The following is a 288,358-nucleotide window of genomic DNA, read 5'->3' on the forward strand; positions in this document are numbered from 1 at the left end:
TTTGTTTTTAGTGGTTATTTCTGCTCCAGACAAATATTATTTCCCAAAGTAGTTGCTTATCTTGGTAATTATTGTACAACTATCACTTCACTTTGTGAGACAGCCTCATCTAACATCCCACTATTATTAGTCATAAAACATGGACACATTTAGTGGGTAATCTTTATTTGGATGTGAGACTTTCAGTCTGTCTAGCTTGCTAAAAGGCTTAAAATATATTTAACTAAGAGGGTGACACCACAGGAAAATAACACTTCAAATTAAAAGGAAGATTGTAGAACCTTTGAGAATGAACAAAGTGAACATCTATCATTTTGTATTTCAGTTCAATTTAGAGATAATACACATACAAAGTTCACTAATTAACCAGTCAACAAGCCCACTAAAACTTATCCACCCCTTGCAGACGTTTTATCTATTTGTGATTTATTTGTAAAGCTTTGTTCCAGAATTTCAATAAATTCTTTATTATATCCTAGAATTCACTTTGTTAAAGGCAACACTACCTCCCACAAAATATTGTATATTTATGTGTTACTAATTTGCTTTGCCTAATGCATTTTGGAGGAAACATACCGTAACTGCTGCCTGGATGTTGAGTAGTATATAGTTTGTTCCAATCCAGGACGTGCGAGATCTTTGCAGTTGCATCTCAGTCAACACGGTCAAAAAGGGATTTCAAAGTGTCTTTTACGTCATTCGCAACACGACGCACAATGACAATGTCAAATCCAGAGTGACGGAGTGAGCAGAATTCTTGCTGAGAGTATACTTTTTGTTGTTACAGAGGGGAACAAGAACAAAAGTCAGCGGGCAGTCTGCTGGCACTTTGGGGGGAGGCTTCTGTCCTGGCAAAGACCTCCGTTTGTCATGCTTCCGCGTCGGAAAGCCACGTCACCAGCATTGCTTCGCCTACGTCGTCACCACAGCAACCCACGCAGAGAGTTTGGCGACGTCTGGACACACAAATCCGATATGATCATTTGCAAATAACAGTTCGGACACTCCGTCCTAAAGATCTTATTTAAGAGACAAACCAGGTCGGCCTGCAGTCTGAACAAAGCCTTAGTTAAGGTTAGGGAAAGATTGTGGTTAAATATTGAAAAAGAACACGTCCTATCTCAAGCGTCATCTCAGAGTTGCCTTTTACCACAACAAGACCATAATCTTTCCCTATCCTCAAACGAGTGCTTCTGGTTGCCTAAACATTACCATAAAACTACTGCCCATGTTTAAGTTACCATGAAAAGATACAGTGGGTAAAATATATTAAATTGAAAGTGTGTTGTATGAAAATTTTGCATCGACATTGAAAAGTCTGAAGAAGTGTTCAAAATTAAAAAAGGAATGGTTTCATTATATTGCTTACAAAACATCTATTTGCTGATAGTTTTAGGAAACAGGGTTGTAAAGACAATTGGAAAAACTTTTCTAATTGCATATATTCACACCTTTACATTCAAACTATTTTGATTATTCCTTAAAGAGGATTAGAAACTCATATTGGAACCCTTGATGTATATAGGAGGGCTGCAACTAATGATTATTTTCTTGATTAATAGATTTATCATTTTAGTCATAACTTCTCAGAGCACAATGTAATGTGACATCTTCAAAATGTTTGCTTTGTCCAGCAAATACAGTAATCCAAATTCCAAAGATATTCAATTTACTGTCACATTACACACACAAAAAAAGCAAATTCTCAAAATTGAAACCAGTGGAACCATTGAATTTGTGGCATTTTTGCATGAAAAATGACTGAAAGGATTAAAATCAAAAATATTATCAAAATAGTTTCCAATTAGTTTTCTGTCAATCACCTAATCCATCTATCATATAATTTCAGCTATACTGGACAGTGATTAAGTACTTGCACAGAATAACAACTAAATAGAATCTATGAAATAACATGTACAGCTGATACTATGCTATGTAAAATATATTGTACACGTATATTTACAGTTGCAATGTATGTAAGGTTCTATTATAGTGTGCCTGAATAGTATGTGTCCGTATGCACTGTGTGACTATTTAAGTTGTCTATTTATCTTTGGAACAATGCCACCAAGACAAATTCATATATAGTTACTGGTCTTGACAAATAGAGTCACATTGACACTAATTATTCAGTGTGGTAGCCGAGTTGTGGAGGCTAATATGTTTTGAAAAATGTGTGAAGCACTGTGGCCTCACTGTACATCTGAGCCTTTATTCCTCACAAATGAAGTCATGAAAGACAGGAAGACTTTGGTCTATGGGCCTGAGGCCTCTTGTTGACCTGAATCATGAAATCGTTGTGCTCCTACAACAACAACAGTACGCTGCGTGTCTGTGTGTGTGGGTTTGTGTGACATGCTTAAAATGGAGCCTTGGTTAGCACGGAGTGCAGGTCAGTAATTACTGTTACCTCAGTTGAGCAACACTGTTCATCTGTATGTCACTGTTAATCTGTTGCTGTCTATATATGGATGTTGCTTCATCGCACCTGAAGGCGCAACAATTACCCTTCCCGCTCTACCTTTAAATTGGGTCATTAAGCACAACAAGATGAGTGAAATATTGCTGCATCTTTAACCTGCAAAAACATTTCACAAATGAGATAACAGTAGGTCCTCACGCGACTGTCAAAGCTGTGAGAGAAGCCTGTCAAATTAATGTAACATTTAAAAACAGGCACTTCTGGAGATTTATCTCTGGCCAGCTTCAACAGAAGCATCACTAATGAGACTAATTATATGACTTCATTAGTGTGTGAGAGTGTGTCTTTCCAAAGCAGCGCTGGGTAATCAGATGTAGTGCTCACATCTCTGACAGTTCACCGTTCACTCACCTACCCTCATCCCGCCCTTTTTTGTCTTTGACATCACCTCTTTAAAGATTCATAAGCCAGGGCAATTTACATAAAAGTTAAAGCATCTGATTAGTCGTATTACAACCCACTCTGACCGGCACGAGCCCTGCAGGGACTGGAGGATTGGCCAAGGTTACAGCTGAGGCATGTGCTCAACAGCCCACAATGGGACACACCATGACAGCAGGCATGGGAGAGATTATCAATTTCTTTGCGGCCAGAGCTATTCCACAGTATGGTAGAGTCTCTTACCTTTATGTTTCACCAAATTATTTATAATACTGTGAGGGGGGCTGTTTAATAACACTGTTATCGCGGCACTTATTACACACAATTAATTCCACAATCTATTCACAAATGGAGTATTTATATTAATGAAGCAATTTTGCATGAATAACAGACTGTGGGCATGTTCTCCACAGTACACACAATTAGGTTTTTTTTTTTTTTTTTGGTTTTTACACTGAAATGACCGACAATGATGCAATGCTGGAACAATTTCAAAGTTTTCATGCACGTAAAAAGGCATAAAAACATCAAAATTTAAACTATTCATTGCAATTCAATTGGGTTCATTGAGTCAAAATTTGCATTTAAATAGCAACATTAAAATGTTACATAGTATTGCTAAATAATGTGCTCATTCATACTAGGGCATCATAATGGGTGTTTCTAAGGAAACTTAAATATCCTCCTCACAGGGTGGTCTCATTGTAGCATCAACACAACACTGCACAAGTCCAGTTGACCATACCACAGAAACTGAAGCAATTTATTAATGATGGATATGAAGAACACAATTAAAATCAAAAGTCCCAGATTCTCAAACAAATCTTGAAATCTTGAAATCTTCTTATATTTTACCCTCACCGAGCACTTTATAAGGGAACACCATACTAATACTGAGTCCGTGTTGACAAGACTGCATCAAATCATGTCTGCCAGTTTGTCAGTAGCACATTCATGTTGTGGATCTCCCGTTCAACCACATCCCAAAAGGTTTTGTATTGGATTCAAATTTGGTGACTGGGGAGGCCACTGAAGTACATGGAACTCATTGTCATGTTCATTAAACCAGTTTGAGCCGACCTTTGATTTGTGACATGGTGCATTAACATGCTGGAAGTAGCCATTAGAAGATGGTAAGTTGTGGCCATAAAGGGATACCCATGGTCAGTAGCGATACTGTTGACACAAGGCAGGTTCAGTCCATGTATTCACGCTGTTGATGCCAAATTCTGACCCTTCCATCTGCGTGCCTCAGCAGAAATCCAGATTCATCATGCCAAGCTATGATGTTTTTCTATACTTCAGCTATCCAGTTTTGGTGAGCCTGTGCCCACTGCAGCCTCAGATTTCTGTTCTTGGCTGACAGGAATGGAACCCAATGTGGTCTTCTATGAGCCTAAAGGTTCAATGTGTGGTGCATTCTGAGTTGCTTTGCTGCTCACCACAGTTGTAAAAAGTGGTTATCTGAGTTACCATGGCTTTTTTGTCAGCTCCAACCAGTCTGGTCATTCTCCTCTGACCTCTCTCATCAACAAGATGATTCCATCTGCAGAACTACTGCTCACTGGATGTTTTTTGTTTTTTGTTGTGTGTGAAAATCCCAGGAGATCAGCAGTTTCAGAAATACTCATACAGCCCTTCTAGCACCAACAGTCATGCCACAGTCAAAATCCCTGAGATCACATTTTACCCCAATTCTGATGTTTGATGTGACCATTAACTGAAGCTCCTGACCTGTATCTGTATGATTTTATGCATTGTACTAATGCTACATGATCAGCTGATTGGCTAATTGCATGAATAAGCAGGTGTTCTATATAAAGTGCTCACTGAGTAAAATATTTATATTTCTGATTTCTCTCTGATTTCTTGTCATGACTTCTCACTGCACAGGCTCACTTTTCATTTTTGAATAATTTTGAACTTTAAAAGTGAGATGTGTGCCATTGAATTTTGCAGAGGACCCCAAAGCCGACTCCTGCCCGGGCAACATCCCTGAGGATGGGCAGAAATGGCAAGATTTATAATAACTGCCTCTGCTTGCTTCCCTGGACATGTCAGCAGAAGAGTCCACACCATGTTCTACGGTGTCTAAGAGAAAGCCTCTGCAGGCCAATACAGACCTCTTTTATAAAAGAAAGAAGTATAGCCTTCTATCACAGGTAAGGCCCAGGGGCATTCTTGCAGGCATGTTTTGATAAGGAAAAAAGTCAAGCTTGACTGTAGGTTGAGAGGTTTATCAGGGCAACACACAAGGTCTTTTTTGTAAGTGATACAGTAAAACTCATACATAAAATGATACTCAATACCAGAAAAAAAAAATACCAGAGACAGCTAGATAAGTTTTTTTCTAATGCCTGCCTTGAAAAAAGAAGATAAAACATACCACTAATACTGCATTTCAAGCCAACGTACTTTAGCAAGTGGCAACAGAGCAGCAATTTGTCCATCATCTCCTCCATTAGCTGCAGTAATGCAGGCTATTATGGGCAAAGGGGGCAAATTGGAAGGGATATGGTGCTTGTGGGAAGACTAGGTGGCACCATTGCAGTAGCTTTGACATTTTGTTGTTTGTTTTTCAGGATGGAGCAAGAGGTGAGGAAGGTAGCCATATGGTGGTTACTTATCAGCTAATGGCTGCCAGAGTGATTGAATGTGAGCTGAAGGTGAAGCTGCAGACAGCTGAGAGGGAGAGCAGGGCCTGAGGCCTCATGGTCTGGTACCAGGTTGTTCATCATCTCCCTTAAAGGAAGGTCAACAGTCCAATGAATCACACTCACCACCAAACTTACAGCTTGTTCTCTGTCAGCTTTACTGCATTTTGCTGCAGTTCTCAGTTTTCAGCTAGAACCTAATCAACTCCCCGTGTCCGAGCATGAGCATCTTAAGAGGTGATTGAAGAAACCAAGATGCCAAGCTCTTTTAATTCTAATGGACCCGTATTTTTAAGATGTAATGACAAGTGGCTGCTGACATCAGTAAAGCCAGCAACAGTACAATTTTGACCAACTGGTGAATTAGTGTTACGACAGACGCGTAATGGAAACCGCGACACCCAGAATCAAATCAGCAGTATCAAATCTGTTGCAGGATTTGCCCTGATGTCACTAGTATAGACACATGTGATACAGCACACATGTGGTACAAAGACGCTGAAGCAGTTCTATGAACACATCAGCATGGTCAGAGGCCTACTACCCATTCAGCTGAGGGCTCCAGTGGAAAACCAGCAAATCTCAAGGAGCTTAAAGTTTTTATACACTTATTCAACCTTTTTCACCAATCAAGACTCCACAAAACACATGGGAGGAAACATTATCCTCCTCCATGTAAAATCAGAGTGTCAGTAAGAAGAAAAACATGTTATACAAATTTTCTCTCACCAGAAAGCACTACTGTATTATAACTTGGTTGAAATTATGAAAGCTGCAAAAATGAATTCCCACTCTGTCTGACTCATCCATTGTTCACAACATCCGAGGGAGTTTTGGGCATCCCAGGGGGCCAGTGTATGAGGTGCATATAGTTAGTGCTGCAGAGCCAGCAGTTTCACACCAACAACAGATTCAGATCTAAATAGTAAGAGCATGACAGATTTGAGAAATAAAACTGAGCTTGTGCAACAGTGTCAAAAAGAGAAAGATGTACTCTTGTTCAAAGAATTTGGTAATGCAGCAGGATGTTTTGCTTATAAACAGCCAATATACGCAGAGTTTAGAAGAAAGAAAATTAGACAAATAAGACAGATAACCAACAGATCACCAATTTTCAACCAGGCCTTGTTTTTGATGATTGTCTTTTATATATATATGAAGAGAAAAAGATTTTCAGAAAGACATAGCTCAGATTTTGTGGACATAAAATGAGACTGAAACATGGACATTAGCTGAGACTACTCAACTATCCTGTCGATGGAAATATCCCAGGTAGCCAACAGCTTGTCAGACAGAAATGAAAATTACAATTGTTACCTGTCATCCCGACTCTCACTCTGCTTCCTAACTCACCACTTGAACACAATCCAATAAAAGTAGGAATGCCATGAAAATATCATTCTAAAAGCGGGATGCATTGATATGGAGAGGCATCACTTTCATTTCACTTCGTATGACACTATCACAGTTGCACAGAAGGCTTCTTTCATAGCAGGTGGTAAATACTGCAGCTCCCCTCCCAAGCAGTTCAGCCATCAACCCCTGAGGGTGCAACGAGAAGACTCACACTTTATATGTATACACACAGACACCACCTTATCTGGCACACCTTGGTGTTTACACAAAAACATTGCTCCTCCAGATTCCTGTGTGACTAAAGCGTAGGTACAAACAATGTACAGATAAGATGGTAAATTATTGTTCACGTAAATTAGAAGTGGTAGGATGTGTGGTTCAAGTGACCTAATTATGACGGTTGCGGTGTCATTTCAAGGCTTTCAAAAACAATCAATTGGCCAGAAATGGCTCTCCTTTGGACATGCAATAAAATATTCCAAACTTCCAGTGAGCGGCTGTGCTGTCGGCTAAAATGGCTTGCTAATTAGATGAGGAGAAAAAAAAGCGCAACTCCAGGCTGGTTGCGCACACACAGGGGGAACAGGTATGTAAATACCAGCTCTGTACAACAATAGTGTGCAGAGGAGCATCTATAAAACAACTCTTCAAGGCTCCGACTGGATCAGCAGGCAGCAGGAGATCAATGCTGGCTTCCAGCTAAGAATCTGAGGAGGGCACGTTAGCGATACGAGCATTAACACTTTCCAAATGAGAAGAAAAAGGCAACCTGGCCCCACAATCACAATAAATATTGCAGTGCTCATAGGAGAGTCAGTATGTAGAGTAAACAACATGAATTCATATATCCACTAGGTCTGAGCCAAACAATGACTAAGCAAAGCTGCTTTGCTTGCTAATGTAGTCTTGCGGACATGAAGGGCAAAGGAACACAGAAAGAACACAAGCCGCTCTTTGTCTTTGTGGCTGTGTGTTCATGTACTGGTGTGAAGATCTAGGTAGGCAAAACTTCTGTGTTGGCAGCCTTGATACTATGTCAGAAAATCTTACTCAAGTCAAGCACCAAGTAAACATGATTGCCATCAAAAAGACTGAATTTTCTAGCATTTCATGCATTAACTAGAATTACCGTGTCGTGGTTGTATGCCTCCGCCAACCAGTCAAGTTGCAGTTTACTTCCATGTCTGTCCAGACTCATAATATATGTAGTGAAGACTTTTCAACCTGGCAGAACAGAGGATCTATTCAATCACCACAGGTCTAACGTGGGCACCTAAGATTAGTGTCACCTTTTTAATATCTGGCAAAATGTGAAAAATGGCTACAATCTCCTCTTCTATTCCTGAGTTATGGTATTGGATAATGGCCCAAAAAGTGTTTTTTTGCAGAACATTATGTTGTCACAGTGAACTTGACCTTTGACTTTTTGGATATAAAAAGGTCATCACTTAATCTTTTTATCCTATTAGACATTTGTGTGAAATTTTGTCATAATTAGCATATGAATTCTTGAGTTAGGGCCAAAATTATCTAAAGTGACCTTGACCTTTGAACACTAAAATCTAATGAGGTCATCCTTGTGTCCAAGTGAATGTTTGGGCCAAAATTTAGGAAATTTCTTCAAAGCTTTCCTGAGATATCGCAGCTGTCACCGGTGCGGAGGCATAAAAAGGCTGCTCTTCACACAGCTGGATGTGACGTTTTTTTAAAAGTTTGATTTACACATAGCACAGGAACACACTAAAGCACAAGTGTTTGCTACTGACACAGAGCAGCCTGCAGCAAACTTTCTCAACAAAGTCCAAGAAGGCATGCAAAAATAAAGGTGCTGTTTTGTGCTTGAACATCATTATAAAAGATGCAAGAGTAAAGGAGCAGAAGCAGTGAATTCATCATTCTGTAGCTAAGAGCTTAAAAGCACGAGGAGAAGAAAGTTCACTGAAGTAAAGTGAGTAAAGGAAAGCTAAGTGCTAAATATGTATAGTAAGTGCCATATTGAGATCTGCCTACTTTACATTATTGAAAAATGAAATGTGTTTCTAACAATATCTATTTCTTGTCGAGCATTGAACAACTAAATATCCAGATATTACCCTGAGGAGCTGGTAGAGACCAAAAACAGAGCTAAAACAGAGTGAATACTGGACATACTTATACCACGTGGCCAGAAACATGACTACAAAAGGAAAGATTATGTTTTGTAACTGCTGGATCTATAAATAAGAAATAGTTTGCTAACAAGTTCAACATAAACTTAAAAGGTGATTATACATCAATGTTGTGTTACCAACTTGTTTTTCTTGCCCCCAAGTGGACAAAACAGTCAGCTACTGCAGGTTTAAAATGCATGCATCCAACAGATAATGCATCATGTCACTTTGTATGAGATGCATCAAGAGTACTTTAACAGCAGAACACCAGAGTGACTTTAGATCAGTCCCCATATCTCAACCCAAAACAGCACCTTGGGAATAAAATAAAATGGGATGGTAACAAAAGAAAAGTAAAGTCAAAGTAGACCATGATCCCTGTACAGTGTTTTCAGCATTTTGCTGCGTCGATAACTTGAAGCATTCAAACTGATGGCAGAAGGATCTTATTTGGTACTTGTTATGTGTCCTCAATAAAGAGGCTATGAGGTGTAAAATGTTTTGTGCTCTCTGCCTAAATGATGAGCTATGTTCTGGGGATCAGTACTTTGTTCCAAATAAAGGAAATTACTCTCTCCACTCTGTTGGATACATGCAAGTCTCTCTCTCTCTCTCTCTCTCTCTCTCTCTCACACACACACACTCCCTTGAAGGTTATTGATTTCAAACCTCCCATTGTGTTACATAGTGAAACTGACACCTAACTCACAGTATAGATTATGCAGAAGCTGCTGCAAGTGGTAAGAGAAAGTGAAGCATAACAGAAAGAGACAAAAGCAAACTACTTTTCCGTGTGAACTAGAGAAATACAGAACGTTTTCAAAAGGGCTGCAAGGACAGACATCAGTTTATGCCTCCTCAGCCCCTATTCCACCTACAGACCCATCCTACCCTAGTGAACAATCACTGCTCTTAATACGGGGTTTATTAGTAATGGTTTTCTATGTAATGTGCATATTAGAGTTAAACTGATAAACTGGCAGGTAATTGAATGTCAGTACAAAAATGCCAAATTGTTTGAGGTAGTCTAGAAAAACAGTGTTGCCCTTACATAGTTTGTCCACCAGAAAACACTTACAAGTTTATTTTTCAATTGCAAAACGTCCTGCTCAGTACACATCTAGGTTACAGTTCTTTAAAAAAAGAAATTTAATGGATCCTTTAAAATGTTTTCTGATAATGTATGAAGAAAAAAAAGAGTAATCTGGTGTATCTTTATTAATTTTTTTTAACCCTAAAATATTAAAATCAGTGTTTGACTAAAAAATCCAGAATTGGACAGGCTATAATGCAAACTGCCCAGCAGTAAACATGGACATATTATGAGATCTCACTGTTTGTCTAAGTGGCTGTGCAACCAGGATAGAGAGGAAGACTTTAACAAAGGCTAAAAGGCAGAGAAGACTTAGACCAGAAAAAAGGTGAAATGAATCAGACAGACGCATAGGGTTAAGGTCACAATTTAGACACAAGAGTTTTACAGACACCAGGGCTATCTGCTGCTTCTACTGTGACACACATACACTGTAACATGTACCATCCACATATAGGGCGTGGCAGTACATCAAACATAATAAAGTGTTAAGGTATTAATTCAAGCATAAGTGAAAATGAAAGAAAACTGTCAGAAACTCAGTGTTCCTGTCCCAGGAAAACATCAAATATACGTTACCATGCCATACATTCTTTCACTCAGTTGAATAAGCACAGAGACGCTTAAGGGTGACAGCATGCATAGTTGAGTTGCTGTTGGAATGACACGCTTGACAGCACGTACTGTATATTCACATAGGACACGCACGCTTCCTCATGCCTGCCTTTTTTTTTTTCTTATGCATGGATCAGCAAGGACCTGCATATCAGACCGATAATGAACGTTGGAGAACACTGTATAAGAGCTTTTACATGTTAGCTCACCATTGTTTGCTAGAATAGCACACTTGCTTGAAAGCATGTAAGTAGCAGTGCATTTATATATAGAAAAAAAAGAAAAAAAAAAGGTAGGTATCCCGCAGAAAAAAAGGCAGCACAGAAGTAATTCTGCTATTACATCGCACCACATATAAAAGAAGAGCCTTAAAATAAGCCAAGCATCTATTGGTTCAAGAGCAGGGTAGATTTATAGGGAGCATTTGAAGAGATTTATTCTTAAATTAAATATTAAGCTTTTAGGAAAAAAATGTTGGTGTGAAGGTAAATCTCATTATGAGTTACTGATTAAGTTGAGCACAATCCCACTTTAGCTAAAAGAATAGCTAAATGTCTCTAACGGTGAATTCATCTGGGTTTATATTACAACACTTTCTCCACAATATGTACTTTGAAATGAAACGGCGTAATTTCCCCCAGATCTATTTTGTAGTAAGCCTGGGTCAGGCCTGGATAAGGACAGAGAGCGCCCCAAAAGAATAACCTCCCTCACTTAATTCTGCATGTGTGGGTGGATCTGATTATCCTCAGCCCAAGCCTTCAAATTCCTGTCCGTCTGAAATGTAGGCTGGCCTCGGGGTGTACGCCTACAATTTTCCAACACATATACAGCAAGGTGGCAAAGGGAAGACTGGTCAGAGGAAGGAACTAAGTAACTGGCGCCTACCACTGAAACCAGTCCACAAAAGGAACGGGACATCAGGTGAGATACTGCCCCCTGGTGGCTTGTTTTCCAAAAGCAGGGACTTCTAAGCGAGCTGAAGTTAAGTGGCAGTTAGACTGAAAAGCATTCACTGCACCGACTAAATAAGTAAAGCCCTAACCTGTAGATCATCTGCATTTGAACAAATTACTGATCATTTTTTCCACTAAACATGCAAGTTTAATACCTAAAAAGAAAAAAGAAAAAAACTAAACAGCTTACAAATCGCCAGTCAGAAATCAGACCTTGATACTTCCCTCTGGGTAAAACAGAGCAGAGCAACAGAAGGTAAGATGGTGGGAACATGAAACATGCTTGTACGTCCGAAAAGATAAAAATTAAATACACAAAACCATACATTGGAGGCGGTAGAGGACTCGCTCTTCCTTTGCCAGCAGAGAATGTGCAGCTGTTCAGGTACTCTGCCAGCAACATGCCAAGGTTGACTCACTTCCATAAGCTGCCGTGTAGAATCATTCAGAGACTGGGGAGTCACCAGTTCTGAGGCTTACTGATGCACTATCCTGATTCCTTTATGAAATCCTAATAATGGTTTATTGATGTAGTCCTGTGATATTAAAGAGAAAGCAGTACCGTGGGGGTATGTTTTCCTTCCTTGAAGTTTCTTCCATCCTGGATTTTCGGACTAGATTTGAAGGTTTTGGGCAGAGTCAGTTGCATCAGTGTTTATTTGTTCTCAATTAAAACAAAATGGTTAAAAAAATACTATAGAGCTCAATGGATATGTACAGGGTAGGGATTGGAATTGATAAGATATTATGGATACCAATGCCATTATCGATTCTTCTTATTGGTCCAATTTCTTTATTAATTCCCTTGACGATTCCTGATCAATTTCCGGTGTGGGAAAAAGTAGGCCAACACAGGTTTTCAGCATCAACGCAACAGTTTTATGTCTGAGTCTGAAAAAAGGCTGTAGCCTGAGAGCTAGCATAATAATAAGAGACTATAGCAACAGTCTGTTATTATCTGAAATGGATGAAATGAGTGAATATTTGTACAGCATTTGTTTTAATTTAGGATTTCTTTCTGGTTGGCGCGAATGTTATTATAACATAGGATTTTTACCCATGCTAACATACGCGTTGCTCGGTTGGGAAGTAGTGGCACTCATGCGTAGAGTGTCAAATACATGGCATTCCGGGAATTTCCCCCCATGTTGCGTAGAAGGATATTTCAGCACATTGCTGGTGTTTCCACCCTTACTTGAAATTCCCATATTAAAGACATTACAGTGTTTCCCACAGGTTGAGAATTTGCTTGTGGTGGTGGGTGGCGTGGTGTGAGACCGATGTGCATGCAGAGAATCATGCATTTTAGAGGGGGAGACTTTAACCCAGGCTATTTTCTGTAACTACAATTTACAGATGGCCCCTAAACACCTCACATGCAGGCTATCAGTAGACGCTAGCTAGATAGCTGTACAGACAAGCCTCTAGTCCCTACTCAGTTACTACAGTGTGTAGTATGTAACTCAGACAGGTGTGTGGCCAAAAATTAGTTTGAAAAGAGTGAAATAAAGCATTACGTTGAAACAGTGTTTTATCTACCTGGGCAGCCGCCCAAGTCGAGCCTATGTATGGGAAACGCTGCACTGTCATCTTTTCTCCGTGAAACGAAGAAACACTTTGTACTTCCTCTCCATCATGACTCCTTCTTGTTGTGAGTTTCCAGCAGCGTAGTTTGACATCATTGTTTTGCAATGTGCGACTGTCAGAAAACCATGCCAGCATCGATAAAAGCAACTGATAAGCTTGGAGGCATATGATTCCAATGGTTCGGCCAATTTGGAACCAGTTCTCAACTGGAACGGGTTCTCAATTCCCATCGTTAGCACAGGGGAGGATGTCCTCCCTAATACAAAACAATTCCATCAAGTAAATTGAATTGAAATATCAGACAACAAGACAAAGTAAACAAAGAGCACTTAAAAGCAATGTAGGGAACTATATAACCATCAATTTGTCAGTCTAACAGAAGAAGAATCTTTATTACGAATGCTACAATATTAAGACCCTTAAAGCCTTAATATCATTCAGATAATATTCTTAATTACCAGATTGTTATGAAAAGGCTTTAACTATATATATATATCTTCTCTGATTTGTTGTTTGTTGAGCAACTGAAAAGTGCATCCGTGTATGTGTCATTTTTTTGTTTTAAGGGAAGCAGTAACAGGAAAAATGGAAATCGTAAATGCTGACATGCTCGTCAGATCTAATTAGAGTGCAACAACAAACAAACCCGGTGTCCTACAGTCCTGTAAAGCCATCCATTTTGTTGCTAAGTAACATTTCTCATCATCTGAGAGACAACAAAATTACAAGTGACAATTGTAGTTGATCCCCTGGAAACTCTCAGATCAACTGATAATTGGACGGTTCTTCAAAAGCAAAGAACAAACACCATAGTAACATCACACATAATTGCTCTGTGTCTCACGTTGAGGATTCATTAATGTTGGCTGGCTCCGCTGCCACTCTGTTGATGGATTCACTCTGTTGTCACAAGTGCATTGTGATCATAAGAACATTTCCCATCCTACACTGAAAGCAGACATACAGACAGCCATTGGAAACACGAAGCTCTTGTAGCACTGTTTTAGGTTTCATTGACAAACAAAACATCTGTCCAACGACACGAATAACACACTATGTGGCTTTAAGTTAATTCTACTGCATCCATTCATTAAAAAAAAAAAAAAAAATAGTATCTGAACTTGAAATAAAATAGTTTACAAAAACCTTTGATGGCAGAAATTTTTAAGCTTCTTCAGTATAGCAGGCACAATTGTATAAAAAGAGGTTCTGCAGAATGCTCTAGCTCAACGGCTGTTTGTGTAATGTAGCATGAATAGTACAAATTGCTAAAGAGGCCTGTCTCTTACCTCTCTGTATTCAGCTGGTGATCCTCTGAGCAGTCAAGGTCTTTGAACGCACATTCTCTTAGACAGTAAATGCAGAACAACCTCACTCACGTCCCCTATTCATTCTCCCAACAATCCACCTTGAATTTTTCTTCAAAATGGCTGTTTTCAAACATCTGCAACAGAGGAGCCAATTAACCTTTTTTTGGGGTCAACTACATGTTGACGCAGGGCAGGGAAGTCAGATTTCACTTTAATCAAGAGAAATGTTTTGAAACATCACAGTTGTGAGCAAGTGTGAGTAATGTGTAAAAAATGTTGCTCATCTAAGAGAAACACACAAAGAAGATTGAGTGGGAGATTTAAAAAAAAAAAAGATGTAGTGCAGCTGGATTCCTTTTTTTCTATGTAGCAGCCAGGTGAGTGGTCACACTGTCATGCCAGGCATGCTGTAACAAGTGTAGAAAGCGATAGATGGCTTAAATGTCCAGTTCTTCTTTTAGTTACTTCAACACTTTTGATTCCTCTTCAAAAAGCAGATCACATCCATATCTTGGAGCACAAATAGTCACATTAAAAGGAAAGTAGTTTCCTTATTTTAACAAATCCCATGAAAAGACCAAACCCAACAATGAACTCTATCCTACAGACAATTATTTCTTGTATAGCATAAACATTACAGATTATTCATCTGTGCCATAGACCTGCACTGTTGTCCAAAAAGACTAAGAGTAACAGGTATAAAGTTTACCATGTTAACCATCTTAGAGTGGTAGGTTAAAAGTTTGATCTGATGATGCCACCAGATTAAAAGCCAGAGGGTCACCAAAATTATGAGGACGACATGAATGTCTGTACAAAATTACATAGTAATCCATCCAGTCAGGGGATCACCAAAGGAATAGGATTCATCTTCTGGCAACCATGAATATCTGTCCAAAATCTAATGGCAATTCAATCACAACTATCACATTGTTGGTTTTGGTCTTTTCATGGGATTTGTTGAAACTAAGAAAAATACAGAATAACACCAGCGTTATCACTTTATATATGCAAAAACATATATGTAAAAACCTTATCTATGATAATCTGCTACTGCTCAGTAAGAATTTGACCACCGATAACGACACATTTTAAATTCCTCCAGGAAAGACGCTGAGTTGCATGCTCTTTTTCAGCTCTACCTTGAGTTACACCCATACAGACACTTTCGTAACGTATATTTTCTACCAGTATACCTGAAACACCGTTTTGATTGCTACTCTCTACAGAACAAGCATCAAGAGTGATCTAACAGCACAGAGGTGCGCAGAACATAACATCCATCCTATAGGATCAACTGGAATTACAATATGTGCTCACCACTGGGTAAAACAGCATCCATCTCCAATGGATACAAATCTGCTGCTGTGAAAATAAGCAGGGAGGGGAAAAACAATCCAATAGTGTGGGTTGTTAAGGATAACCTCTAATTCAGTGTTTCCTCCAATATCCGGAATGTAAAATGCAAATGAAAAAAGCAGGAATAATAAATGGACCATGATAAGCAGGGGAAATTGCTGATAAAGAGAAAATTGTCACATAGACTAATGTGCTTGGAAGCTAGCCAGTTATTTTGTATGCCACCATCTCATCTCTTTGGACCACCATTTGCTATTTTGTTTGATGCATGGGAGCATCGCCGGTCAGGGTTTACACTGAATGTTGAAGGAGAGAGGAATGGAATCAGTGAAACAGGGCAGCAGATGGACAAAAGTATAAATCACAATTCCCAGCACTTCCTTGAAACCCTGGGCTGATGTACTGCTGATGAGTGGTGGATGTTGTGGTGGATGAGTGGAGGACAGAGAGAACCCACTGAGAGGTCAATAGTTCTGCGCTGACCTGTGAAGAACTCCATTATACCTCGATCACATCTGTGACTCACTCCTTTTTTCCAACTGGTGCAGCCAGCCAATACGGAGCAGTAACAATGTCATTGTTGCCAACTGGACTAGAGTCCTGATTCAATCACAGCCCTGTACAGAAATACATCACACCATCAACTCTTGCTTTCAGCAAAAGTTTGCAAGCACTTTGGCTGCAATATAGGTTGCGATTTGATGACATTTCGGTCAATACTTCGCCCTTCTATTTGATCCCAAAACCTGTGATCACTTCAAAAACGCAATGCCTCAAAGAGTGGACAATTTTTTGAAAGCAAATCTACACTCTTGTAAAGCTGATTTACACGATCTGTTGCAAACAACCAAATGGCTGCCCTCTCACGTTCAATGAGACAAGAAAAAAGCAAGAACATTGCGATTGAATTCAATCGCATAACAGCTTTGTCTGTTGTTAAGAGGATCAATCTGTTATTGCTGACGCTACGCTTTGTCATTGCCATTAAGGCCAAACAATTACATGCCTGATTGTATTCACTTTGCCCTTACAAACACCCACTGCAATTCTTCATACTCTTACAACTGACCGACATTCTTTGCAAATGATATAGCTGCTAAGTTCCATCATTCCATTTAGAAGCAGGAGGACTATAAAAACCTGCAGGAAAGAAATTACATTAAATATGAAAATTAGCTTTGATTTCTTCTGCGTTTGTGTACAGGGTGTGTCCCAACAGTAAAATGAAAAGTATTTAAATCCTTAAAATTAAAAAACGCAATACCAAAGTGTATAAGTACATGATCACAAATTAAGGTCCTGCATTAAAATTTGAAAGTACAAAAGTAGGCTATTATCAGCAAAATATACTTCAGTATCAAGTACTCTTTATGCAAAGAGGTTCCAGTACAGTACCTGGGTAGCTGTACTTGGTTATTTTCCCCACCTGCACTCATACATCACATTAAGAATAGAATCATATTAGGAATATTCTTCCTATATTAATATCAGAATCAGAAAGACTATTAATCCCCACAGGGAAATTGCTTCGTTTCAATTGCTCAACACGCTTGGGTGTCACCCCACAGCTAACAGTTCAATGTCCAGGCTGCAGGTAATGTGACCAGGGTGGCACCATATGTTTCTAATAAAAGTGGCTACCCCGCCACCTCTTTTCTATCCGCTCTCAGATTTATTCCTGTCCGCCCGAACCATCTGAAAGCCATCAGCCTGAAACACATAACACTACACTCAAGGAAGTTCTCTGATTCTTCATCCATCTTATTGTCCAGCGATCTCATGTTGCCCATAATGATAGAAGGGAGACATGGCTAATAGCTAATCTTCTCCATCAGTCTCTGTTTTCTGGACCCAGCTCTCTTCCTTCATCTCTTCTTTTCTTCTCTGCCTCTTCTGTGTCCTCCCAATTTCTGTGGGGATCGTTGCCGGCATAGCTGATTGAAAACACATAATACTACGCTCACTACAAAGTAATTTCTTCGCTGGAAAAAAAAAAAAAAAAAAAAAAAACAACCTAAAAGTTTCAACAAGTATGACAAGAAGAAAGCTAAAAAAGTTGGAAAAATAAGAAAACGAGCAGGAGCAACTGGAACCGGCTGCATGTGCGCAGAAAATATATACCATGATTCAGCAAATATGTTTTTAAAAATCACATTTGTCTGTGTACTACTAGTATGCATTACTTTAGACAAAGCAAGTAAACGTTACTTAAAAATACTGAATTTGAGTGCATTACTTAACCAATCTTAGTATATTGTAAAATTATGAGGAGATCACTGTTTTCACGAGCAACGGCCATGTTCGCTTCAGTTTTTCACATCATCAGTCTGTATCTCACTAAAGGAGCCTTCTCCTGAGCAGTGAATAACTTGTCCGATAGCGAGTCACTGTAGTATCCAGTCTGCCCTGAAGAAGCTGTGCTGCTCAGGGGGCGTATTATAACCTCTTGTATGGTAAATTACATGATGGCTGAATCTCTTGGCAAGGGACCATCACCACCACCGACCGCTCCCAGCGGAAGACCACGTTTTGGCGGCAGAAAAGCTTAAATATAGCCTTTTAAGGAGGTACTTGCCCCCCCCCCCCCCCAACATAACTGTATAATACAGGGCCACAGAGAAAAGCAGAGTCACTCTGTTAACACAAAAGAAGACATCCATTTGGTCACGCTTTGGTGAACTCACCTACGAAATATGCAAATTTCTTCAAAGCAATTATATGATTCCAGTATACCATTATGTGGTCGTCTAGGAACAAATGAGAAAACAAAACTACTCTAAAAAACATGAAAGATTGATAGCAGGCAGGGAGAATTTCTGATTTAGTTAGGATTCAGAACATTTTCTCTTGTACCAGAAGACTGAAGGAAAAAATAATGGAAGTCTCGACTAGAATAAATGGTGCCACTACTGAAAATGTTTGACTAGGCACTGAGCTGTTTCAGCTGCCAAAGCAATGGTGCTTATGGTTTATGTCACAAGGCGATTGATACCACCATCATTACACACCTAAGCTTCTTTTGATGAAATAGCTATCTCGGAAAATGTGTCTTCTTCTTGACACACTGTGCAGGCTTTTTCAAGTCTCCGCTCTCTGAGCATGATGAGAAAACACTGACAGGACTATGACAACTTTCTTAAAGCTGTAAGACAAGAGTATGAGTCGTATTTTTCCCCACATTCGTTTTCATAGTGCAAGCTAGAAAACTTTGAAGACCTCCTAAGGCACTGTCGAGGTGATACAGAGGTGGTTTCAGTTTTCAGGAAAGTCTGAATGTCTTGCTTAATTCCCCATCCACTCAGCCACCTGTTATCAGTTTTTCATTTCATTCCATTCATTTCAATTTTTCTATCTAGGATTCAATCCTGTAATAGGACTGACTATGCAGTTCTGTGACAGGTTTTTTTTTTAAACTCATCGAGGGTTTTCATTGGCAAAACCAGATTGAGGTGTTGGAAAATGTTGCTTTCAAGTGTACGATACAGAATCGGAGACTTCCTTATGGCAATCACAGGCCTAATACAGTGCTTGCTTTATTCAATAGCAGCTCCTGTAAAATATGCCTTAAAGTAACTGTTGGAAAAGCAATCATGTTTGATGAAAACTCCACTTTAGTGACAAGTCCTTGGATGGCTGTTAGGTTCCATTTGCAGAGTGCACCATTTGCCACAGGAACAATTGTACTGTGGCTTATATTGTGTGGTCCTCAGCATACATGGCGCAAAAATGGCACATTTAGTATTAGTATTCAGTATTTTATGGTCTCATTCAGTATATGGTATATTTTAAAGCTAATTTTTGATATTGTACTACTGATCATCCTTTTCTGTCATAGCCATTTAATGCATTTGTCTTCTGTAACTGCCTGTCTGTGTAGCAGTTCACATACTAAAGGTGATGTGATAGACAAAAAGCCAATGAAAGCACTCATTTCACATAATAACTCAGAAAGAAACAACAGCCAGTGTCAAACAATAAAAATTAAAACGCACTTGCCTTGAGCATCAGAAACCACCGTGTTGCCAAAAATAAAAATCTGGACTGAAATAGGGATGCACCAGTCCGACTTTTCCAGTCTTGATGACGATACCTGGGCTTTGGGTATCAGCCAATACTGAGTACCAATACCAGAGGTTTTTCTTCGGATACCAATGTTTAATTAAAAAGCTGTTTGCCTCACTGTATGGGAGAGACTGGGATCATTCTTTCCTGTGTAAAGCAACATCAGGCTTGACTTTAAAATTTCTTTCCTAAGTTTGCCAAACAATATGTAACAAATAAAGACATAAATTTACTGAATGGTTATTTATTAATAAATCGTGCACGAGAAACTTCGTTAAAAAAAATTCTCAAAATTAACAGAAATTAAAATTCAAGTGTGAACATTTTCATTCAGCAAGGTATAGGTCAGGAATTAAAATTCCAGTATGAAAACAATACAACTCTACCAAATGAGAATAAAATGTCAACATAAAATCACAATGAAGTCACACACTAGTGTAAACAAACTTGATAAATTAAATCACAGCTCACACACACAGTATAAACAAGTAACTTGGTAAAAACAAAATCAATCAAAATAAACAAATCAAAATTTTTTAAATATTTTGTGCAAATTTAAATTCCAGTATAAAATACAGAAGTTAAATCACAATTCACAAGTAGTATAAACAAAAACAAAACATTCAAAATAAACTATGAAAAGAATGCTCACTTAATTGGCAATGGCAGATTTTTTTCTCGTGAAAACAAGCATTTTTGCTCTCTCTGCTGTTAGTCTGGCGAAGCTTCTGATGCTCAAGCTGTTTCGCCGTTTGGCAGCCTCTGCACTTGTAAAATATCTGAAACAAATAAAACATAGGTTAAACTAATCAAAAGTAAATCGTGTAAGTGAAAAATGATCACCTCTTTACCCACACATTCCTTTTTAAAATCTTAAAATTTAGCAGTGTATGTAATAAATTGTGTGTAAATTATTTTTTGTATGTTTTATGTATGTTTTTTTTTTTTGTACTTTAAATTTGCATCATTGCAGCTTTCTACACAATTCACATTGTAATTTGCAGTGATTGTGTGTGAGAGAGATATTTACAATCTTACCTGTCTTTAAATCTACGGTCATGCAAAGTGGCAAGTGAGTATAGGGGTTCATCTTCCACGTAGCAGAATCGTCTGTTGACAGCTTGTAGGAGGGTTGTTTTTACTGTTTTAATCCCAGAGTCATCCTCATTTTCCTTAGCTATGAGACGTTTGAAAACGGTGACTGCTGAAATTACATCAGCGGTGGAGGAGGTGGATGAGCTTATTATCTTGGTTAGCTCCTCAAATGATGCCAGAACGATCAGAACGATCAGATTTGGAGTTTTCTCCAGCAAGTCCAACTGGTTGCCGTCAGTGTCGTGAACGGCTCATGGTCAGCCACGTAGGCACAAACGGCTCCATGATAAAATAAGTGCTATTCCACCTCATCTTGACATCTTTTTGCAGATGTTTAGGTGGCATTTGCATCTCGATCTGGATATCGTGCCCCACAATCTGTCTTCCACTTGCAAAGGCATCACTCACGCTCTGCTGTGACAACAGCGCCTCGTTGACTACAAGCTGAATGGTCAGTGCATTGCAGCCGAGGCTGCGTACTCCCATGTTGTCCAAGGCTTTTCTCATGTTGCCAGCATGGTCCCACAATATTACTTGCACTTTGGTCAACGGAATATGCCACTGAGCATTTCCTTTATGGCAGTCAAAATCTGAGTCGCTGGTGTTTCATCTGTGGAAGTTTTTTGCTTGTAGCACCGCACTGTAACGCAAAAAAACTTGTGTGCAGGCAGTGTCCTGTTAAACTTCAAGTGACCACGGGCACACATCAGAGCTCCAGATATCTGGTGAAGCTCATCGCTTGTACATCTTTGAACTCTTCTGATACATTTTCGGACACTTTCTCGTAGAGTTCAGGTAGAGTGGTCTCAGAAAAGTATTTCAGTAAAGGAAAACTACCGTGGTTCTAGGTGTTCAAGCAGGTGACGGAATCCCTCAACTGTCAGGGGTTGCTCGTCCAGAATAATGACTGAGAACCATCTGTTACTTTTGCGGCTTTCACACTATTACTGGGAAGCTTCTGCGCATCTTTGCAATGCATCCAACAAAGTTAACTGCTTCTTCAAATCATCCGATTTGGATAAACTCGTCATGTTCTTTGGCATCATGCCTCTGGAGGTGCTTGATTAAGTTACCCCTCAAAACATTGGCTTCACAGACATGGCAAGTTGCCGTTAAACTTTTTGATGTAGCAAGCCTGAAATCTCTCCAAACTGCAGAATATTTTTTTAGTTCCTCTTACGCTATATGAGCTCTCCTAGCATACTACGTCATGTCTACGCGCATGTAGCGGTAAACATAGAATAACAGAACTGAATTGAACAGATCGGCCCCATATGTCGGCAACTTCAACGCCCCTTTTGTCACCGATACCTGATCAAGCGGTTTGCGTATCGGACCGATATCAGATATCAATATTGGATTGGTGCATGCCTACACTGAAATCACTATAGGTAGTACATTTACAGTCACCACTTTGAATGACTGACTTTGGTGTGAAATTTCTTCAATATATAATGTCCTCAAAAAAAATTCCACATTGAAACCAAAGCAGTAGACTACTTTCTGCTAATAATCCCAAAATGGAAAAATTATTGTCATGCCTCACTTCACCCCTTAGTTAAGGCGCAAAAATGACGATGATTCATAATTGTCCGAAATTTCAAAATTACTGTTCCCAGGTAAACTGAATTAAAACCTAGTTAATTGCTGAGTGTCTATAGAAAACTGTGAACCAGTGAAGGAGGGAATTATTTTGCACGGCATATAACGTTAGGTATGTGAATAAAAATGCAATAACGGCACCACTCCACTCTGAAATCTATTCCATGGGCTTGCGCTGCGTCATGAAGGTATCAAACTGCTCTCTACTGAGCCGAAAGTAGACCTGAAACTGGTCGCTGTGGAAACTGAGCTCGTTCACAAGGCTGAATCTCCAAACTGCTCTCTGGGCCTGAGGGTCTCATGAACCCACAGCCTCTTCTTCCTTGCTCTTCTTCTTCTTCTGCCTTGCTCCTCTTCTTCTTCGCTCTTCTTCTTCTTCGCTCTTCTCCTTACTAGCAGGGCTAGCATTAACACTTGCTTCTTAGCACGGGGCAGATACACCTTCGTTGCTGGCAACAGTAGACTATAAAAAAAACTGGAAGCTTCCCGCTTGGCAACAACCAAACAACGTACTAGACGTAGTGACGGAGTCCCGCTAAAGGTTTTGAAAACTCTGCCTATTTTGCTCTGTCCTCCGCGACTCCCCCGAGCAGTGCGCGGCGAGCACAGCGCAAATTGCGTTGTGTCTGAAAGGGCAAGTGGAATAAGGGCTAGCTAGGGGAGGGGCAGGACTATAACTATATTTGTGAATGAAAAATATATGTCTTATATAATACAGTTTACAACGGATGAGTTCTTCCACAAGTGAAATTTTCTAAAAACACCATTACTTAGAGATAACAGAAACTTATCTTGTAAAATAATTTGTGAAAACACTAATACGTTACTGAATATAACAATGTTTTTAAGTTGCACAAATTCCTAATGATTACAAAAAAATCCTCAACTAGAATCTGTACTTTTTTCATATGCCTTATGTAATACAGCTGTTGAAAATAAGGATTCTACTAGGCTAAAGCAAAAGTAGTCTGGCTGAGCAAATTAATATATTCTAAGTCAGTGTTTGTGTGAATGATGCTTCTTGGCAAGAATCTCCAACACATTAGCTGATATTCTGAAAGGGGTGCATTAATACTAGTAAGCACATTGTGTCAGACATTAACAGCGTTAGTCAACATTTTGTTTTCTCCAATAATTCCCTCGATCGTTTTTCTGTAATTACAGTTTAACTATGCTGGATAATTGCTTGAGTTAAGTTCATTTCTAAATCTACCAGCCTCAGTGCCTTCGGTTTTCATTTTTCCTCTCACCAGAGCTACAGTGCATCTGTCACTAGATTTGTTTTAGTCCGGGGACTGACAGTGAATTAGGGGGGAAAAGAGAAGAGCTCAGGGTGGAAATTGGTACAATTACGTTCAACTTTTCAGAGGATGCCTCAGTGAAAGGTGCTCCCTGGGGAATTAATCATCCCAGTATTTGAGGATCTGACCTGTTTAATAACCAATTTAATCACTTCCTCCCAAGGTTCAACTCTCCTTAAAAAAAAAAAAAAACGAGCGGTTGAATTTTATTAAACACACAGTGCTTCCATTAAAGGCCAATTAGGAGCCATGAATCAGTCGTGTGCTTGTGTTCACTCTTTAATTCATTTGTTGTAAACAAAATGAGATAGGGGGATTGAGAGCAACTCAACATAACTTTACTTAGATTACCAGTATTATCTATTACCATAACAGACATGTAAGAATAAGTTGCTGCTGCTCAAATATCGTATGACAATTACACATCAATAGTACAAATAACATCAGTCATTTTGTCTTTCTAAATTTCTTCAGTTGCTTTATGTGCCTCAAAAATTATTTATCCTCTAGTGACTTAAAGGCTTAATATTCAAACCTGGAGCCACATTTAAAAAAAAAAAAAAAAAGAAGAAGCACCCTTCTCAAGGTCGATGGTGCCCTTACAACAAGCCTAATTGAGAATTTGATCTAGTCGCTCTAGGGGCTGGACAAAGTGCTGCTGTGAATTTTAAAGATGAGCTATCAGGATTTGATCAGAGGTAATCAAAATGCTGGCCTACTTTTAGGTCACTTCCTTCGTTACCACCCAACTGTGCAGCGGACAGGCTTTTCCGTACCATTTGTATTCTATACAACCGCCAGACTTTCTTAAGCAAAGCAAACACATCGAGAGCTCAGGGTATAGCAGCAGAGATGGATATAAATCACAAAACGGATTTTCATACTGTGGGTCTGGACAGAGGAGTAATAGTATAGCAACAACTGTGTGATGAAAGGAGGCTGCTATCCTCCACAGAAACCAGTGGGAATGCTGACGTGCTATAATGTATACATGTTTGACTCCAAATTATAGTCACATTAGTGACTGAGGCTGTGCTCTGAGCTAAATGCTAATGTCAGCATGCAAACATGCTCACATTGACAATGCTACCACACTGATGTTAAGAAGATGTGGCATGTACACCATCACAGTTTAGTGCATTAACATGCTAATATTTGCTAATTAGCACAAAAAAAAAAAAAAAACGAGCGGTTGAATTTTATTAAACACACAGTGCTTCCATTAAAGGCCAATTAGGAGCCATGAATCAGTCGTGTGCTTGTGTTCACCCTTTAATTCATTTGTTGTAAACAAAATGAGATAGGGGGATTGAGAGCAACTCAACATAACTTTACTTACATTACCAGTATTATCTATTACCATAACAGACATGTAAGAATAAGTTGCTGCTGCTCAAATATCGTATGACAATTACACATCAATAGTACAAATAACATCAGTCATTTTGTCTTTCTAAATTTCTTCAGTTGCTTTATGTGCCTCAAAAATTATTTATCCTCTAGTGACTTAAAGGCTTAATATTCAAACCTGGAGCCACATTTAAAAAAAAAAAAGAAGAAGCACCCTTCTCAAGGTCGATGGTGCCCTTACAACAAGCCTAATTGAGAATTTGATCTAGTCGCTCTAGGGGCTGGACAAAGTGCTGCTGTGAATTTTAAAGATGAGCTATCAGGATTTGATCAGAGGTAATCAAAATGCTGGCCTACTTTTAGGTCACTTCCTTCGTTACCACCCAACTGTGCAGCGGACAGGCTTTTCCGTACCATTTGTATTCTATACAACCGCCAGACTTTCTTAAGCAAAGCAAACACATCGAGAGCTCAGGGTATAGCAGCAGAGATGGATATAAATCACAAAACGGATTTTCATACTGTGGGTCTGGACAGAGGAGTAATAGTATAGCAACAACTGTGTGATGAAAGGAGGCTGCTATCCTCCACAGAAACCAGTGGGAATGCTGACGTGCTATAATGTATACATGTTTGACTCCAAATTATAGTCACATTAGTGACTGAGGCTGTGCTCTGAGCTAAATGCTAATGTCAGCATGCAAACATGCTCACATTGACAATGCTACCACACTGATGTTAAGAAGATGTGGCATGTACACCATCACAGTTTAGTGCATTAACATGCTAATATTTGCTAATTAGCACAAAAAAAAAAAAAAAAAAAAAAAAGGTGCTGCAGAGGCTGATAGGATTGTCATTAGTGTTGCAGGTATGTAGTCATAAACAAGAGCATTGGACAACTTTATATTTGAACCTGATGATGGTTAAGAGACCACCAAAGTTATTACAATTTATTCAGAGGGAATCATGAACGTGTTTACCAAATTTCATACGCACTGCATTATATGTCGAGGCATTTCACTCACAACTACAAATGTCAACTTCATGGTGGCGCTAAACGGAAATGATTTAAAACTATTTACGATCAAATAGGGACATCTACAGTAGTGCTTGGAGAAACTAGTCACACTACAAGCAATCTTACGCTTTTAACTGCTAACTTTTAACTACAAACAAAAAGCAGGTGTAAAGCAAAGTAAATACTGCAATTCATTTGTCATGCTATGTTACAGCCGTGGTCTGCAAGATTTCACTTACAGAAGCATACGTGAATTATAAGAGCTGTATGAAAGCAATGATACTGCAGCATAAAGCCCTTCGTGAGAGGCAGCTTGTTTTCAGGGAAACAAACTCTTTGCAGAGAATAATACTGCTCTGCTCTGATTAAAGGCAGACAGCACTGAATCTTTCATTGCAGCTTCAAAATGAACTTGTGTTGTGAGTGGCTTTGATGTAAACTTGCCGTTTCAACCAGTGGTGGGGGGCTTGTTTGACAGGCAGCAGTCACACAGAGACAAAAACAGCCCAGAGTTGAGCTGGAGAAATGTGCCCCTCTGCAACAAGCTGGCGAAGTAGTAATGATTAGCTCTCTAGCAGGATTCTCCTAAGGCATGTGATTACAACACGCTCTGCAAACTATGACACCTCTTACCTGGAGCCCAAACAAAGAGCATCCCAAAATATTTCTAGAGCGCTGCTAAGAAGAGTTTGAGCTGAAATGATGTTTTTGCTCTCTCCCTGCAAGAGTTTGTATTTATTATTCAGGTTGAGGACTTGGGGGGGAAATTGGTTTTGCTAATGAAAATTACCTCCTGTGAAAACAAATGAACTGTAAATGCCAGCCACAGAGTTGCATAGCTTTTTTTTTTAATTTTTTTTTTTTTTTTTTTTTTTTTTTAAAGCTAGGTGCAAGTTGGATGTGGGCTTCTGAGTATGAATCATTTTTCTCAGTGTTTCGCTCTGTTCTGCCCCTTACCCAGGTTTTGAGCAGCACTAAGCCGCCATGAGAGGAATAACCTGAAATTGAGGAACACTTCAATGTCGCCCTTTCCTCTTCTCCTCCACAAGTGATTATACAATTGATTTTTTTTCTCCCACCAGTGGTTTCTGCTGTAGGAGCAGTAATAACAATTTATCTTGGCTCCTTGTTCCATTACGGCAGAGCTGCAGTGAAAGCAGAGGAAAAGTGCTATGTTTTATGATTTATGGAGGCTATTTGACCTGTGCTTATTAGAGGGATCTACTGTACGTGATGCAGACTTTGGAAATAGACTATGAGCTTTGCTCTGTGGTGGCAGTGTGAACATGGCTTTCAGAGATGATGGAATTGGTGTCCCAGCTGATTGAAAAACAAACATCACCCAGTCTGCAGTGATGTATAAAAATACAAATTATTTATTTTTATATATATATTTTTTTATATTATAGATATATATAATTTTTTAGAGAGAGAGAGAGAGAGAGAGAGAGAGAGAGAGAGAGAGAGAGACATTTCAGCACTCTACCTTTTACTGTCTGATTTAAGTCTAAATCAGAGGTCACTAAGAAGAAAATCTTAGCATTAATCCCTCCAACTGTCATTCTCAGAAGTGCTTAAGAATTTAACACGTTTTACAGCATCACCAGTGGATCACACATTGCAGCCCCAGTTGTGTGGTATAATTTGGCATGGACAGGGATAAGAAGGTGAGGGATGAGTGAGACGCTTATTGTCATGTGTCTTTACCCCGATCCTAGTTTTTGTTAGAGTGATGCCTGAAGGAAACTGCCATGGCTGTTAGGGGCCCCCAGTTATTCCTCATCGATTGGCATTTATGGAGCCATTCAAGCATGGCAGCAGCCTCCTTGCCTCCCTCCACCAAATCCAGGTCTCTCTCCTGTGGCTACTGATAATATTTAACTGCTGACCTTATCTTTTCTCCCCCACATCTCCTCCTCCGCCAGCGAATGGGGAGCATGTTAATGTCTGACAGAGCTCTACATGTAGCATGCTAATCCATCTGTGGCCCAGCTGATTAAAGATGAATATCGGTGGGATGGTAAACACAGGCATACCCCAGGCAGGTTCACCGATGACTACATCTGCACAGGACCATGTAAACGGTTACACTCCAGCCAGCATATGATATTACAGATCTTGGGGCCAGATGAATAAATCAAGGGTGCCCGCTTAATAGCAAGCAAACAAGCTGCAAACTTTTATTGTAAAGTATGTAAACCACCGAATTCCCATGTTTACATTTATTTGGCACAAAGAAAACCTTATTCTCATACCAACACATCTATCACAATTTAACAAAACTTATCTCTTACATATCACATGTTGCTTTTTAAAATGTAATTTCCCATCAAACCTATTAATTATTGATAAAAAAATAAATGAGGTCAAATAAGGCAGGAGAAAAACCAAATGTTGGGGCTTGAGGAATCAGACATCTAATGAGACAGCACTATATACTGTAGGAGCAATGCAGTGTGTCAGTGTCAAACACACGATCAAATACATATTGGTTATGTGACAGTCCATTTTAGAAGAAAAACCCTAAATTATTCTTATTTTACCTCAATGTAATATGAATATAAAATCTGAACAAACCGTTACAGCAACATCATAAATATAATGTGGCTAAAAGCACTACACTTATCCCTAGATATATCATGATCATATATGTAATTAATGTGGTATAAACTATTCGGTATAGGGTATACATAATTGCAACAGCAGGTTACATGGCCCAATTAAAAAGGTGCAAAGGTTTTTATTACAGTAACAGCAGCCCAAGGCAGAATAAAATCTACTTTTATTACATTATAATTTAAAGTTGCTATAGACTCAGATCTCCTTCTTGTCAGAGACTCAAATATCTCAATTACTGATTCCGTACTTGCACAGAGGGATGTGTATGCATGTCTTGTTGTGTGCATAAACATAACGTACGAGTTTGGCCCCACAAAGACTGAAATGCCCTTTTATTATTCCAGTACTTTTTTGACACAATATCCCCACTTTTAGGAGATACATGTTTATGAGTTTATAAAAATGTAAATAGACTAAACTAAGCCATGATTTTATTCTGTCCTTTCCCACCTACCCAGAAATAAAATAAATGCTGTGTCTGTCTTGCAGAACATTTTATGTGCTCCAGAGCACCCATTGGTTTCCTTTACGCGCTGTTACAAATGTCTTCTTCAGCTGACAAAGATAGAATATGTGCTGCCTTTAGCTGATCGATAGCGGACCACTTAAGAATTGTGCCCTCTCTCTGTAGGCTGTGTTGTTACTATTAGCTGGTTGAAGAGCACAAGGTTAGCAAAAAAATGATAATGCTGGTGGACAAGCTTTACAAAATACCGCTCACAACACTGAAGAGCAGAAAACTGAAGAATTCTGTAAAAGTGATGGTTTACTTTATTTTATGCATACGATCAGAAACAATCATCATCTCTGTAGTGCCAGGATGGAGAGCACAGTGTTCTGCTGGCATCACATCAGGTATGGTTTATAGTATAGACAAGCCATGGGGTGGCTAGACAGGAGAACTACAGTCTTACTCAGGTACGCAACTAACGAATATGGGACACTGTTTGCCAACACCCTTATGCCGAGTTCTTGCTCATGCCACCTTCTTCCAAAACTAAGCATTATGATACTTTGCACTGCCAAACTTTGATAAGCATGCAACACAAATAAAAGACAACAGAATTAAACTATACCATAGAGACAAACCTTTTGAATGATGCAACGAATAAGGTTAATACTATGCATGATACCTTTAAAACAGTGACATTGTTTCAGTGATGTACATACTGTGTGTCTCTAAGCATGTAAACATAGGATACACCAGAGGCACCATTCAGGCTAAATAAATATGCCTGTGAAAACAATATTCCTGCAAGGCAATATAAATAAAATAATTTTAAAATCAACCAAGTTTGCAAATACTCGGTCAAGAGTAAGTTAAGTCATTGTACATTCCAGGGCGAAACATTTTGACTGACATCTCATAGCAAGCGCAGATGCTGCAGTGTGGGAATTCTGCCAAGAGGAATGTGTTAAAAACATCTCCACCTGCAATTACCATTGCTGATTTAAAAGACAGTAAGATACAGAATTAGCCTATTTTGAAGCCTTATTCCATAACTAATGGTTTTTGTTTAAGATTTCTTTTATCCAAACAAAATCAGTGAATTGAATTTGACTGTTTAATTTGAATATGAAATGTGTGAAAATGCAAAACTGTAGTTTACACCTTCTTTGTTGTTTTGTTTCAAACTTAGAGGAACTCTGTTGCAGAATCGACAGCTTATCTGTATCCTCTCCCCATTTTTCATTACCGATAACATTTCTGACCTATGCTCATGACAAGAGAACCATGTTTCCTCTAAACTACATCTTGGAGTCTAATATCACATCCTTGCTCCTATGCTTTTTTTGCTTTGCATAATATTGAATGAACTGCTCTCAAACCTTTGGCTTAACCTCCCTCTCTTCAACAAAAGGGCATTAAACACACAATTGAATGAAACTGAATGAAATTGGTATTTTTTCATTTTTGTAGAGGAGGTACACAGAGAGGTGAGAGGTATGTATTGTATTCAGTTTTATTTATGTCATGGACACCGCACAGTGATTATAATTAGAATGTGGATGTGCCAGAGTTAGCTAATAATGATTTTCACCTGCACTCACTTTCCAGAATGTTAAACTGGCCCTACCTGCAAAGATGAGGTCTCTCACATAGTAATTGTAGTAAATAGATGATTCGAATGTAGAGTTTCATTCAACGGCATGTCAAGTAGGCAATAAAAGGAAGCTTTACTTTGTAATTAATCTGGTAATTTACCGTCAGTTATATTTCTTTATTCCCCAAGGGAGTTTTTTTTTCCCCCTCTGCATTTCTTCCATCCCAACACAGAACTAACTATTTCAACTTCTGGCAGTGACAACTCCCACTACATTTGCGTTTTTCAAGGGGATTGAATTTTTGGTTTTGGGTGTCAGTACTGTTAATTTGATTGACACAATATCTGTGTGGGTGGGCATTAAAAATGTTCTTTATATCACTTTAATTCCAACAGCAGTTGGACAATCCAGACATTTTACCTGCTGCAGGGGGCTGACGTTGTTAGCTGTTGCTTACTTCCATGTGTGATTTGAGCACCCTTTACGTCGCGCCATGTTTTTTAATTCAAATCACGCGGTAATGCAGTGAGTGCAGACTTTAGTTTGAGAGTTTTGACAGTCTGGTCATTTGCCTGCACCACATCTTCACCCATTAAAAAAAAATGAGACAGCTAACATTAGCTACACCCCACGCCTTTGTATGGTGTGTAACAAACACGCCAACGTTAGCAAGCTATGGTAACTAGCATCCACTTCCAGCATGTCTCCTAGCAACGCCAGCCCTAAAATGCCAGTCAACTGTTGCCATGGGAAAAGCCCAATCGGAGGCTTGAAGCTTAGACACCGTTTCCACAAATATGTCCAAAAAGGATTGTATCCCCTTTTGAAAAATGGAAAAATATGCAAAACAGAGGAAGTATCATAACAGTTTATTATTTTCTTACATAAAAAGTAGGGAGAATTCAAATTTCAGTTGAACTTTAAAAAATAAATAAATAAATAAAAAAAAGGTAAAATAATATTTTCAGAATAAATCATGTTTCCTCATTAAGGTGACTTTGTGGCTGTCTATTTTTCAGTATGAAATAACTATGAGGCCATAAAACTGTTCTTTTAGCTTCCCCTCTACTATGTACACTCTATTGATCTAAAAGCAGTCACCCTCTAGATACCAGCTGGCATCTGGAACATGCCCTTCAGTTGGTGTTGGCAACCAAATCCGCAGGCTTTTGCAGTCAATTACCGTCTCCACCACACGGCCAATGAGCAGCATCCATGGCACAGCATTTACACACTCAGTAACTGATCACACTGGTCCATTTTCATTTTACATTTCAGACCCTCGCTTGCCACAAACATGCACGTCAAAACCACCAGATGCCAATATCTTTAGCCTCAGTTTGGAGGAAGAGGACAACATTAGCATAACTCAGGATTACTATGCATGACTGTCACTTCAAAGATAATCAAACAAATTAGAAAATTCTTCAAGTGTTCACGAATGAGTCACAGATAATCCACTCTGCTTTTATTTATTTATTTTGGGGGGTTTTTTGCCACTCAAGAGCATTTCATATGCTTATGTAACTTAGAGCGGGGTGCAGATTCAGGGCAGCAGCGTCAAGACGCACAAGGAAAAAGAAAAAAATATAATAAAGAGGGAAAAGGCGAACACAGACAAAAGTCTAGACAAGGTAATGGATATGGGCAAAAGCCAATAATCAATACACTTCCACTACCACGTGATGATTATTAGCCCTTCCAGATAGACCTCAGACACAGAGCTGGTTTTTTCAGACTATCTGAGATGAACAAGGGGCCAGTTTCACACATCTTGTCCTAAATACATTTCCTTTTGTTGATAAGAAGGAACAATAAATTAAAGATTAATTTTATGCTAGACAGTAGCCACAAATCCTAATGTTTACATTAACTGTTGCTGCGGCATTTAGTTGATTATTCTATTAGTCAATTGTTTTGTCCAACCAACAGCACAAAGCCCAAAAATATAAAATTTTTAAGTCATTTACAATAAACAGTACAGAGAAAATCATCAAATATTAACCTTTGAGAAACTGGAGAGAGCAATTGATTGGCATTTTTCCTTGATAACTGACTTTTGTCCTCCTGCTAATCAATAAAATAAATTAATTGTTACTGCATTACATAAAAATGACAAGAATGGCAGTTGTTCACTATTTCAAGCTTTTAAAATTCATGAATTTCGTGCCTTTTGGGGTTTTCTTGGCAAGACTTCACCCTGCGTTCTGGGAAATTGCGATGGGCATTTTTTTTACTCCTTTTTTTTTAAAGATTTTCTAGAGAAATCACCCACTGAATCAGAAAAATGATCGATAATGAAAAAAATCATTAGTTGAACCAAACAGAACTAATCAATTACAGGCAGTTGTTTCCTGAAGACCAGCGAGCTTATGAAAAATGGGTTCCCATTAAGATTTTAGCTGGTAAAAAATGGGCAGGAGAAATTATTGCTGGTCCCTTAATAGTTAACTACGTGCCCTATTGCTCCAATAAAATTGCTCACTCTACTGTGCAACACAGAACTGCTGGGGTTTTGGAGGTGCACGTGTGATTTCAACAGCTAACCCCTCTCTAACAACTTCCCCCTGGGCCGTGACCCTAGTCAAGTTGCCCGTTTAAATGTTTACTGTACATTAAAATGAAGAATTAAAACCTCCATTCCCCGAAACTGGAAACTAATGACATATCTAAGAGCCTAGGACGTCATCAAGCAGCCATGAAGTTTAATAAAGCACAATGAAATGTGATTTAAACATTGTGCCATTCATTTCCATAAGCCTTGCATTTACTACCCTCACATGTCACCTCAGTGTCTCAGCGGGGTTGTAGAAAGTGGGGCTCGCACAGGAGCAGAACACGTTCACAGCTCCGTTTTCATTTAGTGTCATTAGAAATTCAATTCCCAGTAAATGACTTTTTAGAATTTCACAGCAGTCCCTTAAGATGTTCTAGCATGACCCACTTTTGTCTCAAGCAGCACAGGCTTCTCTTCATCACCACAGTTCACGGTGAATATGCACATTCCTAAACTGCTCCATGTGAGTCTCAGTGTTCTTGTTCAAGTGTGGGTTTTTTCAGGCTGCTTGTTAAGACTACCTGGGTGATGGCAGGGGAAACTGGTCATTTGGTTTGAGCTCCCATGGCGATTCAGGAGTACTGTAACAGCTGGCTATTTCCGACTTGTGCATAATGGCATCTACAACCTATATGACTGTGTCAAATATACCTGTATGGCTAGATACAGAAGATTAAAAATGACACTGCTCCCCTGGGAAACGGTGAATTTTTACCCTGGAGTCCAGTTTACGCCTATTCCACTGTGACTTTGTAATCCTCTGAAAAAGCCCTAATCCTGTAACGCTGTGGTTGATTCGTCCAGATCACAGGATGATTTTCACCAGTGTATCAACATAAATTCCTCTCCGGTTTTGTTGATTCGCTCACGTCAGGTGCAAACACACCGTTCATCAACAGCTAAGCATGCTGAGATTATGTTCTGTGATCTGCCCCATCTGTTAAAAAGCCGATGACAAAAAAAAAAAACGGCAGATCTGTCTCGGCCCCCCTTCGGAGTTGAGGAGGAAGTGGGTACAGCTGACACTTGTAACTTTAACCGTGAAATGAACACACTCACTTTTCTGTCTGTGCAAACAAGGCTTAATAAAAGGTGATGGGCTATAAATCTGGTGGTCCACCTTTTTTCAATTTTCTGCTTCACTGAGCATCCTATGGGAGCATTGGACCACCTATCCCCGGGAAATACCCCTACAAAGTGACATCTCATGTGTAGTAATGCAACACATATGAAATGAGTAGAAATAGTGATTTCACACCAGGGGATTTGGGACACTGGACAAAAGCAAATTAAATCATGTCATAAAGCAGATAGGGGGCCCCATCAGCTAAACAGACACTTGACTAGTAGGACCCCAGAGGGAAGACCAGACTCCAGGATATTTAGTGAATGATGATTCCAACGGAAATCGCTCTATTTGGGGCAATGACTCTGTTACCCTTTGGAAGTTTAGTCCTGATGGAGCTAACGAATGCTCGACCACTGAGTTTATGAAGCGTACATCCTGAAAGTGAAGTCCACTGCCCCCAAGTTGATCTTTAATATCATACATTGTGAGTCTGCTGGCTCTGACAGGTGGTCCTGTGTTGGGGAGCAGATGACAACCCCCCCCCCTCCTTTCCCTCAATGCTGTCCGTCAATGACAAAGGTGACATTAGGAGCAGATCCTGCCATGATGGAAAGGGCATCTGCACAGCATGTACATCTTTTAATAGCCTCTATTCAGATCAGACAGGCAGATAGAGAGACACACAAATTTACCTGCTTTTGAGTGAGTAGACACATGGTCAGATACACGGTTTCTCTCCGGTCTAAAACACACGCACCAGTAATTTATGAGTACACGGTGCCCTCCTGGGAAAAGAGGACAAATAGTTTGTACTTGATGAGCAGAAGTGATAAAAGTACCACAGGATGTCCTGTAATCTTTGTTTATGACTTACAGGATCGTTTTACTTTTTTCAGACAGGGGCCCTGTTTTTGTAATTCTGTCTACCATTTCCATCAGTAATTGTAATAGTGCACTGAGAAAACTAATTGCCGAGGCCTGGAAACACGGCAATAGCACTAGGGCTGCAAATAATAATTAACTTCTTTATTGAACAATCTGCTCATCTCCGCAATTAATTTATCAATCCAATGTCTTTCAATATTCCTCCAATTGGTTGTTTCAAGAAACGAGAAGTAGTGGTTACTAAATGCTTGTCAAATTACTGAATTCACAGTTATATAAAAGCAAAAAAAAAAAAAAAAAAAGCTGCAAATCCTCACATTTTAGAAGCTGAATATAGCTAATAGCTGGCATTTTTCCTTAAAGATGACTGCAATGATTAATCCACTATCAAAATAATCTATATCTCTACGTTTCTCTCTCTCTCTCCTAATATTCTAAAGTATAATTCTGGTTTGTTACATTTTTGGTGTCATTTCGGTAGTCGTGGCGGCCAAGAATACCGAACAAGACTACCTGTAACAAACCAGAATAATCCTTTAGAATATTAGGAGCCGCCAGAGATTTTGGGGCCCATGAAAAGATATCACACTTGGCCCAAACACCCCATCACCCCAGGCCATGCCACGGCAACCCTGAAAATATAGCACTGTGCAGACATGCACGCAGCATTCAGCATACAGTGGAATTCATAATTTGATGACCCCCCAAGAAATATAGTGTGCTTCAGTAAAGATGTATGTTGAATCTTTCCCAACCTTGCTCTGAAATTAACGGCTTGCTTTGAGGAATGGCTGATGTGTTGGGAAGCTCAAGAAGAAGTACTTTGCAAGTCTGCACCACAGGACCAAATGGTCTCCCCAGAGTAAAACTTGAGAAAAGAGCAATCACTTCCTCCTTTTGTACTTCCTGTAGTCATACTTCAGATCTGCCACTTTTGAAAACATGCTGTGGGCTGTAATGGATGCCTTTTCATTGTCATCCGTGCTAATTGAAACAGAATCTGCGGGTAAAAAGGTCCGTTTGGTAAGGCTGGGCTTTTAACTCCAGTTAATGCACAGAGCTATTTGTCTGAGCATATGCTAGATTTGAAATATAGTCACTGACTCAAGGGAGAAGTTAGGCTGCTTCTGTCATGGACAGTGAAGATTCTTCTTGAAAACAGCTGGTAACAGCTTCCTCGCTTTAGGGGTTTTTTTTTTTTCCCCCGCTCTTGTTCCAACTACATTGCCAGAGGAGATACAAAAACCCCTTGGAAAAAAGTTGCCCGTGTTTTCACCAGAACTAGAGGTCAGAAATAACAGATGTTGACATTGTTTAATGCTGTAACTACAAAAGGGGTCTCATAAAATTGTTTTTTAGCCTTACAGCAATGCGAAATCTCACAATTTTTCAACTCTGTCATTAACACAGCAAGACATTCTAGAAGCTCAGATTAGTGAAATGTGATAATGGGAAGCAATGAGTGCAGCCCTAGAGAGCAATTTTTTTTTTTTTTTACTATCATGTACAAAAACACCACAATGAATAAATAATAGATGGTGTCATGTATAAAAGATTATTTTTGCATTATTCACCACTAATAATAGTTTATTTCAGAGATCCGATGTTTGTCAAGAACAGATATCAAATCCAGCTGATACATTTCTATGAATATTTTATGAGAGCCGAGCTGTGTCAATTATTCATGTTTATTGTAATGACATCTTGACACGAAAGCCCAAACAGAGTGCGAGTTCTTGCAGGTTCCATGAAGTTAAACCTAAGACTTTTAAAAAACCTTTTTAATTCCAGTTGTACCAGAAATTATACATTAGCAGAGCAATAACAAACAGATCTATCCTAACTCTAAGAGCAGACAGTATTTATAAAACCTATATTAACTACTTTGAATTTAAACCTGTAGGACTCTATTGATTTGTTAAAAACGATACCGTTGGTGATAACCTCTCTTTTTCTGGTTTAACAAACTGCTCTAAATGCATAACACAGCAAAAGTTGCAAATTTAAGCCATTTCCCTGGTGTGGCCACAAAGCTAGCGATGTAATCATCTTGAAATAATGCTTGAACACTCCTAATTCATATTTACGGGAGGTTTTCCTGTTCTTCCCATTCCGTCGACATTGCGTGAGTGCAGCACTAGGGCAGAACAACCTACCATTGATTAATAGTTATTGTTAATATTTATATCTTTATTATTTGGTAGCGTCAAAATAGATTCCCGGCGTAACTCCACGGGATGTCTACCTTCTAGAGGTCTAATCAGCCAGAATTGAGAACACCTGTGTGGGTGTAGCTCAGTGAGCCACGCTGTTGCAGTGGATGACATGGTCCTTTATTACTAGAAGCATGTACAGTGTAGTTTAGTTTGTGTCAACTCCACATACACTGCCCTGGTGTCATAAATACTAACATCAATTGGGTGTTAATCTTTGGCTAAAAACAGTCCCCTAAAAATGCACTATTCACTCCTGTTTGAGTAACATTTGCTAAAACCTGCTGTGCCCAGCTTTTAAAAAGGAAAATACTACCAAGGCCTATTTGTTTCATCAAGTAGAAACAAATAGCTTTGGTGCCGAGCGCCACAGTCAGAAAATATTGAGAGACAAATTAAGGCATTGTTGCTTGTGGTCTCTTCATTGGATAGAGAATCATGACAGCCTTATCCTTCAAGGACCAGCATACATCAACTCCTAAACCCATAAGACCAGGACAAAATCCTCTGGGAATATATGTAAAATAATACATTAAAAAAATTTTTTTAAATAAAAAGCAAATGCTGTGAACAGAAAAGGGCTGCGAAAAGTAAATGAGGTTCACGACACCCTTATTTTCACTTTTTAGTCCCCAGCACATGTAGTCTCTGGTCCAATTGCTCCCTGTGTCACAAAGCACAATTTAGCAACAAAGGACCGTCTCAGAAAACACTGGCAAACCAAGGACATCCGCACAAGCTGCCCTAATGGGAAGTTGATGAAATGGTTATATGATACAGTGAAACATCATCTGGACACAAGCTTTAAAAAAAAAAAAAAAAAAAAACATTTCCATATTCCATTCCTGGAGAGAAAACACATTTGAATGAGGTAGGGAAACGCGGGGCATAAGATGTAAAGCAGGGAATGGAATAATCTAAGCTCAGTGACCGTACAACCTTTCGAAAATAATAAGGTGACTGGAGTTGTAGGTAGGCAGGGAAGGAGATTGGCAAGATTTTATCACATAGAGGAAAGGCATATTAATCATAGTCTGGGCACACATGAGCACAACGGTAAGGAAAGAACTCAGGAAAGGTTAATGTGAGGAAACTGGTGTAATAATGTGCACCGTTGGAATACTAAAATTGTACGTTCAATATGCAGAAAAGCAATCATCGCACTTTGTTGCACGTCATTGTACGTAAGGCGATACTAGGCATATACTGTTGGCAAAAAAATATGACGGGAGAAATGTACATCATCTGCCAAACAGCATGAATTTAACAATAAAAACAGAATTGTTTGTGTGGGAGAAGCTCAGCTGGTTAAGGTTGTCAGTTCGAATCTGACTCAGTCTTTCCTGCGTGTAATCCCATTTCTCTCATGTTTTCCTGCATCTCTGCAAAGACAAATAGTCTCAAACATCATCTTGATGATGGTCTGGTCTCAAACACCAGACTTGAGTGATTCAGCTCAGCTTTTTTTTTTTTTTTTTTTTGACAGTCCAGCGGGCTACAAGCTTTACACATCTCTGCTTCAAATGCAAAATCAAAGAGACTGTGTACTCATCAGCAGGCTACAGAGACGGCGATCTCCCTCATTTTCTCGCGGCACAGTTGTCTTGGCAGCTGGCCCTGGTACTCATGGTATGGTGCCATTGCTTCCCACTAATGAATGCAGACAAGAATTTCATAGGACATATTGAGAAGTAGCAACATAATTCAAGCATTCACTTTTCAAGACATGCAACTTTGCTGACACGGACGCCGCCAAACAGACTGAAAACACTGAGGACAGCAAGAGAGATCACACCGAAAAAGTATGTTTTCATCAGGGAAACCATAAAAATGTCTGATCTCATACACTAACCAATTTATGCTTTTCATTTTAATAGCACCTACTATGCCATCTTATCGAGGATCTTTAACAGACGTTGAAAATTTGATTCTGTTTGATCAATGGGCTTTCAGATAACTGGTTCTCATTTCATTTGAAAAAAGAAAAATTAATCTACTTTTATGTTGTCGCGGATAGCTCACGAGTTAAATCATAAGGGGAGTGGCCCCTTGACTGTCATAGCTCCCAGAACAACTGCTTAAATACTTCCAATTGAGCAGGTTTGCAGCATTTGAACCAACACACCGGATCAAGTGTAACCACTTAGCCGCTCCGAATCATCTGAATCAGGGGAGCTTGTCAGCACAGTCAGTCAGGGTCCAGAACTGTTCTGCATGAAAGAAGCTATTTTTTAAATTCATTCAAGTAACACCTCATTATCTAATCTGCCCTGTTTTCAAAATATTATTCTCTCAGACACTGGGTACATTCGCAAACGAGGCCCTGAAAAGAAAATAAATTTAGACATTTGCTGAGCTCACTGTCAATGCAAATCTGAGCCTCACGACATCAACATAGCAATTTCTCTTCTTTGTTGAAAAGGTGTTGTAATAAGATTGTTGCTGGTTCTGAACAACAATCCTGGCCTTCCAACACAGTATTGTGCAACATCAATCAGGGCTGTGGGTACTAATGGAGCTTCAGTGCCCATCAGAGAAGGGCAGCCTACTGATAGATGAGGGAACACAACACAAACAACCCCCTTCGCACAAAGAACACCACAAGCACACTCCCATCGGTCTGCATGCAAGTAATGATAATGTCTTATGAGAGGCATTGACAGCACTGAGATTCACAGATTTGGATGACATAGGAGTAATAAAACGTAAGAAAGGGCAAATAATATCTCTTTACTGGTTTATGACGATGAAAACATTACTGGCAATGTTTGGTAGGGAGACTAATTAGACCCCTATTAATCACAGTAATTGCTGATTACGCATCCCAGGGGTCTAAGTGGCCAAGAGCTGTTAACCCTCTGTCTCTATTCCTGCTGGTGTTCCCCTAACTATCAATATACTGGTGGGCATCACTTCCAAATGACTCCTGGGAAGAATTTTCATTGGCTCTCAATAAGGGGTCGATTACCTCCGACTGTTTATTCATGCAATGTGGATTACGATTATTAGACTGACAGGTGGAAATAATTCACAAAACGTCATAAAACTATACACAAGGACCATTTATACAGCCAACAGAGGACTTTTTGAAAACAATATTTGTAAATGGAGCAGAGATGGGGAAAATAATGGAAAACAATGACTTAACGGGGGTGTTCTATTTGATCTATATCTGCTGATTTTTTTTGTTTTTAGTTTAGTTTGACCATTTTATTACATTTTACTTTACTTTTTTTTTTTTTTTTACTCTAAGTTTGTTGCTCTTCTGTCTTGTTTTGTCCATTTGTGTGTCCACTGCTTGGTGAGGGTATTGTTCATAATTGAGGGCAAGCATCTCATGGGTTACACTTTGCTTGCTGAACAAAGCCACATCTAATATTAAAAGAGCGAAATGTCACAAAATAATTAGGTTGGACTGTGTTTTTAACCACCTTGTTTTGTCATATTACCGCAACATTATGTAAACCGTTCATATGGAACACCACCAACATAGCCTTTGTCAGGTACAATGCCTGCTGAAATTGGTTTTCATAGTGTGGTGCAATGCAAGACTTCACATTATCTGTAACTAAATATAGCGTGAATGTTGAATGAGCGGTACACTATGGGTAGTCTGCATGTGCCCAGTCTGTACATACAGCTGGTGCCCCCCACAGACTGGGAAATGACTGGTACAGTAGGCCATCTGTCAGGAAGCAACGAGGAGATTCAAGACCCAAAAGGTCTACCGAGGCCGAAAGGGGCAGCAGTAGGGAGGAAAACTGTGGCCAGAGACAGTTCCTTACGGTATTCATAAGAACACAATACTCTGATGTACACACGTGTTCTGTGTGTTGTTGTGCTTTTAAGTCGAGGTCCAATGTGGCGGAACTTATGAAATCTGTTCACATTACAATGAGGTATTTTATCTTAAAGCTTGAGTCACAGGTTCTCAGTAGTCCAACTATTTTATTCTACCCGCTACCTCTGCAGGATACTGGCTTTTAATATGTAGTTACGCAAAAAAAAAAAAAAAGAACGCCTTGTGCAAGGCACTCATGTTTAGGATTGTATTTAGGATATGTTCGACAAGTTATTAAAGTCAGTTGCAAATTAAAAACAAAATGTTTGAATTTCTATCCAAAAAACAACAGATGAAGCGTTTTCTGCTTTGACGCCCCTTTTGGCAGGACAAATTCATTCATTAGTGCCTTATATAACCAGTACAGAGAGTGGATGCAAAAAAACAAGCACAAAACGAATTGGTAAGGGTTAGGGAAACACCACTTTTTTGGTGAAGGTTAGGGAACAATCGTGGTCATGGCTAAAAGAAACCAACGCTGACTGTCCGAAGGAATCCAACCAAAGTCCTTCTCCGACAATGGACTTTGTGGCTCTACAATGACTCTACAAGATTGCCTCCTTTGTTCCCAAAAGACAAGACTCTTAATTCCAACAGTCGCAAGAGGACTTTGTCACTTGTACATAAACAAAAAATTTAAAAAAACCCTACAAGTGACAAGTGATATTTGAGTCACTGTCCTCACATTGCTGAGTTGTTTGTGTCGCCGATTCCTGTCCCCATCCACTTCATCATTCCATTCTTTTAATTACTTGTGTGAATATCTATGCAGGATCATAGCAAGAGCAATCTTTTGATAAAGCTGCTGCATTTTGACTCAGATGGTTAGTACCAGTGAGTAAAGGGTACTAAACAGCTTAATCAAGTGCTCTTGCTAAGCGCCATAATTGTACTCCGTACGTGTAGCAGGGTGCTCCTTTCTCCCCTCTTTGAGTTCCTGTTATCTGCAGTATTTACACTGCAGCATCCCTATGTGAATGATTAATTAAAATGCTGTCGCTTTTTGCCGAAACGACAGTCGTCTAGACGGCTCGGTGGGAATTTATTTATAGAGCTCTTTCTGATACTATACTTTTATGCCTTTGCGCTATGAAAAGCTATGATATACATTATACAGAAACGCTTCAATTGTCACTAGTAAATTACATCTCAAACTGTGCCAAATCATTTGCACAATTAGCAAAGCTGAACTGTTTAATAATGAATTTACTGATGTAAAAAAATAAAATAAAAAAATGCATCAGCAAGCATTAGAAACATGTCTAGTTGGGTATTAAAAAGGCCTGTCAATCAATTTGAGAGGGATAACAGGTTTCAAGCTTGGTTTTGGGTCTTTGTAGAAAGGCTGCCATTTTTTTTATTTTATTTTTTTTAAAAACAAAAATAGATTGTGCTCATTAGAACAACTGATAGTTTCATAGATATCAGTGAGCCCAGGTACACAGTTGAACTCGTCACTCCCAACGAGCATACACAAAGTTCACCACTCCGGAGACTGGATGTGTGATGATAATAAACTTCCCATTAAAAAAAATAGGAATTAAAAAAAGGCATTGATACTGAGCCAAAAGCCAGCTATTATAAGTAAATGGTTATGCGTGGATTGTCTTGTATCCATTGCATAAACCTATTGCTTTAAAAAGAATTACACTATTTCTCTAATTCTTAACTCAGAGAGTGTGTGGAGAAAATGCTGTTGTCTACCTACCCTATGTGTGACAAAAGCCATTCGAACTTCCCATTAAGCAAATATTACAGGGAAAGAACTATGTGAAATGGCCGTGTGTGAGAAAATAGCTATAGTTAAAGCCAATATACAATATAGCCCTCTAAAATAGACCTGGCTTGAAGTGGGGGAATGGGGAAAAAAGCCAAAAGGAACAAAAGCAACCTTTCCAAACCCATCAATCCATCTCATATGCAGCACCACGCTGTGTGTCAGCACGGCACGTAAAACTCAGCATCATTTTTTCTATCAATAAGACCAGTGCAATGACATAGCGGAATGCCAATGCGGAGGGCTCAAGCAGAAAAAAAAAGAAAAGAAAAAAAAAAGTTGAACCTGGCTCATCTGCCAACTCAGTGCGTCAGCCAATCACATACACGCAAGACACATTGCTGTCCGATACTTTCAACCGTGAAATGGTTAATTCTAATGTTTACTTCGCAATCTGCGAGACAGAGGGGATGAAATGATTCACTCATAGTACAACTGTACAGGCTGCTGACCAGCGTTTTGGCATTTGATAGGGCTTCAAACTCACAAATCTATTTCTCAGGCCAACCGTCACGGATCATATTTCATCAGCTCAGAGCTACCTGCAAAAAACATGCCCTTTTTTCGGTCTGAGCGCCCAACACATCAGCTATGCGGCAGAACTATTAGATTGAAATCACATAAAACTGGTGGATGAGGAGAGACTATTACTTCTGTGAAATCAAACGTAGCATTGATGAGCAGATGACCATCGGGATTGCAAGACAGCAATCGTGTTTACATCCCCACAGCAACACAATCCCATCCTCCATTAGAGACCCAGGTGTAGAGTGAGGCAATGGGAAACCTAGAACAGGCCTGTGTCAAACAACATACACTAGATTTCAGGGGCGGGGGGGGGTAAATTAATAGAAAATGATCCAGATCTGCCTCAAAATTTAATGGGTTTTTCCATGGCCCATCCCTCCACCAAGTTCGGAGCAAATCGGTTCAGTCGTTTTTGCATAATCCTGCTGACAACTAAACCAACAAACAGGCAGGCACTGATGAAAAACATAACCTCCTTGGCAGAGGTAATTGTGAGGCAAAACAAAGCCAAGTTACTCTCCACCCTCTCACACAACAACAACAACAACAACAGCAGGACACCTAATGATACACCTGCCAAACCAAAAGAAACCTTATTTAAAAAAAATAAATAAATAAATAAAAATAAAGCCCCCACAAGCAAGTGGCTAGTTCACAATTCAACTAAGATGGTAGGAAAAGAGTGAGAGTTTGAGAGACATTTGACTCCTGATACTAGGACAAGCACCACACACTTACCTTGGACTGGCATCTGCCCGGGGAGACTCGACAATGGCAGTCCCGCACCAGGGGCAGGAAAAGTTTGCTTGAACGTCGCCAATGAGGCAGGCCGGTGTGACTACTCCCCCACGGTCTCCCTGGAAGGGACGCGGCGGGACACTGTCAGCGGGCCGGCCTGCCCACGGCGTGCAACGCGGGGGGGGCAGAGGTGGGAGAGGAGCCGACGAAAACGTATCGCGGGCAGAGACTTGAAGGCTGCGGAGGAAGACCTCCTCGTGCTGTAGAGGGTGAAGCATAACTGAGGCTGGGGGGGGGGAGGGGGGCCCCGCTCCGTTTCGCCCTTCGCGTTGACCGCCATTTTACGGAGCCCCGAAAGTGGCAAAGGCAAAACCTAGGCGTTGAAAAGTTGAGTGCGCTAGTAAAAAGATAAAACGAGGACCACACTGTGGGAGGTTTTAGGACATTTTAATCAACCGAGAGGCCTTTTTTCGGGCCACATTTTACCGCGCCACGGCGGGGAAGCCACAGGTGTGGCCTGGCTGGACAACACGGGCGAGGGCTGCGCTCCATTTCGCTTTACGCGTTTTTGAAGGCCCCGCCACTGTGTACGGTGGTCCACCAACGAGGCTCGCTGGTAAATGGGACGGGGCCGCCATTAACGGTATCAGTCACACCTGTGTGCTCCAGCTACAGCTGATTCGACGCCTTCCCCTAGAAATCACATCTTTACACAACTTATGTACTTCTCCAGTTCATTTTATACCTTTCTATAAAAAAAACACATATTGACTGCATGAATTATGTTCACAGGCAGTTTTTTTTTCTTCTGTAATAAAAACACTGCTTTCATATTATGTGATACTGTATGGCAAGAGTGGATATATCATTGTGAATTAAGAATGTTTCCTCCTTATGTTGATTTAAAAGAAAAGGTCATTCACGTTCCCTTACGTTTCTCTCTAATAGTATTTGCTGTTACTAATAAATAGTATTTAAATTTAATATCCAGGATTGGTGTAGGGGAAAAGTATGAAACTGTACCGTATGTTTGTTTTTACTTTCCATTTTGATTTTATTTTGATTATTTAGTCAACTTTATCACTTAGTCAGTCAGATTTCTGAACCATCTGATAATCTTTTCATCAGCCTTTTATCAGTTTTTGGGGCTCCACACCATCGAGTTCATCAGTTGTAAAACATTATGTACAGTAGGTGTGCTTCTTTTATATTTTATCTTGTACATTATTTTGTCTGTATTAGGTTCATTCAAATTAATTTCTTACAGGTCAAGGTTTTTTTCATATTTGTAATAGTTGTAATGATTTGAATTAATATTTCCAAACACCAGTCTTTCGCAGAATTTATATTTGCTGCAACTATGATGACCAATTAGTGTAACATATAGTATGTTTTATAGGAAAGATTATTTTATACAGTGCTGTTAAAAAATAAAATGTTAGAAAATGATTTAAGATCACTGTTTTAAGCCTCTGAGCACTGAGCTTACAGTATCAAATGCCTTGCATTTTACATATAGTGATTTTTTTTCTGATGCTTTTGGTTCATTTTCACTCTGTTGCTATTAAATTTGTATAAGTCTCAAACACAACCAGTGACATACACACATCATCTCATCTAATGTATGAGTGAAGGTCGCAGAAGTAGCAGTTGCTAAGAAAAGTTGATCTTTTCTCTTTTCTGTTCCCTAACCTGAATAACGAATTTCATTGCCCTCATGACTATAGAGAGAGGCTTAGCTCATTATGGTCCATAATCCAGTCTCTGAGCTCCCTGAATTGGCAGTTCAATGACATATCAATATTGTCCTTGGTAGAGAGAAGGTGGAAAAGTAACATACCGGCATAGAGAAAATTTTATCAGTGCAAAGGAGAGAAAAAAAAACTTCTGGCTGTACATGAGCACCAGCTGGCAATATAAGGTTGTAGCAATGTGTCCTCTGTATTCATTCAGTTTGGCTGGTCCACCACTGCATAAACATTGCCACCACTGCTATAGCAGTTTGACTGACACTAAATAGTCTGAATGTCATTAAGTAAAGTTCTGTTGTTAGAAAATGAGCTTTTTAGTGCAACCTGTACTCAAAAGAGCTGAAACGGGAGTTAAAAATTCCACCAGCTGCCATGCAAAAATTATGGATGAAACACTAGGTTGCAGTGTGTATCTAAACAACATGCAGCATAAATTCATTCAGGGTTATCCTTGTGCTCTTTCTGCAGAAATACACCACTCATCAAAAAATATTAAAAGACAAATCATGCTAACTGAACATCATATAGCACTGGATACAGTTGGAAATTGCATGGGGAAGTTCTGCCAAGCTGCAGGCATTTATTGTCCTGTGACATATGTGTTTATATATTCATCTCATTTCCTCTTGACTGTCAGGTGCTTTAGAGGACATTCATCAGTGAGCAGTTACCATCAGGCTCTATTGAATCCAACATTTGATTTTTATTTATTTACACATATGCAAAAGATACAAATTGATATATACATAAGTTACAGAAAATGTGTTGGAGAGGTGTAAAAAAACCCTCAGAGGGGCTTGATCAGGGCACTGTCCAATGCATAACTTAATCCGTTGGAAAAGCAGAAAAAGGGGGGGGCAGGAAAAAAGAAAAGAAAAAGGAGAAATAAAAAAGACAAAAGATGAGATTGCACACACTAGCAGACACCCATAGAACAAATTTCATAAAATAATGAAATAAAATTAAAGAAACTAATTATTAGTGGACATTTTATAAAGATAATTCATAAGGATAATATTGCAGAGATAAAAACAAAAACCTTTAATTAGTGGAATAATTGCGGAATTGATGATTGTTGGAATACTGGTCATGAAAATATGAGGGAAGGGTCCAAGCTCCAAGCAATCTGAAGTTGGTTGACCTGTTAAACACTGACGATGCCTGACTAGAAAAAACAATTGTTGGGATGAAGCAGTTTGAAGTACACAGTTGAGAGTTCTTAATGCTCGTACCTGAAGATGAAAAATAGGGACCAGTTTAGTGGGATGAGTACTCCCCAGACGGAGGTACAGTAATACATATTTGGATAAACAAAAGAATGGTATAAAACACTAGCAACCTCAGTGTTAATCATAGGTCGGGCTTTTTCCAAATCAAGTTGTACACCCAGAAATCAGGTGGTCTGCACTACAACAATAATAGTATTACTAATTTTTATATTTAAGGACTGGTCATTGTTCTGGTTTCTTAATACTGAGATATAATTTGTTAGAGTTAAACCAATCACTCTTAGTGAGTACTTCATTTAATACTTTAGCTATTTCGTAAGCACTTTTCTATGAATAAAAATCAGTTGTGTCATCAGCAAATAAGACATTAGACAGTTTGTTAGAAACATTATATAAATCATTAATATAAATTAAAAATAATAGTGGTCCATGGACCGATCCTTGAGGTACACCACAAGCAACAGAAAAAAAAGAAGAATTAACATTGTAGAGACAAACTGTGTTCTGTCTTTAAGGTAACTTGAAAACCAGAGCAGAGCAGATTTTTTTACTCCCAAGATGGGAAGGTTTATGAAGAAGAATGGGATGACTTACAATATCAAAAGCTTTAGATAAGTCTAAGAAGATTCCAACGGTGCTTTCGTATTTATCTTGAGCTTTATACATTTCATTAACAAGATAGGAGGTAGCCATAGAAGTAGAGTGGTTCTTTCCGAATCCATATGGATGTATTTATAAAATATTATGCCTATCCAGATGATTCAACAATCTTTGGTAAACAAGTTTTTCCAACACTTTTGCCATTACAGGTAGAAATGAAATCGTTCTGTAATGACTGAAAATAGGTGGGTAATCATCTTTTTATATCAGAATATTTTTTTGTTATTTTCAGTTCAGCAGGGATCACACCTTTTAGTAAGGGAAGATTGAGAATTTGAGTCAAAGGCTTTAGTATTAAATCCTGAACTGATTTAAATAGATTACCAGGAACACTGTCAAAACCAGGAGATGAATCTTTTATATTCTACAGGACCTTCAGGACCTCAGCTTCCGTAAACAGAGAAAATTGAAAAGTTTTTCTAGCATAGTAGAATTTAAAAACTTTAAAGGATTGTTTTTACTAGGTGTAATCTTAGAAGCGATGTCTGCTATTTCAGAAAATAAATTATTTAATTTATGGGCTATTTCTTGAGGCTCACTTATGAGTATAAACTGTCTTAAAACTGTCTTAGATTTTTTGTTTGTTTGTTTCTGTGATTTTTCGTTATAAATTCTTTTATATTTGGGAGTTACACTGTAAAACGTTGGTTCAAAATGGCTACTAAAAAAATCGATCAGCAGCATCCATGGGCAAGACTCCAGATTTCAAAGTTTCATTTAGAGCATTAGAAAAAAAAACTATCAACCAATGTAACTGTTTTTTCAGTCCTCCGGTGGGGACTTCTTTCAACGGACAGCATTTAAGTTCTGAGGAAACAATATGAAGATGAGAGAACTCATTTCGATGAACACAGCCTCAGCAGTAAGTACAAAATGGGCGTCTAGATCATTTCTTACTGAATACTTTGTCTCAGGTTTGAGATATATTGATACCTCTCCACCTATTTGATCTTTTCTACATTTGTAAATATGCTTGAAATCTGACACATTTTAGGAGACTGCCATATCCATAAACAGCCAAGTTTCAGTAATTCCTATTAAATTAAAAAGGTTCTCAAGCCTTTTCAAGCATAGCTTTAAGATAGCATGATTTCTGGTAAGACTGTGGACATTGACACAAAAAAAAGAAAAATTCCCAATTATGGACAAATGGATTGATGGAACTTGTTTGAACTGCTCTTCACTATAATATATAAATGTTGTTTTAGCTGACGGATACAATTAACAATTACTGGATATTAATGATCGATATCCTGTAACCTTGAGGTGAAAGAATCAGAATCAGTATCTTCCATAAGAGTATGCATAGCATTATAGAAGTTGTCCATGAACGATTGACAGAAAACAACAAACAAAAAAACAAATCAAAAAAATTGAGTAATTTAAAACATGGTTGATGTTAGTAACCCATTTTCAATCATTATGCTTGCTGGGGAGGGTCTTCGGGGTAATGAGGCATTCTTGCCATTCTGGCCTTTATCATTTTTTGGATGTGAGCTCACTTCTTCCACAGCAGGTCAGAGAAATCCCAATTGTCATAGGTCGATGTTTTTTTGTTTTTTGTTTTTTTTGTATCTCTTGCTTTGTAGAGAATACGTTCTTTGTATTTGAATCTCCAAATCGAACAACAATTGGTCTCACTTTGTCAGAATTTGGCTTCCCAATGTATAAAAACATAATCTGCCTTTATGTGGTAAAAGATGTTTTACAGGCAGATTTCCTTTTATTATTTTTTTTTCCAAATGTACACATATATCAAAGATCACATAATCTGCCCTCTGACTATTTTGATCAGAAGATGCCAGATGCCATGACTGTCAAGGACACACACAGACACTCCTCTCACCTGCCAACCAGCTTCATCCCATCTAGTTCTGGTATATATTAATAACGGCTTTCTACACTGCTTGTACACCCATTCGAACAAAACCCTAATTTTATGTATTTTTGGACCAAAATCATTCAATTAAGCTCCAAGAGATATCCCAGGTCAAAATGCAGCTATATGTTTGGCTGAAGTTCCCTTTTATTCTGCTGGAATTTTCCAATAGTTTCAACCATATTTGTTTTTTATTTTTTGAGTATTTACGTGCTAATAGGTGATTTAATTGCTCTAAACAAACGGTATCTTTCTGAAACACATTTCAGCACTGCCCAGTACCCACATCCTTGAACAATAACAAGCTTTCAGAGAGGACAGAATTAAAATTCAAAGACAAGGCGGTTCATTTTAGTTCCATGAGCCACTGTGTGAAAAACACTTGACTGATTTTAATCACATTCTTATTTATTTCAGCTCGGAGTACTGCATGACTTTTTCAAAGCCGGTGGTGATTCTCACACAGTTTTCATAGTGCAACAGCACCACCTAGCAGGTATCTTTAGGTGTTAGCTTTGCTAACTGAAGCTGTTAGATTCATTCTGAGAGCCCTGCCTTCACAGCACTGCTGGAATAGCAACATTTATTTGCAGAATAGGCTTTTACTAAGAGTACCTTATCTCCCTGTCTGTTATACACTCCATTCAGTTGGGATTATTGTTGTCTACAGGTGTCTGCACTATTCAGTTGTAAGACCAGAACCAGACCAGGAGGAATGATTCATGGGATATGATTGGCATTTGGCAAACATAACAAAACCTCTGTCTGTGAATAATTGCATCATTCTTCTCAGAAGCCGAGACCTGAGTGTTAACAAAAGGGCTTGCATCCTTTGGAGAGATGACCTTGCTTAGGAGTCATAATGCAGTCACTTCTACTGTCTATGGTTTAATTAGTTTGTAATGAAACATTTAAAATAGAAACAAGGAATAGATCATAAAAATTACATAAAAGAATAGAACAGAGGTGGAATTCAAATAAGCACATAACTGAAGAACAGAGTAGTTTTGAGGTATTGCTACTCCTGAGTCCTGAGCACACTTTTATAATACTTTATACTTTAGCACAACTTCATTTCATAGGGCTCTACTTTTTGATGAATTACAGTAATTGGACAGCTGCAGTTGGGTAATTAACAGCAAAGGGTTTTGTGTGCTAAACAAACTGTAGCTAATTAATTACACAGTATGATGCACCATGAAAAATGTAAACCCATACAGCATTAAAATTCTTATGGTTTTAAGCCTGTGATCATGTAGGATGTATATTTTCTTCTAGTCAAACACGAGATACAGCTGTGAGCCTCAGTGGTAACAGGAACGGCATAGACAGGTACCATTCTTTACCGTGGGTACTTTTATTTTTGATCTTCGGGTACAATAAGATGCAAGAGCTTTAGTACTTAAGTAAAATTTAAATGCAAGATGGCTACTTTTAATGGACAATTGTTCAATTGTGGTGTTCATACTTTTTATTAAATACAATTTGAGGACAACATCAACATCTGCAAACAATAATATACTAGTTGACAAAAAAAATCTTCACTAAAGGTCCATTTACTAGATTTTTCTGGAACTTTTAACTAGATCTTGTGGTCTTTATGTGAGATAGGATGATGACTTTTTGCTACACAACAATTTTCAAGGCCAAGAATGAACCTTTACACTCAACAATATCCTTCACTTCCAAGATTCACTGACTGTGCTAAATTCCTGTAGCAGCAGCCATTATAATAGCGATGAAGCATATGATGCTACCATCCAATAAAATGGAATAGTTATCATTTTACTCTTAGTCTAGAGAAATCTGACACACCAGCGCATTTTTTCATTGATGTACATTCCAATTCAGAGGTAAGATGTTGATGTCTCTGTGTCATGCTTAAGCTGCTTTTACACAAGAAAAGCAAAGTATACAAACTGCCCCTCACTCCACAACATTAGTAGTCCTGGGATCTTCTCTCCCTCATGTTGCTCTAATGAAGCCATTTATATTAGTGACTGATGTGATCATCCTCTTCTCTTTCTTCCTGTCTCTTTTATAAACTCAACTCACAGCTGGTGTTTAGGGTGAGCAAGTGAGTGGGCGAGTGTGTGTGTGTGTGTGTGTGTGTGTGTGATCATCAAAAATGCATAGCATTTCTCCAAACAGTGTCCTGACAAGCCGCTCATGCTCATTGGATATCAGTCATTAAAAATTAGCGAAGAGGGTAAAGCGTGGCCTAGGTAGGTGTCAGGTTCTTCATTCAGGCAGTGAATAAATTTTTCAAAGTCCTATTACCTCTACGGGCACCACGGCTGATGTCTCAGGGTTGTGTGCTCTGACACTGCCGTTGTCTGTCTCTGCTGGTATTGTAGCTGAGGCGTGACAAAAGCCGAATCAACAATAACAACATGAGTCCCAGGGTGGCTATACTGATTAATTTACTACTGGTTGTTGACAAGGCTGATTCTAGAAAAGGTGAGTTGCTATTTGTTACCTTGACGGAGCAAAACATAAACTTGATTGGAGTGCTTTACCTTGCAGGTACTGTGTTCAATATAGAGAGAAGGCTGGGCCTCAATTGTTCAATGTCAGCTTGTATTACACTTTCAGTGGTTCTATCAGGTTGCTAGAAACTAGTCAAGTAAGATGGGAAAGTGCAATAACCTATATTCAGTATTTCCACTTTTTGAGCTGAATTAAAACTTTTTTGAAATTATAAGGTGTCAAATGTGGAGGAATCCTCTCTGCTCCATCTGGCAATATCTCAAGTCCAAACTTCCCAGGCCTGTATCCATACAACACTGATTGTTCCTGGTTAATTGTGGTGGCAGAGGGGTCCTCCGTCCTCCTCACCTTTCACTACTTTGAGCTGGAGTACCATGCCAGCTGTGCTTACGACTACATCAAGATCTACAACGGCATATCTGAGGATGAAGGCAACCTCCTTGGGACATTTTGTGGCGACATCTCTCCACCTCAGTTCACCTCTTCTTGGAATATAATGTCCATCATCTTCCATTCAGACCGTCATGTGGCCTACAGGGGCTTCAGCGTCGGCTACAGAAAAGGTGAGTTGCTATTTGTTACCTTGACGGAGCAAAACATAAACTTGATTGGAGTGCTTTACCTTGCAGGTACTGTGTTCAATATAGAGAGAAGGCTGGGCCTCAATTGTTCAATGTCAGCTTGTATTACACTTTCAGTGGTTCTATCAGGTTGCTAGAAACTAGTCAAGTAAGATGGGAAAGTGCAATAACCTATATTCAGTATTTCCACTTTTTGAGCTGAATTAAAACTTTTTTGAAATTATAAGGTGTCAAATGTGGAGGAATCCTCTCTGCTCCATCTGGCAATATCTCAAGTCCAAACTTCCCAGGCCCGTATCCATACAACACTGATTGTTCCTGGTTAATTGTGGTGGCAGAGGGCTCCTCCGTCCTCCTCACCTTTCACTACTTTGAGCTGGAGTACCATGCCAGCTGTGCTTACGACTACATCAAGATCTACAACGGCATATCTGAGGATGAAGGCAACCTCCTTGGGACATTTTGTGGCGACATCTCTCCACCTCAGTTCACCTCTTCTTGGAATATAATGTCCATCATCTTCCATTCAGACCGTCATGTGGCCTACAGGGGCTTCAGCGTCGGCTACAGAAAAGGTGAGTTGTTATATTTGATGCAATATGACAGGGATCAGTTGGATAACTGCCAAAAACTTGAGATGATTTTTCTGGCCCAGCAGCTATACTATAACTCATGGCTTTTCGCTATAACTTGGTGACTTAGGCACAGCTCACAATATCATCATGCTCAAATGATAATTCTAGCATGCTAATGTTTAGCTGGTATAATGCTTTTTCATCGAAGTTTAGATTGTTAGCATGCTAGCATTTGCAAATTAGCACTAAACACAAGGTACAGTTGAGGCTGATGGGAATTGCATTAGTTTTGCTGGCATTTTGGTCATAAAATAAAGGATTGGACACAATCAAATTTTTACCTGATGATGGCACTACATGAAAGGTCAGGAGATCAAAAATATTACAGGGGATCACCAAAATCAATAGAATTTATCCTCTAGGGACCTTATGAAGATATTCACAGGAACCACAAATGACAATCTCATGGTGGCACCATAGGAAAAGTCAGGAGATCACTTAAGTTATTAGTTATCTGGGGACCAAATTTCATGGTAATTCATCTAATAGTTTACTAGTCCAGATTTTTCAGTCTGGACCAAAGTGGTGGACAGACCAACATTGACAACCCTAATGCCATGCCATTTGCATGGCTAAAAATCTCACTGTTGTTCAATTTTGCCTCGTAATCCAAATTCTTTCAGTTTACCAGCACTGTCCTTTCTACAAATCTCTCTAGAAGTTCTTGTACCCATTACCATCTTGTGTAGTGTTACTCCTTTTGAAACAGAAGAATGTAGGGTGCATCTGATTTTGCCTTCTATCCTCTCTAGATATGTGTGGTGGAGTCCTCACCGGCCTATCAGGTGTAATCTCCAGTCCAGGCTACCCTCAGGGGTACAGCAACAATGCTGACTGCTCTTGGGCCATCCATGTGTCCAACACCAGTGTGGTCACCTTGGTCTTCCTGGACTTCCAGCTGGAAAACAATGAGGGGTGTAATTTTGACTTTGTCGCCCTGTTTGATGGCCCGACAGTGACCCACCGCCACCTGGGCAAATACTGTGGGGCAGACAAACCTCCCCACATAGTCACCACGTCCAACCAGCTTTTGGTAGTCTTCAAGTCTGACTTCAACATTGGAGGACGGGGGTTCAGGGCATACTATTACTCAGGTAAGAGGGTTTTATTAGTTGTATTCCAAAAATAAACTCTTCAAACTAATATACTGACTGCTTTCAGTATTTGACCTCCTCTATTGTCCATGTTTTTGGTGTAACTGCGGGAATTTAAAATTAAAAAAGGACTTTATTGGTCAGTCACGAACAATGTGACTAACTCAGACAGACTTTCTTGTTTATGTAAAGCAACCTTTATTCACAAAAATCCTATTCATTCACCCATTCAGAGCAGCAAATCTACCGTGAAATCCAAGGATGCATCCAGAATAAAGAGCTAAAGATCTGCAGAACAGTATAAAATTGCTGAGAAAAAACTCATTTGAATCTAGCGAGAGGGAACAATGAGATCTGATTAGGCTGGTGTTAGTGGCAAGAAGAAAAAAAACACATTACATCGTACTGAAAGTTTGAAATTCGGCATATGAAAGACTGTCATCTGATGAAATGAAATGAAAATTGACCACCTCTGCTAGAATGCAGAGTACTATCTTTGACAGAAACCAGAACAGCTCATCACCTGTCTCAGACCATCCCTACCGCAGGCAAGAATGTACTGTACAAGCCCTTGAGTGGTCTAACCAAAACCCAGACTTGAATCCAGTTGTAAATTATGTCTTCTTTGTTTAATCCGTAGTGTTAAAAAAGTATTGAAGTATTAAAAAAATAAAACTGTATGCCATTTCACTATATATTGGCCAGGCTCAGTGACTGGGTGAGCTGTTTCTTCCATTTCCAGTCATTGTGCTAAGCTAAACTAACTGGATGGTGTCTGTAGGCTCACATTTACTGTACGTGGTATTGATCTTCTCATCTATTGGCAAGAACGGCACTGAACTGAACACACACCGTAGCAGACTAATATCATAAATAAAGTTGACTAACTTATATGATCAACTGTACTTTTAACAGGGGAATGCCAGCGAGTCCTGTCAGCTGTAAGTGGCAACTTTAGCAGCCCACATTTCCCCAGCATCTACCCAAACAACATCAACTGCCACTGGAGCATCACTCTTGCAGCTGGATACCGCATCAAACTCGTCTTCCCTGTGATGGACTTGGAGGACCGCAACAGTATGTCAGACGAGTGTGACTATGACTCAGTTGCAGTTTATGACGGGGGCCGTCAGACAGACACCCTGCTGGGACGCTGGTGTGGCAGAGAGCAACCTCCCTCTCTCATCTCAAAGGGTAACATGTTGCTGGTGGTACTTAGCACAGACAGAAATGAGGCTCATAGAGGGTTCACTGCATCTTATCTTGGAGGTAAATGTTCCGTATGTAGGCATCTGATTCATTTCCAAAATCACATTTATAATCTACAGGATGGCTAAGTCTACTTTTCTGTGGGTGCTGTAGATTTGAGTCATGCATTCACTTCTGCTTACAGTGTTTGCAGTCTAAATCTCAGCTAAGTATAATCTTGGTTGACTAGAATGCTAAATGCTCATCTCTACAAACACATCTTTCCCATGTCATTCTTCCATGTTGCTCTTAAAGAAAAGTGAACTGTCTTTTTTTCTCCTAATCCAAGTTGTACCTGTAAACGTTAGCTGCACAAGATCAGAATTCACCATTCTGATACCCCAGCAGTCCTTACCTCAGCTGGACCGTGAGAGCATCTACCTGGGAAACCCAACCTGTGCTGCCCAGTTAACGGCCACCTCGTATAAGATCCTTGCTCAGTTTGTCAACTGTGGTACTGCTAGCCAGGTGACTAGCCACAATCTCATGTCACTTACTGTTACACCATAATAAGCAATGATTTACTATACAGTAGCTGTTAAAGACATTGATTTGTGTCAGACATTTGTGCCTTGGTTCTATCAATACTGTTCACTCCTCTTCCCTTACAGAAACATCGGAACATCACCATGCTGGTAAACAAACTCTACATTGATTTCTCTGATGGGAAGCAGCAGAATGTGCAAGAATATAAGGTGCAGTGCGATGCCCTGCGGAAGATAGCATCAGTGTCCATCATTTCAGCAGAGGAGCGTCGTCTCGAGGAACAGGCACAGCAAGATGACAATGACAGTGGCGGCAATGCAGGGAAGCAGGAAGCTGAGCCACATGATTTGAGCGATATTGTCTTCATTAGCATCTGTGTTCTGGCTGTTATCCTCATGGTGATAGCTATTATTTGGCTGGTGTTGCTATAGTAATATATACCGTGTGTATATTTTAATACAACAAAGAAAGGACTCCAATGCTGAATCATATTTTGTATAAAAATGTTCACCAACAGTATAAAAACAAAGCATCTATCAACAAAAAAATCTGTACATGATTCCAGCACAAAAGAACAGCAGCATTATCATTACCACCAACAATACATTTTACATTCTTGACCTTGAACCACGTGCAGTTAAACAACAGTTTACGGCTACGGATGTTACCAAAAATGTAAAAGTTTTTTCTATCTCCTTTACAGAAAATCAAGAAAATTAAAAGAAAAATGTGTATGCATCAAAACCCTTGGCAAATTTCATGTATACCAGAAGTCTTCAATATGCAGAGGCTAAGCCTTATTCATCTTCACTTATTTCTTGTATTTACAAACCAGCTGATTGACCGGTATTGTGTTGTCCTTCACTTGAGCTCTGATCTCGGGGTTGTGTTTGAAGGCAAAAACCAGCGCTCTAACAGTCCGTCTGTATGAACTGCTGACTAACCGGGAGCTCTGGTGAAACACCTCTCTCTCAATGATGTCTAGAATCCCTGAATCCTCCTGCAGCTCAGATAAGAGAATAAGAAGAAAAACGCGCACATTACTTAAAATTCATCTTCATATTTATGAATAAAATCAGCAAGTGTACCATATAGCTGCGAGGTATGTAGGTTTTCAATCAACTGGATATACGATTTAAAAATAAGCTGTCAGGTGTCAACAAACTGTACTTTGAGTAACTTTAGGAGAAAAGCCAGTTTTTGCTAAGTATTTTTACTTGTGGAATGCATACAAATACAAATTACAAAGGGTTACATAGCCATAAAGAAGTGCTGCTTGATGCATGAATCATGTATGCTGAATTTTCAATTGATCTAACTGATTTGATAAAAGTCTTCAAACATACAGTGTTGTTCTCATAAGGAAGGAAACGTTAAACTGCAAGAAGTTGCAATTCATGTGTGTTTGACGTGATGTTATCTGCTGCCATACGAAAAACCAAAAACAAAATATAACTCAAGCTAGGTTTTATACATCCATAAAAATAACCACATATTGTAGGTTTATCCATTAACTTATATTCCCAAAATTTCAAAACCATTGCACTGATCTTCCCTGAGACCCTCTTCCTCACCTTGACATCCAGGGCTTCAGACATTAGTCTTCTAGCGTTGCGCCTCAGTCCTTCGGATTGTTTGTCGGAGCGTACTTCAATAGACGGCTTATTGGAATTCTCCTCGATGAATGTCCTCCAGTCAGTGTAAACCTTTGCTGCCATTGAACTCACCTCGGGGTCAAGATGCTTTCGCATTTTGTTGACAGTGTGACCTTAGGAGAGAGTGGTTTGTCACTGCGTGTTAAACTAATTTGAATATTTTGAATCTTATTATGGACCTGGCATGTAGTAGGTAAACACACTTTTGATGGCTTTTTGCTTTTTGTGAGCAATAATGCTGCTGTCAGAATGCAGTGAAAGCCGATTCAGGACTTGTAACCGAACAGTATGTTCAAGCTCTGATGTCTCCATTGTGTGGATTTAAATTGACTGGGATTGTCTGCAGGATAAACAGGTAACTGAATAGCAAATACTACTGGGTGCTTTTCATATCAAGAATGCCTTGTGTCAGACGTCTATACATGCAGTCGATGTCAGCATAGCACCAAGGCAAGCTATAAAACGACATGAAATGCCATTTAGAGAAAGTTGGATCTTATTGTTAGGGCCTCCAGCCTACCTATCTTTGTGGACTTGAGCACCTCCCTGGATGGGATCTTCTTGCTCAGCTCGGTCAGCGCAGTCAGCAGGTTGTCCTTGCCCTGCTCCGGCAGCTCCAGCATGGACTTGTAGCGCACGATGTCCTCAATCACAACCACCCTCTGGTAAGAAACACAAGGGGCAAGTAACGAGTCACTTTGGTAAAAAATGAATCAGACGCACAGCTCCATCGATTCAGCCTGGTCATTCGCGTGTAGCGCTCATAGCTCACCCGTAAAGATTCAATGGTCGTCTGTTTGTAGACCCTTTCTTTGCTCTTCGATTTTGTAGGTGTCTCCCCCTTTGCAAGCCGCACCACAAACTTGTCCATTTTCAAACGCAGAGCAGGAGGCTACCAAGTGGATTTCTTGGTGCTAAAACAGTAAAGTTTGGGTTAGAGGGCGAGTCCAGAGACAACCAGTGCTAGCTGCTGTTAGCAGTTACCTGGTAAACGTTACCTAGCTAACTCTAGCCTTTGAAATTCAATAAATCAAACGCATTGCTATCTTGGATAAAGTCATTCGTCCACACGCCATCAATTAATATTGTCCTTTCTAACGCAACTGCGACAAATCCTCTGTTTGGTAAAGCTAGCAACAGCTGGATGGCTACGGTAAATAGTAGAGACTAATGGTGCCTTTAGGTGCTGTCGGGATAACAGACAGAACCGTGGACCCGACAGCGGACATTGTTTGGAATCTCTGGAAGTGCACATGGCACAAAATTCAAAAACTAAGTAATCACCTGAATAAATAGAAAACAAAACAAAAATAAATAAATAAGAATAAACTATAAAACAATTTTGAAAAGCAATAAAACACTCCCCTGGCATGATGTGATTTATTTGTTTTTATTCTCAAAGTGAAAATCATTCTTTTCCGTTTATGTTATTTTATCTCTTTTTTTCCCCTCAAAAGTCTGTCTCCATTTCATAGTGCATTTTTAAACCAGTGTCATTGTCACCAATCCCGAATACCCATGTGCCAGAGACATGCTTTGGCCTGTTTGCAGGCTCACCAGTTGTCACTGAATTCAGATGAACAACTCGTGTTTTCACTAGCGCCTCAGTAACAGTTCTTACTGAGTGAAATCCTACTTTGCATTTCTATTTAGGAGACATGTCTGGAGAGCAAAACCACTGGAGTGCAGGAAACTGTGTCAGCACCCAGGGGTACAAATTATTTATGATAAAATGTTTGTTTTGGATTAAAGTAAAGCTGTTATTATTGTCTGTGTTGGTTACCTTTTGCTATGCATACGCAAAAATATTCATCAAAATCATATTCTGCCTTCTGCTGCTGCCAAGGGCACCTCCGTGCAGCTTTGATTTGCGGATACCGGTCCAAATATACACAAAACCAGGAAAATAAATAAATAAAAATAAAACAGCAACAACAACAACAAAACACAACAGAATTGATCAAAACCAGGGAAAAAAAAACTCAAAACAATCTAAATCACAACAGAATTCAACAAGCATATGATACAAAATAAAACAAAACAAACTACAAATTGACAAACAAGGTATTACGCAGAAAATTGAAGGATACTAAAATGATCAAAAAAGTGAACATTACTTATATCCAAAGGGGTTGGGCGAGCTCAAAGTCATGATAACAAGAAAGGTTTATTTCCAAAAATAAAAATTAGGCGTTATCACTCTGTTTATTGTTTATTTCTTTTAACGTGATTTCGGATCCTGTGAGTGGAATTGAGGAATTTACGAGGGGCACTAAAACATGGCAAAATATGTAATGAACAGTCTCGCGAGATAACAACCCGATAAAGGAGGCGGAAGAAGAGCGTGTTGTTTGTTTAGGTTTTCGCAAAATGGGGACTCTTTCCTCCTTTGTCTGTACTTTGGGACTCTTCGTCCTGCTGTCGCGCACATCAGCATCTCCCGATGTGTTCGACAGCGTTTTGGGAAACACAGCATCTTGCCATAAATCCTGTGAAATGACATACAGCTTGCACACGTATCCACGGGTGAGTAGTCATCTCGCTGAGGAAAGTAAGTTCTGCTAGCGTTAGCGAAACAACGTTTTGTAAGTAAGCGAGGCGAAAGTGGGCCTGTGTACTCCACGCTGTTAAAACGCCCTCTTTTAAACTCGATGTTGTTTACCAAGTGGGGCTTTTAGCTAACGTCAGACTTGCGGGTGCCTCGTCTTCCACGGATGCCGTTGTTTAACGAGGCTTTCAACTTGTCCTCCTGTTTGTTTACCAGGAGGAGGAACTGTATGCCTGTCAGAGGGGCTGCCGCCTGTTCTCCATATGTCAGTTTGTTCGCGACAGCGAAGACCTGAATCAGACCAAGTCAGAGTGTGAATCAAGTGAGCTATGCACTAAGCCTTTGACCTGTTCAATTCACCCGACGTGACTTGTTTTCCGTGCAATCACCTACACTAAAAAAAAAAAAGCTATCAAACAAATGCTCATGCATGCAGTCGGCCTGATGTCTACACGCCCGATTCAGCAACGGGGCGGCTTGCACTTAGCACTCCCTTTGTCCAACGACTATAATCCTCTTTTTACCATCTGTCACCTCTCGCCACCTCCAAACTTCCGCAGCCTGTCGCGAAGCCTACACACGGTCTGACGAGCAGTATGCGTGCAACCTGGGCTGCGAGAATCAGCTTCCATTCGCGGAGCGACGACATGAGCAGGTATATGAGTATGCAACAGTCACTCAGTGGTCTATGGATCTCCCGATTAACCAAAAAAAGAGTGTACTCAGTTTTGTTTTTGTTTTTTTTAAATTATTATTATTTTATTATTTTTTCAGTTGGAGGCCATGATGCCTAGGATTCATCTGCTCTACCCCCTGACGCTGGTCAGAGGATTTTGGGATGATGTAATGAGTCAGGCCCACAGCTTTATCACCTCCACATGGACATTCTACCTCCAGGCTGATGATGGCAAAGTTGTCATTTTCCAGGTATGGCACCGAGTAGGGAAAAACAAACAAACAAACAAAAAAAGATAGCTGATCTAATCTTAAATTCTGTTTTTCCAAACACTTAATCCTGTTACTGTGCAGGTGAATTGGAGAAAACTTTTTAAAAACCCAGCTCTGTCTTCTGTTCAACAGACTGAACCACAGGTCAAGTTTTTCTCCCAGTTTGAACTGGACAAAGAAGTTAAAGAGGAGCCGCAGCAGAGCTGTAAGCCTTCCACTCAAATTTCTTAACGTCCACCTAAAGGATAAAGCTAGCGATACACTCTACCCTCCTTATTTTGAAGGAATCGTATAAACAAGTGAGAATCAACAATGAATGGATCCTTACACAAGTATTGTCTGTACAGTTGGAACCTGATACAATATTCTTCTGTGCCATAGACTTCAATTGTCTTCCCAGAAAATGCATAAATGAGCAACTTAGTTGCGCAGGATGACAGGTTCCTTGATTTTGATGAAAATGGGCACTGTAGGTTATTTTTGGTGAATCCCATATGCACCATCCTGCTGCCATAAATGCTCACTAGTCTATATATGTATTAATCCAAAGCTGAAAGTAACTACAAACAAATGCACTACCTAATACTTTTGAGCAATGTTTTCTGAAATCCACCGTGCCCAGCTGTTTGAGAAAACTACTGAGCCTTTTGTAAACAAAAGTATAATTTTTTTACATCTTCAGTAGGAACAAATGGCCTTTGGAGGCCGGGTGTGTCCGTACAATAGAAAGTACTGAAAGAGAAACTAAAAAATAGTTGGTTTTAGTCTTTTCCTTGTTGATAATAAAAATCATAGAATAAGACGTTCTTGAAAATGCACGGCGGCTATATTTCAGACACTATCCATGAGGTTTTTTTTAATACAAAGGAAATAAACAGATTATAAGTTTCTATATCTCACTTTCTAGTCGCCGGGTTGAGCAGCCCAGTCTACAAAGAATACCATCGCACTTTAATACAGGAGAGGGACAGAGATATGACCATGGACCGCAGCTATGATGACGAATACAACCTCTTCAGCTGTCTCTCGAGGTTAGCTGCTTTTATCTACATCGGAGGAAGTTCTGCTGTTAACTTACTTGGTGGAGCATGGCATTAACGGCGCCGAGGATCTAATTCCAATGGAGCCACACAGAGCTAAATATCGGTCCGTTTCTTCTCAGGAACCCATGGCTGCCAGGGTGGATCCTAACCACAACTCTGATCCTGTCGGTGTTGGTCCTGATCTGGATTTGCTGTGCCACTGTGGCAACCGCGGTAGACCAGTATGTACCTGCTGAGGTCAGTTCTGTGCTGTCTGTGGTTTTCATACAAGTTCAATCTTTGTATGCAAATGTTTGTTACGTGTAATTTCAGGGTGCTGTAGTCTTGTTCTGTTTTTCCTGTTTTATTTAAATATATAGCTGGAGCAAAACAGCTACCTTAGCTCTGTCTATAACAATATTTTCTTTCTCTTTTTTATATATATTTTTATCATCAAATCCTTTTGTAATGTTGTTAAGAAAATTCTGTTTATTTATTATCACCAGCACCTTTAAGGCTCACTCTAAGGTTTTTGTAGAGGTGCCAGTGGGCAGATTTTGTTACCGTTTTGTACTAATATATTTAAGGTTGTAACACGTTAAGAGCCAAAACAGTGTTTCAATCGTTTCCTTTTTGCCTTCCAGAAATTGAGCATCTATGGTGACAGGGACTACATTAAGGAACAGAAACTGACTCCATATCCAGCATCCTCCCTGCTGATCATCACCTCCAAAGGGCCAGAGGAAGAGGCCAGGCCGCTCCCTTCCAAAGTGAACCTGGGCCAGTCCGACATCTAGAAGCCAAAGATTTCGCAAAGGAGGGAGAACCTCCTTTTATGCATGATCTTTAGGTTGATTTTTATCCTCTGGCACAGGACGCGTGCTCCTCGTGATCTAAACAGGAGTAACTAATTGCAGAATATTTTGTATCACTAATATAATGTCTCGTCTCCCTTTCATGCTTTTAAAATTGGAGCGATGAAAAGGTGTTTTCTGTATATTGGTATAATGAGGCATTATAACATAGTGATGGCCGTACAAGTCATATAGATTCTGGGCTTTTCTCCAATTTTTACGTGTGCATTAGCTTTCTGTTGGTGTACTTATTTTATTGAATGTTTAAATTAACGGTTTGTGAAATGAACTGATACAGGTTTCACCCAAACCCTCAACTTTTGGTAAAATAGATCGTGCTAATGTTGCAGACCCTCCCTGTTTGTTCTCATGTTTTTACTGCAGTAATTTCCAGATATTGAATTTTACAATAAAATTCTATGCCCTTGAAATTAAATAATAGTGATGGTACATGCAGTAGGTCTTTCCCGCTTCACTGTTCTGTTCTCATAGCGATGGATGAGAATTAAATACAATGGAGTGAAGTTGTTGACATGGGTGTGACTTTTTTCAACCATTATATACCTTAGCAAACTCTGGGGTCTATCAGCAAATGCCAATTTTCAACATAATACTGTAGCTGTTGAAAAAAAAAATAAGGATTGAAGTAACTAGTGCAATAATTTTTCAAGGTGACAAAACAACCTTACAAATCCTATCGCTTACATGTTATTTTAAACGTACCTCTCTACAATTATAAAAACTATTGTACAAAGTCGACTATACTAGAGTATGATACCATGTTCCTTTTTCAGGTTACACTGCTGTGAGGTGTTTGCTAGATGTGTTCTGATGGAAAGCTCTGGTGAAAATTTACTTTTGAAAAGATTAAACTTACCTGCATTTACTGTTTTTTTCCCTACTGATTACGCAGCCAATCATTCATACCAGACTGCAGAGAACAGCACTGATTTTTGTAACACTGATGTCTTTGGCGGCCTATAGAATTGTACGAGAGTCGAGAAATGTGCAGCAATGAACCATCGCTCAACTTGTTTACCACTGTATAGTGAATACAAAGGTCTGGTCTTCTAAAACTCCACATTTCCGTCATTGTACTGTATGTTCTCTCAGCATAATGTGTCCCTAATTTCATTTGATGACAGATCTACCCCGCCATCATCTTAGCTAACAATTGTATTAGTATGAATATTTTCAGAACTGGGTCTTTTTCTATAAAATATGTGATCACATCAGTGCCTGTGTGGACTGCTAAGTTTCCATATCAGAAAAGCATCGATTACACAGGACGTAATTCATGGTTGGATTTACCTGCTAGAGGGTCCCCTAGTAGCCCCCTGACTCTCCTACTTTTTGTGCTAAATGTACCGTTGTTCTATGCAGGAACAGTCAGTGTTCTTTGTGGTAATTTGATTTGGCGCAGTAATTTAAGAATATGCAACATATAAACCAAACCTTGCACAGGGAACCTCTTCGAAACAGGGCCTGCAATTTAGATAAGGCATCACCTTAAGCATCTTAAGGTCCTTATGTCAGTTTATCTTGTTGTGTTTCATATTCCCAAAAAAGTTTTAAATCAAAGTAGCATCAAACCAGCTCACAGACTTTACGCTTTGGGCCAAGGATAGTTTTAACGCTTTGCCCGGCCTGATGGGCACACTAGGTTGTGTTTCCAAACAACAAAATGAAAAAAACACGGAAGTGAGCACGTGCAAAATACTGAACTTTATTTATAAAACAAATATATGGAAAACGCCACCTGTATCCAAGAAAAGGTTTTAACAGTTAACCAGTGTGAACCATCTTGGAAAACATTCTTGTTCCTTTGAGCCTTAATGTTACCTGTTGACGGACCTACTCACGCCGTGCTCTGCTCTTTGTGGAATGCCACATAGATGCACACCTCAATAGCTGTTCAACAAATCAATGTCCTCTGCAGTAAGAGCTGATGACGTCGCACGTTTTGTTGGAGGGCTATGATGTGAACTGTCACACCTTTCTAACTGACGCTGTCTTTTTTTGACACTGTGCCCGGAAGTCTTCGCTTGAGGATTTATCTTGCAAGGAACTCGTTTCTCAAGTATGTGATTATTTGCGGCAGGTCTGTAGAAATGCAGTCTCTCTCTCTTGGCCTCTTCTTCACTCTCACATACTAGGGGTTTTGCATGCAGGACTTCTCTGACGAACTTCTGCCTTCCAACTACACAACAAAAAGACTTTTATAACTATCTTAAGTAATGTGTTATAAAGTTCAAGTTGACTTAACAGTAGTCAGTTAGAGTTCAATGTCATGAAACATGAAATGTAAAATAAAAGAAAACTTACAAAAGCGTAGTGCTGATGTTCTTGATGCTTCAATTTTCTTCTGTTTTGGCATTTGTGAGCTACTCGTTTCCCACTGGTTTACAACCTGAAAACGAATCAAGCATTTGTTTATGAGCTGTCAAACAGTATTACACCTGCGACATTTATACTTCTATCAGCGCCTGAGGATATTCACCTGCTCTGCCCAACCTTCTGTTTTACATCTCGAGTGATCAAAAGTGTCCAGTGGATTCTCAGAACAAATGAGTCCCAACAGGTTCCATACGGTTGTCTTCAATGCTGCCCCAAGCTGGAGGTATAAATTACATTTGGATATCAGCATCACACTAAGCTAAGGCCAGGTGCGAAATACAGACATGGCTCGCTTACCTTCAAACTGGTCCCAGATACATTAAGTTTTTCAAGTTTGGGGAGGCATGTGAGGTATCTGAGGGCCCTCTCTGAGATAGGGTTATCTGTATGAGAAAGAGCATTAATAAATCGACAGTTTAATAATGGGCATCAACTTGTGGATGCTTTAAAATTTGAATTTGTATCTGTGCTACCACTGTCATATGGAAGCAATTGATATTCTGGTAACTAACAGGAAACATCCAGGAGCTGAAGACAGTCCAGTCCCTTCCTCATCATCCGGATAGGTGCAGTCAATCTTTGTATGCCAACATCTGAAAGACTGTTACCACCGATGAATAGCCAGATTAGGCTGCTAAAGACGAAAGGCGCAAGCGTTAGCAGTGTCTTTTCTTAGATTCTCCACTATCTGTCTTTGAGACTGAGAAGACAGGTATTTTTACTTTGCCAGTGAGGTGGATGTTAGATGCTGGAATATCTCATGATCATCACCCAGTCTGCAGCCAAACAAATCCAAAGACTTCAAACTATGAAATGTTTTTATCTCATCCAACCTCTCATGCAAGAGTGGAAACCTGCAGAAATGAAAGAGGGAAAAGAAACACTGCGGTGTGTGGCAAAGAAACCTGGGAGAACGGATATATATTGGCACCATAACTTACCTATTTCGTAGGCACAGGGACCCAAGCACCATCTGTCCATATGCATCACTGAATAACTGCAGGGCTTTTGGAGAAATATCTGTGTTTGAAAACGCACGATTCTCCTCTGCTGCCGCAAAAAGTCTGTCTCCTATTTGCTCTGGGAAACCCACCAGAGAGTCCACATGGTGAATGTTGTCGGCTACGAACAACAGAGTGATGTCAAAAAGAGATTTTGTGGTGTATCTCAGACTTCCCTCTGCATTGTAGGTGAATATGAAATGTTCCTTTCTCAGCGCGAAAGGATTTGTCCTTCTGCATGATGACACTGGCTTTGGCTGTGCCAGGACTATGTCACTGACACGACGAAGGCTGCCTCTTTCTCGGACATAGATGGTGCCATTGTCCATACTAAGGTCACACCTTTTCACCGTGAGGACAAAACTCTCAACTCATGAACGCTTAGCTAGCCGGCTAAACGCTTGAAGCAGGAAAAAAAACCCAAGTAGCTCACTTGCTAGTCAATGAATAGGGTAGTTTTCTTACGCTTAAACCTCGTCCAAACGTCTATAGTCGGACTTTTTTGTTAACTGCCAGCTATTCTCATTATATCCCACATTTCACTCCAATTTCGTTCCTACTAGCGTATATTTTGACAAGTATTTCGAGCTCCTTCCGGTACCCTACGTGGGAAGTTATGAGAGATGCCGGCTTTTTCTTGCCAACTTCAAACTAAAAGTCTACTACTGACAAACGCATGTTTCAGGATCCCAGGATACTAAAAAACCATCTGTAGTAGCACGAAATTCTATTTTCAGTTAAACTCGTACAGACACCATAAATAACGTAGCATGTCACGGTCAATTATATGTTAAATTAAAAAAAGAAAAAAGTTACAACCCTTACTTTGAAAATGTTTAGCAACAGGACGAAGTTTTGTTTACATGATTAGTATGTCCTGCCACGGGCACCGCTAGCATAGCTGACAGAAATGAAATGATTTTCATGAGTTTTGGAAGATAATTTGGTAAGCATGCATTGTTTAAAGAAAAAAAAAAGTAAGAACTGGACTTCTTAAATACAACCGAGGCTCTTGTCATTCTGCCACTCCTAATGTTGCGTTAGACAATTAATGTAATCGGCTAGTTGTTGATGAGCTGTCCAGTGAGGACTTGGTAGCGTACTAGTAAGCTAATTTATAACGTGTCTTTCTTCCTGTATCTGTCATTGTTTTTTGTCACGGTGTAATCCAAGACACGGGGAGGGAATAATTGGGCCTGGAAGCTGAAAACGGTTTTGTCTCTCTCCTTGACAGTTTTCTAAGATTAAGTTTTTGCCTTCGTGCCACTCTTGTTTGCAGAATAAGTTCCTGAGAGACGAACATCTTTGTTGGGAGCGAATCCGTGTATAAATGGCGTCAACAAGTGATCCGTTTCAGTTTCAAGGTGAGTGACCTCCACAATCTTTTGTGTAATTAGTAAATGGAGTAATGTTTAGCTATAGTTTACTGCTATCTCTCGTTATCAGTCTCTATAGCATCTGTAAACGCACCTCTCCCAACTCTCCCAGCTCTCTCTCTGTGCTGCACTGTGATGTATTGATAGCAGCAATGCATACTTCACTCAAAAACCGTCCAAACTTTTGACCAATGTTTTCCATTTATCCACGCCATGAATTTAGAATTTGAAGAAGCTGGCAACCTGTTAGAAGCCAACAGAGATGCAACCACTATTAGCATTGAAGAGGAAAATTTCCAACCCGAGAAGCAGAGAAAAGCTGCTGGTTTAACTCCTGGTGGTGATGATGAGGACCCACTTGCCAATGATGACAAGACAGAGGTCAGGACAAGACCAACACTTACAGAGAATGTGTGAAATTTTAAACTATGAACTATTAAAAGTTGTTGCATCAAATATTCATTTGTTTAATTTTGATTTTCTCCATTTTTGTTCCCTTTTTTCGATTGAAGCTTCTCTCTGGGCAAAAGAAAAGTGCCCCTTTCTGGACCTTTGAGTACTACCAAAGATTTTTTGACATCGATACCCATCACGTAATATAATTACAACTTATTTTAAGGACAATTTACCACTATGATAATTTTTCATGTAACATGGAGTGCCTCGGAACTAATGTAGCTTTAATTAGCTTACATACGTGATGGTTTTAACATTTTTTTTTTTTTAGGTGAAGGAAAGAATTATTGGATCAGTGCTGCCATGGCCTGGAAAGAACTTCATTCAGGCCTACCTTCGTAAAAAACCTGATCTTTATGGTTAGCACTTTTCATGTCCTAAATAGAGGTTGTCCAAATGGGCACAGAGACTGATATTGTAATGATTGATAATTGTGCTTTCAGGACCATTCTGGATTTGCACCACACTTGTTTTTGCCATTGCCATCAGTGGAAACATATCCAACTTTCTGGTGCACTTGGGCAAACCAAACTACAAGTATACCCCAGAGTTTCGAAAAGGTAAGTGCTTTTATTTTTTGGTATTCAGTGGTCACTTGCTCAGCTTGAATGTAAGAGGAAACTGTACTGTAAACTCCTCTTAAAAGCCCTTTTATCTTTGAATACTGTGTTTTCCAGTGACCATAGCTGCAACAGCAATCTTCAGCTATGCATGGTTGGTGCCTCTTGCCCTCTGGGGTTTTCTGCTGTGGAGAAACAACAAGATCATGAACTTGGTGTCGTACTCCTTTATGGAGATAATCTGTGTGTACGGCTATTCACTTTCGATTTACATACCTGCAGTGGTAAGACCAGAGGTTTTTTTTTAAAATCTCAGAATAACAGGAGCAACATCTGATAACATTTAGAGTCATTTTTCATATGCTGCAGTTGTGTGAGGATGTGATGCATTTTTAATACAGCTAAAAGTAACTTTTTTTGTTATTTTTATGACATTCAGCTTTATAAAAGTATAATACTTGACATTTTGGAATGACACATTGAGTTGAAAAGCTACTCTGATCCCTTTAGAGTGTCCTCTACTCTGCATATGATGTGCAACAATTACAGCTCAATTACAAAACAGCATATACTGGGGCAACCAGCACTAACAATGTACAGCTTTCCAAATGAATGCTTTAGTTACCCTTCACACAAACTTTGAACACAATATGTGGTGAATGTCTCAAAATACCATATAAATCAACTTTAGAGCAGTGTATTAGATGATTGCGTAAGATACAAAATATTGTTACCTGTCAGCATCAGGTAATGTTGCTGTTACACATTTATTATCTTGACAGTTAATGAAAACTTAGTGTCCCCTGTATCATGAATATATTTGGAGCATTGTTTGTAGTATTTATATAGTATATATATATAAATGAGGCACATACAGCGTTTTATAACGCTCTGTTCTTTCCTAAATCAGGTCTTATGGATTCTTCCGTTTGAATGGCTGAGGTGGTGCTCCATCGCGGTGGCCCTTTTCCTCTCGGGCTCAGTGCTGGTGATGACTTTCTGGCCTGCGGTCAGGGATGACCACCCCAAAGTTATCATAGCGATCATGTCAGCCATTGTGGTGTTCAACACCCTGCTTGCCGTCGGGTGCAAGGTAATTGTGCTATGGCTATGATGCTGCTTTCACAAAAAAATGTTTTGGTAGGATTAATAACAAATTGGAGAGGTATGGAAAATAATTCTGTTTGGGGAAATAAGATAAAAACATTAATTGTCCTGCTTGGGCACCCTACATCAGCACTGTTACAGTTGATTCAACACTGCCTGCCCATCTTGGTGTGGATAACAATGATTGACTCAACCTCATTTGTCCTCAGTGATCTCGGTAGCATGGCCAAGGTTTTACCCAACTTGCCAGTGCCAATCACAGACTACACTACGCGGACATTTTTGTGCGTCTGTCCCTGTGTGTTTCTGGGAAATGACTGTACCTGATAACGTCAAGCTAACTCCCTCTAGGGAGACTCTCCTCATTGGAAACTGTGGCCACATTTGCTAACTGGTGTGACAACGGGCTGTTAGTCCCCCTCTTAATGTGAATACTGTCAGGCCTGCAGGGGTATCGCATGTCTGGTCACATTCATGTCATTAGTCTACAAAGTAAGCAATGTCTGAAGGCTGACCAAGATGAATGGATTGCATGAAGACTATATTCTCTCCTGTAACACTGAACATTTGCTGCACACTTACTCTCAGACACTCCACTTGTAGTTCTTGATTGATTAGTAGTTTCTCTTAATCATCTTATTTCCTCTTTGCCAGGCTCTTTTACACTATTTTCCTTTTGTTTGTTTGGTTTTTCAGGCCTATTTCTTCAGCAAACCAGAACCAGTACTATCTGTGGACATTACTGCTACAACAGCTGTGATCAAAGACATGAAAGTCTTTCACTGAGTGAAGGTAAACAATAGTGACACAGAAGCTTTTGAAGCCATGAGCCCATTGTATGAATACACTAATAACCTGATACATGTAAGTCATATTTCTCCACCTTGTGTTTTGTCATGTCAGTTTTTATATTTGCACTCAATTGTATCAAGAATAATGACCTCCCACTGCAGTAGCAGCTCTACATTGTCGGCCTATTTTAGTGACTTTTGACCCGCTAGAGCAGAACATCTGACACCGGACGTCCTGTACATGATTTCTCCTTCCCTAAGCAAGTGTTATTCTTATTTTAAATTACAGGTTCTCCTGTTGCCTTTTTAGAGAGAATCAGGTTGCTGTGGCGATGAAGTCATGGTTCGTCTGGATTTCACCTGCACTCGCACATTCTGGCTCAAGTCCTTAAAACCCAGTGTGTATACTTGGTTCAACTGCTTGACCTCTGAAAATGAACACTGCTACTAAGTAAGTTGTTCTTATGGGCTGGGTTCTAAATTTCCTTAAAGGTAAATGGGGTGTGGTGTTACACAACACACAAGGTCTCTTTTAGTTTGGTAGTTTTATGCTTTATACTTCTTAAGTCGACATATTTAGGTAACCAGTCTGTGCAGTATGTATATGCATTTTTTATATACCTATAATGAGAACAAGTTAGTATATGTGTGTACAGAATTTTCATAATGAACAGCACAACAATTATAGTTGTTGGTAAGATTGTAGTTTGTTATGTACACACAGTTATTGTATTTTTCTCTAACTGATCTAACTATAAGTGCCCTCAACTAATGCCAAAGACCCATCCTAAATGTCCAACTGATTTACAACTTGTAACTATTTTTGTAATCAATAAGATTTTTTTTTTTTATTGTGACAAACTGCATTTGATGAAATGTATGACATTGAATATGTCTGTTTCATGGGGAATAAAATAAAACATGGTCTTTGTGGGCCCCACTTTTATTAATGAAGTCGTCAATGTTATGACAAAGATCACTTTACAGTCCAGCTAGAGCCTATTTTCCAGCATAAATTAAGCTATATGAACAGATTATTTGCATACTGGCTTTACCCATATTAAAGAAATAGTTCAACATTTAAGGAAATATGCTTGTTCACGTTTTTGTCATGAGTTACATCAGAAGATTGATACCACTCTCATGTCGTTAGTATATATATGAAGGTGCAGCTGGTCATCTTAGCTTAGCATAAGGACTGGAAACAGGGAATAAGATACATTGTGTTAATTAGCAAGCTTTAGTGGTGCAGGAAGGTAGGTTTTGTTACATTTGGACAGACCAAGGCAAGCTGTTTTCCCCTCTTGTAGTGTATTTCATTTTTATTTTTTTCCCCCACTAAAATCTAAAAAATGGAAAACCAACTGAAACTAAGATTTATTTGAAAACAGTCAAAAGTATTAACACACTAAATTTTATCATGTAAGTGTTTTGCGTCTTAGTTCCCGAATAATAAATTGCATCTGAATTCAATGTTTGCAATCTGTAATAACAGTCAGTTTACATCAGAGGTCCTTGTAAAAATGTGTAGGGACTCTTAATACCTGCATCATATAAAGGCTTAAAATGTCAGTGAATACTTTGTTTACTGTTTGCTTCCAGTAAACTTGAAGTTTTAGGTAATAATACCTCAAGTCAACCCAGCTCCCCGACGTGTAGGCAACATGACTCGTTTCTGCCAGCTCCTGACAGAATTAAAGGCTGCCACTACATTTCAACAGTTTCACATTTTAAATATTTAAGGGAGAGGTCCTAACTAATAGGTATAGCTTCAACATTTCAAAGAGAGCACCTAACTTTAAAAGTAGACATTTGTCTGCTGCTACTGTTTTTCCAGCTCATCTGTCTTAACTGTCGTGTGGTCAAGCAAACTGATGAGAGTGCTGTGTGGAAAATGTGTGTAAAACCTGTTTCCGCAGGCACACGGCGTGTGGTCAGCACCTTACACGTAGGGGACCTAGGTTTAGACTGTTTAATATTTCCATTGATTAACAAGGGCAAAGTTTCTAGATTAATGAACAAAACAGAAAATAATTGTGTCAGTTGAAACAGTGTCAAAGGGATGGTGGCGCCCTAATTAATGGTCATTCTAGCCCCAGCTTTGAGTTACACAGGAGCTGCCTGTCAGACAGATAACCCTCTTAGAGGAATGTCACTTGCCTCAGTCTCAGGCTTGCAGGCAGCTGCTCGTGCTTGCGGATTTATTAGCCCAATTCTCAAGGACTATTTGAATTGCTTCTAAGGAAAAACAAAATGTTTTTGATTTTTTATAATAAAATTTAATTTTGTGATTTGGAAACATTTCCATGGGATGGCCACCTCAAATGGGAAAGGTGAAAAAGTGTCCAAATTTGAGACTTTAAAACTTTTGGAGAAATGCAGGAAGGAAAGAGATGATTCCATGCACAGAGAAAGTGTTCTCAGAGAGAAACTCCGACAGTATGAATCAAGATTGCGTTCAACTGAGGCTCTGAAACAGAAACTGAAAACCTTGACCATGGACAACAAGGAGCTGAGGAAAGAAGTGAAGGCTCTTCGTACGCAGATTGGACTTGAGTGCAGCCCCAAGTTCAATGGAAAGACCACAAAGGACATAATCAGTGACTTGCATGAGAAGGAGCGTGAGTGCAGTTCCTTGGTGGAGAAGGCTGGGAAACTGAGCCTGACCATTGATGGTTTGGCATCAGAGCTGGCAAGTACAGTCACTTCTAAGACTCTTCTAGAAGACCAGGTTCAGTCATTGCAGCAGAACCTCAAGGACATGACAAATAATCAGCGCCGTCTGCTGAAGTTATGGGAAGACAAGAAGGTCCAGAGGGAGCAGCTCGCCCTCCCTGCAATTACCCAGAAACCTGGACAGAAACCATTTGTCCATAAAGCAATTCAAACTGAGATGTCCATCAGTTCATCCCAAAAGCTCCCAGCCAGTGCTTTTGAGACCAAACCATTCTCTCTGGACAATGACGAAAAGACTGTTCTGGATAAACACAGTTTTCCAACTTTTGGAAATGGCTATCATCATGACAAGAAAGTGTTCATGCATGATGAAACTAAAGGACTTCAGAACTGATTCGACTCAGACAGAAGAAGACAGCCACTAACACTCTGCTTTGAGAAAGTAAAGCAGAGATATAGCAAATATTTATTGAACAATTATTTAATATATCTGTATGTGAATGAGTAAAAGGAGACACAATTTAAACAATGAAAAGCTGATTTATGGCTTGTCCTGTTGCCTTGTGTAAATTAATCTTGTGACAATGTTGTCGTAACAGTATTTGTATCATTTGAAATATAACTTAACTTTTTAGCAATGGTTAAGTCAACCTTTAAGCAAAAATTTCTAAGCTATTGTTTATGAATTTATGCAATTTAATCACGTTTGCATAGACCAATTAGTTCGAATTTACTATATATATATATATATAATTTTTTTGTCAACGAGCTTTTTTAAATTAGATTCATTTGGATGTGAAATGCTGGCAGCAGGCAGCAAGATGGACAACTATTAGCCTGGGTCCTTCAAAGGTCTTTTGAGTGCATGTGGCGCGATATGGGAAACTGAGTGGAAAATAGTTTGACAGCAGGAGAGCCAAAGAGATTATAATCACCGTGAGGCTCCATTTATCCAAACAACATGTTTTCTACTGATCAAAGTTGTTGGTTTATCCGCAAGGTGAGTCTTTTGTCTTTTGAAATCAGTTCGTCATTCCTAAAAGAAAAAAATGTTTAGCTTGTGCTAGCGTGCTAATTCCAAGTAGCCCGTGTGTCTATGCTAGTTTATGTGAACGAGGCTAACAGGCTTTGTTTTTATTGCCATCATTTATGTTGAAAAAAATTTAACGTTAGGATGATCAAAAATAAAATAGCAAAATGTGTGTTTTTACATACAAGGTTATATACACATAAAAGTGTGACATTTTGACATTTTGACATGTTGGTACACAGCAAGTTTTTTTTAGTCGGTATAGTACGTTTTTCTTTTAACCCTTTATATTGTCAGACTTTTGGAAGAAAGTTAACTAAACCCAGCAGAAATTAATTAAAACAGGTGTGTCTGTTAGTTCACTTGGGAATAAAGGACTCCGGTTTTGTGTATATTTCCTTAAATGTGTTGACACTAAAAGAATAGATGATAGATCTTACCGCAGATGAACGGAAAATGCAAGTGTCCATCTCAAATTTAAATTTTTGATGTATGCCACTCAGAGGATAAATCAAGTCAGGTCAATTTGTGTAGAGCCCAAAACTACAAATTTGTCGGAAAGGGCTTTACACAATAAGACACCCTGTATCATTAGATCCCGTATGCAGATAAGGAAGAATTCCCTAAAAAAACGCTTAAACAAGGAAGACACTTCAGTAAGAGCAACGGAAGAGGGATCCCTCTTCCATAAACATTACATAAAACTACAAAATGTTTTAGGGGGTGTCCTTTACCTTAAGGGCAATAAGGTATATATATTTTTCAATGGCTTGGAAGAGAAGATGGATAATGGTCCTGAATAAACACCACTAAGGGATTGTGGAATAGCCTAATACTTTAGAAAAGCCCAATACTTAAACTGTCAGTTTAAATGTCATAGTCGTAGCAGCTACTATTCTATAAAGGTGAAATAATACTCGTGGATTCGTTATATACAGTACATAATAATGGTTGACTGCTCTGTTCAGGTGATTTGCTGGAGAGCTGCGGCCAGTATTGCTTGGGCTGTCCTGCTGTTGCCACCCATCACATCCGTTTTTGTAATTCTCAGCAGGTTCAGCCTTCTCCACCCCATCCACACGTTATCAGGTCAGTCACCACGTTCATTTTGGGATTTGACAAGGAGCTGCTAGAAAATCTGTGTAAAGCTTATACTTCTCTTTACCCACAGAATGCTTGTCTTTGCTAACAAGTGCGAGTGCCATCTTCTCCTTCATCCTCCTGTGTGGCGCGATCCTCATGGTGGGGTTTCTGAACCTGGAGTATTATACAGGTGAGTGGCAGGGTGTAGGTATCAGGTGTCGAAGAAGTATTTCCTAGAGAATATTATAGTTGTTATTTACAACTGACTTTGTTTTGAAAGGTGTCCTGTTGTCTTGTTATTGACAGGTTATTTGGGTGTGTGTATGTGTATATATGTGAATGTAAATGTGTGCATGTATATATATATATATATATGTGTGTGTGTATGTATGTTATCTATATATAATATATATCTATGTAGATATCTATAGATATAGATAGATATATAGATATCTATATATATGTATCTACAGTATATAATACAGTTTACACAGGACTACAGAACTTCAGTTTTCATGTAAGTAATAAATTCTGTAAAATAATTAAAAATGTTCATTGCTAGTTATGATATCCCCATGTACCTTATTTATTTTGATTTACCAGTAAAAGATAAATACTGAGTTTAATTATAAATGGTATGATAACAGAGAATTGGAAGGAACTCTTTGCAATTGTGAAAGTGAAATGAGCTAAATTTTAGTAATTTATCTTGATAATTGACTAAAATAAGTGAGTACATTATTGGCACTGATTTAACTTTCTCTTATCAACTGCTTTAGTTCAATAATTTCCATATGAATCTGAATGATATATATATAAATTGCTGAAAATTGTTCCATTCCTTGTTGGTATGGAGTCTAATTTCTACCTGGACATTCCTCTGATGCAGTGTTGTTGGGAACAGTTTCTTTTAAAATGGTTGAAGTTTGCTCACATGTAAAATTTTTGTTGTAACTTCCTCGTTTTTGCTGTTTCTCTTTAGTCATCCCAACTATCGCATGCTCGAAAATCGCCCTGTTGGGTCAGCTGCTCCACCCTCGTCAGTTTGTCAACTCCCTGGTCCACTGTATCATGGGAATGATTGTGGCTTGGTGTTGTGCCGTCACCATCGGGGGCAGATATGAGACGCTTGGCTACCAGTGCACACAGAGCGATGGGTAGGCGGCTACTACATAAAACTATCACGTTTAGCTCAATAACATGCTTCAGCTATAGTCTAACTGCCTTGATTTGTTTTCAACACTGACAGTTCCCCTCAGATGTGTCTGAATGAGTATCACCTCATCTTTCTGCTGGCCGGAGCCTTTGTTGGATTTTCCCACAGTCTATTGGGGGTGATCCACAACATGAACTATGTCTCCTTCCACACTGTTCAGGTGTGTGATATGACTGAAAATGTTTTTTTTTTTTTTTTCTGAATGACTTGGTCTCAGACGCAAGGACTGTGACAGTGTGAATATACTTCTACTGTATCTTAATGTGGTTTACAATTCTGCCAGTCTAGGTGAATACATGCATGTTTCTCGAGCCCTGTTGTCTCTAACTGCACTGACTCTGCGCCCGATATCACGTTAAATTAAGCTATTGGGCCTAAACAATTGACGCAAACTTTAGAAAACAAAAATACCAGCGTTCTGCTTTGAGTTCTACTTAATAATTGTTGTTCATACTCACCTAGCACTGTTATCACTGTTATTTCCCCAGCAATACAAATACCTTCGCTTCAAGGGATCTCTGCCTTTGGTCTTGAAGTGCAGCGCCACTCAAGCACTTTACTCTATCAGGAACTACATTGTTGTGTATTTCTTTTTGGGTAAGTGACCTCTGTTTACGAAGAAGAGAGACAGAGCCTCCTTCATGTTAGAACAAACTGCTTGAGGAGTTCGAGCTTTCGGGATCTTCTTCTAAGTGGTCTTTCAAAAGTCACTTATCATTAATTTTTCGGTTATTGTACATGCACAAAGTTACTAGAAGTGATGGATTATTAAAATATTTTAATTTGATATAAACAGGATACATTCCAAGAGCATGGATCTGCAAAACACTGAATCTTCATTTGAACAGGTCAGTATAATTTCTCGAGTATATATGATTAAACACAAATTACTTGTTAATGTTTTGGCAATGACCAATGTAAAGCATTGCATGGATGTGTTTGTGTGCAATCTCCCCCTCCAGCTCTGTCCAGCCTCTTGACAGCATAACTGGACTGCTGGACCTCTCCCTGCTCTACCATCTGTGGATCAGTGCAAGCTTCCTCCTCTTTACATGGTACATCACACTGCTGCTCTTCAGGATCTTTGTTACTGAGGTATGTGGGTTTTTTTTTTGTTTTGTTTTGTTTTGTTTTTAAAAAAAAAATCTCTATATATAGCCCCTTAATATTGCATTTTACTGCGTTACAGTACATAAGTCAAATAAACATTGAGGCACGCTTTTGTTAAATTTATATTCTTTCCATTTTATTTTTGTGTTTTATAACTTCTGATGTGATCAACATTGATTCAGACTTGATTTGAGCAGATCTGCTGGTTAGAGGTTACTGCTTAAACCTTATGCACTGCATAGTCAACATGCCTCCCGACCATTGTGACCACCATAAAGTAGCATACTGCAGTTTTGATTATCCATTTGAATATAAATGACCTAAAAGTAGGGTGTTGTGTTGCCAGGAAAAGACCCTAGAGGGCAGCGTTGCTTTGAATGTCAAAGTATTTGAAGAACAACAGTCTTAGCAGGCTTCTGGGTATATCATTGGTAAATGTCTCAGAATGATCTTAAGTGATCAGTTAAAATGATACTTGAGAAGCCTGACTTTAATATTATGTTATTTTATAATATTGGTAGTATGTTATCTGACATGTTTCTTATTGGCAGGTGTACAGTTTTCCTGTGCAGCCATCTTTCACTGAAGATGACCACCACTGTCTATCCAAAGTTCTTGCAAACAAGCAGCCAATGATATTAAAGGTAGGTAAGACACACGTGTATATCCTTTTTAAGTTTACTCTTACTTGTGTGCCTTCTGATTACCAAATTTGGGTGTTGTGACTTGTTCTTCCCCAAATTTTAGTTCCTAGCTCTGCAGGACTTGGCTCTGCTGTCTCAACACTCCCCATCACGACGCTTTGAGGTCTTCAGTCTGAGTCAGCCAGGTCTGTTATGTTATCTGCACAGAAAAGAGGTTGATTTATTTATTTTTTATTTTTCTCACTGTGTAAAATAAATCTTTACATACTTCAGATACTCAGATTGTATTTTTAAATAGCTTTCAACAAAAGCAAAATGTATTTACTGTATCTTCTCATTCTTCTCTTTCTCAGGTGGCCACGCTCATAACTGGAACGCCATCAGTAGAGAGTGTCTGTCTCTGCTGGCCGATCTGACCCAGAGACTTGTGGCCTATCATGACACTGTCGCAACCAATGGCAGGGCCAAATCCCTGTCTACTGGGAGTGAAAGGAAGACTTCATCTGAAGCGTCAGGTACGTTGTAGTTGTCGTTGATATTAGTGAAGACCTAGTCATTATTTGAAACTTTTATTTGATAAGTTCTGTTTGGAAAAGTAATAAAAGCCCTGATATATTATATGATTACATACTTTATGTGGACACAGTACCAGTACACACATTGCAATAGCTTTTGTTGTGAATAGTAATTAGTGGGCTAATGCCTAGGAAATAGATATAGTCCATCTACTATCATAACGATTTTTTTAATCTAAAAAATGTGTGGAAATATTAAAAATAAATGTAATTGTTTGTGACCACTGGCATCCGTCCTTTTATTATTCTTACAAGTAACCTCAGGCACAGAAGATTTGATGTCCCCGAGGCCCCCTCTGCTGATGAAAACTCCAGCTTCAGTCTTAGCTCGCTCCATTGCTGGAGGCCCTCAGAGCCCTCTGACGGCACCGTTCACCCCCGACCTGGACAGCCCCTTCGCTTCTCCGGCCCTGCGGCGCCTCACTGCTTCAGCAGAACAATGCTCACCGTGGTACGGCACGGTGCAGAGCCCGCACATCATGAGGAGAGCGCCAAAACTCTGGTCCACCTCAACAGGTGAGAAGAGGCTCATGGAAGATGACATGTCGCTCAGAGTGAACAGACATTGTAGGATCCAATTTTAACCAAACAGAGTTGGCAAAATTGTAAATCGAGCCACTACTGGTACATTTCTGTTCCTGCTAGATCATTAAAAATGTTGAAATTCTGTATGTGTGTATATAAAAAGATAGTTGACATGCTGATATCAAGGGATTTTCAGTCAATAGACGACGACAAATTTCACCTTGTGTGATCTGCTATGACAGCTCCGAAACTGTTAATGTTTAGTATTTTTTTTATTTGGAATTTTCATTTTTCTGTATTTTTTTTTTTTTTTTTCCACCTTAAATGATGATCAGCTAATTTCAGTAATTGCCACAGCTTTTGAACTTCTTGCATGGCAGTATGCCATTCTCTCATTGACTCATTGGATCATTCCATAAGCTTTGTAGTAGATGGATGGTTGGTTGATTTCTGAAAGTCCAGCTTTCTTGCTCCCATTTGTGACTTTATCCTCTGTCTCGGTGCAGATTCACAGGTCAATGGCAGTCCCCACCCATCCCCTGCCTCAGTTCCCAGTCCCAAGCAGGAACCCTCCAAACCAGGTCTCCTTGCTCAGTTCCTCCAGAACAGAAAAGAACAGGTACTTCAGTCTTGTTACAAAGCAGAATCATAGTGTAATTGTTAGTCTGTCCAGCATTGTACTTCTGACATAAGGCTTTTCACACTTAAAATTTACACTGATCAACCATAACATTTAAACCAGTTAGCAGTTTTAATGTTGTAGCTGATCAGTGTATTAACTCTGGGATAGTACCATAGGAGTCAAACGAAATGGTCTGCCTCACCTGACTACACCTGGTGGTTACGTGCGAAAATGGACAGACCTTTTATTTGTATATTCTTTTTCCTCTTTCTTCATTCACATCTTAATCACAAAAATCACTTCTGTCCCAGTGGCAAAAAGGCAGTGTTTTTCAGAGATGAGACAGAAGGACTGTGACTGAAATCAGGATCAGGTTCTCAACAGTGGCCAGAACATGTGTCTGAGTTACTAATGTATCAGCGATAACTTCTCCTTTATAAAGTCACATCATCTTCCTTTTTTTTTTTTCTTTGTTTCCACTCAAATGTGGAAATACCCCAGTGTTAAAGATTTTGCAAGGGGTTTTAGCCCAGGGTTAAGTGTGAAAAGTCATTATTTGTGCTCATTATCTTGCCAAGTTTTGATACCCAAACAACTCTACACTTACCTGTCCCATTCAGGTTAAAAATTTCTTGGCAAAGCGGGTGCTGATAATGTATTTGTTTAACAAGGTAAGTATGTTTGGCATGCGCATGCTGTCTCCCGTAGATCTCTGAACACCGAGGGGCTTCCTGCATGCTCTTGTTTGGCACGGTAGATTTTCATTTGGTTTTAGCAAATCTAACAAGCTCACCCCGCAGGCATCACTAATTTAACTCCTGGTTGGGCCTAATTGTTTAGGCATTAGGGATACAGCTCATTTCCATCCATCTAGCTGTTACAATGAGCCTTACTAATTACCTTAAAAGCTTGAATTAGGGAATCGTGTAACATTTGTCTTGGTGTTATTTGTAATCAGATGTTTAGAATTTTTTTTTTTTTTGTGATAATATCAAAAACATCGTACTTGCACTGCACTATTTCATTTTGTGTAGAAACTAGTTTCATAAGTCTGCTTTGCTTTGTGAGGTTTATGTACCTTCCTTTAATCAAGCATGCCTGTCGTCGCACTGTGTCCCACTAACAACTTTCCCATTCATTGTTCTGAAGCTGTAATTGTCAATTAGAGGAGAACTCCTACTAGCTAACATTGTGTCTTGCAGCTTCCAGAAGCCTCCAGTCAGGCTCTCTTTGCTGACAGCCAGGCTCATATCTGGGCTTTAGAAGGTAGGAAGAGATGGTAGACTTTTTTTTTTTTTTTTTTTAATTTTCATTCAATATGGATCCACCCTCTTAACCCCAACATGTTAATTATTTCCTCTAATCTAATCTAACATCCTCCTCCAGGACTCTCTTATCTTGTTCAAGCCTCCTACTCAGAAGACCAGTTTGGGGTCGTCCAGACTACATTACCCAGCATTCTCAGCTGCATGCTGGTCTTACAAGAGGCAAGTTGGTTTAGTGGGGTTATACTCGGTGCACATACCGATTTAACATGCAAGTATGGTATGTAAGTTAAATGGTGCATATGTACATACATGACCTTGTTGTCATACCAACTGATGTCATGTTTAATTCTACTTCCTTATTTGCTGCGTTGTGCTGAGCGAGTGAATCGGCATACCATAGCAGCCTGCTGTAAATTAAAAACTTTTTATTTTTTTTAAACATACAAAAACGATGCAATACTGTGACCTTACTAACATTTGACAGTCACAAAGAAATAAAGGGTCTGTTCATCCAAAACACAAAATATTTTCACCTTGTTGACCTGGTAACTATCTACGTGGTGCCTAGGCGTGTAAGTCTAGACACTTTTGGCTTTATCTGAAAAGGTTTTGAGTTATCGACTGCTGAGAATTATATCAGTTTCATCAATTTATTGGTCAGGGAAGAAGCAGTTCTGTGTCTGTGCAGCGTTCAGTCTGAGTCACCACATACAGGCTTGCGCTAACATTGGCGTAGTGACACGCTGACATAGCTACACAGACACGGCCTGCACATACAACAGAGCCTCATCTACACCGCAGGGTGGATGCAGGGAAAACAAATGACCGTTTCTTACTTTGAGCAACAGTTGTCCTCCTCGTCCTCAGGCTGTGGATCGCCACTTCAAGCTGCCCCATGCCTCGAGTAAGCCCGTCAGGTCGACCAGCAGCATGGGAGACTCTTCTTACAAAACGCTGCGCTTTGCTCTCAGGGCCACACTCAAGACTGCTATCTACAGGATATCCACTACTTTCGGCCATCACTTAAAGTAAGGCCTGTCGTTAGAAATTCGCTTTTTTCCCAATGGAAAAAAAAGATTATGTTTGAGTATATTAATTTTTGATATATATATCTTTTTTTTTTTTTAATCCTCAGTGCTGTTCAGATGTCTGCAGAGCATTGGAAAAGACTGCAGCAGTTTCTGGAGTACAAGGAATAACATCCCTGACACTTGGCTGTGTGTGTGTGTGTGGACACATCAGCTTAAGTGAGACAACAAGTGAAAGCCCCATGATAGTGCCTCTTTTAACATTTATGTCTGCACCATGTCTTGGGGGATTGTATTTGATTGGCAAGATCACATCTCCTACATGCATGAGGGAGGGGGAGCAGGACTCCAGCTGACGGACTGCACCAAGTTGGCAGGGGTCCTAAAAGACTGTCACCTCCTTTTTGTTTGGGTGATTTAAACCAGCTGACTGCATGGATTAGCAACTCATCCCAAAAGATGTTTCTTTCATTTGTGTCAAAAAATAATATCACAATATTATATTTTATTTTTGTTGATTGGGATGAGTTGTGAAGGGCTGTTTGTCCTGCATTATGTACAAACTGTTGTGGTTTCATACTCCATCTGCTGTCCACTCAAATTATATCCTTGTGATTTCAAAACATTTTGTGTCATGTTAGATGAGCGAAAGAAATGATGCAAATGGTTGAAGTAGCCAGCAGGGATGTACTATGTGTTATGAGATCTCCTCAGTTCAAGGGTGTCTGATATATGTTCTGAAAATGTGTTTTCTCGGATCTGGTTTTGTTCTAGACACCACCCCAGAGAACTGGTTCAGAGCTATGTACATCAGTCCATGTTCTCTGACTAAGAAAACACACCATAATTAGATTTACAAATCAGACGATTGTATATGTAAACTGTTTTTTTTTCAGTTGTTTGTGTGAAATAAGGCTGTAATTTATGTCAGATCAAGATTGGTATTTTGTGTGACTGGTTACAGTTGTGGCTAAATGCTTTGTCAACGCAAACATGAGTTTGAGTTTTCACTCAGAGACCCGTTGAATAAAAACATGATATAAAGATCATTTGTCAGGTTTATGTCATTTCTCAGCTGAAATAAGCAAAAGGCCACGACTGTGGAGCACAGTTGTCTTCGTCATATATGATGGGAACTGCTCACAGAAATTTCAGTCCTGTATATACTGTATATCAAGTTTTTACTACACTTGATTGGCATTTTATGTAATGGGGGGAAAAAAGGTGTAATGCCAAAGTTCATGGGGATATGACATGGTGCGTAAGATGTGGAAAGTGGAGGTACAATGGAAACTGATTTCAAAAAAGGTTTTAAAATGTTTTGAAATCACAATGAATCGATGTCCTCAGCTCCACTATGCTTATCTGGGTACTGAGTCCTCAAACAGGCATCCCCCAAAACACCAGATGATCAGATGGACAACAGACATTTTGGACAAGGAAGCGAGTTTGCTCAAAACATCCATTAATACCACGGATGTTTTTCACAGCAGACATTTTGACTTGTCATTGTAGGAACAGCATAGATGTTACTAATGACTTTAACAACGTCTCGATTTTTGGCTTTACGAGTCCGGCTGTGTTGGATCAAAGTGTGAGTGAGAGTGAAGCAGCCAGACAGAATTCGGCCATAATTACTGTGACATGTCAAAATGTCTGCTGAATCAAAAACAAACAGCTGGGCATACAAATTATGTTTTGATTTAAATTTTTGAAATAAGACATAATATCCTATAGAAAAAATAACTGTAAAGCAAGCATAGTCCGTGCAAAGGAGTTATTTAGGAGATGCCCGCTACAATCCATTGTTAGTAAAAATCTACCACAAAGCCCTAATGTTCATCCTGAGATATTGAAATTGGAGGTGTACTGTATTGTCGTAACGCTGTGGGATTAGAGTTAAACTGTAATTCAGGACCATGTTGGTTATCAAACAATGGGTCTTAAATATTCAGTATCCACTTTTGATATGATAGCGTATGACGGCGGCAGGTCAGACAATTTTTCAGGAATTAATTTTCTGGAATTAACGCTGCCACCTTGGGACTTCAACAGCCCATGGATGGCAACGCTGGGCGTATATTGGGCCGCGTACAACAGTAAACAAATGCAACAAAGAATGAGACCATAAAATGAAAACCGTATCACTGTCTTTTTGTTTATTGCATGAATTATACATACTTCCAACTGAACTGGCAGAATGCAATATTAGGCAGTGGTGGAAAGAAAAATTGTCCATCAAAAGCCTTCTTATGTATACAAGATGCCAAAAATAGCCAGTGGGAAAATTCGGAATATAACTGTCTCAAATGATGGATTAAGATATAGAAAGAAAATACTGTTTTTTTTTTTGAACAAGAAGGAGAATCAAAACTTTAATACTTGAAATGACAGCGATTCTTTTCTTAACAGAGGGATGTCATTAATAAAAGGAAAAATTGTGCCTCAAGTCTTTTGTTTTCTCTGGAGTTTAAAAGTACTTTGTCCTCATATAGAATATAAACCTCTGCATCAATACCAATCAAATGTTTCAACATCTTTTTTTTTCTTTTTTTGAAGTCAAATAGCATTTGCTAAAGTTGTTTTTTTTGTTTTTTTTTTTACAGTTTTAATATATATTTATATATATACACATATAAATTCAACTAACTAGAGTTCTCATAGAAAATGAGAAAAGCTGGACTTTATCGCTCTCACACAACGAATGACTGGCAAGCATATTGACCCTGCCGACCCGTCCTCCTCTCTGAGCCAATGTTAATACAGCACAGACACAAGACTCCTCACAAGTGGTGTGCTGGTTGCAAACGCCCGACCTGGTTCATCTGTCTGTCTGAAAAATGTCACTCAGCAATTGGTTGGATTGGATCTAGCATAACAAAACCATTTTTAAGAACCACATGAACAAGTGGAGTCCTTTATTACTACAGGCTCGACTGGCTCATAGGCAGTGTTTCAATTGCGATTGATCCAGGTCGGCTCCGTCTCTATAAAGTTACACAGTTCCCCAATAGAGCCCAAAATCAGTCCTTATTTCCCATGCAAATGCTGAACACCATCTGTTCTCCAGTTTCATGTTCACTGAGCAAGATGAACTGAAGATTTCCTGTCAAAAGATGGGTGTCAGGATGGAGAGTGACGCCAGGAGAAGAGGGAGGAGGAGGAGGAGGAAAGGCTGGTGGAAGCAAAAGGAAACCTGCTCTTCCTCAAGTCAAGAAACGCCTAAGTGCAAAATATCCCCCCGCTCAAAGAAACAAAACAAATAAACTAAACTTCACCTTGGGTTTTCCAATGAGATACATGACAAGACAACAGCTCTTCCACCAAAAAAATACACACTCAGTGCATGTTTTGTCTGTGTCTCAAACTAAAGCATCCCTGATTCAAAGTGCACTCAGTAGTGGGGGGTGGGATGGAAAGAGGAGGGAAGGGAGTAGCTGAGGGCAGCATGTAGAGTGATGCAGCATGTGGAGATTTAGTAGTCCTCTGGCAGCAAATCGGTAACAAATGCAACTAACTGCTCAAGCTCAGGGCCAGAAATCAGTATGAAGCTGGGGCGATGAAGTGAGGGGCACTGGGGTTTCCGTCTCTTAAGTTCAAATGTTAAAAGGAAGTCACATTTTGGTTATGGTTTGAGGGAATGAGTCTACGCCCTTCCTCCCTGCTGAACCCCTCTTCATCAGCACAGAAAGCCCGAGAGCAAGAGGTGTGTTACTAAGGGGGGGGTGTGCTGGTGATGTATAGCTTACTACAGGGTGCCTAAAGTTGGAGGTGCTTGTTGCCATACATGCACAGTACATAGCTCAGGGCCTAGGCAGAGCATATACGTAATGAATGGACAAACAGGGACCTCCAAGTGGTTTATAGGGATGTAAGCATTCACTAAACCTCTTGGTACAATTCTCAAAAAAAAAAAAACAACAAAAAAAAAAAAATCAGGATTCTGGAAGTGTGTATGCAGACTGTAGTCGCCATGTGCACACTCGTAACTGCTGGGAAACCAGGCGTTTCTGTCACTCTGCTTCAACAGCATATAAAGTAAATGTACGTGTTTGTCTGTGTGAGATTGTATTTGTGTAAGGAAGAAGAAAAAAAACAAAGAAAAAAAAAAAAAAAAAAAAACACACCCCAGGTCTGTGGCTCGTCAGTAATTGAGTGTGCCAGTGTGTCAATAGTGCTTGCCTATGTGCATCAATTCAAGGGCAATAAAGTGTGTATATGTGTGTGTGTGTGTGTGTGTGTGTGTGTGTGTGTGTGTGTGTGTGTGTGGCTCAGGAGGACATGCACTGGACATGGTCTGGGCCTCCTTCCTCTTCATCAGAGGAATCTGGGGAGCTCCAGGACTCATCTGTGTCGGGGTCTGCACCCTCACGGCGGGCCTGGATCAAGACGAAAGAAGAAGAGAAACGGAGAAGAGGCAAACTGAGTCCATTTGGGCATTGATGATTACAGTACTCCTAACTAAAACAGTATGCAAATATCTTACCAACATCTTTTACAGAATCTTGGGGGTTGCTGAATCAAACGCATTTGATGAATGCCGGGTTCAAAAACAATAATGTGCTTCAGGCCAGATTCAGTGACAACATTTTTTAAATTGTGAAAGTGCTAAAGACATTGGCAAAACTTAATTTTAGTATACGCTACTGGTCAAAAGTTTTACAATACTCCCATTGTTCCAGTTTTTATTGAATATCAGCACTTCAAGTCCAGTGAATAACCTTAAATGATACAAAAGGTCAAAGGAAAACTGCCCCAGATAAAATAAATAAATAAATAAATAAATAAAGTTTAGGTCACCAAAAACTGAAAAATCATGTAAATCTCATAGAAAACTGTATCCACTGTTGGAACAAATTGTGTTATTTCACCCTCTGATGCATTATTAGGACAATACTGCACAGCAGGAAGTAGATATCCTGACCTTTAGACCCTAGATCGGGCCAAGCTTACATTTCCTGTAATGCAACCAGTAGGATCCTTTTGTCAGACCCTGCCTGCCCACATCTTTTCATCTCCCCACCCCAAAACATAATCAATGTTTCCTAGGGTTGTTATGGTGTTCGAGCGCTCACCCTCGGGGGCCGTCTGTTCCTCATGTGTCTCATCAGGAACCACAGCAGCTGGGTGTCGTACTGGTCGCCGTGGCGCACGCTGTCTTCATCGCGCTCCCGCTTGTTTTTTTTCATCACCTTGGCAAACACAGCACATCCTTAATTAGAGGTGTGACTGTGGTAATGAAGACTGGTGCATGTGCCATAAACATGCCCCTGAAACTAAATTCCATTAATTTTCCAGGACTTCTCATAACAAAGCTTTCTATTTGTTGTGCATCCTGGGTTTCTTTTTTTTGTAGTTTTGTATCATTACACCATGTTATGGTAATATTTTACTCATCCTAACCTTTGTGATTACAGACACCGCAGTAACGCCACACGTACCCCTTACAACAGCGTACAGGGCATTGCAACATGAGGCAGTAAACTATGCAGAAAAAATATTCAGACACGAAAGCAAAATACAATACAGAACAACAACAGAGATTACGAATTAATGGTTTATACAAATAAGTAAAACTGGGATAAATATCTGTCTGATCCACCTGTGTTCTGATATCACATGGACTATGTTGTGAGGCTGTTTGCCACGATGGCACTGTGTCTCTATGTTGCTAGAAAGAAGTAGGTACAATGTTACCATAACCACACATAGGATGAAAGAAAAGAAAAAAAAAAAAGGAATAAAATAGAACAGAGCAGAATACCTCCTTTAGACCCTTGAGTCCTGTGGGGCTTTCAGCAGTGGGGGCCCATAGTTTGATGTCGTGGTCCAGCCCACTGGTGGCCATGCCAGGCAGATGGGGATGAGGCTCCAGACAGTTCACCTGGGGTTGTTGAGAGTAGGACTGAGATGTAAGTATGAAGATGAAGGGAATTTTTTTTACACATAATATTCTTGGGGCGAATGTCCGAGCAGCCAACAGCTCTACCGTTTGAGAAAAATATACGTATTTCCCGAGTCATATTTGAGTCCAACAAATATATATTTCTATATTATATACATTATATTATACACTTCTCTCTTTGACTCACCACTCCTCCTCTGTCTCCCTCCATAAACTGGACGATCCGTGCAGAATACTTGTCCCATAGGTAGATGTGTCCGCAGTCACTGCCACTGACCACAAACTCACTGCATGGCCCATAGAAGTTAACCCCCTTCACTGGGAGGAAGAGGGGATGATGGGAGAGGATCATACGGGAAGAATAATGTCCAGCCAACTGCCAGATGCTGATAAGTGTGATTTTTTACAACTGTAGCTAGGTACAAAAGGTCACTAATTTATTACTGTAGCGCTGTAACTGGGCACTAAATTTAATACCTGTTGCATTATTGCGGTGTCCCTTGTATCTCCTGCGATAGTCGGCCCCGTCGCTGTGGTTGGAGTCAAACAGGTAGATGTCCTCATCATTGTAACTGGCCAGGAGCTCTAGAAAAGACAAAGAGGGTCAAACAGTCATTTGCTTCATTTCTTTTAACGCTATAAAGGAAGAAGATGGTCTGGTCCTTTTACAACGTAGAGATGATTCTGACAAGCTTAGCTAACTTGTTTATCACAGAAAAAAAAAAAAAAAAAAAAGAAATTAATTTGACTTAAATAAATTCCTGTAACTGGTACTAAACCCGACTTTACCTTTGATCTGCAAAGATGAGACACCCTGATGCTTTTTATTCAGCGAGAGTAGACCTGATTCGATTCGAGTGTCGTTGATATTGCACTGTGGCCACATCAGGGCTAAGAGGGGCAGACGCTTTGGCATTTTAAGACAATAATTCAAGCAAGCGTCAAGTGCAGGCCCCATTATTCTCAATAAATATTTCTAAAATACGTTCATAACAGAGTGAGAAATTACGAAAGGACAATCAAATTGAATTCAAACATAAATTTGAAACTGGATTACGGAAATTCTCTCTTTTTTTGCTGAGTTTATGAAGGGGAAATGCCTGATAACTATTTTACGGATTGAACACTTTAAACATTACATTTTTCTAAGAAGTGTTTTCATTGGGCAGGTGATTTACCTGTGCCATCATGACTGTACACAAGGCAGGTTATGTTGGTTTTGGACTCGCTGGATACCAGGTGTGAAGGACAAAACTTTTTCAGTACACCATTGTTATCATTCTCATTAATCTTCCTCTGGTCATAGATCCTGAAGAGAGTGAGAAGAAGAGAAAGTGAAAAAAGAATTAAGATGTAACATCTAAGGGACAGTTAGCAACAAGATGCATTTTTTAAAACTGCATCCCATTTCCGTTATCAGTAAAATAAGTAGCATTAAAAAACTAGAAGCCGATTCCTACCTTACATACTGATCTCTCCCGCCCACGGCAAAGTGGTGTGTCTTTGCTGGGTTGACGAAGATGGTGTACAGCCCAACTTTTTTATCACCCTCCTTTACAACCACCAGTTTACTGCCACACAAATGTAAGGAGACACAAAGGAAAGACGGGTTTGAGCTACGGCAAACAGAAAAGTCTTAAAAATCAAGAGGCTAATACGGCAAATACAGGAAAAGTGTCAGAGAGGAACTTGTTTAGAATTGGACGCTGACCAACACTGACTGAAAGACAGGATATTTGCGTAACAACAGTTACAGTGAATAGTACAGCCTAAAAAAAAAAAAAAAAACGACAGTTACATCATGACCTGTGACTGTCTCAACATAAATAATTATAAGCTTCACTAAATTGTTATTTACCTCAGTGCTACTGTAAAGTGGTAACCCACTTATGCTGTTGAACAAGATATACAGTTTTGACAATCGTTTTCACTTCTATAGGACGACTACATTTAAACTGGGTAAACTTTAATGGCATCGCTCACTTGGCGGGACGGTCTAGACGCAGGTCAATGCCAAACACTACAGCGTCCTCTCCGGCAGACAGAAAGGAGCAGGGCGAATCTGGCTCGAGGGCCAGCTGAAATAAAAATACGCAGATAAAACACACACAGATGAGAGACTGGACTCCATTAACAGGCCGTCAGAGTCTTAGATATATCTACCACAGCTGCCATTTATGGCACAAACGCCTCAACACTTTCATTCGCACATACAGTACAAACACTCACCTTGTGTGCCGCCCCTTTATGCTGTGCTACCCGCTTGGTGTTCTTGCAGCGCTGCGTGGCAGAGAGCTCGGCCACTCTGATCTGACCATCTCGGGCACACATGGCCAAGGTGGAGTCTCCGCTGTGAGGCAGAAACTTTGCCTACGTACATTAAGGGCAGGGCGAAGACTCATTTTAAGTTTCTGACCACCATACACTGTGGTTAGTCACTCACTCAGTCACTTCAATCTGTGTCTGTACCCTCTTGTCTTGCAAGTTTTAAAATTTACTATTGACAATATGAAATAATCACTGCAATTTTCTTTCCCTTTTGGTTCATTCCTCTTACCATCACTCAACTCTAGCTCTCCGTTCATCTGCATCTTTGCTCAAGAGGTAAAGATTTTATAAAACACAAATAGGAAATTTATTTTTCCTGTGGCATTGATTTCCTGCTTTTCTCTCGTATAATAACACTGCATATTGATATATCTTTGGCATGCAATATAAAGGACGATAGTGATGGACATTTTTAGTTTTCTGATATTTGACTGACTAACAATTAATAGAAAGATGAATGGCTGATGAAAATCCTCCTCACTTGCAGCCCTGCCGTTTTCCCATACCTGAAAGACATTGCTCTTGTGGCCACTGTCAAACTCCAGCTCAGCATGACGGATGGCCCAGTCCCAGATCACCACTCGCAGGTCATCGCTGCCTGACGCCAGGCGTGTGCCTGAGGGGTTGAAGTGCAAAGTGTTGACGCAGCCTGTGTGCTTCTCCAGGTGGCCCTGGAGCTCCAGCCTCTGCACGAGGCCTCGGGCTCCACACACGCGCCTCACAAACTGGTGCGACTCCCTTCCGATCTCCCTGGAGCGCAGCGAGGGTACCGCCCTCCATATAGGCCCACGGAGGTCACGGAGCTCTGCTCCCAACCATGCCTCCATAGCCTCGTCATCGTCTTCGTCATCTTTCTGTTCTTCTTCTTCATCCTCATTGTCATCCTCATCTGAGCTGGAGGAGTGGCTGGTGCCCCCACCAGGTCTATTTCTCTTTCTAGCGGCCCTTTTCCCTCTATCTTTGTCCTTGGCCCTCTCTCGTCTGCCTCCCTCACTTTGTCTGTCACCATCCTCGGTCTGGGAGTAGAGGATGCTGCCATCCATGCTGTCTGTGTCCTCTTCCTCCTCTCCCTCTCCGTTTGCACCTGTTTCTCCTTTCACATCTGGCATCGGCTTGTCTCCAGATGCCTCTCCTGTTTCTTTGGGAGCTACAGAAATAGGGAAATCCAGAGCCAAGGAGAATAAGGTTAATACAGCACTGTGTCATCGGGACACTCAGCCGAAGGTTTGCACCTGCTGCTCAAATTTCTACTGTAAAGTGTATCAATACTAAGTCCCATCGGGCTGTAAAAAAAATTAGAGAAAATTCAACTCCAACAATGTTATGAATAACAGACTGTCCCAGAAGTAAACATATGTGCATATTTTTTAATTTGTATATAATTAAATATAATTAAGCAAAGTCTCTACCATACCAAACAATGTTAGCAGCGTGATTCTTTGTAAGGAGCTTTGAAGTTAGAAGAGTGGCCTTACCATCTTGAGAAGAAGACTGTGTTTGTCCTTCTTTGCTTCCAAAGGCATCTTCCTCCTTGTGTTCATCTTCTCCAGGCTCCTTTTCTTCAGAGCCACCTACTTAAACCAAAGATGCGCTGTGATTAACTGTCAGTGCCAAGGAGCACGACAGCTCGCACAGTTATGCCCTTGATAAACAGTGGAGTTATTTTCTAGCACTCATCCTTTACCGTTAAGCGCAGCGGATTTGCCGTCAGCCTCAGCCATTGTCTCTTTAGTCCTGCGTCGACCCGAGGGGGAACCTTTGAGTGTCACACACACACACACAATTACAATATTATGGTCGCTTATTAACCGAGCTGGCAAGCGCCCAGATTAAGAATTGGACAACTCGCATGCACAAGTAAGCAGTCACCGTCGCTCGCCCTCGCCGGACCGCCGTCAACAACCGACGCCGCACCGTGTGCGGTGGTGCACAAGTTACCAGCTAGCTCCGTAGCTTCCGAACCACCAGTCGGGCCAACGTCTTACCTGTCAACCACTGCACGCACCGACATAAACAAAACCACCTCGCTTCCTATCTGGGGCTCGCGGGCCCGCCTGGTGTCCTGTTTTTTTTTGCCTTGTGATGTTTAACGGTGCACTCCCCTCCGCGAATAAAGCGTGCTCGGCTACCTGGCACCGTCGTCAACGTGAGGCAACGCTAGCTAGCATCTCCGAGGCTAACAAATATCGAAACTAAAGTAGTACTCCCGGGGCTGCCTGACAGCCCCAACAGCTGTTCGTCGAAATGCGAGCGAGCAGCTAGCAGGGCTTGTTGTGGCTAACTAGCACAGCTAGCCTTACCTCTGTTCGAAGGCCCGACGAGGCGTACTCCTCAGTTTAGTCCTAATCTTTACTGCAGATTTATTTTCTCCACTTCGCCGCTTAGCAGTTGAGCTAAGTGCCTCGACGGGGATTTCTTTGACGGAAAACACACGACATTAGGAATGCGTGCATAGAGCTTTTTGTAAAACACAGTTCATAGAGCGAGCTAGCTGCGTTCACACAAGGTTGACTGCTCTGTTTATATTTTGACGGTCCAGCTTCTTTTTTTTTTTTTTTTTTTTTTTTTTTCGTGGCTCCTTTTCCGGTGTCGTGCTCAGTTCGGTTTTGTTTTTTTTCCCGGAGGTTTCCAGTGGATAATACCAATACTGATACTAATATAACAACTAGAAAACCATTAATGATAATTATAATAATAATACTGATAATAACAACAATAATAATTATTATTATAACAATAAAAACAACACCAATAATAAGAATAATGATAGTAATTTAGCACTTATTCGTTAATATCCATCGAGTTTGGAGGTTAAAGGATGATTTATTTTAAGTAGAAGTATATTTTTTAGTAGATTTCAGTAGATTATTATACCTAAGTAGATTTTGACCAGAGCCATTTCTGCCCATTTTGGTGCCACAGACGCGACGTCAGCTACCACCCATGAGACGTCCGATTTTTTTCCATTGGAATATTTTCTTACAATTATAATAATTTTTATAAAACCTTTATTATTTAAATATGTTACTTCCGTTCTGTGTCTGGCCATCAACAGCATTACGTATTATCCGGGTTTTAACCATACTCAGGATATGATGAAGAACACAACCTGATCATTCATACCTCTGTATGATTCTAAAATGATCATCTTACCGTCCATGTGTCTTTGATGCTTCTACATTACAGAGAGTCTCTGTCATTTTAATACCGAGGAGCTTGTTTGTTATTAATATGAGACTTTCACTTAATGCTGTCCGGGCCTCTGAATGTGAGTCCGATATTCGCTCTCCTTTTGGCTCTGTTCTGCTCTCTGCCACGGTGACCCCCCCCCGCCCAAGGGCGAAGGACACACAAGAGAGGAAAGACACACATTGAGGGGAAACGTGCTACAGATCCAGAAATGCGATAAATGCAACAACAACAAAAAAGAACATGCAAATACAGAAAACACATGCAAGAGTAACTGCTGCACTGGCAGTGCCCCGGGAAGCTGGGTACTTTTGCCTATAAACCTAACCTATCCTTTTATTCGATTTTGATATTTTTTCAGGCCAGAAAGTTTTTTTTTTTGATTTGTCAAGCATTTCCATAAATGTCTGTGCTTCCACTCTTGTATGTGTTGTGGTATTTGTACCTTTAAAAAACTTTTTTTTTTTTTTTTTTTGTCTTTTTTGTCCAGCTTCCTTCTCCAGCTGGAAACAGGGTTGATGGGAGCAGTGAGAGTGGACCGAAACAGTAGAGTCCCAGGCTGTAAAACCAAAACTGAAAGATGCTAAAACGATGGGTTGACCTGAGGGGAATTGCAGGATCAGGTGATGATTGTCTGTGGGTTTTTTTTTTTGTTTGTTTTTTTTATTACAATCAGCCACTTTGACATTACACATAATCATTTGCGCCACTGTTAATACAAAATATATTGACAGGTGTACTTGAAGTACTTTTCAAGTTTTCTTTTCTACCTTTTTTTTTTTCGTACCTGATCAATGTCTAAGGAAACATCTGCCCACCCTCCCCCTCACTCAGAGTAAAACATGACGGGACCCCTCAGCTTCCTTCCTGTGGCTATGCCATTGGGGCTCACCGACAGCGACCTACACCAAATCCCATGGCAGGAGGATGTCCTTCTCTGCTGCCTCTGCTGGTATCCCTCGTTTCTTTTCTGTCCGGTTGTACCCATAACCACACTGAAACACAGAGATCACAGCTTCCCAGGATACACCCCACAAAGCAACTCAGATTATAGTCACCCGTCAAAGCTTTTTTCCATAATCCACATGGAATGTCAGCTGAGAGTGGGAGACTGCGAGGGGGGGGGGGCAGGACTCTGTAGCACACACAGTGCCTCGGAATAGGTGCTGAAATTTTTCGGTCGACTAACCGATTGGTCGGCTGAGAGGACACTAGTTTGCTAACAACTTCAACAATCGCTTGATCGCCTAAATCGTTTGTTAAATAATTGCTGGTAGGTAGACTAAACGATCCATAAAACTGTATTGAAATAATAATCTACAGATGCATTGACAATGTAACTCATCATTGGTGGTAGCCCTATAGGTGAAATAGTCCATAGCGTATGTGAGATGATTTTTTTATTTTTTTTTTTTATTTTTTTATTTACGGCTTTAAACGGGAGCTTCCTGTTTAAAAGTTATGTCAACCTGAAATCAGGTTAACGTGGGCAGATACAGGCCGTGTAAATGGAAATACCTGTCACCACAGCTACGGCCCCGGTGTTGATTGAACGCCTTTCTGATGTGTGTCCAAAAATAAATAAATAAATAAAAACAAACAAAAAAAACAAACAAACAAAAAAACATTAGTAGCTTCACTGCAGGTGTGAAAAGTGGCCGGTCATTTCAGTAGTGGGAAATATAGATATAAAAAAACAAAACAAACGTGAGAGTTGCGACCACCTCCGAGGAAACATCACAGAAGAAGGAAGGGGAAGTTGACAAGGACAGAGGGGGGGTTTGGCGGCTGTGCGGCGCTCTTAAGCTGCAGCGGCGCCCCGCGTCCTCAGAGGCGACGCTGGAGCTCAGAGGGACCGGCGAACGTCGCCGAGCGCAGCTTCTGTCATCATGCCGATCACTGGTCTAAAATCGGGACGAAGTTTTTACGCGTGGCATTAACCCGCCGTCTCCCCCACTCCCTCCGACAACATGGAGTACTGGAGGCAGTGTGCGATGTGGCTGATCAGCTGCAACGTGCTGCCGGCGAACCACCGGGTGACTGCGGACAGGGCGCAGGTGTTCGATCTGGCGCAAACCCTGCGGGACGGGGTGCTGCTGTGCCAGCTGCTGAACAACCTGAGGCCCCAGACTATCAACCTGAAGGAGATCAACCTCCGGCCACAGATGTCACAGGTACACTAGTCTTTTTTTTTTTTCTGCGCAAACCAGCTCGCGGAGAGACGGAGAAACTGGAGAAATGCCGGGACTTAGAGGCTCGTCAAAATGAGTGTTGGCGGACGTGGAAACGCGCCGTTACAGCAAAAAAAAAAAAAACAACGTGTAGTGTCAGAAGTCAAGAGCGGGCGATGCCCGCCAGTCTAAGTTCATTTGATCATAAACAGGCGCTCCAGAGACAGTTCAAGCAGTTGGCCTATGTCAACGCCAGATCATGGCTGCTTATAAACACTGACTGTAAGATGTGTTATAGTATGCATGAGGTAGGTCGACCTAAAGCAACAAGTTGGCAGCTGCTCTGCTTTTAAAAAAAAAAAAAAAAAATAAGACTGTGGGAGGTAAAAAAAAACAGTATGTCCGGTCCACATGATGTCTCTAAACACACCAGAGGGGAAAGGTGAAGCCACGTTAGCATATTGTAAGATTTTCTGTTTTGGAGCAGCAACTTCAGGGAACAGCAATGAGTGGAGTCCAGGAGCCTTAGTCCAGAGTTCTTACATGTCGAATGCATAGGTATGGGAGGAGGTTTTTTTTGGTTTTTTTTTTACCCTTAGGTTATTCCATGAGTTCAAAACAGACCAGTAAATTGTCAGGATTTGCAGCTTAAGGCGAGCTTGCGGTCACGTTTCCATCTGTCACACTCATCAATATATCCAAGTCCAGAATTTGCAAACACAGAGCCATCTTCTTTTCTTTGGCACTCGTTCAAACTGATAAGTGTCACTGTAATCATTAAGGCCACGGAGTGACCCCTGTCAGACTCAGACTGGGGATTATCTGGACGTGGACCCGTCCTCGCCAGTCTGCTTCTTCTGAATACGATCATTGACCAAAACAGACTTGCTGTGCCCTGTTTCTGTGACTTTATAACGTCTACCCTCGAATACGGGAGGGCGCGCTAAACGCCCCTCGGCCTGCGAGACCCAAATGAATGGCCCAAGGTTTGACCGAGCTCTCTTTACTCATCGTTCCTCCTGCTGCCACTGGAGAGGCCTGATAAAATCCTCACTTTGATCCACCCATTAGTTGGGAACTCTGACTATTTGTGCAGCAGCCTTGCGACTGAGTTTGAACGCTCGGCCCCTTAATAGACTCACAATAATACACATACAGAAACTACACATTATTATTGAAGAATTATGTTCTCTACTACAGATCACTATCTTGGACAGGATGATCTTGCAGAAGAGATTTTTTAAAAGGGTTAAATTAAAATAAAATTAAAACATACCAACTCAATGTCGTGAAAAGCATCTTTCTTGATATAACCGAGACAAATGTTTATCGTCAATACATCTCCTTATGCCAATAGACCCAACAGAAATGTGCTGTTGTTACCAAAATTGTCACTAACAATTTTCATGGCTTTCTGTAATATGTCACTATAAGAACAAGACTTCCTGTGTACTGACTTGTACTCACTTCTTTCAAGAAACATTGCAGGTGACTAGATCTTTATCAGGCACACTTTTAAAAAGTATGATGCATGTGACAAATGTATTATCTGGTCATACTCAGAAAACAGTTGATTCCAAGTAGAGCACAGTTTTCTCGCATTTTAATCTAAGGTCAAAGGATGCTATATATGAAGCACCCACACAAAAGATTTTTGACATAGTTAGGTCTAATAATTCGCCATTCGACTTCACATGGTTTGTTTTAGAGAGATGAAATTAAATTGAATTTTACTGTCCACACACTGCCATGAATAAATGAAGACGTCTAGCAAAAAAGACTTAACTTTGCCCTCAAAAAATCTTCGCTGCAGCCAGACATTTGGTTTCACTCTGTCTTATAAATTGCAGTGTTCCGTAGGTGCTTTGTCAGCGCACGTCCGCTTTTCTTTTATCGTCTTGACACACAGTGAAAGTAAACACAGGGCATAACGTGCCAAACAAGGGATAGCCGGAGCCTGCAGCTGTAGGCCATCTGACTACGGTTGAGAAAAGCATTTGCGCCAGATTCTAAATGGCCCTTTCATTGTGCCCTGCTGACCTGAGATCTTGGGAAGTGGAAACAAGGGCATGAAGGTAATGGACTGGAGGGCGAGAGAGCAGTGGACTGTGATGAAAAGGCACCCAGAAATACTATTTTTATCTCCCTGTATGTTAGGCCTTGGTGCGTGCAAATACAAAAAAACATGGGGTTCATAGAAAACGTCTTATGTATGGATCCTGAATGAATGGGCACTCGATATGTTCTCAGCTTTCTTACATTATTTACTTTATTTTTTCCTCGGGAAAACAAGAGAACAACTGATATCCGAGGAAATCTTTTGAGAGAGGCTTCCCCATCCCTAAATGCATGCTGCTAACAATCAACATATATGACCACAAACAAGATGATAAATAATCCTTCACACAATAATTTTGAAAATACCAAGAAACATCTCTATTTTAGTTTTTTGTTTTTTTCACCAGTGAAGCAAAACATGCTCTATTTTACCCCCAAAAGTAGATGTGAACAAGAGAATTTGCACCAGAGCTGTGGCCGTATTCAGGGGCATGAGGCCGGTGGCGGTGCAAAGCCATCATGTTTGTGCACTTCCTTCGCAGACAAACAGTGCCCCAGGGGGCGGTGGAGTAATTACAGGCGCCTCAACGATGAGCTGATAAAAAGGGGCCTATCTGTTCTCATGGATCTTGTTACAGCTCTGTCATACTGTTAATTATGACATATTCAGCTCCTCAGTTTAATCGTCACTTAATATCGTGCTCGAAAGGGCAAATTGTGCTGGTATGTTTGTTTTACTGCTTGGATACTTGACTGGACGTTTTTATACAGCAATATATGTGTAAGTGAATTTTTTAGTTGAAGTGGCCCGAGCTTGACCCAGACCCCAACCTTGAACCTTAACCCCCTAAAAGTATTCACGTTAACTGTGCAGTATGGAAGTTGTTCGACTGCCCTCTTCCTGCTGAGACACAGATCCTAGTCGGAAGTGACACCAAGAGTACGCATGGTTAGTGGTTTTTTCAATTCGCACTGTGAAACTTTCAGTTTTCACTTTCAGTTTGTGGGGTGTGTGGTACACCTTCAATTTTAGAAAAAAGGTGTCTTGAAATTCCCTGAGCTCTGCTAATAATGTAACTGTACCAGAGTTCTATTTACATTAAAACAGAATAAAGTTGTTGGTTAATTCTCCTAAATTACATAAAAACATGTCTCTTAATAAGCGGATAGTTGTAGGGTTTTATTCTTGCAGGTTTGGAGATTTCTGCTGCAATCCCAATACGACGGAGGTGAATTGAATTTAATTTGTTGTGCCCAAAACGTTAAAAAAAAATTACATTTAAAACATTCAGCAGCAGCAGCACCTCTGCAAAAAAAAAATGACTGTTGCTTTGCCAATAGTCCCCTGAACACAGAGTTCAGGGGACCTGGCGTCTGGTTAAGGTGGTAGTAGTCAAACAATGCTACTTTTAGGTAATTAATTTGTGAAGACGCACCTCATTTTCCTCGTCAAAGACAGCAAAAAGCAAAGAAGGCAAATTTGTAGTGTTTAAAAGCTAAAATGTTTGCATGGCTAGATATATATGTGTGTGTGTGTGTGTGTGTGTGTGTGTGTGTGTGTGTGTGTGTGTGTGTGTGTGTGTGTGTGTGTGTGTGTGTGTGTGTGTGTAACTTTTAGGTAAATGGTTATTTTTAGAACTATGGAGAATTCATTGAACATTTTATCCCTAACATGATTCTGGAGAACGAAAAAAGGCACGATATACTGTCGAGACAAGGGATAATAAATTGATTGACTGAGTGTAATTTGTTGCTCTGTGCAGTTCCTGTGCTTGAAGAACATCCGCACATTCCTGACGTCTTGCTGTGATGTGTTTGGGATAAAGAAGAGCGACTTATTTGAAGCCTTTGATCTCTTTGACGTTCGAGACTTCGGAAAGGTAACAGCCGCATCCATCGTTATGTTTTTCCTGTCACTAATATGATGCCGTTCTTGCACGATGGTCAAATTTCTCCTGCTCTGTTCTGATTTCTTTTCTTCTTTTAGCCACCTTCCTCTTTAGTCACAATGATTTATGACAAGGCTATGAGCTTTTCGGGATCTAGCACCCTTACAAGCTGTTTCACAAGGAAATCAATTTGAGGGCCCACATTGCCCGTTGAATTCATCTACCACTAATCCTCGACATCTGCTACAGCCGAGTGATAATGAGGCTTGTACTGGCTGTCTCTAATCAATATTTCAGTTTGCAGTTTTTCTCAGAGTATTAGACACATTGTTGGGAACAATGGGCCAGCTTTTGGGCATGTGTGACACAAACACCAAAGCTGCGTTCCAGTTTGCAAAGCAGCTGGTCACGCATCAGGCGAAAGAGCCTAAAACGTCTCACCCAAGATGGCAAAAAAGGAAAAACACTCTACCTTTTCTACACAGTAGTTCACAGTCTAGCTTCGTGACTGCAATTAGCCTATTTAGTGGTGATTAAAAAATGGAAATGACTTCATGTAACAAAACATTTTTTGCAGTATTTTCAGAAGGCGCTTGAGATTAACGTGAGCAGCATACACCCAGGGGAGATCCAAACTCGGTCGTACCTGTGCTTGTGTTAAAGGTTCTTGCAAACCATGCATTCTATGTCATAGTGGGGTAAAAAGTAAATTGAACTGTATGAAGAGAACTAGAAATAGTTGAAAATAACTAAACTGTGTTGATTGCATGACTGAGTTTGCACGTTTGCTCAGTTAGCAGCAATGAATCTGAACATTTTAGAAAAAAGAAGTATAACGGTTAATGTAATGTAACTAATATATCCGTCACATATGCACACTGCTATGTGATATAAACCTTGTGACATAGAGCGAGTCCGAGGTGTGTGTGTTTCCTGTGACGGAGGCATGACTTGTGCGTTTGTATGAGTTTAATAGCATTTAATTTTTGTCCAGCCGTGGCCCTGTCTCGCATTTTTTCCGGTGCGCGTCTGAGGGGATTGGTCGACTCCTTTTTTTATTGCTGTGGTGTTGTGGGAGCCACACAGTGCAACCAGGTCAGTGGGTTGGTCGTGCGCTCCTCTTAGATGCTCACTGGACTCTTCACTCGCAGCACAGCAGACTGATTTAACTGACTGCTGAAAGAAGCACACTCACTCTGAGCAGCCTTATTCCCACATTCCACATTAGTTCAGTGCATTTGGTGCTTAACTTTGCCACGACGCCTTTAGGGTTGTCAGAGTATTTATGGGCTATCCACGGGGAAACAAATGATTATTTCTCCCAACTATCGCAGTGTATTTTCTTTGTTTCAATCTGTACAGAATATCTTTATTTTTATAATTCATTAAATCTAAATTACAGAATATTGCGTGCAGTTTCCCACACGGACTCTCTTTTCTTTCAGTTCAGTGTGTTATGTTCTAAAGAAGCTTCCAGTTAATCTGGCCGCTGATAATCCCACAGGGGAGGTGCTGCCTGCAAATATGTACAGTACATCCAAGCCAGGCTGCATAATCTCAGTCATGTTCAAGTGTTGTCCATCAAACAAACAAGCGTCCGCAGGGGGAAGATTGCACTGCAATCTTTTTTTTTTTCATCATTAGTTAAAAATATGGGTGTCTGCAGGTTTAGCGACTGGGCTGGATTGGCTTCAGAAAGGGTTGTACGGCTGAACAAGAAATGCTCAATCTCTTCCTTATTTTCCAGAACACATCCAAAAGAGAACATCTCAAATCTCAGTCAGTCTAATCCACTTGGGTAGAGTTGTGCCAACTCGGCCCGTAGACTGAGCATTAGTCCACTGAATATCTAATGAGAGCTCTCCAACCTACATTCGTGTGCTGGGTTACTACAGGCCTCACCCCGGGCAGCCACGCTGACTGCATGCAGCAGCCTGGAGGTCTGAGCAATAACGGGATGAAGCATGACATGTTTATTTCTTCCCTTAACTTGAAATAATATCAACCTCTTGACTGTAAAAGTAAATGTTTGCTTGTTCTAAATTCAAGTGGACAGAGAATATCATTTTATGTTGTATGGCTATTGTGGCTATTGTTTTTTCTCCTTCTTAGAGAAATAGTTTAAAATTTTTGTAAACGCTCTTACTCCCTTTTACAGGGAGTCGTGTGTTCATTTCTGTTTCCATTGTTACTCTTTCTTCGCCAGCTGTTTTCCCCTGTTTCCAGTATTTGTGCTAAGCTATGCTAATCGCCCGCTGGCTATGGCTGCCAGTTAGCTTGTTCTCTTTGTAGCGTCCAGATATGAGAGAAGTGTCAGTCTTCTCATCTAACTCTAAACCATTCCTTGAACAGACTTGGAAAAACTGTCTGCATGCAGAGAGTATTGTTGTCTGTTCAATCGGCACCATCATTGCACTTACAGGTGGGGAAAGACCTTCTGAAATGTCGGGGGTTATAGACTTTTAATTCATAATTCATCAACACCCTATAGCTACCCCCTTTTTGGGTGCCATAACTCTGGTTAGTGTCAGTGAAAACTATACTAAGAGTAAATGCCCCCAGCGAGGAAGCCCTTTTAGTTCTATCCCGGGTTCTTTTCAAAATATCAGAACTACCGCATATATCTCAACTTACCCTACAGTATTCTTTTCTTTTATTGCAGTGTGTACTCACTATTAGAGTAATGTAGTTGTATAATATAGTATTCTGTGTGTTGTATAGTAATGTGTGTATGCATGTTTTGTAGTAGTGTGCAAACCATTTGTTGTCTTATTTATTAATTTAAATAATCATGAACAACAACAATAACGAGAGACCAGCAGACAAACAGAAAGACACAGAGACAGAATGGTCTTCAGGAAACGGTCATGAAGGTCTCACCTCTCTGCATCAGACACTGAGTTTGCGTGAGTGTCTGTGTTGGTGTGATGGTGGGGGTGAAGTCTGATGAACAGATCTGTACATTACCCGAACACTGATGCGTCTGAAGTCTGCTAAACACAAATGAAACGGGAGAAGAGAACTGATTTGAATTTCAGCAAATGAAAACTGTGCTATAATAATCCTCAATGTTCCTTCACCAAGGCCTGAGCAAACAGATGAACCACAGGATGTTGTAATCAACTAGCTGACATTGGGGCATACAATACTGACAGCTCTCACAGTAAACAGATGCTCTAGGAGACACAGTAAAAGACCATGATGTTGGCATTAAAAAGACTGTGCAATGTGTGTTTTGTGTGTCATTACAAACATAGCAAATTGAATAATTTCATGCTTTGATCTAAAAAAAAAAAAAAAAAAAAAAATCCCAGATTAGCAGAGAACAGCAATTCATCTGCCAGTTAACTTGTTCACTATATAGTTTCTGGTATGAAGAGGTTTCTAGTAACAACACTGCAAAGTCGGATTTGGATTTACAGGCATGATTGAAAAAGTTAGTAGATGGGTTTAGTTTTAACAGCCTGTCTATTCGCACTTTAGCTCCTCTTCCTGTGTGAATGAGTGCTGTGGCTTTGACAGAACCCAGGTGTCTTGTGACATGAAAAAAATCCTGTTTGTAGTGTGAGACACCAGCTTTAAAAGTGCATAAAGCCTCTGCATATTTTACGAGTTATTTATGGCAGTTTCTTTTTGTGTCTTTCCTGACACAAAAAGAAAAATCTGCCTTTGAAGTGAGATTATTTTGCTTGTTTGCAATGCAGTGTTATGTACTTGCAGCCGTAAGAAAATCCTGGAATTGCTGTAAATTATAAAACCCATTACTTTTGATTTGAGAACATTAACATACGTACTAAGAGAAAAATGATTTGATTCCTGTGGTGTTTTTTGCAAAAACTTTGTTATCATCAGTGTAAATTTCATTTTACTGCACACATCACACCTGTTACAACTGATTAAAAATAAGATAGTTTAGGCTGATGTGTGCAGGACTTTTTTTTTTCAAGTGTAGTGATTATATTATTGTAAAATATGATAACTATATAATAACTGAAGAAGAAATAGTAGAATATCAGTTCTTCAAGGGAGAAGGAAAAAATCGATACAAATATGCTGGAAAAGTCAAACATTTGTTTACTTTGTGTAATGAACTTTTAAAACTTTTAGACTGTTAAAAGTCTGATGATCTGACACTCAGTTTAAGACACATGTGACTTAAGAAGCGACCCCACAAGCTGCACTGATGTCCACCTGCTGTGGTTAGCCACTACTTACAAAGGGTATTTTAAATCCCCACCATGAAAAAAAAAAAAAAAAAAGACTAAAAAGAAAAGTCTTAAAACAATGTCATGAATCAAATGTTAATGTCTGTCACTCTGCGGAGGTCAGTCATTTTGCTATCCAAAAAGTTAAAGCTTATATAATCTGATTTTAACACCAAACACACAGCAAGTTGAAATCCAGCCAAGAATGGTCTTTTTTAGGTCCCCAAAACACAATAATGTGTTCATTAGATTTTTGTCAGTGCTCTGTTGATTATATATGCACCCGACAATAGCAAGCAGGCTCCTCTACCAAAGCAAAGTCAGTGAAGAAAATGCAGTAAATAATGCGATAAACACAAAGTTGTGATCAAGAATTCATTATTGGCTACGTAGCAATTATGATGCAAAACTTGTTTGGTGCAACTTGATGTATTATTAATGTTCTTTGCAGCTGTGGGAGTTAAATGAATCTGTTGTTGCTAGCTTGTTTTGCACACATTAGCCACTGCTCTGCATTATCTCTCTCTCTATTATTTTTTGTGTCGTTATAAGATGGCAGTAGTAGAGCGAGGACACGAAATCAGGGAGACAGATAGACAACAAAGGTCCTTGGCTGGTTTTGACCCGAGGACGTTGCAGGTCACGGTCGGTATTTTAACCACTGAGCTACGAGGGTGCCCCTCAGTATTTTCATAGTTGTAGCTAATGTGTTGCTGCCTGTTGGGACACTGCTAAGTGTTGGGGTGTGTAGCAGATGAATGCTAGGTAGTTACAAATGTGGTATCTAGGTGGTTGCTAAGTCATTGCTAATGTGTTGTTCCTAGTGTGTTTATTGGTTGTTGCTACATGGCTTCTATGGCCTTCGGGGTGGGTACGATGGCGTCAATAAGTGGTTGGTTGGAATAGCTGATAAGCGATAGCTAGTTGGTTGCTTTGTTTTTATTAAGTTGTTACTACGTGGCAAATATGGTTTTCAATGCATTTTCTAAGATGATTGCAGTTGTTGCTTGTGCATTTTCAAGTGGTTACAATGGCTTACGCCGTTCTCATGGATAACATTTCCATGTTTATGAATTGTGAGCATCGAACAACTCAATAAAAGTACTGAGCAGTGAAAACACTTTATCCATTAAATCCTAAATTTTAATCACTCTAAAGAACAATTTGGCTAATGACAGGCATCCATGTTTTGTTTGGTTTTCGGGCAGTCTATATCTGGGCTTGGAGAAAAATATGTGCTCCGCAGCTGTTAATTACGTCCTAAATGTTGATGGGAACAGTAATTACAAGTTGGAAACTGGTAATAACAATAACTATGGCATTAGCCTAGCAAGCCTCCCCCTCTCTCTGTCTCTGTCTCTCTCACATTCTGTCTGTCTCCTCTACCTTTCTCTCCGTCTCTCTTTCTGAGCCATTCATAAACATGAATTGACACACCTTTGTTTCAACAGGTTATGGACACTCTATCCAAGCTCTCCCACACAACAATTGCACAGCAAGCAGGATTCAAGTAAGTCACTGAGTGTTAGAGACACACAAACAGACTTGGACGAACTAATTTTATCAGGTGTTGTACCTTATTACTGGACATGTTTTTTCGGCAACCACTGAAGAATAGGGGAGTTGCAGATCTCCGTCTCAGTAAAATTAGGCATGTGGCCCCACTTGCTGTTTTTTTTAAAGCTGCATGGGTAAATCTGTTTATTATTCCACTCCAGTTGAAACCAGTCTGTGCCCCTTTCTGTTTGGCTGCCACAGATTTTTTTTATGTATTTTAATATATCATAAATTAGTTTCTTGCCCTAAGTCGTTCATCAATGGTTTCGTCATAGGGAATTTTCTGCTAAACACTGAACCCACGCTGCTTTGCTGTCATTTCCAGGCCATTTCCAACAGAGGAGAGCCTAAAAGATGAGGAAATCTACAATAATCTGGAGGACTTGATTGAGTATGTATGAAGTTCCCCTCTGCGGGCCCATTACTGGTGTTGATAGAACATGATTATTTTGCTCTCTAGCAGAACCGGCTCAGCTCATCATCCATCTCTCCAGGGGTCTGGACACCCACATGTTTTGGTAAAAGGCTTGGCTCCGTTTCTCTGTTACTGTCAGAGGAAATGAATGAGTAATTCTGCATGTTTTTGCTGAGTGCTTGCATACCACCCACATCAAGATTCTGGAAGGGTGCTGTTGACAGTTTGATTGATAGTTAAGAGGAATAAGGGCAATCAAATATGAATCGAACAAATTCAATATTTGTATTATTTTTATGTCACATCAGCGTTTCAGATCATAATTTTCTTTGAAGTTTGCATTATGCCTCTCTGAAGTATTTCATTCTCTAATAATGCAGTGATTAGTGATCAATGACAAATGAATAACTTTGAAAAAAAGAGCAGCCGAGTCCTCATTTTTCAGGTGTTACTGCGTTACTCTGTTATTTTTGTAATGAATATAAAACAGTTTGTACTCACACAGACTTTACAAAAAGTGTGTTGCTTATTGTTTACACGTGTACAATTATTACTGCTTAATGCTTCTGATGATACACAGTAAACGGCCGTTTACGGTAGCTGTCTGAACCTAACTGCGAAGGTTGTTTACATTATCCACAAAACGTTGCTCCATCGCTCACACGCTGCAAGAAGTAATTTGTGACTGATAATCGACACATTATAGAGATTTCAATGTGTGTGTGTGTCTGCATATGCATGTGTGTTGTAGTGAAAATGTCCTCGAGGACGAGGGCGAGGACGACTTGTACGCAGCGGTCTACGGGCTTGAAGAAGACTACGCAGGTGGGGAGATCTATGAAGATCTCATGAGGACCGAGCAGCCTCCCCCACTGGTACTACTATGAGTCAACACACACAAACACAAACACACACATACACATATATAGACGCATACACACACACACACACACACACACACACACACATACGCACACGTATAGCGCATAGCTTCTGGGGGGGGGGGGTGTTGTTGGGCTATAACACACAGTATCTAAATTGCCTACATTTCATACTTCAATTTCTCACCTGTTACGATTAAGTTTATACAGTCCTCTTCTGTAACGCAGCATCTACTGACACTTTTTACTTAAATATACTGTGAGTAGCAATACCACAATGTAAAAAAAACGCCATTACAGTAAAATTACAGGAAAAGTCCTGCATTTAAAATGATAATAATTTAAAGGTACAGAAGTATTAGCAGCAAAATGGAAAAAATCACCAAAGTAAAAGTACTCATAATCCCAACGACCCTTCTCAGAGTGCTTTATTATTATTTAGGTTATATAAGAACCAAATAAATAAAATCGTCAACATTAGCTACACCTTTACTAAGTACAATATTATAACATCTTATAGAATATTGTACTTAGTAAAGGTGTAGCTAATGTTGACGATTTTATTTATATGGTTGGGTAGTTCAATTTAGAACGATGTATTGTATGAGGGCGTCAAAATTGTACTGAAGTATATTACTTGCTTAAATGTATTTACTTACTTTCCGCCACTGTTATTAACTCGGAGTACGGCAGGAGTCTACTCACGGCCCATTGTTACCTACAGTTACCTAGCCCGGCTGTTACCTGTCAAGTGCATGCCACTGATGCAGTTTCACATGTTTCTCCGTCAGATGGTAATATATGAGGAACATTTTCTAAGCTGTGGGTTTTCTCTAGAAGCAGGCAGAGGTAGATGTCCGCAGCTGCTGCCTTACAGAGATCAAACAGACGGAGGAGAAATACACAGAGACCCTGGAGTCCATCGAGAAGGTACTGAACCTCCTTTGATAGTCTCCTCCGCATCACATATTGTTCCATGCCTGGTGATGGCTTTCTCCGTGTCAAATTCATTTGTCTTAATCAGATTTGAGCAATTAGTTGATATTATTTTAACAACATTTGTACAGCACAGACGTCAGCACAAAGAGTGCAAAACTGCTGTGCATTTGAGGGAAGTTCACAGTTATCAATTCCCTTATTTTCCTGCTATCTGACATCTTATACAATGTCTGCTACTGGTTTCAGTATGAGTGCACCACAGCTGTGGCAGTCATGTCACTGATGATATACGAATTACCTTTCATATTGTTTGTAGTTTTCAGTTATATAATCAGTTTTTATGTTTCTTTCCCCAGTATTTCCTGAATCCTCTGAAGAAGTTCTTCTCTGCAGCTGAAATTGACAAAGTTTTTGTCAACATTCCAGTGAGTCCCACAAGTTTCCCTTCTCGTCACATAACATGGAAAAATAACGTTGTTTTGACCAGATACTGATGGCTCCCCTCTCTAATGCAGGACCTGGTTAAAGTTCACAAGAGCCTGATGGTTGATGTGCAGGACTCCATCTTGAACAAAAATGCCTTAAATCTCTACCAGATTTTTATCAGATACAAAGAGAGGTATTCATTAACAGCATTCTTTTATATTTATTGTAAGGTTTCAGGCGAAATGCACAAAAGTGCAATTTTGATGCTGCTTTTCTTCACGTTAACATTCTTTACACTTGATTTGTATACGTAAATCAAAAAGGCCATCAATGGAAAACTTGCATTGGCTTGAAGTTATATTTGAGTAATAAGCTCTACGTGCACAGAAGGTTTCATTTCAGGTTCACTAGACCACTGTACTTCCCTGACAATTTGCTATTGACATTCTGCCAGAAAAAATGTGAAACGTTGTTTTGCAATTGAGAACAGATTCTCTATCAGAGAATCTCTTGAGTCTATCTTTACAACACGATTGCAACATAGCGTGTGTTAAACTATGCACTGTATAACTTCTGACCTCTCTGCGCTCACTCGGTGTAACTCAGTTGCCCTGACCTCACTGCGTTGCCTCTGAATTGTAGACTGCTCATTTATGGGATATACTGCAGTCGGGTGGAGATCGCCATCGCTGTTTTAGACCTCATTTGCAAAGAGAAAGAGGATGTTCGCCTGAAGCTGGAGGTAAGAAACCTGAAGAAGCTGGTCTGCCAACAACACACATAATCACACAACCCTCCATAAACTCAGATCTAGTTTTCCAATCGCCCCTGGTGTATATTTTGTGCACTACACATACAGTATGATGTTTGTTTTTTTTTAATTGCATTATGCGTTGTGTTTGATCAAAATGAAAATTGAAAAATGAAAAAGAGATACTGTACTATATTAGTAACAATTGATTAAGATAACTGATTTTATTTTATAGATTTTTGATAAAAATAAATGTTACATAAAAAACAGGGATTTTTAAGTTACATTATATATTATAAGCTCTGAGCTCTTTGCAGGCTCTTAGAATAGAGTAAAATATACTCAATTATACTAGCAGAAAATAAAACAAAACTGGGCCACACTCAACTTCATAGCTTGGAAACTTTTTAGAACTGAGGGGTTTCTGAAAATCGTGGGCCCTTAAATAAAACGTGAGCAGACATAAGCTGTGACAAATGCATTGTTTTGTCCCTTGGCTGACCCATCCTTGTGAAAAATCTCCGTGACCCAAAAGAAAATGACACAAATGTGCTTACTGTATTTATTCCAGGAGTGTTCCAAAAGGGCCAACAATGGGAAGTTTACACTGAGGGACCTGCTGGTTGTCCCGATGCAGAGAGTCCTCAAGTACCATCTCCTTCTTCAGGTAGAGAGAAATGATTTAGGCAGGAGCATAAAACTATGTGTCGTGGAGGACTGAGAGCTTCCCAAGTGTCTAACTAAGACACACCGTCAGCTCATGCTGGTGATTAGCTCCTCCTGACTGGTTTGTTAATCGCTGAAATGATTCTGGAGATCTGTTCAAACTGTGAGCTTCTTTTTTTTTTTTTTTTTTTGCAATATTCCTCTTTCGACTTTATTATTACTTTATACATCCAATGGAACATTTTAGGCTTGCGCGCCTTACTGCGGGACACCTCAGCAGTAGTTGCTGAGGCAGAAATGAGTATCCACACCACCCAGATGTTACCTGCTGTCGGAGGGATTCAAACTTGCAAGGGATGTCGCATACATTTCCGTTTTGAGTTTATTACTTTTTCCTGTTTTAGTTCCAAAACGAGTCTAAGTCTTGTTCCCGTGGGACTGATTACTGGGAGGTTTCGTCAGCTTTATTTCAGTCCATTCAACCTGCAGTATATTTTTCTAATGGTATAAAAGTGTCCACTTGATGGCGACATTCTCCACATATTGCAGTCCCTTCACAATGTCAGAGCAGAGCCACGCTGCAAAAAGAACATCCATTTTGACAAGTCACTGGCACTGACAAGTCTCGCATTTAGTCTCCATCATTTCATTTGTCAATTTGTCTCAAGACATTTCTGCTTACAGAATTTTTCAGAATTTTCCTCAAACAAGGATTTTTAAGGGGAAGTTCATTTATTCCAGGAGTGTCTGTCATCTATTAAAAAAAACAAAACAATTTACAGTTAAAATCATAATTAGATTTTATATTTATTTCTTAGTTGATTATACGTCTTAGACAAGTTTTATAGGTGAGTCGAGTGTAAAATGATAACTCATAAATTTTCGTGTAGAAAAACCAGAAATGGAGCTTTTCAAAATCCCCCAATTTCATCTCCTCCTGATAACTATGTGACATACTCTCCCCTGGTTAGTATGAATCAGAGGTCAGACTGCAGCTGGCAGGGCAGATCAGGACAATGACTAGAGAGCTCTTTTAAATTGTTGTAGAGGGTAAAGGCGCACATGGTAAATGGTGGTGATCCTGAGTGTTCTCAGCCCCCCCCCCCCCCCAGGGAGGGACTTCGGGAAGGGAGCAAAAAGGGAAGAAAGGTAAGAGGAAGCGTTGAACCGGAAATGAAGAGGATGTGGATAAAGCAGCAGCTTTCACCACATGGATGAATAGTTAATCTCCTCATTTTGTAATTTTATTTGAAAGGTAATGAAGGGTAAATACACCTAAAGTGATTCCACCCATCTTTGATACTAAACGCCTATAATACACATATCACTGTAATTATGATTAAGTCTTGATGATATAATTCTAGCACGCGTTACACAGCCCATACAGCGTTGGCAGCATGTGTTATGAGCAAGGAGCATCTGTCTAGAAATAAGCAAAAATTAAATGTAAGCTACAACAAAAACAAAAACAAAATGAAACATGATGCTGTAATATGCTGTCCTGATAACACGGTGAGACTGGTGTAACACACAGGGAACGAGTATCCATTCAAAGCATAGAGTTCTATGTTACGATATGTCATTATACTGACAAGACTAAGTCTGGACTAGCATAAGGTTCTTTGTCTCCTTTGCTGTTTGACTGGTGTTTTGATGGCAGTGAAACCAAAGTCTTCCACAGCAGACTCTGGACAGATTTCATCAACAGATTGGCTCCTCAGTGCAGGTTACTCTCCCGAAATACACTTCCATGTGTTGATTAATCAAATAGACGTGTGTGAGGGTGCTGGCAGGATGATATGGTCAGACATCCTTTCCCCACTACTGTATTCGTATAAAGCTGCACAGCTTCACGAAAGTGTATTCATACAAATCCTGTTGATCTGTCAGTTTAGCTTTATTGTGCAATTTATTTAAAAAATGAATGATTAGATGGAGCCAGTTTTAACTATTTACTATACTGCTGGGTCATTTATTCATTATATCTTATTAACTGATCCCAGGTGACGCAAGTTAAATCTTAACCCGCAAAGTAACTAGTAACTCTTAAGTGACACACAATTTAGTGCAATAAAAATGACAAAATTTCCCTCTGAAATGTATTGGAGTAGTACAAAGTAACATAAAAGGAAAATACTCAAGTAAACTACAAGTACCTCAAAATTGTTCTGAAGTACAGCGCTGGAGTAAATGTACTTTGTTGCATTCCATTACCGCTTTTTGCTGTACAGCTGAATGACATTATGTATTCTTACAAACTGAACAAATCACAAGAAAAAAATCCCCCGCCCTCTATCTTTTTCTTTTTACCTTTACTTTTTAGTGTATTAAAATATAATTTGTACAGTAATACCTGCAGCACTTGTGTTCATCTTTGCCTGAAAATCCATTTTACTGCTGTCAAATCAGACTAAACTAGGAAAATAAGCTGTCTTCTAAGTACCCAAAAAAAAAAAAAAAGCTGTTTTGTTATAAAAACAACATCGTGGAAGCTGTCTTTCACACAATTTACCCTAAAGTCATCTTCCTTATCAAATCAATAATTGAGCTACTCCTGCTAAACGTGTTTGTCCATGCATTTCTCTCTCTCCCTCTAACAGGAGCTAGTCAAACACACTCACGATGCTGCTGACAAGAGCAACTTGAAGATTGCTCTTGATGCCATGAAAGTAAGTGCAGTGCTTATGGTAAATGGTCTGCAATCACTGTGATTTCAGCTTGTTACCAGTAGCGCGCTGATATAGCGGATAATTCCAAACAGCCTCTGTCACTCAACCATCAGCTTTTATTAGATAGAAAAAAAAAAAAACGTCATAAATCATTCATGTTTCACTGCTACAGATTGGTCTGAATTGATAAAAACTTAACATTTCCATCACATTAATGATTGCTGAATGCTCTCTTCATTTTTCCAGTCCTGAATGGAGCCTGAGCCTGATAGGCAGCTGAGCAGCTAGCAACAAAAATGCGGGAAATGCGCATCTTTTGACAATTTGAAGGCTTGAATCACACCTATGATATTTAAATGGCATGTGTGTGTTTCGCTCACGGAAGCACACAAAACACTGTACAAAGATAAAAATGCATGTGTAAAGTTAGAGAAAAAAAGTTAGACATTTTTGGTATATCCCAAAATGTTCAAATGATTCCTTTAAATGGACAGTGCAGAACATCAATATTTTTCTTCTAGGCTTTATAAAAAAATATGTGCTGAATTTTCTGACATGTTTCACTACCTCCAGACTAAATGAACCCAATAAACTGTGTGCTTGTGTGTGTCTATGTGTGTCTGCGTTTCCCAGGACCTGGCTCAGTATGTCAACGAGGTGAAGAGAGATAATGAGACTCTAAGGGAGATCGACCAGTACCAGAGGTCTATCGAAAACTTGGTAAAAGCAAAATCTTTTTCTACAACTATCGGCAGCTTTTAGTGTACAATTTGTTTCCTTTTAGTGGATGGTCAGCTTTTGAAAGTAGTTTCGCCCACAGAGTCCTCCCCTAAATTTTGGAATAGTCTGAGGGACATAGACAGTACCAAAAAAACCCCAACTCAGACACCTGTATTAAATATACAAGACACCTTCTCTTTACTGTAGACTTACGGATGAAAGTTAACATACTTAACTTTCAGGTTACTGTGCATTCTTGCAATATTCTGTGATTTCCTGTAACATATTTACTTTACCTTTTACTAGCATATTTCTTTTTTTCAAAAATGTCTTCTTCAGGATGATAAAGATAAATTTAAACTCAAACTTGAGGTCTACAAACTCTGATGACATGTTTTACAGGTTTAGAAATTAAACTAGTAGTTGATTAATCAATTAGTAAATCAACAGAAAATTATTTGGTAACTATTTTGATAATAAAGTAATCATTTGAATCATTTTTTAAGAAAAAGTGAAAAAAAACCTGCCTGGTTCTAGCTTTTCACATGGGAAGAATTCTTGCATTTCTATGTCATATACGTTGGCAAACTGTATCTCTTTAGGTTTTAGACTGTTGGTTGGACAAAACAAGACATTTAAATGTCCCCCTTATGGTCTGGGAAATTATAATATGCATTTTTCACAATTTACTGACATTTTATGGAAGATGATTAGTTGAGAAAATAATCAGCAGATTAATCAACAATGAAAGTAATAGGTACTTGCAGCCTCAATCTAGTTAAATATGCTGTTCAGAGCAACTGCATCTTAATAAATTAATTATAACTGTAATTAAAATATCAAATTAAACTTCTTTTATATTTCTGTCAGAGACAAATTAGGCAGAGAAAGTAGGTTTCAGTGTCGATTACAATAAATCTTGCCCCAGGGCCACCACAAGAATACCAAATGTAAGCTGAAATATTCTGCATACACATCATACACAGTGAAAGCGATGCCTTCACAAAGTTTGGTAACAAGGACGTAGAACAGGATGAGATAAGGTGGTGACGGGAGAAATCGCAATACAACTACAAGCAGATTGGGAAAAGAAGCATAACCAGCAGCAGAGTTATTATGAGAGCTTGTCAGGTTTTCAAGACCTTCTCCTTGTCTTGATTGAACACGATTGGTGACTTAGGTGAATGTCACCGGTGATAACCCGATACAACAGGAGACTGTGTCAGATCTTACATGATGGCTTACGGGAAATCTTTATCAGTTTGGAGGAAGAATAAGTTATGGGGATCTGGTAGACATGTCTGCTAAAATAAATGTTTTTTTATTTGGGTTACACCCAGGTATAACTGAGAGACCCCCCGTGACAAATCTGATGGAAAGGTGTGTAACAGCAAGAAACCATAGAGACAAAATGCATTTAAATTGCATTCGAGCTTGCTATACTGTAGTACCTGTAATTAGGGGTAGATAAAAATCCAAGCTCAAAAACTCTTCTTTCATGTCAAAGAAATATACACAGATCTTTTAAGTGGCTAATAATGGGAGACGGTCTGACAGATCCCGTCTGCATCAAAAGGCCGACGTGACCAAATATGTTGCACATCAGGCATCACTTTTAAACTCCCATTATTTCGCACTCAGAATCAGCCTCTAATCACCTTTGGTCGCCCGAAAGGAGACGGAGAGGTGCGCATGATCTCCAGTGTCGACAGGAGGAGACAAGACAGGTTGTTCTACTTCAATTTCACTGTCATTAAGGAGCAATTAGGATGGCAGTCAGAAAAATACAAAAGATATTACCACTGTAAAAAGAGATTGTAAATACAGCTTGAAAGAAAAATGAATACAGAACACATGACTGCTATTAAATCACTGCTACTATATAAAGTATATCATCATTTAGACCAGATGAGAGGGATACTTTCATAGTCGTAAGATGCATCATTTGCTTCGTGATCTGTGAAATCCCAGCAACTTCATCTAAATGAATAGGACTCACATTATTTAATTTGAATTGGTCGCATTAATCATATGGTGGTATGAATTATAACCCTATAACATTCTGTCTTCTTATTGAACAGACACATCTTTTTATTTGATGTGGCTGTCATTGTTTGTAAGAGACGCGGCGACAACTATGAGATGAAGGACATACTCGACCTCAACTACTTCAAGATCACAAACAACCCCACCTCTGACAGAGAGGGCAAAAAGGTCAGTTGGCAGGAAAAACACAATATATGTTAGTATTTTTGCCCTTTGCATCACTTGAATATTGGGTCTCTATCTGTATCTACCTCGCATTTTGCTTGGTTTTCTATTATTTACCCTTCGCGCCAAAAAGTAACACCAGGGAAACGTTTCTACTAAATATCAGTTTTCTATTGAACATCTGTCTGGCTGCAGATTTTATTGCTAAAACAAATGTTGGATGCCTAATAAGAGTAATCCAGAATTACATCCTCTCATTGGCTGGTGCAGGGTCAGTGGTGATTTCCCTTTTCTGGAAAATCCTGATTTAGAAACCTTGCCAAGCTCCATTTTGTCACCCCACACAGTTTATACAGCACGCTATCTTTCGTCTTGTGGGGACGTTTGCAGACCGTACTGTAGCGGAGGGGACTTGTTGATGTCTTGTTGATGTATGCTCACAGATGTTTCCTTCTCACTCCGGTGCTGATTGCTAATGTGAAACTGACAATGTGCCAGGGTGGGATGGCTCTGCGGTTTTTTCTCGGAGGGACTCCATTATCATCCTCATTTACTCTATCGTTCAGTCAGGATGTGTGTGCGTTTGGGTTTTGGGTGTTTGTGTGGCATGTTTTCGTTGCAGAGACTGGTGTTCTATTTGCATGGTCATGGTCTTGGTGTATTTTTTCTGTGTCATTATTAATGGTTGTGTCTAACACGATTTATTAATTAACAATCTTTTACTAACCGTGTAATGACATAAACAGTGTAATTTTGCCGAAGCATGTTTGGATATGTCTTTACCCTTTATTTTTATCCCATCCACCTTCCAACACAAGGTCCATCGATCAAGTGCTGCTCAAAAAGACGCAGACATGTATAAGAATTAATTTGTAGTGAGACAAGGGGGGGAAAAAAAGGAACAGAGAAAAGGACAAATATTCACAGACATAGAGATACTGTGTGTACCTACATCCACCTTACCACACACCCACAAACACACACACCGCAGGACAGAGATGCTAATATCAGGTGATGAATGTGTGCAGTCCTCCAAGGCTGCTTATAGCTATATATCATTTTCTGCTAAATGAAACTTCAGAGTGTGAATATGGTGCTACTGAGCACCCACACAGTCATCAATGATTTAACACTTCAGCAGAGCTCTAAAAAAGGGCTCAGGACTTCGCAGGGCTGGCCAATAATGCCCATGGGCAAGGCATTTCAACCTGTTAGTGCCGCAGTGGAGCGACTTGGCCAGCAGTTGAAAAAACCGTGGCTTTTCTGGATAGCTGCCTGCCTGACTGTGTTGCTGTGGAGAAAACAAGCAAGCAATAGTTATATCTTACACCCTGATTTTTAAAAAAATAATAGATGGTGATGCCTAAAAAAGACATCTGGCAGCTATAGCTGAGGTCTGTGGCAGGTTTTCTTGACTTTCCCGTTTTGGTAATGTTCCTAAATGTAGAACTTTGGAACTCTTCTGGAACTTTAGTTCCTCTGAGGCAGATTAACAGACTCGGCCTCACCGTCATCGCGGCTAAAGTCCTCTTTTGGGCAGAATTCTGGTTAACCTCCCACTGCTGCAGCGCTCTTGTCGTTGACGAAATCTAGCCACCAACACGATCTGGTTGGTCTGGCACCGGTCTTGTCACCACTGCACAAGAACTGAAGCCCGTGAGGACTGATGACAGCATTAATAGTTTTACGTCCGATGTACTGTATGTCTGATGAAATATGTCTGACGAAATCATCTTTGCCTATATGGTGGGATATGACACAATATATGTTTGACAATGTGGTGCACAGCGATAAAGAAAGGGTAGGGAGGGGGCTAATTTAGAGGAGATAACAGGGGATAAGGGAATTTCAGACAATCTCAACAACACCGCTTGAAGTTCTGAAATGATCAGTTTTGGGTCAGTGGGTTTTTTTTTTTTCTCCTCCATCATGCCAGACCAAACAAAATAAAACAGCTAATTGTTATTCCTGGGAGTCATTTTCTTCTAAAATGGCTCATGTCTGTCAGATTAGAGCATTACTGGGCTGATATCTATCTAACTGTGAAGGATCGGAACAGTAGTGCTACTACCAAAATATCATTTATTATGTTCTTTGGTAATTAGCTAGCTAAAATTGATAGATATCATCACCTTAAAGGAGTCGTTTGATATTTTGTGAAACACTCTTGTTCACTTAATTGCAGAGAGTCGGATGAGAAGGATAAATACAACTCTCATGTCTGTGCGCTAAATACAAAGCTACAGCCAGCACCTGGTTAGTTTAGCACAAAGACTGGAAACAGTGGGGAACGGCTAGCCCGGCTCTGTCCCGAAGGTAACAAAATCCACTTAGCAGCACCTCTAAAGCTAAATTAACCAGCTGTATCTTTTGTTTAATCTTTAGGGAGCAAAAAAAAAAAAAAAATGTGAAGTGCCGGACTAGTTGCTGGCCATGTGCAGTAATTTCCTTTACTCTGCTCGTCACTGTGAGGTTGACCAGCAGCCCTGCTCCCAGTCTTTATGTTCAACTGTGCCGAGCAGCTGCTGGTCGTATAATTTGCCTTCCAAACATGAGAGTGGTTTCAGTCTCTTAACCTAGCTCTCTGCAAGGCCCTGGATAACTGTATTTCTCAAAATGCAGGAATATCCCTTTAGCATTAGTTGTGTCATGGGGAACAGAGCAGTATTTTCCATTGCACTGGACAAATTAAACCTTGTAGGGGTCCATATTTCATCTTTCCAAGGCTGTAATAACAAATTACAGACTATAAAGTTCTGACTTCTGACTTTCAGTGGAAAGCTGCAATATTAGCTTGCCAGACCAGTCACCTTCACTTATAAAACCTTTGAATTAACCTGCAATTACACAAAAGCTTCTTTGGGATATTTTATTATCTTTCCAGTTTTTACAGCCACGCCACGAATAGAATTTATCTAGACGGGAGATCATGCACTTTTTATGCTTAAAGCTGTAAATAGACTATAACAACGTGCCATGGGTTTTGCAGATTTAAGACAGAGATGAAAACAAAAACATACATGCGTGCAAAACATACATGATTGTACTTAATGTGTTACATTGCTAACAACTGTCTTGCTGTGCCACCATTGAAAGTGTACATTCTGTGAGATAATCATTACTGTGTAAATTTAGCCACGGTATTCATAAATATGCAAATGCTGCGGCACTTGCATGAAAAAATACATTTTGGTTTGATTGTTGTCTTCCCCCTGACGTCCACAGTGGTGCTACGGTTTCTACGTGACTCACCAGCAGGGGTACACAGGCTTTGAACTCTTCTTTAAGACCAGAGAGCTGAAGAAGAAGTGGCTGGATCAATTTGAAATGGCCATGTAAGTACCCAGAAACACGAATACCACAGTCCCAGCAGTTTGTGATCGACACAAGAAGACCATTGTGTGTGTCATAGGAAAAACATACAGTGTACTGGTGTGTGTATAGTGTTTATTTGTTTTTGTTCGCATGCGTGTTATTCCAAGGCTGAAAGAGATGTTGACTCTTTCGTGTGCACTGTTTGATCAGGTTTTAACTGTAATCAGGCACACACTGCTGACAACAGTACGATAACACACACACACACACACACACACACACACACACACACACACACACACACACACACACACACACACACACACACACACACACACTAAACATAAACTGTTCCAAAGAGCTGCACAACTACAAAGAAGTCACTCTGCCTCAGTGGTTCTTCAAATGACTGCTTTATGGAGGTATGTCTTTTCTATTATTTTGTGAAAGTAGGAGGTTTTTGCAAGCCGATATCCCGTGTAAATCCTTTGGTATGCTGATTTGCGAAAAATACGGTGTTGTTTTGACATAACACTCTGATTGACTGAAAACACTATCCCTGCTATGCATGCTGACTCGCTGCTATGGACTTCCTGAATACATTTTCACTGCTAATAGTGTGCTGGATTATTCTTTTAAATATGCATTGTAGAAAAACAATGTAGCGTGTGAGGATTTACATAACAAAATGTATAATTTTAGTCCTCTTTTAAGTTTATGTAGTGATGTATGAGTTCATACACTTCTTTGACCAATAGGCCCTTGAAACTTGCTCGAAATCTCATGTGTAGTTTCCAAAATTTAAGAAAGAAATAACCATTTTCATCCCAGTCTTGAGACTGTTTTTTTCCCCCCACAGATACAGGGTTTGTGTCTGTAAACAGCAGTGTGCCACTGTGCATTGGGTAATGACACCAGAAGGGGCCCATTCAGAAAGTGAAAATTGTACCTGTTAAGAGGATGTGGGCTCCTGATGAAGGACTCACTTATGGGAGCACTCAGTTTAAGTGGCTTCTGGATGGTGTGTTCAATACAAAAACGACGTTTTTGTGTCAGTCGTGTTTCAGAGGGGCTGCTTATTTCTGCTGTGCATGTTTCCCCTCTCATATTTGATTACATGCAGCTCAAAATTGGACTTGTCTGGGCTGATTCAAGTCCATTATATTTCCACATACACATATGCTGGGGGTGATTTTACTTTTATTTCAGTTAGGTGAAGGAATAAACTGCCTTTTTTTTTTTTGCCACAACAATTGATGTTAGGATTATTAAGAATTATTTGTAGATTGAGGTAACTGAAAGAAAATTGTTCCCACTACTGAGAGACACACATAATGGTCTGTCTGTTGATTGATCGCTTCACCACTCTGGTTCAGACCGAAATATCTCAACAACTATCGGATGAATTTGCAACAAATTTTTTTTACAGCCATCCATGCTCTGCAGAGAATGAATGTTATTGACTCTGGTGATCCCCTGACTTTTTCTTTTGGTGCCACCATGAGGTTTAGATTTGTGGTTTTGGGTGAATGTCTCAAAACTATTGGTTGATTGCCATTATTGCATTTAGCTCAAAGCACCGCTGTACCAAAGTACAGCCTCAGCAAACTTTTTATCTTGTTTGCATTTAGCCATTTTCCCTCTTGCTCTATGTTCCAGATCAAATATCCGACCAGAAAAAGCCAACCACAACTCCCACCAGTTCAAGATACACACATTTGAAAGGATCACTTCGTGTAACTTCTGTCACCTCCTGCTCAGGTATGATTCAGACGTCGTGAAAAGCCCCTTCTATTTTGGATCATTATGTAGAACTGATGAAGTCCCAGTAGAGTGAAAATGGTGCTAGGTGGGACCCATTCCCACGTCTGAGACAGTGGGAAGATAGAAACTGTAACTACACGTATTGTGGGAAATTATCGTGTGTTATTGCACTGATGGTGTTGTTCTCTTCTTACGAAAATACACTTCAAATCTTTTTTCAGATTGAAGGTATGAAAAGAACACCATGACATTTTAATTCAGTCACTTTTCCTTAGGTTCTTCAGGGAGAAAGGAAGTTTTTGTTTTGTTTTTTGTTTTTAAATTTAGTTCTTAACCGAAAATAGCTTATTAGCACTGGGTTCTAATTGAAATAAATAGTTGGTATACTGTAGTATAGACAGTTAACTATCTCAGCTTTCAGCAGACAGTATCAGTTTTATGGGTTTGGAAAGTTGAAGGACATTTCCTGCATCATTTTTTTTTTTTTTTTTTTTTTATCTTAAGAGTGTGACAGAAGCCTGAAAATCCAAAATGTCAAGGTATTTCTCTTAAGGAGGCTGTAATACATGAATCCTGTCTTTTATTGTCTCCAGGGGCATCTTTAACCAGGGTTATCTCTGTGTAAAATGTGGGCTAGGGGCTCATAAGGAGTGTCTGGGTCGACTGGGAGTGTGTGGGAGAACAGGTGAGATGGGGGCCTCCCAGATTGATTCTTTTTTCACTTTTTCAACACTTTGGTCCATCACAGGTTATCTGGAAAACTACTTGCCTTTCCATGATATTAATTCCACATACTTTAGGACATAAATCCACATTTTTTTGGTGACCTTTACTCTAGCGCCACCATCAGGGCAATATTTCCACTTATCTACACAAAATATCGAAATCTAAAAGGCAGATTGCCATGAAATTTACTGAGCACATTTGTGCTCCCTAGAGGAGCAGCTATTTACATTTTGAGCACTCCATGAGCTTTCCTCTTGTACCACCCTCATGCCTGATTGCCAACCTTGCACACAAGATATTAAACAGCTCGCATGCTGTGGAAGTTGTTGTAAATATTTATGGTTCCCAAAAAATTAATCTCTCTGCATGTGGTGCCCCCTTGACCTTCGCTTAATTTGCCACCCTAGGGCTCAAATTTGCAGTTGTACATACCTTTATTTCCCTCTCAAAGAAAATGTCAATTCTGAATTAGTAAAATGGCAAATTACACATGATGAATGTTCTTTTAAATTTGTAGCAGTTGTTTAATTGAAACCTAAACAATGTCATAGAGGTATTTAGCAGGTGTTGCATCTTACTCCTGCGTCAAGCTGTATCTCCTTGTCACTAAGTCTGGCACTGTAGTTCAGGTACATCGCCCTCCCTGCATACACAGGCAGCTAAAGGCAGCTCTGGCCTTTGACAAGCCCTCGTAGCTTTAGCACTGTGGTCTTTATGCATTCCGAGGCATGATGAGAGCCAGCCGAGGTTGACAGTTGAGGTTGTACGTCAGGAAGCCACCACACACTCATATTGTATTCCTCGCACTCTGTCTGTCTCTCACCTTACTGCAGATTCTGCCAAGCCGAGACCCAAGGTAAGACCTGGACTGTAACTCTTCTTTGACTTAGACGCCACAGTTAACATAATTAGTGAAGCATAACGTAGTAGATAAGACAATATACACCCAACACGTGTGCACATGGAGCCCACGTGTGTGTGGAGAGCAACAGCAGGAGCTCTGATTGGCCAGAGTCACATCAGCACATAATAGCCGGCCACTCATAGTTTCTTCTATAGCTTTCTGTAGGAGAAGTCTATGTGTTCTTATTTCGGTGAAACACTAAAGGCTCCATGTAAGTCACCTGTCATGTGTTTAGAAAATGATCAGGTCTTTTACTTGTGAGACCCTGGATGGACAAAGATAGACCTCCCACTTTGCAATAAATGCAAGAAATTCAGATTTTGCTTCCCAGACACCCCTGTTTCTGCAACTTGTGACAGCGAATGTAAAAGTAGTGAACAGTATGATACCCGGGTGAGTTATGGACAAAATGAAAGTAAAACGATCCAGTACCCTCTTGATAACTTTCTTTCACTTTTAAAATAGTTAGAGCATACATCTAAAGAGTATAGCACTCAGTGATGATAGTTTTAAGAGTATGACTCATTCCTCAGGTCAGGCTAGTCCTGTACAGGGAGTAAGAATTACCTCTCGATCAGTCACTTCCTTTCTCCATATGTCTTTTTTCCTTTCTTGATTTCATGCTTTTTTTTTTTCTTCTCTGCCTTGCTTTGTGCTCTCTCTCTGTTCACAGGAAAACACAGCACCACCAGACCCAGGTCAGTATGTCTTGACCATTTGACCACTTTTTTTTTAACCTGCTATGGGCTCTGTGTGGTACCCCTTAAGATGCTTTCATCTTGGTTCTGTAGAAAAAACAGAAACACAGACAGGATGAAAAGGAGATGGTTAGTCAGAGGCAAGACCTGGAGCAGACAGATGGTGGTCTAAAGCTATAACCCCCAGATGTTATTATACCCCTCTCACGTTTTTGATTAAATATTACTCAGCCCTTTTTTTTTTTTGGATGTTTTCTTAGAAATGCACACTGATATGAATTTCTCCACAGGGTTCAGAGCAGGTAATGAGCTACAACAGTTTCCCCTTGACAAATATATTTGAGTAAGAATAACCAGTGAATAATAGGATGCAAAAGGAATTCTTAACCAGAGCACAAGAAAGCCCTTTTCTCACCGCATGCCGTGATGCCTAAACCCTAGACGGCATTGAGATGAATTGGAGTAGGTGGAATCATTATGAGAACCATGGCAGGAGAAATACTGGCAGAAAAGCACTTCCAACAGTCTATATGCCTCAGCCTCAACCGCTGAGCTGTGCCTTTGTGATAAATCAATTTCCATAAGGCGCTTTATGAGTAAGACAGCTGTGCTTATTGTTCTTATTAAAAACATGAATGTGAGATATTCCATTCATCTGAGGTCACCGTAATAGTTTCCTCGGGCTGGTTTACAGGGGAGCCATGGCTGGAAGGGAGATGTGCCTGAGAGGGCTAGATGTGTGAGTCAGGGGAGAGTAAGTGGCTGTGTCTTTTAAGTTGGCAGGGGTGTTTAGTCTTAGCCTTAGCCGGATGCTTGTGGCTGTATTTGTCTGCCACGCTGAGGAAAGAATTTCAGCAGCACCGTTCAGGAATCAAAAGGATGAATGTCCTTCTGTCGTAAATTGCTGCTTTTTAGGATGGTGCCATTTTGGTGGTTTAAACCTCAAACACAAAGACCGTCAAAACCCCCACATTTATGTACTTTGTGCGCATGACTAGTGCAAATAATTTAAATAATCACTAAATGGCTGGTTCACCCAAACTACAAAAAACACATCTCCTCCCTTGCCTGTATTATCTATCCCAGGTGGTTTTGTTTGCCTGGGTTTTGAAGTATCTGCTTCTGATGTTTCTGCTGTCACCCCAATACATTGGAGTTGTGATTGAGACTTTTTTTTTTGTGGTGCTCAGATCACTGAAAAATGGGATGTAGAGAACAACTCTACAGCAGCCAAATCTTGTTTTTCGCTGAACCCCAGTGGTTTAATTTGTCACCCTGCTGCAGTGATGTTAAAAGTGAACTCCAGGGTGTGTCAGTACACTGTTACATCACTGTATGGTATGGTTACAGGTGGAACAGAGCCAACGTCTGACCACACCCAACCACAGCGGCCAGGTGTTAAGTTAATTAAAAAAATAATCCAAATTAGAATCATAACGACATCTTTTTCCAGAAACAATGTCCATTTTTCTCTGGATAACCAGTATAACACTAAATTAACAGTTTTCATTGGTACCAAACGCACCCATTCCACTTTCTCCCCTACACCAGCATTACTGAATCTGTGACAGACATATACATGTAAGTCAACCTATAAACCAAACAATTTAAAATGTACTCGTCAATGATCATCTGATCTGATCATCGATGACACATCTCCAACTGCAATTTTTGATTTTGTGCAGTGTAAAAAGGTCATCATAGTGTCCATGTCATGTTGAAGCTAATGGAAAAAAAAAGTTGTCAGTAAGAAAAAGGTAAGTAGGAAAATAAAATGGAGCAAATCGAAATGAAAACAACAGAAAATGCATCATAATATTTTGCTGGTAAATCGCTGTATATGTAATTCAGGTTGCAGTTGGCTCTAATGGGACTAAGAGTACCCTTTGGACTTGAAGCATTGGAATCCTAATTTAAGTTGTGCTTATACTTAACTCTACACATCTGGAAGAATACTTACAATATCTGAGCTTTCCCTTTTAATCATAGTCTGAGAGACATAACACTCTGTGTTTCAAATGCCCTCTCCTTTTTTCTAGATCTCATCGGTAGTGCCCTCTTCCTTATGTCTTTTTCAGAAAGTCTCTCTGTCATATATGGTCACAGTATTTCTCATGTATTACCCAGAAATATGAACTGATCAGACTATATAAGGTATTACTGCTGTTGCACTGCTGAACGTTCCTCTGTATAGGAATCTCTGATAAATGTATACAAGTTTGAGTATAAATGTGTTTGTATTCCCTGTCTGATAGGTTTACCCAGGATGGTTGTGATCAGAGACTACAGTGGCATCCCCCATCCCCAGTGCGGGCCCCCACTAAGCATTCATGCAGGGGATGTCATTGAACTGATGTTTGCCGACCTGCACAGCTCCTGGTGGCAGGTGCGTGTCACTCAGCTCATCCTCGTTTCATCTCAACATCTGTGACGCCATGAAAAAATAACACTTTATGGCTCACCTGTTTGGCTCGGCACGCAACGTCTTTGCAGTGTCATGGTTTTGAATCCGTGCTGCATGTCATCTCTTCTCTCTAATGCTGGATGTCCCAATATAGGACAAAGGGAAAAAAAAAGCTTTCAGAAAAAGTATTAATGGGCTGACATCATTAATTTACCTCCCTTTGGCCGTAATTGTTTATAAATCACAAATTTTATCATGGTTCTTTGTCACATTCTGTGACAGCCATAAATACATTATGATGAGGTCACCCTCAATTAGAGATATCAGACGAAGATCTATATGAACTCCACTGAACCCCAGTTGTATTACAGATGGGGTATCTGTCTTTTTTTTTCACTCATCAGATTGAATCACAACCTACATCAGATGATCTAACCAATTAGTGGCTTCAGTTGATTAATTGAGTGCCACAGTGAGACAATAAAACAGCAGACACTTCAGCCTCTGGAGGATGTTTTAATGGTGGTGCACAACCTCATGTACAGGCACATTTAGCAACCACCTCATGAGGTCAGCCAACGGTTGAGGGTGTTTGACCTTATCTATTTTTGAAAGGATGGCAATTTATCCGGGTTCTCCCGGCAGCCTTCCTAGCTCTTTCTCACTCTGCTATACGGGGGCATTAAAGCCTCATCCTCCTTCTGGTGCCGCTCCAATCAGACTGCAGTCTTTGCCAACGGCACGGCTTGGAGTAGGCAGTTAGCCCGATTTCCTATGCTCCATGTTTCTCTCTGATGTGACAGAGCACAAGGTGAAGGGGGAGGACATGAATGCCAGGAGACTTCTTGTAAGCTGGTAGAACGGCTAGCAGAATGTCATGCCACAGACCTGATGGCACTGCGCTGCTTGCTGCCATGTTTACCATTGCATACTGAGAGGGGATAATCAAAGGATTTGAATGATAATGCGCATTTGTGTATTGCTGTCCTGTGCATAATGATACTGTAATAAGGCTACCTGAAGCTGCCCTGTGGAGGTTATGACCACCAGAGGTGCTGTGGAGCAATATTCTGATCCACAGGCTAACTGTCAGAGCACATATTGGGGCAGAGAGCGGTAAATGCAGAAGCAGTGAAGGTGAGAAAAAGGGTGTAGAGTTTTCAGGCTAATCATTGCTCTGAAACCCACATAATATTTACAAAGACACTGCCCACTGCCTATGAATAATCTTCAGTGAATACAATGAAAAAATTCAGTATCTACTGATAATCTATCAGTATTGTACTACTGTATTTTTAGCTTTCTTTTCCATTTGAACTAGTTTGCTTAAGAAAATATAATTTATTTTTGATCATTTGCAGCTCATACAGTAGTTCACAGGGAGTAAATGTACGTTTGTTTGTTATGTCTCTCTTTCTCTGTCTACAGTCACTATTTATACTGAAATCAATACAAAAACCAATCTCTAATAAATTTGACACGCTTGAATGTGTGATTTAAAGGTAGCTTAACCACATTAAATCACATGAACTCCACTTGAGTCAAAAGCTGAGATGGCAGGGACTGATACTCTGTTAAGCCAGTTATCTTTTAGCAGGACTAGTTTAGTTTTTCTTCCTCATGATTACCTCATGGTAATAGTTCAGGAAAAATACTTGACCAAAATAATTTTAGCTTTAGCGGGTAGCCATGGCTAATTCACTTAATAGAGCTATTTTGCTGGAACTGTCTAGTTTACTAAACCCCTTCTGTCTTAATGCTGTCTGGCTTGATATTTATCTATGCTTTGTAGTTGGCAATTTTACATATTGTTTTCAAAGAAATTTCTATAGTTTAATAATTTGTCATATGGTATAACAAAAAGTTGGATTCCAGTTAGCCTACTGTGTTTGCCTTTGTTGGGGAGTGCATTTATAGTCACATCACAGGTGCAAGGCTACTGGACAATAATGTTAATGAAAATGTAACACCTGCACACTGCCTCTAAACTATTTTTTAGACACTGTATAAATCACGGTCGAAACATTGTTTATCTAATTGGATACAACTGCGATCCCAGTTGGGATTGGCATCAAAATATTGTCTGTCTGTCTGATTCACGTCTCTGCGAAACTTCTGCAGAAGGCGGTAATGCATATCAATAGTCGGTGGCGGCACTGAGCTGTAAAGTGTAGGATGTGGTAATAAAAGAAGTTTAAGAAGACCACAATCTTATGTACACAATACAAGTTTCTAAGCACACAAAAGAAGGCTTTGCAAGTGTTTTCAGCAACTCTGTTAGGTCTTATGGTCACACACAATGCGTTTTGGTGAGAAACACTGAATCTAAATACAACCGTGTTTGTTTACAATGAAAGCTCTGCAGGGTACCTTTAATCTTCAGCGTCCCCAGTGGCGCCAGAGGATGGAATTACAGAACATTGAGAATTCATATCCCCTGTTACCCAGAAGGCAATTATCCCCCATCCCACTGGCAGAACAATACAATCAATCACTGTAATTTCATTTGATCCTTTGGCTGCTGCCTGTTTATGCCAACAGAGTAATAAGTTTAATCTTTATCATACGCTTATCAAAGGCATAACAAATAGAGAGGGGCTCTCAAAAAACCTTTGATGAAATGTTATTACACAGAATGAATCATAGAGATGGGTAAAGAGTCGCTTTCCAATCTAGTTACTGCCAGGGCTTGCACAGTCCCAAAAAGCATTTCTTACTCTAATAAAGAGGAGTGAGGGGGAAAACATAAACAGGGCAGAAAGCTGAATGAAGAGTTCCACATGCCCTCAACACTCACTGTCTTCTCGGATTGACTCAATGGACTTCAAATTGACCTCCAGCTCAAAACTGGTTACTTAAATTATCTTGAGCTTAATGTTTATATATGTTGTTTACTCTCTACAAGATAATGTACATTATTACGTTATAAAATAAACTGAACTATCTATGTAGGAGCAAGTCCATATAAAAATTTAGTAATTCTGTTGAACCAAATTGGTTTATTTAGCTGGAGAAAAAAAAGTCTTTCTACACTATATTTGTTGGAAAAATGAATGATTTTCACATAAAGCCTGTGTTTGCTTGAGGCGGGTTAGCTAAAACGCAATTGTTAGGCTTTAGCATGAGCCAGAGAGCTCATGCTGTTTGGATATTCAAAGACCAGCATAAGATCCATTATTTAGTGTTAAACGAGGCTCTCGTTTTGATGCAGCACAAATCTAACTGCCGGCAGAGTTTGAACCATAATTAACTTGGGCTGCAAATTAGATGCACTACTTGTTGTGTGCTAATTGCTGAGGATTTATTGAAGCAAGTGTGGGAGGGGAAGAGTGAAGGAACAGAGAGAGAGAGAGAGAGGTGTAGCTGCTCCCAGACAAATATAATGCGATTAACAGCCAGTTGCCATTGCAGGGCAAAATTCTGGCAACAAGCAAGATTGGCTTCTTTCCAAGTGACGCTGTGAGGCCTTGCCCATGTGTAAGTGTGCATATATTTTGTAATCAATAAGACACAGTGAGTGTAATAACAATGCATTCAGTGGATAATGGCTACTATTGATGTCTAAGTAAAGGAATGTAGTGCTTTTCAATTGCAGTTTTTCGCTGTAGAAGACTGATTTAGCCATTAGATGTGGCTTGAATATCACATTAGCACAAATGACCTCCATCCCCCTGTATCGACTCCATTAAAACACAAAATAACCACAATTCTTTTCTACACCAGGTTCCAAAACCTGTCGATTACTCTGCCCAGCTCTGGTAAGCGATGAAAACAAATTACTGTAGACTGCTAACAATAACCACAAGTCACTCTTACTCTATTTTAGTGATTGTATTGACTCTTCCCATCCTCATATTCAGAATGATTGATTGCAGTGTAAGTGCAGTAGTTGTTCATGGGTGGTTCAGGTTTGCAGGACCTATGGAGAGATACCAGGCTGAGGTGGAGCTCCTGGACCGAGGAAACAGCACCTATCTGGTTCGACACAGGAGTAAAGAATGCACTGAGTATGCCATCAGTATAAAGTAAGTGAAATATTCACATAGAATATATCGGTAAGACTTGTTTAACAGCAATATTTGAAATATGAGAGGGTAACAAATATCCCAACTGATTCTTGATTGTTATTGGTCCTTAAGACATGCGAATAGAGTTTGTTGGCGCAGTTTTAGTGTCTGTGTAGTACGCCTTCCTGCAAGACAGTCAACATGTTTGCCTCAAGAAACACTGAATAAATACTCTGAGTTGTAGCGCGTCGTTGCCTGGAATTAATCTAGGTATGTTTTGTATGAAACAAGACAGCAAGTGATAACGCAGCTTGTTTTCAATTTATTTCCATACTGAATCTCCTACAGTTTTTCACTCATCACAGTTTACCAAGAATAATGGAATAAACAAAACACATGCAGTCAGCAGCAGACTTGTGTGCAAAAAAACACCTTATTGTGAGAGGCGAGTGGCAAGAATCATTCGAGCAAACAAAATGCCCACATGCAAATAACATCAGCAATGGTGGAGAATCTGACAACAAACAGCTCATCAAATGTTGAAGTGGGATGATGGGCTACAGCTCAAGGAGATCCTGCTGTGTTCCACTCATGCCAGCGAAGAACAAGAAGTTATAGTGACTATATAAACATCAGCAGTCTGTAACTGAAGAATGGAAAAAAATTTTTTTTTTGCCTGGTCTGATGAATCACAGTTGACGCTGGTACAGCAGATGGTGGGGGACTGAATTAAGTTTAAAGGGTTGGTTCAAGCAAATTACAAAAAAAAAACAAAACATCTTACTTACCCCTTGTGGTATCAAGCCATGCGAATAGCTTCCAGTTTTTAAGATATTTGTCTCAGACATTTTCTTCACCCACAACAATTCTTTAAGTCTCTAACAGCTGCTATACTGATGAGCAGAAAACACGCTATTCCCAGCCTGCCAGCCTGCTACGCATTACTAGTAGCTGCTGCTGAGATAGCTCATTTCATGTCAGATAATCCTGTTAAAGGAAATTTCCATTATGCCAGTCATGTTGTGTAAAGAAACTGCACAAATAGAGAAAGTATTAGACCCAGTGTTAAATGTCACCGTATTTCTTTAAATAAACATCAAAGAGATATATTGATATCTGCAATTTAAAGTTTTATGGTCAGAGAGACAACTACAGAAGAAGGGACCACTGTTGTCTGTTAAACTTAGAGCCCCGAAGAGTTCACAAGGTGTTGCGGTGATCAAGCTATGACTTTCATAGTTTTAAAAGTTAACCACAGACCCTTCGAAGCAAGGAAAAAACTGGAGTAAGTCTTTGCTTTAACAACAAGTCAAAGTGTTTTTTTCCTAAATTACTTTGCAATGAATAAAGGTGTTCTTTGATGTTAAAGGCATTGATAGTTACAAACAAACAAAGGGAAAAAAAAAAATCACCCAAACACAGAAACTTAAGTGCTACAGGGCATGAGCCAAATGAGTTACAGGTGCGTTGGTAGAAGCTGAGAGGGTGGGAGGGCTATAAAAGCAGATCAATGAGGAGGCACTGTGAAAAGCTATCCACTACAGGCTGCCTAGCTGCCTTCACAATGAAATATATATGGAGAATCAGAACTGCTCAGAAAACACCCTCTCAAAATTACCCACATGGAGCACCTAATATTAATATGGATTAGTGGTGGACACATCGGTAGCCACTCTTTATATTTATGATTTACTTCCCTTGTTATTATGGTTGCTAACATCATAGCTCAGCTGTCACCAAAGTCTAGCTGAGGCTGCATACGAATACATGCTACTATTTGTAGGCTTCTAAACAACTGAAAAGGTTCAGCACAAACATCACATTCGTGTATTTCAATTGTTTTACCACTGTAGTGGTCACAATAACTTTGATTTACTATTTACCCTGGATAATTCCCAGACCTTGTTGTGAATAGCTTTCATTGGAACCACTTAGCACAGAGGAAATAATCTCTGTGAACACTGTTGTCAGTAAGGTCTGTTGATTCTCCAGAGTAACAGGGACATTGTTCCTGGAAAGAGATGTTGCTGTTGAATTTTCTTTTTCTTCTTCATTTTTTTAATGCATGAAACACAGAATTCTGTCTTGATTACACTGTGGTACAAGTAGAAAAGATAAATATTCCTTAACTTGGGCGAAGAGAACCAGCCTTCTGCATGGGTAGACACTAGAGTTAAATGAGAAAATATGTTTTGAGCGAAGGAGCTCTTAACCACCCTTCATATGTCGATGGCACAGGCCTTGTTTGAACATTATGTCATACCTAAACACTTGCAGTTCGTTGTCATTTCCTCCGGTGGTTGACTCAGTCCCTACATCTCAACTGAATCCAGCATAAGGAAGAGGCGGCATTGGGTGATCTATTTTACCACCTATCTATTGTCTTAGTCATCCATTCAGACATATGTTCAAGGAATGCCCGATAGCTTTAATCATACTATTTTGCTGTTCTTTGGCTATCAATCTTAGAAATGTATTTCAAAAGAAGGCGAGCAAAGCACTTGAATTGTAGATAAAACATTCATTCCTTTAGGCCTCAATAAATGTCTGCTTTATCTGCAAGTTGAGTGCCTCCGTATCCGTCTTTTGAAATACAATGCTTTCCATTTAACTTGTGAATATCTCCCAGGCTACATCAAAGCATGTTCAGTCTTTAAAAACAAAAAAGAAAGGACTATTGAGTCCTTCTGACCTGGCATGACAGCGCCAAGAGATTATAGTGATGAAGGGTGCACTCTGAAATAGTGTTTGGACGTTAGGACTATTTAGCCAGTGACACACCATTCCAGCCCATTTGGTCTGGTGGACTCATACTGTCCCTCGTTCAAAGCTTTGATGTACAAGGCCAGTTTCTGAACACTCCAATCCTAATTGCCTGTCTCACTGCTTAAGATCGTTAGCATGATGGCCATTTGAGATAATGGAGCTTTATACAGAGAGCTCGTGCTAATCAACTGGAACTGTCTAATGTCAAACGCTACAAGTGGTCAGTTTGTGTACGCACTGAACGATGTTTATGTGTTTGTGTGAATATGCAGCCTTAGGAGCCTACGGGAGGAGAGGAAAGCGGAGCCTTCAAAAAACAGGGCTCATCTGTCTCCATGTGTTATCCACCATATAACCCAACACAAATCAATTATGTATTACTTCCCATATATTCATAATGTATCAGAGAATTTGCAACATGTCCATATTTTTCTTATTCGTTATATACTGAATTGGGAGATTTACAGTGTATCTATCTCCAGTGTAACTTGCGCATCATCATATACGAGACATGCAGTGTACATTCATGTGCTTGCCATTGGCTTGGCAGCACATCCCCACTTGAATGTGCAGTATAAACTGTATATGTATTTTCAGTGTTGGCCTGCAATACTTTTCAACAGAGTACTTAGACTGAGCTATGATTCTCTCTTGACATAGGATTATTTAATCACTTAATTATTTAATCAAGCATGTAGCAAACTTGGGTTAGGTGAACACATTAACTGGTGTCCTTCGGGACAGGGTTGCTAGGGAAAAGTTTTGACATAAAAAATTGAAACAGAAAGGGAAAGCAAAATCCACAGAATCAACTGCAATAATTCTGTAAAACCTATTCCAAAATATGCAATTATTTTCAAAAACCAAGCTTAATGCGTTTCTACATTACAGTATCTTTGTCAAAATCTAGAGCAATATAGACATGCGGGTTCTCGATGTGTTTCTTTATTTCGTCCACCCAATTTATACGAGTGAGGATTGGCTAAATACTGTGACAAAAATACCTCTCTGTATAATGCAATACAGCTCAGCAGCACCAGAAAACTACAATGTCCAAAATGATCATACAGTTGAATTAGCATCTCCATAAAACAGTTTCAACACAAACGGAACATTATAACCTTAATGAGTGTAGGATTGATTGCCGGGACCGTTGGATTAGACTGCATTAGTTTTAGCTCAGTGTACCTAACAAACTGCCAGCTAATCAGCCAATCACTTCTAGGTAGAACAAACGTTGTTTGTCCATACCACTCAAATGTTTGGGAAAGAAACCATGAAACTAGAATCTAATTAATAAAGTAGTTATTTTACATAAAAAGTTGTTCCTGTTGATTTTGTGGACTTTCTTGCTCTCTTTTCGTGGGGCATTTTGAAAAAAAATTGTCACCAAGACAATAAATTAGTTTTAAAAGGAACAGATTATAGATACACAGCAGTGGTTCCCTAACTGGGGGTCATACCCGAGAGAAATCTGAGTGGTCACAAGATGATTAAAGGCGGAAAATAGAAATACTTTTCTGTTACACAAAGATATGTTTTTAAAAAACTTTTTTCTGACTTTTTCTTGTTTCTTTTTTTTGTTTGTTTTTTCTTGCTTTTCTTGTTAAATACAAGATTCTTTTAGGTCTTAATGCCTCTAACAATATTCCAAATGAAACAGTCTAAGAAGGAAAAGCATTGTTTGCTATACTGTAACTGCTCACAACTTGAGTCAACAGTCATTAGTTGTGATGAAGGGTCACAATTACTGTGGATATTACTTGATTTTAATGGGTTGACAAGCCAGAGAGGTTGGAAATGGTTGTTATACAGTATAAATTGATCTTACAGGGTAAAACTGGGGAACCTGTGATTCTTTTGTTATTATCTGATGTGAGTGAATTGGATCTGATTTCCGCAGCAGGGAAAAACCCAGGGTGTTCTTGTCAAACAAAGTTGCTTGGCTCAGCATGGCAACCGACAGTGAGTGCAGACAGACCTTCGTGACAGTTCACCATAGCGACTGGACTGATGTGGAACCATGTATAGTTGATTAGCAGCCCATGTCTTATTCATTCTCCACAGGTTCAACGATAAAATCAAGCACATTAAGATTCTGACCAAGGATGGCTGCTTTTACATTGCTGAGAGTCGGCTGTTCAAGACTATGCTGGTAAAGGCTTTAACTTTGAATGGATTTATGTGCCCTATAAACTGCCATAGCATTAATGAGTGTAACCCTTTTGACATTACACTACTTTTAAAGCACTCTCTTGAGATAAACAGGATGTGCGGCATGCGATGGCAAGTGAAAATTTAAAAAATGTTTTTGTACAATGATAAAAACATGTCTACTAGTGGTTTATTTTTACATTTGCATATACACTCACAAAGCCACAAAAGCAAAGGCATTTTGTAAGCAACTGCCGTGGTATACTATAGCAGCAGCTCACATTAGCCTTTTTCCACTACCTAGACCCGAAATGGGCAGATAGAAATGTATGTTGTGGTAAGTTGCCTTGCTCAGGAACACTTCCACTGCACTGGCTGCTTTTGTATTGTCAAGATCAAACAAGCAGTGTCTCCCTGACCAGCCTTCCCACATGTCTTTGCTTTCATTTTTATACATCTGTACACGATACCATCTAGATTTAGCGTCGCTTAACAATGTTAAGAGTATGTTATGTACTACTGTGCTTGTTTTACACAGGACTTAGTGGAGTACTACAAGCAGCACTCTCTGAAGGAGGGTTTCAGCAGTCTTGACACCACTCTGCAGGTCCCCTATAGGGAACTGTCCAATGGAAACATGCCCAGGGCCATTACCAAGGCTAGCAGGGGTGAGTCTTCACAAACATTCAGGTTCCTTCCCTGAGACTGTCTGACAGGTGAAAATGCTACCAGTTCGAATCAGATCTTGATCCGGTTATAGTTGAAAGCAATTCTGAGTGTTTGTTTTGACCTGTTTCGAGGACCAGAGGCGTTGGTTTTAGCTTCAGCAGTCCAGTTCAGATACAGTAATGTGCAATGTTTTTTCCTGGAAAGGTTAGACCCTCTCGCCGTGACCAAAACATTCAATGGAAGCTTATATTTCCTTGGTCATCACATAGAAACTTTAAAACAAACTGAGGGCAGAAGCAAGTGTGCTGCAGTACCTCACTTTCAATATTTTGTTTTAACAGGCCAGCTAATGCATTGTGCCCTCACCTCAAAGGACTGTACAAAAATGTCCTAGCGTACATTACAAAATCATGCTGACAGAGCATTCGTTTGGTTATTAGACACCCAAGTCAAAGCTGTGTCTTAATACCCGAGGCAGTCCTATCTTTGACATGTGAGACATGCTAGAAATATTTAGCACAGTATAATGAGCCAGCCCGATTCGCCGCAGAGCAGCACAGGGTAGACAGCAGCAGTTTTCCTTGAGAGACACTCCTCTTCAGTTTTGCTCGGTTGACCCTCTTTTGTCATTTACATAATAAAGTTGAATACGAGACTGCAGCATATGTACAATGTCATTCAGAGTTATACACAAGACCTTATCTCTTTATAGTATGGGTTCTAGACCTCGGTCAGGCTGTGTGTGGATATGAAATGTTTACTATTGTTTTCACTAACTAGCAAATACAGTAGTGCTTCCTGCAGTTTAGTTCAATGATGTAAGATGCCAAACTTTGAAAAAAAATTGTGATAAACTGGCTTTACAACTATTCCATATAATGACTATGATAATTTTGTGTCCTATGTTCCAGTTCACATTTCAGTCTGTCATGCCTCTATATATTCATGCTAAATGATATGATCAATCAAGTCACTGCCAATGTACATTCAACCTCTGCAATGTGCTTTTCTGGAGCTTTCAGTCATATCACAAGATCTTCATCAGCACAAACCACATTTGTGTTAATTAGTCAGCTTTAGAAGTGCCAGTAGGCAGATGTTTTTTAGCTTTGGTCAGAGCCAGGCTAGCTGTTTCCCCCTTGTCCTAGTCTCTATGCTAAGCTAAGCTAACTGCCTCCTATTACTAGAAACATATTTAGCATATAGACACGAGAGTAATATTGATCTTCTCATGTAACTCTCGGCAAGAAAGGGTTTTTCCTAAAGAGATCCAATACAAGCCAGACCACCTCGATATCTACCCAATCGAATCACATTTCGGACTGCAATGCACTTCGCGTTTATTTTCAGCTTTGTGGTTTTCCATATCCAGAAACGATATCCATATACAGATGGTATGGTCATATCAGGTGTAAATGGGCTAAAAGAAAGAGTATAGAGGGAAAGTATGGGTTAAGAGAGATAAAGGGAGAGCAAAAGACTAAAGAGAGAGCAAGAGAGACAGTGAGTGAAAGAAATAGAAAGCAGCCTCGGCATCTCAGCAGGCTTGGCAGAGAGGTCCCAGTTAGGGCCCAATGCCCCAGGCAAGCACCAGGAGCCTGCTACTCCAAACATTGCACTCTGCACGCTGCTCAGCTCGGAGATGACTTCACAATTTCCCTGACAGGACATGACATTTCACTTCGGCTGGCAGCGGAAAAAACTGTGTGACAGCCGCCTGCTGACACACACCTGGGGGATACCCCTGGTCCAACCGAGGGACTGCGCCTCCTTCCACAAAACTGGGAAAAGTTTGCAAATATGATTTGATGTAAAAGAGCAGGAAGCAGCTGGAGGTAAACTGTCTTAACTTAAAGAGAGGTGTACGTGTAAACAACCACAGCCGCTGCGACAGCAGCCGAGGCAAGCAGACGAAGGCTGAAACAAAGTCAGAGTTGGCCCTTTGTGTCTTTTCGGATGTAAAATTCTGCTACATCCTTGTCCTCCTGCCTCCTTTGGCAGTATCAGTCTCCCAGCGCATCAGGCTTCAAAGCTCTGCAAGAGGTGTTTTTGTGCATCACTGCCATTCACTTCGCTTCCCTCTGTGAGAAAGCCTTGATAGACCCGCGGTTGCCTCGGTGCATTCTGGGATAGATTATTATTGCCTTAAGTCGTCCACCCCCATAGACAGACTTAGTGTGGGCACCTCGTTCTCCGTCTGGTAAACAACCTCTGCGGAAAGACAGATGTCATACCAAAATAAAAAAAAACAAAACAAAACAAAACAAAAAAATGCACACACAATGATTTGAATCTCAAAACAGACACCTCTAGCAAAGAAAACAGAATCAGGCTCAGCAAACAATCACAAGATGCAGAACTACTGAAAAGCCATTAAAACTCTGGAGTAATTTGCTTTGAAAAACCCCAGCCAGCATCTTTAATTAAGTTTGACTGAGAGTTTTTTTTGTCTGTGTATTTGTGGAAATGTTAGAGCTGGGAAGTAATTTAAAATATCTTTTATTGTCTGTCATGGGGATCATTTTGCAGTTGAGCATTGATGCTATCAGGATATACAGTTCTGCTGTCTTAAATTGATTGAGATGATTATAAATGGATGCCGTTCAAAATCTCTGTCAAAATGCAATTTGAAAATATTACAGAAATTATTAGACAAATATTGAAAACATTACAGACTGTTTCACGATACTTAGTTTAATGATACTCAACTGTATCAACTTCTAGTATCAAATTCTAGTCCTAGTTTACGATCATATGGCCAGTACTTGTGTGTTAATGTATGTGTATACATACTGTATGTGTGTATACTGTATCAATTTCCTGCAGGTACAGTATATGTATAGTTATTTGCGTGCACTGTGCTCAGATAACCGGTAGAAACGTATCGGCCTGCATATAAGTATCCCTGTAGGGGTGAGGAAGAAGGCATGGAACCGTGTTCTTGTGCTGACAGGAGGTGGTTTTCTCGGAGTGAGGGTCTGCTGGCTCAGATGGGATTTCATATGGGAGCAGAAGTCGTTGGCTCCGCGGCGGATACCCAGTTACGGTGCCGTGCTGTGCCCGGACATGTACTTACCCCCATGGTGCTGCTTTGGCTCACCTGGTCTGAAGCTCAAAAGGTTGTTACTGTGAATTATTATGCAGTATGACCTGGGGAAGGTTGTAGAAGCTACATGAACTGGCCAGAAGCTTTTGGACACCCTAATTTTACACCCACGTAAGCTTGACTCATGGGTATTATTATACTGCTATAACAGCCTCTGCTCTTCTTGAAAGACTTACTACAAGATTTTGGAACCTGGCCGCAGGGATTTGTACCATTCAGCCGCAGCAGCATTCGTGAGGTTGGCAATTGATGGCGGGCGATAAGCTCTGCCGTTCCAGTTCATCCCAAAGGTATTAAATGGGGTTGAGATCAGGCACTGGCGATGGCAGCTGGGGGCACTGGTGGACTGGATCAGCTAGAGAATTGGAGAAACGGCAGCTGAATAAAGGAAATCAGTTGAGATTTTGAACGTGCAGCCTGTGCAGCCCTTGGCAGGCTACGTCGGAGCTATTGTAACTTTTGTTGGGACCAGATTCCCATCTAGCCACACCCAAGTGCTATCTAGGTGCTGCATGCATGGGGGGATTGTCATGGTGAAACAGGAGAGGGCATTCCCCAAACTGTTTCCACAAAGTTGGAAGTCCACTATTGTCTAAAATATCATGGTATGCTGTAACATTAACATTTCACTGATTTGGAACTAAAGGACTTGGCTCAAACCATGAAAAAAATCTTAGACTAAAAGTACACAAAAGTATAATACAATACAGACTTTCAGACATCCATTTCCAAAAGTATGTTATTAACTACTTAATTAACGCATATTTTTTTGGTCAGCGTTGTCTAAAAATGTATGTATGTGCCAGGTAAAATGACAAATTATCAGATGCTTTCACTGTTTTTCCATCCTCTCTGACTATTCTCTCCCACTCGTCCTTACTTTTTGCTTTTTCTTTGACTTTGTGAACTTTTCCGCTGTCTCTCTCCTCTACCCTCTCTCACACTCTCTTTCTGTCAAACTTGTGTTTACTTTGCTTATGTTCTCTCTTTGCTCCCACTACGGCCTGAACCCCTCATCACTTGCTTCGTTTCTCTGTAGTTCCTCCTGGCAGCTGCAGCTTTGTTCCTCCCTCCTCCTCGCCTTTCTGGTCAGGTACAGGTACAGCTTTTCTACTCTTTTTGTCTCTAACTTGCTTTATCCCCACATTTCCAGGTTTCCAAAGACAAACTGTTTTGTTTTTCCTGTCTTTGTTAAATAATGTAGTCTAACAATGCTACTTTTACATAATTTTGTACGAACTGTACAAAATTTGTATTTGGGGGAAAAAAACATCGACAACAGCTTCCTATAATCCCAAAACAGAGATATTGCAAATTTCTGATTGATCTGACATATCCCACCTGGAAGAACTGCATAAATGTCAACAGACAAGTGGCAAAGAGCTGCGTAGCCACCACTGCTGGTATTTACATTTTACTAAAATCCAACAATAATGTTGTATGATCAGCTAATTAAAAGGGGACATACACTTTTGCTTGTACAGTTTCACTTGTTAATGAACTGCAAAAAAGTATGACGTACAATAAAAATAGGTAATTGAGGCATAGTATCCGTTTATAAGTTGTGAGTACAAGGCTAGCAATGGCAGTAACCACTTTGGAATAATGAGTAAATATGTCCCAGTCGGCGTAGCGGGGGGTTTTTCCATTTTCCTTATTCGGTTGACTTGGCTTGACTGCAGCGCAGTCGTCTGTTAGGATGACTTTGTTCATGTCTTTTTCTGTGTGCATGGGCATATTTATACCTGCATGTATGTGTGGGCTTCAGCATCTGTTCTGGTAGCATATGTGCCTGTGTGTGCATGAAGCAGTAGATGATTTCTTTTCATCCAGCATCTCTCCTCAGTTGTGTCACCCGAAATTTCCACAGATAAGGTAAACAAACCTACGCACACCAGTGTTCACATGTAAATGATCCCCGCCTTGCATGTGTAGGAATAACCTTGTATAACCTGATAAGTGCAGATGCAGTGCGTGAGCTTAGTTGAACATTAACTTTTAATAAGATCAACACGTGTCCATGATAACCCATGAACTCTCATCTCTACTGTGTGGGTAGCCATATATGGCTAATTTCTGTGAAACTGGTTTATCCCTCATCTCTGTCTCTGTGGTCCTGTTTGTAAGTTTAGTGTGACTCAAATCCATGAGTCAAAGCTCTTTGCTGCCATATATCTGTGGCACCCTGCCATTCAGTGTTTGGATAACTTCTCACCTGTATTGCCCTTTTGAAGCCACTTTCTCCACTGCATTCAGAAATCCCAGTTTTTCTAAAAGTTCTCCTCCTAAATCTTAGGTTTATCACCAAACATCCTTGATTTTGAATGTACCCCGAAACTGATCTTACTTATAAATTCTAATAAAATTTTGACAACAAGAATGTAAATTCAAGATCCAATTCAACTCCAGTCAAATGCAGGTTTGGCCCTTGAGTTAGGTGTTTTTTTTTTTCTCCATACACTCCTGTTTCCAAGGTTGAGACCGAACTTTCGTGCTCAGAGCTATCTTCAGAAAGCATTTTTTTTATAAATTCACCATCATAAATAACTCTAACTACTAACACGTTTTTTGGGACTCCAGGGATGATCAGAGCTCAACTCAGATCAGCTCAGCTCAACTAAACTCAGTTAATCCACCTTTAATATAGAGTGGTATATTATTATTATTGTATTTATTTGGGGTTTTTGTTGTTTGTACAAGGTTTACGATGGTGTAATATACATTTCTCAGAGGCTTTGTCCGTAACAAAATGACTATAGTTATCTTGTAGGGATTATATATGGCACTCACTAACTTTGAAAAGGAAAAACAAAAACACAGTGTGAAATGTTTTTGTTTTTCTATTCAAAGTTAGTGAGCACTAAAAGTTTTCAAAATTGGCAGGTTGCACTAGCTAGAGGGAACATCTGTAAACCATATGCTCAGATTAGATTCTGATTAAATTGTTGTATGGAGGGTGATTCTGTGATTTTGTGAGCGTGACATTTCTTGGCGAACCAATTACAGTACAGAACTTCATAACTGCACCTCCTGAGTGAGATTGTGTTTAGTTCTTTTCCATTTGTAGCCGTGGAACCTCTCTAACAACTTTACTCTGAGAGTATTCTTACAATATTTGACAAATTTAGAGTGGAGGGCCCCAAATAAAAGAGCTCTCTGTCTCAGTGTTTTCTCCCAGGTTGGTGGGTATTGCAGTGGCACGCTACGACTTCTGCTCCAGAGACACACGGGAGCTCTCACTGCTGCAGGGAGACATTATCAAGATCTACACCAAGATGTCCAGTGGGTGGTGGAAGGGAGAGGTCGACGGCAGGGTAGGTCGGCTGAAGGATCCCAACATTGTGGCACATTTCTGTACACATTTTGTCTTCGTGTCATCTGTGCTCTTATCATATACAGTGGTATCTACTGTAGAATTTCTTTACACATCTATCCTACATATCAATACAGTATTACTACACATCCAGTTGACTGGACAGTTCCCCCTTGTATATCATTGACCTAAACAGTCAATACATTTTTAGATTTTAAACTAATTAAAGCTCAATCAGTATTTGTTTTGAGTATGCATATACCTGATATTTGGGTAAAACAACTGTCTGACCTGATTGAGACCGTTTGGTGGTGGGAAGTTGGTGAGGAATCATGTCATTGGCTGGCTGTGACACCTACATGGAGGGTGCTTTGATCTTGGCAGGATGGGAAAGGGGTAGCGTAAAACTATCTGTGTGCTCCTCACTGTTGGCACCATCGTTAGGCTGCACCAAGAGTAAGAGTTGGGGATGACAAGGACTGTAGTTTGAGGACAATTTATCTTTCAAAATTGGGAGAAAGATGGGAAAAAATACAAAAGAAGTACATGAAATAACAACATATCCAGTCTAATATTTGTGTGGTTCAGTGCTGCTGACTGAATTATATTCTGTTTTGCTGCTTCTCAGGTGGGCTGGTTTCCCTCTACCTATGTGGAAGAGGAGGACTGACTTTGCTGGTTGAATTATGTTTTTTCAGCATCGATTCAAAGCTGACCACCTCCGTTGAGCGCCATGCTGCTCGTCCACTCTCTGTGCCACGCAAGTCAGATCTCTTTGATAAAACCCAGAGACTCAGACTTAAAAGGAAGCGGCAGTGCCCCCAAAAGCCCTCTGTCCCCTGACAGACTCTCACACAGAGCAGATGTCAAATCACAGGTTCCAGGAGCGTCATCCCATATCTCGCCTCCCCGTGGTCCATTCTGCCCCTGTGGCTCACTAGGAAGCGCATGTGCTGTACCCTCTCCCTACCCAACCTCCTTGTCTTATTATTGATGACTCCATTGGCTGGTGTAAAACTTGCCTTCACTGTCATCATGTTTTCGATACCAGGAAGGCTCGGTCACTCAACTGGAACACAGATCCTGCTGACAGCGCACCGCCCAGGTCCTCCACCAAATGGAAATGCAGGAGCTGAGGAGCTTTGACTGTTGTTGGAACATTATGGCCTTCTTAGCTGTTGAGACTTTTGTGTTCAACTTTCTGTCGAAGACTCATTTTGATTTTAAAATTTGAAATCCCTCGACTGATTTAAACTTTGTGACATTTTAAATGCAGTGGATGAAACGTGATTTGCCAACGTTTGAAATAAGGGTTGAAAGATTTCAGCACCACAGCATGAAGGAGTGATCTGTCATTCACATGTGATGTGTTTGCAGTCTTAATGACTATTAGCCTTGTGGAGCTGGAGGTGATTCTATCCCATCATGACAGGAAATCATGTCTGTTCTTATTCTATTATAATTTCCTTTTGATCATTGTTATTTGAATCTCCACCTCATCTTTAAGGCATAAGATTGGTGTGAAAAATTCAACACTGCTTGACCCTCTAATTGTTCCCAACCAAATCTAAACCAATAGGTCAACATTTTGGGTAATACACTTAAAGGGTGCTGCTAGGTGGATTTTGTTACCTTTTGAACAAAATCAGGCTAGCTGTTTGCCCCCGTTTCAAGTATTTATGCTAAATTAAGATAAGCTAACCATCTTCTGGCTGTAGCTTCAGCAGACAGACATGTGGTATCAACGTTCTCATCTAATTCTAACCAAGAGAGTGAAAAAGCATGCTTCCCAAAATATCAAAATATTCCTTTAAGCCAAAACCAACCAAAATTACGAATGGCCCCACAAGACTAAATTAATATGGTGAATCATCAAAAGGAGGAAGGAACACACACTTTGATAATGTTTCAAGATGTTCCCACGTAATGGCACTAAAGGAAACATATGCCCAGTTCTTATGTTAGGCTTCAGACATGTGAAGTCATCAAAGAGAAAAAAAAAATTATGCACAAAAGGAATTACAAAGCCAAATAGCTTTTACAGGAGCATGTGTGGGGTAGACTGTGTAATTGGAGGTACGCGTCTATACTTCACCGTGAGCTCCTTCATCTTTTGATAATTCACTGTGGAAACCAGAGAGCCCTTTTACATTCCATAGATTTTGTGTTTACCTCAACTCTTTTTTGGGTTTCAGAATGAATGATTCAAGGGTGATGTAACAGCTGTTCACTGTAGCGCAGGGTAGCACAAGTGCGTCAAGTGATACTGTTTTCCTTCAAACGTTAACACCCCACTAACCATGTGTGTGACATCAATATTTAATAAAAGCATACTCTTTGAATTGTACTTTTGAAATTTGATAGGCTATTTTTCCCTTTTCAGACAAATGTACATTGCAGGATCAAAGGCTTTGCAGTTGCATCACAAATCACACCCATGTCTGACACGGTTGTTGAGGTGCAGCGGAGGACTGGCTGTGCTCAGTTAATGGCCAAACAGCCAGTACAAAGAAAAGAGAGCCACCTGAAAACAACAGTGGTAGAGGAACTTGTAATAATTGTAAGTGTAATGAAGGGTCTTTATTTTCTTCCTAAATTTACATCACTGAGCTATGAAACAATCTTTGGCTCCTTTCACCAAATTTTCAACATGCATGATGCCATTTGCAACCTGAGATAATTCCTCTAACGTTAGGTTTGACACATTTCTGTCATTAAAACAAAAACACGTACCTGAGACCCATGCCCGAGCATGCGAGAAGCTGTTAGGACCCCCAGATTTATCCCCATTTGGCAGGCGGCAGTTATTTGTGAAACGTGATGCTGCCTTTCTTAATGAAACAAGCCCGTTCTCTTCAGCCTCATTGATCCTGTACACCAAACCATAGAATAATATAGTTATAGAAGTAAAAATCTCATCGCATGGCAGATCTGTGTTTTTTTTTTAATGTATTTGTTGCATGCATTGTTCCAAAAAGCTGTCTCATCTCATGCAGAGATAAAGAATAAGGGCTGGAGGTATGGTGTGAGGGGAGATTTGAACTTCTACAAGACTGTTTCTTCCTGTGCTCTGTGGAAGACTTCTTCGTAGGTGTCTCGGAGTAAATCAATTCCTAACACTATGGAACAGATGTGTCACTTTTCCAAAAAATCTGGTTAGAATACATTTGAGCTAAAACACAGTTCGTTCGAATGAATACGAACAGAACCCAGGCTCAAGCCTAAGTTGTAGAACTGATGTTGAACCGTTCATTTGTGGTGTGCCCAGCTAATGTTAGCGTAGGGCAGCTGTATTTCACAGACTTATGTTTATCCTCGACTTTACCAGCCAGAGTGTAGAATCCAAAATGCTGCCTCACATGACTTCTGAGATGATTTGGTGTTGTGGCGTTTAGCACAGCTCACTAGGTTTATCAAATTCGCATTAGCTCAGAGAACAACAGTAGCAGTAGTCAGTAAAGATTGGATGGGTTATTGTTGCTACAAGGCCAGAAAAAGTTTGCTTAAGTCAACTATTGAAGCTCTTTATTGTAACAACAACATACTGTTCAGTGTCTTCAGTGATCTTTACATTTTCACATTCAAGTTTTTAATCTCTAAAAAAACTGCCACAGCTGACTACTTAACCATCAATCTACTGTAGCTTGCCTAACAACTTGAGCAAGAAGGATATATCATAGAAAGCAAGCTTACATGAAGTGGTAGTTACAGCTTTATGTAAATGCTGTTTAAAATTAAAATTACACTGCCATTTTTATTGTTTGTATACTAATGTGTACCTAATTGATGGAGATTGATAACTCATGGAGGGACCTTTAAAACAAGCATTACAAGGTTCATATTATTACTTCCAGTAGTGGTGTTTAATGAAGATAGTTCCAAAACTAATAGAACGTTTGTTGGATTACAGCTTTTGATTTTAAAATATCACACTTTTCCTGTAAGTCCTAAGCATCTGTTTACCTACAGGTTATGAGTTTCCTGTCTTTTGACTATGAGTGGAATTCTATTTGGAAATCAAAATTTGCTGCTGGTAGCTACATTAATATCTTTTTCACAAAAGATTCAGCAGTTGCTTCAAGTAATTTAATGTGATCAAGCCCTTTGGACTATTAGTTTGCAAATAGTTATTATCAAATTATATATATAACTATCATGGTTTCACTGGTTTCTGGCATATTTTCCCTCATTGAACTCATTCTCTTTCTTAATGTATTGTTTGACATCAGTTTGTCAGTTGGTGGGTTTTTCTTCTACTGTTTTGTACACTTTAATTAATTAATTTCCTTTTGTACTGATTGGATTTTGAAATATAAGTATATAAGTAGTATATAATTTGACTGAAATGCACTATCAAATAGGAGGATGCATGTGTACACCAGAGCTGCAAAATATCAGTAATCTTGTAATGTAAACACTCTGTCAGGCTTAGTTTCCCCCACTGCTCTGCAGCCTCTCTAATGACCAAACTCAGCAGAGGGAGGGCTCTGCTGCGCTGACAGTAACTCTCCCGTCACAAAGAGGCAGAAAGAATACTCTTCCCCTCCTTAATCTGCCTGTTCCTGTCTTAGCCAAAGAGATGAAAGGCAATGACAGAGAAGTTGGACAGCAGCCAGAGAGAGAGAAATGGGTATACAAGGTTGCATGGAGTAGATAAAGAACAGGGAGAAAGAGGATGTGTGTGGTGTTATGTGTGCGCAAGTGAGAGAGAGACAAAAGGCAGACAGAGGGAGAGAGAAGGAAGCTATGCATCACCTTCATCTGTCTGAATGATCTCCTTAACCCCCGGTCTTTCCCAGTCAGCCCCTCTGGATCTCTGTATAGGGGCTAAACAGGGATTTAGCAAAAGCTGAAGCTGCCCTCAAATATGGTGAGCTCTCAGTTCCTCTCAAAGGGGCTCGACGCTCCAGAAGACTATATCTGTAAGATTTATATTCAGCTGCTGACTTGTGACCATCAACCTCCTTACAAAATCATAAAACAACAGCTACAGAGTTTTTCTCTATTCAGATATGGTGCATAAAAATCTGCCTTGCAAGAGAAAAGAGGAAGACAGAAAAAGATATCTAGTGCTCGAACGAAGACCTCCGCCAAGGCCAATGTCAAACAAACATGAACCAGACTTGAGAGGAAAAATCTCAAAGTCATAGTAAATTATCTGGGTATGCCCCAAATTTTAAGGGTTCTTCCCTGGTCCATGCCCCATGCTTCCAACAAGTTTGGTGCGAATCGGTTCAGTGGTTTTTGCATAACCCTGCCGACAAACAAACAAACAAACAAACAAACAAACAAACAAACAAACCAACAGACAGACAAGGGGGCAGAACTGGATGTCTTAATGGATGGAGGCTTTATTTGAACTATAAAGGCAACTTTCTCTAACCTTAACCATGCCCATGGTCTTTCCTAAACTTAATCCAAGATTTTTTTCAATGCGGAGATATCATTTAGAAATATCATAGAGAGATATCAAATATATTTCAAAAGTAGCTTCCAGAGGAAGAAAGATGATTTGCAAGATAAATTAATACAAGAATCTACAGATGAGAGGAGTGGGCAGAAATGCTGAGAAATTTGGAAATGAAGGTTGGAGCAGGAAGACAAAGTTTAAATTCAATGAGAAACCAGATCTTTCTAATTGAACTTCTTTTAAGCCTTATTAGCTGACAAAACTTACAGGAAAAGTCTGTGAGTCATTGTGGGACTGTGTACCTCGTTTAGGTCTAAGGACTTGTTGGAAAATGTAAACGCAGCTTTTGGTTAGTTTAAGGCGCCGACGCTAACCTTAGGGATGTCGGCTGGTCAATCCACCACCTTGATCCAGACGGAAATATCGCAACAACAGTTGGATGATTTGCCATTAAACTTTTTTATTAACATTCATGGCTTTGAGGGAGCACGAATGCTCTAAGGACTGTCATGAAGTGTAATAGATATTCAAGGTTCCCAGAGGATGAATTCTAAAGAGAAAGTATTATTTAGTGCAACCAGTGGGTCAAATTTATCACTTATCCAATGAAATGTATCCACATCTGATTCATGGATAGACACATAGTTAAAAAAAATTGGAATTTGAAAAATATTCTTCATCAGGTCAAATTTTCACTTTTTCCAATACTTAAGTTTATGACCAAACACCTGCAGAGGCCGTCGGCCTCAACTGCGCTTTGTTTTTAGTGCAAATGAGCATATATTGCCATGCTAACACAATAAACTAATATGTTGAACTTAAACATTACCGGCATAATATCAGCAGGTTAGGATTTCCATACAGAGCATGTTGGCGTGCTGATTTTAGTGTTTCACTGTGCCTAAGTATGGCTGCAAACTCTTAATTTTATTAGTCTTTGGATGTAATGACACCGTATTATCATTAATAGAAATACAATCAACCAGTAATGTCTAGGAACTGAGATGAGTTTATCCATAGAAAGAGGGACCGAAGAAGAGAAGGCAAGGACATGACCAACCACCCTCCTCGCCTAGATGGTGTTGCTAAGTCTCTGTGAGGACTCTATCAGTGCTAGCCAGCAATTAAGATCTCACAGATCAAAGCAGTCTAAATGAGCTAATCCTCAGAGAACCGCTGCTCTCTCCTCCTCTGTCTCTCTCTTTCCCTTTCTATCTCTCCCTCACCCTCGTTACTTCCTCTTGACTCATGGCTCTATGTGCTGACTGCGCTTTGATGCTTGACAGCGGTGGGTCCCCTAAATGTAAAATGGTGAATAAATGTGCATTAATGGGTAACACTTTCATATCCTTAATGCCAATTTGTCCAGGCTGGGGAGCATATTTTCAAAGGTCTTAAGACATAATTTGTGATCATGAATCTGTAGCCACTCTGCGATGCCAGCACGCAGCGCAGCTGAGCACAGAAGCCCAACACAAGCTTATGAAGACCATATCAGCGGGAAGGCTTTTTGTATAATGTTTGATAACAAGCATTATTAATACATCTAGGCCTGCATTAAAACCTATGTTTTAAAACATAGGTGTGGAAAACAACAAAAACCACGACCCATTTCATCACTTAACCTGCGTATCGTCCAGCCATTCAGATAGTCGTGGTTTTATTTTACCCAGGTATTGAGATATCCATTTCTGCTGCATCCCTTATACAATGGAGGTGACTAGTTTTTACCGAAAATGTCCCCAATGACAGCGAGGTGTGTGGATTATCCAGACAAATGGGGGCATTTTGTTGCCTCCAAATTTTGTAGGTGTTGAGGGCAACACACACCGGCACCCAATGAGGTGCATCAAAACACCTGCACACGTTGTTATCTATGTATGATGTACAGTATGCCGGCACAGTGGTGGCATCTTGATGCGTGTCGTTGTCGGCTGATGTGAGTCAACACATCATGATACAGCACCGTCCTATTTGCTATAGCTATGATGCATCAGCTCTTCAGAAAAGCAGCAATTGTGTGACATTTCCTCCACAAATCAGCCGATCTTGGCAACTGTACCATCACAGCTTCCTCTGTTGTCTGTGTGACGTGTTCTTTGAGTGCTTGGGTGCCAAATGGCTAATGTGAGTTGCCCTGAATCTTTCAGTGTTCTGAGCAGCACAGACAAACAAAATTTATTTCACCTCCACTGTATCACGGTTGAGGCAGAAATCTCATGGAACCGATAGATATAACTAGAAAAGTTCTTTCTTTCGGTATTTGGGTAAATCCACTGGTTTAGGGCTGTGAAGAGAGAGGTAAAGAGCTCCCGAAAATGCCAAATACTGCACCTCAGATAAAAAATGTTCTTAATAATATAAAACTCCCGTTTGCAAAATACCATATCTGCATACTTTCCACAGCCGTGCTTACATATAAGCAACTTCTGTTCCTTTTTTTAATCAACGTAGTTTATAGCTTTAGCTCAGGTTATCCCTGTCCCCTTCTCTTAGCATTTTACTAAATCAAAATGTAAAATACATATTACTAATTCAAGCCTAAACTGAAATACTTAAAGAGTATCCTTTCTCTTACTCATGTTTTGGTCCTATCAAGCAAACCCAGCCCATCTGTTGCATACTATAAGAATGAGCAAAAATATTAATTGGTAAAATTGGCCTAGGTACGATTTTTATGACACGTTTTATCTAGAAATTGACTACAGTGTATGTGTGCTTTGGAACAGGTGACAATCTTTTGCACATTCTACAGGTGTGTTTTTTTTCTTTTCCCATTCAGAGGTGTTTATGGTGAAACCCAGGGACCAGCATAAACCCCCATATCCCTCGCAGCGCATGAAAAAATGAGGATAAACTGTTTTCTCCCAAGCTGCGGGAACTCTGGAACAGACTGCGAATGGTATCTTTTATTTATGGACGGCGTTGGTTTGATACATAAATAATTTCTTCAACAGGGTGTCGGGGGCTCGCAGTGCCTATCCCAGCCCGGGCTGATTTGCAATTTAGGTGTGGCACTGAAGGCCAGAAGTGCTGGATTTGGCACTGAGAAAAAATAGACAAGAGCTGTGATCATGTGTGACACTGAATAGGCTTACCATCTGTAGCTGAAGAGCCGATTTCTGCCCCAGATTGTATTGAAATGGGGGGACATCAGATTGGTTTGTGGTCGTGACAAGAAAGCAGATTTTTTTTTTTATAGCTTTCGTTTAGTGCCAGAATCTAAACCACCCTGCTTACAGCTGCCTCCGCATTTCAAACATATATTTTTAATTCCATATTTTTTCCCAATAATTGTGCAGAATACTTGACACCCACACCGCCTCCATCACATCCCACAAACGTTTACAGCAGGAGTCCTCCGCAATGCAAGGATAATTACAGATGAAATCGGCAACCTGTATGTTGTGATTTCAATTATTTTATTTTTCTTACTTCCTGAGCTAATGGATGAGTGACACATTGCCTCCTGTTCAGTCAGTTCCAAGAACTCTGAAAGAGCAGTGGAGACAAAGGTATTTCCATTATGTTCCAGCAGAAGCTGCTTAACTTCCTCTTTGTTCTGTCTATTGATTCTAGTGTACTCTGGCTCTGTGTGCCAAGCCAGCGAACCACCCACCAGCTGTCCTTTCGATGTCAGGGATGTGAACAGGAGTTTGATAAAGCCACAGATGGCATTCTGCTCCCACCCCTCCATAAGTGCCATTCCTGATGTGTTGCTACATGAATGGAGCCAATACAATTTCTACCGCTGGAGCTGAAAAATTGATTAGGATGGAGAGGGTCTCATAGATGTTGGTGAGTCAGTGTGCCTGGCTGCATGTGTATTGTACACATAAAAGCACATGAGGTGCACTTTTAAATGCTTGTTCAACCTCTTTTTATTGGTCCAAAGAACACTTATTGAACATAGATATAATAAAAATGGAATCTCAAATCTTACTTTTCAAGCAGCATGAATGCCAATGTTTCTGCCTTTGTAAAGTCTTATTTTATCTTTTATTGAAAAATAGTGTACATACTGTATTTTGAATAAAACGAACATATAAAGACATAAATTTAATTTCAATCCAACATCTAAAAATCTGTTCAGAAGTCCCCTCATTTTCCAACTGTCTTTAGTATATACAGTAGTTAGTTTTGATTTCATGCTCACAATTGTTTGCAAGACAAGGGGTAACTTTTTTTCTTCAAATGGTGGATATCTCTTTTAATGAAACCATATGAACAAACAAACAAGCAAACACACAAGCAAATAAATAAATAAAATAACATCCATTGACAGGCAGCAGGCAGCTCTTGTCCTATGAGAACGGTGCTGCTGCTCAAAGGAGGGGGTCTTGTTGGAAACTGCAACTCTCTATATGGAGCCACACTTGTAATTTAATTTCTTTTGTTACAGTGACAGTTGAGCCAGCAGACTTGTTGTTACAAACACAGAGCTATATTACTCTTGTGAGCAGAAGAATCCGCAACCTCCAACTTCAATTCTTAGCTCTAAATCATATATAGTCAAAACATCCCTCAAATTCATGATTTAAATAGATGTTATACATTCTCTGTAATCCTTGATTTGAAAACAGCCAGGGGAAAAAAATATGAACCTTCATGTCCCCATTTTTAACATAAGCATCATTAATATTCAAATGGTTTTGAAAAAAATGTGTAGCTGGGGATTCCACTGTATACAGCGAAGCTCATCATATATGCACTGCACTAGTATTACTTACAGTGTTGACTGACAGAAAAGTTTAGCTTTCTGTCCCTCAACGCCATCAAGTTGTGCTCTGCGCTCTACTGCTGGGCATTCCGAAGACTGTCATTGATGAGTTGAATATGGATATTGGATTGCTAATGAGCTGAGGGCTCCAGTCATGTCGCTGAGCCTCCTCTTTCCTAGATACTGAATATCCCTTGTCTTATGTTATGTAACTTTCTGTTGGTGCCACCAGTGCTGACATTGGCAGAACACAAGAACTGTTCGTGTCTAAAAATGTCCTCCTAATACCCCCTCCTGAGTCTTAGAAGTGAAAGGAGGAAGGACAAAGCATTGCTGTAACATGGAACTGTAGGGAACATAACTAGCGGACAAAATCCTCAGGTCTTTTCTTTGTGTACTGAATTCTGACCCCTGTCAAAAAAAAAAAAGAAAAAAAGAAAAAGAAAAAAGGCCTATTTCTGCACCTTAACATTGTACCAAGAAATCATTATTATAAAACGTTCCACTGCTGCCATATGTAGATTTAAATATCAAAATGTATTCATACTTGTGATCAGTATCCAATGTACATGCTCTAGACGCCATCTTTACTTTTTCTGTCTCTAATTCTGGTGTAGGAAAAAGGAAGGTTAAATATTCCCATGACCATACTCCCACTGTGAGCAGGCCATGTAGAGGAATTATGGTGCTAAGAATGTCATTGTTAGCAGTGTATTACACCTGCTCGTGAGGCAGAGCAACGGTCTCCATCCAGTTGTTCATCAGCCTTTTGTGCCATAATCTGCATTTAAGTGTCAGAGACTTGGATTTAACCTTAAAACTTCTTTTTGCTAATAGCTAAATACAGCCCAAAGCCAAAAGCAAGTGTCATAAAACACCAATTTTATTGCACCAACATGTCATAAAGGTAATTGTCTTTCTCACCCCCCCCCCCCCACACACACACACACACCTACAACACTGCTCTAAAACTTCTTTTCCTTCAACTGTCACCACAAACAGACTCAAGTGAGCAACTTCACATTCTGCAGCGCCAGTTGAGAGAGAGAAACCTTGAACAAACTATTAAATCACACAAGGTTATACAACTGTAATGCTGGATAGATATGGTGTTGTTAATGTATTTGGGTTAAGAGCATAGTCCGTTTTAGCCACATACGTAAGCTTGATCGACCTTCTGCCAAGCCCGTTCCCCATTAGTTATTGTTGGTACGAATTATGTAGTAGTATAAACTATGTAGTTTATAATGATAACCAGGACAAATTTACCAATGAAGTTCTTATAAATTTTTGAAACAATGGTCCTTGATTTCGGACGGAAATAGACAACAGCAGGAAACTCATTTCCAGCTGGAGATTGTCCATTTTGCCCCTTGCAAAAAGCAGCATGTCAGCTGTAGCTAGCAAGCTTTTTAAGCTAATGTTAGTTACATTAGCTGACTGAAAACGCTGTCTTTGGCTGACTTCTTGCTCTTTCCAACTGACTTGTTTTAAAACGAGGACCATGTCTTAAATGTAAACTTGTAGTGTATAGCATAAATTTGATGGCTACATTGTGCCAAAATATAAAAAAGGAAACAGCATTGCATTGTAGTGTAGTGCTAATTTTTTTTCTAGTATTACAAGTATGATAAGGACACATGTAAGTTTAATTCTAACATAGCCTAACTCTGTTTAGCTGATTTACTTACATACTTATTAGCTACATACTTGGACAAGCAAGACAGAGGTCAGAAGCTTTATTGTTTGTATTTTTAAACAGTATGTTCCACTTGAAAGTTACAAGACATAATAAATATTGACTGTTTTTCAGATAACAAGTTTGGCTGGGGTTGCTGACGTTTAAAATTTCCCAATGGCAAAAGAGAGAGCCGCTGACATTATGCTAAACTCTGATACCATCCAGGACTGGGTTTACACAGTAGGGAAATGGAAAATACTACAGTAAATGTGCTATTGTGAATTTCTTTCAAATTATTAGTATTATACAACCTGTAACCCTTCCAAGTATGAAATGTTCCTTGGCCGTGAAAGTAATGCTTAGTTACTACTATTTGTAATAAACGAATTAGCTGGAAATGCTAACGTTTGTTATATTAGAGCAGATAAACACAGTATTAACTCATTCCTTAGACTTTTGCACATGTGCTATTGGTGTTTGAAAGGCAATCACTGTTTCAGGGAGAAGTTTAATAAATGGTCAGTTTTTTAAGGATTTACTGAAATTACTTGACAATCGTGTAGTTGCTTTTCTTCCAAATGTGTATTATCTTCTGGATAAATAACATCCATTTCTCTCCAGTTATTTTGCACAGTGTATCAACCCATTTCAAATACCTCCTCTTACTTTCCAAAAGTTGTTTTCCAAGGCAATAGTCTCTCTCAAAAAAGGCATTCGCTACTCTTTTCATTGACAGTGTCATTTAATGAGAGGCACTTACAGTAGACTCTTAACACAATTACGTGTTTCACGACAACCTCGGCAGAAAAATTAATCCCTCAAATCAAATTGGTCTCAGTGCTCAATATGTCACCCAGTGGGATGTGACTTTATTTCAATTCATTGACCCTCTATGAATTAAAGCTCATTTCCTGAACACGTCGCTTCGCGGATTCTCCCTCAGCAGGATGCAGGCTTTCAACCGTACCAGCTCAGAAAACTTTCCCCTCTTCCCATTTGATTCAGGGATTAGATCTGATTACACATTTGAGCTGGACAACCTCGGCGACAGCCATGCAATCTCCTTTTTTCCAAGTTTTTCTTGTTAAATTTACATAAAGCTGATGGGATTTTGGCTTGAGATTCTTCTGATTCGCTCATGTTTCATGAGCAAAAGAAAGATGGATTATAGCACATTAGAAAAAACAACCCTAGTCATAGAACCAAGAAGTTATTTGTTGACAGATTCAGTATTTTGTATACTGTTACCAGCAACTGTTGCTTCAGTGAGTTGGTCACAGATTGGCATTGATAGCTTTCGAAAAAAACCCCTTTTAACTGACATTCAGCTATTGTCATCGGCTTGTACCTGTCTAAAATCCATACACTGTTTCACTGTACACATCCTGTCTCAATGGTCATGTTACAGCTTAATAAAATTACTACTGTTCAACAACAAGACAAAGACATGTTTTTCTTTTTCCCTTTGGTGGTAGTGTATTGTGTAAGTGTGTATGTAAACATAGTTTTGACAGCAGCTCTCAAATGAAGAGAACCATGTGCCACACAAGCAAAGAAATAATACAGAACAGAACTCTTTAGGACAGGTCGGCAGCAATAGAAAACAAGTAATACATCTTTTTGTTTTGCGTAGTCATGAAAATATCTGTTTTATACAAAAATTAAATACAGTTACAGTATGATACAACTTTTTTTTTCCCATACAGGTGAGCTCAAGCATGACTACAAAGCCTCTGAGAAAGACAAAAAAGTACTAGATTGGTACTTGTCAGAGGGCTTGATAATAATACATGTGCAGCATTTGGCAAAACAACAGACACCCTTCAGCAAAGAAAAATCACCAGAGTCACCAAAGCACAGGAAGGAGAAAGTGGAGGGGGATGGGGGATGGGGGTGATGGAAAAGGAGAAAGGAGGGAAGAAGAAGATAACAAGTACGGAAGGAGGCAGTGAGGCAAGATGTTTTAAGATGTCCCCGTCCACCTTATTATTTTTTAATAACTTCAGATGATACTTAGAAATCATGTGTCTAGTTTTGTACAGTTTGCTCTCAAAGTGTGGGTAGCTCGATCTGAGTCTCCAGTCTGCCTTAATGAAGTATCAGCCAATGACATCATCACAAAGTGAGGGCTCCAACCGTTTCCTCCATGACATTAAAAGACAGCAGTGACTTCACCTAGCCTTTCATAAATCCTCCTATCATTCAGTATAACAGTATCAGTGCACAACCTGTTAGCAACTCTGTCACCCACCACTACGGCCTTATACAATATACAAAAGAGTTGCTTATATTGTATGCTGAGCACAATGTCCACACATCCTTTGTCCTTCATGTCCTTAAGGTTGAGAGTTCAGTCTCATCATATGTGGTCTTAGGGTCTGGTTGAGGATTGGAGGCCGTTCGGGTCTCTCAGCAAAGGGAGACAATCAACAGCAGGAGCACTACGAGGGTAAGAGTGAGGTGGCAGCCGATCAGGGGATGATGGAAGGAGGCACGTCCCGACAATTGGTCATCACACTCCCCGGGGCCCTGGCAGCGAGCTCTCTCGCACAGGACGCCCGTGAAGCCGGGGGAACAATGGCACCGCTGATGGTGGTGGCACGTGCCGCCGTTCTGACAGCGCAGCATCGCGTTGTCACACACTCGAGCTGCAGAGACAAAGCAAAAAGGGCAGGGGAGACAGGAGGGGGTGATTAATAGATCGCCCAGTGATGGGGCGGCACAGAACATCAACAGGCAGGTTCACAGGGCACAAACTGCCTCTTCTTGTCCTGTCTGCATCGCCCTGTGTCCTCAGAGCACAGCTGACACATTAGGGAGGATGAAGCCAAGGACTTTTGTGAAGGAGTGCAGAGAGGAAGAGGAGACAAATAACCAGAGCACATACTGTATGAACACCAGAATGCAGCCCACAGCCTGTGAACACCCTTTCCATGAATGAGTGTTTATGACAAAGAACACAGACAGACATTTCATGGATTTATGGATATTTTTAGGGGCTCCGGAGGGACTTCAGAGCAAATAATCCTGGCAAAACAAAAGAGCAAACAAACCATGGCAGTGATGAGGTGAGATTAATGATTAGTGAATCAAAGGATGCCGGAGTATTGTGAAAAGGTCCCTCTGTGCAGGACAGTAGAATTAAATTTTGTCTCCCTCTGGCACAACGACACTCAAAGAACGGAAAGAGGAGAAGACAGGGGATGGATACCTGGCTCTACCACACCACCACTACCTTTGATATGCAAATAAGCATTTCCAGGTAATTCACCAATTGCTGTTATTTTCTTCTGTGCTGTTAGCGTTGCAACAAACAATACAGCACTGTTAGAAGAAACGGATGTAATATCCAGGACTGCATTGCTCCAGTGTCCACAGAACATTTCTTTGTTTTGATATAGACTGACTATAACCACCTAAGCTAATATTCACATTTCCAGACAAAAACTCACGACTCAATTATCCCAGGAAGTCTCTGCTGGCAGAGGTGAAATCCTGGAAGAGGTAATGTTTGCCAAGAGATTTCAGTGTAATTGGATATCCCTCCCTACATAAATAGTAATCACACTTTTGGTTTTCAGGAATGTGGCTCGTGAATCAGAATTAACTCAACAAATAATAATTGCAGCTGCAAAAAATTGATTAAAAAGGCATTGATATTGCATTTAACTTTAGTATTTAACTAATATTTCTACCCATTTCACACAGATAACACTGCCGTTATGTGCTTGAAACGTAAATTCCAGATATTTATGATTTACTCTTTTGGCGGATCCACTTTCCATGCCTCGTCTGCCACTACTTTCGACCACCCTTTGTTGTGTTCAAATATTTTTATGTGTTTATGGAAAGATCGATAATGATAGCATTATGAGAGCAAGGAGTCTTTCAGACTCCTTACTTAAAATGCAGAAGGTTTTGTGGCTTTGTTGCATGATAGATTTCCCCCTGTATGATTGTTGAACACTGGTGCAAAATAATGAGTCTGGCAAGAAGCCACTGCTCTTTGATTCAGAGACTGACATCGAAACCTGACATTTACCACTGATGTTTTAGATAGATTAAAAATTTTCTGCCCCAAAACTTCTTTGGATCGATGCTGGGAATATGATATTGTGATGTTTATATTTAGCTGAAAGACACCCACACACACACAAACACACACATACACACAGACACACACACAACAGACCCTGCTATGCAAATCATATCATGAATAAGCTGTTTGTTTGCATTCATTTTTATTTAAAGGTCAAATCAATACTGAACAAGAAAAATGAATTGTGGTGCAGATGCATTTGAGTGTGAGGAACAGATTGTTGATCATTTTCATGATGAGAGGCAGTAGTGCAGCTGTGAAAGGGGTTGGATTAGAATGACTATATTATTATTGGCTGTATAAGAGGCTGGTATCAGCCATTGCTGAAAAAGTCAACTCCTGCCATTCCCTTAAAGGCAGTGCACTGGTATTTTTCAAGTTTGCAGAAAAGCACAACATTTTTCTACATGTTTTGCAGTTGCCTGGTGCTGTGCAATATGTTTGAATCATAAAATGGGTTAAATTGAAGTGAAACTGTGCAGTTGCGCTCAGTTGTATGGAAAATTATAGTGTCTTTCAGCTCATTGTTTTAGTTTTGTAGCTTGTAACTTTACTGTTTTGGTTCACTTTCGCTGCTCTCGTGGGTGCCGTTTTCGGCAGCAGCCAGCGGCAGTGAAAAAGCTTTAAAAACCCACTGAACACTATCTGCTCAGCACTGAACGGTAAACAAACAGAACCATCATGCCTATCATGGGACCAAGACTTCTAGTCAGTCCTCTCATGCCCAACAAAATGAACACCTTACCAGTGCAAAAGTGTCTGTGTATTTGAACTTTGTATGAATGAAAATAGACTCCTGAATCCTTTCTGCGCTGTCCTCAGTGGGTTGAAAATGACCCCCTGGCTACATCCCAAAGAAAATCAGGTTCTCTCATTTTACAGCTAATGGAAAACACCTGTGTTGGGTGTTTTGGTAAAAATTTCCATGGGATCAACTCAGTCCCCTTTGTCTAGTCCACGCATTAAATGTGTTGCCTGTGGCCGAAGGATAATCTGTGTGCCCTCCAGCAGACCCCCAGGACCACTGTCTTTCTAAAAGCATCTGTAGCCCAATTGGTTTGCTTATGCAGAGGCTTAAGCCTGGGGTGTGTTAGTGGAGCCACAGGGCCTGCTGTCATGACAAAATACAGTGTAAAATAAATCTATTATTCAGTGTCACTCAGAAATTTCTGTGTCACGGTTGAAAATTATTGGGCACCCCTGAATTTAAAGTACAGAATTTTATCTTCAAAAATAAATGCAAATAACCAACTGTGTATAATCAAAATATTTTAATTAAATATCCAAGGTTACTGAACAAAAGAAAATTAAAAAAAACTAAACTTGCATAACAGTGAAATGATATTAACGCAAACTTTTTTCCCAGACAATAATTTGTACCCTTCACTAATATTTGGTTGCAGAACCTTTGCCGACAATGGTAGCCTCCAAAGGTTTTTTGTAGCCATCTAGAAGCTTCTTGCACCTGTCTGCTTGTCTGTTTCTGCCACTTTTTCATTGCTATGTGTTCAAGCTCTATCAAGTTTTCATGAGTCCTTTTTGCAATGGCAGATTTCAGTTCTCTCCAACAGTTTTCAGTGTTATTTACGTTAAAACTCATTGCTGGCCTGTTTAAAACAGTTCATCTTTTCCTTTTCAACCATTCTTTTGTGCTGCTGGATGTGTGCCTTGGGTTGTTGTCCTGCTTAAAGACCCAAGACCTTTGCCTCAAACCTAGTTTTCTGACACTGGGTAACACATTTCGCTCTAAAATGCCTTGGTAATCTTCTGATTTCATCATTCCTTTGATACATTCAGTGCCTCCAGTACCACAGGCAGCAAAGCAGCCCCACAGCATGATAGAACCTCCACCATGTTTTGCTGTAGGTAGGGTCTTCTTTTCCATTTGGGCTTCATTCGTCACCCATAAACAAATTGAGGCAGTGCATCCTCAAAGAGCTTTACTTTGGTTTCCTTTGTCCATAGAACATTATCCCAGAAGGACTGTGACTTAACTATGAAAGTTTTCGCAAACATTAGTCTTGACTTTTTGAGCCTTTCTTTCAGTAGTTTTGTCCTCCTTGGCCTTCTTGGACCCTACTTGGTTTAGTATCTGTCGTATGGTACAGTCTGAAACCACCGATGCAGATTGCTCCAAGTCAGCCTGAAGCTCTTTAGATGTCTCATGTGGTGTTTTTTCCACAATCCGCACCAACCTTCGCAGACTTCTCTCATTGAGATTATTCTTATGACCATGTCAAGGAAGCATCTTAACACTTTGATGAGTGTGAAACTTCTTGAAAACATTACGAGCTTTTGAAACAGGGATTTCAAGGCGATTTCCTTGTAGCCTTTGGAATTGTTATGTTTTTGTTAATTCCATTTCTGGTGCTCTCAGAGAGGTCTCTTGTCTTCGCCATTGTGAAAAAGAAACTGGAAACAATCAGCCCCATTTTTATGCATTAAAACCATCACTCATTGGTTAATCCAGGTCACGTGAACACTGAAATTTAAGCACAGGTGAGTCTTGTATGTTTTTTTTATTTTGTTTGAGGAACTATTTTAAATTCATCAAAAGGTTCCCAATAATTCTGTTAAGCATAGATTTTAGGTTTTTATTTCTGATTTCACTATATGAAAGCTTTTTTGTTGTTGTTCAGTAACTCTTGACATTTTATTTGATATTCTGATTATACAAAATTGGTTAATTTGCATTCATTTCTGAAGATATTATAAATTCTGTACTTAAAATTCAGGGGTGCCAATCATTTCAACCATGACTGTATTGATTGGGCATGTATGAAATAATAAAACGTTTTTTCGGTTGGTATCTTCAATTGCTATCTATTATTGATAAAGTGCACATCAGTAAATCTTTGAGATTTTTGGCTACATATATTAAATAGACTTTACTCAAAACCGTGTGGTGTGGAATTTTATGCATTTATACATGCACAGCAATCATCAGCATAGCTATTTGAAACATATACCTTTTTATTTAATTGTTAAAGTTAAATATAACATTTGATTATTATCAGAGTGTATATTGAGTCATAAAGAATGTTTGATCATGTAGAATTGCACTTCCATAAAATTGGAAGGCTTACAAGAAATGTATCTGAAAAAGAATAATCAAAATTAATTACACAGATCCAGATATATTTTTACCTTTGGTCTTAAGTATAGGTCAAGCCCCCAAAACACTGGATCCTACACTTCCCATGATGTAAATCAATGGTGTATTTTGCTAGACACTCTTCCTGGACAACTTTATCTTATATTTGGGGGGGGGGGTAGTCAAACCTGCCCTGTGTGACTTCACTCACTGTCGGACTTGTGCTGGCAGCAAGTGAGAACACAGCAATTCGAGCCCTGGCTAAGCACCAGCTTACTCTCAGGGAGACATATGTGCACCTCACTCCTCTGTCAGATGTGTGACATTTTAGCAATATAACTGTTATGACAGATCCATCCTTGGGCCTTGGTGTGGCACGAAGCAACACGGAGAAAATTCACCACAGCAACAGCATAACAGTGATAGCCAGTAAAGACAAAGAACTGCATTCAATTTCACATTGCTACTTGTGTGACTGGAAGCATGATGTAATTGAAAGGTTTTTTTAACCTTTGTTTTTTAAACCTATGTTTTTTAAATGTAATTTTGTCTTGACATACTGTACCACAACTTGTAACGAACTATTGATACGACTATTGTGTTAATTAGAACACATTTCATCTACTATCATTCTGAAATATTGGATATACTGCTACTTCTATTCTGACTTATTAAAGGGGATCTGGCAGTCTTTTTTTTTTTTTTTTTTGTCTTAAACATGTCCTCAGATACTCTGATATCTCTTGATGTCCTGAGATACTCTGCAACTGAAGTCTCGGAGATACAGAAAATCATAGTGTGACAACAAGATGAAAGTCACAAATCAAAGTCCTGGACCATAGCTCCTGTCACTCCTGTTTGTGGAAGATCTAGATTTTATGAGGGGAGAAAAAAGAATCTTTTGAATAGCCAACCTTTTTTAAATACATCACTTCATATTAACAGATCTGATATTACACAAATCACTGAGCTATTTTGCAGTCATTTGAAGCCTGAAACTAGGTTTTAGAATTAAAGATTCCTTTTTTACTAGAAACATCGTGCAGAGACAGCAGCACCTCCATTTAATTACATCCAGGGGAATAAAATCGGGTTTATTGTGACTTACTTAATATTTTTAAAGGGCCTTTATAACTACAGATTCACTAGTACAATTAACTATAACTGAAGACAGTTTTCAGATAGAGGATCTGCTAATTATATGCACTGAGACGGAATAGTGTTTCTTCAATTACATTGGATCAATATCTTTTGCCACAATGTCAGGGTAAGCTGAAACCTGCGTTCAGCAATGCCTCCTGTTATCATATTAACATGAAGGCTTCATCATCAGTCATGACCTGAAGCTCTGAAGTTCAGTATAAATTGTCAGCTGCATAGTAGCACTTGACAGTGGCAGGGGATGCTACTGCATCTAAAGACAGAAAGTGCCAGATTTTTATTTTACACAAGAACAAGTCCTGCGTTGGTAAATGCTTGTCAAGTCAGAATTGGAAGATTAAAAACATTACATTAAAGAAATGTTACCTTAGCTTAACAGAAAGACTTGAAGAAGGGGGAAACCAGCCTGCCTTTATCCAGAGTTCAAAAATATGCCTACCAACACCAATAAGGCTTAACATGGTGAACCGCGATGGTTCAATCCTTATATGGACAGATATAGAAAAACAACAAGCTGTGGTTATACAGGCTTTATGTGTTGTAACAATTTCTTGCCAAACAATGGCAGGGCATAGTAACTTCCTGGAGTTTCCCCAAATTGTTTCTAGGCTTGTCATGCCGGCTATTTATCAAGAAAAAAGTTAAAGCACATAATGATTGCTAATTACTACTAGCTAAAGTTAATTACCAATGTGTTAATTATGCTAAGCTAAGCTAGCCGTGAAAGATAATCAAAATGTCTCACTATTCCATTAAACCACTGTTACTTTTTAGGATGGTTTAAAAATACGTAAAGTATGTCCATCATTGGTGATCACAGTGGTTTACTTAAATATACGTCACTTATACTGATCAGCCAAAACAATAAAACCAGTTAATGGTTTTAATGTTGTGGGGGAAGAATATTTTTTTATTTCCCAACAATCACATTTGCAAAGAGACCCTGTCCAGGTTAAGATTTTCAGTTGGATATTTAGCCATTGTACTAAAGCTGAAACAAAGATTTGATTAGTCGTGGTTGATAGACAGAAAATTAATCGGTGCTATATTGATATAATAATAAAGCAACAGCATAACAACAGCATTTTTCAAGCGAACACTAAAAACATTTTCTGCTTCCAGCTCCACAAATGTGAGGATTTACAATTTTTCACTCTTTCATATAATTTTTCCTTCCTACTGACATGGGCCGTTTAGAAATCTTTAAGTGCAAGAAAATGAAGAACGCCTACATCCAAATGCTTTCATGAGATTGGTATAGGTTAGATGGATCAGTTCCCGGCTTCTTTTCACCTGTGATTACAGAAAATACGGGATTATTTTTTCATGGATGCATCTGATCCACAGCTTTATGTGTCCAGAAAATAGTAGGAAACACCCTCCCTTGATCGCGGAAATCATGAAAGTCCTCTTTTTCGACTTTACACTCTCTACACAGGTTATCTGGGCCTGGGGATTAACTGGAGATAGCCGGAGATCAATCTACATGCCTCCAGCCCCCCCTCCTTCCCTCTCCTTCTCCTCTTTCCTTTTTTCCTTGTGAAGATGGCAGAAAGGGTGCACCCCCAGAGAGCATTCTGGGTAATTAAAAGGAGGGCATGATCAAAGAGGTGAGGAGGCTGTGGTCCACTCCCTACTGTGTTCTCACAACAAAAAGGTCTGCCTGGTTAGGACTAGCGTGTGTTTGTGTGCATGCAGGATGAAAGCATCTGGGATTTGGGAAAACAATCTACTGCATACTGCTGTTTGCATATTCTACATTACACTTTTTTCCCCCCAAATTGCCAATCAATAAGCAATCAATTCTTTCTTTGTATTGTTGATGTCATGCTGAAGTTCCAAAGCCTATAAGCCTACCTTGGTTACGATTTGCAACACCAAGAGATGAGGCATTTGCTCGATCTGTGTAAAAATGGGAAAGGTTATATATTACACTGAGTTGTCATATAAGTCATGCTGTTATTTAGTTAAAGCACAGGGACAGCATGCATAGATGCTCGGTTTTTTTTTTCCATTTTTTTTTTTAACAATAATCAGTTTGTTATCTGGGCTGATTTGCCTCAGTATTATTGGAAAAATTCTGACATGTGCTTGGAGTACTAAATAGGCCAATGTAGAGTAGCGTGCATGCAGCTTAAATGAATGAATTTTCCACAAGACGAAGGCAGAGACATGTTCATATGGTGGCTGTTTTTGTTATCCAGTATGAGGAGTCACCTTCAGGCATCAACATGCATAGGGATGCATGGTAGGGAACCATGTCTTCATAAAAGATGGTTTTCTTTTTTCTGGCTTAGGGCAAATATCTGTCTGTTCACTTAGAGCAAATATTCTAGTGTGGGAGGGAGAAATCATTCTCAGTAGTGCCTGCTGATTCTGGCTGTAACATGCGGCTCTCTACTATAGCATTTTATGTACTAGCAAAAGTTTTATCTCACTAGGTAAAAAACATCTATACTTGAAAATACTGCTGACCATTTTGCAAAACCATGCTGCAGGGTTTTAACACATTTTATTACCTTAAAGCAATGGATGCTTGGGAGGTTTCCTGCCTTCCAGGCATCCATTAATTTCCATTTATTTCTATACAATATGAAAATCAAAAAGCCACTTAAAACCTGCTTGTGGAAGTCAACACGGAGACCCCATGATTTTAATGCCATATGAAAATGAATGGAACATTTGTCGCTATTAAAAATGCATTGGAGAAAAGTTGGTTCACTTCCATTCAAAAAAGCTGGATATTAAGATGAAATTCTACATTAATGCCTTGTTAGGATTAATTTTTTTCTCACTGTGGGAAACATACTGATGAATGATAATGGGCACCATTTCACATCAACATCATCAGTCAAACAAGAGTTGGTCATCACTGAGGGAGGAAACCATTAGTCAGCATGTCAATTTAAAAAGCTTGATCAACTTACGCACTGGTCCATGATTACTGGGAATACCTGCAGAAAGAGCAAAGAAATAATGTTTCATTAAAGCATGGACTTATTTCATTTTACTCTTGAAACTTTAGTAATGAAACTGCAATAGAAAACAGCTTTGTTTGTGCTGTTTGACTTGAATAATTCAAGCCCACCAACAATTATTCAATTGGTCTCCACTGTGTCCACTGATTAGCAGCAGCCATGGCTTTCCAGAGCACCGGACCAATGCATGGTCCAACATCCGCCTTCCTCTGATGATAATAACAGGTCTGCCGGTGACGAAATGTCAAAAAAATCAAAACTCTAAATGGGGAAAAAGTCTTTTCATCAGCGTTTTAGAATAAACATGTTGTCAACAGTTTGTTTTCTTTATCTGCTATTGGCTTCTCTTAAAAGGTAGTTGTTGGTCATTTTTCAGTATCGTCTTTGAATCAACGAATCTCTGTATCAAATGAGTCGAACAGCAACTGCAAATAATTTAGTGTTTGTTGCAGTCGTCTCCGATTGTCAGGTTGGTGGGATTTCCAGTATATAGAAAACTGAGATAAGGCCAATCAGATAAACTGAAGAATAACAAAAATACGTTCAAACGTTTATCTATTGTCTCTTTTAAACAGAGATCCTGCTATTCTGCCGTTAAGAAGACTCCTCATTATGCCGGCTTTGCTTGTTTACACTGAACTAAACAAAGCCGGCATAATGCCGACCCAGTGTGTGATTTTAGAAAGCATGCTGCGTTCTGGAATGAGAGGTGTGGTGTGTAACACAACGGTGATGGCGTCTGTCCCGCCATGCCAGCTCTCCCTTTTACACAGAGGTCGACCTGGCTCTGACTACCCACACTGCTACCGTTTATACGGAACGGCGAGGCACAAGATTCCTGCCTGGAACACGCTGTATTAAAGGGTTGCGATTGTCAAAATTCCTGACTCTAACAAGAAAAACCCCACCTGTCTTTAGATTTAAGAAGAAGAGTATTTTTAAGCACTGAACTAGGTCTTGTCTGTGGCCTGGAGCTGACTCTGGCAGCCCTGATGCAGCCTTTGTCCGAACCACACAGTATGTTTTATGTTTTATGAGTATCTGGCTGTGGGTCCACCATCTTTGTGTGATGTTAATGTCATCAGCGAGCAAATCCTACCCCACAATTACTGCAATTTCTGATCCCTTTCACTAGCTTTATCGCTTCGTCCGTCTGTGATTATGTTTCTGTGGGGTTTTCATATTGTTTCATATCACTTCATTACCAGTTTGGGGCTGTCACAACAACTGCTGGCAAGAGCACAACACTGCAGCGGCAGGAAAAACACTGATTTCAAGCTCCAATTTGCAAGAAAGCAAGCAAACTACAATTCCTAACCAATAGTAGTTCTCTGTGATAAATGGAGGCCAAACAATATTGCCCTTTGAAGCCAAAACACATTCTACGGTCTACAGTTTGATCAAACTCTCAGCCCTAACCTCTCTTAACCTGTGAAACTGTTTTGGAACACAAGATGAGTTGACACTCCCTGCAAAGTGGACTGTCAACATAATTCTCGAAGTGATTCCTCTTCCCCTCTGCAGGCAACTTACAGATTTTTATTGCAGACTTCCTTTTTTTTTTAGGGAAAACTTGGATTTGAATCACTCTCACTCACTCTCTGCTGCCAACAGCTACGGCCCATAGTAACACAGGGCTCCATTTTGGGCTGGGATTTAGTAGATGAAGAGTCACGTATGTCACATACATCTATATGTGCAGGGATTTGAATATGTAATAGACCTCGCCCTGTTTCTACCTATGAGATAAATGACTCCCATGATTAAAGAGGAAGACTTGATGACAGATGAAAGCTATTAAACCATAATTACATTTTGCATGTTCAGCATATTTGTCTGGATATGAGGGCTGTATGTTTAATATCCTCATAGGAACTATGAGCTTCACATAATGGATAAAGGCAGGTTAGGGGCTGGGCTTTACTCATGAGAGAAATAAGAATAATTCAAGACAAAAGTTTGTTCATTCAACACCTGGGGGACCAATATTGTTACATCACTTCCATGTGCAACATTATTGCATTTTATGCCACTACCAAACAAGTGCTAATATTGCTTTTGATATGGCTAGACCTTGGTTTCATCAGTTCAGTGCAGATGCGGCCAAGTGTTGGGTTTTTTTAATAACGGCCTGTCAATCTGACATTGAGCACCACATTATACGGAGACTCATAACACAGAAGAGGTGCGGTGCAGGGGTAAATCCAGCAATATCTACTTAGAGTTCACAAACATTCCCGCAAACAAGCTCCCACAGACAATCAAACGTGTTGCATGTGCACAGAGGAGGATAAATACTGTTTACTGCACATACTGTACATGCATTCACAGCCACAGACTCTTAAGACACATACTCATACCAAACCCTGCCGAATCCTCCAATTCATCGTCAACAAACAGCCCAAAGAAAAGCAAGAAAAGCCCTGTTACTGCACATATTTACTCAGACAAAATCAGTGGATCAATAGCAATATTATATCTCTGTACAAACCTGATCGGAGCAACATGTCTGAGAATTCAAGTAAGACAATCAAACTGAGAATCTGAAAAAGCTCCTGTCAATCCCCGCAGACTGCTGCCATGAGAGTTTCTGACTGCAAGGCTAAATCAGTGTGAACAGAGGACCAGAGGGCTAGATCTTCCACCATCTGGCCTCGCCTGGCCATCCACCACCACATCCCTGAGTGGCTGTATTAGATTTATTGAGGCAATGAGCCCCCTGCCTCAGGCGTGGGATTTGATAAATGTGACTCAACTCCCATCCAAGATTATAATGGGGATAATGCAAAAGAGCACCTTCTGCCTCAGAGATACCGTGTGAACAGGCAGAAAAACATCAAGCATTAGTTCACACTTGTCATGGAGTTGAGGAAGGAATGCTAAATTCAGTGGCAAAGTATTGGAAGGAGCGCTATTCACATTTATTTAATACTGACTGAATTAAACATGAAACGGCTGACCCGTGATGCAAAGTCTATAAACCAAACAGGTGCACAAGAAGCAGATGTATGCAGCAAATCACGATATCTAAACAATAAAACAGGTCCTTTATCAGTGACCCTTTTGAGTGCTCAAAAAAAAAAAAAAAAAAAGACTTGTAATGGGTTTTCTACACTTCCACCCTCATGGTTAAGAATTGGGTAACATTAAGCAGCTAAGACAACCTGGTTAAGATGAGCTTGAAGATTCATTCTTGATCTGACAAAAAACGTCAATGTGATAACAACTAGCAACCACGCGGCAGCTGAACAACTCCATTCACTGAGGAAGACCTGGAGATGTCAGCTTGGAAAGGCCTTTGAAACAACAATTGAGTTAGACCCGTGTTGAGAATTGTTTCTCAAGCTACTTGGTTGAGGTTAAGAAAATATTGTGGTTATGGTTAAGATTAAGGAAAGGTCGACATGACGTTTAATCAATACTGGTAGGTGACGAGACTTTGCTTCGAATTGGGTCTTTCTAAATCACGTTGCCTCTAAAATTTGCTCTGCGTTCTGTCTGAATACACGGGAAGAGATTTTGTGACAGCTGAACTATACATGCCCCTCTTCTTCTGAGAGAGGATGCCATTATTTGCGGGATTGTAACAGTTAGGCTCTCGTGACAACTTAAACACAGGTCATTCTACGAGTCAACTGTGAGTCTTCTTACACAACAGGATGACTGTCAAGTCTACCCCCCAGAGGGAAACACTCCTTAATTCCCAGCCTAATGACTGTACTGTATTCTGTATACTTACATGCTCTTTAATATCCATGTCAGCTCGGTTTATAGTGCATATTTAGCAGTCTGGCTTTGCCAAACCAAAGACAGTGCTCAGGGCTACATTTGGGAGAGGTGCAGCCCAGAGGCAAAGAGCTCATGAGACGTGCAGCGATCCCTCAAGGGCAGGCAAAATTAAAATAAAATAAAAGGTATGGAGTTTCAGTATTGCAGCCTTCATCAGATACCAGTGACTGCTGTGACCAGACTGGAAATAGAGTGGTTTGCCCCTACCAGCCCTCAACAGTATCACTAGTAAATTAGCTGCATGTTTAGTCTATATCTACTGAACAGTAGAAATACTAACATACTCACATATATTTGCAGTTCCTTTGGGTATAGGGAGGTAGGAGCCCACACTCCAGGCTCTTCCATGGTAGTGCCTCTTACAGCGGCTGCAGTCTGGCCCTGTGGTGTTGTGTTCACACTCACAGCCCAGCTTCCCCTTGTCAAACACACAGCTGTTGGCATGCAGGTTGCACTTGCACCTGAGACAGAAAGATAACAACAAAAGATAGAGACATGAATAGGCATCATTCTGCACCCATTGAATCAATACCTTCTGGAGGGAATACACAAAGTCTGCCCTTGCTGCAACGTTTGTTTGTGCCTTTCAAATTTTTTGACAGGGCTAAATTGAAATCCTGGTGGGTTATCTGACTTTGATCGTGCCTCCACAAAGATTCATTATGCTCTCCCTCAAAAAAACAAGGCTTCATTTGTCGCTGCCCCTGCGGAAAGAATAGCGATGCGAATAAGGTCACTTTTGCCACTCTGAGAGCCAAATGAAAGACACTCTGTTAGATTTGCTAATTGAGCGCAAAACAGTAATCTGATAGAGAGATTATAGCATAAAGAGAAGCAGTGTAGCCTGAGAATTCTCTTTTTTCTTTTTCTTCAAAGTAAAAGTGTTATTTGGCAATGGAGCCGTCAGGCAGGAAACCCTACCGGTTGGTGGAGCTGGTTTATTAGACAGAACAGTGGCAGAGTTGACAGATGCTCCTGACAGGAGAGGAGAGAAGGCCTGACGGCTGTCAACACTCCCCCAAACCCACCCCCCTTTTGACCACATGGAACAAACGTGCTTGTGTTTCCAAGCCTGTGGAAAAAAGAACAAATTGGTTGCAGTTTGAGACTCACTTGTAAGGGTCTAACAACCTGAATGAGCAGAGAGTAAATTGCACGTTCGCAGAATATTACCTATTTGATTTCAGGGAGACGTGTTTTACTCCCGGTGAAGAGCTTCATCAGAGGAAGAGCAGGCTGTGTTTGTTGTCACATGAGACATTACAGTTTCATATTCTAGTTGTATTGCAAATATAAGTGTCCGTATTTGATTTTGCTCCTAAGATGGTAAAAGGTTACAACCAGTAACCTCAGCTTCTTGGGAGGCCAGGGGGGGCTGATACAGAAACAGTTGGGGAGGGAGCCATCGAGAGGATCTGACACCGTAGACCCCCCCCGGGGTTTGGGCAGCTCATGGTTTCACATCGTGCCTATGTTTGTTTTTACAAAGTGCTTCCGAGGAAAGATTTCTCCCGTTTGAGAGGGAGGAGCTGGGTATCTGTTGCCTACAATCACCGGTGAACATGAGACGGAGAAATGACAGCGGCAGTCAGAAATACATGCATTCTAATTGACTTCCTGGCCCTACAGTGACATCTCACATTAATGATAGATAACTGCGGGGAACGAGGCAAACTATACCTTGTTCTGTATAGCTGATAAGCAGCTGTAGAAAGTCTGGTCTGGTAACGTTACTCTGGAGATAACACTTTATTTAAATCCCTCCTATTTAGCAGTTACAAACGCTATACACACAATTACTAAATGTTTATAACACTATTGTATTGCAAATAATAAAAATGAGAGAATGGGTAACAATTTGAGTAAAATAAAATATTCATATATTGACTTGTAACAATTTTAGTGTGTAATAAATCATTTAAGTACTGTTCAAGGACAGCATGTGTATACAGCATGTTTTAACTTTTTATAAATGTATTTAAAATTGCTAAAGACATGATCGAACTGTATATCATTCCAACTATGTGATATTGTGTTATCATTCATTCAGTAACTGTTTATCCTTTATTTATGGACACATGAAGTAAAAATTGAAAATAAATACATTTATGTACTATAAAAATATAGATTATATCCATTTAGAGCTATGCAACAGTGTGTTATAGTGTGTTATAAACATTTATTAAATGTCTGGTAGAGATTATAAATGCTAAATAAGGGAGTTTAAAAAGTGCTGGACCAAATGGCAGAATTAATTAATATGGAATGCAAGTAAAAGTCCATATTTTTGAATGAGCATTGTGATCAATATATTGTGAGAAACATATGTGATGCGAGGCGCTCACTTGGTAACAAACGTACCCAAAATAGCACAAGAGATACGAGCACCAGAACCAGTCTGTAACTGCTGCCGGTGCAGCAGTTATTTTAGGAATTATACAATAGGATTTTGACTATTTTTAATAACTCAAAGTAGAGAAAAGTCGCCAAATTCTGAACTTATCATACAGAAGTTCACATAAACGGTAGGTGATCGTGTAAACCTTTCAATTCAAGCCAGAAAAGAGTAAGTGTCATTTGTAAATCCATAGTTTTCCGCAGCATCAGCAATATTAAAGTTGAGAACAACTCCCAAAGGCTATCTATAAAAGAAAATCCCCATCTTTCCTCAGGTTAATTGCTGTCTCACAATATTAGCAGCCATAGTGGATGCAACTGAACACGAGCCCACGACTAAATGCTGGTGCCTCTTACCAAACATTCCCCATAGTCCTTAACTTTTTAATCAATTAAAGTCCCTGCTCCATAAAATTAATGACTGGGTGTAGCTCTTCTGCCATGCAGACAGCAGCAGCTCCCTGAAGTCAAGAGCTATGAGATTTGACCTTCCATTTAATTAAAAAACCAGCAAAATCTGGATCATCGGGCCCGACCAGCGCGGGGACCACGTTGATATAGGAGAGGATGTGGACTCAGGGGAGCTCTGGGATGTGATGCTTTTGCCACGGGCATTATCATACTGAAATCAGAGAATTCCTCTGTCCCTGGTTCAGGTGACAAAAAGGGAAAGAGATCCCCTGTATGTCAAGCCTTTTGAGCTGGCACCATTACAAAGACACATTTTATAAAGTTTTAATGACCTTTTATCCCCAGTTCAGCCCAATAGCAATTGGTATTATCCATTATCCAAACCAGTGACCCTCCCTTAGGAGACACTAGAAATCATCTAGCTTCTCTGCCCTTCCCATCGACTGCACTCCTTCAGCTGTGGATTAAAATGAAATGAATGCTGCCATGGTATCGGCGTAAGTGTGTTTTCGTGTGCAAGAAAGGGGCTATTGGGAGTCACTACTGGACTCTACTTACAGGCTCAGTTAACCCAAATTACAAAAAACAAGACAAACAAACAGACAAATAAAACCCCCACATTTCCTCACTTACCTCTTATCTAATCTTCCATGAAGATCAATTTGGTTTTCTATGTTTAGGTTTTGAGATATCTGTGTTCTGAGTTTCCAGTCTCCACCTCAGTAGAATGGAGTTGAATAGAATTTAGTTGGTGGCGCTCATAGCATTGAAAATTGCATTTAAGAAAAATCTTCTCTGTCCAGAAAAAAGTCCAGATTATACTGGATAATCCAACAAACATGTTGTTAACTGTTTCTATATTATATTCCTTTGCTATAAAGTAGTTTCAGTGAAAACTGTTCACAGCAAAGTCTGTGAATGTGAAAAGACATACTGTTGTTGAATTTTATAAATTACATTTTTTAATGCTGTGAACACCACAAATGAAATTCCCTTTACCTTCTTTGCACTGACGTGGAGGCGAGGCAGGAATCTCTAAGACAAACACGTCAAAACAGGAGCAAATAAAACCTAAAGTATCTGCATCCTTAAATCCTATTCTAGATAAGTAAGGAAAGATACAGTGGGGTTCAAAAGTCTGAGGCCACTTTCCAATTCACTTGAATGTCTTTTTTGTAATTTGAATGGACCAACTCAGTTATACTGCACATTACCTCCTTAAACCTTCACACTGAAAAAAAAAAGACATTATACAGCACAACACTGAATCTGATTTTTGCTGCTGGAAAAAAATCTATAACAATCACAAAATGTAAATACTTTAATTCCCGACCGACCCCAACCCTGGCTGCTGCCTGTGTGTGGTTGTAGAGAGGCTGAGGGAGTGGGTGGGGCTGGGTAACGTCCTCTTGTATAAAAGCTGCATTATTTTTTTTTCCCCCACCTGAGGTGGGCCCGCCCCTACCCTGCCTCTGATTGGCTCTGACCCAGAACTTAAGGTAAGGTATAAACAAAAGTCCTACTAGCGCCAGTGCTTCTAGATTTGAGAACCACTGGTTTATTGACTAATGTTAGCTAAGCAAACCCTAGCTATCGTGCCATCTGCCGCTGGTGTATTCGGACATTCTTGCCAGTGAACGTGGTTAAGCACAGCTGAACTACCAGCTTACAGCGTTTTATCTAACGCCTTTTTTTCTATCGACGTGAGAGGGCTTTTTAAGGTAATACGTGATTTTGTCATGTAGGCATAGATGACACGAGTTAAAGGATGTTATAGGATACTTGGGGAGTGGGTAACACAATTTCAAGAAAAAGCGAGATGGTCAGACCACCTGATATTCCCTAAATGAATTGAAACACTTGTTTATTTGTACAACCAATCTGCTGTCATCCGGCTGCTGGTTTATTTTATTTGTACAACACAAAGTGCCAAAGATCACGGCAGTCAAATAAAAATACAAAAAACAGAATGAAAGAGTAAAGTAGCGATTAAAGTCTGGTTCCATAGGCCTCTTTTAAACCGAGATCCCGCTATATTGGCATTAAGAAGACCCCTCATTATGCCGGCTTTGCTCATTTACACTGAACCCAACCAGTGTGTGATTTTAGATAGCATACTGGCGTTCTGGATTCAGAGGCGTGACATGCAACACAACCGCATCTGTCCTTTTACACAGACGTCGATCTGGCTCCGTGACTACCTCCGCTGCCGGCCTATTGCTGGACCAACAATGCCCCACCTCCCCATTCCATGTTTGAACCTTTTACACAGAACGGCGAGGCGGAAAAAAGGCGCGACCTTCCCGCCTTGAACAGGCTGCGTAAAAGGGGCTATAGGTTTGAGAATTTTCAGCCGCCCTGCAGGTGTCCATTTTGTCCAGAGCAACTGTCTTAACATTACTGATAAAAAATTTAATTTCTAATGAAAATAAATGTTTGCAGTAGTCACACAATGCAGTTCAATTCAATTAAATTTAGATAGAGATAGACATGCTTTATTGATTGAGGGAAATTGTCAAAGGCTGGAGTGTCACGGGCAGAACAGCGGTGCCCATCCAAAAGAAATTTGGCTCAGCCCCAGATGGTCTAGGCTTAGCCCCATACCTTGTCAAATCCTAGAAATGCCTCTGCTCTTTATTAATGTGATACAGATACTGGTCTTGATTCTGACTATAGTGTGGCCTGTGAATGTCAATGCTACAACTTTCACGATGAAAGAAGATGAGGTTCAGGACCAGTTTATGTTGATATTCTGGGGTAGACCGCCGCAGTGCCCTGTGTCTGGCTGCTGCCTAAATGTGGTTTCTCCTGGCTGCTTGGCGCCGTGTTGACAGGCTCACTATGTCTAACACAGCTTTTCTTCCTCGTGACAGCTCCGAGCATCTCTGATTCACAACAAGAGAGGTGCGCAGAACTCGTTAAATAAGAACCTCAAAGCAGAAGAGCCTGAACCGACAAGTCCGGGAAACTTAAATTTGCGGGAAACTTTCATTGGCTAATTTTCAAGTTGAACCATACAGTGACTTCCAAGGAAAGTAACATTAAAATCACTGAATCAATAAAATGTAAGTTTTGCTAAACGACTGTAAGTCAGTGATGATGGTCTTAGCCACATTCACAGTTATCAAACCTTAAACTGTTAATGAATAAATAATCTTTGTCAGCGCAAAGCGCACAGTATATCCCTGAGGTAACTGTGGAAGAATAAAGAGTGTTATATAACTACTATTTGTCGCAATACCTCTAAGGCAAATTCACAGCCAGTATATTAGACTGAGCTGAATGTGTTTGAATAGTGGGAAATTATGGTTATGAAAGACAAATTAAGTCTAGTAGTCTAAGGAGCAGATAAGGAACGTAACAGAAGTCATGTTGGAGAATTTGCATGAAAATAGTAAGTAAATATTTGAATTCCAAACCTGTGGATTTTAGCCAGTATCTTCCTTCAGATTTTGTTAAATATCCCGCAAGTCCACCCACATGTGTTTTCACTTATTTCCCTCAATTAGACCTCTCAGGATGGCGTGGGCATGTACGGACCCCGCTTGATTGACAACTCGCTGACTCTCCAGTTGTAAGACTGAACAAACACACACCATTTTCATTTGTACAGGCCTTTCTTGTGTAAAATATTTCGATATGCCAAAGGTAATAAATGATAAAATTTAAGATGGCTGAATTTCATTTAGCCGCTTTACTTTCAAGGTCCTAGTCGTGTGCATGCTGACTCTCTGTCACACTAAATGTGTTACCATCCACTTTTTTATGACATTTTCCTCCCATAAAAAACGACCCCATAGGTTGTTTATGCAAGCAAGGTCCTATCAGAGGGTGGGGGCAGACAACCTACAGGAATATGGTTGTTTAGGTTGGAGGACTTGTTGGTTTTTATGAGCATTTTCAATTTGCATATAAAGAACTGGAATGAAAACATCTGAAATTTGAAGAAACTCTCTAAATACTGCAAAAAAGTGTTTTTTTGGTTTTTTTTTTACCTGAATAAGGTGGAAAAGTTGGTGTATCGATTAAAAACAAAATGTGACTAAGTGCAATGGAAACAGACAGAGCAGACTTAAATAAATCCTGACGTACATGAGGCATGTGACTTAAACGTCGCTGAAGAAGAAGAAAAATGGTCGCCAGTGAAAGCATCAGATCTGTGTGGACCAATGAGTGGACTGTAATCTTCCTCCAATTAATACATAAAATAGACATGCATGCAATATTTCCACCACCTTTGCACACACGTTATAATTGTTTGAGGTTTCGCAGACGCTCTTTTAATTATGTCATCTTGTTGTGCTGTCTTCTTCTGCAGTGGTTTAATGACATCTGACTGGACAATTATCGTGGTGCACCAACTCCTAATATTCGCATAATGCTGGGAGATGGAAACATGCATTGATTTCACATTTTCTTTTGAGGATTATCTGGGAATTCAGGAAAATTTGCAGTACATTTATATAGAAACTTGTCAAGTGTCATGGCTTATAGGGACACTAGAATAGAACAGAGCCGTTGTTAATGTTATCAGTAACGTGTTTTTCCTACAATGACCAATCAAAACGTTTCCTGTGAAAAAAGCCTATTTGTGCATTGAGTTTGATGACCTTTCATCATCACTCGAAATGACTGAAACCACTTGTTTGGGTGTGCAGACCATTGGCATTAAAGATGAAGAACGCAAGCGTTTATAGATGCTTCAGTTGAAAGTGGGCTAAGTTTAGATGAAACGCTGTTCTGACATACTGGTTATAAATAACCATTGCTCCAGCAGCATTTCAGTGACTACGTTTGCTGAAACAATGGGCGTATGTTACCCAGATGCCCCCAAAGAGTTTACTTTTCAACCGACTGTAGCCCAGTTTTAGCCTGAATGCCTAGATATCTTTTGACCTGCGAATCACCACACGACACAATCTATTTTTGCGCTTCTACTCCTCTTTTGCTAATATAAATCTCGGATTGTGTTATGTGAACGATTGCTGATGCTGACGGCACTATATGGTGTGTCACATTAGCCCCTATGGTTCAACTTGAGTTCTCTTTCTCTGTGTGGAGGCAACGGTGTGATTGACCTAATAGTTTGCACCTGCGGCAGGGTATAAATACTGAGAGTCCTTCAGGGCCATGCCACATACTGATGAAGGGCAGGTTGCTGGGGTGTTTTGCTAGAAACTTGTACAAAATGGTTTCTGAAATTAAAATCAACTTCTCCTTAAACCATTGCCTGACACCTGCCAATGTTTATGCGGACTTTATCTCTACAATATTTTAAAATGGAACGCCGATTTTCTTTCTTTCTTAACCAGTGAGCGCCCCAGTGAATGATAGGACTGACTGAGCAAACCGGTCTCTCCCTCAGCCGTATATCTCACCTGTTCCTCACTCAAGTTGCCCATGGTCAGAACCTGTAATGTGCCTCCATGCTGTATAAATACATACTGAGGTTTCCTGAAACTTTCCTTGACAAGACACTTGGAGAGGCTCTCTGACAGATATGGAGAGATCAAGGCTGTTGAGGGAAAACTTTGGCCTTGCTGAAATTTTAGATGAATGTCAATGTGTTACCTGGACAAACCGGCATAACCTGCCAACACCGTGCAGGGAAAGAGAGGCTGTTTGACTCTTTAACATGAGGGGAGGGACTGCTGTGATGTATGCGAGCTACAGGAGCACCAAAACAGGAGAATACCATTTAAAAATCAGGACGCTGGCCCTGATTCCATCATGTCAATTTAGCAGTGGGATCCAGTCCCTTACTGTGTCAGACAGTGTGATTTTTTTTTTTTTTTGTGGACGAATTATGCATTTTTCAACCTTCCTTTCTGTTAGTGGGGAAATGAATTGGACCAGTGCACTAATATTACAGGTCCAAAAAAGTGACCCCTTTAAAAATTTCCTAAAAAATTAAAACACGATTAATTGTTTTTGGAGCCAATGAAGAATGATTAAGATTGGTGGTCAGCCTGACTCCTTTATGTCTAAAGACCACAAACCAAGCCAGAAATCTTGGTGTAGTCATAGACCCTACCTGGATTTTAACATCGAGATCAATTATAAAATTGGCCCACCATCACCTTAAGAATATATCAAGAACGAAAGAAAATTGTCTCAAATCCTTGGCTTGTTCTTGACAGTGTAGTAGCTACCACTGAGTCCATGCTCTTGGTATTTTTTTTCTGGAAATATCGTAATCTTGGTAGATTACAGTCTACAATTCAAGAAATTCAAATGTCAAATTCCATAAAATACTATAATGCACGGGCTAAAGTGAATGCACCAGGGCAGCCTTTAGCAAACTGTTTAAGACACAGTTGCAGGGATAGTTAAAAGAAAGACAAAAGTTTCCCACTTCAAGTCATTTGATCAGGGACAAGGCAAATCCAGCTCCTATAATGAGTTTGACGGTGTTTCTTTACACTGACTACTTTTACATTTCGGATGGCATTGAACTTTTCCACAAGGAGAGGGGAGAGTCACAGAGTCACCTCATTACACCAGGCTGTGTCACCGTGAAATTGAAGAGTCTGATTAGGCTTGTTTTCGTCGCTCTGTGCTAGGGCCAATTTTGTCATTCTTCGGGGTGTAATGTAATACATTTCAAGCAAATTGTTTGCGTCCTCCATCAAAATATAAAGCAGCCCCGCCAGGGCTCCCCAAATTGTTGGAGAAATATTAGGAATGGATCACAAGTTAATTCCCCCTGCTGCAATTTTCTTCTGAGGCGAAATGAAATTTGAATTTTTGCGTGGCTTGGACCACTGCCACCGAAAGCCTGTGATTTGTTTCAATGACAGGGCCTATTATCGAGGTTGTGCATTGATGTAGGCATACAGTATGGTAATGTCTACCCCCCTCGTCCCACATCGGCCCTCATGGTGGAGGGCCGTCTCATTCATGTGGTGTGATGTAAGCCGCTGAGACAAGGAGGAAGCTGTGAAGAAATCAGCACTAGGAAGACATATTAATATGGAAATCAGAGGTCGGCTGCATACATGCTGCAGTGTATGTGTGTGGGTGGGTGGGTTGTTGGGGGTGTGTGTGTGTGTGTGTGTGTGTGTGCTTTGCCACTATGACTCAGGTGGGGACACACACAAACATAAACCTATACAACAATTGGACGCATAAAGCCACAACAACCTTGTTTATTCCACAACTAGTAAAGCTTAATCGTACAATAAATGTAACAAAAGTGCATCTTGATGATTTTACTATTCATGGCTGCCGCCCCTCCAGACACAGTTTATGTTGATGTACACTCTCTGGCACCCATATATTATTTACAAAGAAAGCCTGGGCCTTTAATGAGAACTAATTAAAAGCTGGAGACCTGGAGATGACTGGCAGAAAACATCGCAGCATGTGACAGACATCTGGTGGAAGATAAGTGAGCAGGCGTTGGCAGAGCCGGAGAGAAACTTACGGTGGTAGCAGAGTAACGCTGGGGGTCGTGTGAACCTGCACTTGAACCTGACTTTCAAACTCTGTCAATCAAGCTGGCCGCAGCTGTCATGGTTCACAGGGCACAGACTTGGAGGATTGGAAGTGTGCGTGCGTGTGTGTGTGTGTGTGTGTGTGTGTGTGTGTGTGTGTGTGTGTGTGTGTGTGTGTGTGTGTGTACTGCGTCTGAGAGACTGGATAAGAGCCAGTCAGTTTGTGTGTGCATCTGTGTGCAGTTTGTGCTGGCTTGTGTGGCTATGTGAAGGGCAAGGCTGCGGTGTAGCCATTAAAGGGGGCAGCAAGAAAGATTCCAGTTTAGTACTAAAAACTGGGCTTGACTCCATGTTTGCTTTGGCTTTCCACCATTATAAATGAATCTCTTCCCGGCTAGTCACATTTTCTACCGCTAAAAAATGGACGCTGTAAGACACCCTCCTCAGTAAACAATTCTGTTGGATCTCTGGGCTCATTAGCAGTGGTTTAGCCAGGATTTGAGAAATGCTAAAATTACATTTCCTGTCAATCTTATCTCACTAAATCGTGATCTAAAAACTGTTTCAAAGGCCTCAGAGAAATACAAAATCCTTTTTGAGATCAAACTGGAGAGATTTAGTCAAAAATGTAAAGAGATTCAGTTTAAAAGATTTTAAAGCTGCCTTGAAAACACCACGCGTATTGGTAGAATGTAAATTCTGCTGTACATCAACACAACAAGTTGCAGGATCTTTTTGCCACCAACAGAGGCAAAAAAAAATTGCTTATAGGCGTTTACTGTACTGCACTACTTTAACATGTAGTATATACTGTCTGGGTAGGATTTTTAGAATCCAAATAGCAGATCAACAATTAGAAATTTGATGTCTCATTCAAATAAACAGCAGGTTTTGAGACAGTTTCACCACATATAAAAAGAAAAAGCATCCAACTGAGGCAGCCAATGTCCTAAAAGGGAGAGAAAACAGAAATCGCTCAAAGATGAGGGTGTTCAAAAACCTCCGCGTGTGAAAATACTGAAGGAGTAAATAAGTTTAAAAACACGGGCAGGATCACTTTCAACCAGCTAGACAGCTGTTTACAAAACACTTTTCGACTCTGGATGCCGCGCTGTCTCGGTAGTAGTTAGAACATTATTCAGTTACAACTCACCCCCTCTAGAGGATGACAACCTACAGACACATATGGATTTACTGGAGTATTTTTCACAAATGACTGTTTTGAGGTACGATCAGATTGGCTGTCAGCAGAATAAAAGTAGCCTGCACTCGAGGCCGTTGGAAGGATGTGACATAAGAGGCCGGATTTGGGTATGAATAAAGATTAAGCTGAGTGATCACTGACTGACTGTAAACAGTGTGTGAGAGTATGGTAATATTATACAAAACGAGGTGATGGCACACTGCTAGAATAATGACTTCTCAGTTTTTCCAATTTAGGCAATCAGTGTCACTATTGGAGGAAAGTGTTCATTTGCAGGGCAAGGTTGAACGAAGGTGAACTTTGACTCGCTAGTGTGGAATTCTTCAATTTGTTAGTTGTGCAGGTTTCAACTGCAAGGAAAAAGAGCCGAAATGAAGCCCGGTATGCATGTGTTGCGCTTTTTATCCTAGAAATCATCATGAACCTTGCCTGGTTTTATCTGAGAGATGAGCATGAACTTTGCTTGTTTTTAAACATTTTCCCCCCGCGACCGCTGAACCTAGAATCAACAACAAATTCTATCAAGCTGCTCAACGACATAGTTTTCTCAAACACTCAAGAGGAATATCTATTTTATTTCCTCCTGCTGCATTCTGTCCTTTCTTATAAAGTTACAAGCTAGAGAGAATGAGGAAGAGAGACACACACAAATAGTGAGAAGGCTATCGCTTTAGGAAAGAATGTTATTCAAATGTCAGTAGTTTTAAATGAGAGAGGGAAATGTCCTGGCACATTACACAGCAGATGATATGGTGTAACATCATTACTTTTTCCTGAATTTCTACCGTGCGACCATTGGGGAGCACATGCCGTAGATATCCTCAGGGTTTTACATCTTCTGCATGTGGTTCAGCAGGGCGAGGTGCCCGTCATGTGAACGCGCTGCGGAGGAGCTACAAATTTAGAATCCTTTTCTGATGCCGCTGAAGTGTGTGATACGGCGTTTGTTGTGAGCTCAGGATTCCCACCAGGAGAGGGAGATACAGAGATTGTCTGTGGCTCGAGGGAGCCGCTGGGGAGCCTAAAATAACAGCACCATGTTTCATACTTTATCTAAAACTATGTTTCTTTTTGTATCCAAATTGCCTTTGAATAATTCTCATGTATACCTCAGAGGCGGGTTTGGGATAAAGTGTTTTTTTTTAAATTTGCTTTTGTTTAACATTTGTCAGCACAGACAGTCAGTAGGGAATGAAACATTTTTCTCTTTAATTTCCATAAACCTGCAGTCAAGTTAATGTCAGATAATCTAAAGTCGTTTTGTGTGACAAGAGGCGTTTTCAGTGGGGTGCAGAATGGCACCAGACTTGCTGTTAAGAAAATGGCATAATGGTTAAATGTTCTTGCTTTGTGATCAGTACGTCAGGCCACTTCTCGGGATGCAAAGTGTAAGACTAGTTTATTATATAGATGTTAAACTACGTAATTCCGGCCTCTGGTCCTCAACATCTGTCTTTGCAAGTAGTGGCAGCTGTTCGTAAATTCAAACTTTGCCTAGTCCTAATGTAACATTAAGTGCTACATGGAGATTTATGAATAACAAAATTAAAAATGGCTGCACTACACAAACTAGTTTCTTACCCAGACATTAGTTGCTACAAAATTTAATCCACTTTTGCCATGTGTAACTGTTGCATAGGTAACTGATCCAACCGACAAAGTTAATGTTTGCTTGCTAACACAGGCAATTGAAAGTCCTTTTATTTTTTATGTAAAGCACTTTAAAATGCATTGTGTTTTGAAAGGGGGCTATACAAATAAGCTTGCCTTGCCTATGACCCATTTAGATTATGGAACATGGTTGACATATCTGACTAGACACTTGAAACTGAGAAGCTTTGAAATTTACATTTCACTATATTTCTAATTTTAGATTTCATGAGTACTACTAACTTTGAAAAACACACATCTCTCTGCGTATGCATATATAAACAGAGTCATACCAACATTTTACAAAGGATTGGCTGTTAAGTTTAAAACTTTGTCTGGTTTCCTAAATCTGTTATTTTTGACAGTTATGTTACAGCTCCTGATGCTCGAGTAACTTCCCGTTAACGCCGTTTTTACACTGACTTTTTGTATGGCGCTGCAGATGTTTTCCAGCAACTGGCTTACACACAAGTCTTTACTGGGTAAACATTCACTTAGTTTTAATGATACAGCACAATTTAGTAAATCATTAGTTTGAAACTAGCTGGCTAGAAAGGACATAGGAAGTACTTTACACGCAAACTGGCAAATGGATTTATAAATAGGTGGTGCAACCCATCCGGAAATGGAAAAGACATACAGGAGACAGGGAAGTTATCAAAGCAAGCGGGGGCATGATCTAATGAATGAGGCCTATGAGTAACAATAGACGCTCAAATGGGTTGTATATAATGTAATGCTAACAATCATTTTTGCAGTTCAGTACACAATGAAATAGTGCATACAAACAAAGACACTTATAAATGAATTCATACAGCAGGCCAACTAAGTGGTTAGAGAGGCCATAAAAAAATCTGAGGTCTGTCAGAGTGACCTTAAACATGTCTCTGGACTGCATGAATCCAACAAATGCTAAAATGAACTTGAATTTCTCTTGCATAAAAAATTCACAGGGCAACTGGGGCATTGGATTCCTCATTATATAAATAAGTAAATCTACCTTAAATAAATACACTTCTTTTATATAATCCTTTAGTACCAAAGTGCTTTACAATGTGCATCTCATTCACCCACACACACACACACACACACACACACACACACACACACACACACACACACACACACACAAAAACTCACGCACCCTTGACAGATATGTGGACGTGAGCAGTCAGGGATAAAACCCCCAACCCAGTGATAAAGATTAAGATTTATCACTTTATCACTTTATCTCTGTTCAAAGAATATCTCAATCGTATATTAACTATGTATATTTGATGTTAACCCTTGTGAATTCTGTTTTACTGTACTTTTTTGAGTTCTGTTTCTGAATTAGAGGAGATTATAGTGGACAGACGGTCCACACTATGAAGGACGGTAGGTATTTTTAAGGTTACTTTGACACGGTGCTTGAATGCTGGGTAAAAGGGGACGTGGAAGAGAAAAACAGTGAGGTAAGAAAAAACAAGAGAAAAGGTCGGGGAAAAATAGAGAATGACATGGGAGATGAGAGAAAAAGCACATTAGCACTTATGGATTAGCTGCCTCTCATTCCCAGGCCCTGCTGCGGCCTTGCAGATGTGCAGCTCTGACCGTGCAGCCCGCCGGTAGCGGTCATGTCTTAATTAACGAGCAGACATCTGATCAATAAGTGAGGAACGATGGAGAGGGAGACGTGAAAGGTGGGACAGCCTGCACGGTTCAAGGTTTGTTTCCCGTTGATGTGGAATAACATTAGAAATCAATAGCAGGGCCAGCCCCGCCACACACTCTGACTCTACACAGGAGAGGTGAAAAAAATAATCCCCCTTTCTACTTTTTCCTCCTTTTACCCATCGCTTCTCTAACACACAGGATCATTGTACAGGAAGATTTGTCACGGTATTTTCAGCGCAATGTGATTCTCAGCCTTGTAAAGCCAGATTTATAAACTTGTGTTCTGTAACAATTCTTAGATTATTAAAAAGAGAAATCTGTTCTGGTTCTTTTACATTGTCTTGTGCAGCATCTGAAGCTTCCCAGGATTTATTTCTGAATGAAATGTTACTTACTTTTATTGGTGTGCTGGCTTTGCCTCAACCTGCCTCAAGCACTTAAGTTTTGGGTTTCGTGCAATTACTTCCAAGAGTCTAAAGATAAAGAGCCTCATTCATTAAAGATTTGTACACACAACTCGTGCAAACCCAACAATGAACCTAATTGATGATGTTTTATTTACTTCCATACATATGTAGTTTTGTGCTGGTTCACTGTATTATCTGGGATGGTCATGACATCACCTAAAGCTGTTTTTTAATGATACTTCTTCACATTAACAATATTGCTGTGTGACATTTCTTTCGCTTTAGAGGGTAGTAGGAGTACGAGTAGTAGGAGTAGTAGGTTATTTATCAGTTCCAAACTCAAGATTTTGTTGCCTCTGGGGGAGCTCAAGTCTTATTTGAGGGAGTTAAGCCCCCGCCCGGCAAGTTTATACGGGTCAGGGTCCCATTTCTCCCAGTGATAGCACTACTGCAACACTACATGGGTGTAACATATACAATCGTTCACCATATTTACATCGCCTCATTAACTGTGTTAGAGAGCAGGGGTTGCAGTGAGCACAAGGTTTGCAGTGTGTTATTTAAAAGGAGAAGCTAAATGAGGCTTTTTTTTTTTTCAACATGCTTCCTGTTGTCTTTACTCTCGTCGATCCCTACCAGCAACAGAAGCTTGTTAGCAGGATAACACTGTGAGCCCAAGCCGACCAATCGCAGTTCATGCGATACCCATGTGGTATCTCCTCGGCCTTCCGTAGCCCCGACATGTAGTCACATTTTTGAGGAGGTGCATGTCAGCTACGGCAGAGCATACAGACCCTGCATGCATACGTCGGTACGGCAGGACACCTTAATGCAGAGGTATAAATGAAAATTTTGGCAACTGATACACTTGGTCAAAGTTAGGGAAAGACTGGTTATGATTGATAAGACGGCAAAACTTTACTGTGTGGAAGTCAGACTTGCCACACCCCATCCACAGGCTACATCTCCACACACCTTTCTGCCTCGCGACACATTCACTACACTGCTTCCTTCATTTGTACTGAACGGTGACGTTGGATTGATTTGAATAAATTGTGGGGCAGAGATTCAACTAATATGAAGTAAGTTGGAAACTGGGCAGAAATATTAGTGGATGAACCAGTAGTTTTTTCTACTACTGCTGATTTTTTTTTTTTAAGCTCTGTTTAAGCTCTTTATTGTGTCTGACAACAAGGTGCCTATCTCTAAGTGTTTTTTCTTCAGAAGATAAGAACATTAATACGCAAGAAACAAAATGGACATAAAAATGCATAGTACGTCGCTAAATGTTGGATTTCAATGGAGTTTATTTGTTTCATGATTGATTTTTCTCCTAACATTTTTACCCAGATTGATTTATTTATTTGTGCGTCGATTTTATATAATCTCATTAGGAGTTCTCTATTATCTTCATGAACCTTGTTTTTGAAAATGTAGTTACGCAAATGCAGTAACTTCATATTATTTTTAACATTTCTAAATTACAAACGTAAAATAATTCCAAGCCTTTTCACAGATCATTGTGAAAATGTAATTTGGCATTTATTCAGCTTGCCAGTATCCATTTGTAGTCATGACATTCATGAACATATCTGCAGGTTACCTGACATTACAAATATTCAGCCGTCTACAAGTGAAAGTGTATCAGCGTTTATGGAGTATTCTGGGAATTCTCAGATAGGATGGCCATTCTGTGATAAGGCTTTCACATTTGGTTGTAGCTAGGAGGCTGCTGAGGCTGGTGGAAACTCCAATCAGTCTCTCCCCACCCACCTATATCACCCTCTTTCAAGTGAGTTACTGATCTACCTCTGGACAGAAAATGTATGTTTATTTTCTTTTCTTTCTCACCACAAACTTTTGGTGGAAAATTGAATTTGATACCTAGGGGCAGGATGGAAAATTGGGCAAAACATCTTATTTTCCCCACATCCAACCTTTCGCTACTCTTTCTAATGAATGGCAAAAAAAGATATCTGTAGGAGATGCTAGTCTGTGCTGGGTAGCGGGTCTTGCAATTTAGAACTCATCAATTTAAGTTTACAGTACGAGTGTGAATATTGCAAGAGTGTGTCTGACAGAAGAACATGTATATGTCTCTGATAGGGCTGAATTGGGAATATCACACACCACCATTATGAAAAACTTGTTGTGGCGTGTGATCAAAGACATCAAACATCATGAAATGATGTCAGATTTTTTGCCGGTTATGACAGCTCATGTTCAGTGACTGATCTAGTTTAGATTTTGCAACAAGCAGTCAAAGAAGATTAAAAAAAAATACTACATATCTCTAAAAATACGAGTTATTTAAAGCAAAAACTGTAGCTTGCTCGGAAGACAAACCTCATAGATTAAACCATAAATCTACTCATTATTAAACAGGGCATGGCTATATTTGGAACCACAGCCTGGTAATTCCGAATGTCTCCACGTTTCACTGATGTGTCCCTAATGATTACCATTTAATCGGCTGCAAATGCTCTTAATTACAAGATTAGTCTCCTACCAATTAGCCAACATGCTAATGGTTCTAATCTTCCATTGAAGTTGACTGAATTCTAATTAGGGACTAACTGTTTCAATTCACCTAGGGCCCATCTGATGGGTCATTACCAAACTAGTTATCCTCATATAAACCAACTGCAGCAAGCAACACAGGTCCCATTTGGAGAGCAGCTGTAGAGGCTTTACAACCAACATGTGGGCCATTTCCATGCGTCATGAAACGACATTGTTTCCATTCCCTGAAAATCGCAGAGGTGTTCTGATGACTCGCTGATGAAAATGTTATACACTGCATCATTGCAACCTGTGTCAATGAGGCGTGCACTGTAAATCTTCTCAATTTTACTGAAAATTTTGGTTTCAAAATTGGAAAATGAACAAATCATGAACTTGAACCTTAAGTGGAGAGAAAGGAGTATCTAAGTTCAGTTCAACGCGTGAGACGAAGTTCTAATTTGACAAGTGGCTTTCTTTAAAGCTGCTCTAATCAATAATTTTTTTATAATAACAGTGGATCAAATGACTATGTGTGTAATGTGAAGGTGCTTGTAGTGGTGAACCCACAGAGAGTTATCACCCAACTCCGTACTTTTGGATTGTTGTTTTTGTTTTCTGGCCCGCAAACGCATGCCTTCATCATCCTTGTTTCCTGCGAAAAATCTAGAGGTACACTACATGTTCAGCACAAAATGGCAGACAGACAAAGTCTGCAACTAGCTGGTGAACATAGTGCAGAAATAGGCGGCTAACAAGTCAGATTTTTCCCTCAGGAGTTGGTGGTGACCGGACAAGCGCTAAAGGAAAAGTGACTTATTAACCAGGTGGCCAGAAACACGACTCCAAAAGAATGCTAATGTTGCTACATGTCTATTGGAATAAGCAACTGTTTTCTAACAAGTTTGCCGTGAGTAATCTATTAGGTGATAATATGTGCATGTGTTTTCCGCTGCCCCTAAGTAGCCAAAAAAATGTATAACACGTGGTTTCAATTACTCATACATTTCTATATTGTCCATGTATTGTATCCTTACTACCTTTCCTCTGCTGTCTTGTAGCCTCTGTCCTCTCTGTCTACTGTATTGTGTCAATGTCTGGAACAAATAATAAACTTAACTGAAATGGTTTAATTTCATTTTCATTTTCATTTTATTACATATGATTCCGTTCAGAAGCTTTCAGGTTAGCCACGCTAGCAGCTGACTTTCCTCAGTAAAGGAACTTGGCAGGATGGAGTAGGGAAAGACTACCAGATTACGAGATACAAGACCTCTGCTTGGGATCCAGGAAACCAGTATTAACAGCAAATGAAAATGTGTTTCTCAATGGTGATATCTATAGGTCAATTACACACTGGGAAATAAAATTAATTATAATAAGAACCCATGTGTAATCGTGGTTTTTGTAATGACATAAGTGTTCATAGTCATCAAAAGTCGCAGTGAAAAGAAAAGATCTATGTTATTTATTTGAACTGACAGCAATGTTATAAAGCAAAACATTTAACCAAAGCAAGTTCAGCTCTACAGAATTTATGTGCTAACTGAGCCAATGATCGTGATATCATATTATGGGATTATAAAATGTCCGTGGAATCTCTGCAATAAAAAATGTAGAGACACATTAAAACCACAGCTCACACGAGGCAGTCTCAGCCCTCTGTCTTTGTCAAGTTAGGGCTATAATACTGTAAGTATTTAGTAGACTAGAGTTTAGTCTCCACCCAGGCTGCCCCCTCTTTCCCCAGTTCTGACTTATTGGGTTGAACTTAGTGTAGGCCACCTAAACACTTTGCACTTGTAAACACTGAGGGAAAATATTGTTGGATTAGAGTAAAGGAAGGGAGACACTGAAGCTCTTTTCCTTTTGCAATTAGAAAACTCAACAAGTTCCTATCGTGGCTACCACTTAGACACTTTTTTCTTCAGTTAGGAAACTTCCTTAACAAACTGCACCCCTAGACTTCCATTCATTCATTTGTTCATATGTGGTCTGTGACAGTAAAATCTGCTGGTCAGTTGATGGCACTTTCTAAAATCATGATCAGTAACATTTTTGATGTCTCTTTGCGGCGATGATTTGTGGTATATGTGGACCACCAGAACTCCATAAGGAAGAAACATTTAAAGGGAAAACTTTTACTTAATTTAAAAAAAAGAATTTGTGAGTATTTTTTCACCATGGAGAAGCAACATCTGGTTTTCATTCCTACTGATAACCTCAGCGGGTGATTTCACTGAATTCTTCCTCTCTACTTGAAGGAATGCTTGTCAATATGTGGTGTCCTTTGTTTGTAATAAAAACCTGCAGACTGTTGGCTCTCCGTGGCACATGGTTGGCCAGTCCGGGTCTACACTGATGCTGTGTGATAATTATAATGCCACAAAAATTCCATCCATCTATTATTTTATAAATATCAATCTGGCTTTATTTAATCTAAAGACAAGGATGGAAATTCAGTGTGTGCCGCCTCATCACAGAACTTCTGCTGTGTGAAGAAGGCAGTGATTTCACCTGGACAAAGGCCAGTTTTACCAGCTCTGCATCCAATGAGAAAGGCTAAAGTGGCCCATTAAAATACTGGTGAAACATTCAAAAGCTGGAGAAACACGAGCACGCATTATGGACCCATAAGTTAGAAATTTAAACAGTTTGTAAACTTGAAAACAAGCAACATTATAGTTTTCTCATGGTTGCTTAAGAACATGAAAACTTACAATCTGCAAAAGCAATCAACAAGTGTATATGGCTCTTACCTGCCCTGCACCTTGATGTCAGAGATGGCGTAGAAATATCTGGACAGGTTGTTCTCATCCACCATGGTGGCTCCAGTGGCTGGCTTCAGCAGCCTAATCCTCACATCAGTGATGGTGAAGAAGTCCCTCAAGTTCTTGGTGGTATCCAGCTGGCCGTACAGTGAAGCCATGTTGTGTAGTCGAGGCCCGGCAAACAGGGCAAAGCGGTCCTTTATCTCAAAACGTACCGTTTTGTCATTCTTCCACACATAGCCTCTGGAGTAGTCCTCGGTGCAGATGATATCCAGCAGGGTGCGCTGGGTGAGATCATTCACTGTCTTGGGTTCCATGGTAAAGGCGTCCAGGCAGTCAGTGGCATAGAACTGGTACGGGGTCCAGGTCCGGCCATAGTCGAGCGACTTTTCCAGGACCATCTGCTCTGGTCGGCCTGACTCGAAGGTCAGTACGATGTCATCAGTCAGCTCAATGGTCTTGTTCCATGACAATGTGATGTTAACCTGCAGGGGCTTGGGATATTTCTTCCATGAGGTGGACTGCCAAAAAGTTGTGGGGTTTCGACCCTCAAAGTCAAACATCAACTCCGGAGGGTGAGCCAGCTCCTCAGTGGAGGCGTCACATTCATTGTTGCACATATAAGGATTTTCCTATCAAAAAACAGATAGATACACACATGTCAGTGAACATTGCAATCAGGGTATAAACGTGTGTGGTGCAACTCTCATGTATTGTATAGTTACAATTTCTAAAGACTTATCTGAATGACCTGTTAGAAAATACAGTAGTTTAAAAGTCCAGTGCCCCTAAATAGAAAACTGAGTAGTTTAAATTGTTTAGATTGAAATTTGGGGACACTGGCCTATATAACAAAAAAATAAAAAAGAAGTGTGCACCCAGTGAGATAGTATATCGCGCAAAAGGTAACATTGCAATGCATTTGTTTCTTCTTGAAATGTGGTTATTGATGTATTTTTATATAAATAAGCAGTACTGTCTCACGCCATCAAAGACAAATGACATTTTCTAAATATAATAAAACAAATGTTATGATCAAAAAGCTTGTATTTTACCATCCTTTTTTATATGATGAAAAGAGAAGGTCGTCTATTGTGGAATTATTGTTTTAACATTCAAATGTGTGACGTGTATGTGTATACTATAATATATAAGCAAATGTGATGGCAGTATCTGTAACAAGTCAAGAAATGCACACAAGGCAAAACCACTGAGAATAAAAAAGTATTTAAAAAAATAAAGTTACACATACAGCGATTATACCCAAGATCCAGGTTATTAAATTAAGCTTTCACAAATTGCTGACAAATGTGCTACGGCAGGATTTAATTGCTTTTAGTATTGAACTTCTTGATTTTCTTACTGGCTCCGTTGAATTGGATCAGAGAATCCTTCCCCTGCCAACAGAGGAGTTGGTGACTCTACAGCGAACTAACTGATAAAAGTTTGATCCGAATGTTGGTGATCAAGACCCAGACTGAAAATGTGTAAAATTCTAACTCGTCAGTTTACCTTCGTGCAGGAAGAGTTTTGTACAACAACACGGACTAGAGATGAAGAAAAAAAAAAAAAACTAGGGATAAGCTGCACTCTGTAGTTTGAGGAAAAGAAGATAAGCAAGTGAAATATCAAAAAGGTAGTTAAATATTTAGTTTCAAATAAAATATTCAGAGGAAAAGTGGAATCCTAGAACACTTGTTAGTCATAAAGCAGCTCACTTTAGGAGTCCCACCCTCACGATTCCAAACCCTGAACCATCTCTCAGGTCGGCTGTTGGTCTCCTTTGCGTTGAAAGGTTATTTACTTTTCCAGTGCCTTGTTGGCTTGCCATCCTATTATGATTCTACCAACGTGCTCAATAGGATTTCTATTACATTCAGGCCAACGTGTATTTTATAATCTGCCCAAGCAATGTTGGCCCTAGAGCTGCAGGAGACAGTGACCCTCTCATTAAGATGACACTGTGGATCCCATATTCTCGTCCAGTGCCATTCCTACCTACACCGCCATCCAAATTGCCAGTGTAATTGATATTCCTGTGTGGTATTTCAGAGATAGGCATGGAATCCCGATGAGTGTTTCTTATGAAGCACACAAAGGGACATGCATTTTTCATGGGCACGTGTCTGGCCTGTACCATAGACAGCCACCAAGTCTGGATGTTTGTGTGAGCATGTTTGTGGGGAGAAAGAGAAGCTCTTGATGTGTTTGTTTATGAGAGGGATAGAGAGATCCAAATGTGTGTGTGTGTGTGTATGTATGTGTAATATATATATATATATATAATATATATGTGTGTGTGTGTGTGTGTGTGTGTGTGTGTGTGTGTGTGTGTACACATACAGATATATATATATATATAGAATATATATAATATATGTAGAATATATATATATATATATATATATATATATATATATATATATATATATATATATATATATATATATATATGTGTGTAGATATATATATATATGTGTAGATATATATATATAGATATATATGTAGATATATGTATATATATATATATATATATATATATCTTGTTTAGTTTGAGGGTTCTGCACAGTATCTTAGCTGTTCCTAGGACTTCGCTCTTCTGGACAGAGACCTCAGATGTTGTACCCGGAATCTGCTGGAGCCATTCTCCCAGTTTGTGGGTCACAGCCCCCAGTGCTCCAATTACCACTGGCACCACTGTTGCCTTTACTCCCCACATCTTTTCTAGCTCCTCTTACAGCCTAAGTATTTTTCGATCTTCTCGTGTTCCTTCTTCTTGATGTTGCCGTCTCTTGGGATCACTAAGCCTATCACTACTGCCAATCAGCAGTTAGCCATCACCAGATTGTCAGATCTGGAAGTCCCACAGGATCTTGGCTTGGTCATTCCCAACCACCTAAGGTGGTGGTAGATCCCCGCCTCTATTGCCAACAGATCCCTATTGTCTGCCCTGCTCCACCTATGTCTTGTTCCAGTAGCCCATTTCTCATCAGGGTGTCCCCAAAGACCTGATGCAGACTTTGTGGACCTGGGCGACGTCTGAGCCGGTGGTACTCTCAAATTTGCAGTTTCACTCATACTGACCATACTGAGGTCCACACTGGACTGGAAAGTCAGCAGTTTTAACCACTGAGCTATATGTATATATGTATATGTATATGTATATGTATATATATATGTATGTATATATATGTATATATCTGTATGTATGTGTGTGTATATGTATGTTTGTGTGTGTGTGTGTGTGTGTGTGTGTGTGTGTGTGTGTGTGTGTGTGTGTGTGTGTGTGTGAGTGCATGTGTCTGTCTGTAAGTGTGAGGGAAAGGAAAAGAGAGGAAGGGAGAGAGAGCTGAAACAGAGCCAGAGAGCTCAAGACACACTCCAATTGACATTCCTCTCACCTCTGCACCAGGAACAATGAGGTTAAGTGCTGATGAGATTCAGATCAACTGTAAAGCGGTTCGATAATCAGCAATCATCCGACACACTACACGCAAAATTATCTAAAGGTGAGAACAGTGCTATCTGCAACATTACCCGCTTATCTCTCCAGTATTGCGGTGCATTCGACCCAGACTGCTACTTCGTCGAGGGGAGATCACTGGCAGGAATACTGATAAGCAGACACCATTAAATTTTATTTGAAAAGACCACTAGCTGCTTTTTGTCTTTGAGTAAGAACCCTAAATTTTACTCACTCAAAGAAAAAAATGTATCTGATTCTTTATCTTCATCAAAGGAAGATGTACGTATGACTTCCCTGTTTTTAGATACAGATCTCCGCAGTCCATTTTATTTCCTGCGGGACCGTGGTGTGCTATCAGCAACCTGCTCCTCAGCCTGAAGCAATAACTAGGCGATGAGGTAGGACAAGACTGAGGGATTGTGGGTCACAAGGCCCAGCTCACCTGACTCAAAGGTGCATTGCATGATCCAGTTAGGAGGGTAATAAGGGTTATGCTGCTGAGACAGAGAGTGAGAGAATAAGAGAGAGTTGGACAGAGATAGAATGTGAAAAGAAGAAGATCTTTTTTTTTTTGCTCTGTGTTTGTATTCTCCTCTCACGCCCATTCACAACCCATGCACAGGCAGAGCCAACACGAAGCTTGAAAGGCCACACTGTAGCCTGAAAACAGAAACACAGAGAGAGATGTGTAAGAGGGAGTTCTGGGGCAATAAGGAGGACGGTGGCTGCCGGAGTTCAACCACAGGGACAATAAAATGTACTTGTCTACTGTTTACCAATGAGGTGTGCTAAGGCTCGTTATATTCGCTACTTGTGCTCCAACAGCCTTGGAGGTCCGCTCCGAGCTCAGACCTTGACAGTACATGGAGAGAGAGGGAGGCAGAGAGACAGAAATTGAAAGAGAGTGATTTCCCTGATGTCATTCATGAGCATGAATTTTCACTTATACTTGTTTCTTTGTTTTCACGGTTAGGTTCAGGGGAGCAGTGGGGTGGCTGCCTCTGCATCTTCCAAAATTTGGGGGAGCCTTATTCACAGACAATATGAAGAACTCAGACCTCAGCATCCGTGGGCTGACGAGTAAAAAAAAAAAAAAAATTTCCCAGCTGAACAGTGAGGAGCAGAGTAAATAAAAGCTTTAAAGAGAGAAATTTGCTTCATCCCGCCAGCGGAATAAGCGTTCAGAGAGCAGTGGAAAGCAGTCATAAATTCAATCCATAATCGTTCTCTTGCTGCCCACCTCGACTTCAGGCCTTAAGGGAAGGGATCATTCTAACCCAGGAGTCCGTTCAGGGAGTCCGCTGACTGACCCTTGCATCGTTAATCACACTCAATAATAACACTCAATAATGTGAAGTCACTTTTCCAATCGGACATTAAGTGTCATCTACAGTATCTGCTTTCTCGCAGTGAAGCCCACCATACTGGAATGCGTTCATGCAGCCCAGTGAAGGTAAAATGATAGAGAAAGGTCGGGGCCTTTCATCGGATTTCCTGTGGTGGTTATTTAACAACAAAAACAGTGCCTTATGAAGATCAATATCTTCTGTGGTCATTTAAGACCTGGGGCTTCACCACTATGCCAGGGGGGAAGCTATTGAAAAACAATAAGCCTTTCCAGCTTGATCCTTTACCTGTGATCACGGCTGTGGGAACGGGAAATAGTCAGCGGACAACTGGAGAGAAACGAGAGCTTTGTGTCAAAATGAGATATTGACCACGTGAAAAACGTAACCTGCCTTTAAAAAGAATTGCTGCCATGAAGTTATCAGTCATAGGTTATTGTAATGTCACTTCTGACCAAAATGTAACAAGTCGATGCTGTAACTGGATTATTGAGAAAAAAAATATTTTCATGTTTGAAACACCGTAACTCTGTGAGTAGTTTGGATCATATGCATACGCTCACGCATATATTTATTATCATTATTAATGCTTGTAGGATATCATATCACGGAATCACTACACTTCCCTAACCGTTTATAATAATGTCATCATTAAATTATTCCTATGCTATTCAGTTATATTATGTTATCTCATATGTATTATTATATATATTTATCAATGAATTACATGAAATGTGTCAAATATTAAAGGAGTGATCCAACACATCAGGAAACTGCACTATTTGTTTTAAAACATACAGTTTAATATTTATGCAGATGAATACTTTATGTAACTTTGACTTTTTGTTGTTTGTGTATGTTTATTATATATATGTATGTATATTTATGTATACATACATGTGTATATATGTGTAAGTATATGTATATATGTATGTATACGTATACATAATACGTGTATATGTAGAATATGTTTCCTGAAAATTAAATGTAATTTCATACTAATTAGAGAAAACTGTGTTTGATTGGTATATGTCCAATTAATGCCAATGCTAAGCTAGTATAACCTTGAGACTTTGATCAGTGCACAGCAGGGCTGCTAAATATGCAGAAATGTGAAATATGTCTACAGGTTCAACCTATGTGAATTACATATAATATAAGTATCCAATAATATTTGCGGGGTTTAAATGAGGCAGCTCTTTAAAAAGAAATTCCTCTGGAAATCAAGAATAGACTCAACACAGCTAAATGAACTAACTGAAATACCTGTCTCAGAGCCTTTCCTTTATGTTCCTTGTAATTAGTACGGGTTGACATAGTTCTTTCCAGGAAACTTTCAAGAAATTAAAAGGAAATTTTATAATAAATGAAATAAATACATTTTTCCATGTTTATCCTTATCTGTTTTCTGTTCGTACATACAGTACCTCTCCAGTCCGTTTCTTATGCCGCCGTAAAACTTTATACCCCTCCTAAAGGATCAAAAGTGTAATGTAGATTACATTGCTTTGAATGTGTCACCTTTTTAATAACCTTTGTTCAACACCTCACAAGATGTTTTCATCCCTGATAATTTACTTATAATTTTTTTTTTTTTCTACTTTGTTTGTATGTTTAAAGGATCCCCATTAGTTCATGCCATGGCAGTCAGATAGTCCTGCTAATTCCAAACCTATTCACATTACAGTACATGGAGTACAGTGCCGCAAGGGCTTCTAATGGCCTGCCTCTTATTGGTATTGCTGACATTTCTTATGCCACCATGGCTGCCATGTAACCAAGCCCGGTTGGTTTTCTATCAGTGCTATATGATCTGTCCGGGGGCAGTGGCTCAGGGCAAGAGGCCTGAGCAGCAAGTCTGCGGCCGGTCGCAGCTAATGATGTCCCGATCTCTGCAGCCTATAAGGTCAATCCAATATCAGGGTGTCACACACAGTGTGGTGAGCAAGAGAACAAGGAAGACAGAGACAGAGGAAGACTTGAGCTTGGAATGTAAATCCAAATGTCATTCACTGGAGTATAAATCAATCTGGACACTCAGCTCTTCAAATCATCATGAAGGCTCAGTGTATATTTATATGTAAATTCATGGTTGTGTTCACTAGTTTATATTGTTCCCGTTATAGGACTGAATGACCCATGACGGAACAAACAACACAACACAGAATATATCAGAATACAGAATATATGTTCCACACCAATTAAATCGATAAAATCTTTGAAATATTTACACAAAAATACACAAAAAAATACACACATACGCACACACACACACAAACACACGGTCCTCATAATTTATAGCCATACAAATACACACACACACACAGACACACACACACACACACACACACGCACACACACAATGATATGATGTGAGCCAGATGTTTAAATGAATGACATATGGCCTATGAGACTGACGAAGCACAACCTACTGTTGATGTGCCTTCTGACACAAGATGTGGCTTGGCAGATAAATTCCTGGACCAGTGACAGCTGCTGTTGAAGGATGGGTGCAGGCAATCCAACCAATTCAGTTTAGCTGACAGATTTCTAGACTTGAAGCTCAGATCACAGATTGAACCCACCACACTCCAGCCATCTCCTTGAATTCAAGCTTGTTATTATTTCTCATTACATTAATGTAAAATATAATCTGCAATCGCAATTATGTTTCCTGCAAAATGTTTTTGCTGTTGCAGTTTAGTTGTATTAGTTGTACTAGACTTTTGGAACTCACTATTTATAAATGTAATTTCTAGGAGACAAGGTTGATCTGAGACAGCTTTGCTTAGTAAATGCTTACTAAATTCATTTGGTTTGACTTTATTTCAGTGATGACCCCTTCTCAGGAATACTGTGCTATCCATTACTAAATAGTCCTACTGGTCATTTTATGTTTATTTTGAATATAAACAGAGACCCACAGCATATAAAGAGATTATGCAGTTCAAATTCCACAGCAGTTCGGTCAGAAGCTATTATACTAGAAGGGCATAATAATAATAATATCTCTAAAACACAGTTTGTCAGTTAGTTGCAGCAATTATACTAAATCAAATTGTGGTACAATTAAATAATGATTCATTCAATTTTGATTAGTTTTTTATTTGCAAGTTTCCACCAACCTTACTTGACAAGACAGCACAACTTTATAGCCTTGAAAATTTGTTTTTACAACATAAAATGCTCCGACTTGATGTTGTTATACCACATTACAATTCTTTAATGCACTAGATACAACTCTGTAAACTTTTTTAAAATCATAAATATGATTTGAATTACTAAAAACCTCAGACTTTGAAGGATAATCCGTCTTTAGTATGACTTGGGTCTTATTTTGGTCATCATTTCAACACTGCAGACACCAAAGTAATTGCTGGGATCTACGAATACACTAATGGTGGTAGAACAAAGTCGGAGGGAGCAAAGACCACGAGAGGTGAGACGAAGGTTGTGAACGAGCCAGCAGTTCACGCAGATTATCTATCCACACGAAGTGTCTAACAATCCCTCGCGGCAAAGGAACTCAAGTCATCTAACTGGTCAAAGTTGAATTAGAAAGTTGGTCTGTCAACTGCGATGGATGTGTACAACAGACAGTTTGGGTAATTATTTTTACCGTTCAACTCCATTTTCAACTTCCAAATAAGTTTGGTTAACCTGTCGGTTACACAATCATCTGACCTCCTGGTCCTATGGATTTTGTTGCAAGTCACTGTATGTCACTGCATTCCCCAATCTCAGCAATTTATTTGGTAAATACAACATTATTATTACCTTTACTTTTGCCATTCGAGGTAAAGCTGCAATGTAAAAAATACAGTAATATAACACTAATGAGTCTGTGACTTATGTGTACTTTGCTGGTGTTATGCTGAGCCCTCAGTAACTTCCCCAGCCTCCTGTGGCTGCATGAGAGAAGTCTCTCCCACTGGACCTGAGGTGTTGCTGGATTAATCAGCTCGTCATCCTGCTTGGCCTTACACCTCCTAACCTGCTGCATGACACCTGCAGACCTGTCGCTGGCCCAAACCCCTTCTATCACACCTCCGGATGCCCATCCTCATTCATGGGGCGCACCGGAGGAGGAGAAATTTGACAAATGACAGCTTGGTGATATCACTCGGCTGTGATTCAGTGCTCGGGGAGTTGATCCAGGACAACAGAAATGACGATGATTTGAGCTGAAGCACCACTTGACAAAATCACAAGATGCCCATCAGAGACCACTCTAAATTTTCAATCTTTAGTCGGTGTAAAACGCAAGTTCTCTTTGCCCTGCACTCACACAGTATTGCGATATAGCTGAGGATGATATGTTTGCGGCGGGCAAAAAGGATGATATCAAAGTACATCTGGGTTGGCTTTTTGGAGGAGGGAATACTCAAGTGTATATTGAAGTGTAACACAGAGACTGGGTGTTGATCCTTTCAGAGCTTGGTATAAACCCTGACAGAAAAGACAGCTGAGATGAGCCATGGTGAGATATTGGGAGAGTCAGAGATTTGGCAGAAACTCAATAGAGCTTTAATGACCTGCAGTCAGGGCCAGCAGTGGCTCACAATAGAGCCAGGCGTTTCATTCTTCTGACCTTCAGAGGAAGGAAGGACAGGAAGATTGCACATCTGACCTGTGAGTGCTCCATCATATCATATCTGAAGTTGGAGTGTTCTGAATGTCAGAGACCTGACGGCAGATAATAGCAATTCAATATCATGCATGAACAAGAAACACCATCTTACATCATGTCTTGATAATCTAAATGGTCTGGACATGTGTGCAGTAGCAATAATTGACATCCGTGCATTTTAAGAGACTGTACCTATAGTTTTTGCATGTTTTAAATCAATTTACTACGGGTCACATACACTTTAAACCACTGCTAAAAATTCTGCAGAGCATGCTGCTGTGTTTCAGAAGTTGAAAAACGCACTTTTTCTGCCATTCCAGGCAACCATTGGCTTATATTCATTTCTGTATATTTCGAAAATAAATAAACCAAAACGTGCTTGAGAAATGTAATCCAGTGAACGCCAACCTGGGGGTCCCTGGATAATTTTGAAGGGCGTCAAGATGATTTAAGGAACATCAAATAAAAAGAATATCTGTCTTACACAAAATTATGTTTCTTTTTTCTGACTTTTTTAAATTTTATATAGCTACAGCTCTTCATGTCTCTAAAAATTAAAATCATCAGGGAGGTCACAAACACTTTTAAAACAGTTCATCAACAGCCGTAACCTCTGAAGATGCTTCGGAATTAAATATTGCTTCATTTTAAGGTGTCAAACGCTATTTTTGTCAAAAATCATTTTACAAGTTAATTCAGTGGAGACTTTTCAAATCAACCTGTACTCCATCGTTTTAGTATCGCACTTCCATGAAGTTTGGAGACTCGCAACAGACAAATTCGAACAAAATAAAAAACCAATGGTCCATGTTAGAGGCTGAGATATGCTTATGCTTAGTCTCTAGTATGGGTCAAACTTTGACCCTGTGGAGACAGATCACAAGACCAATAATGCTAGGGTGCTGGGTCTGATTCTTAATGGCTTTAGCTATAGTAAAAAAATATATGTAAAATGAGTGAAGTGCCGTTTTAAACCGCATTCCAATGCAATGATAATTGTAAGACTGACTAAATTTAATGCAGACTTGATGTTCACTGTGATGGATTACACAATTCAAGCAAGTGACAAATGAGATTTATTTTGTGGAGATTTTTTTTTCTGTACACTAACCTCTTCTGTTTGTGGATTAACTCTCCATGGCAAATACTGTACATAATACTTTGCACATTGCCTGTAGAAATAGTGACTGTTTACGCTGACAGAGTGATAGGCCACATTTGAGAAGCAAGAGAAATGATGTCAAAGATCTGTTATCCAAATAGTTGGGATGGTCATTCAAGGTGGACCAAGTTGAACTGAAGAAGCTGTCCCCATGCTTTCATTTTTACCCCCATCCTGATTAAGAAGAGTTACATAATTTCTACGAGCCTGCGAATTGAGTTTCAAATTGTACAGAATTTAATACAGATCAATGGAACGGGGGAAAACATCCCATAGCACAATCTCTATTGAAAGCATTCAAAAATATCGAGGATTCATGATTTGTAGTTAAAGAGGTTAAACTTGCAAAACCATCAGTTTGTTCCTTTAAGTTTTGTGTTTGAGGCTGCACACAGCAAACAAAATGAAAACATTTGCATCAAGTGGTTAAGTAAACAGCACATCAGAGGGTGCTGCGGTGACAGCTGTAACTTGCTATTGGCGCAGACATCTGATCAAAACAAAAACACAAACTTCTCCCGGCACTCGTGTTTCGATTTGCCACATGCCAAGCACTCCGCCCCTTGGAAGGTAGCCCTTGCCAAAGCAGTCCCTTTGAGGACTGCACCACCGCCAGTCTGGCCTTTTGAAGTGCACTGCTTGGCAAATCAAGGGTGCTGCGATCCAGGGCCGCAGCCTTGATTGGGATTCATGGGGCATCGGCAGACGAGGGGAAACGTACTCCACATTAATTAACACCTGGCCTCATTATCTGTCCCATGTGGCAGTGTCCCACTGGGGTAAATTTAACACCACTTTACTATCATGAGGGATGATGGTGATGGTGGTGGTGAGCTTTCATGTGTGTTTGCATATGGTTTAGTGTGTGTATGTATACATAACTGCATTAAAAGTGATTTGTACACGTGTGTTTGTTGGATTTGTGTGTTTTTGTATGTTTACTTGTATTTTCCATATGTCTGTATATTTTTCTGTGTATTAGTGTGTGCGTGTGTGTGTGTGTGTGTGAGAGAGAGAGAGAGCTTGGTTGTGTGAGGGATTAGATTCCCTCTGATGTCAGGATTCAATATAAAGCTTTAACATTGCTATTATGAGATCTTTAATTCTCTTTGCTACATCTCTCTCTCTCTCTTTGCGGCACTCTTTATTCCAAAGCAGCCAGTGGATAAAACGCTGCCTGCTTGTATGGTAAAAATTGATATCTCTCCTCTCAAGATACTTTAGACAGAATACTTAACACAGGCAGCTATTTGTGTGTAAAAACCCCCCTACATCAGATGAATTTACAGGCCTCTCTTTTGATCCTGTACAAATACAGCACGACACTAACAATGCCAGGGTTGTAGGTTTGATACTCATCAGCTTTATGTTTACGTCATATAAACAACAAATATGAGGTACGGAACTAGTTACAATAAGTGTACTTTTACACAAGCGTTACTAAACTAGCTATAATCGTGGCAAAACACTAAACAACTGTGTGTTCACATATATATTATATATTTAGCACAGTAGCACACAGTTTATGTGCTACTGTGCTACTTATCATCTATTTACACATTTGTTTTTTTATAACGGCCAGATAACAGATGATAAAATGTATTAGTTGTATATTGTATATATACAGTTAATATAATAGCTTATTTCATCGTGGACTCTGTGATTTTGTGATTTCCTCTTTCCCCTCAACACCAAAGCAATAGTTCAACATTTTATAAAAATATGTCAATCTCATGCCTGTGCATTAATTACGGAGCTAGAGCCGGGAGGCAATTAGCTTAGCTTAACATAAAGACTGGAAGCAGAGGGAAACGGCTTGCTTAGCTCTCTCTGAAGTAAAAAAAAAAAAAAAAAAATGCCTAGCAATACTTCTAAACACTAACATTTTTTTTAGTTTAATCCAGACACACGGCATTGTAAAAATGACATTTTTTGGTTTTAGGGGCATTTACGTGCTGTAAAAATTTTTCGGCAGACAACAGCTGCAGGTGCAGTGACCTGCCGGAGTCTTGTAGTTACAGTTGGGTTGCTTGGTAACCAGAGGAGTTATTGCACAGAAGTCCGCGGCAGATGGATAAGCTGTTGTTAGACCGGAAATACGTACATGGCATAACTTCTTCTTCCTTGATGTCTTTTTTTGTGCAGGGTTCACACCTAAATTGAATTCTACATGAGAGCACGAACTTACCCTGCCTCCATGAGCAAGTCCATTAACTAATTCCATTGAAATGAATGGATTTTGGCCTGAAATTTAGTTGTTATAAATGTTGTTTGCGACTGAGCCACTAGACTCCTGGGTACCTTGAATTTTGATTTTCATTTGTCACATCAAGCCTCACAATCTGCCATGTGATTTGAAATTGTTTGCACGAACCCAATTACTAACTGATAAACTCCGTTTAACTCCTCCATGTAGTTTGAAATGATTTAAACAAAATGAAAATGAAAGTGTAATCCATTTGTTACTCCAGAATGTCTCCACCCTGACAATACACTGTTATACTATCGTAAAATCATTGAATTATTGATTTTGATTCTTGGTAGTTTCATGTAAGCAACTTTAAAACATATTAAAATCTGCCACTGAGGAATTCCCAAGTGTTCTTAGGACACGGACTCAGTTCTCAGCCATTTACAATGAGATAGAGGGGTCATCGAGGAGAAATTGATAGAAACTGGGATGAAATTGAGAGAGTGAGAGAATGAGATAGTGAAGCGATAGTGAAATTGCTGCATTGTTTCATCAGTGTGTTAGCTCATAGTGTGTCAACTCCTCCTTCATCTTTTTCAATCTGCATAGTTATTAGAGGCTTTTATTAATTTGAAATGCCAAAGTGAGGGATAAAGCATTACTAAAATGTCACCCTTTCACTGAGCATGATAAAACCACACCAGCCATTTTTGGAAAGGAACATTCTTCCCATCTGTACTTTCATCCCTGCCTCTCTCCCCTCCTCTCTCTCTCTCTCTCTCTCTCTCTCTCTCTACAGCACAGTCTCTCACTCTTTCTCAGAGATCGATATGACCTGACAACATGATGGCTGGGTTTCCTAAGGGGAGGGGGGTCGCAACAGTTGCCTGTCATCACTATTTCGCTATTTCAAGTCTCGCCCCTTATACGTAGCTCACGATTTCTCAAAATAAAAAAATAAAAATGAATACAAAAGCATAAAAACTCTGCCCTGTAAGGCTTGACCTTTTCAAAAAACATAGCCTGCATTTTGACTTCTTTGGGATTTTAGAGGTAACAAAGTGCCAAGTTGATGTGCTGTACACCTTGAAGAGATATTATAAAAAAATAAGAATTTTGGAATATATGCTTATTTGTTTTCTTTTCCTAAAAGTAAGATGAAAAGATTGATACCAGTCTCATGTCTGTCCATTATGTACAGAGCTGCAGCGGGGATGTCTTTAGCCTAGCTTAGAAACAGCTCGCCTGACTCTGTCCAAAGTTAGACAATTGCCTTACCATACCAGCATCTCTAAAGCTTACTAATGAATACATTATAGCTTGTTCCTATAAAGGATTAGTTCAACATTTTGCTAAATACACTTGCTTTATTGTTAGGTGAGAGAGTTAGGTGAGAAGATTGATGAAACTATGTCAAATATGTAGCCAGAGTCAGCAGATTATTAGCTTAGTTTAGCATATGGTAAGCAGGGGGAAAAGACTAGCCTGGCTCCGTCCAGAGGTAAAAAAAACAAAAAGTCCACACACCTGAAAGTCAGTGGCCCGGCCAAGCACATATGCATGTAACTAAAACCAAAACTTATAGTTTCTTCATCTCTGTTTGTACTGGGGTTAAACCAACACAATATATTATTATATTATGCCTAGTGAGCTTTAAACTTGCTAGTAGGCAGATTTTTTTAACTTGCTTCCAGTCTTTATGCTAAGCTAAGCTAACTGCCTCATGTTTCTAGCTCCATAGATGATGCAAAGATAAGACAGTGGTGTCAGTCTTCAAGTAGTTTTAGGGGAAGTTACATGCCCAAGGTTTAGCCAGAGATGCTGAGGGGAACCGCCAGGCAAAGAGAAATAGCTCATAGCTCCAAATCTAAACTCTAAACTCTGAAATCACAAACTGTCATTTTTACATTTCTGTTTGTTTAAAGAGTAAATAAACAAGACACATCAAATACTGTATATAAGAGAGCTTTAGAAGAGTTGGTAGGTGTATCTGAAGAAAGCTGTGCTGCTGTTTCCCTGCGCTTCCAGTCTTTAAGCTAAGATAGGCTAATCATGTTTTGACTGTAGCTCTGTACTTAACTTGACGACATGAGAATGATATAAATTTTCTTCTCTGCTGATACCTTCTGCACACTGGAGCCATATCCAGAATGAATTATTTTTTTCTCTACACAAGGTCACTGCAATAGAAACTACAGATTTGTGTTAATCTACAACATTATAATTGTATAATATTCAGGAGGAGTCCGTGAAAGAGGCCTTTTAAAAATGGCTGTACCACAGCTGTATTCCCACCAACGCAGACTTTTCAGGGTAAAGCTTTCAAAGTTTTCCTCTCCCATGAGAGCACTGCTTGATTGCTTGACACTCCTCAGTCTGGCTAAAATTATAGATAGTGTCTTGAGGGAGGGGAAGTCCTTCACACGCACATGCACTTCCCTGCTAAAGAAAAAAGAGAAAAAAAAAACTTGCCAAGTTGAATTTATTTGGGCAGCTATGGAGAATCAGCCTGCCAAATAGCTTTTGAGTAATTCAATTACTGTATTTTTTACAAGAATCCCATTCAGCATGCCAAGCATGAAAAGACACTGAATGGGTGTACACGAACTGAAGGCTGTGAGAGTGAAAAGAATTCAATTTGATGGTCAAAGAATTACTTTTATTTTTAAAAGTATAATGTGGACAGTCCAGCTACGCTCTTATTTCTTTATTGAAAAGGTAGAAGAGCTGAGATGGACACGGTAAAAAAAGGACGAACAGGAAGCTCTAAGGGGGGATTCAAACTAAAAGTCCAAAGGTCACCACAACAACATCATCACTATGAAAGTACAGTACTTGATTGAAAGCTCTGAATGACTGTCATTCTCAAAGGACTACTGTTTCATTGGTGTTGACAGGCACCACGCACACTGTATGTCGTGAAGTGTAAGACAAACATAGTGATTCACAGATGAAACATTCATGCTTGTATTATGTCTTTGCCAGGGGAGTGGCAAAAATGCGTTGGCATGTAAGTCTACAACAAATTAGATAACTGTGGCTGAACTAGGGGAAGAAAGGAAGCTGAGTCACATCATAAGTAAGAAGATTTCCTTTGAATCATTCGAAAATACCATCTCATCTCCTGCAATTTGGGTCCTCAAGCAACCAGATTCATCTTTGTCACCCTGCTTAAAAATTCAAACCTAAAAGGAACAAGGGAGATTTAATATATCATGTAAAGTTCGTTGATGTTGAATTTAAAAAGAGATGAGAAGTAGGGATGCAGTCGATTCACTCTCACATTGCTTATTCTAAATGTAAACATGGAGCTTGGTTTGGCAAACGTTTTGTGTAAAAATACAACTCACCAAATCACATGAAGAGTGTCCCAATTTTGTGTATTGCAAGATTTAATCCATATGTTGATTACAAATCCTTCTGTCACATAAAGCTTTTCATTGCTAATTAATAAATTACCTGAAATCTATCTAAAATACCAACTAACTCTTCAATAGCAAATGCACCAGAGCAAAGCTGGGCTCACAAATAATAATATTTCACCTCACTTTGGTGAAAAGCAATCATAGACTGTGTTGGTTGGTAAAATAATCACACTGTGTTTGATTTTACTGATAACACGTTACATGATTTCTGAGAGTTTGAGTTCAAAATTTTCAATCTGGTTCCCTTTCATGGGAGATGAAGCCACTGAAAATAGTACAAAGACATAAGGCAGAAACACATATATAGTCAACTTAGAACAGGTGTACAGTTGTCATCGAGTAATTGGTTGTACAGGATGCAAATCTATTGGATAATGGATAAAGAGATATTTCACTCTGGACCAAAGTGGTGGACCGACCTAGCATGAGTAAAATCCTAAAGTTATATTACATAAAAACTGAGTGGGAAACCCTGAGTACTATATATGTCCCGAGTAATATGAAATACACGATTTTGCATAGCTCAGCCTGACATACTTGGTCTGACCGGAAGTTTAAGGATTTCCACAAGATTTGAAATAAAGTTCTGTGGGTTGTAACATTGCATTACCATGTAATATTGATTACGCCGTGTTTTCTTATAGTTCTGCTGAATCTACTCCCTGCGTTGTTTGAATTAAATGTGCCTTGACCCCAGCTTTGTCAGGTGGAAAAGTATGGGCAAACATAATATCAAAGAACATCAAGATCCGCTATGCCAAGCAGCTTGGTTCCATTATTTGTCAGTGAAAGTAGGTTAATATAAATTGCTGACTGTACAGAATTAGGACTGTGAAAAAAAACCTATTAGTTTTCAGTACAGATAATAGGGAACTTGATAGAGTATTTTTGCTGAGAAAGCAATAGTCCTGCATCCACCTAAGTAAAAATACTCAAAACTAGCTTTTCAAGTATTATGTCTGCTTTTGCAAAAAAATTAAAAAGAATGAAGCACCTATACATATAGTTATATGCGCTCCATTTCAGACAGCAAACAGGCATTCAAATGTTAAGCTGTCCAGAAAGACTCTGTCTAGTCGAACAACAAAACCCATCACTTTCTTTTATATCTCCATGCATAATTCATCTGTCTTTGTATTTACAACCCTCTAAGAATTAACCTGTCACAGATCCGAGGGAATAATGCCAACATATCTCTATCTGTCAAATGCTCACCTTGTATGGAGCATCCAACCTCCACATGTTCAAACAAGGCATGGATATTATGCATCATCAGCTGACAGAAAACAAGGGAAGGGGAAATTAAAAAGCCTGGAGACAAAAGAGGTGGCAGGCGATTGAAAGAATAAATGATGACTCCCTCCCCCGTCTCCTGGAGTCAGGGGACATGTTGCATGTCATCTCGGTGTCTTAGTACGCAGTGGTGCGGTTATGATGTGCTAGGCAGGGCCAGTTCAGAACAGAGTCAAGGGCACCAGGGTGACGGGAGGCTAAACGCTCCAACTGTTCCCTGTCACCAAACAAATATATGGATGAGTGAATCCCCCCCCCCAAGAAGAAAGGGGTACAGATATCAAAGAGGGGCAATGGTAGTTTCAGGTTTGACCTCTGAACTGCTTGGTTATTTCAGCAACTAGAAGTTGAGACTCTGTTCATGATACTGATGCTCAAACTGGTTTGGAACAGACATAGACTGTGTCCGAAATCAATTCCTCTTTAGTAGATAGTGCACTATATACTGTATAATAACCATTTTTGAGTGTCCAGATTCTGTGTTTGAAATTCATGCACTAGATAGTACTTTTTTTTGTTTTTTACAAACAATCCTAGATTATAGTGTCTCATATTTTACTCTGTAGATGTGAAAATTACAGTTAGGGGACACTACAAATAAAATTAATGATGCAAAAATGATGTCGATTAAGAAGTGTCAGAAACCTCTATTTACTGCTCTCTACAGAGTAAACTACTGAGTGTGTATTATACTAGGAGTATAATAGATTAGAATGGGTGAACAAGGGAGTGATTTTGGTCATAGCCATAGGCTCAAAAAGAAGAGTTAGCCATTTGGATGAAGGGGGGATCAATACTCATTTTTAGTCTGATCAGGACTAATCACCCAACTCTGCTATTTTGTTATTATGCAACTATTCTACAACAACATATACATTTTGTGGAAAATTTTAATCTCACCCAGAATGCATAACAAGGAAAGTTTGACATTGAATGCATCTGCAAGCTTCTCACTGTCACTTCATGGACACTCCTATTTTGCTTAAAATGATTAAGCAGGTTTGTATGTTTATGTGTAAGCAACTTGATGCACTCGAAGCGTAAAACTGCATTAATGGATTTTTTGGTGATTTGGGGGTAGGGAAACTACCTGTAATCACAGCAATGACAAACTATAACCTTGTAGCTAAACACGTTAACAAGTAAGTTGCTTATTTGCACAATTAGCAGAGACAGAGAAATGTTGGCAATTATTTAGAGTCATGCTTCAGGCTATCCAATCCAAAGTCCAATATTTTCTCTCCTTTTAGCTCTGATTTGGTCTCCCCCAACTCCTGAGAAAAATATCTGGGTCTTTGGCTGCCACAGTAATTATGGTGCTGTGTTCAAATTAATTGCTAACTTAATCTGTCTGCCATTGGTGCTAGGTTGATAGTGTATCTTGAGTGGGTTTTGATTTTTTTACTGAAAACCTCCTTCTGTGACTAAAAATAAGATAATGAAAGTTGTGAGAGTGAACCAAAACCAACTAGTACTCTACATTAAACAACAAAATACACTGTTTGTCCATGCCCTCTATAACAACACACAAGAGCATTTTCGGATCTGACGCTTCTGCCGGCATGGTGATGTAATTTGTCTTGCCTTCAAAACCGTTACAAACGGTATTGAAAAAAATAAATAAGTTTTATAATGTGACCACACTATGGTCAAAGTTTGGTTAGGTTCAAAAACAATGAGTGACCCCTTTCACATTACAACTAGTCAATTTTTCCGTTGCTGATATGATAATATTGATAAGTGCAGCTTTAAAGAGGTACTGCACCCTTAAACATGTTTTTTGAGATGTAAATTAAATGATATGACTGTACTCGGATGAAACACATAAATGCTGGTGTTGATCTTGGCATTTCTTACCTAAGTTTTAAAAATTCGCATTTCATCAGTTGAAAATTGCTCAACACGCCATCTAGTGTTTTAAGTCATCCTGAACCTTGCAAGGCCAGTGCCGACATAGAGTCAACTGTTTGGGACTTCTATTTGTCAAGACATTTATATATATAAAAAAAGAATGTTAACACTCTGGGTGGTCCACCTTCCCCTGCACCCATCCTAAAGTGGCAGTCTGTGAAACCGCACTCATTTTCAAATATATACTGATTGAGACTCATCATTCCCAGGAGTTCATGCTATTTTTTGCTAACCCTCTACTTAGTATTTTTCAATTTTGGCTCAGTGGTTCTGACTTGTGCTTTTGTTGGCTGTAGAAGCACCATTGGACTGCATTCTTTTCCTTCATACCCTCATATGACTCGGCAATGGGTGCAGATGGCATCAGGTCCCTCGACGGCAACGTACTGACATGTACGCGTACACTGGGCATCTTTCATGGGAGTGCTATTCTAACTACAGGCTTGACTCCTGGGTTTCGGGCATTACTGGGACTGGAGCCAAAGGCTCAAATTGATATGGCTTCGGACTACCATGGTCCTCCACCACACTAATGTCTGCTTCAGAGGATTCTTGAGGGGAAAAGACCTCCACCTCAAAAGAGCCCTCTTGCATAGGTGCCTTGCGGTCACTCAACATCTCCTGCCTCACACATCCACGCCCCCCTACTCAGCCCCTTGCCCACCTTTAAGCATTTTTCAAAATTATGGAATGGGTGGAGTTAGGCTCAGAGCTGGCAGTCAAGTTACACTTTAAGGTATGTACAGATTGTGGTCTCAGTTGAATATTGAAAAAGTCAACACTGACTTGACTCACAAACGTAAATGAAATGCATTTACATTTACAGTATTTTTCCTTTAACCAGGTGTTAAAGTTAGCTTAAACCTAGCAAAATGTGGGACGCAGGACACAAACCCCTGTGTCCAGTTACACTTTCAGAACTTTCCAGGATCGGAAAGAAACTTTGCCAGTGAACTTGATCCACGCAATTACGTTTCCTTCAAAATTTAACAAGCAAAGCGAGTTCTTTTATAGACACATTTTGTAGACAATAGAGTTGAAGTGCTAGCCATCCTGCAGATTCACTATCTCTGTTCTTCACCTCACAGCCTGTGCAGCAAAGGTTAGCTCCCTTTCTCTAGTTTATAATCTATTACTCTCTCCAAAGTATATTACGTCAGCTCTTGTGGGCATGTATGACAGACTGAAAGTTCACAATGGCTCCCATCATTGCCAGCAAAGATAAGTCTGCTACATTGACTGTCAATAACGCGGCACTCTCGGAGCAGCTTAGTAGGAGCTCTCGTCTTGTCTTTCCTTCCTAAGCCTCCGAGGGGGCCGTGTGGTGAACTGGCAGCCACAAGTCCTTTCATCCATTCTGAGAGAACTGAATAAAGTTCAGAGGAATTACAAGAATCTACCCAGTTAGACTCAGAGTAGCTGGAATAAACGCCATCACTGAATCAGTCTCACAGATGTTTATACAATTGCCAACATGAAGCAGATGAATCTGCATTGCTGCAGATACTGTGGAGCATTTGGGCTGATGACACCTGACTCAAAGTTTACATTCATTCATCTAGATCATGAGCCAGATCACTGAAGATGCTGTGGGAGAACAGAGTGTCTCTCAGCTTCATCCTCCAAGATGTTCCCTGCCACGTTTCAAACCACCAAACCACTGGGTGAAATGTTCTCTCATCAATAGGGCACTAATTCAAACACTACTCCACCATGGCAGATGCTTTTAGAAATGCTTGACAGGGTGGTCTGTTTACCAAAACAGAATTTATTTACCCAGCATTTTGAGATTGTGAAAATTTTAAGACACTGTGGCAGCCATATGCCAGATGCTTATTTAATTTTTTGTGAAATAAACACGTCTGTGCCCATTACTTGGCAACTACAAATGAGTTGGTTTAACTCTGAAGTGCATGAAAATTAAACCTCTTCTCTCAATGCAGTTGTTTAAACGGCCTGCCACTTTTGTGAATTGCCATTAAATCCACCAAAGCCAACCTGATTTGGACTTTAGAGAGTCAGAGAAGTGCTATAATTAAAAAAACTCTTGTGTCTGTTAACCATATCAAAAATGATTTTGAGAGGTTTTAGATGCAGATGTCTTTCAGCAGGTGTTCTTCTGCATTAACAGCAATTGTTCATTAGGGCCCATGTGGTAAAATAGTGTAAAAATTGTTCTATTTAGAACATGGTTCTAATTAGATAATTTGTGTTGATGCTGAATATTAAAAATGTCTTTTTTCCATTAATTAAAACGTGACGCATTTTATTAAAATTTCGAAAAGTAATAACAAGAAACAATGTATCAATTAATACAACCTTGTCGCTACTATCTTAAATTGTAGTATATGCAGTACAACTATGCAAATTAATCAAAATAAAACCTGTTTTAGCTTGCACACTGCCTGTTATATTTTTTTTTTTAAAAAGATCCTAAACTGGTTTAGAATGATAGTGAGTGACAGTACCACAGTGCACCATAGGAGAACAGCCTTAATACCAACATATTTTGAAGAACCCCCGAAGGTCTGCAGCTAAAAATAAAAACAGGGCTAACTCCCTAATGCAGAACACCTGTCTTTGGCAATGTTTATCCTGGACTCTCTTTATCGCTTGTCCTTAACATTCAAGAGAAAACAGACCTGAAATTTGAACCAAAACCAAAAGGGTGTCTCTTCAAACCTTAAGATGTATAATATCCACTTTTGAACGATTAGTGCTCTTTTCATGAGCACAGACTCTGTCGTAACTATATATGGAAGAGCTTAGTTTGGACAAAAAAAACAAAACAAAAAAAAAACATCCTTGAGCGATAGAGATGGGAATCATAGGCACAAGAAAAAGGAAAGGGAGGGGTGGTGAACCATCTTTGACCATTCACTATGAGGCAAACAAACTCCTGAGGAAACTGATTAGACCAGGCTCGCAACTGCAGGCAACTTAGTGATTGGGTAAAGGAGCTCATTTGCATGCTTCTCATCTCCAACAAACGCTCAGGAAGCACTGGTGGATAAGGTCACTAGTGTCAATCTGCTTGTGTGCCCGCCGAGAATGTAAACAGATCAAACGCACAACAGCCGTTTAAGTGAGTGCAGGAGGAGCCTGTGTTCCTGATCATCAGGACAATGATGACCTCAAATTCATGTCAGAAGTGATAAATGTCCTGGCAGTCAGATGTAGGGCCATCTGAAAAGTCACACAATCCCTCAGTCAAGTCAAATTACAGCTTGATTTTACATGTTTGGAGGCATGGAGATCGTAAATGCTATATTCCACCCATGTGGTAAAAAGGATTAATCAAGTCCTGTTATGGCAGGTCAAAATTCTTTGTACCTTCCTCGACCTGCAGGGATTATGCCAATGTCTACAATTCAAATTTGGACATGTAGTTAATTTGATGATCAAACTGCTTCTACGTACAGTTGGAACTTTTATAAAAAAAATTGACCATTAAGCTATTTGATTTGTTAGTCAAGTTTACTTCCACGCTTAACTAATAGTTGTATTACATGACTGTCTTGGTGAAAACGTATCTATAAAAAATTTTCAGGGAATAAGATCAAAGATTTTTTGTTTATTTTGGATTTATAAAATTGCGTTTTATTATTCGATAAGGGTCGGCAAGTCCAGGAGGTCAGAGGATTTTGGCCAGTCCCCCCAAAGTCAACATGCTAACATGCTCGCAATGGCAATGTTAATGTGCTGATGTTTAGCAGGTAATGCTTACCAGGTTTTATTTGAGCATTTCAGCATGACAACATTTGCTAAATAGCTCTGAACACAAAGTACAGCTGAGGCTGATGTGAATTTCAGTAGTTTAGCAGGTATTCAGTTATAAACCAAAGTACTGGACTGACACTGAAATTCTGACTTGCGCTGGGTGGAAAGTGAATGCATCACCCAAGTTATTGCAATTCAGCCTGAGTTGAACATGAATGTCTGTATCAAATTTCATGAAAATTCATTCAATCAAGACGCTTCACTCAAAATTACAAATGTCAACCTCAGGGAGATTCTAGATGAAAAATTAAAGGATCACCAAAGTCGTTAAGATTCATCATTTGGGAACCATGAATGTCCGTGCAAAACCCATCTTGTAGATATTGATATATTTCACTGGATTTAAGTGGAAATTTTCCACTTACATCCAGTGAAATATACACCTGCTGTTGTGGCACTGGAAGAAAATCCAGTGGCTCACCAAAGTCAGTAGGGCTCTAGGGAATATGATTGTGTTTACAAAATTTCACGACAATCCATCCAGTAGTTGTTGATATATTTCCGCCTGCGCCAGAGTGAACCGACCAATCGATGACCAACTGATCGAGCAACAAACCAACATCCCTGGAACCACACTGCTAACATTACTAAAAATTTCCAAATTTTCTCTCCTATTTAAGATGGAAACAAGCACTCCAGCACACTACACATCGCTGGGTAATTAGTATCAGCTATTAATGTGACATTATCTCAGTGCCAGATTAATCAGGATAACCATATCATCCACCAATGTCAAGAAGAACAGATACATTATTTGATAGTGCCGTGCTCCAATTCGTTAGCTCTCTTTCTGCATAGACACTTCTTTAATGTATCGTTACCATTGTCGAATAATTCGAAATTCAGACCAAAAACATTTGGTTATCCTATTGTGATTAGCCCCTGTAGTTACAACTACACAGAGTAATACAGTGACCAGTGAGTGACTAGTTGTCTTAGACAGCTGACCTATAGTACTGGCAAGTAGTCAAGTTTCAAAATTAACCATCAGTAATTGTATCTACAATTTCATAAATTATTGTGTAATATTTGCATAAAATTATACAATTTACTGTACGTAAGTGTAACAATAACTCTCTGAAAATGAAAAATAATAACATAAAATAAATATAATTGGTATAAAATGTGTGATGAATTATGAAAAATAATTAAGGCAATATGTATGCAGTATACTGTATATGAAATTCTCCAAATAAACAAAGAGGGAAACATGGACAAGATATTGACGAGGTATCTTTAACTACCAACAATTACTGCGGTGAAATGGAGTATCAGTCCAACCCCTTTGGCTCTCTTTGTCTCTATTTGGCTCTTTATGCTCCCTGTGATGCATTAATGTTGCATACTTAGCGTAATCTACTGGGCTGATAAAGGTTTCACTGTTTGTTTTGATATAAAGCTTCACAGAACATCACGCACGACTAGAGATGGCTCTTTTTTCATCCTACAGTGGCATTAAATGTCTCAATGCCATCTGGAGCCGCTTGTATAAAAACTCTCCTTTTAAAAGACGCCCATTTTAATTGGTAAATATTTACTCGCAGGAGCTCTCAGTGGGCACACACACGACTTCTAATAAAGCATTTTAAAGCCTATGGTTTCTTGCTGCTTACTTTGAGTGTAATTCTAAACAAATACAACCTGGGGTTGAAATGTTGATAAGGGTTGATAAGGGCCAATGAAACACAACGGTTAACTCTGCAGTGAGCGTGCTGTGTATAATAACTGTGCCAGTACAATTACCTTGTCAATGTTAACACGGATCCTTCCTCTGTGTGAGTGTGTGTGTGTGTGTGTGTGTGTGCAGTTATTTGTGGGGTTTGAGTGTGTGCCTGCAGTCATCTGTACCACTGTAGTACATGCATGGGCTGTGCATGTTTGGGCTTGGTGACAGAATCTAACATCGCAATATTTTTGACAACTAACTCAATATTGATTTATTCCATAAAAAAAAATACAAATTGACTGTGGGTGCTTTTCTACAGAGCCTCGGAAGAGACAAGTGTGAAAATAATATAGACAGAAGGAAGAAAAATAAGGTAAAATTTCTATAATTGTATGCAACTTTTTGGAAGAGAGCACAAAAATCTTTCAATGCCAATGTGGAAAGTTTTTACAAAAGAATGCAAAAATGAAAAAGTAGGTGTTCTTTTCTGTGCATCTAAAATATTTTCCCTTGTCCACAGAGGAAATATTTGACAAGAAAAACATTGGTACGGTGGAAAAGATGAAATTTAATTTGACTCAGCTAAAAATGTACTGTTCTGCCTATGTACTGTACATACACCTCTTCACGTATGCCTTTGCATGCCTGTGTAAATGTGTACCCACACATGACTATGTGTCCCGTGCGGTATAATTTTTAGTGTGCATGCGTGTGCTACTGTGCACCAGTCTGTCGCTAAACCTGCTGGTGCATGTTTTTCTCTAAATGCATCTAATGCAGATTTAAGCATATTAATGTATGTCAGCATCCATTTGTGTGTGTATGCATGTGTGGGTGCTGCTGCATCTTAGCACTTGTATCCTAATACACACAGCGGATCTGTGTGTACATTAATGCGGCACGATGCCTTGTATGTACTGCTCTCTATCCCTGACCCAGTATGCTGTGTGATCCTGCCTACAGACTCATTTGTCTCCATCAGGTGACAGGCGAGGTTACGACTCACCAAAGCGCAGTACGTTTCTGGTGGATCTCCGCACGTGATATTTGGGGGGTCGAGGGCCACTCGCAGGTACTTTGTCATGTCGGTGGCTTCTGGTTGACAGGCCATGTAGTCCCATGCCAGGCCCTCCTCCGTATAGATCTGGGACTTGCACACGTCATAGTGTCCCCAGGCCGCCGGGTAATGTTGCATGGCATGTGCCGCGTTGGTGCAGACGGCTTGCAGGGTGAACAGCACGGGCCAAAGCATCGCTGATCTGGTTCTGTATGGTTTCTGTGGAATTCTTCTTTTTTCTTTTTTCGTCTTTACAGCTGCTGCTTTGTCACAGAAACGACAATATCACTGAGAATTTTCTAAATGAACTGCAGCTTTGAACAGCGCGTCGGAGGACTTGGGAACCGTGGCAGCATGTTCTTACTTCTGTGTCAGCAGCTTCAGGGAACAATTAGCCCCCATTCAGTTATTTTGTCTTCGACTGCTGCCACTTCTGCCTGGCTGATGAGATGTGTCAACAAGTGGGCTTCTTCAGAAGCGCTGAATGTTGATGAAAGGGTCAACTGATGGTCAAACGTGATGAGCGGAGAGGAGTGACACTCCTCATAGGTCAGTGGCTGTCAGATGTCTTAGCTGATCTCCTGTCAACTGTGGGTTTTTTTTTTTTTTGGGTCACAAGCAGCATCCTGAAGGGCAGAAGAAAAAGATGGTTCGGTGAATAAAACAGATCACATAAACACACAAAACATTTGAAACACTGTATTAAAATATTAATAGAGGCCCAACATGGATTAAGGGCACTAAGATGGATAAATAGTGGGTCTCACTACCCACTACCACACACACACACATAATTTATACACAAACACAATGCAAGATTCTGCTGTTTATATATATCCCTCCATAATAACCAAGCCAAAATTACTGTATGACATTCAAATCAAGCTTGTTCTGCAAATCTTAACCTCCATTTGATTTTCATACAAAAAGGCTTATTTCCATGTGTCAAGTTACTGCATTTAAGTTATTGCTTTTCCCGACTTGCTCCTTTATAGCTGAATGTGGAGCTGTGTTTGTCTGAATGCATTCAGAGGCATTTGGGAAATATTAGAGTAAAATTGGGGGACAGGAATGGTTTATTTGAAGGATTGTATGTTTTCTCAGAGCTATCACAAACCATCGGTCAAATGGCCTAACTCGCCAGGTAATGGTGCCTGGCAGCAGTCAGCGGAGACCCGCACAATCTCAATGTCTCAGGTAAAAATTGTTTGTGGGGGAAATAAAATGGAGCAGCTATATACGGCTGCCTCACACACAGTAATGACAATGTAAATAGGAGTCAAGTTAGTCTTGACTGTCACTGTGCTCGGATAGCCGGAGGTTTTGCCTTACTGAAAAGAAGAAGTTTATGTTGCCAGGAGTAGCTGTTCATAGAGATGTGCTTACATTTCAGTGTAACCTTTTGTCTATTTAGGGCACAATTTTAACAAACATGTACAGTTCCTCGTTTATAGCCCCCTTGTAAGTTCACAGTGTAACGTTTTGTTTATTCTAACGCCAGTCCAGACTTTAAAAATGCCTGGCACAACCATCACGCTCACACGGAAAGTCTGCTCGAGCAACTAGAGGTTAAACGCCTCGCTCGAGGGCACTTCAGCAGCACTTGTTGAAGGAAAAGCGTTATTCATTCAATTTCTTTCCCAGATTTCCCCTGCTGATACATGCAGCTGAACCAGTAACTTTCTGGTCAGCAGCTTTATTCGCTACCCTTCAGGATACAGCTGCCCCCCCAGTGACTGCCAGCCGCTGCCGAAATAAAAAAAAAAATTTTCAGGTAACCTGGGGTTTGAAGCATGTGGAGAGTCTTTTATGTTCGGACGAAAGAGCTGTTTTTGGATTTGTGTCAAAAGATTACAGTTTTTAAGGGATCCTAAAAAGTATTATCATATGGCACGGCAAAGATTTGGATCAAAATTTGGGAAAACAAACTCTACTCAATGAGTTGGTGTGTCTCCATAAGTGCGCACACAAGCAGGCACGTTTCTGTACTCCCTGCCGACATACTGAGGCATTCGAATTTAGTATTTTAATCTCGTCTCGGACTGAAAACTGAAAGGGTTTTGACCACATATAAGGCAATTACTGCTTTCCTTCTCCTAACCTAATGCCCCTTTTACCGAATGACTTGCCTGAATACATCACAACTGTAATTTAAGATGTTCGTCTGAACCTGAGAAATTATCTGAGCTGCTATTCAGACTCGCCATACCCTTCAAAGTGAGCCGTGTCACGAGGTATTGATGGCAGGCTTCATGCGACAGACCTCTAGTGGGAGAAGGGAAGAAAAATTGGGGGGAAAGAAGTGAGAGGGAAGAATTTTGACTCTTAAAATGTGCTCATGTCAATCAACAAGACTCCTAAGAGGAGGCCAATTACAAATTTTGATAAAATGGCTGGAGCTCTGAGTGATGAATAAGCCATTTCTTTCATGGGGTCTGCATTCATGAAATGTCATTAAAAAAAAAAAAATTATATATATATATATATATATATATATATATATATATATATATATATATATCGGTCTCTAATCAGAAATGCATGGTGAAATGGATCACTCCCATCTCACATGCTCACACACCAATGGCACTCACACACACACACCTAGATAAAACCCTATTTCATAACACTGAGGTTGACTTTCATTATAAAGACAGTCAAATTAGGTACCAGCAGCAGGGTGGTAGAGGTCACCCATCTTATTTTTATTTAATAGGGAACATTCAAAGCTAATAAGCGACGGCAAACGGAGCTAACCACGGGGATATTGGTTTTAATTCATGGACACCTGGAGTAGTGAAATCTATACAGATGAAAGGAAGGTGTCGGGATGCTCAGTGAACCTCCAAGGAAAGATATCATTCAGCATCAGAGCACTACTACTGTGACAGTACAGGAAAATAAGCTTAGAATATAAAATGTTTCAAATCCCCTATGCAGAAGAGATTATTTCTGCACACAGTCTGACACCATTTAAAAAGCCAATTCATCTGTTTTTGTTCTTAAACATCATTGAAAGTATGATTGATTGCTGAACGCATGATTGTGTTATAATTAATAATCTTCCTTTCTGCTGTCCTGGTTACCAGTTCATATCTCATAACACCAGATTCTTTTATACAAAACTAAAAATGCATCACACAGCAAAATGATAATCTTCAAACTTTGTTTCCCCGGTCCCTGGCATCTCTGCCTCATACTCATGGGCACTCAAAATGCAAGGAGAAACTCAGGAATATCATCATTTCGCTGAGAAAAATATGAGGTCAGATTCTATATTAAAAATCATCAATATTTGAGCAGCTCTCCGTATGCAGGGAGAGCGAGAGAGAGAGCTTAGGGCTTAGGGTGACCACCTCACTGCTCTCTCTCTCCCTCTCTCTTCCGTCCTCTCTCTCTCTGTCTCTTTTCCTTCACTTGTTTTTTGAAGCCTTTGAAACACCCCCTTGTGTCCGCTTACATTCCATCCCCTGGGCAGCTCATGCATGGCAGAGTGTTTTAAAAGTCAGCAGGCAGCCGTGCCCTGTGGCTTATATTGGTTACAAACTCCCAGCCAGACTCTTAAAAACCGTGGCAGATGTATTCCATTCATTTTATAGTAATCCAGCTAAAGTGTGGCTTTGCTTTATGTCTCCGAGTGTGGCTTTTCCAAATTCGCCTCTTGGCTCCCATACAGTGTCGATGTGTAGGGGAGCTGTCCGTGGTACTGAAATCCGGGACATCAGATCTGCTCCTATTCTCCACACTCACCGTCCTGACTGACATCACTGATTACAATATCACGCTTTAATTGGTTTTTGAAATAGAAACACAAAAGGACGCTGACAGGGCAGACTGATGCTCCCGCTGTGGTTTATCCTGCAACCATTGCTATTTTGTTGTCTTGCCTTTTCCGTGTCGAGCACCTGGTCAGGATTTTGGATGTGCACACATATAACACCGCCTCCTGTTTATTGATTTTGCTGACTTCCAACCAATAACTTCTGATCCATAGCCAGTTTGAGCAGACTGATGCTCTGTGGCTGGCTGATGAGTGCAACAATAAACGGGTTAATGCTTCCAGTCTCTTCGAGCCAAGAGCCAACCCTTCCATATGAGTCACAGTGGGATCGACTGGCAAACAGCAGCATGTCTATACTGGCACACTTTTGTTTTCTGATTGTCTTTCTCTCCTTCCTTCTCTCTCTGGGTCCCTCATTCAATCTCTCCGTGCTGCTCTCTCTCTCCCTCCCTCCCCCCTCCATTTCTTTGTCCCTCTCTTTCTCGATAGCAACCTTCCCGCACTTGATCTGTAAACACATCAAACGTACCATTAATGTCCCAGGGCTGCACCTTTAACCTCTGCAGCTGAAGTCACATTACCTAGCTTTCTATTTGCAACAAAGGCAGGCTGTGCTTTCCTGCAAAGAGCCACTTCCCTGAGAGGATGTGGTTGATGTGGTGACAGTGTGAGGGTGCCTCGGCGTGGAGTCCAGCCAGCCAGCCAGCCAGCCAGCCTACACCCCTGCCACATAAATCTGCTGCCATGCATTATTCAAAGTTCTCTCCCTGAACGACTAACATGCAAACATGCAGAGCATTTCTCCAACATCTGAAATCCAGAACATGTAACATTCGTGCAGCCAGAATCCCAGGACAAAGATGAAAACTAAAAGTCCAACAATTTTGACGTTTTCTCTGGTCATATACCCAATGATAATTGAGACGCAAAGAAAAGCAAGCATTTGACGGAGTTTGCGGTAGTTTAGATAACTGCGGGCGGCTTTGTCCGTGATGTTTTGGGTCGCATTTTGCACACAGGCGAGGCACACCTAGATCTGACTTGACTGACCTCCTGCGCAACAGGTTCATGTGACATTATTTCGTTTATTGAACGACTGGTGCTAATGGGGGGGGGGGGGGCATTTAAAATAGCAACAGCTTTAGATAAAGTGTATACAATGCAAATCCAGATTCATAGGCTCCAATATCTCTCAAAACGTAGAACAGTCTGCTCAATATAGCAAAACTCATTAATGAGGGGAAATGGTAGAACGTCATGGATATGAGCTACGGTGTTTTATTCTGTTTCTTATCAGCTGCCCATTCCTTATTCATTCAAAAGACCTCCAACCTGACTACTGTTTACCATGAAACACACGAAGCAGCCCACTCTCATGACCCCCGTATTTGCCCATTTAGTCACGACTGTCACCATCATACCAATGACTGTATGCAGAAAAGGAAAAATGCACAATCTGAAGGCTCAAAAACACAACGATACTCACATTCAAAGGTGCTCCCGGGACGAGCTGCTCGTTCAACAAGTTATTTACCGAGAGTAGTTGCGGAAAGATTCTCACATGCCCCTGACTGATTCTTCTCTCTCTAATTTCTTCTAGTTTCCCACCGGAGGGATCAGTAAAAGCGACGTGGGCGCAGGAAGCGCGCATTCATATGAGGGAGAGCCCAACGTATTCTCTCCGTCCCCAACTTTTCTTTCAACTTTGGCGTTTCGCTAAAGCAGCCTTTTGCTTCCAAATGACACCCGTTCGCGTTCAGACCCTTCCTATCGCCGCCGAGCGTCGTCTGGCGTCCACGCGGGCTGTTTGACTTTACGCAGCGCTGCCCCTGGCGCGGCATCCATCGGAATGGCGCACAACACCGAACACTTCAGGTAGGCCAGCCGCTGAGGGGATCCGCAGTGGTCCGTCGGCGCCAGTTTGGACGCGCCCCGGCGGAGAGTCACTCCGGGGGTCGTTTGGCTCGGTCAGGTAGATCTCTCGGCTCTAGCCGCGTTGTGGACGGGAGCGGAGGAGAGACATAGGCAGTCCTCCTCACGAGGAGCCACTATGTCCAGTTACATGTGAGCGCTCCGCCGGGTCCTAAAGATAATACCGACTGGTCGGTAAATCTCAACTTCAGCCATTATTTTTACGCGTCACTGCTCCAAATATATTTAGCTTCCCCGGAGTAATGTACTCTAACGGAGTGAGCCTGTGGATCTTAGCTTTTTTTTTTTTTTGCCACCCGGGTTGATAGTGTGTTTGGAGTGCAACGCACCCCTAGACTTAAACAAAACAAGTACTCTTATCTCGCAGTGCTGTATTTTTTTGGGAATCCCTGAAAATGCGTTCCCCTCGTTTTATTCACGTGAAGGAAACAACTCTACACGACGCGACGGACCCATTTTGCGATGACGCCAAAAGTGGGAGATTCTGTTCTTTAAAGTTGCCCGACAATTGCTCGGCGGTAGGGCTGCGTCCTTCCCCCGGCGGCGTCCAAGTCCTCTCGCCGCTCGAACAGCATGCGGGTCCACAACGCGCCGGTGTTGCCTAACGCTAAGTGCTACCTGGCGCCACGCAAATCTGACCCGCCGGTAAACGCGTTGGGTTTTTAATATCCCATTTCAGGAGCCATAAAACGGACAGGTGCATGCAATCCACCGAAACTTAAAAGACAGAAGCGGGCCCCCCGGGCAGAAGCCCCCCCTCCCCTCAGTACAACACAATGCAGGGTAAGTTGCAGGAACAGGGTCACCGAGGAGAAAAACCCTCCGTCTGTAAATGCGGTAGGATTCGGTCCTTTGCCTGATAACAGGGGGTCATTGACACAGATCATTAACACTACAACGCCGCTTCGGGAAACAAAAGAAGAAAAAGATCTTACCTTCCATCTAAGAATGCAGGAGACTGCAAAAAAAAAAAAAAAAGAAAGAAAGAAAGAAAGAAAAGGAAAAAGCAGAAGAGAAAAAAAAAACCCAACTTCTCTGACCGGAGTAATTGGTTGTAATTATTCGGCGAATTTTCGAAGGCAGAGCTGAAAGAGTAACTACAGTGAGGTGCGTGTACCGGGCTCCCCTGGCGAGGAGTCACAGATGTCACCCTCTCTACCAAAGGGTGCCAAGCAGCGCGGCAAACAACCGCGGTGACGGGCCGCTTTGAAAACGCATCTTAATTGTGGTGTAATGCCAACCGGTGTGGATCGCGCGATGGGAACGGCCGCGCCCAGCCGAAGGTCACCGCAGTAATTGAGCAGACCGCATCCCATGTCGGTGCAATAAAGCCTCAAAACTACTGAGTCGTACAATCGCAAACTCTAGCCCTTTGTTCTCCATTCACGTTTCTATGGGCGTGCAGAGGGACTGTGCTCTTTCAAAGACACAGTGGGCACCCGGGCTCTTTTTCCTTCTGTTGTTGCCGTTTTGTAATTCGTTTAACGAGGAATGCGAAAAGGTGCAAACTGCTCTGGAAAGCTGTTCAGCTTTTCTGACATTAAACTGGTTATACTGTCTTGTGAAATCGACTCGTTTTCCAGCATCCTTGACAGCTCCTGCGCCCTGTAGGCAACTTCGCCACCTGCTCGAGTGGATTTTCGGTGAAGAAAGTAAATATGTTGCTCATTAAAACGATGCTTTAAAGCACTGTGTAACACTTGTTTGTGATGAATGCAGTTGATTATTGTAAAAACTAATGTGGGGCTTCCAGTGGGTTCCTTCCTTCCCTCCTTCCTCCCTTTTCTTCTTACATTTAGTCATGCAGTTGCCCTTCTTTCCTCCCCTCCTTAAACCCATATAATCTCAAAATGTAGGAATAAACCCATTGGAATGAAACATCTTATTTTCAAAGGGTCAGTTTGACCTTCTATGTTTTCTTCACTCCCTTCCTTACTTACAGAGACCATACATCGGTACATAATAGTCTAATTTCCAGTCTTCCTTTCCTCATCATTCATCATTCTTTTCGCAGAAGGTAAGCTAAGCAGCTGAGTGTTTAAAATGCCCCCAAATAACACAACAGCCCGTATTGATTTCTGCCAAATTAATATGCAATGAAAGACCTGTAATCCCATTAAAAAGTGACAATGCCATTTCTGTTCTGATGAAGGCAGATTTTGGTCGTGGCCGTAGCTGAATGACAACAAGTCTCTCGTCCCCACTGAGGTAAGTGGCTCACATTGTATCAGAGGGTTCAGCCATTGCTCGGAGCGACTGCTGCTCTTGACATTTCCATTAAATCATTCCTCCTGGAAATACTGCCATGCCACCCTGACAGTCACATACATGACCATGCTCGCTCGTTTTGATCATAAGCAGTGCAGATAGATAGATAGATAGATAGACAGATAGATAGATAGATAGATAGATAGATAGATAGATAGATAGATAGTTAGTTTGAAAGGAAAATTAGTATGAGTCATTTGTTTATCATTTATTCTTTGTTTTATCATTTATTCATTTTGTTATAACTGTGTGCTTTTGGAGCACTGTACCTATGCCCCTTGGGATTTACGTAACTGAAGAAAGTGAAAAAATCATGCTAAATTCGTTCCAGATGTTCTTTGGAGGCCCTTATTTTCCTAGAATTGTAATAAGACCGTCTGTGCATACACGGCGTACATCAGAGAGTAGACAGCTCGTGGACAGTTTGTTGCTTTTGCCAATTGGTTAATATCAGGTGGTTTAGGGTCACGTGGCCATTCATGGTCTTCGGCTTTGATTCCAAGAAAATTATAAAATATGTTCAGCCTTTTCTTCGGAGAGATTCTCTCTTTGGAGTCAAGGTTGTCAGGTATGTATCTGTATTGTGTTCAATATAGTTTGTGTGTTTATGTCCATGTTTGAGTGTTTTACAAGAGCAACTAAGAGATAGATATATATTTCTCTAACAATTTATTGAACTATGACAATAATACTACAAAAATTAAAAGTCAGAACACAGAAAAATAAAAACAATACTGAAGTAAGATTTGCATCATTTTATCTCCGTATAGGTGATACGGAGAAAAAGAGTCTACTGCCATGCTAGCAACTCTGTGACGTAGTAAGATCCCTGAGCTAAATGCTAACATCAGCATCCTACCATGCTAACAAAGACACTGCTAACATGCAGGTGTTACGCGGGGTGTAATGTTTATCAAGTTCACCACCTTAGTTTAACATGGTAATATTTGCTAATTAGTATGAACCAAAAAATAATGTTACCATTTTTGCAGATATTTGGCCATAAACCAAGTACTTATAATGGCACTTGATGAAAAGTCAGAGGATAAGAGGTTGTTACATTTGTTGCCATGGTTGCACCAAATTAATGGCAATCCATCCAGAAGTTGTGGATGCACAAATGTCAGCCTCATGGTGGCGCTAGCGGATAATATCTAGAGTTATTACAATTCATTCTTTGGGGACCATGAATGTCTTTAGAAAATTTATTTCAGTCTGGACCAAATGGTGGACCGACTGACCAACCGAACACGCTGCCATTGCCATACCTAGCGTGATGCTGCTAGCTTGGTTTACAGGAGAAGTCCAAACTCCCAAAGTTAAAAACAATCCAAATAAGAAATTTATACAATCACAATTTCACCTTTGTCCCAATTTGTCTGTGAAAAGTGACCTTGTAGGTTTCCATCTTTGCTTTCTCTATTTTAGTTTGCAGACATAGTAGTACAGGAACAGCTATTAGACTATAGTTCATTAAACAACAGTGTTTGCAAACTACAGTAGTTCACGGTTATGGGAGTGCTCTGCCCCCCCCCCAGCAGCCTCTGGTCAAAGGTTGCAGGGTCAGTTGAATGAATCCACAAAGCCTGCTTGAAATCACATCAGAGTGTCAGGAATCCCTCCATATCTGCTCCATGTTTTTCCAGGGGTATACTTCAGTGTACGGCAAGGATACAGAAGTGGAACCTGCCCTCTCACCCTCCGCCTGTCCTCTCCCTCGGTACTGCAGAGAGCCCGGGTTGACAGAGATGGAGGGTTTGCTTTTTGATTCATCTCCCGGGGGTCTATTGATAGTTTCAAAGTGGAGTCCACCTGCCACTGCTTTAATCATCCGTGACCCCACCTGCATGTTGCAAGACCGCAGAGGGGGACGGGATCAGCAGCCCCGTACGCGTGTGTGTTTATGTTTGAACAGTCAAGAGAAAGAGAGAAAGAAGGAGAGACGGATATATAGAGAGAGGATAAAGACACATTCAGACCTGCGGAGATAAGATGAGGAGAAAGAATGAGCCTGTTGAGCCACTTTTGAACCCTGTTGTCATCAAACCTTGTGTGGGTTGAGATTTTCTCTACACTTGCATTGAAATTTGGAATAACACTTTTTTGACTCCATCCAGCTTTGGCCTTCTTTTTCTTGTGAAGCATTTCTGTCTGGTTTGAAAGTATTATTAGTGTATTTAATCAGATTTTTCTCCAGAGGTGGAGCAGAGTGAATCAGCATGCAGGCGCAACTTATGGCTGCCAAATTAATTCAAATTATTCCAAAGCCTTTCTTAAGGCCAAGGTTGTAATTATGGCATGCAATTAGAGGGGATATAAATATTAGATAACTTCCCAATTCCCTGTGAAAGTTAACCCAAAAGTTGTTTTTTTCAGGTATTGGTTTACATAAAGATCTCGGAGTGCTCCTGGCTATAATTAAAGCAAAATTCACATACCGCTACAAACATCCCTCATCTATTGTTGAGTTTGGGTGAGAGGGTTGTTATGACTGTTTACCTTTGCTGATTGTGTCACCAAAAGCCTGGCGGTAATTGGAGTGAAACTTCACCTTTGTAGTGACAAGTTGAGCAGCCATGTGGTGGCATGTGACGGTGTATCTCTTCACCAAGTGAGACATAGTTGTGAATTTGAGTGGGTTGTTACCACACATAAAAGTCTCTGTGTACAAGGAATATGTGACACTTTTCTGGAGAGTATGCCAAAGCCACTGCAGTGCAGCTTAGAACAGGAAGTGATCAGGGTAAGGAAGGAGATGGGAGAGTCAGGAAACACTTTGGAATTAGTTCAAGCACTGCAGTATGTCCATGTGCTGGGGAAAGTAATGCACATTTGAGACATTTAAGTTTGTAAACATCCTTATTTACTTCTATGGTGAAATGGAACAGATAAAACATACTGAAATTACTACATTCCTCTGTTAGTTACCAATACAGAGAGTTACTGTAGCTGTATTGTAACATGACATAATTGTCATGAAGAAATCATAGCATGATGATGGTGGTTGGTGGTCGGGGCTGTCACTGGCGTAGCCTGCACTGCTTACATCGCCGATTTGTTCGGCGACGGAGACTGGTCTAGCGTTGCAGTCTCCTGCGGTAGTTTCCCCTGGTCTGAGAAATAGCCGACCAATCAGAGCTTGGTACACTGTATTAAAATAGTGATGCCATCTTTTTATGTAGCTGGTTAGCTTCATAGCTAAATCTGTGAAAAACAGCGATAGAAAAATGGTGTTTTGTGGATGGGATTGACACAGCTATACGGAAATGACAACCGTTAAATCGGTTTGCTACTGATTCTTTAGGGCAAAACAAAGCAACAAGCTTTTACCTTAATTGTCCTGTCCAGTTGCTGCCATCACAACCTCTAGTCTCGTCAGTTCTTTAATCCCCTTAGATGTCTGTTGTGGAAGTCAGTGTATTTGAGGTTGAAGTTCAATTTGCTGGAATTTCTCAGCAAAACTGTCAAAAATCAGAGTAGTTTGTGTCACCATAGCTCACGCAGCTGCCTGAGAGAATGCAGTCACCCTCTCCACTGGAAATGGAAACATGAACACAAAATCAGGCCGAACATAGGAAGTGAAATGAATTGGCAATTCCATTTGAATAACAGGGTAACACTAGTGGTGTTGCTGGAGCAACTGTTTCTCCAAATTTCAACAACATTACCTGTGAACCCTGTTGTTTCCTGTTGCAGAGACCGTGCCTCGACTTTTTATTTCTCTGTAATTACTGGCATCTCTTTGGACTTTTTCACGGTGGTTTCATGTTTTACAGAATTACTGGGCCTTTCAAAGCCTCTGTGTATATCTTCTTTTGCACTGGATTCCTCAGTTACTCACTTCTAGTTTAGTGTTGTAAAGCAATTCTCTTCAATTTTAATTGGCACACCATGTAACGTAGTGCTGGAAAAGGCCGGCAATCTCATTAAATCTCAATTATGTTTTACTCCATTAAACATAATGACACTAACGTATTATATATGTACGAACAATTTACTGATGTAAAAATGATACGTGCAACAGTTTTACCAAACGGTGACTGAAGGGTTGTGATATTAATGTACTTTTAAGTCTCAGGTGCCATTTGTGGATCAACCTCTATGTGAAACAAACAACCCTGTGCTTGAAAGCTCGCAACATTTCCAGTCTATACACACAAACACCCATTAAAGCACACTGACTTGGCTTTTTTAGCAAGAATGGCAAAGGAAAACCTCTGATAGAACCAAATCCAATTTGAAGACAAAGTAACATGGAATATTGAGTAGCTTATTCACTAGTGAGTCCATTTAAAATGTTACATAGGGATGAATGGGGTTTTTTTGTACACATCATCAGAGTAGAATTACCATCTAGATAAATAGATGGATAGATAGGCAAGACTTTCCTCCTTGCACTCGTGGAATCAGGAATCAAAAGTCTTATTGTGTGGGAGGCACATTTCAGTTCTTTTGCCAGGTATGTGAGCAAGCGGCTGACACCTCAGCTGCACCGAAACCAGGGCATATAAGCAGCTGGAGCCTGGCATCTCTTGCCTTGAGGGCGGTGGGCTACAAGCCAACCTCTCCGGGAGCTGAGCTACATTTCACAACATGATGGATGGCACGAGTCATTTTTAACCGTAACAACAAATCAGTTCATCAGCAGCCCCTAATATTTGAGAGGTGATAAAAGCGTCCTTTTAGGATAAAGCTAAAATTTAAACTCTAATGAGGTGACAACTGTGAACTATTCCCATCTGAACGATATGCCAATTGACACGTTCAGATTATTTCCTGCCCTCTTACTTCAATAGACAGATGAAATGATGCTACTAAAGCGTTTAATTGTGGCTATATGTTCTGTGGATAGCATATACCTGCCACAGGCTTATTTAAATGTTTATGACAAGATGACCTTGAATGAAAATTGTATTCATAATGAAAAAATCAAAGTGCTTGAGGTGTCGCAAAACAGGCTTTAAAGTGAGAAAAAACACAGTGCTGGCTTTGGAGGTGAGTAAGAAAAAAAACAGAAAACTCTACTAGCTAATAGACTGGAGGAGCCTTTGCCGTGTTTTTGCTTTTGCTATCTTATTTTAAACAGTAAAGCGTTGATTCCGATAGCTCTAATTCACACATCTACAAAGCCATGCAAGCCTCTTGACATTTATTAGGTATGGCATGCCAAAAAGTCCACATATTCCCTGAGGTTCCTTGGCTGTGTCTTGACAAGGTTTAGACTTTTTATCTGGTGCAGAGGAGAGCGGAGATTTCCTTGCAAGATTTCTGGCGGATTGACATGCTGATAAACATTCTGCAGCCAACAGTACGGTGGGTTTATACTAGTGTGTACGTGCTGACCATAACACTTTAATTGCTCGGTGGCTTGATTTTTGCCAGGATGACATTTGGTGAGGTTTAATGCCGGATTTCTGGGAAACAGTGGTGTCAGTTGTTGGAGCATATTGTAAAGTTTATTAAATCACATCTTTTTTGTCAGAGGGAATAAAAAAGAAAATCAATAGGACGAATCAGGCCAAGATACTGTTTCTTGGCTCGAAATTCATGTCTTGAAGATTTTCAGTAGTTGTGTGACCACTGGCATACTTACCAGAAGGCAGACTTAGATGGAATATATCCCAGAATCAATTATCTATAAATTGGATTGTATTACAGAGAACGGTAGTGCAGAATATGTCTTGTGGAGGCACTCAGGAGACAGTCAACAGAGTGTAACCGACCAACGCTGGGCGCATGTTAACACGGTTTAGCACAGACAAATGTTGCCATTGTCATTAATTGAAATTCCTAGCAGCCATTCATTATGCTCTATTCGCGACTACTACATGCATCTCTCTATTTTACAGGGAGTGCCGTGTGGCTGTTGTCCCACAAACCTGAAACTATTAATTGATTGGAGTTTTCTTGTGTTCTGCCATATTAATCACCTTACTGTCAATTAAGCCTGCACAGTCTGTGCTGAGCCTGTTACTCTCATATATCATGCTATTTGTGTCTGTCATGTTCTGAGCGGTTCATTATTTCCAACATGGGCCATTGGCAGCCGACAAGGTAGTCTTTGACCTCCACCTAATCTACTTTTGATTGAGGGTAACATATTGTGATGTGGAGACTGGTTGTTAATGTTTAGGTGCACTAAGAGAATATTGATTCAGTGGGTTAGCGCTGACTGTAAAATAAAGCCCACTATCTTCATTTGCGAGCGTAAATGCTCAACTAAGCATTCACTCACCCGTGTCTAATCTACCGTTCACTGAGGGTAACATATTGGGACGGTGAAAACCACAGGGACTCTCGCTTCTCATAAACTGAACTCAGTCACTAAAGCTGCCGTAGTATCAGAGATCACATCTTCAGAAACTCCAGCCGGCTCAAGGAATAACAAACCTCCCGCTCCCACTACCTCCCCTAAACTGCTGTCGTTTCACTTCGAAATGACAACGGTAGAAAAATTGGTTTACCGTTGCTTTCATGGATTATGATCCTGCCAGTCTTCAAACACCAAACGTGGCAAGACATTATTATTTATAAATAAATCTAAAAGAAACTGCTGCACATTATATAGGAGTCACAAATTATCTAGAATGGCTTCCGTGGCCTAAGGAATGGAGTCCAGGCAACCTTATTTGTCAAGTCAATTTTCTGAACAAATCCAGTTGAGTTGGAGGTGAGACCAGGTCCAAAGACCACTACAATGATTTCAAGACATAATGTACATACGTATTCCACGGCAATTCATTCATCCGTTTTATTACGTAAAATCACCACTTGAGGAGTTTCCTGACGAAGGATCTACTCTGCATCTAACGGACTTGTGTTCCTCAACTTCCTGGCCAATCATTGAAATATATTTGGATGTCAATGAAATCTAAGTGCTTCTAGAAGTGAAATGTTTGTATCATATGGGAAAGGATAAAACAAACTGCCGTTTTTTTTAATGTGTTTCAGTCAACTCTCATCTTTTTGTCTCACAATACAAAAAATTGAGAGCAGCAGCAAATCAAGAGTAGACCTGAGGTAGCAGAATGCTGTATTCATATCAGTTTTACCCTGCTGTAGGGTACTGTATTTAGTTATAAAAAGAGATTTTGCTATACCGCCTATCCCTTTAATATCTCTAGATGTATGAGTCCATTGTGGGGCAATGCAAATGAATGAGCAGGTCTGCTTTATGGGAAAATTAGATTTTTAAATGACTTTGGTATCTGTGTGATGAAATGCCTTAATTCAATGGACAGATGTTAATGTGTAGTTAATTAATCTTTAAACAGTTTTCTAAATTGATCTTCCAGAAAATGTACTGAATCCCATATTGATTTATATCACAATATACAATTACATAAACCATGACAGGAGATTTTGTCCATATGGCCCAATCCTATCCCTCTGTATACTTCATCTATCTGTAGCCGTTTCTATTGAGGCACTCTTTATAGGTTTTATAGGTTGTAGTTAATTTTTTTAACAATGGTAAACAAATAGTTTTCTTATCCTTTATAGATCAGTTATTACTCATCAATAAAACCAATTTTTTTGTTTGCCAGGTTGTGAATAATCTGTCAGCCGTTGCTCCTCCTCCTCCTTTCAGTCCTCTTTGTATCTTTTTGCTTGGTCTATAGTTTCATAAACCAATTATTGTACCATCTTAGAAGGGGACTGCATTTATTCTTGAACAAATTTACTGACATTTTATTAACATCTACATTCTCAGACTTGATTGACTGTTGTAAGAACCTTCTATTAATGATGTATTAACAATCATAATTGAAGATGACTTCCTAACTTTTGCAAATGACTTATTAGAAAGCGAGAAACCTGTGACCCTTTATTAATGTCTCTATTAACGTTTAGAACTGCTGAAATGATGGTTTATTAGATGGCCATACTCATTACCCTTTATTATGACCCACTAACATTTATAACCGCAGGCACAAAGACTTATTAGAAATTGAGAAACACACGAGTGTTTGGATCACCAACATTTATTACCGCATCTCTTAATACATTCAGCCATTCATTGGTATGCTGCAGTCAGACAACAGTTGGTTTGTCTTTACTCTCAGGATTAAGAGGTATTGACATGCCTTGAGCAAAGATATTTCATCAGAAACTCAGGTGATTAAAAGCAGAGTGGAAGCAGATTTTCGATTGTTGGAATGTCTCAGCCATAAGTAGTTTTTTTTTTGGAGCATTGCTTGAGCTGACTTTTATGTGGAAGATAACTGTCATCACGAATTTTTTTCTGCCAATCTTATCTCCCCCAAAAACATGATATTTTGGGAGATAGAGCTACTGTATTTTACAGGCGTACGTATTCACCCATCGAGTGCTCTGTTCTCTCTCCATACTACCCCTGATATATATATGGTACCTTTATTTATTCCACCCACACAAGCAGACACATGTGCATACAAGCACGCTGACACCAACACACACACGCACACACACACACACACACACACACACACATCATTCTAACAAGAATACACATATTTGTAAACACCGCCCTCAAACGGTTGTATCCTCATCAAATGTTTCCTGTTTTTTCCTCGTTCAGGGTTCGCTGTGCTCCTTGAAGTAACCTTTCTCATTCTGAGAATCTGCAATGCAGGCTGTCTTCATTTTGGTGTTTGTTGGGTGGGCAGGGTGGAGACTGCATTATTTATGATGAGGCAAACCGGCAGCAAGTGATAGGCACCAAACAGACACGAGAACAGCCCCTCATACCACGGCAAAGCAATCAAACACAGTCCCCATGCATTTAGTGACGCCTCATGACACCTCTTTTCATTTTAAACATAAAACATTGCATCCCTCCCTGTTGAGAGCCTTGGAGAGGACAAAAAACTGAGAGGCTTCAGAATTGGGAGTCCTAAGGGAATGTGCCAGCATATCTCCTCCCAAGTGCTGGTCTAAAAGTGTTGCAGCTGATTTGTCAGAAAAGAAAGGAGTGCATTGGAATCATGATAAACATTTCTCCAGATGAACAAGGACACTTCTATCTCCACCCCTCATCTGGAGGAAGCAAAGAAACAAAACATCACATCAGTGATGAAATAGGCAGCCGTCTCTTGGATATAGACAGATCTAATGAATTTATATTACAATGCAAATAGCACCTATACATTATCATCCACTACTGAATCCTCTTTGTTTGTGGGGATGTACATTAATCCCAGAATCCGAAGAGTGGCTGACAGACAGAGACTTACTTGTGATGTTCATGTTATGGAAAATGAATAAAGCATGAAGGCGAATTGTTTGGGTGCAGACCGGGATTTGTGGTGAGGACAGGGATGGGTTGAGAGATATGTTAGGTGGCTGGGAGGGCAGGGAAGGCGGTCTGGTGGAATGGAGGCTGGCGTGGAGGCCACGGGGTCCACGGGCCTGGTCTACTGAGAAATCCTTCTTCAGCATGCAAGGCAGGTGCTGGAATCCAGTGAAACCTCTTAAATATTAAATGCCAACCACCTGCAGTTTTTCTCTCTTTCTATTCAATAATGGAAAACAGCAGTCGAAGCTGTGAAATTTCTGCGTGTGAGAGAGTTGTGGTTGCATCACAGTGAATGGCATAAAACATGTTTACAATGACACAAAAACATAAACAGCCATCTGCATCTATGTATTCACCAGGGCACAGATTCTGGTGGTTGAATAACGAACATAATTTGCACTCCTACTGAATCCCTACATTTACCTATTGTATTATTGTACTGGATGCCTCTTGAGGAACTGGCTGGCAGGTTGTTCTTTTTATCTTTCGATGGCTAAAATGTGAATAAAATTTGAATTTCTAAAAAATTCCTCCTGGAGACATGGCCAATGTGAGGCAATAGTCTCTTTTGTGTATATATATTACTTAATTAGATAACCACAGGCTTTGCATTTGACAAATAGATATTTTGTGATCTTTTCATTCCCTGAATTGACTTCAATCCCCAAAATGGAATTGGGTATTTCTCTCGAGGCCCAGTGTTGGCCTCATTTCCTGATCAAAAGAGTTCTCTGTTCCTGTTTGGGACAGATCTGGGATTAAATGGCTATCTTTGATGACTCACTTAGCAAAATTACATCCATGTCTCTGAAGCCTACCCTCCCCACTGCTTCCCTTTTTCCCCCCTGTTTTTAAAGTTTGGTCAGTTAAAAGACTTCATTTTTAGAAGTCAATTTAAAATCAAATTTGTTTTGGTGCAATCATCAGATAATCTGAGATTTAAAAAAAATCTTGATCATTATTTTTCAATTAGATGCTGGCATCAAGGAAAAAATGTAAAAAATTCTTCAAGAATATATTCCATTCAGAAGCATATTCAAAGACACAGAGTATGTTGGCTATGTCTGGCTATAACCAGTTATGAAAATAAATTAAACATGCACAGCAAAATTTTCCCTTGATGGCAGCTTCAAATGAAAGGAAGAGTTAACCATTTAAATATTTAAGACTTTAATACCAAGACGTCCAAAGGAAGAGTAAGTTCTAATGATTCCAGATCCAAACTTTCAGTTTGAACAGTTTTGTATTTCTCTTGAAAAGGGAAAAAAAAAAAACAGACCGAACCTAAAACCTAAATTTAAAGGAACAATTGTGAAATGCATTCATTCCCTTCCTTGTTAAGAGTGAGACAAGAACATTACTACCCCTCTAATGTATGTGCCTTAAGTATGGAGCCGGAGCTAAGAGATGATTATCTTAGCTTGCATAAAGACTAGAAACACAGGGAAACAGCTAGCCTGACTCTGCCCAAAGTTAAAAAAAAACATATGCCCATCAGAGCTTCTTAGATATGTGGTTGTATCTTGTTTGGTTAATCCACACAGAAAAAAATGTAAAAGTAACAATTTGTGGTTTCTAAGTTTGTAAGTTTTGTCAGATCTCTTGGCAAACAACAAATGGACATAGTGATTTCCAGGTGCCTTGTCTTCACCATATGGTCTCAAGGATGATAAACAGATGTTTGCAAAGAAACAGTAATTGCAGCTAATGCGCCCTAATGCCCCAAACTTTTAACATTTATCTTTTTGCACAAATTGAATAAATTGCCGTTGTTTAGTTAGCTTTAGAAATGTTGATAGGCATATTTTTGAACTTTGGACAGAGCCAGGGTAGATACTAAAACTATCCCTTTGAATCCTACACAGTGGCTCTTGATGGAACATCAAGAACATCAAGAGCCAAAAAAAAAAAAACAGCTACCAATCCCAGTAAATCTTTGCATGCTCCATTTTGCTCCAATTAGGAATAGTTCCATTTAGGAATGTAGTAATGAAATATTGATGTAAAATACTCATAAATAGGTGATGTTATGAGTGTTCAGGGGCTTGCTATGTGTCCATCTATGTTGAAAACAAACAGCACAGTGCTTGGACACTCGAGACACGAGACTGTCGTTGATGCTCTCATCTCACTCTTGGCAATACAGCGAATAAATGTGTTTCCCGAAACTGCTTATTTAATTTGGGCAAATATGATGCTTTAGTGTCTCCTCGGGAGTGACGGGGTATGGTTTGCTGTTGCTCTTTTATCTTTAAACTAGAGTATTTATTACCTATACAGTTCAACAGAGTAAACTTGTAAATGACGGTCCTGTGCACTGAGACTTTTCTCTTTTTCAAATGAGCTATTTAAGCAGTTCCTCGTGGATACTTCTCTTTGTCTTACTTGGGATCTAAATGGGAGAGCAGAAAATAATGGACCTTGGAGGTTTGATGCAGCTGAAGCAGTGAATGTCATTTAAATGAATGTCAGAGATGTAAGGGAGGATATCCATACCCCTGGTGAAGCTGTAGACAATGAATATATATAGCATACAGTCTCCACTCTCAGTCACTCCAGGGACACGGGGGCAAACATATGGAAATGAGCTTCCTTCAGGCTTTGTTTCTTTCTAATAATGTGGGTAGTCTAGAATTAGTGTCTGGCAACAGGTGGGATTATCATGTTACACGAAAAGCGAGTGCTTACAAGAACAGCTTCCATTAAAGATTTTTTTTTTTTTTTTTTCAATTCAATCACCCATTGAATTGTGTCTCCTAACCTCCTGGGTCAAGGCTTGGCGTTCAAGGCGTTACGTGTATCCACTATTTTTTCCTGCTTATGTGTCACAGAAAGTGAAATTATGGATTTTTTTTAAACCCCTTGGATAAATTCAAACATTCAAAAATGGGACGCACTGCTTTTTTGTGCAGCACAATCTTTAGACATTATAAGCAGTGGTAGCTTTGGATGGCAATATGTCGGTCCACCACATTGGTCCAGACTGGAATACCTCATAAACGATTGGATGGATTGCAATTCAAGTTTCTACAGATATTTATTGTCCTCATAGGATGAAATCTACAGACTTTGGTGATTCTCTGACCTTTCCTCTAGTGCCACCATGAAGTTTCGGAAATGTCTCAACAACTACTAGGTCGATCGCCATGAAGTTGCTTCTCAATTTAACTCTTCGTCTAGCATCATCATCGAGTTTAGTATTTTAGTTGTGCTTGGTTACTTTTGTTTAGGACATAAACAGCTGCAAAACTACAGACATTCCCATCAGCCTAGGTGGTGATTTATGTTCAGTGCTAATTAACAAATATATACACATGCTAGCACGCTACACTAAGCATGGTGAACATGACAAGCATTATGCCTCCTAAACACCAGCATGTGAGCAGTGTCATTGCTAACGTGTCAGAATGCTGACATTAGTGTGTAGCTCAAAGCACTGCTGTGCTGAAGCACAGCCGCACAGAGCTGCTAGCATGACTGCAGACTCTTAGTCTTGTTTACGGCACCAAGCGGGAGCAGAATCACAATATATTAAAAAAAAAATTTAAATATTTGAATCGTACCACACTTTAAGATCTGCTGTGCTTATGGTCAAAACCGAACTTTGTGACTTTATTCAGTAAAAACATAAAAAATATTCCCAAGTGGAATTTTATCAATTCTTAAGAAATTACAAATCCTTAACAATCAATCCATGAATTAATAATGTGCCCATCAGGTCTGTTTTTAGGGCTATGAATATTGAACTTGTGAACACAATTTTGTTGAATATGTCCGAGAGTTATGTAGAGTGAACAGATAAAGCTCATATTATGAGTTTTTGTCTGTGCTACAGAACATAATTTCTGTTTTTCCAACATTTAATGAGTATGAAAGTCTTTGTGTGTACACAGTACAACAGTATGTGTGTGTGTGTACAGTAAGAGGAAGAAACAGACATGGATTAGCACAAAAACAAGAACATATTTTCAGTGGACAGGGGCGCTTGTATATTAATTAACGGTCAGCAGCAAAAACAGAAAGAAAATACTTCCTGACTGAGATGAAGACAATAGACATAGGTTATTTTAACTTTGAGTGTTTTGACCTGTGCAATGCTTCAATTTTGTTTTATTTCTTAAAATTTTATTATATTTCCCCATTTTTCGAAATTTGTTTTCTTTTTGAATTTATTTACTGTATTGAATCCAGTGATGGAAGATTCAAGTCATTTACATGAATAACAATTTGCCACTCCTTCAATATAAATCCTGCATATAAACTCTTTATTTAGTCCATATTATTATATATGAAAGGGTTAGTTTGTTAATATTTCTGTTTATACAGTGGGGTCCAAAAGTGTGAGACCACTAAGTGGTGGTCAAAACATATTTAAAAAAAACGCCAAAGTGTTTCTTTTTATATGTATAAAATTTCAATCTGGAAAGTTACTACATCTGAGTAATTTCCCTCTCAGAATGTAGTTTAGAAATACAAAATACCATATAATGGAAATACTTAAATATTCGTACCTCAAAATTTCACTGTAGCATAGTACTTGAGTAAATGTACTTGGTACATGTTTTATTGTTTTTTGTATGTATTTTATGACAAGATAAAAACAAATGTATATGATGTTTAAGCTAAACCGTAAAAACTTAACTTGCTGTTAAGGGTGTTTTTCTGAGATTGCTATTGTTTTTCAGGTTTCGCTACAGGCCACCTTTGACATGCTGACAACAGCCTGAATTCACAGGCTAGAACCACCCTTTCCCAACGTTACATTAAATCTCAATAAAAGAAAAGTCACCCATATCCACTTTAATGGAGCAGTTCATCAATTTCCCCTCAAACTGTGTCATACCAGATGTGTACTTAAAAGTTAATCCCATTTGGAGGGGCAATTGTGAATGTGGCACACCAGTGATAGACTATAAACCCTCTTCTTGGTCTAGGGGTGATTGTGGTAACAAGGCCCAACAGGGTACTATTAGAGTGCATTTCAAATGTCGCCATCATGTCATTGTGTTGCCTGACAGCTGTGAATGACAGAGACAGAGAGGTCATAACAGCGAATTTCATCCGCTCTCCGGCGAGGAGCGAACCGAGACATGTGCATCTCTGTCAAGGCAATCTAGGGCTTGGTTGACAGATAACTGATACCTGGGCTTTAAAAGAAATGAGAAGGAGAGCAAGTCTAGGGCATCATAATCCCCTTGGAAAGGTTTTCCATCTGTCACAAACGCTGGTGACCGGGCTTGGGTATTTTCCCCACAGGATTTACAAAGAACATTAAAAAAGGACCCATGTAATATTCCTCCTACCTCAGAGAGGCTGGCAGGCAGAGAGAAGCAGCAGTGCCAGGTATGGTGGGATATGAGGAGCCACCCTTTCCATTTCACATGAAAAGCCACTGCGTATGTTTGAATGGTTTGCTAGGCTTGAAGTTGTGGATTGCTTTTGTTTGTGAGGATCAGAAATTACATTACTCACACTCAGAGACGTACACTATGCCATAGCAAAGTTATGATTCCACATTATTGTGCCGATGTCAACAAGGTATCGGGTCGTCATCACTCGCTTGTTGTTGATTTCACCTGGATGGACATTTGGCTCTTCTAGTTTTTCTGCAGTGACACCAGGAGGACAAAGGCCCTGACTATAAAGGATCACATTTCCAGACTCTATGCAGCCTTGCTCCTCTTCTTCCCAGGTGTCTCATCCGCTATGTCCGTCTGACTTAGTGCTAAGCACATCACCACTGGCAGAGAAGGGCCTACCTCTGTTATGGTGTTTGAGCAGCAGTCTGAATATTTGGCTGCTCTGCCTTAAGTGAGCTGCAGGTGAACTGACCAGGAGAACAGCGGTAACTCACTGAAGACTCACTACTATTTCTTTCTTCCTCCATGGATGAAATGGTGGTAGGGGATGAGAATCTCTAGTATCAACAGGCCTCATTGCATTCTGAGTTTCTAAGTTCTACTTACCGGCGTCTGCATATTGGCAAGGCCTGCCAAAAATGTTGGTAAAATCATCAAAATACTGAAACATGCAGTAAGCACTGGGTTTACTAAAAACACAGTTTCAATTGCTGACCTTCAACAGGCAAATCTTTATACTAGAGCCACAGGCTGCACATACCAATCAAAAAGGAAGCCAAATCTCCAATACTTGAGACAACTACAGCATCAACAATTGATTTAAAAAAAAGTCCATAACATGATAAAAAAAGATATATGTAAAGGTCCATAGAATACAACTAAAAGGTGGAAAAGATATAGAAAAAAAGGGATTACACTGGCAGTGCAAAATAAGTAAGGGAGAATTAAATAAGGGATTGGCAGACTGGGCAATAACCTGTCCAAGTCTCATTTCCAAACTGGAAAGATCCTCACAATCTTAAAAAAAAAAAAAAATTGCATGTTTGAGAATTCTACTATTAAACACACTGACACAAAATCAGCTACTCATAAAGAAATATGAGGTAAATAGTCTAATATTACAAATAAATTCAAGTCAATATTTCAAATAAAAGCTTTTAAATATTACATTTACATTTACTCATTCGGCAGACACTTTTGTCCACAGTGACTCACAAGTGAGGAACACCACTTGTACAGTCGGACACCTTGAAGTAAGCACAAACACTACGCACAAGTCTGTTCGATAGGACAAAGTGCGAGGAGAATTGCCCAGTGCAGTACGTGCGAGTGAGGCATGTTATGGTGTTAGGAGAGGAGGTGCTCTCGGAAGAGATATATAATATAATATAACTGTTGTTTCATCATGTGAATTTTGAGGCCTGACGAAAGTCAGGTGATTGATACATTGTATCTCTAAACTCTGAAAGTGCTGACAGCGTGCAGGAAATCAACTTTTTATCCTGCGTGACTAGTATGAGAAAGTTGGTTGAATGACAGACCGTCCCAGGAACAGTGATCGGCTGCAATGTTCTGGAAATTAAGACGTAGGCACCAAAAAATTGACCTCGGGGGTCAGGGGTCACCAGAGCTCATCGCCCTTGACAAGCTTCTGCCTTCTATAATTGGATTTTGCATCATAAATGGTGTAGTTCCACAAAGGAAAGTAGAGAGAGATTGGCAAAGGATTTGCCTGCGGGTGATGTTAATAGGCAGCTCCATTCTTGTGTTCAAGGAGTGCTCTGGGAAGTTCACAGGCAGTTCCCATTTCATACGTGGATTGTAATATACGGCACAAAGACACAAAAGACGCTGTTTACACTGGCCCGCAAATACACTGTGACATGGTATGTATTTATTAGAAGGCTTGGTGGGTGAAATTTTCCCTACTTTGCAACCAGCAATGTCATTTGTCTTGGTTTCCAAAAACTTTGCATGGGCCAGAAATTGCATTGAGGTGTGCCCATTAGGTAAATACAGCAAGCTTGTTTTATGTTACACTGCTATAATTTTGTGTGTACATATTGTAAGTAATGTTCACAAATGACAGTCAGGGTATCTCCCAGAGTTCCATACTTCACCAGGCGTAGACCTGGTCTGTGTACAGGATGTGTCTGTGAGGCGGATTTTTGTTTTGGGGTGCCGCTGTACTTCATATACCGGCCTATTTTGCTTCCCACCACCCACTGTTTGGCAGCTGGGATAGCTGGTGGGTGGCATTTGCTGCCTGAGCCGGGATGATGTGGAACAGACCTGTGGGCCAAGAAGAGACCTGTGGGCGTGAGAGACAGATGCCTGGGCCCACGGTGGCGCACACTGTATAAAACCTTGTGTGATATACTGTACGTCTTCACCACCTTTGCCGAGAGGCAAAAGTACGTGGGAAGTGGAATATCACCCTGATGGTTGGTGTGTGTCAGGTACAGTCCTCTGTGCTCTGGGGAGAGACCTGTGGGTATGAAAGATTGGCGCTTTTGTCTTATATGATGCAGTGCACTGACACCAGCCCTATGTCAGCTGGGCTGCCTACTTTCTGCTTGGCAGAAGAAATATGTGAACTGGTCAACTTCCTGTAAAGTGACAGTTATTGAGTTGTGTGCTTTAAGCAAAAACATTGCCGCTCTCTTGCCCCCTGCTGAGAAGCTCTTCGGATCTACAGCATGGGTGTATTAAGAGAGCTAGGTACTCCCCTATAGCCCGAAAGGCCTGAACAGAGACATTAAAACTGTTGACAGGACACAAACACATTGTTATTGTGAAATTTCAAAACTATAAAACCAGCCACTTACTGGTTTTATTGTTGCAGCTGAATGGTACATATATATATATATATATACCATTCAGCCACAACAATAAAACCAGTAACTAGTTTTAAAGGAGTTTTGCTATTGCTACATAATCAACTTCAGCATTAACAGCTGTTTACTTATTCGTCTGGAAGAAATGTTGCGAGTTCAGCATCGAACTTCACTCCTTTACCCGCCAAGAGCCGTCTCCAGTGGTGGAAAGCAACGCCAATGTTAACTTTTATATCACTTCTTTTCTTTTGCCTAAGCTGGCATGCTAATCACTTTCTGATAGCGAGTCACTATGACCTCCAGTCTGCCCTGGAGAAGTAGCGCTGCTCAAAGGTTGTGTTATAACCTCTTGTATTGTAAACGCAACAATGGCTGAAGCTCTTGGCAAGCGATAATAATCGACCACTTGCTACCGGCGACAAACTACACTCAGTGGCTGAGAAACATTACAAATAGCACCTTTTAATGTTGTGGCTGATTGTTTTTGATGTGTTGAGCTGCAAAACACGAAAGCAAACCTGGAAGAGAAAAAACTTCTTTGGCATATGCACTGGAAAAGCAGCAACTTCCCAATATACATATATATATATATATATGTATATATATATATATATTTTTTTTTTTTTTTTTTTTTCTTGTGAATTTCTGGTTAATTTTACCTTGTTTGGCCTCCAGTATATATTTAAGTAAAACAGGGGAGAAAATAATTTTTTGGTTAAGCAGTTTACATCTAATCGGAATATGCCGACAAGGGGCGATGAATAGACACTGCTTTGTTTAGGGGGTCACAAGCCCAAAAGGCTGGGAACCGGTGGTTGGAGTGAGCGGTAGAGTGGCAGCCTTATGTGACCACTTACATGGTGGGTCTCTTGCAAAATTACACTACTATGTACAGTGGGGTCCAAAAGTCGGAGATCACACCGAAAAAGCGGTCTCAAGCTTTTGGACCCCACTGTATGTGTAAAAACAGAATAATTATAGTGCATTGTAACCAGACTGTCTAAAACCAGACTCTGAAAGCCATCGGCTTTCCTGCCATCCCAATACTCCACCAGCTCAAAACAAATGAGAATTAGGGAGCGCGCGACCCTTATACCGAGCTGTTTGTGTTCACCCTCGTTGGCTGAACAGGTACAGTACATGCAAATTTTCAGAACACTGAGCGGTGAAGACAAGAAGCTGAACAGACAGAGCAACGTTATATGACCCACCGGTGTTCAAGGAGTCAGGATTACAAAATGTAGCCGTCAATCTTTTGTGTGTTTTCTTTGTATTTGCATGTGTTTTCACTGTATCTACTGGTTTTCCTCCTCTCTCTAAAGTTATACATGTCCGGTCAAGTGGAGACTCAAAGGTGTGAGCATGTGTGTTTTTTAGCCTTGTGATGAACTGGGAGCCCGTCCAGGATTTCTCTGTTTTCTGCCCAATGGATACTGTCATATGCTCAGGCCTCTGGACCCTGGAAAGAGTCGGTTGGAAAAAGATGTTTTCCATACATTGTTTATTTTGTAGTCAAAAATGACAGACCATCATTTTAAGGTTCTAAGTCACAATATAAAACAAGTCCCCGTAGTTTTAAATTAATCAAACACTTACTTCTGTCTTACCTGTTCACTCTTTCTTTCCTCAGCTAAACAGGTAAATATGGCTCCGAATAGTAATGAGAGCAACAGTGCATGGCCTTGAAATTATGCCTGTCTGATGCTCACCCTTGAGACACAGTTGAACAGTTCAGCGGTGAACCAGAGCGCAGCAGCGTGAATGAATATGCACTGCGACTGGGTGAGTGGAAACCATAACCCCCTCAGCCGGGATGTCTGACAGCTTCCTGCTGTTCAGCACTTGACTTGTGGCAGCTTACAAAGTTTTTGTTTTTATCATACATGCTATGTTTGGGCGGATCACAAGCGGAGCCACTCTGAAATTAGCTAAACTTTTTTTTTTTTTTTTTCTTAATGAAGTTTGTTAAAGCAGCTCAGCCTCTTTTACTGCTTTATTATTTGGACAACTGACAGGGAAGCTACGTTTATCTGCTGTGGTCAAATAGTTTTTGGATATCTTTAAAACAATTTGTTTAACCCATTTATTCTAAATTGTGGAGCCAGAGCCTTGCTTGATTTTAATGCAGCCATCAGGGTTGGTAGTGATTTGCACCTGAAGTAGCGGGTAAATGCAGTCATGGAACGGATAAGAGGAACCAGTAGAATGCTGGGTCCCTCTGGTCCAACAAACAATATGTGTGCAACTGCCACACGTGAAAATATAAATGCCAGTAAAGTTGTCCAAGAAAAATACTTAAAACATCATTTCATAATGTCTTAAATCTGTATTTAAAAAATAAGGTAATTAAAAGTTGCTATGTATCTAGTATATAAATCCCTTCTTGAAATTTCTTGAAAGAGTTGTTCCCAGCTCAACACAATATAGATTATGGATACAAAGTACCTTCACAAACCTATCGTGAAAAACCTTTCAATTTAGCTTCCATAATATGACATATTTCCAAGTAAAACATAGTATTTTAAGATTCAGTGATTAGATCTGATTACTTGAAGCATCACTTCTGTTATGCTGTTTGCATTTTTCAGCAATTACTCTTCTATAAGTTTCCCGAATGAGAGATCAATCCCATTTTTATGCTGAAACTGACTGGAAATTGGAGATCCTTGTGATTTTGCATGTCAACGTTTACTCAAATTGAATTCTGCATGAAATGAAAGGGCCCATCGAATTCGCAATTAGACACAAATACGGTGTGTTTCACCTCATCTACATGGAAATGAATGGGGAACAAAATCTGGTGCCACTGCACCTTAAGTCATCAAAAATTTGTAAATGTTTACATGACTTGGAATGGGAGGGATATATATATACACATATATAAATATATATATAAACGTATATATATGATATATGTAGAAATGCTTTATTTACATATACTTGACATATACCAAGAAAGCATTATTTTATGTGCAGGAACACAAAATAAGAACTTGGAAAATGTATTTTTTATTTCACTTTGTCTTTATGGCACATCTTGGAAATAGTGTTCACATTTGTTCACATTCTGCATAAAACATATAAAGTGGAGTGGTGCTTTAGCTGTCTTCATTGGCCCCATAGCAGCACTTTTGTCACTTTCTTAGAAATAAAGCGAAATAAAGCCCTTACAGTAAAGAGGACATTGACTCACTGTAATGCACTGCACTGTATGGCCTGTCACAATGAACAGAAGCTCAGTGGAGCGAGAGGAGAGAGAACTAGAGGGGATGTGGAGAGGAGGACTGGGGCTAAGTGTTATGCGAAAACAGGCGGTGACCTCGTGGGAAAGGTACACACCCTCTCAGTTCATGAATTGGCTCCAGATGGGAACTGGCATGTGGGAAAAGCGGAAGGGAATTGTATCGACAAGCTACGCCCAGGCAGGCCCTGAGCAAGGCCATTAGCCATGTTTCCGCGTCGCCAGGGAAAGCTCCATCAGTCTGAGATTTCACTTCACCTGAGCGTTGATGGGAGTTCTCTCTGGCCATCCCGCGCAGCCGCTAAACACTGACACAGAATCTCAATCAAGGTGCTGATGAGAAAAGCACCGCAAAACTAAAGTAATTAATACCTCTAATGTGGGGAAAGGACTGGGATAATGGTCTCGTCCCTGTGCTCACCTCCCTCGTTTTAATGAGATTATTACAAGGTCCTATTACCCAAATGACTTGTTCTGTCCTTCCTTAACTTTTACTAATTCACACCGTCTATTGTTAGTACCTGAAAGTTGCGAGGCTATTATCACCAGAGGGCTCGGCAGGAATGCAGCATGTACTTTGTGAGTTACCTTCTGGTTGTATTTAGAGAAAGGAGACTTTGATGGCTGCAGAAAAGTTTTTTATGGCTGATGTGAATTTTAGATGGTCTAACTAAATCCAGCAAAAGAAAAAAAGCACGCAAAGAAAAGACAAAAATTCTCGATGACAGGGAATGATGCATGCAACCGGGTAAAGGTACTTAAACTGCAACAACCCACCTCTTTGGTTGCCTCAAGCTGGTACCGCTTTTTAAATGTTTTTCAATTTTTCCATTTGTATGGTAGAACATTGTAAAACGGGCTCATTCACTTTGGCCTTCAACAGTCTTTGTACTCTGCTACTGAAAAATGATGATCAGCTCCTCGTAAAACTTTCACAACACATGCAGAAAGTTACAGTTTTCATCTTTATTGGCACGGTTTAAATGTGTAACTCAGAGCCTTGAAAGTAATTAATAAAATCAATCAATTCAATCAAATCAATTAAGTGCGCAACAGAGAAAGAAAAAAAAACAAACCACAAACTAACCTTTCTCGCCTTGCTGCAGTGATTTGGACGTGTATAAGGAGTGTGAGTGGATCACTGTTGGATGTGGTTACAGATGAGGTGAGGTGAAACTTTCAACCGGAGAGGGTAATGAAACACTGCTTTTCAGCCTGGTGTTAAGTTACTCATTAATGTGATCTTGGATATCTTAATTCAGTATTGAGAAAACGGTGATGCTCGATATCCACTGGTAGATTTTAGGGGATATGTTTTTTTTAAAGTGGATATATAACTTTTTGGAGTAGAACTGCGACACAGGAGTGGAAAATCGATTGTAAGGCCGTGAGGTATGTTAGAATATTTCAAGTAAACTGATGGAGCAAGAGTTGAAAATCGTCTGACAAAGTCCAATATATTATGTATCAAGGTCATATATAACAGAACAGAAAACTTTTTTATTGAGCAAACACTTAGCTGAAAACCTTCAAGCGAGCTCTATTCTGCGTTCTGGGGTATTTTTAAATGACTGTACCTCAATGCCTCCAGGTTCCACTTCACCATAGGTAGAAAAGTCATTTCTAATATTTTGTCTGGGAGAGTTAGAGTAAGTAATAGAGCAACAAACGGCGGTATTAATGTCACAATTTGCTTCTGATGGAAAGATGTGTGTGATATTTTCCCCGGAATCAAGATGGATTTCGGGTACAACAAGCCCAGCCCTATACTTAAAGCCTGGCAAGAACAGAAAAACTGACATAGTTGAGAGTTTAACAAGATGTTGCAGGCCATCACCATGTTGTAAAGTGAGCATCCAACTGCAGTCCCCACTTTTTGTCAGTGGTGACAGACTGTGATGTGGAACTCGCCTAGCAGTGCTGAGAGAGGCGTCTATTCTGATCAGCTCCACTTGGAGCAGGATATTTGGAGTGAACACTGTCAAAACCCTCTGCAGTCCTCATCTCAGCCGAAGACAACTCGTGCCACAGCACATCAGTCAAAGGCAGGCCTCAATACCTCTGTCGCCACAAGAGAAAATTTGGTGTGAGAGTGTGAATGCATAAAGTTTCCAGATGACATTTTCTTTAATGCAGAGCAAATACATCTGGGTAGACAAGCCTCAATCAATTTTTAATAAAGCCCACCATGCTAGAAGTTGTGAATTGAACAAAAGCAAGTTGAGCATAAAATATTTTTTTTTTAGAAGGAACTTTATAAATCTGTGTTGCATTTTAAATGGTACAGAGATTTTTTGTCATATTGACGGAGAGACATTTTTTAAAGGTAATGGGATTGTGTGATTAATAACGACAAACAGTAACACAAGACTTGCTCTTACGGCGCATTTGTCTGTGTCTGGCTAACTCCCTATCCCTCCTTCTGCCAGCATCTTTATGCATGCGGTTGTGAATGTGTTTCCTCCTCTTAGTTGTCTGTAACCACCTACAGTATGTGTTGGCGTGTGCCTGTGTGTATGCATGTGTTCGCTGTCTGACTCTATAAGCCAAGAGGAGTCGAGGGAGTTGTCAGGAGGTGGTTGCCCTGGTTTCCTTGGCAAGAAATATGAGCATCTCCTGCACAACCCCAGAACAAAGAGGCAACCTGCTTGACTGTAGCAGAGAAAAAATAACCATCAGAAAAAAGCTCCCAAACCAGTGAAATTCACCACCAAAGCCAGACAAAATAGATTGGATCTGATAGTATTGAAACTAATCAACACCTCTACCTTTTCTTTCCTGTTATGTACCCTCACAATAAATCAGGCTATGTTTCTTATCAGTCCTCATCTGATGGGAAGCAGCCATTGTGACAGAGGATTAAAACTCTTCCACACACTCATCTCGGCTTCTTGGAGGCAGCTTGTTTGCTGTACTTGCGTCGGAACTCTCTCCGCCGGCTGATGGATTTTGCAGATCCAGCGCACAGCCTCCTTGGGCTTCGCTAAATGAATTAAGGAGGCCTGAGTAGCTACATTTTTAGCTTCATGCACTAGATGCACATTATCCTGAGCCGCTGAAAGCCTAAATACCTGCTGGGCCTCACTATGACCATTCAGCTGCTCCCGAGAGCCCGCAGAGAGGTCGTAGAGGAGGAGAGACTGCACGGGATAGAGAGAGCACACAGGAGAGAATGGCTGAAGACAGCAAAATCGATTAATTGAATGAGTGGACAGCTCTTGCACGGATTGAGTTGCACTACTGTGATAAAACAAAGTGCACATTATGTTTTAAAATGAGTAAAAAATGAGTTAATCACCTTGAGGCCCAGCAACGATAGGCACTGCATTCAATAGCTCATATTTGTTACGGCTGCAGTAGCTCCCTGTGCCTCGCTGCAGCTCAGAGAGACGCCGAGGCACCAGAAGCCCCCTCTGCTTTCCCTCCCAGGAGATTCACATCCTCCATCAATATTTAAATGTGTTTATGTTTAGCTGTTTCACTTTATTGACCCTGCTCAGAGTACGTTTTATATTTTTTCTCATCTTTGTTTTTTAATGCAGCAGCCTGCACCAGTCAGATTGGTGAACTGTTTTGTGCAGACTTCTTTTTAGTTTGTTAATTCACAGGTTTTCTTAGAAAGCAAGAGCACAAAACATTATTTCACACGCTTTAGTTTTGACTCTTCTACCCAAATAAAGTACACAATCTATAAATTATACAGGATGCTATGATTCATACTGCGTTGTCGAAGGATATAATCAAGTTCGTCTCTTCATCTGTGGCACAGTGATTCCATAAATACCAACAGCAATCTTCTGCCTTGAATTTCTGTCAGTTCCAAAACAACATCACTGCACCTTTAGCATGACTGTAGCCCTAATCAGCAGCATCATTAAACTCTGCCATGCAATTTTATCCCCAAATTACGGCCAGTTTAATGCTCGCTTAGCTGAACAGTAGTCAGTGATCTATGACAGCCCTATAAGTCTTACAAGAACCCTGCTGGTTTGCTACCAACTTTATCCACTTCCAAGATAGGACAAGATAACCAGATCCCAGGTGCACTACATCAGTCTCTGCTAGTGTCAATGGGATTACCTGTCCTCTGTAGCCTGAGCTGTACAGAGGGAGGGATTGAGCAAAAAAGGCTGGGGAAATAGGTCAAGCACACTGAGAGGTGTAATGTCTTTACAACACAGTGAGGCATTACAACTTCAGTAAAATAACGAAAGCTTCTGTTACAATCAGTGCATCAGTTCAAGGGATTCGCGTCAGTATGTTTGGTTCAAATCATAAGCGAAACCACTAATGTTACTCCATGTCTGAGTCTTGTTATTAATGACATTTACAGGATGCATATTGTTCTAATGATGCAATCGGAAACACCCTCTCCCTCTCTCTCTGTCGAGCACACGGATAGCTCAAGACAAAATGTGAATTACCTCAGATTCTGTGGCTCGTGGATGCCTTACCTTACAAGTACCATTAAAAATATGCCGGGTCCTAAAGGTTTTTATCAGCATCCGGATAAGATGAACTGCAGAGTTTAGATAATCATCTGGTAAAAAGGATCCTGCTTGGTACTGAAACTGATACTGCGGCGGTATTGAGGAAACAGCAGGGGGGAGCTGAGGAAGAAGCAGTCAAAGCTCAACTACTGTAGAGGTGTGAATAGAAAATGCCCTCCATTCCAATGAAATAAGAATGTGATTATTTAAAAGATAGTTCCACATTATTTGAAGTTTATCTGAATGCAATACTCAATGTCCATAAATTATGTAAATGTTACTGGTCGCTCTGGTCATTCCTCCTGTCCATACTGACCAAGAAGAAATTCCTTGCCGAGGTGATTCCAATGTAAAAGATGAGGGTCAAAATTGACAGCCGTCATTCTATGTAAAAATGCCTTCTAGTGACCAAAAATGTTGTCAATGACCAGTACAAAGGGGCATGTAAGCATTACTTTAAGAGAGACTTGAAAATATGTGAACCTACCCTTTAATTATTTCAAATCTAATAAATATACATTATCACTTCAGGTTAGATGTCCTCAGCCTGTCATTTAGAGGGTCCAAGCGATCATCATCATTCACACATCTGTACAACGGAAGAAAAATTCATTTGCTTCTGGGTTGTAAATGCTGATAATTTAGATAATCTGGCTAAACTGTTGGCTTGTTTGCGCCTTGACTCATTGTCTGATTGCTTGCGTTTCATGACATGTAAGACTTCGTGGTAGCGATGAAACGTGTTCCCAGATCTGTGGGAGGACTTTGGGGAGTATAATGTTATAGTAACCGGTGACAGTTATGAACATTGACAAATAAGGACCCAAATAGGACCCAAAACTAGATCAAAACAAGAACAATATTACAGAAAAAAGCTCATTTGCATTTAAAATCCAATAATAATCCATTTGGAAATACAGAAACAAACATCCTGTCACCAATTGATTTTCAAAAGCAGCAGCTGTTCAACAGGGAGTCTGCAGCAGCTTTAGGTTCCCTGATGATATCCCCAAACCCTTATGTCTTGACAGGGTTTTAATTAAAGTCCCCTAAACAACAGCGATGATACATAGGATTTTTTCCTCGTAATGTGCAGCATTCCCCTTTAACGAGACAAGTTCTCAGGTATAGTCAGAGGGATGATGTCACTGCGATGAAAGGCAAAGTGGTCATGTCTTTCATGTTGGCAATCCCTCCATTAAATAACAGATGAAAGAGAAGCTAAAGAGAAAAGAGAGCTGGTCATGCCGGATAGAAAAGACAAAGCTAATGCTTAGAACAGGATTTCAGGGACAGGTGGCATTGTATCTCTGCACTGACAATGAATCTGTCGACCCCTCTGTCATCTTGGGAAGTAGCTTTGACCTCGGTGACGGATTTTGCATTTGGCATCCTTTTGACTTTCCTCCAATGCCAACATAAAATAGAATCCAGATACTTTGAAGTTAGGTGTCAAAACACGAGTCCTCACTTGCTAGTGAATAAGTTATGACAGTACCTCTTGTGGTCAAAGTTTCGTTCTTCAGGGTTTGTTTGGAAGAAGTTAAGAAAACGATACTGTTCTGTACAGTTGGCTTTCACATAAGAAATCATACAAAAGCATACAATTTAAATATTACAATTATGGTAATGCACTTTCAAAGGGTAGCAGGGAACTGCAGCCATTGCCTAGTAAACTAAACAAACACAATGAAATTTTCATTGGGTTCAGTGGTGGAAAGTAACTAAATAAATGTTCTCAAGTACTGCACTTAAGTCAAATTTGAGGTACTTTACGTTAGTATTTACATTCTATGCTATGTTATATTTCTTTACTCTGCAGGTTAAGATTTCACATTAAAACCATATGATGAGTTTATAAGCTACACTACATTTCTGAAGATTAAACAAGTGGTGTTCAACCATTTCGGCTTGTGGCAGCTCACAAAAAAACGGCGTAAGGTTGGGACCCATTGTCACATTTCAGATTTCTATACAGCAAGTTGTTAGCAGTTCTACCAAAGAGATTTCCCCCTCTAAATTTCTCAGATAGCTTAATTCAAATAGCTGTTCAATGTAAAATGATCCCACATTTTCACAAAGAAGTTAAAACTAGCTCAACCTCAACCAATTATGAAGTTCCCATACACGTTGATGCATCAGTATTAATAATCTAATGATGCCATATATACAGTATGTCTCTCATGGAGGCCTTTTTTCTGCAGAATGAATACTTTTGAAAGTGATAATACTTCTGTAATTTTACTTACGTATGAGTTTTAATGCAGTACCATTATTTGAAATTGAGTTTTTACCTTATTGCATTGATTTATTTAAGTAAAGGATCTGAGTACTTCTTCCAGTACTGACTGTGTTTTTCCAGAGGCAATTTTTTTGTCCAAATATCTGTGTTGCAGATCTACAACTGTAAAGTAAGTGAGTGGGTAAATCAGTCATCATATATGAGGGACAGCTGCTACACAGATTAATCATTCCACTCACAGACCCACTGTTTACCCTTCCGGAGGCGTCGTGAACCAACCTCAACAAGACGTCGGGCAGTTGCCCGTTTGATAACACTAGAGGGATGCAGTGTGCTCTCACTCCCTGTTTTCCTTTTAAAACCGCATCCTAGCTCTCTCATTCACAAACAGCACAAGGGATGTTTTTTTTTCCCCATCTGTTTCTATGAAAAATCTGTTACAACTTGCTACATGTAGCTCATTGTATTGATCTCAAACAAGCCATCATGATAGTGTATAGCAGTTTAGCTTGCCAAGATCTAATTGTCTATTTCCCCAATGTCACTGGATGCTGCGTATTCGCTACAAGCCCCTGCCTCCTCATCTCAAGATTCCCATCCCGCCCCCTCATTAAGTGAATAATTTCTCGAGATGCTCTAATGGCTCCTAAATTGTTTATGGGGCAATTTAATTTGTGTGTAAGGAATCCTAATAAACACTCTTGGCACACAGACAAGTAATTATACGTTTGGCTAAATAGATAATTGGATGGGCTCGAAGATAGATTAGAGCATCTGTGGAATACTGTTCTTGTTGGGAAATACAGTAACTTCTGAAGAAATGCAAGCCTGTGAATTTACAGTAATTGCGTTCCATACAGCCTTGATTTCCAAGTTTATGAAACTGTAAGAAATTGCCCTTTTGATCAAATTAAACATTATATTTTCAGGTTTAGTAAAGTTTTGTGTATCTTCATCTTGTTATTTCAGCAAAGAGTAAATACTGAAGCACTTTGGGTTGGTATTTACAATATCTAAGCTTCAGCGCCGTTATGTATCTTCATTCAATAAGAAACTCTCCCTGGAAATCTCAAATATTGTTTCAGGTCACAGAGGAACACTAACCTCTGACATAGACAACATCTCTTTCACCGTTGAGGTCAAGCACAATATCGGTAGCAATATAGTCGCAACGAGGCTGTAATGCAAAAGAAATTGAATTACTCACTTATTCGTACATCAATGCATTGATTTAACATTTGTATATTTATTTTCAAATTATATTGACCAGACTAATAATGTCCTCAGGTGAGATGCAGGAGTGCTTCAGTTTGAAAAATTGCAGGGTGTGGTCAAATCTGCGGCAACATACATGTCCACACTGGCATCGTACATCATCACGGGTTTTAAGATGACGTAGGTTCGAGGTTTGCACAACAGCACTGACCATTTAACACATCAGTGGTGACATGAGCCTTCCGTGGGCTTCTGTGGAAGTTTTCATCAGTGGAGCATCAAGCAGCTTGAGACTGTGTCAAACTGATATCTCTACGCGACAGAGCCTGAATGATTTATGCATTTGTCATTTCTCATTTGTTGGAACAAGGTGTCAATGTTTTTGTTCCATTGCGCCAGTCAAGCCTGCAGAGACGAGGAGGTAAGGATGGAGCAAATGCCCTTGAAGAGAACAGCAAAGTCGCCCAGGCAATTTGTCCAGGCTCACCTCTTTTCTCAAGTTTTTTGTCGTGAAGGTGCAACGGTAGTAAACAATCACCTTGTGGCTCATTTGTAAATTCTATCTGTCCTTCGACAATATGATCTCACAGTGCATACTCATACACTGCAAAAGAGACTTAGGATAGTAAATGTGGTTACTGTCTTTAGAGAAAATATCTCAGTTGCTTTTGAAAATGCCCACCCATGGCAGACTGAAGTCAATGCTTTGATCCACTTTCTACTTTGATAAATAATTAGTTCATCATCTGCATAATCTCCATATTCTTTCTTTGACTGCAACATTTGAATCACATTCTCACCGACTCAAATTCAGTGTTACCGCATGTATAGTCGAGCAAACTTTGTTCTTTATTTAGGGGTACATTACAGATAAAGAAAACAACAATTTCTTGTGATGAAATACGTCGCAAACAACACACCACAAGGTAATTATAAACACAAATACACAGAAGCTAAAACTGAGGGTTAATCAGCTTGTTTTGCTGCATTGCCATTGTTCCATCATGTCCATCTGTCACACTATGAGTCACACACCTTGAGAACTAACAGATGGAACCTAAACATTTTTTTCATTCAGGCATTCATAAAATTTGCTGTGGGAAGGATATTAAACATACAAACTCACCACGAGCAGTCTTCTTAGTGATTTAGAAGTGGATTACATAGGGTGGAAACCTCAGTGTCAGGCTGCTGTAAAAAGGCAAAAAACATAACGGACTCCAACAGAGAAGGATGATTTTTCTTAAAGTCAATACAAACCTTGTAAAATTGAGCACAGGATCTAATCCTTGCTCATCCCCCCTGACTGCTCAATATCTGTGCGCCCGGTGCTGCCTCTGGTGGCCGGAAACTATATGAGGAAAATGCAACTGCAATCAGTTGTGTTGTTGTAATTTAGCTTGCGGAACCAGTGGCTAAGAAAATCGCCTATTTCTTCAACATAACAAACTGAATGAATACCTGAGTGACTGAAATGTTCTGGTTACATCTGTTGGCCCCACCCAGGCCTGTGATACATAACATGATGGTCATGCATCTACTTTTACAATGAAAAAAAAAAAAAAAGGCAATAAATGAAAAAACAAACATGTATACGTTAGACCAATCACAATGGTAGCTATTTTACAAACAATTCAACTAATTCCAATGCAAAATGGTGCTCCAACCACTGCATGTGTTTTGGACTCTTGCCATACAAACCTGCCAAAGGGATTTGACAGTGAGTATGGCCACCTCCACTTACATGACATCACATGCATGCAAAAGCATGCAAGGAGTTGCTGTATTCACACAGCACAGTCTTACGTACTGTACACTCACGTACACCCACACAATTTGTGGGCAAGCTTGGCCTCATCCTGTCAGTGCAGGAGCTGACAGACAGGCTTTTGCTATGTGTGTCAAAGGAAGTGGTCTGGTATAGACTTGAGGGATTCACTAACTGAACACTGAACAGGGGAAGAAAGAAGGTGAGAGAAAGAAGTGGAGACAGACAAAGAGAGAGAGAGAGTGACAGACACAGAAAAAGAGAGACCTGAGAGAGAGAGGAAAAGGGAGGCGAGTGTGTGTGTGTGTGTGTCTATGTGTGTGCATGTTTGTGTGACGTGGAGGGGGTTTAAAGTGCCCCAGGCTAAACCACGTGTGAAGATGGCAGGGTCTGAGAACTCCCTGCTGCTGGGGAAACAAGACAAAACAACAAGCCCAAATGTATAAACTTTAACACCCTGTCCTTCCTTGTAAATGCATGAACAATACCCAAAGCCACATTGACATTTTGCTAACTTAGTTTGGGATGGAACACTTTGAAATTGTGGTTTCCATCCAGGTAATGCTGAATTGAGCTACTCTAGATTAAACGGAAATATCTTGTTGAATTTTAGTCAGAGTAAAGTCCAGTAGCAGGAGGCCAGTCTATTCACAGAGGATTAGATTCACAGTATGTGAGTTTGCTACTAAGAATTTACAGTTAGGATTCGAAGGGGGTCCTTTTTTTATGGCTAAATACACTATTTGCCCACAATTAAGGGATATTTATGGAGTTGAGCCACACAGGTGAGACTTTAGTTTGACATTTTTAAGGAACTGACGACTAAATCTCGTCCCCAAACAGTGATTGTCCATTCAAAGTTTAGCAACCGTAACCAGGCCTGGCGGCTCTGTCAAGCTTTGGATTTCTCCACAGGTCTAAGCAGTGTGCATAGAGCTGTTGTAAGAGTTTGGGTGGTGGTGGGTTTTTTTTTAGCCTTTCCAAAAAACACAGTGAGCAAAAGTGTATGGAATTGATTAAACTGTGTGTTTTCTCTAATGTAAGCTGCAATCTTTAGCCTCCAAAGCTAACTAGCTTACTACTTAGAGTAGTAACCAAGCGTTAAACGGAAAGTGGTCCTGGATGCTATCAGAGTTTAGGCTAACATTTTCTGCGCATTCTTGCTCTTTACTGTATTTGGGAAAGTTACACTCCTGCAACCCTAGCCAATTTAGCATTATGTTTACTAAATGCATTGATTAGTTTTCATCCTAAAAGATTTTACTCTTTTAGCATTAAAAGCATTTGAAAAATGTGAACAAATATGTAAGCTAAGCTACCAAAAATGTATAATACTAGCTCTACACTGCAATAATGTTACAAGAACAATGCTGTTTGTGTCTTTCCAAGTCCTCAACATGGATTATCAGCTGGTGACAATGCTTTCTTTCTGGGACATGTAGCACAATATCATGTAAGTAGCCATCAGACGCAAATTTAATATACCTTTCTAGATTTGGACGGATACAGAAAATTGTAGGCTACATCCTGAAGCATGTAAGGGGGATCACTCAAGATACAGCATTGGGGCAATGACAAAATATTTTCCAAATCTGAGACAGCACAGAGAGACAAGAGACTTTGAAAGTCAGAAGGCTAAGGGCATAGGAAATGACTCCAGCACAGTAGTCTTCTCAATGTTCAATTATTCCTGATGAAAGGGACATTTTGTGGGGCACACATCAGAGAGTGGGATTAGTGAAAGTGATTTCCTTGTCCTGGGTTGTTTGACAAAGTCTGCCTGTAATCCTCTTGAAAACTTTGACCATTGGCTTTTGTCTAAGCTGAAGATGGCACACAGAGTGAAAAAAAAAAAAGTCCGCTTACTAACGGGTGACAAATTAAAGGAAAAATCTGAGTAAATGAGTTGAAAAAACATAGCAAATGCAGATGCCACCACACAGGAAACGAGGGGTCACTGAATGGTTGGATGAGTATGAAAATTATGTGAATCATATGCGATGGCCTTCACAGTCACCAGATCTCAACTCAACTGAACACTTATGGGAGATTTTGGACCGACGTGTTAGGCAGTGCACTCCACCACCATCATCAAAACAACAAATGAGGGAACATCTTTTGTAAGAACGCTGTTCATCCGTCCAGTAGACTTCCAGAGACTTGTAGAATCACTGCCAAGGCACGTGGTGACCCAACACCTTACTAAGACACTTTTATGTTGGTTTTTCCTTCCCCTGTGTGGCTTGAGTTTAAGTGATGAAAGCTGCACACTCAAAAAAATTGCAGGGGCTATATTTTTTGTTCAAAATATCAATGTATTGTCACTATCAGCTGAAAAATTAACCATGACGTAAATTTGAAAGCCTCACTTAAATTTTTTTAGCCAGTTCACTGTTGCCCACGACTGGCTTTACACCCATAGTGATTTATTGGATTAAAGGCTGGTTAAATTGATTCATTAACTATATAGGAAGCATATAATGAAACACTGAAGAATGGATGAAATGTATCATCTCCATTGTTCTGTAGCTGTTGATAACAAGTCATTAACTTGGAACAGAAAAGCCAGCTCATTTTATGCACATGGATTTGCTACTCTTAAAAGTAATGATAAGGGCAACAATCTACATAGCGTCCACAATATATGCACAACTGAACTTGAGTATGTTAAATAAAGAGGCCATGAACCACTGCAAATTATTCCAGTGTGCTAATGCTTATTATTAAATGAATGTTTAGTGCATACTTGAATAATCTGGATATTGCTAAAAGCACTCACGCTTTTCTTTCCAGAATCATTTAGGCATGATTTTTTAAGCAAAGGTACTTTTTAGTAATTCTTCTCAAACACTTAAACATGTCGACCATTAAAAATATATTCAGTGGCATTAAAACTTGAATTCTGAAAATCATAAATGAGATTAGCTGAAATTGGTCCGAGTCTAATTTCAGTCTAATTTCAATTCCTGTCTAAAAATGTGATTGTTTTTTCGTGACGGTGTCTCATCCAACTCCATGATGCGTGCCAAGTGGATCCAGAGACATGAGGATTTAATAAAACATGTCAACATTTGGCAAAAAGTTACCATTTGAATAAGGCAGGATTATAAAGATGGAGATAGCGGTGAGAACCCGAATGCCTGAGGCTATCACAGAGGAAAGATTTACCCCAAAGTGTCCTTTCTGGCAGACAATAAAGAAAATAATACTTTCTTTCCATAATACCTCTTTCTAGATAGATAGATATATAGATCTGAAGAATTGAAAAGAGAATTTCCCTACAGTGATCAATACAGTACCGTATTTTCTGGCTGATATCCCACAGGCAGTACCATCTTCACCGCGGCAAGTGATGGCTGACACGTCCACAAGTCAATCTGTTTTGTCTGAGCGGCCAAAGCCTTGGAACCTGTCAGCCATGTTAACCTGGGGTGTTCATTTTGGATATCAAAACCGTAGTTGAGGTTGTTTGTGGATCTTTTTGCAGCTGTATGATGGAACACAACAACATTTTTTTGTAAATGCACTTGCTTAGCCAGGGTTAGATAAGACAGGATTGTTTATCACAGCTCAGTACAAAGTGGTCAGCCTAGCTCCATAACAACTCCAGTGCTGTCAGTCTAGCTGCCAACTTCAGTGCTGTCTTACACATAGCATCCTGTACATTTACAATATTTTAAAAATAGAAAATGACGGATTGTGATTGATGGAGCTGAAAGAGTTAGCTTCCTAGGACCAAAGGCTATATGCAACTGCTCAGATGTTTGGTCCTCACAGTGGAGACTTAACAGTATGTTTAGGTTCAGTGCCTAAGCAAGAACTAGTGGAAGATATGGGCTAGGCTATGCTAGTCAATGCAGTTTATACAACGTGTTTTCCAACCATGTCTGAAGACAAAAATATTCAGTAGCTGTTTCCAATGGGGCACAATAAAAGGCTGTCATAGAGAAGAGCAAGACGTGATAATCAATAAATGTGGACATATTTTTTTATATTGTTGAGCCATCTCTCCTGGATGGTATTCATAGTGTTGCACTTGTCTGTACACATGAAAAGTGACAGAAATAGCTGTGCAATGGCTGAAAAAAAGAGAGCTTAAGGGTGAAGTTAAAACCCGATTTGCTTCCACACATCCTCACGAATGGCCTCACAAATCGCTGTGGTAAGTGGGCGTGGTTTGGGAAAGTTACACACAAACAGTTAAAGGGGTTTTCTGGAGCTGTTCGACCAACAGACAAGTGCTTGTCCTAGGCTGAGTTTGTGTCCCATCTCCCACTGGCCAACAATATAACCAGACAGAATGTGTAGTAAACGCCAACATTTTTAATATTTGGTATCAGCTACAATGGCAATTATGTTTCATGTTAAGGTTATAGAAAAGATTCTGGTTTTGGAAACTCAACTGTGGTTAAGGTTTGGTTAAGTTCAACTGAACTGCTTGGTAAAGGTTAAGAGGAGATTGTGATTATGATACAAAAAGAAAAGGCAATTAATTGTTGGACTCCTGCATACAAAAAAGTCAGATGACATCCACTTTTCCTGGCTAAATCTAGGGGCATGCTGCTTCCTGCATTAGCACTAAACATTGACATTGGACCTACAAAGTGTGCTGAAGAACTGTCTAACGTCAACAACATTTCCTATATTAAGCTTTCAACATTTGTTCCCTTTATTCATAGCCATAGTCTTTCCTCCTTAATTCTTGGTACATGTGTATGTTTTGCCCAAAGGGACTAAAGATTGGAGCTCAAAGAAAAGCTCAAATACAATAATCCAAAACGCCTTACTCTAAAACATTCAGTGTCATCTTCATTTGTGCAGCAGGGAATTTTTTTGGGATGAGTCTGCAATTGGTCACAACAGTAACGCCGGGAGCACCAAAATTATTGCGTATGCCTTAAACATACATACATACTGAGCACATCAAGGCGACCTCTTTAAATCATAAACATAAAACGCAAATCCACTCCTCCTTCTCCAAAATTATACCAAGGATCTTGTTTCCTGGAAATTGAAAGGCTGTGCATTGCATTTGTCCTTCAATATAAATTTATCTACACAATATTATTAAAACTCTCCGAATGATGTTAAGACCAAACCTGCACTGATGAAGACACGTTATACAGTATGTGTCAAATTATTTGAAATGGAGGTGGATTACTGCTTTAATCTCCATCCTGGATTAAAATGCCAAAGACAGAGTCTAGGCAAATCCATACTTCTCTATTCTCCGAGGTGTGCTGGCCCCTGTGCATATATATAATCTGTTTAGTATTCCCAGGCAGGTCCAGTGCATTTCTTTCTGATGCTCATCCCTTTTCTCTTCATCTATTGAATTGTAATAGGATATTTAAATTTAAAGAATGATGTTACACATTAGGGGGTGAAGGAACAATTTCCTGTGGTGGCAATTACTCCACAGATGAATGGAGGAGTACCCTGCTGAGATATACAGCGCAGTGTTATATCGGGACAAATGTTTGTTATATGTATTGTGGCTTTCACATAAATCACTATATGAGCCCAAAATCGATAGTTTCTTAAACAACAGGGATCAACCTTTCCAAGACTCCACATGTGCGATGTAAAAATCTTAGAATTCTTAACTTTGATGTTAGAGATCCATTTCCACATCCCAATACACTACTGTATATACTTTATTCAAGGGGATAACCAACCCGCAAAGAGATTAATAGGTTAAATATTTTAAATCCAAATCCATTTCCAGACGTTTAAAAGCCTGGCACAATATGCTGAAATGCTACAGTAATTACTTTCATAAACCAACCTTCTATCTTTGCTGAATTAATTCTTGTAAAGAAAAAAGAACATTCATTTTAAGATTTCCAAAAATCCCAAAATGCCTCTGGCAGATTTTCTCTGTTCCAGGCCACCTCCCTTCCAATTATGCACCCTTAAAGGAACACTTCACCCATTATTGTCCTTAATGTTGTCAATTGTAGAGGCATGACTCAAATGACACTATTATTCAAGGCATGTATCACTGTTAAAAAGAGGTTTCAATGACAAGCCTGCACATTCAGAAAGGCACCAGCTGAAACATTTGTGCTTGTTACTGCTCTGTACTACAAAAGAATAAATATACCGAATATGCACCTGGTAAACAAGGATAAGTGTGTTTATCCTTCATCACAGTAGCCACCTGCAAAACCTTTCATCTAACATGTTCTGACATCAGCAGATGATGGAAAAACTACACTGTGAGACTGGTTGACGATGGTCTCATCCTCTCCTGTTGGAAACATTAGAAAGAAATCTGCCATAGTCCTTTTTCATGGCACATTTTAACATTCAGCAGGAAGAGCACCAGTGAAATTAATTACTTTAATAACTGCCAGATTCAATTTAGGTGTCTACTGTCAGGTTCCTGATGTGGCGCATACTGGCTCAGTGGAACAGTTTACTGGGACACTTAATGCAATAGAGAGCCATTGTTGCACAATATTTTAGCAATTTTCTCAAATGTTGTCATAATAAAATTTGAATCACAGCAAGTTTCATTATGTGAATATATTCATGTGAATGTAACAAGATTATATAATTAATCCACTTCATGGCATTTTGTTCCTGCTTCTTGCCCAAGATGCCATTTGTCTTTTCTCTCATTTATAATTCTCCTCCCTCCTCTGCTTGTAGCTCCTTTCAGTAATTCCACCGTTCTGCACACCACCCTCAACTGTTGCTTTCCACCTGCAGTTCCTCACCTGTCCACCGTCTACCACCACTGGGTTTCCCGTTCCTTCTCATCGCCTGACCCAGTCACCTGGCCACCCGGCTGCTACTCATCAGCAATTAGTCTCAGTATAAATACTGGGACTAATAGAGGAGAGCTCCTTTGCTGCCAGTTGTTGCTGCTGATTGTCTATGTTGTCGTAACTTTCTGCCTAGTTCTGTTTTGCTCCCACACACCTGTTCTGATGAACATCTGAGGGGAACATCTGAGTGAGCCTCATCCCTTTGGAGTTCTTTGCCTTTCTTTTGCCAGCTGTATGCCCACTTAGTATGGACCGTTATTCCCACACCTGTTTTGCCTCATGATTCTGGCTCTGGGTTGAATTCTGTGAACAAATGTTTAACATCTAGCTATGATGATGAAGATAGAGCTTCCAGGTGTTGACAGGTATACAGCTGGTAATATTTGTGCTCCAGTTGCCTGGTAATATCAGCCAAAATCTAGTCAACATGCTGCAGTATCACTGGTGCAAACTGAGCGAGTAAAATAAGCAAGTAAAATAAAGTGTTTCTGTACACCAATATTTTTGTGATTATATTGCCAGTTATCTTAAATATTAGCAGCTACATCTGGCTAGCATGGCTAATATGTGAGTTCAGCTGTGGTCTTAGGCATACCGAGAGGTCTAGAGGAGCAATTCTAGGTGACACACACTAACAATTAATTATATGCATGTCTCACTCAATTCCTTCCTAGGAAACGTTGAATTTTGTTAATTCATTCACGTACATTTGCTGAACATCCAAAGCGACGGTGTAAAGTCACATGTATTGTTAACTGTTTGCTGACAACATACAGATTGTTCGTGTAATACTGATTAGCACAGAGCAACAAGTAGTCCAGGATAGATTGTATATACAGTCCTGGTGAAGGGGACTTGTATCAGCAACTCTCAACTTTGCTTGTATATGTATCTGACTGGACTGCAACAGCGGGACCAGCTATGTAAACGCTAATGTCGATGAGTGATAAAATTACGCTTTTGGTCTGCTGGCTAAGTGTTGGAGTTTCCTCATTGGCCGTTGCTCTTTCAAAAAAATGTATTGGCGTAAACAGCTTCTATTAAATCATCAGGGGGCGATTACAGGCAGTGTCGCCGACAGTTTTACTGACTTTTTAGACCCCTTTAGCAACTTTTTTTTCACAAAAAAACGAAGCAACAAATCTCGCAACTTTTTGGAAAAACCTTTGCTATTTTCCGTAGAAGAGAGTCGCCAGTATTGCCCTTCGAGCACAAAGTTGGGCTTCCCCTAAATTGACTTCACAGCAGCTGACACAGATGTGACTCAGCTTCTAACTTTCTCTCTGAGAGATAATTTTACAGGTAATTATAGCCGAAAATCACAGCACAGCTGTTTTCATTAACTTGTGTGTGTGGTGATTTCGTCAGACGGTGTCACAGATATAAGATCTGGATTTTACTATCACTATATATGTCACTATTTCATACTTGTTCCATTGTCTAACAGAAACAGGAAAACATTAAAATAAGAACAGCTTTATTGGGAATTTGGCTGTATTAAATTACTGTATATGTGACCACTGAGAGTAGGAGAGAAGCAAACAAATAAAGGGTGGTACAGCCATATATGTACTAGGTTTCGACCTAGTCTTGTTTAGTCTGCATCTGCTGGGGGAGGCATTCTGGATGCAAGGTTTGGTTTTTTTTATTTACTTATTTAGTTGCTGTAGAAAACCATCAGGCAGAACCCATATCTTCTAAAAAAAAAGAGTGTATTTCTTGAAGGTGTAGGCAATGTTTGATGCAATATGTTGGAAAACGAATGCAAGCAATCCAAGGAAAAAAACAAACTTAAAATTTGATTTTGCAATGGTTTAGGTTAGAGAAGGAAAAATGTAGTAGAGACGTCACCCAGAACACAAATTTTCAAGCCTCATTCATTGTTGACTAGACATCTTGGATAATTGATTAATGAATTAAAAAAAAAACTTCTATTTCTGTGTGATGACACCAAACCGATCCAACATCATATCCACTTCATTATTCAATATGACAAAGAAAATAGGTCACTGTGTTGAAGCGACTGTATATGGCACCGACAATTAACATGAAAAACTCTAATCAAAGCCTATACAAATTGAGTGTAATTTCCTGATAACAAGGTTTGAAGAAGGAACACACAACCCATGCCACCTATGAATTACATTCCCTTGACTTTTTAGTGGCAACATTCAGAGCTGAATCAGGCACGGTGCAGCCATACGATGTTCACGTAACTTTGCAAAAAGTACGGTTTGCAGAGGTCACAGGGGTGGATGGATGTATAATGAATTTCCTGGAGGCTCAGGTTTCCATCCGGTCTCTTACAAGTACACTGTTATAATTTAACTATGACTATGATTTTTCCCAACTTTAAAGCTATGTGACTTTTACTGACTATGTGTAAGGTTAAATGTGTTGTGACAAACCCATATTAAATTACCAACCTTGTGTGCGGTTTCCTTTGCTCTATGGAGCGTTTTAGTGTCTTTAGCTACCTGTTTGGTTTTACTGCCTCCAACTGCACTGTTTTGATTCAGTTTAGTGGCTCTCATCAGCACTGTTTCCAGCGAAAGCAGTCAGTTTTTTTCAGCCAAATAAAAAAGGCTCTGCTAAAATCACTGTTTTCTAACTGCTCAGAACCAAACAACTGACATAATACATATACATATTGAACTTATGTGTCAGGTGGCTACAAACAAGACTCCAATTAGATCTTAATGTTGATTTTCTCTCCATTTCAACTATATAAGGTAATATGTTGGTGTCTATTTATAGCTTGTTCCGCTGTTCCACAGAGATCAAAAAGGTGTTTTCTCTTTTGAGTATATGGTTCTTAGTTGTGTAACCTTAAACATTCCTTAACCACGCTTTAGTGGCCACAAGTGGATATTGAAAGACCAAACTGAAACACTTCTGAGGAAACATTTTTAAAGCTACATTACAGTATGTTAAGTTTTAATGTCCTCTCTGCTGTTTCTGTACAAAATATACAGTATATTGCTCATTCAAAATCGTCAGGCATCCGTAGGAGATGATGTTGCAACTTGAGAATAAGAGGGAGAATTTGTTGTATCTGTTGGACTCTGTTGAGGCAGCAGTGATGCAGAGAGTAAAGCAACTCTGCAGGGAGTGAGTGGAGCGGGAGTGTAGACCAGTGGTGGAACAACTTCTGTTAACGTACTTTCTAACACAATAAACGATAGATTCATTGAAGATTATCACTAGAGATACATAAAAAGATGCATATTCAGCATTGAACCACTATTTCCATTTTTCTTGTTTTTCATTTTATTTGCCGTTTATTTACCCTAGTATTTGGAACGATTGTAATCCGTCTTCTGTGAGTTCTTTCTGTGAATACTGTATTTTTGAGCATACAAACTTCAGCATAATGCTGGGTATACGATGACAAGCGTGTCCTTGCAATTTAGCTACAGCTTTAGCTTTAGCTTTTTAAATCAAGTTTAAAATTAAAAATTGTTCCTGCTCTTTGACTCTGACCTGAACAGCTGAGTCACTATCGGGCTGCTAAAATTTATGAATTCAGTGTTCACCAATCTCCTCATCTCTTGCGCTCCAAATATGTCACGACCGAAGCTTCAGGGAGCCTTCATCATATCTATCTCAAGCACAGGAGTCAACTAAACTACAGGGACGCTTTGTAAATTTGTCAGTGTGGGAGAGACAGAGACAGAATTTTTCACTGGGAGAATATATGATGATAAACGATTGTACGAAAGATAACCATCTTTCAAGAGGTTTGTGTGGAAAAAAAAGAGAAGCTTGAAAACCGTTGATCTGTTCTTTAGCAGAAAACATTTGTGCCCATGTGCTTACACTAAAACCCCTGAGGTTCTCAATATGAAGAACAACAATATTAAGTAAATATAAAAAAAAGTGTAAGGTACAAAGTGTAATATTAATAAATATCAAGTGTAAAAGTGTTTCTTTTGTACAAGGCTGTAAAAAAGATTCCATGTCAGTCACACTGAATCCTATGCAGGGTAGATGTAATTATATTAGTGTTAAGTGCCAGGCCACCACTGCATTTTAAGCCTTGTTAACCTTTACACGTGAGAGGTATCATTTGGAAACATTTAAGTTTAAAATAAGCTTGTCTGAGTTCAGACATTACATAAAACACACCTAAAACAACCGTGTTTGGAGCATATGAACACCTGCTGGCCCTGAATCACCTCAGATTTCCTGTAATTAGTTTAAAGGATGGAAATGGCCTTCCCTGAAAATGGTTTTGCTCTTGAAGCAGCACTTAGTTTTATAACAATGCACTCATGTTATCAGGGCTCTCAAATAAAGTTGCCCAAATAAAGTGAGATGCTGGGTATGGCTGCTATGGCCAGAAATAACTCCCTTTTCACTAAATAATTAAAAGCATCAAAAGGTAGTTTGGATAAATTGGATTGCTCCATGGGACCTTTTCTGGACAACAATAACAATCGAGACTCAAGTGCCTGTTTATATTTTATTTTTACGGTGTTTCTTTTCATTTAACTGTATTGCTAATTGAGTCGTGCACTTTTTTGTATGTTTTTTTTAAAATTCTCATTTTATTCTTTTATTTCATGCTGTGTTTTTTTTTAGTAATATCTTCCCCTGAAATCTGACATGTACCAAGCATCATCTTTTCTTTATAAGAACCTTATTAGGACCACAAAAGAAAGAAAAACACAATACAAACTGTTTAGAAACAGCATCAAGTAAGCTCTGATTTCATGGACAGCTGTTATATCCTTTAGTTCTTGGTAAAAGCAATCACAAATGGAGCATCAGTCCTGATACCCCACTTTAATCCTTTTGGTGCTGCTGTACTTGTATAGCTACGGCCTACATGAGGCCCCGTATGAAATGTCTTTCTTTTACTAAGCTGCAGTCAAAATTGACTCATAATTTCAAGGCTTTTTTTTTAAACTTCACCTGGGATTTCAGATATTGGTTTACACATGAGTGATACGTTGCTGAGTCACTGTACAAGTTCTAATGAAATCAACCCTGCTTTACTCTGTGTTTGATAATCTGTTGCCCATTGACATCCATTCAGTTTTAGCCTAAAGCCTTCATTAACTGAAAAAAAATCACATAAAGACAAACGAGATTGTGTTAGACTTCTCCAAGGGGTTCAACATTTGAATCCATATGCATAAATCTTACCATAATATTTAGCTAAGTTTAAAGGATATGGCAAAACCTTGCCACAGCATTGCAGCATCCAAACAACAGAAGGTGACTTGAAATGAGAATTGGTGCACTATTTGCTAGACTCACAAAATCTTAATGGTGATTGACAGCCGTAAACACCTACATACATAAAGTGGAGTTCAAAAGGGTTCATTTGCATCCACAACAAGATGGTTTTTGACAATTTCCCAGCTGCTCAGTGTGGAAAACTTTCTAGAGATAATGATCCTCCCTGACAGATTTGGTGCAATCTAACTTGTTTCTGCAGGTTCTTTTCATTGCGCTTACTCGACTCTAACAAGGACATTTTCAAAGCTAGGAAGTGAGAAGGTGTGCAACTAGCAGAAAACTTGTGTGTCCATGCGGTGGGATTGCCGCGAGTTTGTGAAATCCCTGAACAGCACCCGAAAGAGGCAGCACTCTATAATGTCTGACAATGTCATAAGTTACCCAGCGGAGGAAGTATATTATGGTTAAGGATTGAAATATGTCGAATCAATAAAACGTTCGAATCCGCTTACCTTTAAGATTTTCCGATGACCAGCCCACAAAGGCAGGATGTAGCTTTCAGCAGGACCTGGTATGTCTAAAGTTGTCCTTCGGAAGAGAGAAAACCAGGCGGGGAAAGACAGAACAGAGGCAGATTGACAGATGGAATGAGAAGCGCCAGTGATTCATAGCATGTCAAAAGATCTTTGTGATGGTGAGGGGAAAAAAAGAGAACCTCAACATCACCCCAAGAACAGTGGCATTGTTGTTCTCTTGATCATTATTCCAACCACATGCGGTCTGCATGTTGATGCGATGTGGTGTTAATGTTTGAACTAGTGCACCTTACATCTCCATTTGTAACAAAGCATAGTGGCACAAAATTACACTGGATAGATTTGATTTCAAGCAAATAACTGTGGGGGAAAAAGCAACTATGTTTGCTGAGTGCATGTTGACGTTATTGTGGCATTGTATTGCATGACAAAAAGTAGACACTGAAACAAATGCAGTATTGAGGCTCTTGTTATGTTGTACTATTCTTATCGTCAAAAAAAACTGCATTGGTAGCCACTCAGAAGGAAAACAGTCCTGCATTTAAGAAAATAAAAAAATAAAAATTCAAGGAGATCCATCGGTGTGGGAATGTTGCTTCAGGTACTGAGACAATGAAATACAATCCAGGAAATCCAGTTTGGGTAACAGTTTCAAGACTTATCAGATGCCAAACATGGCACACTGGTTTATAACATGAGATAATAACATATGATATGAATAAGTATTTTTCCAGACTCTCAAAATCTTAATGGGGACTGAAAGCAATTTTATTAATTATTTTGTTACATCAATCCATCAATTCAATGTCAGATGTTCCCGGCAAAAGGTGAGCCTTTTTTGAAGGACAACCCCTCCGTTTTGTTGTTGTGTTTTTCTGGTTCCCTTTTGTGTTTCCTTTCCACTGTGTCAACAGAGTGGCTGTGTTCTTTCATGCAAGGCTAATGCTGGTTGGAACATGGCCTTACGACCATTCCACCCCTATTGAAGATGTAAAGCTTTAAAAAAAAAAAGGTCATTGGATACAGAGTTTAATTTTTTAAAAAGGCTAAGTAATTTCCTAAAACATGCACTGTAGTTTTTTGTAAATATGCCGCAAACACCAGTACACAGTATATGGCATTTACTGGGGATTATTTTCAGCTGTGGATTATCATGCATTTATTGGTCTAGTTTGGATTTGCAGCAGCAGGACACTTCATGGCACTGACTCAAAATAAACTGTCGATGCTCATTGTAACAAAGGAACATGTCATCCAGTGCAACAGTGTAGCTCACCAATGTGCTTTCAGTAGTTTTTAGAAAACATCAAAGGTGTATGGCACAGAAGAAGATTATCGCCTGCCTCACCCTTTACAAAAAGGGGGAAGCCATTGTCACACTTACATTTCCTCGGAATGCCATACAGTCTAGAAAGCCACTAAATGTTTTATAACAGATAACGGCCATTTATTCCACTGTCCAGTGATGTGATTTATGCAGAAAGATAGTATCAGGCAACAAAGCACTTTAGTACTTAAACGGAGAACGCTTCAAATTCTTTACAAACTATAATATTGCTGTGTAATTGCAGAATAAGTAGCTTCTCACTCCAATCCAACTGAGTCCTCAGATTGCAATCCTTTTCCAAACACAGCCAGGCCAATCGACAGCCCAATTGATTTCCTGATTAATGTCCTTGCCCACCTACTAGCATTGAAGCCTAGAGACATAATTTCCTTGTGAGCATGATCAATAGCTGCATCAACATAAATAAATGCTGGAAGAAAATAGATTTTGTTTAGCTGGTGTAACGAGGCCAAAAATCTAAGTAATAGCTTTTGTTTTTTACCTGTTTGCAGCCATCTAGAGATAAACTTAAGATCACAAATTAGTTTTCTTTCTTAATATTTCATGGAATTAAGTTACAGAGTGCATACTGGGAAAACAAAATAACAATGCAGAAGAGAGAATAGATAATACAAACGATAAGACATTCAAGGTTTGTAAGTTATGTTAGTAACGTGCTCTCTTGCATAATGTTTTGTGTTAAATTAGCCGAGGTGAAATTCTCTTAACAAGTCAATCCTGGTAATTAATTGCTCTTAACGCAAAGACACAACTACAACAAAGAAAATAAAGTAATGCCACATAGGCAGTCAGGAGCAAAGTGAACAGAAGACGTGCAGGCTCGCCCTGAGTGTAACATTTGCTGATGACTACAGTGGAACATGGAGGTAGAGACGTTTCCTCAGTGCTGGACTGCTGACCTCTCAAAGGCTTGCCTTTACGTGATGAGTAGAGATAAAATATGTAGTAGGCAGTCATCTAATTTTAGCTTCCAGCTCTTCTATCATCACTTTCCAAGTTTTGTGCTTAAAAAAGGTCCCTTGGACTCATCATCATCTCCTGAGTATATTACAGGGTAACGGCTACAGTGGAAGATAGATATGTGGCTATAGATTTTGGCCTGCAAAAGTCACTCTTGAGGTCATAAAACGTGGTCAAGAACTGTAAGCATAGAACATTCAACTATAATATAGGTACATAGTTGACACATCTTCAAAGTCCAATTGAAATCACAGAAATCTGCCCCCTTTTTGCAGGCAAAAATTGCTGACCAAGTTGAACAGTTTGGACAAGGAAACAAAAACAGTCTTATTACACTATGCATGTAACTAAAAAAATAAAATAAAATGCTGTAAATGAGATAAATCTTTCCTTTTTGTATAATCATTTTAATCAAGAGAGAGCACATATAATGACACATACAGAGTAGTTACAGTATCTATGCTTTAGATAAAGATTAGAAAAAAATGCAAATGCTATTTTATTTAATTTGGGCTTAAATATGTTTATCATAATTGAAGCATCTTTAAAGGTTGTTTTCTTCCTAATTTACCATGATTTATCTAATTTCACTAAATGCTTCTAACATAAACTTCTACGGTGGTTCTCATTAATTGTCACGCTCCCTGGCGTCGTAGACCGACGCTAAACAGAAACTGGGATTCATTTGTAGTATGCTCGAGACCAGTATTGGTTCCAGCCACTGATGACTTTGAGAGAATAATTAAAGTGTGGGCTAAGTGTTGCTCGGGGATATTTTACATGCAGTAGAAGGGATGGGACAGGGAACCGGCCAGAGATATTGATTACTGCTGGGATTACAGCACCATGAGCATCGCTCTCAGTCCAACAGTGTAATCATCAGCCCTCTACTTGTAATGCACAGGTCGCCTCAGCCTCACCAGGGGAGGGAAGGAAAGAGGCAGAGGGAGAAGTGCAAGTGGATAGAGAACAGATGGATAATGTTTCATCTTCCATTGTCCTTCAATTTATGATGAATTTAAGGTTAAGATCTGCAGTTGGGGGATTTGTTTTTAAAGAAGGCTTAAAGGGGCTCTGTCACACAGTAATTACTTGGATATCGGTACCTAATGTGTATTTACAGTCAAAAACATCTTAATGAAATAATTGTTTTGTCTCACAACTGTTCTGCTAAATGAGTTACATCCATTTCGGTGGAATAAGGCTGTAGTCTGCCCTGGGTTTAAGCCGATTGTTTCTCCCTCGCTCAGTGACTGTCACCATGACTGCTAGCGCTAGATTGGATTCAGGAAATGCATTGATGTAAGTTGGCAGATACTTTAAAAAAAAGGCTCCTCTTTGAGAGTTCAATCTTCAAAATGCATGACAGCGCTGATCCAGCAGTTTTTCTCTTACTTTTAGACAAATATTTTTCACTGTTGTCTCACTCTCAAAACCAGCAACTTCCTCGAGGAGAGTTGCATTATGCTCATCTCATCTATTGTATATTTATACCCAGATATCTTTCAAACGTTGATTTTAAAATGCAGTAAAATACAAAGAGTAACCTCCTAGCCCTCCCTCTCCACCTTCAGCATTGCATCAGTGGCTTTATTTTTCATTACTGTGATGCATTTGTTGTGGAACTTGTGGTGTAGCAAGACTCAGTAAGATGCTTCATCACAGCCTGATTTTTCTTCCTACTGTATTGTATGTGAAAGTTAATGGAGATCAAAAACAAACAAAAAACAAAAAAAACAAAAAAAACAAAAGGAGCATGAAAGATGTTGTTATGTTCTGCATTTCAGTTTGAGTCTATGTGATCTTATTCATTGAGTCTGGAAAATGTGGACATTTGTGCAACACATAAGTTTTTACATACTTGTCTAATTTTATCTGTAAGTCAGCTTAACGAGACTTACAGTATGTGACTGAAGGCGTGTGCTACCCTTTAAACCTTTTACATGACACATAGTAATGTGATCCATTGTTAATTTAAAAGTATTCATAAGTACAGCTTTAAGTCATGAATATGTCTGTCTGGCACATTCCGACATATAATAATACAGAAATAATGACTACCCTTTGTTTATGCTGATAGAAAAAGCTCTGTATTTCCCTTGTCCTTTCGTGCTACATTTGTAATTTTTAAGCTTTTATCTCTGGAGATTTCACATCAGATTTGTCCCCATACAGCCATAAAATTCCTATATAAATATTTGACATTACTGTGGATGCTGCACAGACAAGTAATTGTTCTTTGTTTGAGTGCACCTGCACTTTGAAGAGGAAGTTCTCTTGAGACGGTCAAGGGTACGTCTTTGAGTTCTTTGAGGCGCCGTAGCCCTGGGGCGTCCCTTGGAACAATTTCCCATCTGAGGCAGAGAAGCCGGGACATCTGAAGTAAGCGGGCCGGGTGACATCATGGTGTTCCTGTCTTCATCTTGCAAAGCGCCACACCTGCCAACTGTCGGGCAAACTTTCCTGCAACTTCTTGACATGGATTCTTATATAAATGTTACTCCTGAGGTAAAAGTGTGCTGAAGTAGAGGGCTCAGTCGTAAGACTTCTTGGTATGAATTCTTACCTGTAGTTTTATATTTTCCTCTCATATTCTTCAGTCCATAAGCCCCCTATTTTCACATTTATTTTGTATAACCCGAACAGCAGTAAATAATTTCTCCACTCACATCCACTCTTATTATTAGAAATGACAACTGTTTGTATTTATACTGAGTAAATAGATGAAAACAGAGTGCATGTCTTGTGTTAAGGTTTGTATGTGTGTGGCATGCTGGGGCATATTTAGTTACTGAATGGATCTGTCACCAGGTGGCACCTAGCAGTTGGTTTATCATTGGCGCAGGGAGACAGCAGTCCATGCTGTCGATACTCAATCGAGTCATGCCTGGTGGTGGTGGCGGGGATCTGGACTTGATCCTGGATAATGACACCATCCAGACTCATATGGGGAAAAGTGGAGCTACTTTCCCTCGGGGCAGTGAGAGGGGGAGGTAGATAAGCATCCTCGATGTGGCTCCCATCTGACTGAACTGGACGACCACGGCAAAGGAAATTGTGGGTGTTTGTTTTCAGATACAAATAGACACTAAAACACCATAATCCAATGGAATCTGATAGTTTTATGCAAGGACATATTTGAAAAGTATTCAAACTTACCTTTTACTTGCCTGTAAATTTAACAAGGATATGCAGATAAGGCTTGCAAAAATCATGTATTTGAACAAAACGAAACAGTTTTGTAAACAAAATACAGAGAAAACAAAGCCTCCTCAAAATCGAACACTAATTCCAACTTAAGTACAGCTGGAATGTAAGCACCAGTAATTGCGTCGGGTCACCCCTTACAGATGCCAGTCAGTGAGATTACACCATTTGTTTAAATACAGCCTGGTCAAAAGGATAAACTCAAATCAAACAGAAGTGAATTGCCACCTCACTTTCCACCCTTTGTGTGTTTGCGATGGCAGCAGAAAACAAGGACAACTGGCTCGATGCTGACAATCATCAAACACAGATGTTCAAACCCATGCAAAGGTATTGCTGCTTATTTGGTTGCGGTCCAATGTGCAGAATTAGATAAGAAAACTAAGAATGAAACCAATGATTATCAGCCAGAACAAAAGAGCTGAATTTTCAACGGAGCTCACAAAATGCATCATTTTTCCTACTTGCAAAACATGGCAGTGTAGCAGGTGTAATCAACTCTGCGTTAAGAACCAGGTTACATTGCAATTTGGGATCAATTATTGTTCCCCTTAATACAACAAAATGAATCTGTTATTTGTGAAACTGAGCAAAACATCAGCTTCATGCTTAATCTGCATCACAGAAGACAGAGACAGCGGGAGCGTGGATTCCTTTGTTTAGGGAAAAGAGTGTCTGCAGGGTTTCTCTAAGGTACCACTTGTCATTGAAGGAGGAGAGAGAGATAACCTGGGGGCCTACAGATAAGTGAATCTAAAGACCTCAATAAAGCCTGAGCCAGGAGAGGAGGAAGACGCAGACAGGTATTAGTCCATCCATCATTTCCTTCACCCGATCAGAGAGTACAAAAATATACCACTCACATCTAATCTGCCTAGTTCTCTCTATCTTTATCATCAGTGGCCTCAGATAACTAGCAGAGGCTAATCCCCCGATCATTGATGACTAGAGGTGGTGAGCGGTGTGGGTTTACTACCGTAGGGTCCTACTCTCCAGTTATAAAGGGGAATTTTTTTTTTATTTTTTTTTTTGCAGTTATGGCCATACAACATAGTCAATTCTGTTATTTTTACTTACCAATTTCATTGCAACATCATTAAACCAAGAGGATGAATAACATAAGTGGTCAGATGACTATACAGGTTGTAATCACACACCAGTTTAGGTATATTATCTAATCTAAACCACTTATTTGGTTATTATTTCATTACCCTTTTTGGTTACCACTGATTTAACTGGCGTACTTAAAGCGGCTATGATCATTTATTTATAGTAACAATGAATCAAATGACAATGCGAAATGCGAAAGGTGTTGTTTGTGGTGATGAAACAACAGCCGATATCTGCAGCTCCCTTCGGCTTCACTGAACTTTAAAACGAGTTACAGAAACTTTATTGTTCTGGTTCACTCTCACTGCTCTTATAGCAATGTTTTCGGCCACAGCAGGCCACTGTTTTCAGTGAAAAAGCTCTAAAAACCCACTGGACCCTACCTGCTCAGCACCAAAGAAAGCAACTAGCATTCAGCAGCTAAACAGCTAAGAGAGAGCTAAGAGTGTGTGTGTGTGTGTGTTAACAACTTGTTTCTGCTGTTGCAATCAAAAAAAAAAAATGCAGGTTTAAATGCTAAGATATGGAGACATGACAACATTAGAATTGTCTTTGATGGAGTTTAATGCATGCATTCAGCAACATCACTAAAATAGCTATTGCTATCAGAATAAGCAGACAAATATTAGAAAATTAAGAAGTCTCACAAAATATTATAATAACGTGATTTCAGCTCCAATGCAAACGCTTGCTTTTCACAGTATTGTGTCAACAGGTGATGTACTGAAAAACCTGTGTGCAGGAGATGAGCCCAGCAAAATGACACAAAAAGATATTTTTTTAAGTTGCTGGCTGTGTGACAAGTCTAACAATGGCTGGTTCTATATAAAGAGATGTGTTCAGAGATTATCCATCTATCTTCCCAATACCCTGACGGTGGCAGACTAATTGTATTGTGTATAGGAGAGAATTTCCCTTTCAAGGAAAAGCGACGGATCCAAACCCAAAAGGTGGGGCTAAAAAATTAAGAAACAACAAATGAAGCAGAGCTGACAAAATGCAAATGACTGAATCATTCATTTGACAATGTTAGAGCTAAAAACAACTGGAAAAAGTCTGACATACATCAACATGCAGATGTATAATGTCGCCACTCAGTATTGAACTGTTGTGCTTCAAATTGGTGCAGGAAATATTGTAATTAAAAATGGAGCACAAAAAAATTACTGAATATGTCTGGCAAACATTGTTATAATAGTGTTTAATAGTGGGTGACTAAGACTTTCCTTTGATGTGAAAGTCGCAGGGATGATTGTAATGTTTAGGGATTTGCAGAAAGCTCAGATGCTGTGTCACTATTGAAAAGTAAAACTGAATTAATTTATAATGTTATTATGATTATGATTATGATTTTAAAATCCTTTGCGAATAGCAAATATAGAGAAACATATTTTAGTGAGTAAATTGTGGTTGTAAATAATAGCTATATATATATATATATATATATATATATATATATATATATATATATATATATATATATATATATATATATATATATATATATATGGAAAGAAAATATGAAAGTATTAAAGCATTCAGACCTTTTCACTTTTTTCACATTTTGTTATTTTGCAGCCTCATGCTGAAATAGTTTAAATTCATTTTTCCCTTTCATCAATCTACACTCAATACCCCATAATGAAATAGTGAAAAAAAGAATTTTAGATATTTTTGCAAATTTATCAAAAAGGAAAAACTGAAATATCACCGTGACATAAGTATTCAGACCTTTACTCAGTACTTAGTTGAAGCACCTTGGGCAGCGATTACAGCCTCGAGTCTTCTGGGCTATGATGCGACAAGCTTTGCACACCTGGATTGGGAGATTTTCCTCCATTCTTCTCTGCAGATCCTCTCAAGCTCTGTCAGGTTGGATTGGGACCGTCGGTGGAGAGCCATTTCCAGCTCTCTCCAGAGATGTTCAGTTGGTTTCAAGGCAGGGCTCAGGCTAGGCCATTCAAGGACATTCACAGAGTTGTCCCTAAGCCACTTCTACATTGTCTGGGCTGTGTGTTTGCAAGGTGAACCTTCAGCCCAGTCAGAGGCCCTGACTGCTCTGGACCAGGCTTTCATTAAGGATATCTCTGTACTTTGCTTCGTTCAGCTTTCCCTGAACCCTGACCAGTCTCCCAGTCCGTCCCACTGAAAAACATCCCCACAGCATGATGCTGCCACCACTGTGATTCACCGCTGGCATGGTATTGGGCAGGTGATGAGCAGTGCCTGGTTTCCTCCAGACATGACGTTTACAACTGAGGCCAAGCAGTTTAATCTTGGTTTCATCAGACCAGAGAATCTTGTTTCTTGCAGTCTGATAGCCCTTTAGGTGCTCTTTTGCAAACCCCAAGCAAGTTTTTTGTGTGTCTTTCGCTGAGGAGAGGCTTCCGTCTGGTCACTTTGCAGAGATGGTTGTCTCTCTGGAAGTTTCTCCCATCTCCACACAGAACCTCTGGAGCTCAGCCAGAGTGACCAAGAGGAGTCCTGGTTGTTCCAGACTTCTTCGTTTCAGAATTATGGAGGCCACTGTGCTCTTGGGAACGTTCAACGCAGCAGAAATGTTTTGTAGCCTTCCCAAGATCTATGCCTTGACACAATCCTGTCTCTAAGCTAAGCAGGCAGTTTCTTCGACCTCATGACTTGGTTTTTGCTCTGACATGCAGTGTCAGCTGTGAGCCCTTATATAGGCACGTGTGTGCCTTTTCAAATCGTGTCCAATCAATTGAATTTACCACAGGTGGACTCCTATCGAGGTGTAGAAAGATCTCAAAGATCATCAAGAGAAATTGGAGGCACCTCAGCTAAATTTCAAGTGTCATAGCAAAGGGTCTGAATATTTATGTCGATGTGATATTTCAGTTGTTTGTTTTTTTAACAAATTTGCAAAAATGTCTAAAGTTCTGTTTCCGCTGTGTCATTATGGGGTATTGAGTGTAAATTTATGGGGGGAAAAAATTAACTCAGATGATTTTAGCATAAAGCTACTACTTTCTTAACGTACTCTATGCTATTGATATGGTACGGTATGCTATAACAGATCAATAGCAAGCTTTGTCACAACCGACACAACGTTTAGCGTCTTACTTTCAGGCCATTGGAAAAGATCATGGTTGTTCCTGTCCCATTTGATCTTTTATCGTGGGCTTTGATGAGGAGTATTAAAATAGGTTAGTTGCTTTATGTTCCTCTCTGTCCCATCAGCAGGCAGATGGTGGCGGCTTCACTAAAACTCAAGTCAGAGGTCACCATCAGTGATTTAATTGAGGAGTGCAAGAGACAGATTCCCCCGACAACATATTGATCCTGGGATGTTGAATATGCTAAACATTTTGCTGACAGAGGTGCTAAAACCTATAAATCAAATAATTATGTGTGTAATCTCGTTTTAAGGTAGAATTTATTTGAGTCAAGGCATCCTTTTTTTCAGACCAAGTTTCTTCTCCTTAACTAACGTTTCATCTACAGTTCCCTCTGCGTAAAGACTTTTGCTTCTGGTGACATCTGCGGGTGTTGAATTTGGAGAAAATTTTAGAGACTAAAGAGGGGACTGGATGGTTAGAAGTACAGATGATATCGTTTTCTAAAAGTTTGGTCCCGGCTGATGTGTAGAAACCTTTCCATCCTGTCATACAAAGTACCTTGAGCAAAATACATTCAAAATACAGTCAAAAGAAATAAGCTTTCGAAATGAATATCTGTGTGCTTTTTGGTTTTAGACAGTTAGCCTTGTATTTCAACAAACCCTACAGAATACCTTGTCCATATTTGATGTTGAACTTTATCCCATTGACCTGAGTGGCCATGAGTCTGCATTCTGTCATTTGTCTGAAGTGTGATTGAAAATGTGCTTCAGGTTCCAGCCGTTTGAATTGGAATGACTGTAAAACCTATTCAATTACCTCTAGTTCCATCTGAGGCCTGTCTCAGGACTTTTGTTCCACAGCAGAGTTAGACGCCCCCACACTGTGTGGCCTTCTGTGATTGAGAAGACATGCTTTTGATAACCATTCATAGCTATGCTGTGGGAATCATGAAATGTTGGTTTTCAGATCTTTTGGAATTTTAATTATTAACTCCCCACTGTTTGCTTCAGTGTCACATAGGAGCTACTGATTAGTGGTGCACATTATGACATCAAACTAGCAGCTTCCAGCAAATTACATTTGATCACTTATCACCTGTATACTTTCCAATACCTTCCCATTTTGGACCCCACTGTATGTGTTTTGTATAGAGAAGTGTGGTGAAGCACTACAAATCAGTTCATTTACTGTATATAAAGAGGTATTCCAGTGATTTAGTACTACAATGATTAAAAAATGAATGGTCAAAGTTGTTGTAGCAGAGAGCTACAACAACAGGAGCAGGTGGATCTCCAAAAACCCTGGGTTCTACAGTTCTAAAACTCACATTTCTATCAAATTCTACATCCCCGGTTTCCAACGCAGGCTTTCTGCCAGACATTTTTGCTGACCAAGCCTAAACCGAAATCCTTGGCTGATGAGTAGTTTTCTCAGATTTGACCATAGTCTGTGTTAACAAAGCTCCTCCAGGGCCATAGAAGACATTATACAGGGGATCAATATTTTTGACAGAGTTTTACCTGCTGTGATTAGTAAATTGACCTGTAGAATTGTTGGAGTTCCCCTTTAAACCCACTCTCCTTACTCTACTATTAAGAAATATGGATTGGGTGTGTTGTGTCAAACAGCAAATGCCCCTAACATCATTACTACAGTAAATGACATAGCCATGTTAAACACATCACGAAATATGTGTTTAGAATAGCGTTAATTGTGCAGTTATCTCTTGGTATAAGCCAAATATATGACAACAACATTTCTTTTCTCCTCTTGTAAACCATTCTAACATCTAAGTGACTCCTCTTGAATTTGGGGGATGAAGACATGAAATCCAATAAAATGTGATTTGAGGTGACTATAACCCTGCCCATGAAATGAAACTGTACTGACCATTAGCTTGTGAGGTGTAGTAGCTAGCTGTAGTATCCCTCCCTGCGCCACCCGCCCCTGCGCCAACTGGACTCAACCCTTCATCAAACTCCTGTTAGGACAACAAGCAAGTTCACTCCAGATTTTTGAGGTAAACAGTAGTATTATTAACCGTGATGTAATTTCTAAATTTCAACCTGTAATCCCTTATTCTACTAAGTAATGCATTTCTGCACAACTGCAAACTAATGAAGACAAAGGCATGACCTGCTGTTTTACTTTTACTGTAATGTGACCTGGCTAGATTTTCACCCTATACCAACAACAATCAGGTGAACAAACTTCACGAACGCCAACACCAAATTCCCCATCACCCCTGCTGTTTGGAAGTCACGGACTTAAAAGAGAACAAATATAGAAGACTAAACAACAGAACACAGACCTGTTGAGCCAGGTCAGATCTAACGAGAGAATAAACCTAGTAGCATTCAGCTCATTATGCTTTTCTTACAAACTGGGTCAGAATCTAAGGTCCACCGGGGAAAGAGTGCTAACCACCCGGATCAGAGTGGCCAGAGCACTTTCTCTAATAGACCTTTGAGAGGCCTCATTAGTCGCATACATTTGAAGTCAGATGTGCAACATGAAGCAAACTTCACATTTTAAAATACCTAACTTAGAATGCACACACACAAGACATGGATACGAACGTGCAAAGAATTGTAATCATACACATACACTTGGAGCCTAATTCTGAAGAAACGCACACATACACAAACTGACATACAAGCCCTTACCCTACTGGAGATAGACTCCAGTGACTGGAGAATTATTAATAAACACTGAATCTTGCATTTCATAGAATATGTGAACATTCTTAAAATAAGTTTATTTGCTAGATTTACGATGATAGAAATCCTCACTGAATCATGACTGTTAGATTGCAGTGCTTTTATTTCTCTATCCTCTCCTCTCCTATTTCATTATGCATTGCGCATTCCAACGACTACGCAATACAAACCAACCATTCCTCCAACTAACATCATTGTCATGCAGCAGCTCCCAGTTCAGTCATATTCTCCCCTCACATCTCTGAACCAAAGCCCCCTCACAAAGTCTTATAAAAATCTGTGCCCCGGGAGGGAGCAAACTGCGGAATACAAAAGCATGCCAGGTGCTGCATTTAAAAAAGCAGGACTCTGAGATGCATTATTTAAAAGACAACTGAGAGGCATAAATAGAGTGAATGCATGACAAGACCCTACAATCTGTAGCCCTTAATAGGTCCCCAGTGGTCTTGGTTTGGTCTTCTTGTGCGAGATCAGTCGACTCGGTCCCCCTCTGGCTCAGGCTAACATGCTGTTTGTATTAGCTTGACCTTGGGCGGCTATTTCCCAGTCAGTCCATGATAATTTGGCCCAGTTGGGCATCTGTAGGAAATCATAGAGCTTTTTTGATTGGCAATAAATGCTACTACAATAGTAGTATTGTGCACTGGGGGCCATGCCACAGAGGAACTTCGATCCTTTCTTTCAAGACGTCAAGGTCAAAACAATTATAGATACAATACGGTGCTGTTCTCTGCTGTGTGTGCATGTGTCTGTGTGTGCGCATGCATTTGCCTTTTCTGATTGGATGAATTATTCCCGTTGATTGGACAAAGATGATTTAAAGTGTACGGATCAAACTCCCATCTGAAGTGTCGTACAGCATCCCTGATATGTCTCCACAGCACCTGAAATGTGGCTATCATCACCACTGTCTCACTCATGTGACACAGAAGCAACAAAGTCAGCTCCGCCAAGCTGCGAGCACATAAGAGAAATGAATCGCTCATAGTCAGCCATGTGGTGGGCAAATGCTCAATGGGCTGCTACGGAGAGAGATAACATAGGCTGAGTCACTGACACTGTGAGTCACAATCCACTTGGGGCCATATCCAATCTGTATGGCAACATACGGAAAGAAAAATGACCATCAAAAATGACCATGCTAAAAAGAATTATAAGTAAAACCTGATTAGCATTCTGTGTTGCTCATTGTCAACAAAGGGAAGATGAAGTAGTGCTGCAAATCAGGAGTCTTGTCCAAATCAGCCAGGTTAGTGAAATGAATACAGTTGTAGATTAAGTCAGTGCTGCATTTTAGGCACTCTAAGGCTTTTCTGTTGCACTTTACTCAGGTCTTATGCCTCTCTGGGCTCTACTGAGCAATCCTCACAGATTGCTGGAGTGCAGGTGTGCCACGGAGACTCACATCTCATTAAAACGTGCATTACCCCCTTCCTGTCTCCCTATCCCTGCTCCCACCCAACCCTGCCGTAACCATATGGACCCCATACAGACTCTCATTATGTGGCATTAAGGGAATTCATTCCGGGGAAGACAAGGAAGGCCCAGAAGTGTTTGCGTGTTGAGGTTGGGGGTGGAAAAAAGATGTTATGCTGACTATTTATATCATGTCTGATAAGGGGATGATGATATGATATATCTTATTATAGATGTGAACAGTTGTCTGTTAGCCTGTCAGTAGAGCCACATACAGTAACTACCATCAGGTTATCCCTGGGTTAATTCATTTACTTAATCTGTCACAATATTCTGCAGTGGGCATTTTTATGGCGGAAATGCAATTTATTTTATAATCTTACTTTAGACGAAGGGCATTTGAAGACAAGACAAAAACCACATAGACACTGCAAGTTAAGGAGCAGCCTATGGGACGCATCAAACATGTTTGGCCATAAATAATTTGGGCGTTCAGTCACGGCGATTTAGACTGATCAAATATGATGAGAATCTACAGTTAGGTACAAGTGTCTGGACAGTGACACAATTTTCGTAATTTTGCCTCTGTACGCCACCACAATGGATTTGAGCCATCAAGATGTGATTGAAGTGTAAACTTTCACCTTTAGTTCAAGGGGTTTAACAAAAAAGTCCCATTTACTATTTAGGGATTACAGCCATTTTTTTACATAGTCCCTCATTTGCAGAGGCTCCAAATTAATTGGACGATTGACTTGGTTTCATGGCCAGGTGCGGCCTTTTACCTTGTAATTTCGTGACAAATTGAGCAGATAAAAGGTCTGGAGTTGATTCCAAGTGTTGAATTTGCATTTGGTAGCTGTTTCTTGGGAGCTCTCAATATGTGGTCCGAAGAGGTGTTGATGCAAACATTTTACTGATACGTTCAGTATATTTGTGCCATTCTAGATAAACAACATTTCTCCATTATGTTAATAGAAAACATAATCTGCTCTCAACTGTGTTTCCGCCAAAATGTACTTGCAGCTGAAAATTAGTTGTAAATAAACATAATTTCTAGGGGACAGAGCTGGTTGTCTGAAGCCAATGTGTTACTGATACAACATCCTTCCCTGGCAGAGGGACAATATAACTAATCTGGTAGTTAGTCTATACTTTAGTGAATTTAGTTTCCTTATTACTGTACTAACTAATTTATAAAAATACTTTCGGTCTAATTTTGTTCAAAGTATTTAATCTTTTTCTGATTTTTAGCAACTATCATTGAATCAGTTATTAAAAACCGTTTTCACAGTTTGACAATTGCTTTCAGTAAAAACTTCAAAGGCCAAAAGCTGTCTTTAACCTCGCTGCATACAGTAGCTGTGCACCCGAAAGCATAGTGAGGGCAGAAGACATAAGCCTTTTTTTATTACACTACCAGTCTAAAGTTTTACAACACCTCAATTTTTCAAGCTGTTATTTAAATTTACATAATTCAATGTCTCAGTGTTTCTGAAATTAAAGCATAGAACAAAAAAAGGTGGAGATTTTAAAAACAAGTAATCATTGAATCTGATTGTGGAACTAACTTTAATCAGAATTTTTGACTCATTCAGCAGCTGAACACACTTGTGACGTTCTTTCAATAGTGGGAAATTTGTTCAAACAATGTCACAGATGTTCCCACAAATGTGTTGCACCTGCAGGTTGCTTTGCTTTCACCTTTAGTTCAAGGGGTTTAACAAAAAAGTCCCATTTACTATTTAGGGATTACAGCCATTTTTTTACATAGTCCCTCATTTGCAGAGGCTCCAAATTAATTGGACGATTGACTTGGTTTCATGGCCAGGTGCGGCCTTTTCCCTTGTAATTTCGTGACAAATTGAGCAGATAAAAGGTCTGGAGTTGATTCCAAGTGTTGAATTTGCATTTGGTAGCTGTTTCTTGGGAGCTCTCAATATGTGGTCCGAAGAGGTGTCGATGCAAACATTTTACTGATACGTTCAGTATATTTGTGCCATTCTAGATAAAGAACATTTCCCCATTATGTTAATAGAAAACATAATCTGCTCTCAACTGTGTTTCCGCCAAAATGTACTTGCAGCTGAAAATTAGTTGTAAATAAACATAATTTCTAGGGGACAGAGCTGGCTGTCTGAAGCCAATGTGTTACTGATACACCATCCTTCCCTGGCAGAGGGACAATATAACTAATCTGGTAGTTAGTCTATACTTTAGTGAATTTAGTTTCCTTATTACTGTACTAACTAATTTATAAAAATACTTTCGGTCTAATTTTGTTCAAAGTATTTAATCTTTTTCTGATTTTTAGCAACTATCATTGAATCAGTTATTAAAAACCGTTTTCACAGTTTGACAATTGCTTTCAGTAAAAACTTCAAAGGCCAAAAGCTGTCTTTAACCTCGCTGCATACAGTAGCTGTGCAGCCGAAAGCATAGTGAGGGCAGAAGACATAAGCCTTTTTTTATTACACTACCAGTCTAAAGTTTTACAACACCTCAATTTTTCAAGCTGTTATTTAAATTTACATAATTCAATGTCTCAGTGTTTCTGAAATTAAAGCATAGAACAAAAAAAGGTGGAGATTTTAAAAACAAGTAATCATTGAATCTGATTGTGGAACTAACTTTAATCAGAATTTTTGACTCATTCAGCAGCTGAACACACTTGTGACGTTCTTTCAATAGTGGGAAATTTGTTCAAACAATGTCACAGATGTTCCCACAAATGTGTTGCACCTGCAGGTTGCTTTGCTTTCACCTTTAGTCCAGTTCCAAACCAACTCCATGGGGTTTAAGTCTGGTGACTGCGCTGGTCTTCCATCATGTGAAGCCACCGCCTACTTCTTTTCTTCTAAAGTTTTGGTTCGTTATCTTGCTGAAGGATGAACCCCTGACCAACTAGTCTTTCTTCCTTTTGTTACTTGTCTTTTTCTCACCATTCTGATAGCAATATACAGAACTACTTCCAGCTGTGCAGTATTGTCCTAATAATGCATCAGAGGGTGAAGTAACACAGTTTGTTCCAACAGTGCCTTTGTACAGACAGAGGGTTTGTGAGTCATCAAAAAAACTTCAGGCACTTGTAGGAATTGCTATCATTGCTGGAGGAAAACTGTAAACGAGTCAATTTCTTCATCCCTGAAAAAGGTGCGTTTTCTATGAAATTTACATGATTTTTCAGTTTTTCTCATGACCTTTTTTTTACCTTACGATAGGTAAGCATTTTACTGCTTCTGTAAGCATTTTACAGAACTAGTTTACTGCTTACTTTTTTACCATTTAAAGTTTTTCACTGGACTTGAACTGCTGAAATTTCAGTAAAAAACTTGAAAAATGGGGTGTTTTAAGACTTTTGACTGGTAGTGTATGTACTCTACTGTGTATTCACATCCACCATTAATTACAATGTGAGGCTAAATGTTTGCTAAAATATGTGCCCTAAACCCAAATGTCATAAAATAAAACAGATATGTTTTAATATTATCAAAATAGTATTTCTAATAGGTCACATTTACCTAAAATATATTTGAATACTCTTAAAAATATATATTTGTAAATAGGATTTGAATGCATTTCCGCTATAGGTACAAATACATATACATACATCGTTTTAGACAAACTCCATCTCTAAGCATAGAGTATTCCGAAGTAAAGAACATAAAGAAAACATGCTTGTAAACTGGTTGGCTTTTTAAGGTCGCAAATGCAGATACATGTACCACTCACTCCATCCCTCCTTCTTTTAATCCATTACACACCCTGAAGTTACATGTCCTGCAAGGCGGGGGTGTACCAAGGCACTCTCAGCCCCCAGTCATTAACCCCCTCTCCATCTGCTGACACAACAAAGTGAACAACCGCATAATCAGATGACAAGTGATGGAAAGAAATTAAGCAGAAGGAATGGGGAGGGCGGTGGAGAAGATGTCTTAAGCTCTCCTTAAAAGACAGCGCGCAGCAGGCAGCTCATCGGGAAATTGGGGTGTCAGCTAGCTGTCAGGGTGCATTGACCTAACAGGGCTAGGTTGCTGGCAGCTGTCGTTGGCATGTCAATCTTGCTCTCAGCCAATCAGTCTGTGGCAGAAAGGGGGGCAGCTCTCGGAAAGAGAGGAGGAGAAAACCTGTCACTTATCCCATATGTATTCTAAATAATATTTATTTAAAAATGACATACTTATTTGCTTTTACTTTTAAAGGACACAGAAGAATAAGAAACTGAACTTAAGCTCCAGATCATTTCAATTGCCATAATTATCAATATATCTGAATTCCAAAATAGCTTTTGCCACACCCTTCATTTTTCAAATAAAAAGTTGACTCTTTTCTCTCATCGTATTCTCCCACCACACCCTCTTGTTGTCTCTGAAGGTCAAGCGCGCGCTCGGGGAAGGTTGCGACGGAGGAGAGCTGCCGCATGTGTTCAGTGCTGGCTCTGTCTCGTGACCACGAAGCTGCCTATCTTTCCCTATTGCTCCCACTCCCTTCAGCCTGAGCATGTCAGCTTTCTGGGGCACAGCGGCCTGGCTCCCCTGGGAGAGGAGACAAAAAAGGAGGAGTGGGGATGGTTGGGAGATGGACAGGGCATAAATAAAATAACACTTTTGTTTCACCTTGGAGAGGCCGGTTGCAGATTTGCATCCAGAAAAGCTAATAAATGAAATGAAATGTGGCATCTTCCCTTGGTTTCACGAGTCTTCGGCCCATTGTTTAGTCATTGTTTTGGGATCGCTGCATTGTGAGTGACAAGTTACCAACAACTTAGAATGAGGTACATGCGATTTGCTGTATGGCAGGGAAGCTTGCTATTTCAATCTTCATGGCAAACATACAGTACACAAAGCACAATCTTACAGCAAACAGCAGTCATAACCAATATGGTAACCAATGGACACAACACATTGCACCTTGCACATAGAAAGGAAGAGAAAACAAAACAATTTCAAGGAGACTTGGGATGGCAAAGTGAATTACACCCAAAAGGTGAAGTAGGGTGTCAGTAATAAGGGAATAGATCGACATTTTGGGAAATAAATGCGCTGTCTTGCAGAGAGTTAGACGAGTAAGACGAAAAGATTGATACCACTACCTCTTTACAGTAAACATGAACCTACAGCTAAGACACTATTACCTTACCTCAGCATAAATCTTAGCTTGAACCAGCTCGCCTATCTCCATCCGAGGGTAATAAGATTTGCCTACCAACACCTCTGAAGTTGACTGGTGAACATGTAAGTTAAGCTGACTGGCTGCGAGCTTCAGCTTTATATGTTCCATGCAGGCATGAGAGTGGTATCTTCTCATCTAATTCTCAGCATGAACGCAAATAAGCGTATTTCTCGAAATGTCAAACTCTTCCTTTGTGCAAGCAGACAGGTGAATATAGGTTGCTCTATGTAACTAATGATTAACAGGCCTAAGAGTCTGATATCCACTATCAATATTTAAAAAACACATATGATTTACATTCTCTAAATGAGCTCCTTTTGACAGAATGAAATTCTTTCTTCAAATAATTTAAAATTTGTTTTTCAGTGAATATATGCAGTGTATACAGGAGTGGTGGATGTGGGCTGTACAGACAGTAGCTGTAAACTGACTTTTTATCAGGCTGAATGTTAAATATCAATTTGAAAATAAAAGAATTGATTTAATAAGCAGGTTAATCTTCTCCAAATGATTTTTAAAAGAAAACTGCTAGACTTCTTGTTTTTATAAATTAAACTGGGAATACTGTGGCAGAGCACTGGGCTGGCTGGGTCACAAAACAGATTTTGACACACTCTGTCTAAACCAAGCCATACAAGTTTAATGTTATGTGTTGCCCAGGGCTGCTATGTATAATTAAGGTGTTTCTCTGGGCTTTCCCCCCTGCAATTCCTGGTAGACTGATAGAGAATTAGGTAAGAAAAGTGGGTTTTTTTGCTTTGAGATGAAGGTATGTGCTGATATGAAAGCAAAATGTTTTATAAAAATGTATCCCTAATGAGATATGAAATAAATTCCAATCCAATCCAATTCCTATAACTACAATTTGTATACAAGCATGGCCAGGTTAGAAATGTATGACCTTTATCTCCTACACCAGTGCTACAGAAAACAGCGTACATACAAACAGAGAGATAAATCCAGTATGTGTACTGTATACCAGTATTCAAGAGCTGCAAGGAGTCCACTCCTCTTGAAGTACCATTCCTAGCACTATAGTATAGTAAGTATGTCAGAGTGGCAGTAATGAAGTTGATGATTCTGCCACTCGGCAAAATCCAGTGACGATGGGGCCATTCCAGCACATCAATTATGAGAGGCGTTTGTTGAGGTAATGTGCTGCACGCAAAGAAATGGGCAGGGGTGGACAGGACCTGCTGCACTATTCATGTTACCATCTGCTCCCTTTCAGAAAGTCTTGCTCCACAGGCCTGGTGGTTGTGGAGCCAGGCCGTGGGCTGTATCCTTGGTCCAATTGCTCCAACAGTGCTTGGAGCCACCGCACAAACATGTGATTTAGACCAGTCAGTGCTGCTTCCCTCACTGTTTTGGTCTCAGCTATACAACCATGCGCAATACAAACACGTAAGTAGGGCACCTGTGCTATTGAAAATCTGCTGGAATGGGGAGAAAATGTAATGGAGCAAACATAAGCAGCGGGGGACTTCCACAGCAATAACAGGGATCAATAAAGAAAGCACAAGGGCGACAGCTGAAAGGGGTCATCACGTAAGATCCCAAAGCCAACACATGAAATATAAATGCTGCTGAAATAGGCAGGGTTTCTTTTAGGAACAAATTTTCAAAGATCAAATGTGTATTGTGTTTCCAGTCTTTTTGACTGGTGTTGAACCCCATGTCTAAGACATTTCTATTGGCAACATGACTCAGGAGGCTGTTGACCCACTGCCCAATTTGTCCTGAGGTGATTAAGACCTAGCAATGAACTAATTGAAAGCCTTAGTTTGCACTTCCCTGAGTGTGTGTGTGTAAAGTAAATCTAAGCTCTGATTAAATGTAATATCCATGGTGAATATCTACGAGAGGGGGCTATGTAATCTGATCGAGGCATCTTATCAGTATGCGAATTGAAAAGCTCTCTTTGCTCATTATATTAAATGAGCCGCGACTGCATGTGTTTGTCTCAATTATTTCAAAGTTGAGCCGGGCGCCTGTTTCACATAGTGGTATTTTAGCTTCATATTAGAGTCTGGGTATAAGATTCAAGGCTAAGTAGAGGCTTGTCACACTGTACATTTAGGATGCCTGGAGTACAGACCACACACACACACACACACACACACACACACACACACATAGACTAAATATTGGCCACCCTGTGGGGTGTCAGCTATAAAGGATGACTTAGCCGGGCAATGATATCATTAAAGATGAAGCAGAGAAATGTATGAGGACAGAAAAGGCCAACCTTCACGTTGCCCTGTGCGCTGCTGTATAATCTGTTAGTGGGGGGTTTGAATAGCATCACTGCGAGGACAGGAAAAGGATAACTGTGACACAGACCACTGTACCGGTGTATCAACGTAATTTCATGCTGTTTTCTATTCTCTCTCATAGGACTAAATTAGAGAGTGTGCTTTGGGGGAAAATTATTCTATTTCGACCAGAGTGATTCCTTAAATTTGCCTAAATGATTATACTATACTGCATGTGAAGAGATTGTTATTTACTCTACTTATTTTCAGAGGTGTGTAGGGCATGTACTGTGCTGGTAAAATCTGAGAACACAGCAGTGAGGTTCAGTTCAGCATATGTAGCTTGTATGATACTTTATTTCTTTGGGAATATGCTGGTTATACAGAGTTTGCAGAATCATGTACAGCTGTGGGCAAGGGACCTATACAGTGCTTGAGGAATATGTGAGTGACCAATGTGAGACACCTTAAAAATATCTTTCTTATGACTCATTATTTCCATGCTTTTACTTCCAAACTGGAAGCTACGCCCTCATGCATTTCGTTTCTGTTTCCTTTATTTAACCCAGTGGTAGTCTCATTGAGATTAAAATCTCTTTTTGAAGAGACACCTATGGAAAAGGGCAGCATAAAGACATAAATATAATTTAGTCAACATAAAAAAGCTAAGACGACTGTCACACACTACAAAAAGAATATATACAATATTCAGCTAAGATACATAAACAGGCAGAAGTTTCCAAAACTCTAGAATAAAGGAAAAACAATAAACTAGAAGCATCCTCCTTCACTGTCTTGAAAACATAATACCTTAGAGGTGCTTGTCCCGACAGTCAGGATAACTTAATCTTATTCATATCCAGTGTTTTTGCCATGTTTCTACAAA

The 288,358-nt window shown here is 39.8% G+C and overlaps 11 protein-coding genes across 22 annotated transcripts in view; 6 read left to right on the forward strand and 5 right to left on the reverse strand.

The window, feature by feature from the left end:
• The first annotated feature begins 52,559 nt into the window (after positions 1-52,559).
• On the forward strand, positions 52,560-57,131 carry cdcp2 (CUB domain containing protein 2). Its single transcript, XM_040144597.1, has 6 exons — positions 52,560-52,626; positions 52,872-53,219; positions 54,625-54,966; positions 55,882-56,235; positions 56,504-56,682; positions 56,826-57,131. The coding sequence occupies exons 1-6, from the start codon at positions 52,560-52,562 to the stop codon at positions 57,129-57,131; spliced, it is 1,596 nt and encodes a 531-aa protein (XP_040000531.1).
• Positions 55,168-60,154, reverse strand: tceanc2 (transcription elongation factor A (SII) N-terminal and central domain containing 2). 2 transcript variants are annotated; one of them, XM_040144599.1, is made up of 5 exons: positions 60,139-60,154; positions 59,128-59,269; positions 58,876-59,017; positions 58,275-58,468; positions 55,168-57,700 (listed from the first exon to the last, which is right to left on the reverse strand). In XM_040144599.1, the coding sequence occupies exons 2-5, from the start codon at positions 59,224-59,226 to the stop codon at positions 57,512-57,514; spliced, it is 624 nt and encodes a 207-aa protein (XP_040000533.1). In that variant the 5' UTR covers positions 59,227-59,269; positions 60,139-60,154; the 3' UTR covers positions 55,168-57,511. The 2 variants fall into 2 exon arrangements, with proteins under 2 accessions (XP_040000533.1, XP_040000532.1); XM_040144598.1 differs by lacking the exon at positions 60,139-60,154 and adding an exon at positions 59,354-59,585.
• Positions 60,155-60,664: 510 nt separating this feature from the next.
• Positions 60,665-64,351, forward strand: tmem59 (transmembrane protein 59). The gene is made up of 8 exons (XM_040143487.1): positions 60,665-60,881; positions 61,120-61,225; positions 61,464-61,558; positions 61,678-61,830; positions 61,984-62,056; positions 62,759-62,882; positions 63,014-63,131; positions 63,518-64,351. Exons 1-8 carry the CDS (start codon positions 60,726-60,728, stop codon positions 63,668-63,670), a joined length of 978 nt encoding a protein of 325 aa, XP_039999421.1. The 5' UTR covers positions 60,665-60,725; the 3' UTR covers positions 63,671-64,351.
• A 1,086-nt stretch (positions 64,352-65,437) lies between these two features.
• On the reverse strand, positions 65,438-67,742 carry lrrc42 (leucine rich repeat containing 42). Of its 3 annotated transcripts, none has more exons than XM_040143485.1 (7): positions 67,066-67,742; positions 66,847-66,978; positions 66,637-66,755; positions 66,422-66,507; positions 66,228-66,341; positions 66,053-66,137; positions 65,438-65,927 (listed from the first exon to the last, which is right to left on the reverse strand). In XM_040143485.1, exons 1-7 carry the CDS (start codon positions 67,452-67,454, stop codon positions 65,632-65,634), a joined length of 1,221 nt encoding a protein of 406 aa, XP_039999419.1. In that variant the 5' UTR covers positions 67,455-67,742; the 3' UTR covers positions 65,438-65,631. The 3 variants fall into 3 exon arrangements, with proteins under 3 accessions (XP_039999419.1, XP_039999418.1, XP_039999420.1); XM_040143484.1 differs by having other exon boundaries at positions 66,637-66,758; XM_040143486.1 differs by lacking the exon at positions 66,847-66,978 and having other exon boundaries at positions 66,637-66,758.
• An 87-nt stretch (positions 67,743-67,829) lies between these two features.
• yipf1 (Yip1 domain family, member 1) lies at positions 67,830-72,408 on the forward strand. The gene is made up of 10 exons (XM_040143488.1): positions 67,830-68,071; positions 68,405-68,489; positions 68,725-68,882; positions 69,014-69,094; positions 69,229-69,316; positions 69,401-69,517; positions 69,635-69,801; positions 70,428-70,610; positions 71,321-71,416; positions 71,705-72,408. The coding sequence occupies exons 2-9, from the start codon at positions 68,456-68,458 to the stop codon at positions 71,408-71,410; spliced, it is 918 nt and encodes a 305-aa protein (XP_039999422.1). The 5' UTR covers positions 67,830-68,071; positions 68,405-68,455; the 3' UTR covers positions 71,411-71,416; positions 71,705-72,408.
• A 1,318-nt stretch (positions 72,409-73,726) lies between these two features.
• zgc:113691 (uncharacterized protein LOC503529 homolog) lies at positions 73,727-74,485 on the forward strand. Its single transcript, XM_040143783.1, has one exon. The coding sequence runs from the start codon at positions 73,727-73,729 to the stop codon at positions 74,483-74,485; it is 759 nt and encodes a 252-aa protein (XP_039999717.1).
• A 402-nt stretch (positions 74,486-74,887) lies between these two features.
• ndc1 (NDC1 transmembrane nucleoporin) lies at positions 74,888-84,241 on the forward strand. Its single transcript, XM_040143242.1, has 18 exons — positions 74,888-75,091; positions 76,090-76,210; positions 76,293-76,394; positions 77,187-77,361; positions 77,454-77,580; positions 77,909-78,017; positions 78,217-78,268; positions 78,383-78,515; positions 79,082-79,174; positions 79,278-79,359; positions 79,528-79,689; positions 80,005-80,265; positions 80,781-80,893; positions 81,517-81,567; positions 82,099-82,162; positions 82,283-82,383; positions 83,032-83,192; positions 83,300-84,241. Exons 1-18 carry the CDS (start codon positions 75,053-75,055, stop codon positions 83,361-83,363), a joined length of 2,010 nt encoding a protein of 669 aa, XP_039999176.1. The 5' UTR covers positions 74,888-75,052; the 3' UTR covers positions 83,364-84,241.
• Positions 84,242-85,342: 1,101 nt separating this feature from the next.
• On the reverse strand, positions 85,343-93,958 carry dcaf8 (DDB1 and CUL4 associated factor 8). 2 transcript variants are annotated; one of them, XM_040143243.1, is made up of 13 exons: positions 93,726-93,958; positions 93,110-93,181; positions 92,901-92,996; positions 91,932-92,572; positions 91,327-91,467; positions 91,081-91,175; positions 90,558-90,668; positions 90,276-90,406; positions 89,575-89,682; positions 89,285-89,415; positions 88,957-89,076; positions 88,268-88,384; positions 85,343-87,571 (listed from the first exon to the last, which is right to left on the reverse strand). In XM_040143243.1, exons 2-13 carry the CDS (start codon positions 93,144-93,146, stop codon positions 87,464-87,466), a joined length of 1,836 nt encoding a protein of 611 aa, XP_039999177.1. In that variant the 5' UTR covers positions 93,147-93,181; positions 93,726-93,958; the 3' UTR covers positions 85,343-87,463. The 2 variants fall into 2 exon arrangements, with proteins under 2 accessions (XP_039999177.1, XP_039999178.1); XM_040143244.1 differs by lacking the exon at positions 93,726-93,958 and adding an exon at positions 93,411-93,689.
• A 2,503-nt stretch (positions 93,959-96,461) lies between these two features.
• Positions 96,462-154,030, forward strand: LOC120798656 (guanine nucleotide exchange factor VAV3-like). 8 transcript variants are annotated; one of them, XM_040143106.1, is made up of 28 exons: positions 96,462-96,788; positions 100,607-100,723; positions 106,389-106,447; positions 106,820-106,885; positions 107,661-107,784; positions 108,628-108,720; positions 109,086-109,154; positions 109,245-109,348; positions 109,798-109,897; positions 110,478-110,573; positions 113,173-113,241; positions 113,875-113,961; positions 115,603-115,688; positions 116,043-116,175; positions 119,398-119,507; positions 121,147-121,248; positions 121,845-121,936; positions 122,811-122,833; positions 123,555-123,579; positions 125,835-125,965; positions 129,395-129,460; positions 129,707-129,741; positions 129,892-130,008; positions 134,824-134,911; positions 135,449-135,578; positions 139,725-139,778; positions 141,851-141,999; positions 142,627-142,760. In XM_040143106.1, the coding sequence occupies exons 1-28, from the start codon at positions 96,585-96,587 to the stop codon at positions 142,666-142,668; spliced, it is 2,571 nt and encodes an 856-aa protein (XP_039999040.1). In that variant the 5' UTR covers positions 96,462-96,584; the 3' UTR covers positions 142,669-142,760. The 8 variants fall into 8 exon arrangements, 5 of the variants coding, with proteins under 5 accessions (XP_039999040.1, XP_039999041.1, XP_039999042.1 ...); XM_040143107.1 differs by having other exon boundaries at positions 108,631-108,720; XR_005708731.1 differs by lacking the exons at positions 134,824-134,911; positions 135,449-135,578; positions 139,725-139,778 and adding exons at positions 150,988-151,206; positions 153,942-154,030 and having other exon boundaries at positions 142,627-144,558.
• Positions 154,031-155,497: 1,467 nt separating this feature from the next.
• LOC120799218 (netrin-G1-like) lies at positions 155,498-215,486 on the reverse strand. The gene is made up of 6 exons (XM_040144202.1): positions 215,241-215,486; positions 189,353-189,996; positions 169,219-169,391; positions 165,091-165,117; positions 164,021-164,065; positions 155,498-156,457 (listed from the first exon to the last, which is right to left on the reverse strand). Exons 1-6 carry the CDS (start codon positions 215,484-215,486, stop codon positions 156,219-156,221), a joined length of 1,374 nt encoding a protein of 457 aa, XP_040000136.1. The 3' UTR covers positions 155,498-156,218.
• A 72,365-nt stretch (positions 215,487-287,851) lies between these two features.
• Positions 287,852-288,358, reverse strand: part of LOC120798792 (alpha-amylase-like) — a 10,221-nt gene continuing 9,714 nt past the window's right edge. The window contains exon 10 of the mRNA XM_040143437.1: positions 287,852-288,358. This exon is cut by the window's right edge and continues 3,656 nt beyond it. The gene's annotated coding sequence lies outside the window, so the exon portion shown is untranslated.

Source organism: Xiphias gladius, chromosome 14, assembly GCF_016859285.1.
Source record: "Xiphias gladius isolate SHS-SW01 ecotype Sanya breed wild chromosome 14, ASM1685928v1, whole genome shotgun sequence".
NCBI classification, from domain to species: domain Eukaryota; kingdom Metazoa; phylum Chordata; class Actinopteri; order Istiophoriformes; family Xiphiidae; genus Xiphias; species Xiphias gladius.

Bases quoted from the DNA above. Each gene is read 5' to 3' on its own strand.
- LOC120798656 (XM_040143106.1), top strand. From the start codon at position 96,585: ATGGAGTACTGGAGGCAGTGTGCGATGTGGCTGATCAGCTGCAACGTG. The intron at 106,448-106,819 runs GTAAGTCACTGA...TGTCATTTCCAG, and splicing joins GCACAGCAAGCAGGATTCAA to GCCATTTCCAACAGAGGAGA. The intron at 108,721-109,085 runs GTACTGAACCTC...TTCTTTCCCCAG, and splicing joins CCCTGGAGTCCATCGAGAAG to TATTTCCTGAATCCTCTGAA.
- cdcp2 (XM_040144597.1), top strand. From the start codon at position 52,560: ATGAGTCCCAGGGTGGCTATACTGATTAATTTACTACTGGTTGTTGAC. The intron at 52,627-52,871 runs GTGAGTTGCTAT...TGAAATTATAAG, and splicing joins CAAGGCTGATTCTAGAAAAG to GTGTCAAATGTGGAGGAATC. The intron at 54,967-55,881 runs GTAAGAGGGTTT...TACTTTTAACAG, and splicing joins CAGGGCATACTATTACTCAG to GGGAATGCCAGCGAGTCCTG.
- tceanc2 (XM_040144599.1), bottom strand. From the start codon at position 59,226: ATGGACAAGTTTGTGGTGCGGCTTGCAAAGGGGGAGACACCTACAAAA. The intron at 59,018-59,127 runs GTGAGCTATGAG...GTTTCTTACCAG, and splicing joins CGACCATTGAATCTTTACGG to AGGGTGGTTGTGATTGAGGA. The intron at 57,701-58,274 runs GTGAGGAAGAGG...TCTGAGCTGCAG, and splicing joins CTGAAGCCCTGGATGTCAAG to GAGGATTCAGGGATTCTAGA.
- lrrc42 (XM_040143484.1), bottom strand. From the start codon at position 67,454: ATGGACAATGGCACCATCTATGTCCGAGAAAGAGGCAGCCTTCGTCGT. The intron at 66,508-66,636 runs GTTAGTTACCAG...TTTCTCATACAG, and splicing joins TCAGCTCCTGGATGTTTCCT to ATAACCCTATCTCAGAGAGG. The intron at 65,928-66,052 runs GTAAGTTTTCTT...TTTGTTGTGTAG, and splicing joins AACATCAGCACTACGCTTTT to TTGGAAGGCAGAAGTTCGTC.
- LOC120799218 (XM_040144202.1), bottom strand. From the start codon at position 215,486: ATGCTTTGGCCCGTGCTGTTCACCCTGCAAGCCGTCTGCACCAACGCG. The intron at 169,392-189,352 runs GTAAGAGCCATA...TTTCTGTCTCAG, and splicing joins GACATCAAGGTGCAGGGCAG to GTGCAAGTGCAACCTGCATG. The intron at 164,066-165,090 runs GTAAGTTGATCA...ATTTTTACACAG, and splicing joins CAGTAATCATGGACCAGTGC to ATCGAGCAAATGCCTCATCT.
- dcaf8 (XM_040143243.1), bottom strand. From the start codon at position 93,146: ATGGCTGAGGCTGACGGCAAATCCGCTGCGCTTAACG. The intron at 89,683-90,275 runs GTAAATCACCTG...TGTCTTTTCTAG, and splicing joins GTACAGTCATGATGGCACAG to AGCTCCTGGCCAGTTACAAT. The intron at 87,572-88,267 runs GTGAGCGCTCGA...GTCTTGATCCAG, and splicing joins GGAACAGACGGCCCCCGAGG to GCCCGCCGTGAGGGTGCAGA.
- zgc:113691 (XM_040143783.1), top strand. From the start codon at position 73,727: ATGGCCACCTCAAATGGGAAAGGTGAAAAAGTGTCCAAATTTGAGACT.
- yipf1 (XM_040143488.1), top strand. From the start codon at position 68,456: ATGGCGTCAACAAGTGATCCGTTTCAGTTTCAAG. The intron at 68,883-69,013 runs GTCAGGACAAGA...TTTCGATTGAAG, and splicing joins CCAATGATGACAAGACAGAG to CTTCTCTCTGGGCAAAAGAA. The intron at 70,611-71,320 runs GTAATTGTGCTA...TTGGTTTTTCAG, and splicing joins TGCTTGCCGTCGGGTGCAAG to GCCTATTTCTTCAGCAAACC.
- tmem59 (XM_040143487.1), top strand. From the start codon at position 60,726: ATGGGGACTCTTTCCTCCTTTGTCTGTACTTTGGGACTCTTCGTCCTG. The intron at 61,831-61,983 runs GTATGGCACCGA...TCTGTTCAACAG, and splicing joins GCAAAGTTGTCATTTTCCAG to ACTGAACCACAGGTCAAGTT. The intron at 62,883-63,013 runs GTTAGCTGCTTT...GTTTCTTCTCAG, and splicing joins CTCTTCAGCTGTCTCTCGAG to GAACCCATGGCTGCCAGGGT.
- ndc1 (XM_040143242.1), top strand. From the start codon at position 75,053: ATGTTTTCTACTGATCAAAGTTGTTGGTTTATCCGCAAG. The intron at 75,092-76,089 runs GTGAGTCTTTTG...TGCTCTGTTCAG, and splicing joins GTTGTTGGTTTATCCGCAAG to GTGATTTGCTGGAGAGCTGC. The intron at 79,175-79,277 runs GTAGGTAAGACA...CCCAAATTTTAG, and splicing joins AGCAGCCAATGATATTAAAG to TTCCTAGCTCTGCAGGACTT.